The sequence below is a fragment of the Erinaceus europaeus genome, chromosome 19 (assembly GCF_950295315.1).
Source record: "Erinaceus europaeus chromosome 19, mEriEur2.1, whole genome shotgun sequence".
NCBI classification, from domain to species: Eukaryota; Metazoa; Chordata; class Mammalia; order Eulipotyphla; family Erinaceidae; genus Erinaceus; species Erinaceus europaeus.
Window position 1 is genome coordinate 51,906,319 of NC_080180.1, and position 288,358 is coordinate 52,194,676.

General features: G+C 41.4%; 4 protein-coding genes, 4 non-coding genes and 2 pseudogenes across 13 annotated transcripts; 1 reads left to right on the plus strand and 9 right to left on the minus strand.

Moving 5' to 3' along the window:
- Positions 1 to 2,899: 2,899 nt before the first annotated feature.
- On the minus strand, positions 2,900 to 6,058 carry LOC132534753 (small ubiquitin-related modifier 2-like; annotated as a pseudogene).
- Positions 6,059 to 9,284: 3,226 nt separating this feature from the next.
- On the plus strand, positions 9,285 to 227,058 carry SH3D19 (SH3 domain containing 19). Of its 6 annotated transcripts, none has more exons than XM_060178965.1 (22): positions 9,285 to 9,415; positions 105,342 to 105,381; positions 121,087 to 121,131; positions 135,212 to 135,252; positions 142,843 to 142,885; positions 147,106 to 147,244; positions 147,371 to 147,524; positions 148,304 to 149,308; positions 171,912 to 172,019; positions 177,045 to 177,151; positions 188,629 to 188,690; positions 190,394 to 190,658; positions 193,775 to 193,843; positions 203,278 to 203,350; positions 205,681 to 205,811; positions 209,434 to 209,492; positions 211,480 to 211,682; positions 213,422 to 213,471; positions 216,875 to 217,061; positions 219,873 to 219,970; positions 225,223 to 225,295; positions 225,731 to 227,058. In XM_060178965.1, exons 1-22 carry the CDS (start codon positions 9,304 to 9,306, stop codon positions 225,733 to 225,735), a joined length of 3,069 nt encoding a protein of 1,022 aa, XP_060034948.1. In that variant the 5' UTR covers positions 9,285 to 9,303; the 3' UTR covers positions 225,736 to 227,058. The 6 variants fall into 6 exon arrangements, with proteins under 6 accessions (XP_060034948.1, XP_060034947.1, XP_060034949.1 ...); XM_060178968.1 differs by lacking the exon at positions 9,285 to 9,415 and adding exons at positions 103,551 to 103,706; positions 139,786 to 139,826 and having other exon boundaries at positions 225,223 to 227,058; XM_060178964.1 differs by having other exon boundaries at positions 225,223 to 227,058.
- LOC103118195 (serine protease 48) lies at positions 38,517 to 47,202 on the minus strand. Its single transcript, XM_060179197.1, is given in 7 exon segments — positions 38,517 to 38,639; positions 38,642 to 38,896; positions 39,146 to 39,309; positions 41,319 to 41,581; positions 45,508 to 45,670; positions 45,851 to 45,886; positions 47,069 to 47,202. Coding segments are annotated over 7 exon segments (987 nt in total). The 5' UTR covers positions 47,112 to 47,202; the 3' UTR covers positions 38,517 to 38,576.
- LOC132534754 (putative serine protease 45) lies at positions 57,114 to 64,005 on the minus strand. The gene is made up of 7 exons (XM_060179198.1): positions 63,712 to 64,005; positions 63,588 to 63,626; positions 63,271 to 63,430; positions 59,624 to 59,886; positions 58,083 to 58,246; positions 57,655 to 57,904; positions 57,114 to 57,171 (listed from the first exon to the last, which is right to left on the minus strand). Exons 1-6 carry the CDS (start codon positions 63,761 to 63,763, stop codon positions 57,656 to 57,658), a joined length of 927 nt encoding a protein of 308 aa, XP_060035181.1. The 5' UTR covers positions 63,764 to 64,005; the 3' UTR covers positions 57,114 to 57,171; position 57,655.
- Positions 187,165 to 187,272, minus strand: LOC132534838 (U6 spliceosomal RNA). The gene has a single exon (XR_009546525.1). It is a non-coding gene; the product is annotated as a U6 spliceosomal RNA (small nuclear RNA).
- Positions 227,059 to 243,427: 16,369 nt separating the features above from the next.
- Positions 243,428 to 247,536, minus strand: RPS3A (ribosomal protein S3A). Its single transcript, XM_007528079.3, has 6 exons — positions 247,380 to 247,536; positions 246,767 to 246,870; positions 246,227 to 246,414; positions 244,275 to 244,483; positions 243,749 to 243,858; positions 243,428 to 243,596 (listed from the first exon to the last, which is right to left on the minus strand). Exons 1-6 carry the CDS (start codon positions 247,439 to 247,441, stop codon positions 243,475 to 243,477), a joined length of 795 nt encoding a protein of 264 aa, XP_007528141.2. The 5' UTR covers positions 247,442 to 247,536; the 3' UTR covers positions 243,428 to 243,474.
- LOC132534791 (small nucleolar RNA SNORD73) lies at positions 244,124 to 244,191 on the minus strand. Its single transcript, XR_009546492.1, has one exon. It is a non-coding gene; the product is annotated as a small nucleolar RNA SNORD73 (small nucleolar RNA).
- LOC132534790 (small nucleolar RNA SNORD73) lies at positions 245,690 to 245,762 on the minus strand. Its single transcript, XR_009546491.1, has one exon. It is a non-coding gene; the product is annotated as a small nucleolar RNA SNORD73 (small nucleolar RNA).
- A 4,620-nt stretch (positions 247,537 to 252,156) lies between the features above and the next one.
- LOC107522789 (cytochrome c oxidase subunit NDUFA4-like) lies at positions 252,157 to 252,574 on the minus strand (annotated as a pseudogene).
- A 9,191-nt stretch (positions 252,575 to 261,765) lies between these two features.
- On the minus strand, positions 261,766 to 261,872 carry LOC132534834 (U6 spliceosomal RNA). The gene has a single exon (XR_009546521.1). It is a non-coding gene; the product is annotated as a U6 spliceosomal RNA (small nuclear RNA).
- Between the last annotated feature and the right edge of the window lie 26,486 nt (positions 261,873 to 288,358).

Sequence of the window (288,358 nt, forward strand, 5' to 3'; positions counted from 1 at the left end):
CCTGTAGACCTGCTTCACCGCCTGTGAAGCGACACCCCTACAGGTGGGGAGCCGGGAGCTCAAACCCAGATCCTCATACTGGTCCTTGCACATTGATTACATCATGTGCGCTTAACCCGCTGCACTACCACCCAACCCCCTCATTTTTTTTTTAAATGTATTTTATTTATTGAGTGAGAGACCAGAGTAGCAGGCATCTGGGGCCTCAGACATGCAAGTCCTGAGCTTTACCTGTTGAGTCATCTCCCCAGACACTACACATGAAAATAAAATAATCTCATCTGGGACAGGGAGGCATCATAATGGCTATGCAAATGGATTTCATGCCTGTGGCTCTGAGGCCCCAGAGCCAATCCAGGTATCACCAAAAACCAGAGCTGAGTTAACACTCTAGTTTGAAAAAAAAAAAATCACAATCATAGTTCTACTGAACTATTATTTACATGCAATAAAATTAATCCCTTAGTATACTCACAACTATTGTTCTTGGCTTTATATGTCTTAATTACATACAAAATTATCTAATTGGGCAGGGGTAGAGAGCATAATGGTTATGCAAAGAGACTCTCATGCTTGAGGCTCCAAAATCCCAAATTCAATCCCTGCACCACTTTAAACCAGAGCTGAACAGTGCTCTGGTAATAATAATAATAGTTATTATTATTATTTCAAAATATCTAACACCTATTACTGTAATTTACTCTGTTTCTCTAACTTTTCTTTTTCCACTTATTTTCTGTCTTTATGGATGAAGCTATGGTAGAAATTTCATATAGACAGAGTCAGACATCATAGCAGTCTTTTGTCTCTTTTTTAAGTGTAATTTTTTTCTTTTTTATTAATTTATTTGGATAGAGACAGAGAGAAATCTAGAGGGGAGGAGGAATAATAGAGGGAAAAGAAAGACACCTGCAGCTCTGCTTCATTGCTCTTGAAGCTTCCCCACTTCAGGTGAGTATTAGGGGTTTGAACACAGGTCTGTGTGCATTGAAACATCTAAGTGTAATGTTTTCAAGGTCATCCATGCTGTAGCATGTATCAGTACTTCAGCCATTTTTATGCTAATATTGTATAATATTTTACATCTTGTTTATCCACATACCAACTGATAAACATTTCTGTGCACTTTATTTATTTATTTATTTATTTATTTATTTCCTCCAGGGTTATCCCTGGGGCTGGGTGCTTGCACTACAAAGCCACTGCTTCTGGAAGCCATCTTTTTTCCATTGCTGTTGCTATTGTTGGATAGGAGAGAGAGAGAAATTGAGAGAGGAGGGGAGAACAGAGAGGGGAGAGATAGACATCTACAGACCAGCTTCTCCAGCTGCAAAGCGACCCCGCTGCAAGTGGGAAGTTGGGGGCTCTAACCCGGATCCTTGCACCAGTCCTTGCTCTTCACACTATGCACGCTTAACCTGGCGTGCTACTGCATACCCCCTTGTGCACCTGTTTTTAAGAGATATTTTATTTATTTATTTATTGGTTAGAGACAGAAAGAAATTGAGGAAAGGGGGATAAAAAGGGAGAAAGAGGAACACCTGCAGCACTGCTTTGATGCTTATGCAACTTTTTCCCTGTAGGTGTGGACCAGGGGCTTGAATCCAGGTCCTTGTATATTGTACTTATATTTTACTAAAGATTTATTAAGGGAAGATTTATTGAGGGAAGAGAAAGAGAGAGAGAGAGAAGGAGAGAAAGAGGAGAGAGAGAACTAGAGGCTCACACTCTGGTACATGTGACACTGGGAATCCAACTCTAGACCTCCTGCTTGAGGTCAGTTCAGTGCTTTATCCCTTGCTCTACCTCCCAAGTTGCTGATCTATTAATGCTGTGTGTGTGTGTGTGTGTGTGTGTGTGTGTGTGTGTGTGTGATGCTACTGAGAGTGTTCATGTATAGGTTAGATTATGTATAAGTTTATTTTCTTTCTCTTGGGAATACACTTATGAGCAGAATTGTGGTGTCATATGGTAATTCTATGCATAACTTTTTGTTGTTTTGTTTTTTCCTTATTGGGATATTAATGGTTTACAGTCAGTACTAAAATAGAGTAGTTGGTACATGTGTAACATTTCCTAGTTGTCCACGTAACACTCTAACCCCCCCCCCCCCACCTAGGTCCTTCTCCGCCATCATGTTCCAGGACCTAAATAGTCTTTGGTGCAATACACCAACTCTAGTCCAACTTCTGCTTTCTGTTTTCCCTTCTGTTCTTATTTTTCAGCTTCTGTGTATGAGTAGGATCTGAGGTCATCCCATGTTCATCCTTCTCTTTCTGGCTTATCTCACTTAACATGATTCCTTCAATCTCCATCTAAGATGAGGCGAAGAAGGTGAATTCACCATTTTTTATAGCTGAGTAGTATTCCATTGTGTATATATACCACACCTTTAAAATTTTTTTAAATATTTATTTATTTTCCCTTTTTGTTGCCTTTGTTTTCTATTGTTGTAGTTGTTGATGTTGTCGTTGTTAGGACAGAGGGAAATGAAGAGAGGAGGGGAAGACAGAGAGGGAGAGAGAAAGATAGACACCTGCAGACTTGCTTCACCACTTGTGAAGCGACTCCCCTGCAGGTGGGGAGTGGGGAGCTTGAACCACCTGCGCTTAATTCAATGCGCTTCTGCCCAACTCCCTATACCACACCTTTCTCTGCCACTTGTCTGTTGTTGGACACCTGGGTTGCTTCTAGGTTTTTGTTTGTTTGTTTGTTTGTTACTTAAACAACAAGACGCTTGACTTAAAGGGAAAACTATCTAGGATTCATTTCTTTTAGAGTAATCTACCCCTACTTAAAGACAGATTGCCCTGCATGTAACAGCTACGTACAAAATAGTTATAAAATTGTCCTTGGTTTTACAATGATAAATGAAAAACATTAAGATTCTCCAATCACACAAGGTATGCAAGAATTTTTATGTTGTTCTTTTTGTTAAACATTGAGAGCAAAATAACTTACTGGAATATAAAGATAAGAGCTGAATGAGCATGCCACTAATAGAGAAGGGGTATTTTCACATAACCAATATTTTTCCCCATCTCATCTCCATTTGATGTCAATCAAAACATACCATTGGCCATTTAGTTAAAAAAATGCAATATGCTTGTGCACATACACCAGTTACTTTATGTACAATAAAGGAATGGGGAAGGGGAAATGAAAGAATAGAGAAAAACTAGACTGTAGTAGTCAGGATGTGGTGGAGTCAAATTGCCGTTTTCTAATTGAGAATGTCTTCTTGGTCTGGAGGAACAGAGTTCTGGAGTAAAGTAGCAGGTTCCCTTTTTAGTAGACACCTCCTGTCTGCTGCTGGAACACATCAATTGTATCTTCATCCTCCATTTCCAACTGTGCAGGTGTATCTGTTTCATTGATTGCCTGCCCGTCAAATTGGAATCTGATCTGCCTCATTGACAATCCCTGTTGTTCACAATAGGCTTTCATTAGTTTCCTAAGTGGTGTATGCCTCTTAATCTTAAACTGCACCACCAAACCATCCTGACCCGCCACCTTCAGATTAATATGGTCGTTGTTCTCAGTCTTGACTCTTCCTCGGCGATGGCGAACGCTGGGTTCTCCTCACTTGCCGCTTCACAAAAGAGGTACCAGGTCTGCACCAAACCAGCACACCAGCAGCACCAGGAGCACAGAAGGAGGCAGCAGTGGTGGAGGAGTGAGAGGGCCCGCCCACGTTGTGCGCTCCCTTCCTCCACCCTCTGCTTCTAGGTTTTGGCTATTACAAATTGTGCGGCTCCAAACATAGGTGTACACAAATCTTTTTGGATGGGTGTGTTGGGTTCCTTAGGATATATCCCCAGGAGAGGAATGATAGGGTCATAGGATAGTTCCACTTCTAGCCTTGCAGGAGGGTTCCTTTGCCCTCACAACCTCTCCAGTTTTTGTTGTTGCTTTCATTTCTGATATATGACGTTCTCATAGGGGTGAGGTGGGACTTCTTGTTGTCTTTATTTGCATTTCTCTGACAATGAATGACATGGAACATTTTTTCATGTTTGTTGGCCTTTTGGATCTCTTCTTTGGTGAATATTCTATTCATATCCTCTCCCCATTTTTGGATGGGGTCATTTTTTGTTGTTGTTGTCGTTGCTGAGTTCGGTGAGCTCTTTATATATACATTTTTTTTTTGTTTTTGTTGTAGTTGTTGTTATTGATGTTGTCATTGGATGGGACAGATAGAAGTGGAGAGAAGATGGGAAGACAGAGAGGGGGAGAGAAAGATAGACACCTACAGACCTGCTTCACCGCCTGTGAAGCAACACCCCTGTAGGTGGGGAGCCGGGAGCTCGAACCGGTATCTTTAATCTGGTCCTTGCGCTTTGTACCACCTGTGCTTAACCTGCTGTGCTATCACCCGACTCCCTAGCTGTTTATGTATTTTGGTTATTAGCTTCTTATCTAATGTATGGCATATAAAGATCTTCTCTCATTCTGTAACAGGTCTCATTGTTTGAATGGCAGTTTCTTTAGTCTATGTGTAACCTTTTGAGAAACTACCAAATTATTTTCCAGTGTTACTGCACCATTTTACAGTATTATATGTCCATTTTATCCACATCTTTATCAGCTGTTTTCTTTTCTTTTTAATACTTATAAACATGAGAGAACACTCTGGGATATGCAATCCTAGGTATAGAACTTGAGACCTCATACTTGAGAGTCCAACATTTTATCCACTAATCCACCTCCCAAGCTGCTTGTTTTTGTTTTAAAGGTTTATTTACTTGAGTGAGAGCAAGAGAAGGGCCAGGACACCATACAACTCTGGCCTGTGTGGTGCAGAGGATTTAACCTAGGGTCTCATGCCTGCAAGCCTTGTACTCTATTGCTGAGCTACTTCCCTGGCCTTACTTTTTTTTCTTTCCCCTCCCTCCCTGCCCCCTTTCTTTTTTTATTCCTCTCTTCTTTCTTTCTTTCTTTCTTTCTTTCTATTTTTTTAAAAACAAAATCATGGTCTCATGCTTGTGCTCCACCCTTGAGCCATCTCCCTAGCCCAATTCTTTCTCTGAATTTTATTTGGTTCTGGAGCTTCATACTTGTTAACTCCACTGCTTTAGGCAGACACCTTTTTATTTTGATTTCAGATAAAGACACAGAGACATCACAACACCATGTTCCCATGTGGTATCAGGGACTTAAACCCAGGTCCTTGTGCATGGTAGACTGTGCTCTACTAGGTAAGCTATCCCCTGGTCCCTCTATTGAATATTTTTGTAAGAGAGAGGGAGTGAGAGAGACAAAAAAAAAATCACTGATCCACCATCTATGAAGTTTCACATGTGTCTGTACCAGGCTACATGCATGAAGACTAAAACTTTCCACAGAGCTATCCCTCATCCCTGGATAAGCTTTTCTTCTTCTCATTTTCCTTCTTCTCCTTCCCTTCCACCTCCTCCTCCTTCTTAAAGAGAGAAAAAAAAAAATGAGAGAAGGGAGATATAGAGAGGGAGAAAGAGAGACATATGCAGCATTGTTTCATTACTCATGAAATGCCCACTTTGAAAGTGGGGAATGGGGACTTGAACCTGGTCCTTGTGTTCTACCAGGTGTGCCACCACCAGGCCCCTGGATATGCTTCAATTAAAGGGGCCTAGGATGGGACTTACTGGTAGAATACATCCTTTATCAAGGGCCAAGACCGAGTTTTGAGTCTGCAGCTACCACATGGGAGCCTCGGGCATGAAAATCTTTTGTATAACTACTATGCCATCTTGCTGACCTAACATTTTTTTTCACTGGCATTATATAAGATAAATAAAGTGAAACTAAACACTTGGAAAAAAACCTCAAGATTCAAAACCTCCCTGCTCCCAGTTTAATTTCCAGTCTACTTATTTAACTGCTTCTGCAATAATAAAGTTTTAATTTGTGGATATGATCTCAAAGAAGAACAATTAATTATGGTTCTTATCAACTTAAAACCAAAAAGATTTTCTCAGGCAGCAACAACGACTATCAAACAGGCCAGGTAACAGCACTCAGGGACGGCAGGAAATTCTATTTCCAGTCACCTTTTCCTCCTCTTTTTCTCTTACATGCTAAACACTAAGGAGCCCTCACAATCTCTAGAAATAGAGCAAAAGGCAGAAGATAAAAGCTTGTTCATTCCACAAGAGTTTCCTGCTGTTTCTTAATCTTTTCCTGAGGTCCCAGGATCTCACCCTCTGTGTGAAGGTGTGCCTGTGCAAGTACTGAGCCTAAGAGGTCATGTATTGTGAAGATACACACAGTAATTCTTCCACCATCTTCGCAGCTTTGCAATACCTGCCCAGGAGTAGGTCTCCCAGTTAGCCAGTGCTTTACTTTCTGAGTCCTGACACCCCACCAGTCTACCAGTGATCTGATAGACAGTGGGGCTGGCTCTTAAATATGTTTTCTTCCTAACCTTCCAGGGAGCTCAGTTACTTGCTCATCTTAAATTAGCTAGAAGCTGGGTGTGGCGCACCTGGTTGAGTGCACATGTTACAGTGAGCAAGGACCCAGGTTTGAGCCCGCGGTCCCCACCTGCAGGGGGAAAGCTTCATAAGTGGTGAAGAAGGACTGTAGGTGTCTCCCTCTCTCAGTCCTTCCCCTTCCCTCTCTATTTCTGGCTGTCTCTATCCAATAATTAAAGATAACTAAAAAAAAAATACAACTTTAAGGGGGCTGGGCAGTGGCACACTGGCTTAAGCACACATAGTATGAAACACAAGGACCAGCTCAAGGATCCTGGTTTGAAAGCCTGGCTCCCCACCTGCAGGGGGATCACTTCACAAGCAGTGAAACAGGTCTGCAGGTGTCTCTCTTTTTATTCTCCCTATCTTCCCCTCCCCTCTCTATCTCTTTCTGTCCTATCAAAATAAAAATAAAAATAAAAATAAAATGGCCACAGGAGCAGTGGATTCATAGTGAAGGCACTAAGCCCAAGAGATAACCCTGGAGGCATAAAAAAAAGGTAAAACGAAAAATTAAAAAAAAAAAAAACACCTTAAATTAGCTAGAATACGTCAAAGTTTGATGAAAAATGCCATTTAAAATTAGACTATATTTTAGGGCAGTTTTATTAATTTTATTTTTAAAAAGATTCATTCAATTTTGATAGAGACATAAATTGAGGGGGGGGATAGAAAGGGGGAGAGATACAGAGACACCCGCAACACTGCTTCACCACTCATGAAGCTTCCTCCCTGCAGGTGGCGACTAGGAGCTTGAAGCTGGGTCCTCCTGTGTGGTTATGTGTATGTTCTGCTCCAGCCCCAGGGCAGTTTTAGGTTTACAGCAAAACTGAATTCAAGTATACAGTTGCCCCCAAGCCCAAAGAAAAGTGGTCCCTCTGTTACAAGTGAGGCCCCTATACATCAGTCTCCCAAAATCAAGCTCACCTTAGGCTCCCCTCTGGGGCACATGCATAATGACATATATCCACCTTATCGTATCACACAGGGTGGTTTCACTGCCTTAAAACCACTGTGCTCTGGCTATGTTCAGTGTAAAGGGAAGAGAAAGAGGATTTAAAAAGAAAGAAAAGGAATGGTTTGGGACTAGGTGGTGGTGCACCTGGTTAAGTGCACACATTACAGTGCGTAAGGACCCAGGTTCAAGCCCCTGGTCCCCACCTGCAGGGGGAAAGCTTCATGAGTGATGAAGCAGGGCTGCAGGTGTCTCTCTGTCTCTTACCTACTTTATCTCCTCCTGCCCTCTCAAGTTCTCTGTCTCTATTGAATAATAAACAAATAATAAGAAACTATAAAAAAATAAAGGGGCGGTTTGGGTCATTGAATATATATATATATCCCATCTGTCACTAGGCATTTAGGTTGCTTCTATATTTTTATATTGTAAATAGTACAGTCAAGAACATAGGGGTACATATATCCTTTTGAATTTGTGTCTTCATGCCTTTTATTTAAAAAAAATATATACATTTTGAGTGCACAAGGTGCACTCAAAGAACCCAAGTTCAGGCCCCCAGTTCCCACCTGCAGGAGGGAAGCTTCAGGAGCTTAACAAGTGTGTTTCTCCCTTTCTATTTCTTTCTTCTCTATCAAAATCAAAAGAAAGAATAAAAAGAAAGAAAGGCGCAAAGATCCCTGTTCGAGCCCCGGGCTCCCCACCTGTGGGGGTGGGGGTGGTCATTTCATAAGCAGTGAAGCAGGTCTGCAGGTGTCTTTCTCTCCCCCTCTGTCTTGCCCTCCTCTCTTGATTTCTCTCTGATCTACCCAACAACAACAACAGCAATGACAACAACAAGGGCAGCAAAAATGGGAAAAATGTCCTTAGGAGCAGTGGATTCATTGTGCCGGTACCCTTGGAGACAAAAAAGAGAAGGGGGCGGGTGGTGGCACACCCGGTTAAGGGCACATGTACTATGCGCAAGGACCAGGGTTCCCCATCTGCAGCCAGGATACTTCACCAGTGGTGAAGCAGGGCTGAGAGCGTCTTTTTCCCTCTCCCTCTCTTCCTCCCCTCTCAAATTCTCTGTCCTATCGCAAAACATAGATTAAAAAGAAGAAGGAAACAGAAAAGAAAGAAAGAGAAGAGGGTCCGGGTGGTGATGTGCCTGGTTGAGCGGGCGCATGTTTACCATGCAAAGGTTCAAGCTTCCAGTCCCCTCCTGCAGGGAGGAAGCTTCACAAGTGATGAAGCTGTGCTGCGTGTTGGTCTCTCTCTCTCTCTCTTCCCCCATCCAATCAAATTAAATAAAGAAAAAGGAAAGCGCAAAGAAATGAGGGGGAAAGTCTGCACAGTAGAGACAGAACACACTCAGAGCCTGTGTCCTGGTCAGACTCCAGCTGTTTGGTCTCCCCCAGTCCGGGTGGAGCAGGTCCCTTCTCCTCCCCCTTTTGTTCAAGTATCCAGCAAATGGGTTTCCTGTTGACACCGGAATATTGTGAAAGGGCAGGAAGAGGCCAGGCCACCTCCTCTCTCCCCCTTCCTATCCCGTTTATTTATTTTGCGCACGTTTGTTTGGTTCGGGCTGGTGTCTCCTGCGTGCGGGCCGCCCCTGAGGCCCGTAACCCCTCCCCGAGAGGGCGAGGCGAGGTCGGTCTGACCCCTCCCGGCCAGGACTCCCAGGCTGAGGGGCGGGGAGGCGGGGAGACTGGGGCAGAACGCGCGGAGAGCGCGGGCCAGGAGGCGGAGGAGCCGGCTGCAGGTGGAGGCGGCCAGGGCAGCGCTTTCCGCCGCCGCCGCCCGCTGCCTCCGGGGGCGCCTTCCAGGCCGCGAGGGCCCAGCCGATTCTTGAGCGGGGCTCCGGGACCGCAACTTGCCCGTCGCCTGCGGCCGAGCGTCCTTGCCTCGCCCATGGCTGAGGGCCGGCGGCGGGAGGACGAGGAGGAAGAGCTGCGCGAGCGCCGGGAGCTTGGGGGCCCGCGCCGCGTCCGGGGACGAGCGCACTCGGGCCACCCGGCCTCAGGTGAGGGGCGCGCAGGCCCGGGGCACACGGGTGGGAGGCGCTGGGGATGGTGCCGGTTCCCTTGAGCTCAAGGAGGCAGGGAAGGTGGCTTCCCTCTCCCCATCCGCAGAGGTCCAGCCTGGTCTCTACCTGCTGGTGACGCGACACACTTTGCAAATGCAAAGGAGGCAGCTGCTGGCCGGCGGTGACTCCTGGGGATGAGTCAGAGGTCCCGTGAAGGACCCCTCCCGGTGGCTCTGCGGGCGCGGTGGCTCCGGCGGATCACCACGTGCTGGCAGCCTGGGCTGGTTTCGGCGGATCTTGAACTTCGAACTGGGACTGTGCTCCTCCCTCCCTCTAACCCTCCGCCGGCGCTCTCCCGTGATGTATAGTGTTCATTGGTGCCGCCCCACCCCCAGCAAAAGTCCAGAATATAGCTTTCCCATTCCGTGTGGACTGAAGGTCATTTCTGGACCTTACAATTACTTTGAGGACAACCTTGTTGTTCTCCTCTTCCTCCTCCTTTCTCCTTCTCTACCTTCTCCTTCTTTCTTCCTTCCTTTCTTCCTTTCTTCCTTTTTCTTTCTTTCATGGTGTACAAAAGCAGCATGGATCAATAGTTTGGCCCTTAAGTGAAAGAGTGAGTAAGTGGCAGAGACACACCCCTTCCCGCTTCCTGGGACAGCTTTTCAGTTAAACCATAGAATACTTTTTTTTTGCCCTTTGGTTTCTACTAGCTAATCCAGTTGTTTGTAAGCAGGAGGGAAGAACCTATTTAAGAACCTAAGGAGTCAATAGAGAAGAAAGGCCCACAGGAGAACTATTCACTAAGGGCCTTTAGCAGGTGGATTATAGTGACCATTCCAGCAAGCCCTGAAGAAGCTTTTCAGCAGCACTTAACCACTGAGAAAAAGTTGGAAACGAAGAGAAGATAATGGGTCTGTGGGGAACACGTGAAGTGTAGAACAGGGATGAAAAGAAAAAAATAGAGTGGAACTTGAAGAAGTGGTCAATTTGATGTTCTTGGTAGGGTTTTTATTTTATTTTGCCTCCAGGGTTATCGCTGGGGCTCATTTCCCCCCATTGTTGTTGTTGTTATTGCTGCTATTGTTGGACAGGACAGAAAGTAATTGAGAGAGGAGAGGAAAACAGAGATAGACACGCTTGTGAAGCAACTCCATTGCAGGTGGAGAGCTGGGGGCTGGGACCGGGATCCTTGCGCCACTCCCAGCACTTTGCACTATGTGCGCTTCACCCAGTATGCTACCGCCCGACCCCCCCCCCCCATAGGGTCTTTATTATTGTTGTTGTTGTTATTGCTGTCATTGTTGGATAGGACAGAGAGAAATCGAGAGGAGGAGAGAAGCGACCCCACTGCAGGTGGGGGGCCGGGGCTGGAACCGGGATCATTTCTCTGGTCTTTGAGCTTCGAGCCATGTGCACTTAACCCGCTGTGTGGGCCCTTATATAAGCTTCCTACTTTGTGCACTTAACCCGGTGTACTACTGCTTGGCCCACAAGACCTTTAATTTTTGACTTCCACAGCTTCACGTCTCCAAGTTGACTTTTTCAGTTACAATAGTTGCAATATGTGTATATATTCCAAGGTTGGTGGAAGTGGCATTTTATTTTATTTTATTAACCAGTTTCTAATATCCCAAGACAGGCAGGAGCTTTCCTAATTTCTGTGATAAAATTTGCTGAGCCTTGACAATGTGAATTTTCCAGTCCAAGTGATGCCTGCAGTTTCTAACCACTTATTGATAATATGTTGTTTCCACTAGGGGGTCAGGGACAGATTATTCAGTGGGTAGAGGGCTATACTTGTAATTATTGGGCTTTTTTCTTTTGAGATAAACCGTTGAGCAGTTTACATTTCTTGTAAGCAAAAGTGCTTCTCTTTCCTCTCTCTGGTTACAGTGTATTTCAGATACCATCACATTCCTTACCAAGCTTGGGCATTTGTTAGTCATATTTGTGCTGGATGTTACTCTCTCTGAGTGAGAGAGGGTGAACTATCCCAGCAGCTGAATGTTCCTTCTGCTTAACATCTCTCGAATCTTTCACCTTTTCTGTACTCACTGCTTCCTATTCTCAGCAGCACTTTGCTATCTAAAACTGCCCCCCCCCCCCGTTGATCTCCAATAATGTGGCACCAGAAAGTTGAGGTTTATGAACTTGAGGGCATCTGTGAACTTCTTTCTCCATGCTGAATTCAGGTGTAGCCATTGGAAGTTGATTTATTTTTGCATGTACATTCAGAAGAGTGTACAAAACCTACAGATTATAAAGTAAAAACTCTTACAACTTGTGCCAACTCAAGACATAGAATATCATCAGTTCCCTAGAAGCTGCTCCTCTCCCTCCTCCCCTTCCTCTCTCCCAATCATGGCCTCCTTTTCTCTCCATCTTCAAAAAAAGGTTTACTGAGAAAGAAAGAACCAGAGTACCATACAGTACCCAGAATTGAACCCTGGGCGTCATGGTTGGATGGTTAATGCTCTAAACACTAGGCCACTTCATTGGCCACCCTTTTTTTCTTGCTTTGAGTGAATCACTTTTTTAATTTTAATTTTTTTATTCATTTTTTAAAATATTTATTTATTCCCTTTTGTTGCCCTTGTTTTTTTATTGTTGTAGTTATTATTGTTGTTGTCGTTGTTGGATAGGACAGAGAGAAATGGAGAGAGGAGGGGAAGACAGAGAGGAGGAGAGAAAGATAGACACCTGCAGACCTGCTTCACCACCTGTGAAGCGACTCCCCTGCAGTGGGGAGCCGGGGTTCGAACCGGGATCCTTATGCCGGTCCTTGTGCTTTGCACCACCTGCGCTTAACCCGCTGCGCTACAGCCCGACTCCCTTAATTTTAATTTTTTTACTGATTTAATAATGATTGTCAAGACCGTAGGATAAGAGGGGTACGCGTCCACACAATTCCCACGTTCAGAGTTCCATATCCCATCCACTCCATTGGAAGCTTTCCTATTTTTTATCCCTCTGGAAGCATGGACCCAAGATCATTACAGGGTGCAGAGGGTGGAAGGTCTGGCTTCTGTAATTGCTTCTCTGATGGACATGAACATTTATAGGTTGATTCATACTCCCAGCCTGTCTCTATCTTTCCCTAGTGGGGCAGGGCTCTGGAGAGGTGGGTGGGGTTCCAGGACACACTGGAGAAGTCGTCTACCCAGGTAAGGTAGGTTGGCATCATGGTGGTATCAGCAACTTGGTGGCTGAAAAGCATTAAGATATAAAGCAGAACAGTTTGTTTAATAATCAAGAACCTAAAAGTAAGATTTTAGCAGATGCAATTTAAGGTCTCCATTTTAGAAAAATCTAGTAAGTCTATTTTAGGTATATTCCAAGGGGCCTATGACTTAATTTTTTTTTTTTTGCCTCCAGGGTTATTGCTGGGGCTCAGTGCCTGCACCATGAATCCACTGCTCCTGGAAGCCATTTTTCCTTCCTCTTGTTGCCATTGTTGTAGCCTTGTGGTTATTATTGTTGTTGTTAATATCGTTCATTGTTGGATAGGACAGAGAAAAATGGAGAGAGGAGGGGGAGAGAAAGATAGACACCTGCAGACCTCCTTCACCACCCATGAAGCGACGCCCCTGCAGTTGGGGAGCCGGAGGCTCGAACTGTGATCCTTAGATCCGTCCTTGTGCTTTGCCCCATGTGCACTTAACCTGCTGTGCTACCAGCCGACTGCTGACTTTACTAATTTTACCTGAGCCTGACAGCTAACACGTAGGTGGGCTTAAAGGTAGTGTCTAGGAAGGTGGTTTCAGAGTTGGAAATAGGACCAGAAAGCTGAATCAGGGAAGAGAGTAGCTTTCAAATATGGGAGGAATATATAAATACCATTAACTGTAAATCCCATCGCTCTGATCTTGTGATTATTTCTTTGCTTTTCTGTAATGTCTGTCTTTATGCATCTGCATTCCTGTACAGTGCTAGTTCTACTTGATAATTATTCTTAAATGCCATACTTTCCTCATTCAATGTTACATTGTAATTTTTATATATTATGTGATGTTGTAGTTTCTCTGTATAAATATCATTTCTCATTTTGTATTGTTTTGTTGGAATTCTTGATTTACATTGGAATCCCAACTTTTGTTGGTAACATAGATTCCAAGTATCTTCCACTTTTCCAATTTTCCATACTAATTTTTTTCTTTATGGTTTCTTTTGATGTGGAAATATACATTTTAATGTAGATGTATTTGTTTTTTAAATTTTATTTATTTATTTACTTATTAGATAGAGACAGAGAAACTGAGAGGGCAGGGGAGAGAGACAGAGAGACACCTGCAGCCCTCCTTCACCACTCGTGAAGCTTTCTGCCTACAGGTGGGGACCAGGGGCTTGAAACACCGGGTCCTTCTAACTGTAATGTGCGCATTTAACCAGGTACGCCACCGCCTGCTCCCAGTGTAGATGTATTTGTATTAAGACTTTTCTCTTTCTTTTTTTTTTAAAGATTTTATTTATTTATTAATGAGAAAGATAGAAGGAGAGAGAACCAGACATCACTCTGGTACATGAGCTGCCAGGGATTGAACTCAGGACCTCATGCTTGAGAGTCTGATGCTTTATCCACTGGGCCACCTCCCAGACCACTTCTTTTTCTTTCTAGTTAGCTTAAATTGTGTCTTGAGTGAGAATGCTTTCACCACTCCAGAGTTGTGAACATCTCCTGTATCTCCTGTAGTCTCCTAAGAGTTATGTCGCTACCTTTAGGGAGAGGCAACATAGTTTTGTCTAGATGATTCCATGCTCTCTCTGAGAAGCTCTGACTTGAAACATTTTTATATTGTTTCTCCAAAGAACAGAATAAAGAGTTTTTTCAAATTTTTTTTTGTTCTATTCTCTTATTTATTATTTGTATTACATTTGATAGGACAGAGAAAAATTGAGATGAGGAGGAGATAAAGATGGAGAAAGAAAGACACCTGCAGACCTGATTCACTGCTTCACTGCTCCACTGCTCATGAACTGTGTCCGTCCCCCCCCCCCCCCCCCCGCCACAGGTGGGGACTGGGGGTTTGAATCCAGATCCCTGCCTATGGTAACATGTGCAGTCAGCTAGGTTTGCCACTGCCTTGTCCCCAGGATATACAACATTTTAAGTCCTCTCCTAATGATCCTACAAAGTGGTAGGCTAAACTTAAAACATATATACACTATATATATATTTTATATGAGGAAAGGTGGGAGGGGGAGGGAGGGGGTTGACACACACATCATACATGACTCTGTCTTGTGCAATACCAGGAATTGAACTCATGACCTCATACTTGAGTCTTAACACTTTATCCAACTCCCAGGCTGCATGCTAAATTATGGTTTAAAAATTACTGAATACAGAGTGGGGGAGACAGCGTAATGGTTATGCAAATAGACTTTCAAGCTGGAGGTGTAGAGGTCCTAGGTTCAGTGCCCCAGTCACATATGTCAGAGCTGAGCAGTGTTGTGGTAAAAACAAAACAAAACAAAACAAAACAAGACTGAATACATTTTTTTTCTTTTCTTCTTTTTTTTTTTTTTTGACCAGAGGACTGCTCAGCTCTGGCTTATGGTGGTATGGGGGATTGAACCTGGGACTTTGAGCCTCAGACAGGAGAGTCTCTTTGCATAACCATTATGCTATCTACCCCCACCCTCTTTTCTTTTTTCTTTTTTGCCTCCAGGGTTATTGCTAGGGCTCTGTGCCTACAAATCCACTGCTCCTGTGGCCATTTTTCAATCCCCCCCCCCCAATAGGACAGAGAGAAATTGAGAGAGGAGGGGAAAACATAAGGGGAGAGAAAGATAGACACCTGCAGACCTGCTTCATCGCCTGCAGGTGCCCCCCCCCACATGTGGGGAGCTGGGGGCTCAAACCAGGATCCTTGTGCTGGTCCTTGTGCTTCATACTATGTGCACTTAAACCGGTGTTCCACCACCCAGCCCCCCTGAATACATTTGTCTTTCTACTTGTTGTCTTTGTGGTGAACTTTGGGAAGCCTGATATAACTTCTCTGATGTATTATTGTTTATTTTCTGGAGTCAGACCCTCATGCATGCGTGCTTTCACCACTCTGGCTGTATTTTCATTCAGAGAGGGAGTGATAACAGCACTAGCGCGTCCTCTGGTGCCGTAACACCTCTCTTGTGGTACCAGGCTTTGAACCTGAGCCATTGGCACAGCAAGGCACATGACTTACTTGGTGAGCTCTCTTGCCTTGCCCTCTAGTGTATTTGGAATGAAGTGATATTACTAGTATGAGAGCACAGACTAAACTTCATTATGTTCAGTGTGTACCAGGTGTTTCTTACACGTTATTCGCCGTGAGGTAGGCATTATTTTCTCTGCCTCATAATTGAGACTCAAATACTTAAGCAACTAGCCTGAGGCCTAATGGCATAATGGAATTTGAACTTAGGTTTAAAGTAATTTTTTTTTCAAACTCTCCCAGTGACTGCTAATAAAAGCAGTTACTGTTAATACTCCACATCCCATTCCTGCATATTGTTGGTTATAGTGTAGAAATACTTTACATTTATGAAGTGCTTGTCTACTGGGAGGAGGGAGACTTTCCCAATCCCATTTAGTTTGACTCTTACAACCTGAGGGAGGAAAGGATATGTCATATTATTCCTAGGTTTTTCTTTTATTCTCCCCCCCTTCCCATTACTAGAGCCTCATGAGTGTGTGTGATTTCACTACTTCAGGTCAACTTTCTCATTAAGATAGACAAAGAGAAGTTGTTGTTGTGTGCAGGCCGCGGAGAAGAGAGAGAGGGTGTCCGGAGCGAAGAGGAAACACAAATCTTTATTTGCGCTGGCACTTCAGAGTTGGGTGCTAGAGAGGCAGGTTGGGCCATGTGGAGGTAGCGAAAATGGCCGCCTCACGCAGTAACCTTTCCTGCGTCTGAGCACGGGAGTGAAGCGCTGGCAAGAGAGCGAGGTGCGGAAGAAGAAGGCCTTTTATAGGAGTAGCTTTCACGAGAATGGGAAGGGGGAGGAGTAACCATAGCACTCCAGGATAGGATAATAACTCTCATGAGAATGGGAGGGGGGAGGAGTAACCAAAGCACTCCAAATATCGAGGGGTGGGGGGATATAGACAATGCCCTGAGGGCACAACATGGCTGAACAGGCACTCCAAGAATGTCCCAACTCTCACGGGAACTAGCAGTAGCCTGAGGGGACAACATGGCAGATGTGACTGCGTAGGCACAATTTCCCAGCAAGAAGTAATATGAGAGCTTCCCCCAGTGCTGTTACAGTACTTCCCATGTGGTGCTGAGGCTAAAATCTGGGCTGCAAGCATGACAAGGCAGGCACCCTACACTGTGATCTATTTCTCTAACCACCTCTGCTTTTTTTTTTTTTAAATAAAAATGGACTTATTGGGAGTTGGGTAGTAATGCAGTGGGTTAAGCTCATGTGGCACAAAGCACAAGGACTGGTGTAAGGATTCCGGTTTGAGACCCCGGCTCCCCACCTGTAGGTGAAGCAGGTCTGCAGGTGTCTATCTTTCTCTCCCCCTCTCTGTCTTCCTCTCCTTTCTCCATATCTCTGTCCTCTCCAACAACTATATCAATAACAACAACAATAATAACTACAACAATAAAACAACAAGGGCTACAAAAGGGAATAAGTAAATAAATAGAAAAAAATGGACTTATAATGCTATTTTTAAAATTGTAAACCATGGTGGTTTGACTGACATTATCATGAAATGATTACCATAGTAGGTTCATCAGTCCCACAAAAAGAAAAGGAAGGAGAAAAGGAAGGGGGAGGTTCTTCTTGTGATGATTAGAAATCTTGGGATTTGCTCTGTTAGTATCTTCATGTGTCATATAACAAGCCCCATCAGCTAGCATTATCATGCTGGGCATTATACCCTTAGAATTTATTTATCTTCTTTTTTTTTTTTTTTCCTTCAGGGTTATTGCTGGGCTCGGTGCCTGCACCGTGAATCCACCGCTCCTGGAGGCCATTTTTCCCCCTTTTTGTTGCCCTAGTTGTTGCAGCCTCGTTGCGGTTATTATTGCCATTGTTGACGTTGCTTTGTTGTTGGGTAGGACAGAGAGAAATGGAGAGAGGAGGGGAAGACAGAGAGAGGGGGAGAGAAAGATAGACACCTGCAGACCTGCTTCACCGCCCGTGAAGCGACTCCCCTGCAGGTGGGGAGCTGGGGGCTCGAACTGGGATCCTTACACTGGTCCCTGAGCTTTGCGCCACGTGCGCTTAACCCACTGCGCCACCGCCCGACTCCCTCAAAGATACTTTTAAAAAAATAATTATTTATTCTCTTTTGTTGCCCGTGTTGTAGTTATTGATGTCGCCGTTGTTGGATAGGACAGAGAGAAATGGAGAGAGGAGGGGAAGACAGATAGATACCTGCACACCTTCTTCACCACTTGTGAAGCAGCTCCCCTGCAGGTGGGGAGCTGAGGGCTCGAACCGGGATCCTTATGCCGGTCCTTGTGCTTTGTGCCACCTGTGCTTAACCCGCAGAGCTACAACCCAACTCCCAATTTATTTATCTTCTAACTGCATGTTTGTACCTGTTGGCCTCTTCCCAAGTGTGGGACTATGTGAAAGCTTGGTAGAGCTTAGGGGAGCTCTCCCATCCTTGGATGGAGGTCTGGAAAGACACCCACTGTTAGCCTCTCTCCTCATAGAGATGAGCCAAGAGGGAAAGTCTCCCAGACTCAGTTTCTCCTTGTTATTATCTCAAGCTCACAGAAAGCCTACGAGCCTCTCACACTTAGTTCCCCCTGCTAGCAGGCCAAATGGCTGCCTGCTTGAGGGTTCACTCAAAGTTCACACATTCGCTATAACTTCACCTTTTGATCATATAGGAGAACACACTCCATCACACACCCTTGACTGTACCCGGCAGTGAGACCCCCATATTCTGTTTCCTCGTGTCCTTTGATATCTGTGATTTACATCAAGCTTTGTTTTTCTTCTTCTCTCCCTCACTGGTTTAACCCCTATGCTTCTCTCAAATACCTTTGGATAATTAACTTGCCTGCATCATGGAAACTAATTGTCTTGACCTTTATATATCTTATCAATTCTTGTCATACCAACCCCTTACCATGGGGCAAGCTGACCTTTAAGACACCTGTAATTTCTGACATATGTGAAAAATGTTCTTTGTTTAACTCAGTATAAAAGCCTGTACCCATCTTCAAATAAACAGATGTTCATACCAGAATATCTCCCGATGCCTCTTTCTAATTCACACAGTCACTAGAGCTGGTGAGGGAGGGTTGGAGGCTTACCCCCCCCCCCCATTGGAGCCACTCCACGTGAGCCCCAGAACTCAAGCAGTTACTGCCAAAAGCAGGACAAAAGGTAGGTCTGGCCCCTTGTTTATAGCATCAATTCCTGCTGCCCATTAGCCCAAGACTTAATCTTTAGGAGCTGGCAGTGTGCAGTGCGTTGGGGTGGATGCCTGGGAATTGGGGAAGGCATGTTAGAGGTGGTGGACAATTAAAAAAATAAAAAGCTTTGTCCTTTAGAATATTATTATTTATTTATATATTGATTGATATTTGGATGAATATAGAAGATGAGGGAGAATAGGGAGAGAGAGACAGTGAAGTTGAGAAGGGGAGATAAGACAGATAGGGGTCAGGCGGTGGCATACTCGGTTAAGCAAACATAGCTCTAAGCACAAGGACCCACACAAAGACCCAGGTTCAAGCCCCCAGCTCCCCACCTGCAGGGGCGAAGTTTGCTGTTTGCGGGTGTCTTATCTTTCTCCCTCTCTATCTCCCCTCCTCTCTCAATTTCACTGTGTCCTATCCAATAAAATAGAAAATAGAAATAGAAAATATGGCTGCCAGAAGCAGTGGATTCACCCAATGATAAACTTGGTGGCAGAGAGAGAGAGAGACCTGTAGCATTGTTTCATTGCTTGTGAAGCTTCCCTCCTGCAGGTGGGGACTTGGAACTTGAACCTGTGTCCTTGTGCACTGGTACATTCCTTAGGTGCACCATAGCCTGGCCCTATAAAATAGTTTTGAATTTACATAAAGAAAACTGTTACCATATATCTCACACTCTCTTTCCACTGTCATTATTCCCCCGTCTGAAAGTAGAACGTCTCTATTTGATAAGTTAATTTTTGGATCTGGAAATGCTATATTGTTAGGGGAAGAACAGGGCACAGAGGCCCTGAGCCATTTATTTTATTTTTTGCCTCCAGGGTTATTTCTGGGGCTTGGTGCCTGCACCACGAATCCACTGCTTCTAGAGGCTATTTTTCCCCTCTTTGTTGCTTTATCGTTGTTGTGGTTATTATCATTGTTGTTATTGATGTTGTTGTTGTTAGATAGAACAGAGAAATGGAGAGAGATGGGGAACACAGAGAGGGAGAGAGAAAGATAGACACTTGCAGACCTGCTTCATCATCTGTGAAGTGACTCCCCTGGAGGTGGGGAGCCGGGGGCTTGCACTGGGATCCTTATGCCTGTCCTTGCGCTTTGTGTCATGTGTGCTTAACCCGCTGCGCTACCACCTGACCCCCGAAGGGAGTTTTGGGGAAGTGGTGGGAAGAGTTTTTAAGAGCTCACCTAGGAAAAGTTGGCTCTAGGGGCTAGTAAGATAAAGGTTTAAATTAAGCAAAGAGGGAGTCGGGCGGTAGCGCAGCGGGTTAAGCGCAGGTGGCGCAAAGCGCAAGAACCGGCGGAAGAAACGCGGTTGGAGCCCCCGGCTCCCCACCTGCAGGTGAGTCGCTTCACAGGCGGTGAAGCAGGTCTGCAGGTGTCTATCTTTCTCTACCCCTCTCTGTCTTCCCCTCCTCTCGCCATTTCTCTCTGTCCTATCCAACAACAAACGGCATCAATAACAACAATAATAACTACAACAACAACGAAAAACAAGGGCAACAAAAGGGAAAATAAATAAATATTAAAAAAATAATAATAAAATTTAAAAAAGATAAATTAAACAAAGAGAACTCAGCGAGTTGCCACACTCTCCCTGGCCCTTGCATGACTGTGCAAACTAGCTGTACCTTCAGGTCTGTTCCTGCACACTTTTTCCCTTACTTCTTTGGAATAAAGTGGGGACAGGTCCTTGAACATGGTGCTACAGTAATACACCGTCATCTGGCCCAGGTGATGGTGTGCTTTATTTTAATTCTTTCACCTGCATTTTTTTTCCATGCAGTTGTACCAATACTATCATAGAGCTATGACTATTTCCTTTATGTTACAATGAAGAAGCCAAGGCCTGCATAGAGTAAATGCTGAGCAGAGCTCAAGGACACAGAGCTAGGAAGTGACCAGTAGGACTCTGTGGCAGACTCCTAATGCCTACCTGACATTCATTCCTTTCTTTCCATTTGGTAACTAGAACCCTATTATATTGCTGAATGTGTCTTCCTATAAAACAAGTTCTCCCAGCCTCACTGAGAGGCTGGTAAAAGTTTCCGAGTAGGGTTTCGGGAAAATTTCTCTAAAGGGGTCTCAATTCCACAGGATGTCCCTTTATCCTTATCACTGCCTCTACCCCCAACCCCTTCCCTGGAACAAGGATAGAAAGCACCACAGCTGCAATGAAGTTATCTTGAAGATGGGAGATTAGTAACAATTCACTTAGAGCCCCCTTTCATCTTTTGAATGACAACAGTCATTCTCTAACTACAAGTTTATTATATAGAATATGCCTCTAAACTGCCAAGTTCTTGTGTGTGATGTATAGTTCTTGAAGGGGGTTCAGTCATCCTTGGATAAGATTATGTGTACAAAAAGGAAACCTACAGAATCTGAAAAGTTATCTGATCCTGTTTCCCTAGTGCCAACACTGAATACGTCCCAGGGAATAAGTAAATAGAATTTGTGAGGAGAGGTGATTTTTGTCCCTATTCTGATGCCTCTGAGCAGATTAACAATTGCATTGCTGATGAACCCTGTAATACTGTTTTGGTTTCAGAGTCTGTCTGTTTTCAGTTTGGCTGCCTTCACTGTATACTAGAGTGTTTTTTTTCTTAAGCTTTATTAATCAAGAAATTGCTGCTGTGCTGAGAGATAGCTTTCTCTGAGAGCTAAGAACAAGGGGCACAGAAGGAAATGTTTGCTATGTGTAGAATTTATTTTTCTGACAGTCAGTATAATCATTTTCAAATAGTCCTTAGAAACTAGTACAAAGATGTTCACATAGAACTTGAAATGGCCCTGATCCTCATGGGACACTCATGAAAATGAGTCCTTCTCATCTTTGTCACCACACCCTTTGTTTCTTTACTCCCTCACTGAAGACTTCCCTCAACCTGCACACTAGCTCAATAGAGATAACTAGAGATTCCAAGGTAGATTTTCTACTCAGGTGAGGTATAGCTATTGCCAGTGGAGGTTGTGGTTTGTAAATGGCATTCATTTGGAATAAAGAGTGGTTTTGCAAGTTTTAGAAATTGCAGACTTCCATTTGAATTTTTTTTTCCCTCCACCAGGGTTATTGCTGGGCTCGGTGCCTGCACCATGAATCCACCGCTCCTGGAGGCCATTTTCCCCCCTTTTGTTGCCCTTTTCGAAGCTTCGTTGTGGTTATTATTATTGCCCTTGTTGAGGTAATTCGTTGTTGGATAGGACAGAGAGAAATGGAGAGAGGAGGGGAAGACAGAGAAGGGGAGAGAAAGACAGACACCTGCAGACCTGCTTCACCGCCTGTGAAGCGACTCCCCTGCAGGTGGGGAGCCGGGGTCTCAAACCCGGTTCCTTACGCCGGTCCCTGCGCTTTGCGCCACATGCACTTAACCCACTTAACCCACTTAACCCACGCCCGACCCCCTTGCATTTGAATATTATTCTTACTTAGATACTTAATATGCAGTGTCCCCCTATCGCTAACATTTGATCTCTTGTTCCTGTATCTTTCTTTTGTAGACCATTTCTTGAGGTGCTCAACTTTATAGCATGGCGTGGCTTTCCTCACATTTTCATAGCAGTGATTAGTGCTTCTCAAACTCTAAATGCCTACAAATCACCTAGAGGTCTTATAAAAATGTAGATACTGATTTAGTAGGTTTGAGGAGTAGCCTGAGATTCTGCATCTCAAACTAGCTTAGGCAGATATGCTGCTGCTGGTTCCTGGCTCACACTTTGAGCAGCAGTGCTCTCCACTACTGCCACCTCATTACCAGGGTTCTCAGCTCTGGCTTTTCTTCTAGCGTTTGCCGGCTAGGGAGGATCGTCAGTGTCCCCAATGAATGGGTACTCACGAGATGCACCACGGGAAGGTTGATCCAATGCATCCCAAGCTCTGGCTAGTTAGCAGAATAAACTGGGGAGTGTGCTGGTGCGTGATGGTGGAAAAGGACCGAAGTTTGGGAAGGGAGTGTTTTGTAGACACCTATCAAGGGGTGATAAGAAATTGTACCCATTAAACCTTCAATAAAATGACTTTTAAAAGATAGGGGGCGGGGCTGTGGTGTACCTAGTTGAGCACACGTATCACCATGTGCAAGGACCTGGGTTCAAGCTCCCATTCCCCACCTGCAGGGAGGGAAGCTTCATGAACTGTGAAGCAAATACTGCATGTATCTCTCTTCCTCTTATCTCTTTCTCTTTGCCTCCAGAGTTATTGCTGGGGCTCAGTGCCAGCATTACAAATCTCTGCTCCTGGCAGCTATTTTTTCCTTTTTTTTTTTTTTTTTATTGGATAGGATAGAGAAATTGAGAGGGGAAGGGAAATAGAGAGGGAGAAGGAAAAAAAGATAGATGCCTTCAGACCTGCTTTCACCACTAGTGAAGTGTTCCCCCTGCAGATGGGAGCCAGGGGCTTGAACCTGGATCCTTGTGCGGGTCCTTGCACTTACTACTATGTGCATTTAACCTGGTGTTCTACTGCCTGGCCCCTCTCTTCCTTTCTATCTCCCTTTCCACTCAAATTTGCTCTTTCTTTTTTTTCTTAAAAAAATAAATGAAGAAAGAATGGCCGCTGGGAGCAGTAGATTTGTTATGCAGGCCCTGAGCCCCAGTGATAACCCTGATGACTCCATCCCATTCTCAGATTTCCTGGTTACTTCTGGATTAATTGATAGGGGTGAGTTTTCAAATTTTATGTGAGGTTAAGACTCACTTGGCTTAATGTGCTTTTAAAAAATACATGTGTGCTTTCAGTGTGATTTCTTGTAATTTGAACTGTTGTGCTTTTTCGTTATAAGTATTCCATGTGTTGATATTTAACAACAATAATCACAATACATTTTACACATGGATTTGTATTGAATTTTTTTAAGTTAATTTCTTTTTAAAATTATCTCTTATTTGTTTATTGGATAGGAACAGTCAGGGGAGATGGAGAGGGAGAGATACACCTGCAGCACTGCTTCACTACATGCAAAGTTTTACCCCTGCAGGTGGGGACTGGGAGCTTGAACCCCCAGGTCCTTCGCATTGTAACATGTGTGCTCAATCAGCTGAGCTACTGCCCAGCCCTTATTGAATTCTTTTGTTATCACTTAATACACCACATAAAAAGTAGTGTAGTGAGTTTTCATTAAAATTCCTCAAAAGTAGTGTATGTGATGGTTATGTTCTTTGAGATTGTAAAAAAGAAAAAAAAAGACATCTGTTCTAATCTCTGAGTAGATAGAGGGGTCAGTTGGAAGACAAATAGGAGTAGCTCTAGCAAATGGACAGCAAAAATATTGATAAAATAAAAGGACTGCAGAACCAGGGGGCATATTCCTTTATAATGTGGACTGACTATTATTCCTCATGTTAGTGACATGACCATTTCTGGGGTTTAGTATACCTGTTTCAATGTTTCCATGGCTATTGAAATTACTGAATGAATTGTCTCTTTTGTTTTCTTTTTTTTTTTTTTTGTTGACTCCAGGGTTATCTCTGGAGCTCAGTGCCTGCACTAGAATCCACTGCTCCTGGTGGCTATCCTTTTTCCATTGTTGTTACTATTATTGCTACTGTTGTTTGATAGGACAGAGAATTTGAGAGAGGAGAAGACAGAGGGAGGAGAGAAGGACACCTGCAGGCTTGCTTCACTGCTTGTGAAGAGACCTGCCTACAGGTGGGGAGCCAGAGGCTCGAACTGGGATCCTTTAGTGGGTCCTTGCTCTTTGTACTATGTGCGCTTAGCCCGCTGTGCTACCACCCGGCCCCCTCTTTTGTTCCTCTTATTGTCAGCCTCTCCAGGTGCTAACGCCCATGTTCATCGGGGAAGCAATTACAGAAGCCAGACCTTCCACCTTCTGCATCCCCACAATATCCTGGGTATATCCTGGGTCTATACTCCCAAAGGATTAAAGAATAGGAAAGCTATCAAGGCGCAGGGGATTAGATACAGAGTTCTGGTGGTGTGAACTGTGTGGAAGTGTACTCATCTTAAGGTCTTAGCAATATTTCCATTTTATAAATTAAAAAGAAAAAAAAGATAAAAACTCTTAGGGACTGGGCAGTAGCATAGCCCTTAGAGCACACATAATGCGCAAGTGTCTGGGAGGAGGAGAAACTGGATAGTGTGCATTCATTCTGAGAAGGAATGCAGAGGGAGCGGGAGCTACAAGGGAGACACAGGAAGGTTCCGATGGTGGGGAGCCAGCTCAACCTAGCTCCCTCTGCAGCCCTTCTAGCACAGCTCATCTCTTCTCCTGGGCTCTTCTTGCCTCCCTCCCTTGGGGCAGCTCCCAAGGCAGCTCTCCTTCAGACCTGCAGCTCTCCAGGCGGCTTCTCAGGGACTTCTCAGCAGTGCTACCCAGACTCCTGGGGTGGCAGCAGCAGCTGCTTTCTGTGTCAGCACCCTTCTCAAGGTCCCCTACGTTCTCCAAAGGCCTTTAAAGTCCCCAGAATCCCCAAGCGTCTCCCAGTCCCCTTCACCTCCCCAGTTCTCTAGAGTAAATAAAGAGGGAGAGAGAAAGAGACACCTGCAGCATTGCTTCATCGACCGCGAAGCTTACCCTCTGTAGGTGGGGAACAAAGGCTTGAATCCAGGTCCTTGCTGTGGAGAAAATGGATTTGGTCAGGCCCTCCTTCCTCAGACCATTAGGCTGTCTTGCCTGGGAAAGCAGGTTTCTGGGTAGATAGCCAGTAATAAACATGTTCTTTGGCCTTGGGCCTTGCCTGATACTGCGCATGTCCATAGTTAATCTCTTGGGAAGACGCTACTTTTGTCGTCCCCACCACCTTTCTCTCTCTCTCTCTCTCTCTCTCTCTGTAAGCAGGCAGAGAGAATTCTCTAGTACTGGGGTCCCAGGTACTAGAGGAGATGGCTGGGGCTGAGGAACAGTGGGTGTTAATAAAGGTATTTCTATAGGAAGAACTGATTAGACTGCTGACTCATTGGATGTATGACACAAAGCAAGTGACCAGTTAAAAAAATATATTTTTCTTGCCTCCAGGATTATCGCTGGGGTTCGGTGCCTGCACTATGAATCCACTGCTCCTGGAGGCCAATTCCCCCCATTTTTGTTGCCCTTGTTGTTGTTATTATTGTTATTGTTGTGATTGCTGTTGTATTTGGATAGGACAGAGAGGGGTAGAGAAAGCCACCTGCAGACCTGCTTCACTGCTTGTGAAGAGACTCCCCTGTAAGTGGGGGTCGGGGGTCCGGAACCAGATCCTTGCGGCGGTTCTTGCGCTTTGCGCCGCGTGCACTTAACCACTGCACTATCACTTGGCATCCCCTCTCCCCCTTTTAAAGCTAGGGCCCGAGAGAGAATAAAAGAGATAACTAGTAAATCTTCCTTCAGTGTGCTTGAACTTAGGCCACCCACGTGGCAAAGCAGCTCACCATTGTCCAAGTGAGCTGTTTGACCGAGTAACATTTAGCATTAAGCTTTAGTTCAAGAGTGTTAAATATTATTGTATTAGTGTTAAATATAACGAGGAGTATTCAGTATTCAGGTAGCTATTGGAGCAAACTCTCAGTGGCTCCAGATCATCAGAGTTCTGTGAACTTCCAGCCTGCAACTTGGGTACTGATCTGCTCACAGGTTTCCAGTGAATATTTGATGAGGTTTATGAAGCGTTAGGGGATTTAGTTCCAATGTTCTATCATTCTTTTTTGCTTTTCTAAATTGAAAGCTAGCTTTCTTACGCCTGTGGTAAAGTTGTTTTTTTTTTTTTTTTGAAGTACCTACTTTTGAAAAACATGTCTGAATAAACATTTTTTTTAATCAATAGCTTATTTCATGCTTAATATATCAGGAACTGGTAAAGTCCTATTAACAGAATGAATGGGAAAGTTTTGTTTTGTTTTTTTCCAGGTGAGAAAAGTGGTGGCAGAGAAGTTAAATGGAGCAGGCTTTGGAGCTCCTGCAGTCTTTTTCGTCTTTAATTTTAAATTAAAAGTTTCATTATCGTCAAGACCCTGTTTTGTCCCTTGTTATCAAAATTTCCCTACATTTATTTATTTATGCCTCCAGGGTTATTGCTGGGGCTCAGTGCCTGCACTACAAATCCACTGCTCCTGGAGGCCATCCCCCTCCATTGTGTTGCCCTTGTCATTTATTGTTATTGTTGCCATTATGTCGTCATTGTTGATTAGGACAGAGAGCAATCGAGAAAGGGGGGAAGACTTGCAGACCTGCTTCACTGCTTGTGAAGCAACCCAGTGCAGGCGGGGAGCCAGGTGCTTCAACCTGGATCCTTATGCAGGTCCTTGCGCTTTGCGCCAGGTTAGCTTAACCCGCTGTGCTACCCCCATCCTCATTCATTCATTCATTCATTCATTCTCTTTTGTTGCCCTTGTTGTTTTATTGTTGTAGTTATTATTGTTGTTGTTATTGATGTCGTCCTTGCTGGATAGGATAGGACAGAGAGAAATGGAGAGAGGAGGGAAGACAGAGAGGGGGAGAGAAAGATAGACACCTGCAGACCTGCTTCACTGCTTGCGAAGCGACTCACATGCAGGTGGGGAGCGGGGGCTCCAAACTGGCCACCTGCGCTTAACCCACGGCACTACTGCCAGACCCCCATTTATTTTTTAATATTTAATTATGACAGAGACCGAACTTAGGACCTTGTGCTTTAGAGTCAAGCACTTAATCTACTCCACAATCTCCTAGGTCTTTCCCTACATCTTTAACCCCTGACAATCACTGATATGTTTTCAGTCTATAGTTACTTATTCCAGGGTATTAATAAAAAATGAAATTATAAAGTATGTGACCTTTGAATCTGCCTTCCTTCACTGAGCACAGTGCTGTGTTGATTCATGTTGCTACATTTATCAATAGTTCCTATTTTACTGCTGAGAAGTAATGTGTGAATGTACTATATAGCTTGTTTATGCATTTATGTGGTAAATATTTAAATTTCAGTTTTTGGTTATTATTGTTTTTGTCATCTCTGGGTTGTCATTGCTCTGGCTGACTTCTTCAGACAGAGGAAGACAGGTAGAGAGGGGGAAAGAGCACAGCAGTAAAGGGGAAAGAGCATAGCAGTAAAGCAGTGGGGTGGGGCTCACATTATCCAAATGAGCTATTTTTCCAATTACAGTTTTTGTTATTGTGACTACTGTGCTCTGAGTATTTGTATACAGGTTTTGCATAAATGAAAGTATTTCTTTAGTTTTAAATAGCTAGGTATTGGTTTGTTGGGCCATATGGTAAGTATGTGTTTAGTTGTATAAGAAGCTTTCAGATTGTTTGCCAGAGTGGTGCTGTGCATTTTACTTTTTCTAGAGTGGTGTCATGCCATTTTGTGTTTTCATTAGCAATGTATAGGACTTTTAGTTGCTCCACAGACTTACTAGTACTTGGTGTAGCCAGGATCTTACTGTTTTTTTTTGTTGTTGTTGTTCTTTGTTTGTTTTTAGACATTCTAACCGATGAGTAATGATACTTCATTATGTATTTCTTTAGTGGATAATGATATTAAATATCATTTCATGTTGTTAATTGTCATTCACATATATTTTTTGCTGGGGAATGCTTTATCTTTGCATATCTTAATAATTATTATACTTAAAAATGTTTTTTATTTGACACACACACACACACACACACCACCTCTTAACCCTCCCCCCTCCCCCAGCTACTCTGACATATAAGCCATGGACCTAACCCAGGACCTCAATGCATGCAAGGTCTGTCCTTTCCAATGGGGCCATTTCCAGGGCCATAAGATCTTTGCTTATTTTAATTTAGGCTTTTTTTTTTTTTCATATTTTGGAGTTTTAAAATAATTTCTTATATAAAAGGTCTGCATTCAGGGTCTTGTTGGATATGAGACTAACATGTTTTTCCTGGTATGCATTTTTGTTTACTGTACTGTTTTTAGTTCTTAAAACATAATTTATTATTGCTGATTAAAGTCTTTGTCTGATAAAGTCAGTGTCTAGGCTTCCACAGGAGCCATGCGTATTGATTGCTTATTTTCTGGTCATACTTTTTTCACTTCATTATGCCTCCTAATCTTTTTGTTATTATTGAAAACTAGGCAATTGAATATTACAGTGTAGCAACTCTGGAACATTTCTTTTTCTCCAGGATTTGTTAATGCGGTTTATAATATTGTGCTTTTATTTTTAGTGACATTTCTAAGCATTTTTTTTTTCATCTCTGACATCTGGTGGTATTGGTGATTGTGTCCACGACATCTTGCATGTCAGTTCTGTGTGCTATTTTCCCAACCTTGAATTTAATTTTCAGGTGTGTCTTTTTGTGATGTGTGACACTGAAGTCTTGGTTTCATTATTTCAGTGAGCTGTTAGCGATACAGCTTGTAATTGGATTCTTGTGCATGGTAATGTGTGCATTCTACCAGGTGAGTCAGTTCTTGGGCCCCAAAGATATATTCTCTTTTTAAAAAGACTTTTTTTAAAAAATTAGATTGGACAGAGAGATTGAGAGGGGAGGGGTATAGAGAAGGAGAAAAAGATACCTGAAGCAGAAAAAGATATCTCCACTCATGAAGTATCTCCATGTGGTTGGGGAGGGGGTGGTGTCAAACCTGGGTCCTTGTGCATGGTACTATTAGTACTCATCCAGGCATGCCACTGCCTGGCCCCAAGATATAATTTCTTTTTATAATTTCTTTACTAGGGGACTAATGGTTTACAGTCAGTAGTAAAATACAATGGTTTATACATGCATAATGTTTCCCAGTTTTCCACATAACAATTCAGCCTCTACTAGGTCCTCCTCTGCCATCAGGTTCTAGGACTGGAACCCTCCCCACATCCCAGAGTCTCTTACTTTGGTGTAATACAAAGATAGAATTTCTGAACATGCTCTTGTATCTTCTTTTCCTTTATTTCTTCTGGAAATCCCCAAGTCTGTCATGCTTACTTTTATTTTTTTCCACCAGGATTATCATTGGGCTTAGGTGCCTGCGCAGCGACTCCACTATTCCTGATGGCCTTAAAAAAAAAAAAATATATATATATATATATATATATATAGAGAGAGAGAGAGAGAGAGAGAGAGAGAGAGACAGAGAGAGAGAGAGAGACACCTACAGCACTGCTGAGCCACTTGTGATCCTTCCCCCCTGTAGGCAGGAACTGGGCCTTCCTTCCTTCATGGCAACATGTGTGCTCTACCGGGCACATCACCAGCGGGCCCCAAACAACTTTCTAGTTAGCATTCCTTAGCTTTTGTTTATTTTTATTATCATTAAGTAAATAATTTTTAGGTAGAGTCAGAAAGTGTTAGTGAAAGAGACTACAATGCTGAAGGTTCTTTGAATGCAAAGGGACCTAAGCTTCCACCTGGGTTGCACAAGTGGCAAAACAGCACACGACTCAGGTGAGCTGTTTTCCAGGCCCTATTTAATTATTTTCAGCTAGGACACTCACTCCTTAACTCTGGCTTATGGTGGTGCAGAGGATTAAACTTGGGACCTCAGAGTGTCAGGCGTGGAAGTCTTGTATAACCACTGTACTAGCTCCCCAGACCTTACTTTACTTTATGTAAAGACATATTATTTATTTATTTCCTTTCTGTTGCCCTTGTTGTTTCCATTGTTGTGGTAGTTATTGTTGTTGATGTCATTGTTGTTGGATAGGACAGAGAGAAATGGAGAGAGGAAGGGAAGACAGAGGGGGAGAGAAAGATAGACACCTGCAGACCTGCTTCACCGTTTATGAAGTGACTCCCCTGCAGGTGGGGAGCCGTGGGCTTGAACCGGGATTCCTATGCCAGTCCTTGTGCTTTGTGCCATGTGTGCTTAACCCATTGTGCTACTTCCCTGCTCCCCAAATATAATTTTTTAAATTATTTTTATTTTTATTTATTTATTTAGAAAATGGAAACACTGACAAGACCATAGGATAAGAGGGGTACAGTTCCCACCACCAGAGCTCTGTATCCAGTCCCCTCCCCTGATAGCTTTCCTATTCTTTAATCCCCTGGGATTATGAACCCAGGGTCATTATGGGGTGCAGAAGGTGGAATGTCTGGCTTCTGTAATTGCTTCCTCACTGAACATAGGCATTGACAGGTTGATCCATACTCCCAGCCTGTGTCTTTCCTAGTGGGGCAGGGCTCTGAGGAAGCGGAGCTGCAGGACACATTGGTGGGGTCATCTGTCCAGGGAAGTTCGGTTGGCATCATCTGGAACCTGGAGGCTGAAAAAGAATTAACATATAAAGCCAAACAAATAGTTGATTAATCATGAACCTAAAGGCTGGAATATTGCAGATGAAGATTTGGGGTCTCTGTTTTGGAAATAGCTAGTAGGTCTATTTTAGGTATATTCCAAAGGGCTCATGACTTTATTAGTTTTTATCTGAGCCTGACATTTGATATGCAGGTGGACCCAGGTTATTGTCTGGGGAGATGATGTCATGGCTGGAAAAAGGGCTAGAAAGCTGGGTCAGGGAAGAGAGTAGCTCCCAAATATGGGGAAAGTGTATAAATATTGTTGACTGTAAAACACATCGATTTGATCTGGTCTGGGGCTCATATTCAGCTTAGGAGCCTATGTGACCTTGACATCCCTGTAGGTCTGAACTTGCATTCTGTCATGAGTAGGAACATTTTGAGTTGCACCAATTTCAGGACCCGTCTTCTTCAGGTGGTAGATAGAGTATGTTATCCAACCCCCCTTCAGAGGATGGAACATTCTCTATTGTTGATCCACATTGAGGGTAAGGTCCTATGGGGGCCCCCAAAGGGGTCCATTATGTTGTTCCTGATGGAGGTGACCAGTGATAATGGAGAGAGGGATCTTTTCAGGTCTAGTCTCATTGTGTGTTTGTGGGAATCCCAGGACTTCCTGACTAGGGCCCCAGCTGAATATAATTTTTAAATTATCTTTCTTTTCTTTTCTTTCTTTCTTTCTTTCTTTTTTTTTTTTTTTTTACCAGAGCACTGCTCAGCTCTGGCTTATGGTGGTACAGGGGATTGAACCTGGGACTTTGGAGCCTCAGGCACGAGAGTCTCTTTGCATAACTGTTATGCTATCTACCCCCACCTAAAGTATCTTTCTAAAGCATATTTTGTGAACTCACACAGTATTTGGTAGATACTTTTCACTGATAGAGATGAAAATATTTGATGAAGAAATAGAGTGCCCTCTTTTTTTTTTTTTTGCCACCAGGGTTATATCGTTCGGTGCTTGCATGATGAATTCACTGCTCCTGGCCATTTATTTATTTATTTTTGGGACAGGACAGAGAGAAATTGAGAAGGGAGGGAAAGATGGAGAGGGGGAGAGAAAGATAGACACCTGCAGATCTGCTTCACTGCTTATGAAGTGACACACACACACACACCCCCCCCCCCCCCGCAGGAGGGGAGCCAGAATCTCGAATTGGAATCCTTGGGCTGGTCTTTGTGCTTTGTACTATGTGCGCTTAACCAAGTGTGCCACCACCCAGCCACTATATGCATTCTTTATCATAGTTGCTCCCATCCTGCTGCTCAGTAGATTGATTCAACTTAAAAGGGCTTAACTAAGCCAAATGGTTTCCAAAGAAAGGTAGCTTAGTCTTAGTTTCTCTGTGACTTGTTTTTAGAAATTTACAATATGCCTTTAAAAAAAATTATTTATTTATTCCCTTTTGTTGCCCTTGTTTTTTGTTGTTGTAGTTATTATTGATATCATCATTGTTGGATAGGACAGAGAGAAATGGAGAGAGGAGGGGAAGACAGAGGGGGAAGAGAAAGATAGATACCTGCATATCTGCTTCACTGCTTGTGAAGTGACTCTCCTGCAGGTGGGGAGCTGGGGGCTTGAACTGGGATTCCTTCGCCGGTCTTTGAGCTTTGCACCACCTGTGCTTAACCTGCTGTGCCACCGCACAGCCCCAATATGCCTTTTTTAAGTATTTATTGAACCTAAGTGAGTTAGCATTTTCCCTTATGATAGCAACTTAGCAGCTTCTGTACAAAAAACAGTGTGAAACAAATACATTTGAAAGAAAATATCATCTCCTTGGTCTTTCATGTTAGCACTCTGTTTCAGAAAGTTTCATTGAACTCACAGGCGAATAGATTTAAGATTCAAATACTTTCCTTTGAAGATGTTCTAGTGATTTTAATTTTTAAAGCTAAAATGTTTTCATTATTTAAAATTCATTGACAAAATTTATTTGATCAATCAGCCGCTATATTATTCTTTTATCTACTTTAGTCATATGTGATCTTTTTTTTTTTTTTTTTTCTGGACTGGGTGAGGGAACTGTCAATGGTAGGCTTCACTGCTCTGGGCCAGCTTTTTCAGATGGAGGTGCATGGAGAGAACATATCACTGAAATTTTCTCCATGTGCTATGTTAGAACATTGGTCTAGTTAAGAAGAAAAGGAATATATATATATATATATATATATATATATATATATATATATTAAGGTCTAGATGTGTTAGTGATAAGTTATTTTTTATTTTTACATTTTATCAGTGATTTAGTAATGAGTAATAAGATTGTAGGATAAGAGGGATACAGTTCCATACAGTTCCTACCACCAGAGTTCTGTATCCCATCCCCTCCATTGGAAGCTGCCCTATTATTTTTAAAAATATTTTATTTATTTATTTATTTATTTTTATTTTTTATTTTTGAGAGAGAAACACCAGAGCACTGCCCAGCTCTGTCTTATGGCGGTACGGGGGATTAAACCTGGGACTTTGGAGCCTCAGGCATGAGAGTCTCTGCATAACCATTATGCTATATACCCCCTCCCAAAGCTTCCCTATTCTTTAATCCCTCTTGCTGTATGGACCAAAATTCTTCTTTTTTTTTTTTTTTGCCTCTAGAGTTATGGGGCTTGGTGCCGCCGCTATGAATCCACTGCTCCTGAATGCTATTTTTTTCAATTTTTTATTGGATAGAACAGAGAGAAATTGAGAGAGGAATGGAAAATAGAGATGGAGAGAGAAAGATAGACACCTGCAGACCTGCTTCACCACTTGTGAAGTGACCCTGAACCCCCCCCCCCCCGTCCTTACACCCACCCCCAGAATCCTCATTCAGGTCCTTACGCTTCATGCTATGTGCTCTTAACCTGGTGTGCTACTGTCTGGACCCGGGACCTCACACCAGAATTCTTTATGGGGTACAGAAGGTGGAAGGTCTGGCTTCTGTAATTGCTTCTCTGAACATGGAAGTTGGCAGGTGGATCCATACCCCCAGCCTGTTTCTGTCTTTCCCTAGTGGAATAGGGCTCTGGGGAGGTGAGGTTTCAGGACACATTGCACATTGGTGAGGTCGTCTGCCTAGGGAAGTCAGGATGGTGTCATGGTAGTGCCGCAAGTTGGTGTCTGAAGAGTGGTAAGGTATAAAGCAGAACAAATTGTTTAATCATCAGGAACCTAAAGGTAAGAATAGTGCAGACGGAACTAAAGGTCTTTGTGTGGGAAGAAGCTAGAAGTCTATTTTAGGTATATTCCAAGGTGCCCATGATTTTTACTAATTTTTGCCTGAGCCAGATAGATAACATGAAAGTAGGCTAGAACTATTGACTAGGAAGATGGTGTCAGAGTTGAGAATAGGCTTAGCAAGCTGCATTAGGGGAGAGAGTAGCCCCCAAATATGAGGAAAGTATATAGATACTGTTAGCTATAAACCCCATCGATCTGATCTAGGGCCCATATCTATTCATATTTAGCACAGGAGCCTGTGTAAGATCTGCATCCCCTGGGGAGGGTGGTAGCACAGTGAGTTAAGCGCACATGGCGCAAAGCGCAAGGACCGGCATAAGGATCCCAGTTCAAACCCCTGGCTCAAGCCCTTGGCTCCCCATCTGCGGGGGGGGGGGTGACTTCACAGGCGGTGAAGCAGGTCTTCAGGTGTCTGTCATTCTCTCCCCCACTCTGTCTTCCCCTCCTCTCTCGATTTCTCTCTGTCCTATCCAACAACAACAACGATAAATAAAAGGGGAAAAAAATAGCCTCCAGGAGCAGTGGATTCATCGTGCAGCCCCAGCAATAGCCCTAATGACGAAAACAAAACAAAACAAAACAAAAAAAACTGCATCCCTGTCATCCTGAGCTTGCAGTCCATGGTCCCATGGTCACAGCTAGGAACATTCTAGACTGGTCTCATTTTAGGACCAGTCTTCCTCAAGTGGCAGAGAAGGCTGACCTAGCCTCCTTTTGGAGAGTGGGGTAGTCCCTACTGTTGCTGTTCTGCATTGAGGGCAAGGCCCTGTAGAGGCCCACAAGAGAACTTATGATGATATTCCTCATGGGAGTGAGTGATGAATTATTAAATAGATGATAAGGATCTTGGGTCTGTGTTTCTTCACCTTGGTTAACTGGGCCTTTTATTTTTTATTTTTATAAAAAGGAAACACTGACAAAACCATAAGATAAGAGGGGTACAACTCCACACAGTTCCCACCACCAGAACTCTGTATCCCATCCCCTCCCCTGATAGCTTTCCTATTCTTTAACCCTCTGGGAGTATGGACCCAAGGTCATTGTGGGATGCAAAAGGTAGAAGGGCTGGCTTCTGTAGTTGCTTTCCCACTGAACATGGGCGTTGACAGGTCGATCCATACTCCATGCCTGCCTCTCTTTCCCTAGTGGGGCTGGGTTCTGGGGAATCAGAGCTCCAGGACACATTGATGGGGTTGTCTGTTCAGGGAAGTCTGGTTGGCATCATGCTAGCATCTGGAACCCGGTGGCTGAAAAGAGAGTTAACATATAAAACCAAACAAATAGTTGACTAATCATGAACCTAAAGGCTGGAATCGTGCAGATGAAGAGATGGGGGCAGGGTCTCCGTTTTGTAGATAGCTAGTAGGCATATTTTAGTTATATTCTAAAGGGCCTGTGGCTATACTAGTGTTTTTTTTTTTTTCTTTTCTTTCTCCCCCCCCCCCCAGCCTGAAATCTGATATGCAGATGGATCCAACTTGCTGTCTGGGGTGATGATGTCATGGCTGGAAAAAGGACCAGAAAAATGGATCAGGGAAGAGAGTAGCTCCCTAATATGGGAAATGTGTATAAATATTGTTGACTATAAACTTTATCGATTTGATGTGATCTGGGGACATATTCAGCTTAGGAGCCTATGTAACCTCTGCATCCCTGTAGATCTGAGCTCACATTTTGTGGTCAGGAGGAGGAACATTCCAAGCTGCCCCAATTTCAGGACCCATCTTCCTCAGGTGTACCATAGAGTATGTTGTCCAGCCTCCCTTCAGAGGATGGAACATTCTCTACTGTTGTTGATCCAAGTTGAGGGCAAGGTCCTATGGGGGCCCACAAAGGGGTCTATTGTCTTGTTCCTTCTTCTTCTAGCGTTTGCCGTCTTGTTCCTAATAGAGATGACCGGTAACAATGGAGAGAGGGATTTATTTGAGGTCTAGAACTGGGCCTTATTTGTAAGGGTATATGGAAAATGAAGACAAGAAATGGCACACAGCATCATGGAATCAAACCTTCCTCCATGGTGTTCATAGTGTGATAACACAGGTGTTTTGCTCCTTAGTACATTGGTATTTGATTTTCATTCTCTTCTTCCAGTCTGACTCTGCTAACCGTTCATCTACTCTTTCTACTACCCTGGCCTTCTCACAACCACCACATACTCCTGTGAACAGCAGTGTGGGATTTTCCGTTTTCTTTGAACATTCCCCACTCTCAGCCCTGCAATGCTTTCTCATCTCACAGAGTAAAATTAAGTCCTTACTGAGGTCTGCCAGATTGTAGGACAATTCCTCTGCACAGTCCCTGATCTCAGTACCACCCCTTTACTCACCACCCCAGCATTGACTTCTCTGCTCTTCTTGATGTTCTCCTGGCATACCCCCACCTGGAGTGTTTTCCATCAACCCTTCATGGTGGGCTTCTATAAAATGTCACCACCTCCTTAGGGCAAGTTTCCTAATTACCTTATCGAAAGTGGAATCCCCCATCCTGATACTGTATCAGCTTCTTATGTTTTATTTTTTCTTTATCAGACTTTCCCTATACTTAATTTCAATATACATTTATTTTTATATGATTATCATCTCCTCTACTGGAATGTAAACTCTTAAAGAAAGCTTCATATGTTGTATGTACTGTATCCCTCCCCAATGATATACTTACCTGGCGGGGAGACACTACGACCACGAAGGTGGTTTTCCCAGGGTGAGACTTATTCATTGCACTATATCCCTAGTGCCTAGAGTGGACACTTAATGCTACTGAGTGCATGTTGGTATACTGTATGGCTCGACTTTAGATTTCCTAGGAGAAGGGATCTGTTGTTTTATTCAGTATTGAATCCATCTATCAGGTAGGATGCTAGGGGAGGTGTTCTACCACTCACTTCATGGATAGCTTTAAGTTAGTAGTGATCAGGATAGTGAGATCATATTTCTCTTAATGTCCTGATAGAACAAAGTTACTTTAAATAAGAAATGAGATGATTTAAATAGTAAAAGGGTATGAATGGGACTATATTAAATAATTTACGTTAAAGATAATCACTTAGATCAAGTATAAAATTTAGCTCTAAACTCCTGTAACCCTAAACAGAGAAGGAAATAGTATATATCATGTGATAGCTTAACAAAAAGAAGTATGCCAGCCAAGCAAGGAATACAATCTTTACCTTACAGACATTTAAAGTACTCTATTATAGATGTGATTTATTTATTTTTAGATACAGAGAGGCAGAAGAAAAGACATCACAGTATTCAAGCTTCCTTGAGTACAGTGGGGGGTAGGGTTCAGACCTGGGTTGCTCACATGGCAAAGCAGTACACTATGCAAGTGAGGTATTTTGTTGGTCCTAGAAGCGATATTAACCTGAATATGTCTAGACTGTTGAAACTTAAAACCTCAGCTCTTGAGATCATGGCATTACTCTACTTCTAGAGTAAACCCCTTTGGTAGTAGGTCACCTTGGTATTACAAAAAGTAAAAACTTCAGAGAAATGCAGAACAGAACCATGTCTGCCTTTATTAGATCTCTTGCTACATCCAGGGAAATAGTAGGTAATAGAGGAGGTGAGAAATATAGGTCAGGCAAGAAACTCATAATACAAGCTGTGGGCACAGACACAAAAAACATTTAGGGAGTCGGGTGGTAGCGCAGCCAGTTAAGCGCAGATGGCGCAAAGCCAAGGACCAGCCTAAGGATCCCGGTTCGAACCTTTGGCTCCCCACCTGCAGGGGAGTCGCTTCACAGGCGGTGAAGCAGGTCTGCAGGTGTCTATCTTTCTCTCCCCCTCTCTGTCTTCCCCTCCTCTCTCCATTTCTCTCTGTCCTATCCAACAACAATGACATCAATTACTGCAACAATAATAAAAAAAAAAAAGGGCAACAAAAGGGAAAATAAATAAACACACAAAAAGAAAAAAACATGTTTATTTGAGGACTTGTCTTTTTTTTTTTCTTCTTCCAAGGAGCAAGATTTGTATTTTTGTCTCCACAGATAAGCATATTCTAGGAAGAAAAATGTAATGTGGGCAGATGTAAACAAACCCCTTCCTGTTGATCCCAGTGAGCCATAGAAGTGAAGGATAAGGACTTGTCCTTTTGCCTTTGTAGATACTTTTCTCTTGCCTTGCCCTCCTCCAGTAGTTACTTGTGTCCATAAATACTTATAAAAGGTGTTTTTTCCCCCTGCCTTTTAAAAATGCATCAAGGAGGAAGAATGTCACATATAAATGTTAGTCTTAGTTCTCAACTGTTCACATACCAACCACCAAAACATACCTCCAGAATAAAAATTTAAAAAGAAAAACCTTAAAACAAAATCATTTTAAATTATTTTAATGAAATTCACCCAGAAATTCATCATGAGGCTTTTTTTTCCTTCATGTATTATCTTCCTGCCCTTCTACTTGGCCAGCAGCTTTTGCTATACTGCCTATTCTCCTGGTAAGATGTTAGGTCCAGTGGCACAGGAAGGTACTAGGAGAGCCAGTGAAGGCAGTACAATAGGGAGTAGCAAGTTCAGATGGTTGATACCCAAGATCTCAGCTCTTGCGAAGGTGGAGGCAATCCATTTTTGGTAGTAGATCACACTGGTGTAGACTCCAGGAAAAGAAGTACCACAGTCTTTTCCCCAGCTTACCACTCCTATCTGGAACCATTTCCCATCAATGTGGCATGACAGAGGCCCTCCGGAATCACCCTAAAGAAAAGATACAGGTCTTGAGTTTGGTGCTATGTTGTGTGCCTGAAACGAATATATGTCAGTTTTACCTCAGTATAGAGATAAGATCTATGTTACAGTGCACACTTTTTAAAAAAAAATCAGAGCAGTGCTCAGCTCTGGCTTATAGTGGTGTCGGGGTTTGAGCCTGCGACTATTGGTGACTTAGACAAGGAAATCTCACTATCTTCCGCCCCTAAAAAGTGTATTTCAAGAGTAGACCTTCACCTGGCAAGTATCCTTCGTTTTTCCACCAGCGCAAATATTGTCATCCTGGATAACTGGCTCTAAGTTTAACAAGAAGCCAAGTGGATTGTAGCGTTTTTCACATTCCCGTTTGTCAACTATGGGTAATTCTACTTCATGGAGGATGGAAGGATAGTCAACTTCAGCTGTAGAAATAGAAACAAAAGATTAAAACAACCTGACTTGATTCAAGAGCAATGTTCGGTCATAATGTCCAGACATTTCTAAATAGGAACTCCAAAACAGAAAACAGCGGGGTGCAGTCTGGGAGGTGGCTCAGTGAATATATTGTTGGACTCTCAAGCAAGAGCTCCTGAGTTCAATCCCTAGTATTGCATATGCCATAATGATGATGTGATTCTTTCCTCACTTCGCATAAATAAATTAAAAAAAAAGAGAAAACATTTGGGAAGGTAGCATCATAGTTATGCACAAGAACTTTAATCCCCGGCACCACCATAAGCTAAAGCTAAGCAATGCTCTGATTTAAAACAAAAGAAAATCACTTTCCAATCCTATTTGCTAGTAGGACTTTTTTTTTTTGTACTGTGATTCTAAAACAAAGGTGTTAATATTTGTAGTAGGTTTTTACTTTTTTTTTCTTTGCTTCACTTTTTTTTTAATTTTTGGTTATCTCTGGGCTTCACAGAGAGAGAAAAAGAAACTGCTGGACCAAAACTTTATCTACTGTGGTGGGGATGGGGTTTTAACCTGGATCATGTGGCAGTGTTGGTGGCTTTGCTGATTTGCACTATGGGGGATCCTTAATATTATAGATAACGATAAATTTTATTTAACTTTGATTAAGTAAAGATGGAATATTCCTTGAGCCCCCAGCTCCCCACCTGCAGGGGGTTTGCTTCACAGGCAGTGAAGTAGGTCTGTAGGTGTCTGTCTTTCTACTTCTCTGTCTTCCTCTCCTCTCTCGATTTCTCTGTCTTATCCAACAACAGCAATGACAACAATAACAACAACAATGATAAAAACAACAAGGGCAACAAAAGGGAAAAAATAGCCTCCAGAAGTAGTGGATTCGTAGTGCAGGCACTGAGTCCCAGAAATAACCCTGGAGACAAGAAAAAGAAGTAGAAAAAAAGATAAAAAGATGGAATATACCAAAGTATCCCAACATTACCCTTTTTTCCCATTTTCTTGCTTCCAGATAATTTCTTGTCATTATTCTGGGTGTTAATAAAAGATTCTAAAAACAAAACAAATTCTCTCCATTTTAAAAAAAATTTTATTAGGGAGGTTGGGTGGTAGCACACCTGGTTAAGTGCACGTGGCATGAAGCGCAAGGACTGGCGTGAGGATCCAGGTTCGAGCTCTGGTTCCCCACCTGCAGGGGACCTGCTTCACAGGCGGTGAAGCAGGTCTGTAGGTGTCTGTTTTTTTCTGGCCCTCTCTGTCTTCCCCTCCTCTCTCCATTTCTCTCTGTCCTATCCAACAACAACAATAATAACCACAACAAGGCTATAACAACAGGCACCAAGCCCCAGCAATAACCCTGGAGGCAAAAAAAAAAAAAGACATTTTATTTGAAAACTCACATAATATGAAGAGGCTTTTATATGCTTATTGTTGAAAATTCATTTCTCCCTCTTTTTTTTTTTTGCCTCCAGAGTTGTCTCTGGGATTTGGTTCTTGTACTACAAATCCACTGCTCCTGGTGGCCATTTTTTAAATTTTATTGGATAGGACAGAGAGAAATTGAGAGGGGAGGGGAAGATGGAGAGGGGGAGAGAAAGATAGACACCTTCAGACCTGCTTCACTGCTTGTGAAGTGATCCTACTGCAGGTGGGGAGCCAGCGGTTCGAATCAGGTCCTTGTACTTGGTACTATGTGTGTTTAACCCAGTGTGCCACCTCCTGGTCACTGAAAATTATTTTCCATAATAATGATTTACCTACATGCAACTGTTGTGGAGTGAGTACAGGAGGTTGGGAGTGGCATGCACATACTGCCACATGCAAGGGCCCGAGTTCAAGCCCCCAGTACCCACCTGTGAAGCAAAGCTTTGAGAGCGATGAAGCAGGCTACAGGCATGTCAATCTCCCCCTTCCCTCTCAATTTCTATCACTATCCAAATAAATAAATAAATAAAATTTTATAAGGGGGACATATAAACCAAAAGCTTTTTCTGTGCATTCTCACCTAAAGTATTTGTAAGTTTCCCCCATCCAGTTGCCCAGCAAGTATGTGGAATTGTTAAGTTCTTTAAAACACAGGGCAAGCAGATGGGCACAGCTAAAGAAGTGAAAGTGACATTAGAGGACAGTTTCAATAAGGCAATATCTGCCATTGAATCATCGTAACTGGGATGTGTGACCAGTTTCTTCACTTTAAACTCTTGGCCTTCTGAATTGCTTATATTTCTTGATCCCAGCCATACACTGTAGTAGGACGGAGCCCAGGTACTAAAAGGAAAAGAAAAGAGAATAAAAGTGGATCATACTTAGGCTATGGAGATAGTATAAGGACTACACAAAGTCTCTCATTCCCGAAGCTCCAAAGCCCCAGGCTCAATATTTGGCATCACAAAGAAGCCAGAACTTTAGTAAAACAAACAAAACATGTCAACAATTGTACTGTATATTGTTAAGCCTCCAATAAAATGATTAAACAAATAATCAAACAAAAATATTCCTCTAAGTAAAGGAAATAAGGAGTAAAAAGACAAGTACTTGATGGTTTCACGCATGTGCACTGGGTGAAATAGAGAATTGACTCTCCATCTGCAGGGCGGTCGCTTCACAGGTGGTGAAGTAGGTCTGTAGGTGTCTGTCTTTCTCTCCCCCTCTCTGCCTTTCCCTCCTCTCTCCATTTCCCTCTGTTCTACCCAACAATGACAACAACAATAATAACTACAACAATAAAACAACAAGGGCAACAAAAGGCAATAAATAAACTTAAAAAAAAAAGAAATAGAGAATTGAAATACATGAACTTGCAAGAAAAGTCCCAAATTATCACAGAGACTTTTAAAGAACTTTGGTGGAAATTGTTGGAGGGAGGGGACACAGAATTTTGGTGGTGAGTGGAACGTGGAACTATAACTCTGTAATCGAGTTCATGTTCATGTGCTGCAGCTGGTTCAGAGCAAGCTGTCTATGTGTAGTACTAAATGTCCAGGCAAGAAGGGAGGGTGGGTATATAGGTTTAGTTAACCAGGCCACTTCCAGTTTGTAATAGTGTTGATTTGTCTCTTTTTCTTTTCCCTGAACACTATTTTGTTATCTACTGCTTCTATGGTCTCTGCTTACATGCTTAGGGTTAGAGTTTTGTCCTGAATTTTCTTTTTTAAATTCAGTTTTTATTTCAGATACTAGATATTTATTTCTTTTTATTTCTTTTAATATATTTTCCCTTTATATTGTCATCAGGGTTATCATTGCCCTGCATAGCTAATCCACTGCTTGTCTTAGCCAATACACCCTATCTCTTTCATATATATATGGAGAGGAATGGGGGAAGAGTGTGAGAGAGAGAGAGACCTGCAGCCATGTTTCACTATTTGTGAAGTTACCCCCCTCAGGATATCCACAAAGACCCAGGTTCAAGCCCATGCTCCCCATCTGCAGGGGGACCGCTTCATGAGCATTGAAAAAGGCCTACAGATGTCTTTCTCTTCTTCTATCTTCCCCATCCCTCTCAATTTCTGTCTTATGGAATAAAAAGGAAAAAAAAAAAAAAAAGGCTGCCAAAAGCGGTGGATTCATAGTGCTGACATCAAGTCTCAGTGTCTGGAGGCGGAAAAAAAAAAAAAATCCCCCTGCAGGTGGGGACTACAGGCTTGAACCCAAGTCCTCAAGCATGGTGATGTGTGTACTGTATGGAGTGTGCCACTGCCCAGCCCCTAAGCTTGTGTATCTAAATAATCTCATTCAGATATTTTATTTGCATATAGGGATTACATCCCTAGGAAAAATCATCTTTGAATTTTTTTTTAAATTTCCTTTTCTGTGTGTTGTCAGTCTTGCTTCTTCGTGATCTGTGATGCCTTAGTTGCCAGCACAGTGAAACCAAACCAAGAGGACAGGAGCAGTTTATTCTGCCATTTTTCCAGATCTGTGAGTTGCCTCAAATCTGGAGTTGTTCATCTACTTAAGCCTCTAAACTTTGTAGTAATTTGATAGGCAACCGTAGATAACTCACATACAGAAATCAAAATGACAAGATCTTTCAATAACAACACTGAATGCTCAAAGAAAATAGAATAATACACTTAAAATGTTAGGAGAAAATTTGCTTGTGAAATTCACAGCAATTTCCCCAGCTGTGTGCTCCTCAGTGATTTTAGAGTTGCCTATGTAACTGCTTCATCATCAGAGTTAGAGTGAACAATGAAAATGAAGGGACACTCAGAAATAATGTGTGTGACTTGGAAGGGAAGAGAAGGCAGGACCATAGGGAAAAAATGGGCAGATCTATATAAATGTGGATAGATAGTTACAGAAATGATATTCAACTCATATCTATGATCTCAGTAGAACTAACATAGTTTCCAGTGGAAGGAATGGGGACATGAAGCTCAGGAAAGGTGTGGATAATTTTGTAAATCAATGTTGAATCACTAATAAATAAGCAAAGGAAGAAAGGAAGAAAGAAAGAAAGAGAAACTGGACAATGACTTTGGAGCAGTGACTTCTTGAGATTGTTGTTGCTCTTGAGAGCACTGGAAGCTAATGTAAAGACTGAAATTTAAATCAAATTATAACCAAAGTTTTATGTATTTACATAAGCAGTTTAAAATATTAAGTAGGTACTTTGCCCTAATGCCCTTCACTCAATTTACACTGTCTAGAAAGAATCACTTTTAACTGAGCTCTTTTATTTTTTTCTAAATGGAATGTTTGATGAGTTTGTGTGTCATTACTGTCTCAGGGACCATGCTAATCTCTGTATTTCAGTATCTGTTGCCAAAGAACTCTTAGGATATTCCATAGTATTTTCAATAATCCCTATATACTTTCATTGAAATTTTCTTCTGAGACTTTCTAAATACTCTATTCCTATTGTAGAAGGTAAGGATTGATCCATCAGCTATGTCAATCCCCCACCACCTTGTTACCTACTATTTTAACCTATTATTATAACTTTCTAGAAAAATATATAATGTGTATGTTTCTCTTGAATATTACATAAATAGTTTACTATTAATATATTACCAATAATATAATAATGTAAATACTATTCACTACCAAGCCATAGTGGGTACTGTCATTACATTTATTATAAAACTTTTTGCTTCTTCTGGAACTAATACTTTGGCCTTTTGTTGTTGTTCTCTATGTACCCAACACTAATTCATCATTCATTCTTCTAACTCTAACAGTAATGAATGTTGAAATAGTAATCCTGAAACCTTCCTTGCAGCCTGCCAGGCTTTGTGCTGATATTATTGTCTCTTTTTGAAGCCCTCTGCACTCTTGCTCTAGTCTTGATATTTAGTCACAAAATTTATGATTTATTTGGAGATTTTCTTTGTTGTTGTGAGGACCTTTTCTCTATCTCCCCTTTCTTTCTGGTGAAGCACATTCCCCTGTGACTTCCTGAGAAAATGTGCACCAGAGGTAATAGTTCCACTGCTTTGTGTATTTGAAAATGTCTTATTTCTACCCCATACTTGGTTGATAGTCTGTGTATTAGTGCTCTTCTAGGTTGGAAATAATTTTCTCTGAGTGTTTTAAATTTATTACTCGATTTCTTTTGAGCTTTTAGTGTTATTGGAAAAAAAAAAATCCTGTTGTTTTGATGCCTGTATGTAAGTTCTCTATGATTTCCTATTAAAGTGCTACAGAGTTTAGAGGCCTATAATAACAAGCCTGTGTCTCACTGTTTCTGTGGGCCAGGATTCAGCTGTGACTATAATGAGTGGCTCAGACTCCTCAAGGTCTCTTGCTAGGCCTCAGTCAGAATGGGCTGGGATCATCTCAAGGCTCACTGATTCTAAAGTCAGTGTTTGGCAGGCTTTTGAGTCTTTACTAGCTGTTGACTGGAGAAATCAGTTTTACCTAGGCCTCTCCCTAAGGTATGAGACCTTGCTTCTCTCATAGCTGGAACTGGGGGAAGAGACTCAGATTGTGTACATGATACCCCTGCCCCCCAAATCTTAAGATAGTATCCTTTGGCATTCGAGAAGTGATTTGGGAGGAAGAAAGTGTAAAATATATTTCCAGTATAATGCACAGCTCTGTAATTTTTTCCTCTATGCTTTCTCCCTAATCCAAGGTGGCCAAGGGTTTCCTTCTACTCTTTCACCTTAACACTGTAATCTAGACATTTGTCTATTGGTTCATTCATGAGATCATAAAATATATGCTAGCTATTAACTAGAACTCACAATTTCAGACAGTGTGCTGCTGTCAGTACCCACCGCTCACTGACAAGGGTGCCTCCACAGACATGCCTGTTGAGGAAGCGCAAGCTGACCTGCCAGGGCCAGCGGCCCTCATCAGCGTTCTGGCCTCCCACAATCCGGCTCCACTGTATAGGTCGTCCACACACTAGAAGAAGAGGGATGGGGGGGAGGGAGAGGGATGTCTGGGTATCCTCTTTGTCTAGTCTCCAGCTTCTCATCCATCCTTCCCAAACTCTCACCCATCCCTATGACCTGAGTTTTTTCTTCCCCCATCCAGTTCTAGTTCCAAACCTTGCAGTTTGGAGCCCAAGGGAAGAACACTCACCTGATTGCAGATCTTTTCTGCATGAAGAGCAATACCCTAAGACACATAGCATATCATCAATACATGGTAACACATCTACTACCTGGGCCCTGTAAACAGGAAAGGTCGCCGATATATTCAAATTTCTCACATTAGTGTTAAAAGGTCAAGTTATAAATGTCTACCTACTACTAGGAATCATAATAATCTGCCTTCACTGAGAAGGCTCAATCATTCATGTGTTTCAAATCTATACTGACTGATTCCTTCTTAGTGAAAACTTCCTTGACTACATACACTAGTACCTCTCAGGTGGTGGCTTGAAGGATAAAACATTGGGCCTTCAAGCATGAAGGCCTGAGTTCAATTCCTGGTATCACATGTGCCAGAGTGATCCTCTGGTTCTCTCTCACTTTCCACCATAAATATATACATAAGTAAGTAAGTAAGTAAATAAAATTTGGGGGGCCAGGTGGTGGCGCACCTGATTGAGTGCACCCATTACAGTGTGCAAGGGCTCGGGTTAGAGCCCCTGGTCCCCACCTGCAGGGGCAAAGCTTTGGGAGTGGTGAAGCAGTGTGGCAGGTCTCTCTCTCTATCTCTATCTATCTATCTCTCTATCACCCCATTCCCTGTTAATTTCTGCCTATCAAATAAATAAAGATAATTAAAAATTAAAAATAACGAAATATATATATTTAAAAATATACAAGTTTCCTGTCCCTACTTTCTAGGGGTAGGGCCTCATCTTTCCTGCTATACTATATGAAAGGCCTTGGACCAATTTCTAGTATATGTCAATAGTTCTTTTTTTTTTTTTTACTCCAGGATTATATCTGGGGCTCAGTACCAGCACTATGAATCCACTGCTCCTGGCAGCCATTTTTTTCCTTCCCCTCCCCCCTATTTTATTCAATAGGACAGAGAGAAATTGAGAGGGGGAGCGGTTGATAGGGAGTGAGAAAGAGACATCTTCAGCCTTGCTTCACCACTTGTGAAGTGTCCCTGGGGCGGGGGGAGGGGGGAAGGGGCTAGAACCCTGGTCCTTGTATGGGTCCTTGTGCTTAGTACTAGCTGTGCTTAACAAGGTGCGCCACCGCCTGCCCCCGTCTCAGGAATTTTTCAGGGCACAGTAGTCATATCCTTCCCTGGGAGCGATATCATATTATTTTGTGTGATACCTCCTTGAGTAAAAACACCTGTGCTTTTTTCTCTCCCTGCTCTATTTTGGGGGCTCACCCAGCAGTAGGTACAGTAGGAAGATGCCCTTAGCAGGGCCCATGTTTCCTGTCTCAGAATCAACACTTCTTGCTTTCTTCAGGACTGCAGGGAGAGGCCCCGCCCGCTGGGAAGCAGTCAGAGAAGAAAGGCAAGAACAGTTTCTCTCCCTAGATGGACTCCTCTGCTTCACCCCACCTCTTCGTTGCTTTTCACCAGAGGCAGGTAGCTGCAGGGCCAAGAGGAAGAAGCTGGGGCCTGTGGTGCCCCCTGCTGACTTGGAGGAACAGTGTCTAGGGGGTTTTCTTGTGTGGTGGGAGAGGGTGGCTGCTATAACTGCTTGCCCAGGGTGGTTGGGAAGGTATTGGAAGAGATGGGACCGGAAGCTGGGCAGTAGCCACCTGGTTAAGCGGACACCATACATGAGGACTTGGGTTTGAGCCCCGGCTCTGCACCCACAGGGGGTGGGGGAAGCTTCACAAAAGGTGAAGCACTACACATGTCTGTTTCTCTACCTCTCTCTATCTTCCCTCTCCCTTCTCAATTTTTCTGTCCTATCAAATAAAGAAAAAGAGAGAGAAGGAGAAGAAAGGGACTGGGCGGTGGTGGTGCACCCAATTAAGCTCACAAATTGCCATGCACAAGGAGACAGGTTTAAACCCCCTCTTCCCACCTGCAGGGAGGAAACTACACAGGAGTAATGAAACAGGTCTGCAAGTGTCTTTCTCCCCCTCCTCTCTGTAAAATAAAATAAAATAAAATACAATAAAATAAAAGCATGACCATAGGCGGATCAGATTCTCCTAAAGCAAGAAATGTAAAAGAGGAACTTAAATATGAACCTGGATAATTTTTCCGTATTTATTTTGCGTTCAGGGTTATCACTGGGGTTCGGTGCCCGCACTACGAAATCATCACTCTTGGCGGCCATTTTTTTTCCTTTTCTGTCTGTCTGTTTTTTGTTGGGTAGGACTAGGACAGAGAGAAATTGAGAGGATAGGGTAAGATAGAGAGGGAGTGAGAAAGACACCTGTAGACATGTTTCACCGCTTGTGAAGTGTCCCGGCTGCAGGTGGGGAGCCTGGGACTCCAACCTGTTTTTTTTTAATTTTTTTTTTTATCTTTGTTAGTTGTAGATTATACTGCAAGTTAGATTTTTCTGGGAAATAGACTTTTAAAAAATTACATTAACTTACAGATTCATTTTTTAAAATTTTATTTATAAAAAGGAAACAGACAAAAACCATAGAATAAGAGGGGTACAACTCCATACAGTCCCCCCCCACCAGAACTCCATCTTACCCTGTCCCCTGATAGCTTTCCTATTCTTTATCACTCTGGGAGTATGGACCCAGAGTCATTATGGGTGGGAAATAGACTTCTAGCAGATGTTTGGTGGTCTGACAGAATAGTTCACTTAGATAATGTGCACAAACCTAGGTTTGAGTCCAGCCCCCACCACCTTGAAGGAAGCTTTGGTCTCTTTCACTCTTCTCTTTGCCTCTCTATCTCCATCTTAAGAAAATAAAATATTATATGGCAAGATGTTTATTGGGGAGTAGTCTCAGGATCTGTGCCTGGGGTGAAGTGGAGAGGTTTGGACAGGAAGCAGGATTGTAAGGCAGCTGAATGCTTAAATTATTGGGAGGTTTAAAGGGAACATATATTAAATAAATAAATAAAATAAAGGGAACATATAAATAATCTATGTGAATATTTCAGCTAATTTATGGTATTATTCACAAGCAATTTTACTATCTAATCAGTTCATTTCAATATTGCTTTTCATTTTTTAAATATATTTATACATATATGTATAAATATATTTAAATGGAAGATACAGAGGTGGAGGTGGAGGTGGAGGTGGTGGTGGGGTTGGGAAGAGACCAGATACGGCTTGGTGGTGACAGGGATTGAACTTGGGACTTCAGAGACTCAGACATCATCAGTATTGCTTTTTATTGTTTCTTATTTTTATTTATTTCATTATATATATTTTAAAAAATTTTAAAGACTTTATTATATTTGATAGAACAGAGAGAAATTGAGAATGAGGAGGAATGAGAGACAGAGAAAGAGACCTGCAGCACTGCATCACTAGCAGGTGGGGACCAAGGTTGCTTGAACCTGGATCCTTAGGCATGGTAATACATCCACTTAACCAGGTGTGCCATCACCCATCCCCACACCAATATTGCTTTTTTAAAAAGTTAAATACCAGCTTCAGGTTTACCTTCATATCATATTTAAAATAATCATTTGCACATCAGAACTCTGGTTAGTGTTCTCTGTTCATTCATCAGAGCAACAAAATTTAACATAACATTCCTTTCCTTCCAGGGGAGAATCTTTTGGTTGTTCCAAGACTTTTGAACTTTTTCTTGGACAAATCTGAAGTAACTGATTTTCACTCTTTAGATGCTAGTTGGATTGCTCATAGAGGCTTTCTAGTTTATTTAAATGTCTTATACAAAGACTTTTTTGCTTTATAGGTCAGCTGAAATAAACTACTAGAAGTTTATTTCAGATATCAGCTCCTTAATCTGAAAATTGAGTGGTAAAAAAAATTAAATACTTATGTTGTTTCTTCTGTTCAAATTGTAATTCTGAGTAACAAGATGGTTTTAGCTGATGAAAGAATCCAACTAATAAGTATGACTGAACCAGTAGAATTAGAAAACCACCACTCACAGATTCTCATGAAATAGGCTCAAAATATGATTATTAATAATTGAAAACTTTAAATGAAAGATTGATGGGACTCACAGACTGCTAATATTTGAACCCTATTGTTAATCTTATCATCATGAAAAGTAGAATAAAGCAGTAGAATGGGTCTCCTAAGGTGACAGAGTATATCCAGTGAAATTTTTTTGGTGGGGGGGAGGGGAAAAGTAAAACCTGAATCTTTGCTTTGATGATGCAAAATGGTCATGCAAACTGACTTCTATGCCTAGGGCTCTGAGTTTCTTGGTTCAGTCATCAGTATGGAGCTGAGCAGTGTGTGTGGTGGTGGTGGTGGTAGACCCTGAATCTCTAAAACCACTTCCATCTTCTATTTATGGCAGTGCTGAAGATAAAGGGGTGACTTAAAACAAAGGAAGCTGACAGTCAAGTCCAGAATCTATAGCATTTTATGGAGCAACTGACCTGGCTTCATAATTGGATAGTTTATTAGATTTTTTTAAAAGGAGGAAAACACAACGGTTATACAAAAAACAAAGACTTTCATGCCTGATGAACCAAAAGTCCCAAGTTCAATCCCCAGCACCACCATAAAGCAGAGCTGAGCAATGCTTCGATTAAAAAAAGTTATATATATATATATTTTTTTCCTTAAAAATGAAAGCATCATCGGGAGTCGGGTGGTATAGTGCAACGGGTTTAGCTCATGTGGTGCTAAGCACAAAGACCAGCTTAAGGATCCCAGTTCGAGCCCCCGGCTCCCCACCTGCAGTCGCTTCACAGGTGGTGAAGCAGGTTTGCAGGTGTCTGTCTTTCGCTCCCCCTCTGTCTTCCCCTCCTCTCTCCATTTCTCTCTGTCCTATCCAACAATGACGATGACACCAATAACAATAAAAAATAAGGACAATAAAAAGGGAAAATAAATAAAAAATATAATAAAAACAAGATGAAAGCATCATCTACCTCTATATGAGAAGAAACATTAAGAAACCTACGAGTGTATAACCCTCATTTGGACCCTTGAGTCATTAAATCAACTACAAAGACATATTGATAATATCAAGGACATTTGATAATGAACTGGAATTTACATGGTGCAAACGATTCTTAATCTTGATAGGTATGATAATAGTTACGTAAAAGAAAAATCCATGTGGGAGGTTGTTGAATTTCGAACCATATATCCTTGACCCCAGGAAACGTTCATTTTTTGAAGAAAAAGTTTGAACTGATGAGTGCATTCTAAACATAAGCTAGATTTTTTCTTCTTTTTTTTTTTATTGTTGTTTTAGTTATTGTTGTTACTGATGTCATCGCTGTTAGATAGGACAGAGAAGTGGAGAGAGGAGGGGAAGACGGGGGAGAGAAAGATAGACACCTGCAGACCTGTTTTACCACCTACCTGTAAAGTGACTCCCCTGCAGGTAGGGAGGCAGGGGCTCGAATTGGGATCCTTCTGCTGGTCCTTGCACTTCGAGCCACATGCGCTTAACCTGCTGCGCTGCCACCTGACTCCGCTAGATTTTTTTTCATCATACTGGACAATTCTCTTGATTTTCAGCCAAGGAAACAATCCTGGTCTCCCTTTCTTTTTCTTTCCTCTTCTCTTCTTTTTCTTTTTGAGAACATGGTTACAGTGCTTTAAGCAAGTCACCTTTCTTTCTCTTTCAATTATTTCCTTTTTTGCCACCAGAGTTATTGTTGGGGCTCGGTGCTTGCAGGATAAATCCACTGCTCCTGGTGGTCATTCCCACCCTCACCCCCACCCCTTTTTAAAAATTATGACAGAGACAGTGAGAAATAGGGAAGGAGAGACATCTATAGCCTGCATTGCTACTCATGAATCTTCTCTGCTTGTGGGGACTGGGGACTGGAACTTGGTCCTTGCTCATGGTAACTTCTATGTTTTACTGCTTGTGCCACCCTCCGCCCCCCCTCCCCCAGATTATTTCCCATTACACCATGAAGGAAGGCATTGGAATCCATTGATGATCACAAAGATTTCTCTATAGATACAGCATTGAATTATGCACTGCCTATTTGTTAATCTATTACCTCTACTTTTCCTCTACAAAAATTTCCTTATTTTTGTTTCAAGTAACCAAGAAACACATTGTGAGATAAGGAAGTGCCAAGGAGTTGTATGGAACAGAGGGCTTAATAGCTACCCCAGAGACTATCCTGAAGATAGCTCCTGACTTTTGGCCTCCCTCAACATGCCCTGTCTCAAGGACTTAGACTTTCTGTTTACATATCATGATTCTTCTCAATAAAGTAATCTTTAAATGCCTCTTCTGTACATAATAATTGTTGACTTGAGAAGTGGTAATGTGTTGGTAATAAAACTTACTATATAGCTGTGGTCGTGATTGCCCTAATTAAGTATGATAGTAGCTGCTATTTTAACTAGTTTTGAATTAGTACCCCAGTTTTAAAGATTCTAGAAACATATACATATGTGGATATATATATATATATATATATATATATATATATATATAATATATGTACATACATATGTATATTGTGGAGAAATGAAACCAGACCCTAGCACATGCATCATATGACTGCTGAGCAACCTCCCCAGGGTCAATTTTTTCATTCTTTAGTTTAGAGATGAAAAATGAAAAGAGAGGAGAGGCACTAAAGCACTTTATTTCACCATCTATGGAGTTACCCTGGGGCTAACCATGGTGCTGCCATGTGCTGCTACTGTTCAAACCCAGGGCCATGGTAAGGCACATACTAACTAGTGAGCTGTCTCCTAGTCTTTAATTGATCACCTTAATGATGGCTTAGATCAGCATTAATACTGTCTATAGACCGAGATTTCTCAGCAGCGGCACTGTTGACATTTTGGAGAGGAGGGTTGCCCTGTGCATTGTAGGATGTTAAGTGGCATCCTTGGTCTGTACCTGCTAGATGTTAGGGCTACCATCAGTTCTCATTTGTGACAACAGTGTTACAGTGTCCTGGGGAGGGGGGCCAGTATCACGCTTGGCTTTTAACTATCCAAGGATGCCACTTCAGGGTGCAACTATCTCTTGAGCACTCTGAGAATAAAACAGGAACAACAGCTGGTTTGCCAGGTTTGCAGCTCTTTATCTGTATTTCCAAGAAGGGCGAATAGATTATACTGTCCTTTTTCTAATTTAGCCTATCAGATTAATCAGCTGTATTGGAGAATGAATAGATCCCCTTTCAGATCACTCTGCTAAAGAGTAGTTGCTTTCTGTAGTATATGCAATAGACTCTGGCACTTGCTTTTTTCTGTCATCTTGTAGCCTTAGACGGCTATATGCTCTCTGAAGAAATACAATTTGGGGAGTTCGGTGGTAGCGCAGCAGGTTAAGCGCACGTGGTGGACTGGAGTGAGGATCTTGGTTCGAGCCCCCAACTTCCCACCTGCAGGGGAGTCGCTTCACAGGCGGTAAAAGCAGGTCTGCAGGTGTCTGTCTTTCTCTCCCCCTCTCTGTCTTCCCCTCCTCTCTCCATTTCTCTCTGTCCTATCCAACAACGACGACATCAATAACAACAATAATAACTACAACAATAAAAACAAGGTCAATAAAAGGGAATAAATAAATATTTAAAAAAAAAAGAAATACAATTTGGTCTTAGTTTTTTTGTTTTGTTTTTTTGTCTCTAGGGTTATTGCTGGGGCTCAGTGCCTACACTATGAATCCACTACTTCTGGAAGCTACTTTTTCCCTTTTATGATACTTGTTTTATTGTAGTTATTATTGTTGTTATTGCTTGCGTTGTTGCTGGATAGCACAGAGAGAAATCATGAGAGGAGGGGAAAACAGAGGGGGAGAGAAAGATAAGACACCTGCAGATCTGCTTCACCGCTTGTGAAGTGACCCCCTGCAGGTGGGGAGACGGGCTCGAACCAAGATCCTTAACGCTGGTCTGTGCGCTTTGCACCATGTGCTCTTATCCAGCTGCGCTACTGCCCGGCCCCCTGATCTTAGTTTTTGAACTTGGAAAAGTATCAGTCCAGCTTTAGTTCTCCTAGCCAGTAGTATATCCTATCAAGCAGTGTATATATGTGACCCCCATCGTGTCAGGGCTGAGTCCTGGGCAATCTGCTGACCCATCTTCCATGCTCATTCTCTTGCTGCTTGCCTTATTGACTAGTCTGTAGTTGCTCTCACCTTTACTGCTTTTTCCACAGAGACTGTTCCTGCTCTAAGCTCTATCCTGGTTTTTGTGGGTCCTACTGCCTTTTAGCTAGTTGTCCTTTGCAAGAGTTAATCTTGTGTTTTTTAATCACTGCAAGAAAAAAAAAACATTGCCATCTTAATGTTTATTTATAATCATATTAAAGCAATTGTTTTTAATTTTTTTTACTATTTATTTTCCCTTTTGTTGCCTTTGTTGTTTTATTGTTGTTGTAGTTATTGTTGATGTCGTCGTTGTTAGATAGGACAGAGAGAAATGGAGAGAGGAGAGGAAGACAGAGAAGGGGAGAGAAAGACACCTGCAGACCTGCTTCACCGCCTGTGAAGTGGCCCTTCTTCAGGTGGGGAGCCCAGGGCTTGAACTGGGATGCTTAAGCTGGTCTTTGCGCTTCGCACCACGTGCGCTTAACCCGCTACTCTACCGCCCAACCCCCAGCAATTCTTTTTTTTAGAAAAAGATTTATTTATTCATGAGGAACTATAGGAGAGAGAAAAAAGGAAAACAGACATCACTCTGGTACATGTGCTGCCTGGAACTGAACTCAGGACCTCATGCTTGAGAATCCAGTGCCTTATCCACTGCGCCACCTCCCGGACCACCTAAAGCAATTCTTACGGTTTTAATAGCTGATTTTTCATTTCTATAACACTTTGTTATTCAAAAAGTAAAACTTGATATTTTTTTATTGCAAGTCACTATCCTAAATAGTTGTTGTAAGCAGTTGAATAGTATAGCAATTTCCCTTCTTAAGGCTATTAATATCTATTTAGAAGAAGTATAATTGTATGTGTGCAAACTATTTCAAATGGAGAATAGGAGTAGAAGAGGCACAGATACTAAAACTTAATAACAGATGTTATTTTGAGAATATAAGAAAAAGCTTTCAATAAGAGTTTTCTAGTGGTGAGTGGAGGTCATTTGATAGAATGGAAAAGTCAGATCTTTTGAATGAGTCATTTATAAACCCCATTTAATTAAATATCACAGACAAGTTATTTACCCTCTAGAATTCAGCTTTGTATGTATATGATTTTATTTGTTAAGTAAAATAGATAACTTCTTGGGTTAAGGCTAAAATAGGTTTAAAAGAAAAAAGCCACAGCAATGTTCATTTCTGGTTTATGGCTGTCCTGGGGATTGAACATGGGGCCTCAGAGCCTCAGACAAGAAGTTTTTTTTTTTTTTTTCTTTAACTATTATGCTGTCTCCTAGTTCTAAGAAAGATAATATTTAGAGTGATCAGTATGGTTACATAGATGAGGCATAAAGTAAATGAAGTTCCTGCTATACTTAGAAGATAAAAATATCAGTCACTTACGCAGGTTCTTCTCAGGCAAATATCTTAAGTCATCTCAGTCTAAATTCAAGACACAGTTGTTTTAACTTCTGAGATATCAAAACACATAGAATAATCAAATTCAAGAGACTGACACAGACTTTTGTATAAGCCAGAATGTTCATTTGCAATGAGAGCTGTTCATTTCCGTTGTGTAACATTTTCATTTTTCAAGAGCTTGTTTAAACAGTTTGTTTGTTAGCCTCCAGGGATATTGCTGGGGCTTGGTGCCTGCATTACAAATCCACTGCTCCTGGTGGTCATTTTTTCCGTTTTATTGGATAGGACAGAGAGGAATTGAAAAGGGATGGGAAGATAGAGAAAAACAGAGAAAGACATCTGCAGACCTGCTTCACTGCTTGTGAATCGACCCTCCTGTTGATGGGGAGCTAGGGGCTCAAACCAGGATCCTTGAGTTTGATACTCTGTGCACTTAACCTTGGTGCACACCCCCACCCCCAGAGTATTTTTTTCTTGATACTAGTGGGAGGTGATTGGAAGAGGCTCCATTGCATAATGGAAGTGACATACGTTTTACTTACTAGGATGAAATGCTATTTCTTTTAATCACTTGACTGGTGAAATGTTAGTTTATAAGACTTGTTCACAGGTGTGTAGTTTCACATCTGTCCTTGATAGATACCAGCACTCCTCACTCTCCCTTAATCTGTCCTATTCCTCCACGTTAGGACACTGGTCCCTGCTTCTTATTTTCAGTTCCCTCTCAGAGCCCCCTTTAGAGCTCTTGGATATGTTCTAGTGGACAGTTTCTTTTAAAAAATTTTTTTTGCATGCATCTGAATTTTTATCATTTACTTTCTCTCCTCAATTTCCATAGAAGATTAATTCTTAGTTTAAAAAATATATATGGTGTAATATCTCAGTATAGTCCTATCTTATGAAGAACCTCAGTCTTAATTATTTCACTTTAATGTCAACTCTTACATGGAACACTTAGATTTAAATCTTTAGTGCTTGAGTAGACCCTGTGCACAATGTATACATGCCAACTAAATATTAAATTTTATTCTGTATTTTCCCTTAGTTTTTTCTTATTTTATTTTATTTTTTAACTGTGTTATTCCCTTTTGTTGCCCTTGTTGTTTATCATCGTTGTTGTTATTGCTGTCGTTGTTGTATAGGACAGAGAGAAATAGAGAGAGATGGGGAAGAGAAAGATAGACACCTGCAGACCTGCTTCACCGCCTGTAAAGCGACGCCCCTGCAGGTGGGAGCTGGGGGCTCAAACCGGGATCCTTATGCAGGTCCTTGTGCTTCGCACCATGTACGCTTAACCCGCTGCCTTCTCTTTCTTTCTAAGTCACACCTACACTTGTTACTACTTCCAAATGTCCTTCCTTTTTCCCTCTTCTCTCTCCAAGTCCTGATGGAATTGGAGTTCAGAGCCCTGTGGTCATCTTCTCCTAACATTTCTCCCCCTCAAAATTATGGGGTGCAGAAAGTGGGAGTTCTGGCTTCTGTAATTACTTCTCTGCTGGACATGGGCATTTCAGGTCAATCCATGCCCCAGCCTGTTTCTATCTTTCCCTAGTGAGGTAGGGCTCTGGAGAAGTAAGGTCATGAGCGATATGATACTATTATACTGCTCTAGGCTCCCCTTGCTAGGCATGCTTCACTTGGAAATTTGTGAGTCCATGCTTTTCAGAACCCAGTCTAATCCTAGCTTGGATGGCTTTCATCTTTAATTTAGCCAAGGGCAAAGTAACTGACCTGCTTCTTCTATGGAATGTGTGGATTGGTTGGGTCAAGAGACTTCCAGATTCTTTTCAGACCTAAAGCTGTGTTTTTGTATTTCCCCACGCTCTGTCACTAGGTTCACCAAAGAATGAGTATGAAAAGTGATTGTTAAAAACAATCAAACTTTATTCATGCTGGAGATCTTGCTTTCCTTGTTGGCCTGAGGAAAAAGGCAAGAAACAGTATAAGTTTCTGGAAGATATGGCTAAACAAAGTAGCAGAACTGCACTAGTCTCGCTGAATCTGCAAATCAATTTCTACAATTTACCCCGTTCTCATTTTTTTAATTTAATAATGATCGACAAGCCCATAGCCTAAAAGGGGTATAGTTCTGCACAGTTCCCACCACCAGAGTTCCTTACCCCATCCCCTCCATTGGAAACTTTCTTATTCTTTATCTCTCTGGGAGCATGGACCCAAGATCATTATGGGGTGCAGAAGGTGGGAAGTCTGGCTTTTGTTAATTGCTTTTCCACTGGACATGGGTACTGACAGGTTGATCCATCCCCCTAGCCTATTTCTATCCCTAGTGGGGCAGGGCTTTGGGGAGGTGGGGCTCCAGGGCACATTGGTGAGGTCATCTGCCCAAATCACATTGGCCTCCCTCATTCTTAATTGCCACTTCATCCTCACCCATACTTACCTCAGTTATTGCAGCCCCCTAGAATGAAAGGCAGAAGCATAGCAGTGAAGAGCCCAGAGAAGTGCAGATGGTGGGTAGCAGAAAAGTTAGTAAATGAGATGGCTAACTTCTCAATCCAAGATTTGTACAAACTGATGTTTGTATATACTGCAGGCTCACTGCTATGGAGGCAGTTTGATGTCCAGCTCACCACTCCTGCCAGGACCCAGAAATCCTCCACTTTACATATCAGAGGGTCTCCTTTACTGCCCTGAGGGAGAAAAGCGGTACATGGGGCACAGGGGCATGGGATATTCTGATATAGTCATGAACTGAGACCCACTTAGGCACGGCTGGGTCTACTCGGGAGCTCTGTTGAGAGGAGGCTTGAAGGAAGCGTGCTGGGGAATATAGGGGTTCTGAAAGGCACCAACAGGGTAGATTCTTACTATGCAGTGATCTCTCTGTGACGCCAGGGGCTTGGAGCAGATCGTGGGTTCACTGAGGACAGGCTGGACTGGCTGCAGCAAACTCTCCTGATAGTAGTCCCTGCATGTCTGGAGATGACTGAGGGGCACTCTCAGCATCTTCAGGTTATTAGAAATCCTGACAGCTGAACAGAGAAGAAGAGTAAAGGCCCCTTTTAAAACTTAGGAACTAACTTTCAGTCCTGGAAACAGATTTCATGCTTCTGGTTTTCAGGGACACATATGAATTCAACTATCCTGTCACCATGTTTGACAACATTTGGAATTCTGGTTTAAGACATAAAGGCTAAAGGCTAAGTTCCCTGGTTTCGAACAAGGCTGAAGACAGTTGCTTCTGCTCAGGCAGCACAAAAAAAGAAGTGTAACTTGTAATTTTAGAAAGGCCCCAAGCCATAAATAATACAAAAATTAAATTGACTTTGGGTTATTTTTTTAAATCTATTTATTAGATAGAGACAGCCAGAAATTGAGAGAAGGGGGAGATAGAGATGGAGAGAGTCAGAGAGACACCCACATCCTGCTTTACCACTAGTGAAGCTTCCCCATAACCCCCACGCAGGTAGGGACTGGGGCTTGAACCTGGATCCTTGCACACTGTAATGTGTACGCTTAACGAGGTGTGCCACCACCCGGCCCCCTGGAGTATTTTTTTTATTCTTTTTTTAAAATTATTTATTTATTATTTATTCCCTTTTATTGCCCTTGTTGTTTCATTGTTGTAGTTATGATTGATGTCATCGTTGTTGGATAGAACAGAGAAACAGAGAGAGGAGGGGAAGACAGAGAGGGGGAGAGAAAGATAGACTTGTGAAGCGGCACCCCTGCAGGTGGGGAGCCGGGGGCTTGAACCGGGATCCTTATGCTGGTCCTTGCACTTGGCGCCACCTACGCTTAACCCGCTGCACTACTGCCCGACTCCCTTTTTATTCTTATATAGAAATGAGTAGACCTGATACTGAGAGAAACTAAAACCATTGATAAAGAAATGAGGGTCTGTTCTCCTGGTCAGACCCGGGACTTAGGCTGAGCAGTTGTACTTTTCCTGAAAATGTTTTCATACATGCTTCTTCTACTTACCAACACCCCTCCCACTCTTCCCTATTCCAAATATCTTTGAGCACAGCCATCATCTCTAAGTTCATTGTGTTCTCTCTCCCTCTCTCTCCCTCCCTCTCTCTCTCTCATTTCTTTTTCATACTTGGGATTGAACCCAACATGGAGAGCAGGTGACCTGATATCATTTTCACTTTCAAGGTCTTACCTCTATTACTAATCAAGAGCAAAGCCAGGTGTATATGAGCAGAGATTACGTTTATGTAGCATACAAAATGAGAAAGAGACAAAGGGAAGGTACAATGCCAAGAAAATTTGAAGTCTGCAGTACTTCAGATTAATTGCTTGGAGAGCACCATGTATCTGGTGCTGGGATGGGATAGGCAGTAGGGGAGAGAATGTCAGTTGAGGAAAAGGAGCTCAGAAAAATGAAATCTGCTTATTCTTACAGTGATTGTCCCATCCAGTTACCCAGCAGGAGGTTGAGTTCTTCAGCTGGAATGCGGATGAGGGAAGACAGATGGGCAGGACTGCTGGGCTGAAGGAAACTGGGTAGGCCAGTTCTGCCACAGCAATGGTGCTAGATGTGTTTTCCTGGAAGTCAGGGTAGGAGACAACTCTGGACACTGGTATTAGCGTAGCTTTGGTGTCTGGGCGACCAAAGGCCTGCAGTGACCCCATCAGTACATGATATTTTCTGGTGTCCTTAGACCTGAGAAGAAGGAAGAAGAACAGGCACTGTGGAGTTTCTAGTAAGGTTTGCCAAGAAGTGTCATACCAGAGCCAATCACTTTGAAGATTGCTGTTAAGCATATATTCCTTCAGTAAGTTCCATCGTCTGAGAATATAAGTAATACTAAGACGTAGTCTGGCCCTCATGGGCCTTTCTTTATGTTGAGAGCCTGCATACAGCTTGTGTGACAGACAGAACCAAATTTTAAAATGGTGATAAAAGCAAATATATATCAATATAGATAGTTATAGAAGTATTAGTCCACCCATATCTGTGATCTTGGGAGAATGACTGCAGTTTCCAATGGAGGGAATGGGGACACAGAACTCTGGTTATAGGAACAATGTGGAATTCTACTCTTTTATCTTATAATTTGTTCAATCAATATTAAATCACTGATAAAAATGATGATAAAAGTTGAAGAACAAATTAATTTTTTTCATACCAGAGCACTACTCAGCTCTGGCTTATGGTAATATAGGGGCTTGAACCTGGGACTTTGGAGCCTCAGGTATGAGAGTCATTTGCATAATGATTATGTTATCTTCCCCAGTAGAATTCTCAAGGTAGTAAAGGTAGAGGGAAGAATCTTTGGACTGGATGACACAGGATGATCCTATTGAGTAATTATTTTTAAAATTGAGTCCAAAAAGATAAGGGCCATGAGAAAAAATAAAATAGACAGAAGGACTAGAGTATGCAAAGGCCCTGTCAGTGGGAAAGAACTCCTCAGTTTCTAGAAATAAGCCTAGAATAGAGCAGGATGAGTTTAGGAAAACAAGCAGCTACCTGGTGACTCACAGGTTATAGGCTGTAATATTGTGATATAGGAAAATACATACTTGATCATTCAGATGACCATAATGTATTCCTTTCTCTCTCTCTCTCCCTCTCTCTATTTCTCTTTCTCTCTCTCTCTCTCTCACACACACACACACACACACACTTTTTTTTTTTGCCTCCAGGCTTATTGCTGGGGCTCGGTGCCTGCACCACAAATCCACTGCTCCTGGAGGCTATTTTTTCCCCTTTTGTTGCCCTTGTTTTACCGTTGTTGTGGCTATTGTTGTTGTTATTGATGTCGTTGTTGCTGGATAGGACAGAGAAATGGATGGAGAGGAGAGGGGAAGAAAGCTAGACACCTAAGGACCTGTTTCACCACTTGTGAAGCAACCCTCCTGAAGGTGGGGAGCCGGGGGCACAAACTGGGATCCATACCCTGGTTCTTGTGCTATGTGCGCTTAACCTGCTGCTCTACCACTCAACCCCCTACACTCTTGGTTTTTAAATCTCTCAGCCACCCCCTAAGTTTCCTGAGTTTTGAGTGATGAACATGTCACTTGTTAAATTATCAGGTGGCCTTTGGTGAGCACCTGATTGGAGCTGGTCACCTGGGAAACTACAGAGTTGTTGGAAAAACTGTATTTTTCTGTGTCATGTTTTTCTGTACAAAAACTGTGTCATGATTTTTCTGACAACCCAGTAATTTGAAGAGAAGACCATCCAGTCCCACCCCTGGCCTCAAGGGAACAGAGGGGTCGAAGGTTGATGAACCATGAGTTCATCAGTCACACACCACAATGTAATGAAGCCTCCATAGAAACCCAAGAGGAGAGTTCTGCAGAGCTTTTGGGGTGGTGAACATAATGGAGATTTGGGGGAGAATGGTATTCTTGGAAAGGACATGGAAACCCCACCCCATAGCCTTTCCTCATACTTTGGCCTCTGTGTCACTTTCTGTCTGGGAGTTTGTGAGTTACAACATCTGAAATAAATCCATGATCTAATGAGTAAGGAGATTTCTGGTGTGCTGTCCTAGCAGATTAATCAAACCAGAGGAGAGGGTCCTGGGAACTAGTGATTTACAGTCAGTCAGTGAGAAACACAGGTAATAGTAATCTGGGCTTGCAATATGCACTGAAGTCTGAGAAGGTCTTGGGAACCTCCAGCCTGTAGCTGACTGGGCAGAGCACACGCAGAACTGACTTCTGAAGTGGAAAGTAGTCTTGGGGCACTACATCTTTAACGTGTGGAACCTGACTGTCTCTGGGTAGACAGTGTCAAAACTGAATTTAATTCTTGGATTCCCTGCTGGTATTGAAGAACTGCTTGTTAGTATGGGGAGTTCTGCACAGCCCTATCAGAAATTGGGTCCAGGAAGCCCCAAATAGCATTGTCTGTAAGGTGTCTGGGCTTCATTCTGGATTCTACACACACAGTCTCATCTCTGGCACTAGAAAAGAAATCTCTTGGTAGAGTACACATGTTACCATGCACCAGGTACAAGTCTTCAGTCCTTACTTGAAGGGGGGGAAGCTTCATGAATAGTGGAGAAGTGTAGCAGGTATCTCTCTTTCTCTTTCTGTCTCTATTCAAAAAAAAAAAAAAGATTGCCTAGAGCTAGGTGGTGGTACACCTGTTGGAGTGCACAAGTTACTGTGTGTAAGGACCCAGGTTCAAGTCCCAGGTCCCCATCTGCAGTGGGGAATCTTCACAAATGTTGGAGCTGTGATGTAGATGTCTCTGTCTCTCAGCAAGGGTGGTGGGGGAATGGCCTTGAGCAGTGGTTCATTTTGCAGGCACTGATCCCCAGCAATAACTCCAGCACCACCGTAAGCCAGAGCTGAGCAGTGCCCTGGTAAAACTAATAAAAAGAAAGGCAGAGAAAGGGGGGAGATACTGCAGCACCAGAACTTCCCCAGGTGCCATGATACTCTGCTGTGGTACCAGGGCTCACACCTGTACCTTGAGCATGGCAAGGTACACATAGCCTACCCACCCAGTGAGTCAGCCCTTTGACTCCAGATACTCATTTCAATTGAGGTGATTGTAAAATACAAAGAAGCCTGAAGTCTCTAGAATAGTTGCACTGCAATCCAGGGCTGGGAGCATCTGAATTGACTGTTGTTGTTGTTTTTTTTTTGCTTCCAGAATTATTGCTGGGGTTCAGTGCCTGCACTAGGAATCCACTGCTCCCAGACACCATTCCCCTCCCCCCATTTTTATGCCCTTGTTGTCGTTATTGTTGCCATTGCTGCTGCTGTTGTTGAATAGGACAGAGAAATCGAGAGAGACGGGGAGAGAATGATAGACCCCTGTAGACCTGCTTCACTGCTTGTGAAGTGACCATCCTGCACGTGGGGACCCGGGGGCTCGAACCGGGATCCTTACCCGAGGCAGGTCCTGGCGCTTCATGCCATGTACACTTAACCCGCTGTGCTACCGCCCAACCCCCCTGAATTGACTTCTAAGACACAGCATACTGTTTATAGTGCAAAAGAAACTTCTCTGTGACCTTTTCCTAGCATCTCCAGTCCCCTCAGCCCCCACCACGGGCCTCTCTGAAACAGGGCCAGCACTCACCAGAAGCAACTGGCCGCCGTTAGCACCCACTGTTCTGAGATGAGGGTGGCAGCGCAGACGTGAGACAGGCCCTGGCGGATGCTGACCTGCCAGGGCCACTGCCCCGCGGTGGCCTCCCTGCCCGAGGCAATGCTGGTCAAGACTGCCGGCCGCCCACAGACTGCAAGAGAGGAAACAGGCATGCCTTCCTCCCAGAACCCTGACCCCTCGTCCTGCACCCCTCGCCCCCCTGCTCATCTCCCAAACCAGTGTCCTCTCTCTTCCTGGGCACAAATTCCCTTCCCCTGGTCCCGCCATTTAAGGATGGGTCGCCTCACTTGACTCCAGGAGATTCTCTGGCTTCTCCTCATCTGTGCCTAGGGAAAGAAAAGGAGAGAATGGGAGACGCAGCCTCTCCTAGGACTGGCCCTTCCGGTGACTCTCTTCACCCCAGGGCCTCACCCAAGATCCCCAGCACAAGGGACAGCAGGAAGACCCAGCTGGTAGGGCCCATGTCTCTGCCCTTAGAATCAGCACTCTTGCTTCCTGGAGTCACAACCTCAGGAGAGACCAGTGTGGGGGGAGAGGGGCCAGGGCCAGCTTCTGACCCTAGATGAATTTCTCTGCTTCACCCCCTTTGCTTTTCACCAGGAGCAGGTACTGAAGGGGTAGACTTAGGAGGTTCAGCTGTGGAGTCCCGGGAAGGAGCTGGGGCCCAGGGCACCCCCTGCTGTCCTGGAGGATCCGGTGCCTGGGGTTTCTTCCTGTGGGGGGTTAGAGGGGAAAAATGCAAGAATCCAGCTGACCATTGCTTCCTGCTTTCTCCCCAACCCCACCCCTACTCTCGCTCTCTCTCTTCCTTTCTTTACTTTTAAAAATATATATATTTACTTATTATTGGATAGAGACAGAGAGAAACTGAGAGGGAAGGAGTGGAGAGAGATACAGAGAGACACCTGCAGCCCTGCTTCACCACTTGTGAAGCTTTCCCCCTGCAGGTGGGGACCAGGGGCTTGAACCCAGGTCCTTGAGCCCTGTAATATGTGCATTTAACCACCGCCTGGCTCCTCCTTTCTTTCTATCAGAGTACTGCTCAGCTCTTGTTTGTGACGTTACTGAGGATTGAACCTGGGACCTTTGCCTGCCTCAGGCATCAGTAGTTTTCAGTAAGCATTATGCTCTCTCCCCAGCCCTCCCTGCACCCCTCCTCAGATTTTTTTCTTCAGTCTTTACCTGTAGTAGTTTTCTTTACCTACCTGAGTCAGCAAATTCTTAACTGGGTTTTTATTGTACTAAGGGGTAGACTTTACAAGGCATTTTGCTAAATGTGAAGCATGTTCTGTAGAGAGCGTGAATCACTGGGTAGAGTTCTGGTTCCTCATCTATGTCTAGAGAGTGGGAGAATGAGATACCAAGATGGATTCTTTTTGCTGTGGGAGGCCTATACCCCAGGCCTGGTGCACAGCCTTTCCTAGGACTTAACTTCGCTTGGTACTCACTCAGCATTCCCAGCAGAAGGAACCAGAAGTTAAATGATTTAACTAGTCGTTTTATACTTTGTGACAGTGAAGCTTTGAATGGTTTCTACTTCCTACTCCAGTAATCAGATTCAAATGCAGATCTTCTGATCTACTGTAATCTTTCTCTCCATGCTACAGCAGCCTCTCCCATCTGGAAGGTGTCACTTGTTTATTCAGCAGTCATATTTTCCAGTGCCCGTGCGGGGACTGTTGTAGAGGAGTGACAACGTGGAACTAGCCCCTGCCATCATGAAGCTTACATATTGCAGGCTTAGGTCAGATTTTGACAAGTGCTCAGGCGAAAAATAAAGCAGTATAGGGATGCTGACTTAGGGTCTGTACTGTTGAGAGGGTACTGAGGTGACTTCTGAGTAGGTGTCTGAGGAAGGTGAGGTGATGGTTTACTGAAGGAAGGGGGGAAGCACAAGAGGAAAACAGTACAGAGCCACTGAGGAAGAGTATGCTTGGGATTTGGGGGGAGCACTGTTGTGAGAGCAGAGAGAGTAAGGGGTCTCCAGTGTGAGGACTTGAGTTTTTATTCTTAATAGAAAAGGAGATTTTAATCTGGTTTACGGTCTTAAATGGATACTGGCTCCTGGGAAAGGAGTGGTCAGGACTGGAAGCGGGGAGACCTGTCAGAAAACAATTCCAATAATTCGGACAGGAAGTGGTGGTGGCGTTGGATCAGGGTCTGGAGGCACAAGTGGTAAGAAGTGGCAGCTTCTGGGTGCATTAATATTAAAGTAGTGCTGTTTATAGCATATGCATCCATGGAAATCAGCATGTAGAGGAGTCGTGGTGGCATACACATTACAATTTCTTTTTGATCACCCAACATAAAAAAGCTAAGGATAAAACCTAGCAAATGGAAAAGATACTTGCAGATCACATGTCTATCAAAATGTTAAAACCAAAAATACGCAAAGAACTCAGAAAGCCTTGCTTGTATTTTGAAGGTGGAACCAGAGAGATTTGCTGATGGATTGGATATGGCTGTGAGAAGAGAAGTTTCGAAGATTTTTTTACCTGAGCCACCAGAAGTAGAAAATAAACTTTTTTTTTTTTGAGAGGGGCACACTTTAGGAGGAACAAGTTTTAAAGGGTAGATGAGAAGTTCATTTATAGGCATGTTATGTTGCAGGTGTCCATCTGGAAATGTGCAGGTGGCAGTTGGACATCTGAGAGTGGAATCAGAAGATTGCCATAAACTGAAGGGCCGGGCCATAGCACTGGAAGCTCTGAGGTGGGATGAGGTCACTTGGGGAGTGAGCATAACAAATCCCACTGTGAGTTTTAAGGATGGACCACACCGAAGTATCTGAGATAAGCAGGAACCAGTGAGAGATTAAGAGGAATAGCAGTGAGGTAGGCGGGGTGCTAACTGCAGTATTCTGGAAGTGTCTCAAGGAAGAAGGGATCAGCTGCTCAATGCTGCAGGGTCCCAAGAACCTGATTTGGATTCAGCAAATCTAGGCAAAATTTAAGACTAGTTTTACTCTTAAGGGAAGTAAAGAAATAGCTGAGGGAAGAGTATGACTATTGCCGATTGTTTTGTCTTGTTTTGTTTTTGTTTTTGTTTTAAGAGGGGAGAAACTACATCATGCTTGTGTGCTGGTGAGATTGTCCAGCACAGTGTGAGAAATTGGTGATGCAGAGAAAGCAGGAGAATCATTGAACAGATAGGTGGGGGCTGAATCCGACTCACCCTGAGGCTAAGTTTGGAACATAAACTGCTCAGATTGCAGCACAAACAAGTCTCTCAAACAAGAGGAGTACCAGTCGGTTGGTAGAAGATTTGATCAGCCCAAGTTTCCTCAGTGAACTAGGTAAGAAATTACTACTGAGATTAAATGGTAGGACAGCACTGGGGACTTGAGAAGGATAGGAGTGGGGGTGATAAATACAAAGGAAAAACAATAGTGAGTAGACAGCAGCTAAAAGGATCCAGACAAACTTAATAATAAAGTGGAGTTGGCATGATTGTGTGCTCACTAGTAGTGTTCAGTAACATGGGTGGAGACAGAGAGCACAGAGGGCAGGTTATAACCGAGACTACATATATAATCAGGGGGGAATTTTCTGAAGTAAGTTTGAAGGGGGAGGGCCAAGGAAATGCTTATAAGGGTAAATCACTAGCTTAAGTAGGACAGAGGGAGGTAAGGAATGAGGGAAGCATCCAGAGCAAAGCAAGGTAAAACTCAGTAGATTATACAACAGAATGGGGTTGAAAATGGTTGAAATGGTTATTCTTGCTATAAGGATTGTAAGAAAGATAGTAAGTGTGTGGATATCAGGAAATCTTTGCAAGGAAATATTCTCTGGTAAACCTTTATTCTGGATTTCAGGTTATATCTGAGCTATTCTAAGTTTCTGGTGATAAAATTGGAAATAAATTTATCAGTAATCAAGTTTTCATGTCTTTAAATTTTGACCTATTTTGGAAGGAGCCACCTGTAGCTGCACAGATTTAACAAATAGCAGTGCAGATATTTTAGTACTGTACCTCTATTTTTTCATACTTACTCTAGAATTTTTTTTTTTTTTCCTCTGCCACCAAGGTTACCACTGGGACTTGGTACCAGCACTGCAAATCCACCATTCCCAGGGCCATTTCCTTTTTTTCCTTTTCTAATTTCCCCTGTTTATTTTATTTTATTTTATTTTTGCCTCCAGGCTTATCACTGGGGCTCAGTGCCAGCACTATGAATCCACTGCTCCTAGAGGCCATTTTTCTTTCTTTTTTTTTTTTTAATTGGATAGGACAGAGAGAAATTGAGAGGGGAGGGGAAGATAGAGAAGGAGACAGCATGTGCAAAGCTGCTTCACCGCTTGTGAAGTGACCCTCCTGCAGGTGGGGAGCCGGGGTCTCAAACCAGAATCCTTGTGTAGGTATTTGCGCTTAGTACTATGTGCACTTAATCTGGTGTGCCACTGCCTAGTTCCATCTTCTGTTTTTAAATTGGATATAGGACAAAGAGAAATTAAGAGGGGAAGAGGAGATAAAGAGAGACACTTGTAGGCCCACTCCAGTTGGTGGGGGGAGGGCTTGAACCCTTGCATATGGTAACGTGTATGCTGAACTGGGTATGCCACCACCTATCCCTTTACTGTAGAATCTTATTTATGCTATCTCTACAGGAGACACACACACACACACACACACACACACACACACACACACACACAATCATTGCCCAGCTTTACTGATCCAGGCTAACTTTCTGACTTTGTAAGATTGAAAAGTAGATATAGACACAAAGAGCAAGGAAAAGACACCACAATACTTAAGTTTCCTCCGGTGTGATAGGGGCTAGACTTGAACCTGGGTTGCCTGCCTGGCAAAGCAGGTATGTTATCCAGGTGAGCTATTTTGCTTGCATGAGAAGTCATATTTTATTGATGACTTAATGACTTTCTAATGCTTTTTTCCATGTAAGCATTTGCAATTGTTTTAGCTAAGAAAACTAAATGAAGTAAAATTATTTTTCTCTTACTTACCTAAAAAGTATTTTAAGGGGGTCAGGTGGTAGGTAGCACAGTGGGTAAGCACATGGTGCAAAGCACAAGGACTGGCGTAAGGATACCGGTTTGAGCCTCTGGCTCCCCACCTGCAGGGGCATCGCTTCATAAGCGGTGAAGCAGGTCTGCAGGTGTCTATCTTTCTCTCCCCCTTTCTGTCTTCCCCATCTCTCTCCATCCTATCCATAACAACAACAATAATAATAACCACAATGACAATACAACAACAAGGGCAACAAAAAGGAAAAAAAAAAAAGGTCTCCAGGAGCAGTGGATTCATGGTGCAGGCACCGAGCCCCAGCAATAACCCTGGAGGCAAAAAAAGAAAAAAAGAAAAGAGTATTTTAAAGCTGTATGCTTTTCTGGATATAATGAGTATATACCAAGTAGGAAGGGGTGGGTATGCACCATTTCTGACTAAATGTATGAGTTACTTGAATTATATGTATTTTGGTTACCTGTATTGTGAATTCCTACTTGTCAGCACAATAATTACATACCCTGGAGTGCTTTATAGTCAGACGTTAGTGTAAGTACACATCTGCTTAAAACGCAAAACAATCTTGTAGTATACATTTAATGCTGTTGAGACTCACTTTATATCTTGGAGAAGATGATAGAAAAGTAACAGATGGCCAAGAAAGATATTAATTTGACAAGGCAGCAACTTTAATTTAGTTACTTTAGTTCTTGAATTTAAAACTGTAAACCAGCCTAAATTCATAAAAATAAAAATTTTGGGAGTATATGTCCACTGAAGTTTGTTCTGCCACCAGGATTATCACTGGGACTTGGTACCTGCACTATGAATCCACCACTCCTAGTGGCCATTCCTCCACCCGCCTTTTTTTTTCCCCTTTCCTTTAGATAGAGATAAAAAAAAAAAAATGGAATGGGGAGGGGGAGATAGAGATGGAGAAGTAATGTGACACCTGTAGCACTGCTTCACTGCTTATGAAGCTTCCCCTCTGCAGGTGGAGACCAGGGGCTTGAACTCGAGCCCTTGTGCATGGTAATATGTTTGTTCTACTGGGTGAACTATTACCCCACTCTGTGTTGGTTTTTGAAGGTGACCTGCCAGGAAGGGAGGAAAGAGAATAAAAGGGAAGACAAAAAAGACTAACTTAATTCATGCTTATGTTTCTCAAGCCAGTGCTCTACTGCAAGAGTGTGTTTTCCATTGATCTTTAGCATTGGAAACAGCTTTTCCTAATCTTAGGTCTAAATTTGCTACAGACTGGATTATGCATGTTTAAACTTGTGAATGTATTTTCTTGTTAATTTAAGCTTAATCTTATACATAATGTTCTCTATTGTCTGAGGGGGAGAACTTTGAAGCAGGATGATAAATCAAATGATACTAATACTTCCTAATTAGTGATTTCTCTATTCAGTGCGTTGGCTGCTTTTTAAAAAATTCAGCTGGCTGGGAGTTGGGCGGTAGCGCAGTGGATTAAGCGCAGGTGGCGCAAAGCGCAAGGACTGGCATAAGGATCCCAGTTTGAGCCCCCGGCTCCCCACCTGCAGGGGAGTCGCTTCACAGGTGGTGAAGCAGGTCTGCAGGTGTCTGTCTTTCTCTCCCCCTCTGTCTTCCCCTCCTCTCTCCATTTCTCTCTGTCCTATATAACAACAACGAAATCAATAATAACAATGATAACTACAACAACAATAAACAAGGGCAACAAAAGGGAAGATAAATAAATAAATATTTTTTAAAAATCAGCTGGCTTTGACATTCTGTACTAGATTCCTAAACATCATGGGCAAAACAGTTTGTTCAGTTCAAAGATAGCTAGGCTTCCCCAGACAGTCATTAGGAAAACTTAAAAAAAATTTTTTAAAATATTTATTTATTTATTTATTTTTCCCTTTTGTTGCCCTTGTTGTTTTTCATTGTTGTTGTAGTTATTGATGTCGTCGTTGTTAGATAGGACAGAGAGAAATGGAGAGAGGAAGGGAAGACAGGGGAAGAGAAAGACACCTGCAGACCTGCTTCACCACCTGTGAAACGACTCCCCTGCAGTTGGGGAGCCAGGGGCTCGAACCGGCACCTTGATGCACTAAACCAGCTGCGCTACTGTCCAACTCCCAGGAAAACATTTTTAAAGAATTTAAGAAAAGGGACTAGGTGGTGGTGTACCTGGTTGAGCACACATGTGCAGGGACCCAAGTTCAAGCCTCTAGTCCCTATCTGCAGTAGGGAAGGTTTACAAGTGGCCAAGCAGTGTTGAAAGTGTCTCTCTCTTCCTATCAACCCCTTCCCTTTCGATTTCTGGCTGTTTATTTCCAATAAGTAAATAAACATAAAAAATTTAAGAAAAGTCATTTATTTTATATTTTTGCTCCCGACATTATTGCTGGGTTTCAGTACTTGCATGATGTTACTGTTCCTGGCAGCCACTTACTTTTTTTTTTTTTTTTTTGCTTCCAGGGTTATTGCTGGTCAGTGTCTGTCTGTACTACAAATTCACTGCTCCTGGAGGCCATTTTTCCCATTTTGTTGCCCTTTTGTTGTTATTGTTGTTATAGCCATTGTTATTGTTGGATAGGACAGAGAAAAATGGAGAGAAGAGGGGAAGACGGGGGGGGGGAAAGAAAGATAGACACCTGCAGACCTGCTTCACTGCTTGTGAAGCGACCTCCCCCTGCTGGTGGGGAGCTGGGGCCTTGAACCTGAATCCTTATGCAGGTCCTTGTGCTTTGTACCATGTGCGCTTAACCCGCTGCGCTACCGCCCAGCCCCTATTTTTCTTTTTTCCTATAAAAACAGAGAGAAATAAAGAAGGGAGAATAGAAAAGGGAGACACACCTGCCAGCACTGCTCCACCAGTCATGATGGTTTCCCCTCCAAATGGGAACCGATATCTTGAACCCAGGTTTGTGTATAGCAATGTGTATGTTCTACCAAGTGCGCCAAAAAAGTAATTTAGACTATTTTATAGTCAGAAAATATCATTACCATAAAGTAAAAAGGAAAAGGTTGCTAATACATCTAGAGGCCTCAGGGTGGCTTTTGATTGCTTTCTGCCAATGGGATTATTAAGAATATGTGTGTATGGACGTCACAGTACTGAAGAAAAGTAATGAGGACAACCATCCTATTTGCATTTTCCGCTAATACCAGTGATAGTGAACTATAGAAACGCTGCACTAGTGACCCAGAAGGCGGTGCAGTGGCTAGAGTGTTGGACTTCAGAGTGTGAAGTCCTGAGTTCAGTCTTTGGCATCATGTGTACCAGTGATGCTCTGGTTCTTTCTCTCATAAATAAGTGAATAAGTACATCTTTTCTTTCTTTCTTAAGGAAAATTAGGGGGGGCAGGTGGTGCCACAGCCAGTTGTGCGCACATATTACCATGTGCAAGAGCCCAAGTTTCAGCCCCTGCTCTCCACCTGCAGAGGGGACACTTCAGGAACAATGAAGCGAGCACTTCAGGTGTCTCTCTGTCTCTCCTCTTTCAGTGTATCTCTGTCATAGCAAATAAAATAGAAAGGGGAGGGGAGAGGAAAAATGGCTGCTAGGAACTGTGGGTTCAAAGTGCTGGCACCAAGTGTCAGCAGTAATCCTGGTAGCAATTAAAAATATAATAATTACGTGAAAAAGAAATGAAGAAGGAAGGAAGGAAGGAAGGAAGGGTGGGCCAGGTGGTAGCACAGTGGGTTTAAACGCACATGGCATGAAGCGCAAAGATTGGCGCAAAGATCCCAGTTCAAGTCCCTGGCTCCCCACCTGTAGGGGAGTCACTTCATAGGCGGTGAAGCAGGTCTGCAGGTGTCTGTCTTTCTCTCCCTCTCTCTGTCTTCCCCTCCTCTCTCCATTTCTCTCTGTCCTATCTGGCAGCAATAACAACAATAAAAATAACAAGGGCAACAAAAATGGGTGGGGAGGCCTCCAGGAGCAGTGAATTCATAGTGCAGGTACCGAGCTCCAGCAATAACCCTGGAGGCAAAAAGAAAAGAAATGAAAAGAAAGAAGATTATACCAGCAGGTGGGGGTAAGGGAGCAGTGGCTCAGTGGTAGAGTGCAGGACCTGCATGCATGTACTTCTGAGCTTGATCCCTGGCACTGCATTTGCTAGGGTGATGCTCTAGTTCACTCTTTTATTAAATAAACTTCCCCTGCCTCTCTTTTACATTTACAAGGAAATACTATCATGTTTTTGAAAAACAAATCAATGCTATTTGAAACTATTTTAGGACATTAAAAAAAAATTTAAAAAAGGATTTAAATTCCTTTTTGTGAAGGAATTTGCATTTCTTCTAAAAAGAAAACCAGGCATCAGTTGTGCTTGTATATGTTGAAATTCCTTTTTAAAAAATCTAGTGTAGTGTCTGAAAAGTAACACACACAATAGTTTTTAGGTATAGAGAGGAATAGTGTGGGCTCTGATGCTGGGATTATTTGGAATCTCAGGACCATTACTGTTTTGTGACCCTTGAAAATTAACTAAACGGGAGTCGGGCTGTAGCGCAGCGGGTTAAGCGCAGGTGGCGCAAAGCACAAGGACTGGCATAAGGATCCCGGTTCGAACCCCGGCTCCCCACCTGCAGGGGAGTCGCTTCACAGGCGATGAAGCAGGTCTGCAGGTGTCTATCTTTCTCTCCCCCTCTCTGTCTTCCCCTCCTCTCTCCGTTTCTCTCTGTCCTATCCAACAACGACGACAACAACAATAATAACTACAACAATAAAACAACAAGGGCAACAAAAGGGAATAAATAAATAAAATAAAATATTTTTAAAAAAAGAAAAAAAAAGAAAATTAACTAAATATCCTTCTTTCTTCACCAGTGAGGTAGGATCAAATAAAAGAACTTGCTTCATGGGATTCTTGTGAAGTCTGATCAAAGCACTTAAGTGTCTGACAATAACGATTGACTATAAAAACTGCACAGTTTATCAAACATGAATGTGTTAAAACTTACTTTGTGATTTGACTATTGTTAACAATTTGGATTTACTATCTGAAAGATCAGCACAATAATATCCTATTTAAATTTCCCTCACTTTCCTATGCCCCAAAGATAGATTTTTGAGTAGAATTTGAAGAAATCATAAACCGTTCTAAGTTCCAATATAATCTCCAGAAAGATTACACTCATTCCTACCACAACTAGATAGAGTATCCTGTATTTGTATTGATTGCAGCGGTAATGTGTATCCTTTTTGGGGGGGAAAAAAAAACAAGAAGAAGAAGAAGGAAAAGAAAAAGACAGAAAACTTCGGTTATTTGATAAAAGTAAAAAATAAGAGTGTGATTTTGTGTCCTTCAAATGTTCAGACCATAGAACATAAACTTAATTTGAAATGTTATTCCCAAATACAAAGAATAATTATTGTCAATAATTCCCTAGATGGATACCTAGAGTTGTCTTTTTCTTCTCATACTCAAATTTTACATGGTATTAGGGTATTTGCAGCTTTTCATGAACTGTTTAATCGGAATGAAAATTTTTCCTAAAAATATCTATTAAAAGTAGTCTTTCATGGTCTGGGAGTTGCTGTGTGGGATTAAAGACACTCATGCATGGTTTGAATTTGATCTCTAGCATCACATGTGCCAGAGTGATACTCTGGTTCTCTCTCTTTCGGAAAGAAATATTTTAAAATAATATTAAAATGATTACCATCAACAAAAAATCTTATTTTTTCAGACCTGTTTTTTTTTCTCTCTGTTTTGGTTGCCAAGAAGGTTGTAAAGTCATACCTTGCTGATCCTTCTTTTTACTTTTTCTTCTTTTATATTTTTCCTTAATTTTTTTTATTGGGAGGTTAATGGTTTACAGTACAGTTGTTGGCACATGGCTACAGTTTCTTATGTCACCAAAATAGATGTCTGAAAAACACTCTCCCTCCCAAATTATGACCATTATGTACCAGAACCTGAAAAACATATCCTTCTAGCCCATCCCCCAAATTCCCTTTCTGGTTTTCTTTCCCAGAGTTCTTTGCTTTGGTGCAAGACACCACCAGTACAATTTTTACTTTATGTTTCCCCTTTCTGTTCTTGTTTCTGAAGTTCTGCCCATGAGTGAGATTATCCAAAATCCATCCTTCTCTTTCTGGCTTATCTCCAAGATGAGGTGAAGAAGGTAACTTCATTCTTACTATCTGAGTGGTATTCCATTATGTATATATACCACAGCTTAGCCACTTATCTGATCCTCTTTGTTCTCCAGCTAACTTCTTCACACACTTTAAGTCCTTTATGAAGTGAAAATGGGTTGTCCCTATGAAAGATTCATACGTCTGAAGTAGGCCAGTGCAAATCTATCCACTTAACTTTGAACTTAGATGATTTTTCAGCTAGAGCAAACTTAGGAAAATGTATGATTTTTTTTTATAGAGGAATAATGTGTTTGTTTTAGGAATATCTGAAAGAGCTGTGTATACAGTCACTATTAAAAAATTGGGAAAGGGGAGTCGGGCTGTAGCACAGCGGGTTAAGCGCAGGTGGCGTAAAGCACAAGGACCGGCATAAGGATCCCGGTTTGAACCCCGGTTCCCCACCTGCAGGGGAGTCGCTTCACAGGCGGTGAAGCAGGTCTGCAGGTGTCTATCTTTCTCTCCTCCTCTCTGTCTTCCCCTCCTCTCTCCGTTTCTCTCTGTCCTATCCAACAACGACGACAACAACAATAATAACTACAACAATAAAACAACAAGGGCAACAAAAGGGAATAAATAAATAAAATAAATATTTAAAAAAACTGGGAAAGTAGAAGAACCCATCTTAGTCCTGGATTTGTTCTGCAAAGGCAAACTAATAGGGAACTGTGTTTTGTCATGCTACTTATTCAGAACCTTTACAAATCAATATTAATGTATCAGTAAGTTTAAAGACTAAGTTTGAAAGGTCAGTAGTGATAAGATGCCTTGGAAATTTAAATTTTTTTCTTATAGTTGGATTCTGTACAGTAGAGAGTGTTTCTGTTGATGTGTCAGGTTTGCTGTGGCACACTCATCAACACTTGGTTAACATTTCAGCTCCGTATTGGAAACGTGTTTTCTCTACAGATATTTTAAATTGAATGGAACACTTGACACAGGCTACCTTGATTCTGATGTGTGTTAGCACCTTTAACTTTTCTAATATGTACATTTCACCTGACATGTATAACTTGAGTTGTTCAAAAACAACTCCTAAATGTGTGTATAGTCTAAGTCTTTTAAATGCAAAGATTTGAGGAGGAATTATTTCTGTGATCCACAAATATAGAAAGAGCCTATTTAAAATCAAGTATTAGCCTCGTTTCTTGACTTGTTGTGAATTCTGTTTTCTCTGTAGTGACTTGAACACTGAGGTGGTTTTTTTTTCCTGGCCCTTAACAAAATTTTGAACAATTTCTGTAACATCTAAAGGTATAGCTCCCTTTCCAGAGATGTGAAAACATTCTGTGGCATAAAAATAGGAAGTTTGTGCTGTACTGTGGATTCATAGAAATCAAATCATTTTTCTTTTTCTAGTTAATAAAGCCCATGGCCAATAGCTCTTTCCCAAGACTTCAAAAATTACTTAGTCTCCCTACCAATCAATGTCTGCTAATACCTTAAAGAAATCTAAGTAAAAGGAAGAGAGAAGGTGAGAGAGGGAGGAGGAGGAAGGAAGGAAGGAAGGAAGGAAGGAAGGAAGGAAGGAAGGAAGGAAGGAAGGAAATAACCTCGGAAAATAAATTCCATAATGAATCTTGAAAGTCCATTGATTTTTTTTTTTTTCACTCTGTGAAGACGTATTTTCAGATATATTCTTTGTTCAGCTCTTGTTCTAGCAAGAATTTGACAATCTCTGTTTACAGTTGTCTTCTTTATAGCAGCAATTCTCAAACCACATTACTCTTTTACCAAGTTTACAGGGAAGGATGGTCTATTTTTTCTTTACTTAAGGAACAGAATAATAAATGAAGAGTTTATGAATGTTCAGCTCTTACACAACAGTTGCCATACATCAACTTAGTAAAAAGGCTTGAAAATACATGGCATGGATCTAATATCCTGGCTTTGTTTCACTCTTTCAGAGTAACACCAATGATTTCCATTTGTTGATCTCTTGCTCATTTATGCCTTAATTTCTACCATTAGGCAACATGATATGAGTGCTTAGAATAATAAGAGCTTTGTGGTCTGGGACGTGGCGCAGTGGATAAAACATAGAACTCTCAAGCATGAGTTCCTGAGTTCAATCCATGGCAACACATGTAGCAGAGTGATGTCTGGATCTATCTTTCTCCTCCTATGCTTCTCATTAATAAATATATAGAATATTCAAAAAGAATAATAAGAGTTTCATGTTATCCAAGACATCCTTACCAAAGATAGGGCCTGCTCATACTTACCCCATGATTGTTTTGCAGCTGTGAGTCATCACCTTATACAGTTGATGCACCTGAGTGTTCTATATATAGTTTTTATTTTAGCAAGAATTTGAAAATCTCTGTGTTTATGGTTGCTTTCTTTTAGCAGCAAATAAATGTAAGTTCAGCAAGTATATAAGTGGAGAAAGATAGAAAGCAGAGGGGCTTGATTGAGCACACGTTATAATATGCAAGGACCCTGGTTCAAGCCCCCAGTCTCCTCACCTGCAGTGGAAAGCTTCACAAGAGTTGAAGCAGTGCTGCAGGTATCCCTTTCTACCTCTCTGTTTCCTTTCATCTCAGTTTTTCTCTCTCTACTCAATAAATGAATAAATAAATAAAATATTTTAAAAGAAATAAGAAGCAGGACACATTCCCTTTTTAAAAACTTAATATAATGTTTATTGGTGAGTTGATAATGTTTTTTTTTAATTTTTTATTTAAGAAAGGATTAATGAACAGAAACATAAGGTAGGAGGGGTACAACTCCACACAATTCCCACCACCCAATCTCCATATCCCACCTCCTCCCCTGATAGCTTTCCCATTCTCTAGCCCTCTGGGAGCATGGACCCAGGGTTATTGAAGGTTACAGAAGGTAGAAGGTCTGGCTTCTGTAATTGCTTCCCCGCTGAACATGGGCGTTGACTGGTCGGTCCATACTCCCAGTCTGCCTCTCTCTTTCCCTAGTAAGGTGTGTCTCTGGGGAAGCGAGTTGATAATGTTTTACAAGATTGGAAAACACCACACCAACCACCAACGTTCTGTGCCCCTACTCCACAACCACCACAGTAGGAGTTTTCTCTTTTATAAAGTTTACATTTCATTTGCAAATTATTGTACTTTTTATTTGATCGTAACAGTGCTTTCCTAGATATTGAGTGATCTATTGCAATGAGTATGTGGATGCAGATTACTGTGGAAGTATATGAATTCTTTATTGCAGTTTTTTTTTCTCTAGCCCTTACTTGATTAGCATTCAGTTGAGGATAGATAACTATAGTAGAGTTTTTTTTTTTTTCTTTATAATGCTGTTTGTTTCTGGGGAAATAAAAGAGAAGTTTAGGGATATTCTTTTCTCTGTAGATCTTTTCGCTTTTTGTCTAATACAGTAAGTCACGGAATTATCAGTATATCTGTCACCAGCAGTTATTACTGCGAAATTCCTTTTGTTATTTTCTTTTCCTTGATCCATGCAGCTTAGCTATACTATCAGAGCCAAATCAATCCCCAACTTCTTATCTATATCTGGCAGACTTTTAAGACGTTTATTGAAATACTATTTATCTTTTTAATTGTCCATATATCATATATAGAGATTAGATTATATTATAGTCTTACAGCACCATTTAAATACAACCCTCTTTATTACTGAAAGTTTCATATCAGGTATTGTCTTTGAAAATTGTCATTAGTTTCCTGATTGTCATTCAAAGGTATATAATAAGGTAGTCTTATAAACCCTGTCCTTTTTATACTGTCATCTTTCTATTTCATAGCAGATTTTCCTTTATGCAAACAAAAGTGAGTTGTTAATAAAAATGTGATGCTTTTACTTCTCTTCACTATTTATTTAGAAAGAGACATGACAAGTGTCTGCTGTGGTGAAAAGCCATCCTGAGCATGAGGTTAGAGTCAGACAGGCTGAGTTCTACACCCTGATCTGCCCTTTGCTGGTTTTGTGACCCTGGGAACTTGATTTCCCACATGTGAAACTGGGAGTGATTACAGAGTTGAGAGACAGAGTTGATGCACATGGTGCATAGAACGGAAGTCAGTAAATGCACCTCTAAATTGTTACCTTTACTTTTCAATTTGGAGTAGACCTGATTGGCTAGGCCAGTATGTAAAATTCATAATACTTTTTTTAAAATTTTTTTATTGGGTAATTAATGTTTCACATTCGACAGTAAATACAATGGTTTGTACATGCATAACATTTCCCTGTTTTCCATATAACAATACAACCCCCACTAGGTCCTCTATCATCTTTCTTGGACCTGTATTCTCCCCCACACACACACCCCAGAGTCTTTTACTTTGGTGCAATACACCAATTCCAGTTCAAGTTCTGCTTGTGTTTTCTCTTCTGATCTTGTTTTTCAACTTCTGCCTGAGAGTGAGATCATCCCATATTCATCCTTCTGTTTGTGACTTATTTCACTCAACATGAATTTTTCAAGGTCCATCCAAGATCGGCTGAAAACGGTGAAGTCACCATTTTTAATAGCTGAGTAGTATTCCATTGTAAATATATGCTACAACTTGCTCAGCCACTCATCTGTTGTTGTACACCTGGGTTGCTTCCAGGTTTTGGCTATTACAAATTGTGCTGCCAAGAACATATGTGTACACAGATCTTTATGGACGGCTGTGTTGAGCTTCTTAGGATATATCCCTAGGAGAGGAATTGCAAGATCATAGGGTAGGTCCATTTCTAGCCTTCTGAGAGTTCTCCAGACTGTTCTCCACAGAGGTTGGACCAATTGACATTCCACCAGCACTGTAGAAGGGTTCCTTTGACCCCACACCCTTTCCAGCATTTGCTGCTGTTACCTTTTCTGATGTATGACATTCTCACAGGAGTGAAGTGGTATCTCATTGTTGTCTTTATTTGCATTTCTCTGACAATCAAAGACTTGGAGCATTTTTTCATGTGTTTCTCGGCTTTTTGGATCTCTTCTGTGGTGAATATTCTGTCCATGTCCTCCCCCCATTTTTGGATTGGGTTGTTTTCTTGTTGTTGAGTTTGGCAAGCTCTTTATGTATTCTGGTTATTAGTCTCTTGTCTGATGTATGGCATGTAAAGGTCTTCTTCCATTCTGTGAGGGGTCTCTTGGTTTGGGTAGTGGTTTCTTTTGCTGTGAAGAAGCTTTTTAATTTGATGTAGTCCCATAGGTTTATGCTTGTCTTAGTCTTCTTTGTAACTGGATTTGTTTCATTGAAGATGTCTTTAAAATTTATGTGGAAAAGAGTTCTGTGAATATTTTCCTCTAAGTATCTGATAGTTTCTGGTCTAATATCCAAGTCCTTGATCCACTTAGAATTTACTTTTGTATTTGGTGAAATATAGTGGTTCAGTTTCATTTTTCTGCATATTTCAATCCATTTTTTCCAACACCATTTGTTGAAGAGACTCTGCTTTCCCCATTTAATAGTCTGGGCACCTTCGTCAAAGATTAGATGTCCAGAGGTGTGGGGGCTTACTTCTGGGCTCCTCATTCTATTCCACTGGTCAGTGTATCTGTTTATTTATTTATGTTCCAGTACCAAGCAGTTGTGATGACAATGGCCCTATGATACAATTTGAGATCTGGGAGTGTGATGCCTCCAGTTCTCTTCTTTCTTCTCAAGATTGTTTTGGCAATTCTAGGTCTTTTCTGGTTCCAGATAAACATTTGTGTAGCATTTGTTCTATTCTCCTAAAACATGTGGTTGGGATCTTGATGGAGATAGCATTAAATTTATATATGGCTCTGGGTAGTATATTCATTTTGATGATATTACTTCTTCCAACCCATGAACATGGAATATCTTTCCATTTCTTTGTGTCTTTTTCAATTTCCTTGAGTAGTGACTCATAATTTTCAGTATACAACTCTTTCACTTCTTTGGTTAGGTTTATTCCTAGAATTTTATTGTTTTTGTTGCTGTAGTAAAAGGAATTGATTTATGGATTTCAACTTCTTCTAACTTAGTGTTTGCATAGAGGAATGCCACTGACTTTTGAATGTTAATTTTGTAGCCTGACACCTTACTGCTGGGGCTTGGTGCCAGCACTACCTATGAATCCACTTCTCCCAGTGGCCATTTTTCCTTCTAATTTCTTTTTTTATAAGATAGGACAGAGAAATTGAGAGAGGACAGGGAGATGGAGAGAAAGAGTAACACCTGTAGACCTGCTTCACCGCTATGAATCGGACCTCCTGCAGGTGGGGAGCAGGGTCTTGAACCTGGGTCCTTGTGCTTGGTAATATGTGGGCTTAACCCAGTGTGCTACTGCCTGCCCCCTGAAATTCTTATTTGAGAGAACTGGAAATTTGTAAAACAGTTTGGTTTTTTGTTGGTTAAATTTTTGTAGAGTTCTACAATTCTGATACATCAGTCAAGAATGTTAAGGTTGAGGCTGGCAGTGGCACACCTGGTTAAGTGCTCAATTCATAGTGAAGAAGGATCCAGGTTCAAGCCCCTGGTCCCCACCTGCAGGGAGAAAGCCTCACCAGTGGTGAAGTAGAGCTGCAGGTGTATATCTCTCTCTCTCTTTATCACCACCCCTTTAAAAAAAAAAAAAAAAAAAAGACCCACCTGCAAAGAAGTTGCTTCACAGGCGGTGAAGCAGGTCTGCAGGTGTCTATGTTTCTCTCCCCCTCTTTGTCTTCCCCTCCTCTCTCCATTTCTCTCTGTCTTGTCCAACAATGATGACATCAATAATAACTACGACAATAAAAAAGACCTTAAAATTAAAAAAAAAAAAAAAAAGAATGTTGAAGCTTTCCTGCATGTTTGTGTTCAGTATGTGCTAGAAATTGTTTGCTTTTACATTTCATTACAGATCACCATACCCAGACTGTTGTCCTGTAAAAGTATGATGATGCTCTTAGGTTACTGTTTTTTTTTTTATTTATTTCTTATATTTACTTACTCATTGGATAGAGACAGACAGAAATTGAGCTGGAGGGAAGGGGGCAATAGAAAGACAGAGACAGACAACCGCAACACTGCGTCACCACAAAGCTTTCCCCCTGCAGGTGGAGTCTGGGGACTTGAACCTGGGTCCTTGCGCATTGTAACATGTATGCTCAACCAGGTGCTCTACCACCCATCCCTGGTTACTGTATTTTTTAAATCTTTTTTATTATGAGAGAGAGAGCGCCAGAGTATTGTCCAACTCTGACATATGGTGGTGCTGGGCATTGAATCTGGGATATAGACTTGCAAATTGGTGCTGTAATAGATTGAGGTAGCTCCCCTATCCTAGGTCATTTTACTTAAAATTTATTATTATTATCATCTCTTATTTATCTTTTTTGCCTCCAGGGTTATTGCTGGGGCTCGGTGCCTGCACTATGAATCCACACTACTGGAGGCTATTTTTTTCCCTTTTATTGCCCCTTGTTATTTTATCGTTGTGATTATTGATGCCGTTGTTGGATAGGATAGAAAGAAATGGAGAGAGGAGTGGAAGATAGAGAGGGGGAGAGAAAGATAGACACCTGCAGACCTGCTTCACCGCTCGTGAAGCAACCCCCCCCCCTGCAGGTGAGGAGCCGGGGACTCGAACCCGGATCCTTACTCCGGTCTTGCGCTTCACACCATGTGCACTTAACCCTCTCTGCTACCTGGCCCCCGGTGCTTTTTTTTTTCTCTTCTTCATCTTGGTATAGGGGATGGAAGCCAGAGCCTCATACATGCAAAGCATACTTTTATTTTATTTTTTTTACCTATAAAAAAAAAATATCGACAAGACCATAGGATAAGAGGAATAAAATACCACAGAGTTCCCACTACCAGAGTTCTGTATCATATTCCCTCCTTTGAAAGCTTTCCTATTCTTTATCTCTCTGGGAGCACGGATCCAGGATCATTACGGGGTACAGAATGTGGAAGATCTGGCTTCTGTAACTGCTTCTCTGCTGAATGTGGTCATTGGCAGATCAATTCATACTCCCAGCCTGTCTCTCTTTCCCTTCTTCTTCTAGCGTTTGCCCTTCTTCCGTAGCCAGTCAACAGCGTCAGGTTGAGCCTGATGTAAAGTTTCGAGACCTCCTTTGAATCTGGAGAGGTGGCAGTCGTTGACTATGTGGGTCATAGTCTGTCTGTAGCCGCAGGGGCGGTTCGGGTCGTCTCTGGCTCCCCAGCGATGGAACATAGCGGCGCACCGGCCATGGCCTGTTCGATAGCGATTGAGGAGGGCCCAATCATAACGTGCTAGGTCAAAGCCGGGTTGACACTTGCAGGGGTCTGTGATGAGGGTGTTTGTTCTTTACCTCAGCTGACTGCCAACTCTGTTTCCAAGAGTCTGGAACAGAGAAGTTCAGTGTAGGCGTAGGGGACCAGATTGGATGATGAGAGGTCAAGCGTTGGACAGGGTGGGTGAAGATATCCGCGTATATTGGTAGGTCCGGTCGAGCGTAGACGTGGGAAATGAACTTAGATGATGCCGCATCCCGACGAATATCTAGCGGGGCGATGTTGCTAAGAACTGGCAGCCATGGAACCGGGGTGGAACGGATGGTTCCAGAAATGATCCTCATGGAGGAATATAATTTGGAATCGACCAAGTGGACATGGGGGCTACGGAACCATACTGGGGCACAGTATTCTGCAGTGGAATAGCATAATGCCAGAGAGGATGATCGTAGTGTGGAAGCGCTCGCGCCCCATGAGGAGCTGGCCAGTCTTGCAATGATGTTATTCCTCGCGCCCACCTTTGCTGCAGTTTTTATGAGATGTTCGTGAAATGACAGGGTGCGATCGAGAGTAACACCAAGATAGACTGGCTGGGCTTCATGCCGGATTCTCGTATCGTCAAGCTGCACATTAAGCTCACACGAGGCCGAGGCATGGTGTAGATGGAAAACAGATGATACCGTTTTTGCAGTGCTAGGGATTAGTCGCCATTTTTTACAGTAATCAGATATCATAAAGAGATATGTCTTTCGTGAGTGTTTCCTCGAGGATGTCGAACTTGGATGCCTGAGTTGCACAGCAGATGTCATCGGCGTAGATGAACTTCCTTGAAGAAGTTTCTGGAAGGTCATTGATGTAAATATTAAATAGCGTAGGAGCCAGAACAGAGCCCTGGGGGAGGCCACTTGAGACAAGTCTCCATCTGCTAGACTTGTCACCCAGATGCACCTGGAATCTTCTGCTTTGGAGAAGAAACGATATAGTGTTGGCCACCCATGGAGGCAGGCATCTTGAGATCTTGACTAGGAGACCACGGTGCCAGACCGTGTCATAGGCTGCTGTGAGATCAACAAAGACAGCACCCGTCTTTAAATTCTTCTGGAATCCATTTTCAATGTAAGTTGAGAGGGCCAGGGCTTGTTCGCAGGTAGATCTTCCTGGGCGGAAACCAGCTTGGGCGGGTGATAAGAGTTTCTCTGTAAGAGGAGAAATATGTGACAGAAGCAGCCTCTCAAGGAGTTTGTAACACGGAGAGGAGAGAAATTGGTCTATAGCTGGCAGCCAGTGTTGGGTCTTTCTTTGGTTTCAAAACTGCTATTATCTTCGCACGACGCCAAATTTTGGGCATAGATTCAGATTCCAAGATGTGGGACAGGAATGAAGTGAGCCACTTCTTTGCCATGGGGCCCAAGTTAAGAATGAGTTCTGGGGTGATGTTATCATAGCCAGCAGCCGTTCCCGGTTTAACCCTCTTCAAAGCGTCTTCCAGTTCAGACAGTGTAAAGGGAGAGAGTTTTGGAGATGCACAAGATAAACGAAGTGGGATGATCACTCATGGGAAATTTCTCTTTTCCAGACTGGGTCGATCTTAGCATGTCCAACTTGAGTTAGGTGACTGGCCACTGAGTTTGGAGATATGGGAGGATGGGAGATGGGAGAGGGTTGGCTACCGGCACCCAGACTATGAAGAAGCTTCCAGGCCTTCCTACTTGAGTGGGTGAAGTTCAGACTTTCCGTGAGTTGTTGCCAGCGGGCTTGGCGTGCTGCATCCAGGGAGGCAATGAGATGGTCGGCCACATCTGGGTCGCCCGACTCATCATACTGCTTTAGTAGTTGCTCGCATTCAGCATCAAGACAAGGCGTATAGTTAGCACGTCTCCCACAAGGAATAGCTTGGGAAGCTGCTTTGAAGATGGCTTGGCAGAAGCGCCTGTAGGAATCTTCAGAGGGGATAGAGTTAATTGGAATTGCAGGAATAGATTTGTTGGTAAGATCACCGAACAGGCGCCAGTTTGCTTTCCGAAAGTTCCATCTTAGTTTCTCCGAGCACAGAATCAGTGGGAGCTGGAGACCAATGTGGATGATAGCTGGGCGGTGATGACTGTGCGGGAAGATTTTGAGAACTTGTCTCGTAGCGGGAAAGGGTTGGCCATTGACTGTGCTAATCCAGCACAGGTCGGGTGACGAGTCTTTATTCCATCTAGCACTATGAAAAGAGCCTGGCTGTTTGGGATCTTATAATAGGGAGAGGTCATTCGCTGAAGCCCAGTCGGCTAAGATAGAGCCGTCAGCACGAGTGGAGGAATATCCCCAGTCTTGGTGATGACTATTAAAGTCTCCAACGTAAACGGCTGGGTGATTCGGGCTAGGCAGGACCTCACTATCCCATGAGGCACTGGGAGGCTTATACGTTGACGAGCTGAATAGTTCCAATAGTAATGGAGTCGTAGAAGGTCGAAGAGGCTGTATGGTAAACGTCCGCAAGATACGATTTGGCGTAGATGGCTCAGCCGTGTTTAGGATGGAGATTATAGCATATTAAATCGAATCCACTGATGGTGAATCGAGCAGCTTCATCGACTGCAATATGTGTTTCTTGTAGGCAGATAACATCTGCCTGATGCTGTATCGCCAATTGACCAATAAGAACACGTTTGGCAAAGGACAGCCCCTCAACATTAAGTTGGAGGACTCGAAGAGCAGGACCAACAGCTTGAAAGCTGTCAGGATCTGCTTGTTGCTGGCTTTGAAAGTGACTGGGTTCCATGTGGATTCAGTTGGCTAGGAAGGATCGTCAGTTTCCCCAATGAATGGGTACTCACGGGATGCACCACGGGATGCACCACAGGAAGGTCGATCCAATGCATCTCTTTCCTTAGTGGGGCAGGGCTCTGGGGAGGTGGGGTTTCAGGACACAATGGAGAGGTCATCTGCCCAGGGAAGTCAGGTTGGTGTCATGGTAGCACCTGCAACTTGATGGCTGAAAAAGCATTAAGATATAAAGCAGAACAAATTGCTTAATAATCTGGAACCTAAAGACAAGACTGTAGCAGATGAGATTTGGCCTCCATTTTGGAAAAAGCTAGATCTATTTTAGGTATATTCCAAGTGGCCCATGACTTTACTAATTTTTGCCTGAGCCCTACAGCTAATATGCGGGTGGGCCAAAGGTATTTTCTGGGGAGATGGTTTCAGGGTTGGAAATAGGAATAGAACCTGGATTAGTGAAGAGAGTAGCTCCTAAATTTGGGAAAACCATATAAATATCTAAATAGATGTAATTATGTGTATATGTAAAATATAAATAGATGTAATTCCCATCTATTTGATCTGGGGCTTATGTTCAGTGCAAAAGCCTGTGTAACCTCTGAAATCCTTTAGGTCTGAGCTCGCATTCTGTGGTCATAGCTAGAAATATTCAAGGCTGCACTATTTTCAGGACCCATCTTCCTCTAGTGGTAGAGTATGTTGTTGGTCCAACCTCCATTCAGAGAAAGGGGCAGTCTCTACCATTGTTAATACACATTGAGGGCAAGGTCCTGTAGGGGCCCACATATGGGTCCATTATGTTGTTCCTGATGGAGATGACCAGTGACAGTGGTGAGAGGGAGCTGTTAGAGGTCTAGGCCCATCATGTCTGTGTGGGAATTCCAGGATAACAAAGCATACATTCTACCAGTGAATTAGATCCTGACTTTACAGGTGATTTTTTTTTAAAGAGTTTTCTAAATTTGTATATTTCTTTATTGGTCTTTTTGAAGTAACATTGCATTGTCAATCTGTTAATTTTAAACATTGCATTGTCAATCTGTTAATTTTATGATTCCCCCCCATTCTCATGTATCTGTTTCCATATGTTCTTGAACCTATAATTTTATTGTAGTATCATGAGATTATTGGTAACACTAGACAGTGAATAGAACTTCTCTCAGCTCAGAAATTGTGTGTGTTGGGGCAAGGTTAGTTAGGTAAAGGACAAGAATCATTTTCACCTGTTGAAAATCAGATAAAAGCCTTCAGAGCAGACATAGCAGGTGTCTTTCAGATTTTCTCTTACTCAGAGATCCTGTGGTTCTTTAAAACTGAAAAATCAGAACTGAACACTTAATTTAGAGACATTGTACAGTGATGCATCTGAGGAGGCAATTGAGCATTCTCTTGTTTGTGTTACAGCAGCCTTTGGAAAATGTTTTTGTGGATGGAAGTTTGTTAACAAGTGGAGAGGAAGAAGCAGGGTTAGTTTGAATTTGTAAAAAGCTGTATGTTATACAGAGAATACATTCTCTACCCCTTGGTAATCAGAATAAATTTCCATTATTATATACTAAGGGATCAAGACTGCCCCACTGTGGATAAAAATCTCAGCTTGAACATCCAGATCAGAAAAATCCTCATCCAGATAAGAAAGGCTTGCACAACAACTGTTCTGACAGCAGTGTGACGTGCCTAGAATTTGGAATAACATGATCTTTCCCTTGTTTCATACTTTTCTGTAGATGAAGGGCTCTCTTAGTTATAGTGGATTCTGGTATTTGCTCTTTGCCACAAAGTCAGTTATGCAAAATCTAGTTATGCGCTCTGTGAGTTAATCAGAACTAAAGGAAGAGGAATCAATAACAGGCCTTTTGCCTGTTTTAAAGAAGAAAGATAATCTTTATTTATACTCTAATAGCTGAAAAAACAACTGTGAGTAGAGATGTTATTTACCCTTTGACACCTGAGGTAAAACTTCATCTTTGTTTTCTGAATTCTTGTAAAAAGGAATCCGTCAACCCTAAAATATAGGGGGCAGACTTCAGTAATTTCATGAACATATATATTACATATTTGTATTTAATCCACTTAATGTCTTTCTCTACATCACTCATTCACCCTATTCAGGACATTCACCTTCAGGTTCCTAAAAAGCCATATTGTGGGCCAGAAGATAACTCACTCCATAGTGTGAGTGCTTTGTTATGTGCATGGCTTGAGACTGAGCCCTGGCACCAAATGGGAGTACCTTGGCACCAGAGGAAACTCTACTGCTATGATGCTTGTCTCCATATATCTGAAATAAAATGAATGAAAAGATTAGTCTAGGAGTAGAGAAATCATGCATGCACGAAATCTAATATTTTAAATTTGGTAAGGGAGTAGAGATTTATGTTTAACTAAAAGGTGTGTTTTAAAAATATTTATTGCCTTTTTTTTTTTAAATCAGAGCACTGCTCAGCTCTGGCTTATGGTGGTGTGGGGAATTGAACCTAGGACTTGACAGAGTCTCAGGCTTGAGAGTCTGCATAATCATTATGCTATCTACCCCTATCCCCTTTTTGTTGTTGTTGTTGTTGTAGTTGTTTAAAAGATGTTTTTAATCCCTCTTTGCGTGCTGAAAAGGTGAGTTTTGTAGATAAAAGAGGTATAAAAACAATTATTAAGAAAAGAAAAACATATTGTCTGGGAGGTAGCAGAGTGAATAATATGTTGAGCTTTCAAGCATGAGGTTCCAAGTTTGATCCCCAGAAGCACATGTACCAGAGTAATGCTCTGTTTTTCTTTACCTCCTCCTACCCCTTCCATAAATATAAATAAATAAAATATTTAAAGAAAAATAAAACAATTGGTGTACTGCCCCAAAATAAAAGTCTCTGGGATTGTGGGGAAGGTTCAGGTCCTATAATATGACGGCAAAGGACGACCTATTGGGGGTTGAAAACTGAGAAACGTTACACATATATAAACTACTGTATTTTACTGTCAACTATAAACCATTAATCCCCCAATAAAGAAATTTAAAAACAGGGAGTCAGGCAGTAGTGCAGCAGGTTAAGCGCCCGTGGTGTGAAGCTCAAGGATTGGTGTAAGGATCCCCAACTACAGGGGAGTTGCTTCACAAGCAGTGAAGCAGGTCTGCAGGTGTCTATCTTTCTCTCCCCCTCTCTGTCTTCCCTCCTGCCTGCATTTCTCTCTATCTTATCCAACAATGACGACATTAAGAACAACAACAATAATAACTACAACAGTAAAGCAAGGGCAACAAAAGGGAATAAATAAATAAAAATTTTAAAAAAAGAAATTTAAAAACAAAACAAAAATATTAGGGAGCATGAGGAGGTAATAATGGGAACAGCAAGTAAAGTTGATGGCATGCTGTTGCTCAGCCTGCTTCCATTTCTGCTGCCCTCACTGCCTTACTTCCCAGAACTTGAGTGGAACTAATGAAATGTCCCCTGTCCTCAAGTCTGCTGAATTCATCTTGAGGTGCACAGGGGCAGCACTTATGATTGTGCTGATTTTTCAGCTCTGAAACTATTATAATAAGAAAAAAGTTCAAATCTTAAAACTGATTCAATACTTAGTTGAGCTCAATAATCAAAATGATTCAGTTGAATCACTGAAAATAATTATTTATAAAAGAAACAGCTGGTCAGAAAACAACTAATTGTTCTTTCAGCTAAAATATGCTAGCATTCTTTCTACTATATGTGATTTGGTTTGGTGAGAGCTATTTTGAGGCAGAAGAGTAGAACAGATGTGGATCATTTTACGTCAGAGGTAACTCAACTCACTACTGTCTTTACAAAAATAAATAAATAAAAATAGATGGAAATTCTTTTCAGCTATATCAAGTGTATCAATGAACCAACTACAACTTACCTAAAGGATGCATGGCATGAAAAGGAATGGGAGGGCATTGGATATTGCTTCTTTTTCTCTTTCTTCTTCTTCTTCTTCTTCTTCTTCTTCTTCTTCTTCTTCTTCTTCTTCTTCTTCTTCTTCTTCTTCTTCTTCTTCTCCTTCTTCTCCTTCTTCTTTGTCTTCTTCTTCTTCTCTTCCTCCTCCTCCTCCTCCTCCTTCTTGTTCTTTTAAAGTATATATAAACAGAGAGGGGGAGAGGAAGAGGGAGAGGTAGAGAACAACATCACTCTGCTCTGGCACTTGGGATGCCAGGGATCAGACTTAAGACCTCAGATTTGAGAGTCTAATGCCTTATCCACTGGGGCATTCTATTACTATTGGCTTCTATTGCTACTAATTTTAAAAATTCATTGTATTAGGGTTGGAGATAATAGTTAACAAGACAGTTGTGTCACCTGTGTATAGCTTCTTACACCCCCCCGACAGGTGTCTGCACACCATACCAACCACCAACTGATGCTGATGTCTTCCTATGCCGAGGTGCACTGAGTCTCTAATCCCTTTTCAACTTCGACTTCCTTCCCTTTTTTCTTTAACTTAAAATTTTTTAAACTTTATTTTATTTGATAGAACAGAGAAAATTGAGAGGGGGGGTGGTAAGGGAGGGGGTAGGGTGGTGGCACACCCGGTTAAGCACACATAGTACTCCGTAAAAGGATATTTGCAAGGACCTGGGTTCCAGTTCCCACTCCCCATCTGCAGTGGGGAAGCTTCATAATCGGCGAAGCAGGTCTGCAGATGTCTATCTTCCCTGTTTTTTTGTTGAGTTATTTATGAGAAAGATAGGAGGAGAGAGAAAGAACCAGACATCACTCTGGCACATGTGCTGCCGGGGATTGAATTCAGGACCTCATGCTTGAGAGTCCAAAGCTTTATCACTGCACCACCTCCCGGACCACCTATCCCTCTTTGTCTCCCCCGTCCCTCTCAGTTTCTGTCTGTCCTGTCAGATTGGGGGGGGGGGTTGAAAGCTCCAGAAGTGGTATATTTGTATTGCTGGCACTGAGCATCAGCAACTAGAGGTAAAGAGAGAGAGACAGAGACACCTGCAGCACTCGTGAATCTTTCCCCTGCAGGTGGGGACCAGGGGCTTGAACCCAGGTCCTTGTGCATGGTAATAGGTGCACTTAACTACGTCCACCACTACATAGCACCCCTCCTTTAAAAAAATTTTTTTTCAATTTCCACTATGGTTATTATTGGGGTTCGGTGCTTGCATGATGAATCAACCACTGTCAGCAGCTCTCTGTTTCTCTTTTCCTCCCTCCCTCCTTCCTTCCTTCCTTTTTTTTTTTTTTTTTTTTTTGCCTCCAGGGTTATTGCTGGGGCTCTGTGCCTGCACCATGAATCCACTGCTCCTGGAGGCCATCCCCCCATTTTGTTGTCCTTGTTGTTGTCGTTATTGCCATTGATGTCGTTGTTGTTTGATAGGACAGAGAGAAATCGAGAAAGGAGGGGAGACAGAGGGGCAGAGAAAGATACATACCTGCAGATCTGCTTCACCACTTGTGAAGTGACCCCCCCCTGCAGGTGGGGGAGCTGGGAGTCCGAACTGGGATCCTTGCGCCAGTCCTTGCGCTTTGCACCACTTGTGCTTAACCGCTCTTTTTCAATTTTTTTTTGGGGGGGGGATAGAGACAGAGAAACTAAGAGGAAGGGGGAGACTGAGAGAAAGAGAGAGACCTGCAACACTGCTTCACTGCTCGTGAGGCTTCCTTCCTACTGGTAGGTAGCAGGGGGTGGGGGGAGGAGTGGGGTGAACCCTAGTTGTTGCCCATGGTAACGTGTGTGCTCAACTAACTAGGTGAGCCACCACCCTGTCTCACCTCTTCCCTTTAAAGTCCTTGAATCTTCTACAGTGGACCACAGCTAGTCTTGTATTTCCTTTTTTGATAGTTTTGTTTCTTAAGTCCCACCTATTAGTGAGGTCCTCTAACTCCCCATCTGATTTATCTCACTTAACAGGATCCCTTGAGCTTCCATCCTGGCAAAAGAGAAAATTTTATCATTTCTTAACAGCTGAGTAGTATTTTACTGTATACACCACTACATTCTAAACTATTCATTGCTGTGGGACATTTGGGTTATGTCCACCTTTTGGCTATTAGAAATAGTGCTGAACATTGATGTTTATAGATCTCTTTGGATATATGTTTTTGTGTTCTTTGCAAAGATGACTAGAAAAGGAACTGTTGGTCCATTTCTAGTATTCTGGAAAAAAAATCTCCAGATTATTTTACAGAGGGCTGAGTTAATTTACATTTTCATCAGCAGAGTAACAAGGTTGCTTTTTCAACACATTTCTGCCAGCACTTGTTACTAATCTTGTTAATGTATGACATTCTCAGAGGTGTTACCTCATTGTTATCTTGACTTGCATTTCCCTAATCAGTGACTTTGAACATTTTTTTATATGTCTTTTGGCCATCTGAATCCCTTTTTTGGTGAAGAGTCTGTTCATAACCTCTCCCCATCTTGAAATTGGGCTGTTGTTTTGTTTTGTTTTGTTTTTGTTTTTGAGTTTTTAAGATATATATATATATATATATATATATATATATATATATATATATATATATATTACTAGCTCTTTGTCTGGTGAATGGTATATTTTGGTGATATGTAGAAACATTTCAGTTTGATGTAGTCACGTTGGTTTATTTCCTTGCTGTTGGACACCAGTCTCTAAAGATATATCATGGAGTATTCTGATTGCTTGCTTTTTTATATGTTTTAGAAATCCATATTATTAAGATAATTTTTAAAGGCTTTATTATTTTTTTTAATAAAGACAGAAACTGAGAAGGAAGGGGGAGAGAAAGAGAGACAGAGCATTGCTTTACTGCTTGTGAAGCTTTCTCCGCCTGCAGGTGGAGATCTGGGACTTGAACTTGGCTCTTTAGACATGGTGATATGTGAGCTTTACCAAATGCACTACTGTCTAGTTCCTCATGATAACTTTTTTTGAATCTTTTATTTTTATTTTTAAATATTCATTTTGGATAAAGACAACTTTAGAGGTAAGGGAAGGATAGAGAAGGAGAAAACACCCGCAGCACTGCTTCTCTGCTTGTGAAGTTTCCTCCCTGCAAGTGGAGCTGGAGGTCTTGAACCTGGGTCTTTGTGCACTGTAATATGTGTGCCACCACCCAGTCCCCTCATCCCTCATGAGAATTTTTATGAACAGCTGTATACCACCAAGCTGGTTAGTATGGTCCTGAAATGAGAATTTCCAGCTACAATCCATCATCTCCACCCTAAACTAAACTGCTTCTCTGTGTGTGTGTGGGGGGGGGGTCTCCTGCGCCTTCTGGAGGCCCCCTGTGACTTTCTCCCATTACCAGAATTCAGGGTCCCACCCTGATTGCAGTGGTAGCTTCCCTCTGGCCACTGAGGTAGGGTCTATAGGCCTTTTTTTTTTAAACATACAACTTGAGGGCTGCCCCCTTGAGCTGACCTGTGTCTACAGAGGGGTTTTGTGCCTTTTCTTGGTCTCCACTACGGCAGTGCCTGGACTCCTCCTTTGGAGGTTCTTTGGGATTTTTTTTTTTTCTGAATCTTAGCTGTGGCTGTGCCATAGTCAGACTCCACACAGGCAGCCACATAGGAAACACCCACCTAGGCCAGTATCCCTGGTGAACACTGTGTAAGGATGTCGGTTCAAGCCCCTAGTCCTCACCTGCAGGGTTGGAAACTTTACAAGTGGTGAAGCAGTGCTGCAGGTGTCTCTTATTATATTGCTCTCCGTTTCCCTCTTTCCTCTCAATTTCTCTGTGACTCTATTGAATATAATTGGGAACCAAAAAAAAAAAAAAAAAAAAAGGGGATCCAAAAGAATCTAGTAGAAAACTCCTGAAAATTACTGGACAATAATTTACTATAGTAAGGTGACAAGTTACAAATTTTCTCCAGGGTTGTCATTGGGGCTCAGTGCTTCCAGTGGCTATCCCCCCTTTCTTCTTTTTAATTTTTTTTTCTATTTTCTTCCTTGTATTAGATAGGACAGAGAGAAATTGAGATGGACGGAAGAGGTAGAGAGGAAGAGCACAAAAGAGACACCAGCAGCACTGCTTCACTGCTCATGAAAGTTCCCTTCTGCGTGTGGGAGACAGATGCATCACCCAGTCCTCAGACATGGTGATGTTCGTGCTCCACAGGCTACAAAATTAATGTAAAAAAAGTCGGTAGATTCTTTTATGCAAACAGTAATTACAGGAAATTTAGAAATCAATCCTATTTATCATAGCAGCAAAAAGAATTAGATGTCTATGAATATATTTTTCAATCTTTTTTTAGTGATTTAATATTGATTTACAAAGTTATAAGATAACGGGTATAATTCCATCACCAGAGTTCTGTATCCCCTTTCCCTCCACTGGAAAACTGCATTAGTTTTTATAAGACTGAATAAATTTCACAAAGGAAGTGAAAGACTTGTAAATTGAAAGCTACAAATCACTAATAAATGAAATAGTAGAAGACACAGAGAAATGGGAAGATATGCCATGCTGCGGATTGGAAAAACTAACATTATTAAAATGACCATTCTAAATGGAACATTATAGATTCAATACAGCCACTATCAAAGTCCCACTGAGTTTCTTTCTTTTTTTTTTTCTTTTTAATTTCTTTAAAAGAATAGAACAAGGGCAGGAGCAGATAGCATAATGGTTATGCAAAGAGACTCTCATGCCTGAGACTCCAAAGTCCCAGGGTCAATCCCCCCCCCCCCCCCCCCCGCACCACCATAAACCATAGCTGAACAGTGCTCTGGTAAAAAAAGGAAAAAATAATAGAACAAATGCTGGGTCCAGGTGGTGATGCATCTCATTGTGTGCACACATTGCAGTGTGTAAAGACCCAGGTTCAAGCCCCTAGTCCCTACCTGCAGAAGGGAAGCTTCATAAATAGTGAAGCAATGTTGTAGAGCTCTCTCCCTCTCCTTATCCTTCTCCGTCTTGACTTATCTCTGTCTCTATCCAAAATAAATTAAAAATAATTTTTTTTAAGAAATAAAACTTCGGATGGGGGTATAGCATAATGGTTATGCAAAGAGACTTTCATTCCTGAGGCTCTCAAGTCCCAGGTTCAATCCCCCACACCACCATAAGCCAGAGCTGAGCAGTGCTCTGGTAAAAAAAAAAAAAAAAAAAGAAAAAAGAAGAAATAAAACTTCTTTCTTCTAAACAAAATAGAACAAATGCTACAAAGGTTTATCTAAAACCACAAAAGACTCAAAACTGCCACTTCAATTCTGAGAAAAAAGAATAAGAATATCATCATGCACCCTGACTTCAAACTGTATCACTGGGCTATAATAACAAACACTGTGTGGAGACCAGATGATGGCTCACCCTGTAGAGAACACTGTTGCCCCATCTGCAAAAAGGAAATTTCATCTATCTCCCCCCCCCAACTCCCTCACCCTGTCTTCATCAAGGCAGGAGTGCTATCTGATAGGCAGGAAGGAAGAGGGGGGAAATGATGCTAGAAACAGTGGAGTCATGCAGACATTGAACTCCAGCAATTACTCTGGTAACAAAAAAATAAAAATTAAAACCTCATGGTGGGGTCAGGATGTGGCACACCTGGTTAAGTGCTCATATTACAGTGCACAAGGGCCCAGGTTCAACCCCCTGGTCCCCACCTGCAGGGGGAAAACTTCATGAGTGTTGAAGCAGGTCTTCAGGTGTCTCTTTGACTCTGTCCCTCTCTATCTCCCCCTCCCCTTTCAATTTCTCTCTGTCCATATCCAATAAATAAATAATATATTTTTAAAAACCCTCATGGTACTAGCACAGAAATGAACATACAGATCAATGGACTAGAATTGAGAACCCAGAAATAAGCTTTCCCACATACCCACAGTTAATTTGTGACAAAGGAACTCACTATCATACATGGATAGAGGAGTATTTTCAATAAATGGTGCTGAGAAGATTGGGTGGAAGCATGCAGAAGAGTGAAAGAGGACCACCACATACCATTGTCACAGAAGTCAACTCAAAATGGATGAAAGCCTTTGGATATCTATGCTACTACCAACTACTACCAACCAATACTTACAGAGGGCCAACTTGGAAACTGAATTTCTAACATGGAGTCCCACTTTCATCAAACACACTTTAGATAAAGCCTTATAGCAATGCACAATTTAGTGTGCTAAGTGTCAAGTGAGTGGTACGAATGATATGAATATTCATAGAGGATGCCATAGGCAGACCCAAGATGTCCAGGTCCTAGTGCCTGGAGCCTTGGGATATATTCTATAGCATGACGAAGAAAAATAAAACTTGCTAATCAACTTAAGGTGACATAAATAACTTTGGATTATCCAGGTGGGCCTAGTGTAATCACAAGAGTCTTTTGAAGTAGAAGAAGAGAAAAATCAGAGTCAGAAAGGGGCTAACGATGCTACATTGTTAGAAGGAGACACAAAAGTTTGGAAAAAGTCAGGAAGCAGATTTTTCTCCTAGCTCCTCCAATAGAATATCACCTTGCAAACAAATTGATCTTAGCCCAGTGAAACCTATTTTTACTTTAGCCTCTAGACATATAAAATAATATTTTTTTTTGTTCTTTTAGGACAGAATTTTGTGGTAATTTATTACAGCAACAATAATTCAGTAATTCAATGCTGAAAAGAAAGAAGAGTCAGGGATAAAATAGAAAGAATAGAGAGACATGGGGGTGGGGTCCGTGGTACACCAGTTAAGTGCACATAGTAAGAAGCCCAAGGACCTGAGCAAGAATCTAGGTTCAAGTCCCTGATTCCCCACCTGCAGTGTCCACTTCATGAGTGGTGAAGGAAGTCTGCAGGTATCTATCTCTCTCCTCTCTCAATTTCTCTCTGTTTTATCCAATAAAATGGAAAAAGTGGCTACCAGGAGCAATAGACTCAGAGTCCGCACAGAGCCCCAACCATAACCCTGGAGGCAGAGAGAGGGAGAGGGAGAGGGAGAGAGAGAGGCACTAAAGTTTCCTCCAATGCTGTAGTACCTCTAACACCATAAGCCAGATCAGAGTATTGCTCTGACAAAATAAATATAAAATAAAGATAGTAAGAAATAATAGCAGCTGGGAGGGTGGCTCAGTAGGTAGAATCCAGGACTTGATGCCTGAGGTCCCTGGTTTGCTCCCTGGTTTGTTCCCTGATATCATATATGCCTCTTTCATGAATCCTAAGATTACTAATAATCAGAAGTGTACAAGTACAGGTACTGAGATAAACCCTTTTAAACTTTTAATTCATTTATCTCTACAAAAAAACTTTTATAATGATAGTTTTATCGCTTACTGTTTTAATGAGAACACTGAAGTTTAGAGAGGATAAGCAACCATTTAACATGATGGCAGCTGACACTGCTAACTGCACAAGCAAACAGACATGATGTTAAAGATGTCACTGTCATTATCCCCTGTAATCCTTTCAGGATCAATGGAATGTAGAGATTTGTAATTTTTATGGACATGAATTTATCTGGCTAGCACTATGTTGAGCTGGAGGGGAAGAGACAGGAAATAGAAAACCCAGACAAGACACAGCAGTCCACATGGGAGCTTATCAGAGCTAACACGCAGGTAAGGAGATTGTGCATGGGAAGGAGAAGCCAGATTCCAGAGACAGGCTGCTGCTTTGCTAAAGCAACTTCCCTCTTGAAAAAAATTAGCCCTTCCATCTCTAATATCTCTCTTCCTGTATGATTAAGGTGCTGCCTTTCAATGAGTTTGGGCACTTTGTAATTATAATTAATGAAAGGTGTCAGTATTGACAGGGCTGTAGACCAGACTTTCCCACTTACCCTTGGGTAGCTGTCCCATAAACTTCTCTATAATATGCTGTATTTCCTTCCTGCAGTGATAACTCCAGAGATTGTCTTTAATTTCTTGGGGGTGTGTGTTTTCAAAGATTATATATCTATGAGAGAGACAGAGATAGATCCAGATCCAGAGCATCACTATGATACCTGCAATGAAATGCCAGGGATCTGCACCAACATAAAAGACTGCGGGATTGGGGGTATGTGGGGGGGGGGGGACAGGTCCTGGAAAAGGATGACAGAGAACCTAGTGGGGGTTCTGTTGTTATGTGGAAAACTGAGAAATGTTATGCGTGTACAAACTATTATATTTACTGGCGACTGTAAAACATCAATCCCCCAATAAAGGAGAAAATGTGTTTTTTTAATATTTTATTTATTTATTTATGAGAGATATAGGAGGGAGAGAGAGAGAGAGAACCAAACATCACTCTGGTACATGTGCTGCCGGGGATTGAACTCAGGACCTCATGCTTGAGAGATCAACATCTTATCCACTGTGCCACCTCCTGGACTACAAGGGAAAAAAATGTTAAAAGAAAGAAAGACCCCACACACACACCTATGGACATCTAATCTTTAACAAAGGGGCCCAGACTATTAAATGGGGAAAGCAGAGTCTCTTCAACAAATGGTGTTGGAAACAATGGATTGAAACATGTAGAAGAATGTTACTGAACCACTGTATTTCACCAAATACAAAAGTAAATTCTTTTTTTTTTTTTTATTGTTGTAGTTATTATTGTTGTTGTTGGATAGGACAGAGAGAAATCGAGAGAGGGAGGGGAAGACAGAGAGGAGGAGAGAAAGATAGACACCTGCAGACCTGCTTCACTGCCTGTGAAGCGACTCCCCTGCAGGTGGGGAGCCGGGGTTCGAACCGGGATCCTCATGCCGGTCTTTGTGCTTTGCGCCACCTGCGCTTAGCCCGCTGTACTACAGCCCGACTCCCACAAAAGTAAATTCTAAGTGGATCAAGGACTTGGATGTTAGACCAGAAACTTTCAGATACTTAGAAGAAAATATTGGCAGAACTCGTTTCCGCATACATTTTAAAGACATCTTCAATGAAACAAATCCAATTACAAAGAAGACTAAGGCAAGTATAAATCTATGGGACTACATCAAATTAAAAAGCTTCTTCACAGCAAAAGAAACCACTACCCAAACCAAGAGACCCCTCACAGAATGGGAGAAGATCTTTACATGCCATACATCAGACAAGAGTTTAATAACCAACATATATAAAGAGCTCGCCAAACTCAACAACAAGACAACAAATAACCCCATCCAAAAATGGGGGGAGGACATGGACAGAATATTCACCACAGAAGAGATCCAAAAGGCTAAGAAACACATGAAAAAATGCTCCAAGTCTCTGATTGTCAGAGAAATGCAAATAAAGACAACAACAAGGTATCACTTCACTCCTGTGAGAATGTCATACATCAGAAAAGGTAACAGCAGCAAATGCTGGAGAGGGTGTGGGGTCAAAGGAACCCTCCTACACTGCTGGTGGGAATGTCAATTGGTCCAACCTCTGTGGAGAACAGTCTGGAGAACTCTCAGAAGGCTAGAAATGGACCTACCCTATGATCTTGCAATTCCTCTCCTGGGGATATATCCTAAGGAGCCCAACACATCCATCCAAAAAGATCTGTGTACACATATGTTCTTGGCAGCACCATTTGTAATAGCCAAAACCTGGAAGCAACCCAGGTGTCCAACAACAGATGAGTGGCTAAGCAAGTTGTCTTATATATACACAATGGAATACTACTCAGCTGTAAAAAATGGTGACTTCACCGTTTTCAGCCGATCTTGGAAATATCATGTTGAGTGAAATAAGTCAGAAACAGAAGGATGAATATGAGGTGATCTCACTCTCAGGCAGAAGTTGAAAAACAAGATCAGAAAAGAAAACACAAGTAGAACCTGAAATGGAATTGGCATATTGCACCCAAGTAAAAGATTCTGGGGTGGGTGGGTGGGTGGGTGGGGAGAATACAGGTCCATGAAGGACAATAAATGACATAATATTGTTAAATGGGAAACTGGGGAATATTATGCATGTACAAACTATTGTATTTACTGTTGAATGTAAAACATTAATTCCCCAATAAAGAAATAATTAAAAAAAAAAAAAAGAAAAGAAAGAAAACAGAAGTAGAACCTGAAATGGAATTGGCGTATCGCACCAAAGTAAAAGACTCTGGGTGGGAAGAATACAGGTCCAGGAAGGATTCAGAGGACCTAGTGGGAGTTGTATTGTTATATGAGAATCTGGGGAATGTTATGCATGTACAAACTATTGTACTTACTGTTGAATGTAAAACATTAATTCCCCAATTAAAAAAAAGTGAAAAAAAACCTTGATAAAATAAAAATAAATTTGACATTTAAAAAAAAAAAAAAGAAAGAAATGCCAGGGATCAAATGCCAGGGACCTGATGCTTTAGAACCCATTGTGCCACCTCCCAGATCAAAGTTCCTTTTTGTTTTTTTTTGTTTGTTTTGCCTCCTGGGTTATTGCTGGGGCTCAGTGCCTGCATTATGAATCCACTGCTCCAGGAGGCCACTCCCCATTTTGTTGCCCTTGTTATTGCTGTTGTTGTTGGATAGGACAGAAAAAAATCAAGGGAGAAGGGGACTACAGAGAGGGGGAGAGAGAAAGATAGACACCTGCAGACCTGCTTCACTGCTTGTGAAGCGACCCCCTTGCAGGTGGGGAGCCAGGGACTTGAACCAGAATCCTTGCTCCAGTCCTTGTGCTTCATGCCGTGTGCGCTTAACCTGCTGTGCTACTGCAGGCCCCCAAGTTCCTTGTTTGTTTTTTTTTAGATCAAGAGAGAAGTAACTTTATTAACTTTAGCAATAATATGTGTTTATTGAAAGTTTACCATTTAAGAAAACAGTATACTAGTCACTGGCAGTCTCAAAAGTTTGGAAACAAACCAGTTTGGAACAAAGCAGTTTGGAAACAAACCTAAACCAGGGTGGTGAAATGGCACTATAGAGAAGATAGGAGTAGTTATAGAAGGAACACTGGCTTCTTTTCAAGGAGACATCTATTTGTAGTTTTCTCTGCCTAAGTATAGGTAGGGACCATTTAAAGAAAGCTGCCTAATGGAGCCTGGGCAGTAGTGTAACGCGTAAAGTGCAAGGACCGGTGCAGGGAACCCGGTTCGAGCCCCAGGCTCCCCACCTACAAGGGGAGTTGCTCAGAAGCAGTGAAGGAGGTCTGCAAGTGTCTGTCTTTCCTCACCCTCTCTGTCTTCTCCTCCTTTCTAGATTTCTCTCTGTCCTCTCCAACAACAACGATAAACAAAAAGGGAAAAAATGGCCTCCAGGTGCAGTGGATTCACAGTGCAGGCACCAAGCCCCAGCAATAACCTTGGAGGCAAAAAAAAAAAAAAAAAAAAAACTGCCTGAAACTCAAATCTCAGAAAGATAAAAAATTCCATTCACATTTTGTTTGAGTGAATCAGGCTTTCTCTCTTTTTAAAGTCACCAAAGGTAGATTCATGAGCTGTGAATATCTGAGCCCCAGTGGTAACCCTGGTGACAATAATTAAAAAAAAAAGTATATTAAATATTTCATGGTTCCCTTGTGACAGAAACGAGGAGCAGCTAGCTATGGGATGGGGCATGGTTGGTCCAGGCCCATACAGCTGCCAAAAGTATTTATTTATTTACTCCAGAGTAAATAAATAAATAAATAAATATTTTTTGGAATGTGTAGATTCTTTAGTTAATGCTGAATAACACAAAACAGTTATAGGAGGAGAGGTGGCTTTTAAAAATAGCATACACGGGACCAAGTGGTAGCGCAACTGGTAGAGCACACGTTACAGTGTGCAAGGGCCGGGTTCGAGCCCCTGTCCCCACCTGCAGGGGGAAAGCTTTGCGAGTGGTGAAGCAAGGCTGCAGATGTCTCTCTGTCTCTTTCCCCCTCTATCTCCCTTACTCTCTCAATTTCTGACTTTTTCTATCCAACAAATAAATAAATATAATCTTTTAAAAAATAATAAAAATAGCATACACTACATGTAGTCCCAAACTGAATGTTGACAGTAGTGCTTAAAGTATGCTACAGCTTCTCTTCATATATCTCATTCTAATGAGAGATTTCAGTGCTTTAAAGAAGGTATACCATATTTCTTGTAGACGACTTCCTGGTCTGTTATGTGTCTGTCACGTAGACCTAATCTTCCCATTAATATCAAAGAATGATTTAACACCTTTCACTGCCAACCTGTATTAATAATGTAAGCCCCTACTTAATGGAATTTGACTGTTTCTCCAGTTCAGTAATCAAAGCCAGTTCTCTAAAGCCTGCTTATCTTACAGTTGATTCCAATAAGTACAGAGGTAGTCAATTTTTTAAAAAAATTTTTGAATGTTACTTTATTGCATATAGACAAATAGGAATTGAGAGGGAAGGGAGATAGAGTGGAGAGAAAAAGAGACACCTGTAACACTGCTTACCACTCATAAAGCTTTACCTTAGTAGTCAATTTTTTTGTCCGATTATTAGGTTGAGAATGACCCTAACTTTTACCTATCAGTAGAATCTGCCCAGGCTGACCCTGCTGAAAATTGGCCTGTTTCTATACAGTTGTATTACCATCTAAAGACATAAACAGTAGACTCCTATGTACAGATTGTTTAGAACCAGTAGCTGTCATTGTGGCAGAAAAATGTGGGTGATCTGGAGTTAATCATAGAGTCACTGACCTAAAGGCGACTTCCTACCTCTCTCCTGATTCTGAGTCCTTTGGTTGTCGCCTAGATTCCTCCACTGCTTCCTTTGCATCTCCCAAAACATTTCCATACATATAAGCTATCAATTTCCTTTGCACCAATTCTGCCTGTGCTCTGCTTTCAGGGTAGTTTTCCATTTCCTCAATTAGTTTTCTTAACCAGGAGACATGGGTGAGTAGGGATAGGAAATGCAGCTGTCCCCTTGCCCTGTGTGACATACACCTACAAACCCAGCTTCTACATAGCCACCCGGCCACGCAGACCTTCACATTGAGCATGTACTGCTGACCTGTAATGTCCTAAATCCTTAAACTTTGCTTAGTGGACCGACAGAATTTTGGTGTATAATCTATATCAAAATTTTAGTGTATTATGTAACACTTAGCAGATTTTAAAGTAAGTTCTTTCTTATTTTTTTAAATACTTATTCCCTTTTTTTTTTTGTTGCCCTTGTGTTTGTTTTTTTTTTTAATTGTTGTTATTGATGCCGTCGTTGTTGGATAGGATAGAGAGAAATGAAGAGAGGAAGGGAAGACAGAGGGGGAGAGAAAGATAGACACCTGCAGACTGCTTCACCGCCTATGAAGTGACTCCCCTGCAGGTGGGGAACCCGGGGTCTCCAACCAGGATCCTTATGCTGGTCCTTGCGCTTAACCCACTGCGCTACCACCCGACTCCCAGTTCATTCTTATTTTTAACAGCTCCCTTTTTCTTAGAAATGATGATATTTGGGGTTAGTAATTAGTTATATATGATTTCTAAGCTTTTGCAAGTATATTCTTTTCTAATTATGTAAAAATATAAAGACTCTTAAAAACTGGGGGAATTGTGCCAGACAGTATTGGATTTGCAATTAATGAAGTCCAAAGCATTGTATATAGTTAAGATGGCATTTCCATGATTGCTATAGATCTGTTCTCATTTTTCTTAATGGGACTTTATCCAAATGTTTTATTATTGTTGGCAAGATCTGGGTCCTGAATCTGCCATCAGTGCTTTGTTTTACTCAGTCTTGGCTTTTAGATCAAAATAATATTTATTATTTCGCCAGAAATTCAGCATTTGCAGCATTTCAGTAATGCATTTCTTAATAGTTTCACAATATTCTTGGCTATCATGAGGGTAATTTTTTTTTTGCTTAAAATTAAATACATAAAAATATGTGCATACACATATACACTGTATATTTACATATTCAGATTAAAGGATATTGTGTGGCAAAATATAAGATTCATTTGTACTTTTTGAGAACAAGATCAAATCAAGAACATGTGTTTTAATTTGTTTTCTGTCAAGAAGTGAGAAGGGGAACTTTCGTCAGTGATGAAAAAATTGCCCTTACCTTCAAATTATCAAGCATATGGATCTGAGGCATAACATGTTATAAACACTGATTATGTGTTTTACATTGAGAATGCATCACAAGTAACATTAAGTGAATTTGAGAAGAAGTATTTAAAACATCCTCCAACAGATTGGCAAGTTATTTCCTTGGGCTTTAACTGCTAGTTCAAGAGAGAAGTAACATGGAAAGTAATATGGAAAGGCATTTGTGTTTTCTTCGAACAGAAAGTATAAAAATGAGTATAGAATTTCCTGTTTGAACCAAGAATGAAGGAGAACTCCCAGCCATTTACTTCCTGAGTGGCAGCATTCCAGCTGTGCAGACTAGTCATAGTACATCTGCCAATCAGAGCCGGCCCCAGAGGGAAGCCCTCAGATGTTGAATCTTGTTTACATGCATTGTGACTCTGTTTCTCCCTTCCTCCTGTGTGTCATAACACTAGGAAGATTTGTGGGGTATTCACTCTGATATGCCTAAATAAGCTGTAGGAAACTAGGATCCCAGCCACACCTAATGGCCTTACGGGCTGACTTCTAGCTCATCTTTAGTCACAGGTAAGAGTTGTTGCTTTGTTATGTGAGGATTGCTGATTTGCATCCAGTTTCTAGTTATACTTTGAGATACAATACTCTGCATTTGTTAGCAAAACTAGCAGGCTTAAAGCTGAAGGGGAATGATTGGAAAAAAGATTATATGCTATATTGCTATGACTTAAAGTTTCTGGTGCTCAGGAAGTGGGAAAAAATCTTATTTTTATTTAAGGGAAGGATAAAATCAAGTTAAACTAAAGCAAAAGTTTTTAAAGTGATAGTTACACTGAGTCACTAAAGAAAAGTCGAAACCAGAAACAGTTCAATGTTGTGCATTTCGGAAAGCATTAGATCTAAATAAGCACATTTTACTCTGACTTTCTTCTTACTCTTTTCAGGGAGTGGTGTCTTCCTGTGTAATCTATTATCTATTTAATTTTTTATTATGAATCCATTCAGAACAAGTTGGTACATATATTTGACTGTCGTACTTCTTTTCTTCCTTAATTATCTCTAGAAGTTCTTCTGCCAACAGTAAAGGAGAAAAAGAATTTTGGTTTTATCTTTGTTTTACCATTACATTCTTCAAAAGCTCTATTTTGATAACATTGTATATGACTTTAAAAAAAGTGTTACTGCGTAGGATTTTATTATGACTTACACATTGCTTTCTGTAGTTAGTATTTCCATAACAATGAAGCCTTTTATCTGTATTTTAGCACATAGTAACAAAAATCATTAGGGGTGGGGGGGGTCACTGTCAGGGTTTGTGTGTGTGTGTGTGTTTCCTCTATGTGACAGTTTTCAGACTGATTAACAGCATTTTACAGAAGTCCATAAGAGACGTTTTAGAAGACTTCAAGCTCCCACCCTCTTCTCTCTTACCCTGATGCAAGGGCTCTCAACTTCAGTATTGTTGACATTCTAGGCAAGACAATATTTTGTTGTAAGATATATTGTCAGATATTTAGCAGCATCTCTGGTTTCTACACAGTAGATGCCAATAGTTGTCTCCTCCCCAAGTATGATAACCAAAAATGTCTCTCCAGTGTCAAATATCCTTGGGGTTTGGGGGATACATAATTGCTTCTGGCTGACAGCTAATGCTCTTTAGCACATTTGACCTAATTATCTTTGGAACATTAAAATTCAACTTCTGAAATGTTCTGGGTGAGAGAGAGTTAAGGATGAGGCTATGCTGGTCTTAGTGTATTTGCAGATGTTGCTGTAGCTAGCTGACTGTTCATTTCTCCCCACCCCTTCTTGTTAGAAGCTTCTGCCAACCATGATTCATGGAATGATTTTTTTGAGCTGAGTAATTTGTGGTTTTTCAGTTTCCTTAGCTAGATTTGTTTTGGTTTTAGCAAAGTGTTTTAAACAGTAAAGATCTTTGAAAATGGAATAATACATATAATGACATGTTTTTCAAGTAGGTGATTTTCATAAACAATAAAACTTTGTCTGTCCTTTATATCCTTTCTACCCCCTCATCTCAAACTTTGATGGAGAGCCTTATACAGGACTTGTACACAGCAACAGCAGCCTTCAAGCAGTGCTTTCTTAGTAAAAATCCAATGTTAAGACAACTGAAAGTTATGGATTTCTTTTCCAGAGCTTTTAAACAGCATTTTAACATGTAACATTTTTCTGTCTTTGCAGATCGCAACGAACGGAATAAACCAGAGCATCGTTCTTCAAGGTATGAATTTATAGTACTTAATACTTACATATCAACCTCCTTTTAACATACTGTTTGGGAGCCATGATCTTCAAAGAAAAATTCACAAAGGAGTTACTACTGTTCATTGTCTGAACCAAAAATTCTTTGTAAAAATTGACTACCTGAAAGACATATTTTGAGAATTCCTATCAATCATAGATGAATTTTTATCAAATGTTATTTTTACTTCCATTTCCTTCCTTTTTCCCTTTTTCTTTCTTCCTTCCTCCTTTCTGTCTTTCTTGATCTTCGGCAGAGCAAACCCAGGATCTTATCCATGGGCAACACATTCTTTCTCTGCTACTGAGCTATATCCCAAACTCTGCACTCCCTTACTTAATTGTCATTTGTGTGAATAAACATGTGTTGCATTTTTCTTAATTATAAAGCTAGCATTCGTTCATTATAGAAAATTTAAGGGGCCAGGTAGTGCCATATATATCTGGTTGAGTGCATGTATTACAATCTACAAGGACCTGAGTTCTAGCCCCAACCCCCACCCCCCCACCACACTCCCCCACCCCCTCGTCCCTACCTGTAGGGAGGAAACTTTGTGAGTGGTGAAGCAGAGCTGCAGATGTCTCTGTCTCTTTTCCTCTCTATCGCCCTCATCTCTCTTGATTTCTGGCTGTCTCTATCCAATAAAGAAAGATAATAAAAACATTTTTAAAAATTTTAAAGTTTTTCTTAATATAAAGCATTAAGAAGCAAAACAAAACATGTAAGTGTTCGTTGTACAGCTCCTCCAACATTTCTGTATAGATTTGAAATTTCAAAATCAAGTTGCAGCAGTGAGGGGAACCATTCTGTATACCCTGGGGGGGAGGGTCAAAGGGTAGAGCACCAAAGTGAATGTATGATGAGGATGGATTTCCTGGTATAACTAGTCAGAAATAGAATGGGCCACTTAGAGGCAACATTACCAAAGATGAACTGGCAGGGTGGAGGTAGATAGCATAATGGTTATGCAAAAGAGATTCTAGTGCCTGAGGATCCAAAGTCCTAGGTTCAACCCCTGCACTACCACAAGCTAGAGCACAGCAGTGCTCTGGTAAACAAACAAAAAACCCATAGACCGAACGGGACAAACTACTGTTGAAAATATAATAGAGAGGAAGTGGATAACATGAACAGGCCCATCACAGCTAATGAAATTGAAACAGTTATCAAAAATCTTCCCAAAAACAAAAGTCCTGGACCAGATGGTTTTACAAATGAATTCTACAAAACCTTCAAAGAAGAACTAATACCTCTACTTTTAGAAGTCTTCCAGAAGATTGAAGATACTGGAGTACTCCCTGCCAGCTTCTATGAAGCCAACATCACTCTGATACCAAAAGCAGACAGGGACACAACCAAAAAAGAAAACTACAGACCAATATCTCTGATGAACATAGATGCGAAAATATTGAACAAAATTCTAGCCAACCGGATACAGCAGTATATCAAAAAGATTGTTCATCATGACCAAGTGGGGTTTATCCCAGGCATGCAAGGTTGGTTTAATATAGGTAAATCAATCAATGTGATCCACCACATCAACAAAAGCAAGACCAAAAACCACATGGTCATATCAATAGATGCAGAGAAAGCCTTTGACAAAATACAACATCCCTTTATGATCAAAACACTACAAAAAATGGGAATAGATGGAAAATTCCTGAAGATAGTGGAGTCTATATATAGCAAACCTACAGCCAACCTCATATTCAATGGTGAAAAACTGGAAGCATTTCCACTCAAATCAGGTACTAGACAGGGCTGCCCACTATCACCATTACTATTCGACACAGTGTTAGAAGTTCTTGCTATAGCCATCAGGCAGGAGCAAGGAATTAAAGGCATACAGATTGGAAGAGAAGAAATCAAACTCTCCCTATTTGCAGATGACATGATAATATACACAGAAAAACCTAAGGAATCCAGCAAGAAGCTTTTGGAAATCATCAGGCAAGACAGTACGGTGTCAGGCTACAAAATTAACATTGAAAAATCAGTGGCATTCCTCTATGCAAACACTAAGTTAGAAGAAATTGAAATCCAGAAATCAATTCCTTTTACTATAGCAACTAAAACAATAAAATATCTAGGAGTAAACCTAACCAAAGAAGTGAAAGACTTGTATACTGAAAATTATGAGTCATTACTCAAGAAAATTGAAAAAGACACAAAGAAGTGGAAAGATATTCCATGCTCATAGGTTGGAAGAGTTAACATTATCAAAATGAATATACTACCCAAAGCCATCTACAAATTTTATGCTATCCCTATCAAGATCCCAAGCACATTTTTTAGGAGAATAGAACAAATGCTACACAAATGTTTATCTGGAACCAGAAAAACCTAGAATTGCCAAAACAGTCTTGAGAAAAAAGAACAGAACTGGAGGCACACTCCCAGATCTCAAATTATATCATAGGGCCATTGTTATCAAAACTGCTTGGTACTGGAACATGAATAGACACACTGACCAGTAAAATAGAATTGAGAGCCCAGAAGTGAGCCCCCACACCTATGGACATCTAATCTTTGACAAAGGGGCCCAGACTATTAAATGGGCAAAGCAGAGTCTCTTCAACAAATGGTGTTGGAAACAATGGGTTGAAACATGCAGAAGAATGAAACTGAACCACTGTATTTCACCAAATACAAAAGTAAATTCCAAGTGGATCAAGGACTTGGATGATAGACCAGAAACTATCAGATCTTAGAGGAAAATATTGGCAGAACTCTTTTCCGCATACATTTTAAAGACATCTTCAATGAAACTAATCCAGTTACAAAGAAGACTAAGACAAGCATAAACCTATGGGACTACATCAAATTAAAAAAGCTTCTTCACAGCAAAAGAAACCACTACCCAAACCAAGAGACCCCTCACAGAATGGGAGAAGATCTTTACATGCCATACATCAGACAAGAGTTTAATAACCAACATACATAAAGAGCTTGCCAAACTCAACAACAAGACAACAAATAACCCCATCCAAAAATGGGGGGAGGACATGGACAGAATATTCGCCACAGAAGAGATCCAAAAGGCCGAGAAACACATGAAAAAATGCTCCAAGTCTCTGATTGTCAGAGAAATGCAAATAAAGACAACAACAAGATACCCCTTCACTCCTGTGAGAATGTCATACATCAGAAAAGGTAACAGCAGCAAATGCTGGAGAGGGTGTGGAGTCAACGGAACCCTCCTACACTGCTGGTGGGAATGTCAATTGGTCCAACCTCTGTGGAGAACAGTCTGGAGAACTCTCAGAAGGCTAGAAATGGACCTACCCTATGACCCTGCAATTCCTCTCCTGGGGATATATCCTAAGGAGCCCAACATCCATCCAAAAAGATCTGTGTACACATATGGTCTTAGCACCATTTGTAATAGCCAAAACCTGGAAGCAACCCAGGTATCCAACAACAGATGAGTAGCTGAGCAAGTTGTCTTATATATACACAATGGAATACTACTCAGCTATAAAAAAATGGTGACTTCACCGTTTTCAGCCGATCTTGGATGGACCTTGAAAAATTCATGTTAAGTGAAATAAATCAGAAACAGAAGGATGAACATGGGATGTTCTCACTCTCAGGCAGAAGTTGGAAAACAAGATAGAAAAGAAAACAGAAGTAGAACCTGAAATGGAGTTAGCATATTGCACCAAAGTAAAAGACTCTGGGGTGGGGAGAATACAGGTCCAAGAAGGATGACAATGGACCTAGTGGGGGTTGTATTGTTATATGGGAATCTGGGGAATGTTATTCATGTACAAACTATTGTATTTACTGTCGAATGTAAAACATTAATTCCCCAATAAAGAAATAAAATAAAAATTTAAAAAAAAACTATCAAGAGACAAAAGTTCTCACTCAATGTAAAAAAAAAAAGAAAATATAATAGAGGGCAGGGGTAGATAGCATAATGGTTATGTAAACACACTCACATGCCTGAGGCTCTGAAGTCCTAGGTTCAATCACCTACACTGCCATAAACCAGAGCTGAGTAGTGCTCTGGTTAAAAAGAAAAGAAAAGAAAATAGAAAATAAGTTATTCTAGATGTTTCTCCAGCTCCTTGCTCACTCACTAGCCAGTAAGTATTTATAAAGAGGCTCTATTCTGGGCTCAAGATATATTAGGATACAAGAAAAAAATGTGTATAACCTCATAGAGCACTCATTGCTTTGTGCTTGCACTCCCAATCTCTGAGCCTAATTATACTGAAATCAGGATTCACATCTTCACATTTCTACTTCAGGCAATGCTATTCGGTTCTCCTGAGTGATTCAGAAAGGTTAATATCCCTTAATGTCTTAATTTATACTGTTAGGTTCTCAAGAACTATGCTTGGTAACTCTAGTTACCACTTAGTATAACACCTGGTTCACAGTAAGTACTAACTAAAGAAAATTGTTGGATAAATGTTAAGTACAGTCCAAAGAGTGAAGGAAAATGCCAGATTTTTCCCCCCTTGCCAATTTAGAAAAACCTGATTCTCAAAAGCTCACCCACAGCTGTTATAGAGTATGTCTGTTACAACAGTAGTGAGTTGTGCCCTCTCAGATGTTTTTCTGGGAAAAGCCACTGTCTTTTGTCCAGCATGTCTGCTGAGCCTGTTGGTGACCTGCTCTTCCCTAGCCATCCTTAGTTGAAGGCTACCTCACCAGGCAGCAGTGTGTCAAGCAGATTACTGCTGCATCAGTAGAGCAGAAAGGAAAAAATACGAACCAAAAAATTGCTTACTTTTTGGTATATTTATTGGTTCTCCTCAGCAACAAGGATGATGGGCTCAGAGCTCTGCTATGATAAGAGAAATGCACTTGTTTTGTTTGTTTTTTCACGTGGCCAAACACATTCTTATAGCTTTCACAGTGAGAGTGAATAAATCAGGAATGACTGCCTATTATTTTGTGCGGAGAGAAGAAGGAAAGCTTAATTAACTCTTGTCAAGAAAAAAGGCAAATCTTAGTAGGTGCAAACTAACACTAAGTCACCAAGCTAAAAGTATTTTTAAGAGGGGAGCCAGGTGGTGGCATAGCGGGTCAAGCGCACATGGTGCAAAGCACAAGGACTGGCATAAGGATGCCGGTTTGGGCCCCTGGGTTCACTTCACAGGTTCACTTCACAGGCGTTGAAGCAGGTCTGCAGGTATCTATCTTCCTCACCCCCTCTCTGTCTACCCCTCCTCTTTCCATTTCTCTCTGTCCTATCCAACAACAACGACAACAATAATAACAACGATGATAAACAAAGACAACAAAAGGGAAAACTAAATTAAAAAAAATTTTTTTTAAGTATTTTCAAGAGACTTACTGCAGACTTTAAAAAAAAAAAAAATTGGAGGTCCTGGGTGGTGGTGCACCTGGCTGAGTGCACATGTTACAGTGTGCAAGGACCCAGGTTCAAGCCCCCGATCCCCCCCTGCAGAGGGAAAGCTTCACGAGTGGTGAAGCAGGGCTGCAGGTGTCTCTCTGTCTCTCTCCCTCTCTATCACCCCCTTCCCTCTCAATTTCTGGCTGTCTCTATCCAAATAAATAAAGATCACTTTTTTAAAAGTTTGTTTTGATGCTGGAATTTTTTTTTCTAACTGAACAATATGGAAATCAAAGACATCTGAATTATTATTTTTTTTTATTTATAAAATGGAAACACTGACAAAATCATAGAAGAAGAGGGCTACAATTCCACTCACTTCCCACCACCAGAACTTTGTATCCCATCCCCTCTCCTGATAGCTTTCCTATTCTTTATCCCTCTGGGAGTATGGACCCAGGGTCATTATGGGGTGCAGAAGGTGGAAGGTCTGGCTTCCGTAATTGTTTTCCCACTGAACATGGGCGTTGACAGGTGGGCCCATACTCCCAGCCTGTCTCCCTCTTTCCCTAGTGAGTCAGGGCTCTGGGGAAGGAGGGCTCCAGACATACTGGTGTGGTTGTATGCCCAGGGAAGTCCGGTTGGCATCATGGTAGCATCTGGAACCTGGTGGCTGAAAAAGAGTTAAGATATAAAGCGGAACAAATTGTTGACTAATCATGAGCCTAAACGCTGGAATATCGCAGGACCTCAGTCTTGCCTGGGTTAGCAGGGTTGTTTTATTTTTTTTTTTGCCTCCAGGATTATTGCTGGGGCTCAGTGCCAGCACTATGAATCCACTGCTCCAGGAGGACATTTTTCCATTTTATTGCCCTTGTTTTTATTATTATTGTTGGATAGGACAGAGAGAAATCAACAAAGGAGGGGAAAACAGAGGGGGAGAGAAAGACACCTGTAGACCTTCACCGCTTATGAAGTGGCTCCCCCCCCCACTAGGATCCTTACGCCAGTCCTTGCACTTCGTGTCATGTGCACTTAACCCGTTACACTACTGCTTGGCCCCCTAGAAGTATTCCTCAAAGTTATACCCAATATAAATTTTCAAAAAAAGCAAACAATTCAGTAAAAAAAATTACCTTGGAATATATACAATCTAGGAAGTTGGGAGGTAGCGCAAAGCGCTAGGACTGGCGTAAGGATCCCGGTTGGAGCTGTGAGGACTCCCCACCTTAAGGGGAGTAGCTTAACAAGTGGTGAAGCAGGTCTGCTGGTGTCTGTCTTTCTCTCCCCCCTCTCTATCTTCCCCATCTCTCTCCATTTCTCTCTGTCCTATCCAACAACGATGACATCAACAACTACAACAACAAAACAACAGGGCAACAAAAGGGAATAAATATTTTTTTAAAACCCCTAGAAAGATGCATGGAAATGACAATGACTGTCAAAGGTCTGATCAGGGAAGGTCCCACAGGGCATTTCAGTCTACACTGCTTAATTTTGTAACCTAAATAGTGTTCTTTGTAATATTATCTACAGTTCTTTTAAAGTTCTGAAATTGTTCACAATTTGAAATAAAGAAGTTCAAAAAGACCTTGAGTCATAAAACACCAGTGTCTCCTTATAGGAGATGAGCATAAAATTAATGAAATTTTCTTTGTTTTTTAATTTTTTAACAGAAAAATAAAGAGAAACAATAAGCAATGTTGCAGGAGGGGGGATCAGTGGGTGACTGCAAATAGCTCAGCCAGTAGAATGCAGTATTTGCATTCTTAAGACTCCTGGTTTGATCCCTGGCACTTTGTGTATTACAGTGGTGCTCTGGCTTCTTTTCTAAATACAAAATTAAATAGCTCATTTTAAAGGGTAATGAAAAAGAAAAAAGTGATTGAGTACTGTTCCCATTTTACCTCTACTCATAATCTTCCTTCTAGACAGCACTGTTTATTGCTCTGTATGTTTTTTTAAAATCTTTTTGTCACTTAAGAATTATACAAAGTAGGAGTCGGAAGGTAGTGCAGTGGGTTAAGCACAGGTGGTGCAAAGTGCAAAGACCTGCCTAAGGATCCTGGGTTGAGCCCCCACTACCCACCTGCAGGGGAGTCGCTTCACAAGCAGTGAAGCACGTCTGCAGATGTCTTTCTTAACCCCTTCTCTGTCTTCCCCCCTCTCTCCATTTCCCTCTGTCCTATCCAACAATGACAGTATCAATAACAACAACAATAATAATCACAACAATAAAACAATGGCAGCAAAAGGGAATAAGTTAATAAATATTTTTTTAAAGAATTATACAGGTAACTCACTGAGTATGGTGTCTTGACTGTATTCTGTAACCACTGTTATTAAGACTCTGATGAGATGATGTGTGCTCTAGCATATACTTTCTATACATAGGTATGTCTAGTAGATAGCCAAAGAATAGTTAGAATAAATAGGAAGACACACTCACCAATGCCTTTTCTACTAATATTTCAAAAATCTTCATCATATCAGTGTCAGAGAATAAGGAAAAATTCCCTCGTAAGGGTTATTTTCAGGCTGGTCAAACAATCAAATTAATACAAGACAGACTAGTAGGAAAAAAGAACAACTTTAATTGCATACATATTAGAGTGTCCATGTAGACTCTAAATCCAATTGTTGGGGGCTAGGGGTGGAGGTATCTGTGTCCTGAGTTAAGGAATATGTTAAAGTCCTGAGGCATCTAGGAGAGAGAGGTGGGACTTTCATGATGATGAAAGGGTAGCTCATAACAAAGATCAAAGGCTCAGTAATTAAGTGTCTGCCCTGCCATAAAGATAGGTTACTTCTGGACTAACAGATAGCTCAGCTGGTTGGGTGTGCCTTGCCATACACATATTCTGGGTTCAAGTGCTGCACCACAGGGGCTGGGAGGCATGATACCTGAAGAAGTTCTAGTTCTGTGGTGTCCTTCCCTTTCTCTTCCTGTATCTCTATCTTTCTGTCTGAAATATAAAGAGTGGAAGGTGAGGGCAGATTTTTTGTTTGTTTGTAAAAGCCCTACTTCTAGGCAATACCTTCATCCCTAGTTTCATTCTTCTAAGTAGTTAAGGGAGTGGTAAAAGTTCTTCCCGAATGTATAATTTCTCATTTACCACAGCTCAAAAGAATTCACATGCCAAAGTGACATATTTTGGGAAGATATATTTTGAACATCTTGGGAAAATCGATCTTTCATCTGTTTCCACTTTAAACTTATACATGGAGTTAAGTGGTGCCAGCTATAGCATTTGAGTTGTTAACATTGTATAATGGAAGTGATGCTACAGTAAATATTTTTTTATTTTAATTTTTTTAATTAATTTTTCCTTTTGTTGCCCTCGTTTTTTATTGTTGTTATAGTTGATGTCATCATTGTTAGGTAGGACAGAGAGAAATGGAGAGAGGAGGGGGAGAGAAAGACAGACACCTGCAGACCTGCTTCACCCCTGCAAGTGGGGAGTCGGGGGCTCGAACAGGGATCCTTATGCCAGTCCTTGTGCTTAACCCGCTGCGCTACTGCCCGAATCCCTACAGTAAATATCTTTTTATTCCTACTACTATCTATATGTGTGTAAGATAAGCTCTGTTGTTTCTTCCAAGATAGTTTTTTTCTCATATCTAGTGAACTATCCTCACTCATAATTATTTTAAGTTTTAAATTTTTATAATCTTTGTTATAATCTTTACCCCCCCCAAAAAAAAAAAAAAATCTCAGCTTCAGAGTGGTAGTTTGGTGCCATTCCAGGCTCAGTAGGACCATTTTCAACCCTCTTCACCACAATGTATCCTGAAATATCACCTCAGACAGGGAGGGACTCAAACTCAGCATGCGGTATAAATGTGGCACATAGTTCAGTATACTCAGAATTAATAGTTGATGACGTTTAAACTTGGAATAACCATTCTATCATTAAGAATTTAAAAGAGCCTTGGTTCAGTGCATTGGTTTCCTTTGTTGATCAGATATAGTTGCTGAGGATTTTATCTTGAAGCTTTGCCATCATCTCATTATAGTTTAAATAGATTAGCTAAAAGCAAAAGATGTAACTTGTTTTCAGCATTTCTCCTTTTTAAATTTGTTTATTAAAATGTCATGCTCTGCTGGGCTTTGTTTAACTACTATAATTCGGTAGCATTTCCCTGTCCATCTGCTGTCGATTTCTATACCTCTATAAACTATAGCTCCTATGTAATTACTTCCTGGCATTATGTTTCTTATGCTATAAGAGAAACATTATTTTGCTGTAGCATCTGTAATGCTATAAACAAGATGAAAAATTAAAAGTGTAAACAGGTTTTGTGGGGAGGGGAATTCTTTTGCAATGAGAGATATGAAAAAATTATTAGCATCTGATATCATTCTACTGATAATATACATATAAATCATGAATTTTATTGTAGATTTAAGAAATGGGACATTAGCATTTTTCCCTAGTGTGGTGGGAATGAAAATGGAGCATTTATATGGTGTATCGGTAGGGTAATTGAAAAGTTTTATCAGCTGGCCTACCACTGCCATAGTACTTACTGTGGAGGCTTCTCTGAAGTTGTTCAAATTAAACTATCAGCAGACAGTTAACTGTGGGACAGCAGCTGGACCTGTACTTATTACTTTTTCAAAAGATGGGTTCACATGGCCACCCATTTCTCAGCAATCTAGGGAGGACCCGGGACTCCTAATCATCTTGTTTTTTTTCATCATAATGGTTTCTTCTCTTTCCCTTAGGCTATATTTTACTTGTTTTATTTTAATAAGCAGAAAGACCAGAACACTGCTCAGCTCTGGCTTGTAATGGTGCCGGGGATTGAACCTGGGATCTTGGGATGATAGGCATGAAAGTCTTTTGCAGAACCATTACTCTGTTTCCCACCTTGGGTTATATTTTATATTAGGCGTCATCGTTGTCCTTGTCTTCTTCTCCCTCTCCTCCTCTCCTCCTCTTTCCTCTTTTTCTCCTCTTTCTCCTCTTCTTTTTTTATTTTAAACTTTAGAAGCTGTTTTTTGAACAGTTCTAGAATTTACGTATTAAACTTTGGTTGAGGAGGCTAAGTGGTGGCAGACCCAGTGTAGCACACTTGTTACCATGCACAAGGACCCAGGTTCAAGCCCTCAGTTCCCACCTGCAGGGGAGAAACTTCTAAAGCAGCTGTCTCCCTTTCTGTCTCTCCCTCCCATTTCAGTTTCTCTTTGTCTCTATCCAGTAGATAAAATACTTTTATAAAAACTTAAGTTGAGTGGTCTGGGAGGTGGAGCAGTGGATAAGCCATTGGACTCTCAAGCATGAAGTCCTAAATTCAGTCCCTGGCAGCACATGTACCAGAGTGATGTCTGGTTCTTCCTCTCTCTCCTATCATTTCTCATGAATGAATAAATAAAATCTTAAAAAAAAAAAAACTTAAGTTGAGGGCACTATGTATATAATCTCGTGTATCTCAGTTTGTTTACAGATTATAGTTTTACTCCAACTAATAAATATCGTTGTTTTATCAGACTTTAATTTTTATTTAAATGTTCCCCTCACTTTTAGCACATATCACATTTTCAAATGTACTGTTTAGATTATAAGTCACAAACTGTAGTAGTACTTGGAAGAACTGTAAAGTAGAAAGACTTGCGGGCAGAGGTAGATAGCATAATGGTTATGCAAACAAACTCTCAGGTTCAAGCCCTTGTACCACCATAAGCCAGAGCTGAGCAGTGCTTTGGTAAAAAAAGAAAGAAAAAAGAAAGCAAAGACTTGCTAAACAACCATTCAAAGTCTGGTCACTTCCTTAATAGTAAACTGTTGTAGAACCACTATAATGTCTCACTTACATAGTACACTTCTTTGCCATGAAGGTGACCCAAGTTCAAGCCCAGCCACCCACTTCATTGAAGGAAACTTTGATGCTCTGGTGTCTTTTGCTCTCTCTCTCATTAAAAAAAAATTGTTTATCAAAATTTAATCTTGTCCTGATACATGAAACTATTCTCAAACCAGAAGTCTGTTCTGGTCCCAAAAATGCAGTTTCAGTGTTGGAGATTTTGTTTACTTTTCTCTCAGGGTTTTCACTGAGGCTTTGTGCTTGCATGAGCATGAATCCACCACTACTAGTGGACTCTTTTTTTAATAGAAGGGCAGAGACAGAGGAAAGAGGCGGAGAGGAGAGACTCCACAGCACTACTCTGCCGATCTTTTATTTTTTAATATTTACTTATTTCCTTTTTGTTGCCCTTGTAGTTATTATTGTTGTTGTTATTGATGTCGTCGTTGTTGGATAAGACAGAGAGAAATAGATAGAGGAGGGGAAGACAGAGAGGGGTAGAGAAAGATAGACACCTGTAGACCTGCTTCACTGCCTGTGAAGCAATTCCCTGGTGTGGGGAGCTGGGGGCTCGAACTGGGATCCTCACACCAGTCCTTGTGCTTTGCACCACGTGCACTTAGCATGCTGCACTACTGCCCAACTCCCTACTCTGCCAATCTTGAAGCTTCCCCTGTACCGACTTTAATGTATTAAGTTTCTGACTTTTTAAAGTAGAGAGAAGGAGGAGAGAGAGAGAGAGAGAGAGAGAGACACCGAGACCACAGCACTGAAGCTTCAGTGTGATGAGGGCTGGGCTCACTCTGGGTGACATACATGAGAAAGCAGTGCATTGTTGAAGTGAACTATTTTGTCCTGGCTTTTTTTCTTTTTGAAAACATAGTGTAATTTTAATATAAATGCTTATGAATATACTTTTAAGTTATTTTCATTTAGCATTATCTCGTGAATATCTTCATTTCCATAAATGCTACTGTAAGTTATTAATGTTCCCTATCAGGTAATATATTTTTATTATAAATAAATAAAAAGATAAACATTAAAATATTGATGATTCTTCATCTATTTAGCCTCTGCTTAGATTGGTAAAATCCTCCAGAGTGATCTGGAATAGAAGATAAAGTACTTGGATCTGAACAGTCAGGCTATCTCAATTAGAATCCATTTTCTGGGTTCACTCAGGCAAGTTTCTTCATCTTTCTGTACCTCATGTGTGAATGGGGCTAATAGTAGTTGCTGTGTGTTAGGGTAATTATGATGATTGTTACTTGCTATACACTTACGGTTCAACCAGAGCAGAACCAGTAAGAGCTGTATATTAAAAGATTTTATTGTAGGTAATTGATTTACGCATTTGTCAAGGCTAGCTAGGCAAGTTGGAAATTCACCAAGCAATTGACCTGGAAGGTCAGGCTGGAACTGTCTTTCTTTTTTTCTTTTTTTTAATTATAAAAAGGAAACATTGAAAAAACCATAGGATAAAAGGGGCACAAATCCACACAATTTCCCACCACCAGCTCTCCGTATCCCATCCCCTCCCCTGATAGCCATCCTATTCTTTAACTCTCTGGGAGTATGGACCCAAGAGCATTGTGGGATGCAGAAGGTTGAAAGTCTGGCTTTTGCAATTGCTTCCCCGCTAAACATGGACGTTGACAGGTTGATCCATACTACCAGCTTGTCTTTCTCTTTCCTTAGTGGGGAAGGGCTCTGGGGAAGCGGAGCTCCAAGGCACATTGGTGGGGTTGTCTGTCCAGGGAAGTCTGGTCAGCATCCTGCTAGCATCTGGAACCTGGTGGCTGAAAAGAGAGTTAACATACAAAGCCAAACAAATTGTTGAACAATCATGGACCTAAAGGCTGGAATAGTGCAGATGAAGTGTTGGGGGCTCCTCCATTTTGTAGATAGCTAGTAGGCATATTTTAGTTGTATTTCAAAGGGCCTGTAGCTATACTAGTGTTTTTTGGGTGGTTTTTTGTTGTTGTTGTTGCTTGTTTTTTTTGCCTGAGCCTGAAATATGATATGCAGGTGGATCCAAGTTATTGTCTGGGGAGATGATATCATGGCTGGGAAAGGGACCAGAAAGCTGGATCAGGGAAGAGAGTAGCTCCCCAATATGGGAAAGCGGTATAAATATTGTTGACTGTAAACCCCATCAATTTGATATGATCTGGGGCCCATAATTAGCTTAGGAGCCTATGTGACCTCTGCATCCCTCTAGATCTGAGCTAACATTCTGTGGTCATGCTGCCCTAGTATTGACCCATCTTCCTCAGGTGTAGTATAGAGTATGTTGTCCAGCCTCCCTTCAGAGGATGGAACATTCTCTACCATTGTTGATCCAAGTTGAGGGCAAAGTCCTATGGGAGCCCACAAAGGCGTCTATTTTGTTGTTCCAGATAGAATTGACCGGTAACAATGGAGAGAGGGATTTATTCAGGTTCTAGGCCCATCAGGTCTGTTTGGGAATCTCAGGATTCCATGATTAGGGCCCCAGCTGGTGGAATGGCTTGATAGTGACTAAAGAGTCATCGTTAAAGTATGCCAGTCTCTTGCCCTTATTCAGGCTGGAACTTTCATCTGTAAACTGAAGCTGTTGTCCACAAAAAGGGTTCTTCTTCAGGGAGACTTGAATTTTGCTTCGGCCTTCCATCACATAAATCAGATCTGCCCAGATTATCTCGGAAAGTCTTCCATACTTAAAGTCAACTGATCATGAACTTTATTTTATGTTTTTACTAGAGCACTGATGAGCTCTGATTTATTGTGATGCTGGGGATTGATCCTGGGAGCCTCAGGCATGAAAACTGTTTGCATAACCATTATGCTCTCTCCTTAGCCTGATCATGAACTAGTCACAAGTAGACAACACCTTCATAGCAACCTGCAAATTAGCGTTTGGCTGAGTAATTGGGGACTGTAGCCTAACCTAGTTGACACACAAAAGATCACCATAGATTAAACTCATCTGGGAATGAGTTTCACTTTATCTCTGTTTTTCAAGGTTAGAGCTCTTCAAGTGTCTACAACTTGGAATTTCTTTCTGAAAGACCTGTTCACTTTTGTCATATGTAACTGGACAGGTGTACTATACATGATTCTAAAGGATTCTCCATTGGAGCTAGGGTGTCTAGTCATGACAGGAACATAAATGTCCTCATGAATACAGATCTGGGTGATATCTGCTCTGACACAAGTCACATTACCTTTTCATGAGTCAGTGGACAGATAGAGTCTGGGATTGTCAGAAGCTGTTGAGTGGTTCCAAAAGCTTCTAATATAGTAGAAGATAGTAGCCTTGACTGTTAAAAGATAAAAGATTTGGCCCTCTCTTCTTTGTTCAGTTCCTCAAAGAGGGAAACGATGATTCACTCAGATGTAAAATAGCTAGTAGTAAAAGTACAATAGACACTGAGAGAACATTTCTGTTGGTCTTAGATTTCAAAGCTTTTAGCAGTTGGAAACTTCCCCTGTAGATGATCTATTGTCCAGTGTTTGGTTTACTTTTTTAGTTTTGAATAGTAGGGTGGTGGTGCAGCACAACTTATATTAGTCATGGTACAACCAGCCTGTGCTGCTTCCTTCTTCCAGGTAAAGGAAAGACACCAAATTTCCACATACTCTGACTCCATTTTGCCATATCTGCTGCACTTCTAAAGTTACATTGTGGTGTTAAAGTTCTCTCTCTTGGGAGTTTCAAGAAAAAAAACACTTAAAATCCATGGTTTCTGGAGCTTGGAGTTTAGTTTAGATTTGGACTTGATGAAACATACACTGGTGTATGCTGGCCAGGTATGTTGATGAGCCACCATGGAAAGTTCAAGAAGCGGACATGATGTGGTTTTAGAGAGAAAGTGAGGAAGATTGGAAGCTTGTGTAAGAAACCACCTAGCTTCCCAGGGCTGTGTGAGAATCAGCTTGTGGGAATTCTAGAGTTACCATTATCAGTTCATAATAAAAACCTTTCTACTTAAATTGAGTTTAAAGAGATTTCTTTTTCTTTTAACCCCACAAGATAATATTGTCATTAGAAGAAGTAATGATGATGCCAGAAAGTATTATAATTGAGACATGAAAGTGACACACTTAGTAAACTGGCACTGGCTTTAGGACTGTTCCAGACTGTATAACCTTGATTCTAGGATTTATTTCCATATAGGTTAGAGTGACTTGAATATACTGAAAATGCGGAGTCAGTATAGTACTCAAAGGCATTTATGTACAAACCAAATCCCTGCCATATAATATATTGTGTGAAGAGGGAGATGTATTGCTCACCTCAGGATCAGTGACACTAGATCTATGCTTTCGTGAGTAATAGACTTTTTATTGGTTTGTCCTCTCCCACAAACAAAAGAGGGGGGAGCCTCTTTAATGTACGGTCTCCTAAAACAACATGAAACATAGTCAGACCCATGAATTTCCAAACATTTATTTGCATATGTTCCTTGACACGTCGTGTATTAGGAATAAATCTCAGCAGTGAATGTCTTACATCATTTTCTAATTCTTTTCAAGACACCTTTCTTCTTCCTTCACCAATGCCTCTGATTTAAATCTTTCAGCCATGAGATATTCACTGACAGAAGACAGCTTCTCAAGATTCCTTGGTAATTAATTCATAATTCTCACTCATAAGTTTTGTATGGGTCTTTTAACTTTTGGCTGTAGATGAACTTTTTGTATGAGGTAAAGTACTCGGCCACTTCCTCAAGAAGACAGAATTGATATTTGCTACTCCGATAGGTAGGACTTACAAATAGTGGGAATTACTAAACAATGTATCTTCTTTTATGGAAGTAAGGATGTAGGAAAAAACAGAGTCTCTCCATCTGCCTCCCATTCAGCATGACTGTGTAACTGTCCATCTATCCATCTACACTTTCATTTTAGTTCATTTCTATTGTGTTGTATGCTTTACATTGGGTTCTAGTTCTCCCCCGCCAAGAGAATTGGATCAGTCCAGTTAAATTTTGCGGGCCCGCTTGGCCCCGCCCCAAGGAGCCCTGCGAGAGTGCCAGAGTTGGAGAGGGTTCCAGAGTTACAGAGTAAGAGAGAGTTCCACAGTTGAAGAGTTTCAGGGTTCCTGAGTTCCAGAGTAAGAGAGAGTGCTTGTGCCGCCGCAAAGAGACAACAGAGTTCTGTTTGGTGATTAGTTTGTCTTAGTTTATGAATCGTTGTTCCTGAATAAAGAAATACAGCTTCCCTGCCCAGCCGTTGTCTCCACGTCTCTGTTACCCGCCCGTGAAGCTAGCCCGGCCAGCTAGAGCCGCCTAATTTTAACAACAAATGGCGCCCACGTGGACCTGACCTGCGCATCTCTCAGATAAGTAAAGACAATTTGGCTACCTATGCACTATGGCCTTCTCTTCTGCTTGTGAAGAGATCTCCAAAGGCCTCTGCTCTTTCTTCACGAGACTGTTTTGCTGTTTCTGGAACATTTATCTCTGGACCACTCTGGTTTCCACTCGCTCGGGCGAACTCAGAACAGCCAGCAGGAAGAGCCAGCGGGCTAGAGGCGAGGCGCGGAGCTGCTGTTTCCACCTTGTTAAACAGCCAGCCAGCCAGCTGCGCCCAGACAACCCCGCGCACTGCGCCCGCAGCCCCGCAGCCCGCAGGAGGCCGACGCCAGCACACAAGAGCCCCAAGAGCCCGACCCCAGCATGCTGGAGCCCGATGCCAACACGCTGGAGCCCGATGCCAACACGCTGGAGCCCGATGCCAACACGCTGGAGCCCGATGCCAACACGCTGGAGCCCGATTCCACCACGCAAGAGCCCGATGCCAGCACGCAGGCCAGCCCACAGGAGCCGGCTCTCCACCGTGTGGCGCAGGGCACTGGATGCATGATCCCTCCTCGCTGCTCGGCCACTGCGAGCAGGGCAGCAGACATGGCAGGGCCATGGGGCAGGGCCGCGGCGGCCTATCATGGCCACCACCCCTGGGCACCTAGGCCCACGCCTTCTACAAAACTGGCCTGCCTGCCCTCTTGCTATGAATTCTGGAACGATCCCGGGCCTCCCGGACCCCCAGACTCCCTGCCGAAACTGGGCACACGAGATCTCCAGCCGCCTATCCGGTCTGAAGGCAGACAAGCTGGAGTACGCAGAGATTTGTGCAGAGATCGCAACCTGCAATTCCTAGAAGTGAAGCTGTGCGGGAAGCCACCTCCGGATGGTGAACCCCCCCCCCCCAACAACTAAGACAGTACAGATTTAAATTCGTGTTTGAAATGACATGTCTTAGTAACAGAGGTTTCTCTCCTAGTGTATTAATGACCATGTTTATGTGTATGTTTAAAGTTTGGTAAACAGTAACTTTAAGGCTAAATTCTTACTAGACAAAGTTAAATGAAAAAGGTTTTCAATGTAATTCTCATAAAGATAAAATTAACCTACATTTAAAGTCTGAGGTAAAAATTATTTAACAAGCAATATATTTTAACTAAGTTGGTCTAAACAAAAGGTTAAATAGACTTGTTGATATGTAAAACTCTCCATTACCTTCTCTATTAGAAATGGTAGATCGCACAATGGCTATGCTAATTATTCTCATGCCTGAGGTTTCCTTTCCTGACTCCATCTTGAATGGGTGTAACAAAAGGTTAAAAGACGTTGTTGCTATGTAAAAGTCTCAAATTCCTTCTCTATTAGAAATATGCTAATAACAAGTTTTGTTTCATAGTAAGTAAATTGCAGCCAGCTGCCTTTGGGACTCTAGGCCGTTCCCCACCCCCATACAAATGTCCGTCGAGACAGGTATGCCCCCCAGAGGCAAGAAATGGTTTTTTTTTTTTTAAGCTGATAAAGTTTAGCCCACAGAGGCAGATATGGCCCCCTCAGGCCTTCCCTTAGCAACACACTGGTTCTTGTTACTTGCTTGCATGTTTCTCCATGTTTGTGCCAGTTTCTTTTTATAAAAATGCCTGTACGATATAGGTTTCTGTTCACCCCACACCCTTGATACTGTAGCCATTTAATTAAAAGAAAAGGGGGAATTGTTGTATGCTTTACATTGGGTTCTAGTTCTCCCCCGCCAAGAGAATTGGATAAGTCCAGTTAAATTTCGCGGGCCCACTTGGCCCCGCCAGAACCCCGCGAGAGTGCCAGAGTTGGAGAGGGTTCCTGAGTTCCAGAGTAAGAGAGAGTGCTTGCGCCACCGCAAAGAGACAGCAGAGTTCTGTTTGGTGATTAGTTTGTCTTAGTTTATGAATCGTTGTTCCTGAATAAAGAAATACAGCTTCCCTGCCCAGCCGTGTGTCTGGTCGTCTCTGTTACCCGCCCGTGAAGCTAGCCTGGCCGGCTAGAGCTTCCGAAATTTTAACAACACTCTTGCTAGGAATTCTTAAAGAAAGGACCATAGCCAAAGAACAATCAGCATATCTCAGAGACATTCCTGAGGTGACTTAGGCATTGGTGTCATAGGGTGATCTTCTGTGCATTGGAAGTTTCACTTAGGACCAGACTGTTATGCCAAGCCAGCTCTAGCAGTGCTGGCACTAGCAGTTTGAGGAGTGATTCTGGCTCTGGTTGTAGCAAGGAGGTAAATGTCCATTCTTATTTGCACAGTGTTACCACTGAGAATTTTTTTTTTCCTTTTTTGTTATTTTTATTTATTTATTTATTTTTTAATTTATTTATTTTTTTATTTAAGAAAGGATTAATTAACAAAACCATAGGGTAGGAGGGGTACACACAATTCCCACCGCCCAATCTCCATATCCCACCCCCTCCCCGATAGCTTTCCCATTCTCTATCCCTCTGGGAGCATGGACCCAGGGTCATTGAGGGTTGCAGAAGGTAGAAGGTCTGGCTTCTGTAATTGCTTCCTCGCTGAACATGGGCGTTGACTGGTCGGTCCATACTCCCAGTCTGCCTCTCTCTTTCCCTAGTAGGATGGGTCTCTGGGGAAGCTGAGCTCCAGGACACATTGGTGGTGTCTTCAATCCAGGGAAGTCTGGCCGGCATCCTGATGACACCTGGAACCTGGTGACTGAAAAGAGAGTTAACATACAAAGCCAAACAAATTGTTGAGCAATCATGGACCCAAAGCTTGGAAAAGTGGAGAGGAAGTATTAGGGAGGTACTCACTGCAAACTCTAGTATACTTCTGCTTTCTTACTTTGGTGCCATACTCCAAACTCAGTCAATTTCTGCTTTGCGTTTCTACTTCTTCTTTTTTTTTTTTTTACATGCATAACATTCCCCAGATACCACTGAGAATTTATCTCACTATTTTTTTAAGCTTCAAGTTGTGTTATTCTGTCAATTGTGTTTCATTTAAATTGGCATTCATAATTAAATATTTCTATATTTATGATACCAGTTTTACAGATTTTGTATATTCTTAGATAATTCCACATTTACTAATCTGTATTAAAATAGCCTACTTAAAAATAAAACTTTTCTTTTTTTAACTTTTTGATCTTCTCTATTTTAAGCTCTTTGCTCTTGCCCCCCAGCACCTAGGGAAACTTCTGGTTCGTTCATTTAACTTGATCATTAACTTCTTTCACACTGAAATAATAAGGGTTTATGAACTGTATAGGTAATTTTCTTCTTATAAACTGTATTCATGGTATGGTTCTGGTGTTTTCCGTCCCTATTGTAGCATATAACTTTGACCTCAGTCTGTCATATCCAGAAAGTAGTCTAGTGACTTGAATATAATTTTAGTTATGCAGAGGCCATGAATTTGACAAGAACCTATTAATCTTTATTTAATTTTTGCCATATGAAATTAAAAAATTGACCTCTAAATAAATTATAACAATGATGATGTTTATTTTAGAAAACTCAGAAGATAGAGAGATGTAGGTAGACAGCAAATCGATTTCATGCCTTTGAGAGAAAACTGTTATGTTGTAGTTATTATTGTTGTTATTGATGTCGTCATTGTTGGATAGGACAGAGAGAAGTGGAGAGAGGAGGGAAAGACAGGGGGAGAAAAAGATAGATACCTGCAAACCTGCTTCACCACCTGTGAAGCGACTCCCCTGCAGGTGGGGAGCAGGGGGAATTATACTTATAATATAGGCCTAGTGAATTGTCATACCTTCATATCTTTAAACATAGTATAGGTCCTAAAACTTCCTTTACTTTGGGTTTCCTAGTGTAGAAATTTACTATAATAGCTAGATGATTTCATATTGCTAATAATCACTCTAAATGACTTTAAAGCCTGTTAGCCACCAAATATGTTTTTGATATCCAGTGGAAAAGTTTTCCAGTTACTGCAAAAAATAAATATTAGTTGGTGGGAGTGCAGCTTGCATTCTTTCTGTAATGGAAAAATTGTTGAATATGTACAGTTGAATTCTGTGCCTACACCCTACTGTGGTTTCTGGTCCAATTCCCAGAGGAGAACAAATACATGTGTTATTAGAATGAACTCAGATGTTTCAATGTTCCATTTTACATTCTTGGATAAAGCCTTCGACTTTTTGACAGAAACTTTAAAAGAACTGCCTATTTTTAAAGGACTTGCTTAAATTAATTTTAATATATTTTAAAACTTACTTTATTGGCACCAAAGTAAGAAAGCAGAAGTACACTAGAGTTTGCAGTGAGTACCTCCCTAATACTTCCTCTCCACTTTTCCAAGCTTTGGGTCCATGATTGCTCAACAATTTGTTTGGCTTTGTATGTTAACTCTCTTTTCAGTCACCAGGTTCCAGGTGTCATCAGGATGCCGGCCAGACTTCCCTGGATTGAAGACACCACCAATGTGTCCTGGAGCTCAGCTTCCCCAGAGACCCACCCTACTAGGGAGAGAGAGAGACAGGCTGGGAGTATGGACCGACCAGTCAACGCCCATGTTCAGCGGGGAAGCAATTACAGAAGCCAGACCTTCTACCTTCTGCAACCCACAATGACCCTGGGTCCATGCTCCCAGAGGGATAGAGAGTGGGAAAGCTATCGGGGGAGGGGGTGGGATATGGAGATTGGGTGGTGGGAATTGTGTGGAGTTGTACCCCTCCTACCCTATGGTTTTGTTAATTAATCCTTTCTTAAATAAAAAATAATAATAATAATAAAAAAATAAATTTAAAAAAAAAAACTTACTTTATTTATTCATTTATTTTACCACCAGGGTTGTTGCTAGAGCTGGGTGCCTGCCTGAGGACTCCATCACTCCTTGCAGCCATTAATTTTTCTTTTTTTCTCTTGGTAGAGGATAAAATAAAGGAAGGAGAAAGACAGGGAAAGAGAAATAGAAAGAGAAGGGAGAAAGAAAGACATCTACAGCATTAATCCACCACTTATGATGCTTCCCTCTTGCACATGAGGACCAGGGATTTGAACTCGTCTTCACACATGGTAATGTGTGCACTGTACTTAGTGTGCCACCACCTTTACGTAATTAAAAAAAAAAATTAAGGGGTTATGCTGGAGTAATAGCATAGTGGTTATGTAAAAAGACTTCCATGCCTGAGGCACCACAGGTCCCAGGTTCAATACCCAGCACCACCATAAGGTAGAACATAGCAGTGCTCTGGTTAATTTTTTTTTTAACTTAATATGAGAAACACTAGAACAGTGCTCAACTCATATTAATGCAGAGATTGAACCTGGAATTTGTGGAACAAGTCTGGTATACTATCTCCCCACTCCTATATTTGTTTTATGCAGTATTATTCACAGTAACCAAGATTCAGAAATGACTAAGTGTCCATTAGTGGTTGAATGGATTTAAAAAACCCACATGTATATATATGTAAATACATACACACTGGAATACTATTCAGTCATGAAAAGAAAGCCTTGCTAATGGACACTAGTTGACATTTAAAGTATAGTATTTGTTGTCAAATTGGACACCGTGTTAGAATGTCATGTTCCATCTCTGAATAAGGTGAATCTAGCCAGTTTTCCTCTACAAGAACATAGCACTGGTTTTCAGTATGCAGCAGATACTCATCAAGGTGACATTTTTGTATGAAGAACACTTATTTTTAAACATTAGACCCAGACTTCTCCCCCACCACCACTTTTTTTTTTTTTGGCAAGATATGTATTCACAAGATATAACTTGAAATTGTTGGAATTGAAACCAACAGAAGAAAACCAGTAGGAAAATTATTCTTGGAGATTTGCTTATTAAGTAGATTGTGGGTGGAACCACCTGTACTATTCAAATTATATTTCTTTCTGTAAGTAGAATTGAATTCATATTAGCTCAGCAAGTATAGGATAACAATTCTATTAAATTGCACAGTAGCATGAGTAGAAGATAATCTTTCTCCTTGAATTTTGCAACCTAATTAGGGAATCAAGACATGCATGTGTGAAAAAGGAAAACAAAAGAATTGAGAAGGTCAATATGTTCTAATTCTGAATGTACTGTAGTTAATAATATTGGAGTTGAAAGCCTCTTCCAGGATCTTTGGAAACTTCCAAGGAACTCCTTTACTAATGGAGCTAAAGAAATATGAAACGAAATAGAGCTGCAGAGCTAGTGATCACTGTGCTCATTTTGTGAAAAATGTCATGGGAAGGAAAACCTAGGGAACAGAGATCTATACTTTCAATGGGGATAATATAGTGCACACAAAAGCTTGCTGGTCTGTTTTGTCCTCTTGGCTTTGTTATTGCCTCAGCTTTGTAGGAGATTAGGTATGTGAGACGCATGCATTGTGAAAGATAGAATGGTTCTAAGTAGTGAATAATTGCTGCCGAAATGTGAATGGTCAATTATTTTAATGTTTAAGGTAGGATTATGCTAACTGTAGTGCAACTCAGTTGGTGTTGGCAAGACTACCCCAGAAATTTCAGCTTCCTATAATAATTGACTATAGAAAATAAAGTAGGAACTGTAAGTTAACATTTTCTGACACTCTAGGATGTGCCAAGCATTGTACCATGTATGTTTTTCATTCAGTCTTAGTAACAAGCCGAAAGATACACGTCAGTAGACTCATATTACAGATGAGAACACAGTTCCAGCAAGTAAGTGAATTGAGCAAACACACAAATAGCAAAGTAAATTTCTTTACTTTGGCTCCAAATTCTGTATTCACTCCGTTAGTCATGCTGCAATAGTGAGGCACATCATACATGCTGTCTGTTTGTTCGTTCCATCCCTTCATGTTCTTCATACTTCCAAACATGACTGTCAGTAGAGCAAATTCAAAATTTCTAAGAATGCATACTGGGGTTGGGGAGACAGCATAATGGTTATGCAAGACTTTCATGCCTGAGGCTCTGAGGTCCCAGGTTCAATTCCTCAGCACCACCATAAACCAGAGTTGAGCAGTGCTTTGTTCTAGTCCTTTCTCTCTCTCTCTCTCTCTCTCTCTCATTTGTTTTTAAGTTTAACCTTTATTTTTTAACTGTTTATTTTTTATTTTTGCCAGAGCACTGCTTGGTTCTGACTTCTGGTGGTACGGGAGATTGAACCTGGGACTTTAAAGCCTCAGGCACCAGAGTCTCTTTGCCCTAACATTTACCCCTCTGGGAGTATGGACCAAAATTCTTTATGCAGAAGGTGGAGGGTCTGACTTCTGTAATTACTTCTCCACTGGACAAGGGTGTTGGCAGGTTGATCCAGCCTGTTTCTGTCTTTCCCCAGTGGGGTAGGGCTCTGGAGAGTTAAGTTCCAGGACATATTGGTGGGGTCATCTGCTCAGGGAATTCAGGATGAAATCATAGTAGCATACGAAACTTGGTGTCTAAAGTGCATGCAGTAAGATATAAAGCAGGACAAAATAACGTTGTTGGTTTTTGTTTTGGAAAAAAAAAAAAAGTTATTTTCTTTTTTTTTTTTTTCCTTCTTTTTTCTTTGACAGGACAGAGAAAAATTGGGAAGGGAGAAAGAAAGATAGACATTTGCAGACTTCCTTCATTGCTCATGAAGTGGCGCCCTGCCAGTGGGAAGTGAGGGCTCCGGCCAGGGTCCTTGATCATACTATGTGTGCCTTCAACCAGGTGTTCAACCACCTGACCTTTCACATAAAATTTTTTTGTGTGGCTGTTTTTTTTTTTTTTTAAATCTCTTTAGTGGAGAATTAATGGTTTATAATTGACAGTAAAATACAGTAGTTTGGGAATTGGCGTATTGCACCAAAGTAAATAATTGATTCAGAAACTTCCTTTTGCTCCTTTTTTTTAATTTTCCCTTTTTGTTGCCCTTTTTTTTTTTATTGTTGTTGTATTGTTGTTATTGATGTCTTTCTTGTTGGATAGGACAGAGAGAAATGGAGAGAGGATTGGGAGAGAAAGACCCTTGCAGACTTACTTCACTGCCTGTGAAATGACTCTCCTGCAGGGTCAGGGCTCGAACCAGGATCCTTAAGCGGCCCTTGCGCTTCCCGCCACATGCAACCCGCTGCGCTACCTCCTGACTCCCCCTTTTGCTCCTTTTGTATGGCCTTCCCTACTTATCTCACCAAATACTAGTGTTATCATTTCTGTCATCCACATGCTGATGATGTTATCTTCCCAACTGTTTAGTGGTTCTGTTTTTTGTTTTGTTTGTTTGTTTTCATGTAAATCTACTTATAACTCAAAACGTAGAATGCTAGCACTTTAGGTCCTTTAAATGGCAAGTGTCTCAGAAACACTGTAACTGCTATATATAGACTAGTTACAATCAGCAATGCTTGTTCTAGGGAAATATCTCAGAAAAATTCTCATTTGCTTTAGAAATGTTTTTCTGGATGGGGGAGACAGCATAATAGTTCTACAGAGATTTTCATGCCTGAGAATCCAGAGTCCCAGCACCACCATAAACCAGAGCTGAGCACTGCTCTGATCTCTCTTTCTCTCTCTGTCTATCTCACATTAAATAAAGTTAAAAAGGAAAAGAAATACTTTTCTATCACATTAAATCATCTGGCTCTGCCTGGCAGTACACTTCCCTCGGTAGCGTGTTCCCACTTATCCTTTAACCTGCATTGAATTCCAGTCCCCTCTGTCTCTTACCAGACCTTATCTACATTCTGTGCCCTAACCAGCTTCAACTGTCTCCTCTTTCCTCATCATTTGCCTGACATACCTCCTTTAGAGTCTTTCTTCCACACACTTTTCAGTACTCAGTCAACATATCTGTCACATTTTGGAAGCTTCTCCTCACACCCAAGGATTGAGTGACATGTACCTTTTTTTTTTTTTTTGCATCTATAGTACATTGTGCCTACCCACTTCCATAGTATTAACAGAAAGACAGTGTCAATATTTGTCTTTCTTATTGAGCTCAAATTTTGTGCTTATAAGGCATCCCCAATGTCTGGTACATATTACGCTTGAGATCAGTATTAGATGTATGAGAAGAATGAGTGAATCAGAACACCTCTTCTAGCCTGCAAAAATCACTGAACTGCTTAAACCTTTCTACTGGGAACTGGAGTTGAATCACTTCAGATGTTAAGTCTCTGGAGAAGATGTTACAAGTCAATAAATCTTGTATATATTGGCAAGTTTAACAGTATAACCGAGACTGTATCTCTCTATACCACTTAGTTTCTTGTTGAGTTAATGACTTTAATGACTAGAAATTTTATGATTATCCATGACCTATATGAGTATTTTTACCAAGGATGCATTTTTAAAAATGCATACAGTTACCTTTACACAGTGAAGGGAACTCCACAATCAGATATAGTTAATGGCAGTGAGTGCTTACAGGCACCATTTTTGAGTTGAACAAGCCAATCTAGCAATTTCAATTGCTGATTTCTGAAATCCACAGTGGATGAGGAAGTGAATTTAAATCTGAAAACTAAGTGGTTGCTTTGAAAGTTGTAGTTTTTTTTGAGAATCTTTTTTATAATGGTCAATGAAACATGATCCAAAGTAAAAAGAGAGGGAGGTTTTCTTGCAGGAGATTAAGAAAGGCTGTGTAAGAGAGGCAGACTGGGAGTATGGATCGACCAGTCAACGCCCATGTTCAGCAGGGAAGCAATTACAGAAGCCAGATCTTCCACCTTCTGCAACCCACAACGACCCTGGGTCCATGCTCCCAGAGGGATAGAGAATGGGAAAGCTATCAGGGGAGGGGACGGGATATAGAGATTGGGTGGTGGGAATTGTGTGGAGTTTCCTCCCCACCCTATGATTTTGTTAATGTCTCTTTTCTTAAATAAATTTTTTAAAAAATGAAAAGCTCTAGAAGTGGATAAAGGTAAGAATCGCATATCAATTTCAGTGTATTCGATGTTACATAATTGGTACATTTAAAGTGGTTAGGATTATATGTCATATATTTTACCACAATAAAATGTTGACTCAAAGGATTAAAAAAGAAGAAGAAGGAAAGAAAGAAAGAAAGAAAGAAAGTAAATTCTGTAGTGGCTTCTGCCTCTCCACCACCTCTTGAGGGAGTTGACCCAACCCTGATTTTATTTTATTTTATTTTATTTTATTTTATTTTATTTTATTTTATTTTATTTCTTGCCTCCAAGGTTATTGCCGGGGCTCAGTCTCGGCACTATGAATCCACTACTCCTGGTGGCCATTTTTCTATTTTATTGGATAGGACAGAGAGGAGGAGGAACTGATCCTTGCACAGGTCCTTGCACTTCATACTATGTGTGCTTAACCAGGTGTGCCACCGCCTGGCCCAACCCTGATTTTATATATGAGGCAGCAAGGAGCTTTGGGAAGCTGGATAATGTACCCAGTCACAGCATTCTGGAGGTAGAGATGGCAGGAATGAATATGGACAGTTGGGTTCCAGAACTAGCTCTCTGAGTTGGCAGGCTCTGGTGCTCCCTCTGCTGATCAGAAGTTATGCCTACTGTTATGTCCTCTCCCAATCAAAGCATGAACCCGAGCTCATCCTGAGGGAGGACTCCTGTAAGAAATCTTAAGTGAATAGCATGCTCATTTCACTTCCAGCCTTTGTTCTGCCTTAAGACAGAGAAAGAATCATCTTCACCACATTTTCTTGCATCCATAGAATGTTTGAGATAGAAAAGTTTGTATGCACTGTAGCCGGGAGGCTACTTCAACACCTCCCACAGCTGCTTCCCATGGAGTATTTGACCACAGGCCTCATTTTCAAGTTTTTCCTACCATAAAACCTGTTAACCTTTAAAAAATGAACATTAAACTTTACAACTTGAAAAATACTCTGTCTTTACATCGCCTTCTTCTGAAGACACTGGTCATAGTGGATTGGAGACCTGCCGTTTTCCAGGGTGACCTTACCTTAGTTAAGATGTAATAGCTCTATTTCCAGATAAGGTCACATTCAGAAGTACTAGGAATTAGGAGTTAAACATATCTTTATTGAGGAAACAGTTTAAACCACACCACCACCCCTGCCCATTTCATTCCCATCTTCCTTCCTCACAAAGCAACAAAATCTGTTTTAAGATACTAGCATCCCACCAATTCAGTGATAATGAGGAAGGAGATGGTGATGCTGTAGCTATCAGTAACGCCCTTTATGCCCCCTGCCTGGGCACACCCATGGAACTTTGACTTTTTTGGCCATCTTCTAAGTAGTGATTTTGGTTATTTTAACTACTGAATTTGAGTAAACTGGCATAGTATTAATGTGGGACACTTTAGTGCTAAGAAGTTCCTCCTGGGAACAAAAGGTTCCAAGGCAACCTATTTGTGTTTAGTGCTGTGACCTCTTATGCATTCCCTTATACAATTTTTTTATGTTGTTGTTTTACAGAAAGACTCAAGAATATTTTTTACTTTCAATTGCTGAAAACATTTTTTTAAAACACTATAGTCCCTACTCTATGGTATTGGAGACTTCCTTTAGTTCCCTCCACCCCAGTCTGTCAGAAAAATACTTTTTTTAAAAATTTTCCCTTTTGTTGCCCTTGTTTTTTTTTTTTATTGTTGTTGTTGTTATTGATGTCATTGTTAGATAGGACAGAGAGAAATGGAAAGAGGAAGAGAAGACAGAGGAGAGAAAGATAGACTCCCTTGCAGGTGGGGAGCTGGGGGCTCGAACCGGGATCCTGAGGCGGGTCCTTGCACTTCACGCCATGTGCGCTTAACCCACTGAGCTACCGCTGGACTCCCAGAAAAAATACATTCTTAGGATGTCTGTGTCATGAACTACATTGTTGGGGTACCATTGTCTTATAAGCTTAATAAATAGCAAGAAAATGCATATACATTTAAAAAAAAAAAAAAGAACACTTAAAGAAAAATGTGAAGAATTTTATAAATAGGAAATATTTTTCTAGATCTACTATTGTACTTTCAGGCTCTCTTCCTCTCTCTCTCTCTCTTTTTACCCTCAGCTCTGGTTTATGGTGGATGGGGAATTGAATTTGGGACTTTGAAGCCTCAGGCATAACCATTATGCTATCTCCCCTTGCCCTCTATTTTTCCTAAATGTTGCAATTAAGTTGCTTTGAATAAAGATTTAAAAAAAAAAAAAAAGACAGGCAAGTTCTTGAACTATTAGTATAAAGCTTTACAGTTAGAAGCTTTGAACCAATGAGTCAACTGAGCCGCAGAAAGACTTGTCCAGGATCATACAGTCAGAGGAAGCAACTACTGTAAAAGTCAAAGCTAGCCCAGAGGGCGCCTTTATTTTTAGATACTGGTATTTGTAATTCTAATCTTAGGAAGAATTGTTGTTTGCCTTTAGGTCAGATTGACTGTAAAAGTTATCTGTTGTGACCAAATAAAAGAACACGGACATTTCAGTGTCACACACACAAAAGAGTTCAAATTATTTAGATCATAATATGGTTACTGTCTGATATCAACCAGTATCAGGAATTTCACTGGAAGATATGAGAGCAGCTTAATTCAAAATTAACCCTTAAATTTAGTCCTCAGAGTGGAAAGGGTCCCGGCAGGAAGCTAGAAAGGTTGCCAATAGACCACACTTTGGTAGTAGTGATACTGGTATAATAACTGGCAGATGACTTTTAAAGGGTGTAAAAAGTACCCCTGTTGTAACAAATGGTATTACTTTAAAAAAAAAAAAAAAAAAGTATGTACCGATGGGTAGAGGAAGAGATTTTTTAAATAATTATTCTACTTCATTTTATTTATTTTTAAATTTTTATTTATTTTATTTTTTTTTTTGAGAGAGATGCAGAGAAAGAGACACAGAGAGAGAAACACCAGAGCAGTGCTCAGCTCTGGTTTATGGTGGTGCGGGGATTGAACCTGGGATTTAGGAGCCTCAGGCATGAGAGTCTGTTTGCATAACCATTATGCTGTCTCTTCCACCCTCATTTTATTTTATTTTATTTTATTTTATTTTATTTTATTTTATTTTATTTTATTTTTGAGAGTAAAAGAGACCAGAGCACTGCTCAAATCTGATTTAAAGTGGTGCTGGAGATTGAACCTGAGACCTTGTTGCCTTAGGCATGAAAGAAGCAATTTTAAGGCAAATTTTTATTTGCGTTGCAGCTGTACATAACTCTAGTCCTCACTTCCTGTAAAAAGTCTTATAGAATATGTGAGGGAGATAGCACAGTGGTTTTACAGTATTCTTGGTGCGTGAGGCTCCAAAGTCCTTGACTCTTTCTCCAGCACCACCTTAAACCAGAGCTGAGCAGTGCTCTAGTAAAACAGTCTCTCTTTCTCAAGGTAATTAAAAATCATTTAGTTTGTGTTTTGTAAAGAGACTAGACTGGTAATTAGTGTATCAGACTTGCTGCCTGGTGCCCTGTTGAGTTCTAGAAATGACCTGACATTTGAATGACTCTGCTTCAAAAGGACTATGAATATGTAATGTTTTCTTTCTTTCTTTTCCTAGCCAAGGACCCTTGTCATCCATTAGAGCGGTAATCAAGAGATGTAAGTTTGTTTTTTTCTCTGTTTTGTATTTTCATCTGTAATAATTTTTAACGATGATTTAGATTTCTAGCAAGTGAGTGTATTTGATGACTTACAAGGAATCCAATAAGAGTAGTTTCTCCTAGGGAGTAATAAATCATTTCAGGCTAGCAGCTAATTTTTCAGCTTTCTTTTCAAATTTCATTTATTGATAAGCCAGTTTCTCAGAACAATAATTTTCTTTCTGAGCCATGCTGTTGGAAGAAAAGAAAAAAGTCTAGACTATCCAGTCAACTTTCTATGATCTAATAAAAATTTTATATAACTATTTTCTCTGGGTAGACTCATCTGGGGGAGGTAGATGTCTCAAGCACTTCTTTTTTCTTTTTATTATTCATTTGCTTCCATAATACTTTTATTTAGCTGTATACATGCTTATGGAGATTGGCTGGCATGTCCACATATAAGAGAAGTTTCATTATAATTCTCTCCAAAATGGAGCATTCATACTTTCTGACTTTACCTCTTAAAACTCTAACTTGGTGCAGAATTTAACCTTTTTTTCTTCTTCAAAGATTCCTTTTGCAAATAGACTATGAGCCACCTACTATATACATGTAAAAAAAGAAGGAAAAGATTTTTAGATATTCCTTGCTTTATTTGAACTGAAGTCACCACCCTGAGAAGAATATATACTATATTTGGAAACATAATATGTAAATTTAGGATAACTACAGCTTGTGAAGAGCATGCATTTGAACCTTTGGAGGGAAAAATTTGTAAGGTAGTAATACAGAATGATATGCCCCATGTCCCTGGACTACTGCTTCTTTTTCTCCTCCTTTTAAATTTTATTTTCATTTTGTCAAATTACAAAGGTACAAGAGTGCAACAGTATATGTTGAAAAGAATTCAGACATGAAAAATTCACGATAGCTTTACATGCTTTGGAATGTAAATGGAAATACGGGGCTAGGAAGGGACAGGAGAGAATTTCAGTAGGAAATTAAGATCTGGAATTAAGAAATTTTTTGCTAGAGGTACAACTTAGAATGATCAAAGTTACAATCTGGAAGTAGTTAAGCATTTATAATAAAGTGTAGAGGATAGAGAAAGTGGTAGAAGACGGGTGTTAGACAGTATATCTAAGGTCAAACCAAGCCTTTAAGATACCATAAGACAGGAGGTGGCTGGCCCCAAAAGCCCACCCCTGCTGAGGAAGAGTCCCCGCTGCATTCAGTGCTGTTTGCTGACTCCTGCCTCCTTCTCTTAACGGCCAACCTTTCCTCCATCTGGGACTTCAGGACCTGTTGTGGTACCTGACTGCCTGCAGATCTAGGATGGATCTTACCCTCAGGCAAAAAGACAGCTAAAGAGGGTGGGCGTGGACTGAAAAGGGGTGATCAGAGTAATAGAAAAAGTGGAAGCTGGTGAGGACAGGTTTTCGGAAAGAATGAGCAAACCACAAATGGCTTTTTAATGCTGCCATCAGGTCACATGAGAGACAACTGAAAATTGTCCATTGTTGGTAATACTAAAAAGGTTTTGAGAAAGGTGTTAGTAGAACATTGAAGTTGCAAGTCAGTCTTCGGTTTGAACAGTGGATGTGAGGATAGTTGTGATAGGCTACTCTTTTATGAAATCTGGTAGGAAAAAGAACTGGAAGGGTTATAACTTAAGGTAAGGATATCAAGAAGAGGGAAGATTTGAATAAATTCGTAGCCAGTTTGGGATGAGGGATTTGCAGGCATCAAGGAAGGCATCAATGAAGAGGTCAGAGGCATGAAAAAAAGAGAAAACAGGAGAAGCAGGGCCCTAACAGAAAGGGGAAGACATGAAATTAGGAGAGATCTCAGCAGCGTCTTCTTTTAAAACAACTTAGTTGTCTTTTTACTACACACCAGTCACTTTGTATACACTAAGAAAAAATTATGTCTAATCCTGATGTCCAGGCAAAAAAGTCAGATTCTTATATCATGGCTTGTGAAAAATAATTGTATTGTCTGTTTTTTGTTCCCTTCTTTTGCTCATTCTTTTTTTTTTTAAAACCTTTTATTACCTTTATTGGATAGAGACAGCCAGAAATCGAGAGGGGAGGGAATGATAGCATGAGAGACAAAGAGGCAACTGCAACACTGCTTCACCACTCACAAAGTTTTCCCCCATAGGTGGGAACTGTGGGCTCGAACCTGGGGGTCCTTTGCTTTGTAACGTGCACTCAACCAGGTGTGCCTCCACCCGACCCCTTTTGCTCATTTTTTAAGAAGTAAATTGTAAGCAATTTTTGTTTTACTCAAGCCATTGAAATGTTCACTTACCTATCTAATCCCAGCTAGGAGAAAGACTGTCACGTTTTTAAAGCAGTATTCTCTCATCACTTGCCTGACATTGTCAGTTCTTTCATAAGTCTAGTTCAGGATTTAGTCAAGTCTTGAGGCACTTGATTTTGCATTCATTCTTCTGAACCCTAAATATTCTTGATAAAGATTTTTACAGTATTCTAATTGGTATCAGGAAGAAAACTTACCCTGCTTGAGCATCAGTTTGCATGCCTAAGGCACCATAGGCTACAGGTTCAATCCCTGATACCACTTGATGTCAAAACGGAGCAGTGTTCTGGTTCTTTCATTTTGCTTTTGCTCTTTCTTTCCCACTCTCTTACTCTCTTCCAAAATAAATAAATATTTTTAAATAGGATGAATAAAAGCATTCTAATTAACTATACCTGGAATTTTATGCTGTTCCTTTCTTTGACTTTTTAAAAGAAAATTATTCTTTGAAATTCAGACTTAGCTAATCTTCATTGCCTACTTGTAAATCAGGAATAGTTCATATATGTTATAAAATGCTCTATGTGATAGGTATTAAACCCACTTAACAAGTGATAAGGGCACTGAGTCTCAAAGAGATTAAATTACTTTACAAGCTAGAGCTTAGATGTGAACCTGAGATGCCTTCCTCCAAGGTCATGGAACTTTCACTCCAGGAATGTTCTTGTTATCATGTCACATGAACCTAGCTCAGACCCTGCCCCAATCTAATGTATAAAGTTAGTGTTCTTTTTATTATTTTTGTTTTTATTGATAAAGTAGCGATGTCTACAATATGTTAATTCTTCTAAGGGCTTATGTCTATTGACCATCATTTAATGGATAATCTTGAATTTTTTAGTATGACAGCTAACATTTACACCCATAGCTAACTCTGTATAAGTTAAATTGCTTCAAAGAACAAATTGCTCTAGTTTTGTTTCCTCATCACAATGGTCCGTGTGACCTCCCTGTATCTTGGTCTTCTCCTGTAAGGCTGGGGTAGGGTAGTCCCTAGTCTTCTTCCAGATGTATAATCCTATTGGAATTTATGGAGATTCTTTATTAGTGTTATTACTGCAAATCCATATTCCAAACCCTTTATTTTACTTTTGACACCACAATTATCGCTGGGGCTCCGTGCCTGCATGATTCCACTGCTCCTGGCAGACTCTTTGATTTTTGGAAGATCAATTTCATTTTTAAATGAGAGACAACATAGCACTGTTCATGAAATGTCCAAGCCTTGATGTTCCCACATGGTGGCCAGGAACTCAACTCTGGGCCCCTGCACATGGTAAAGTGTGCACTCTACCAGGTGAGCTATCTCCTGACCCTCTCAACCCCTTTAGTGAATAGCAGAATGTTAATTTTTGTGCTTACATTTTAACTATATGAACTAGAAAAGTTTGGAAATAATTATTTTAAACGGTGCACTAGTTTTAACTGAAAAGTACTGCCTTTGTTCTTTGACCTCAATCCAAAATACACTGGAGACTGGCAGTTATGGCAGAGGTTAAATGGGCCATGTTGTTTCATTGAGGGCTAATGGGGGGAGAGTGAGAATGAGATATTTAAGTGAATAGTTGAGAAATAGTGAGATACAACATTGAAATCTGCCATAAGAGTCTAAATAGTTTCTAGTCACTGAACTTAATTCAACACTGACGGAAAATGGCAATTGTTCTGTAAGGATCAAGAGAGGAACAAGATTTCATAGATGTGTGAGTGTAAAAGAAAGAATTCAGAGCACAGTGGAAAGTCAGTGTTCCTGAAGGGCTTGAAGGGTGTAGGGAGTCTCCCTGCATTGCCGGAGCCTGGGTGGGAATGCCACTCTGTTATTAACCACCTCTGGTGTGGAGAGGCAGAGTCAAGTGAATGTAAATTGACAGTTGAATTACTTTTTAAATGTACTTTAAAATTAATCTGTATTGAAGTAACACATTGATTTTGTAAAATGAATTTTAGATTTTTTGTGCTGTTATTAAAGTACTAGTAATTTTTTTCCTTTTTACAGTGCTTATTATATGTGGATGCCCTCATGAGTGCAGACATATCTTTGCAAAACATACTTCTTTACATTCTGAAACCGGCTCATCAACTTTCCTTTCCCAGTGAAGTGTACAGAGTGGGGGAAGTAGAGGCATAACTTGCTCCTGAGTTGCTTTTAGAGCACGGATAGCTAGCTTCTCTCTTTACTTGCCCCTCCTTCCTCTTCTATAACCCCCTTCTTTTTTTCCTTTAGCACTCATGAATAGTGCAGAGCAAAAATGCCCCGTGGAAGAGGTATGTTTGTGACAATAAATAACACGATTTCTTTCAAAAGTACTGTCTACTGATTCGTGTTTTAGTGTGATGGTGGTGTTGTGACTATAGCACACCCAGCAAGCCTCTGACTTAATGAAACCATTCTTACCAGTCAGGCATGCCACTCAGAGCTTTAGCCTCTCTGCTTCCTTTTATTCCAGTAGACAAAATACACTTCAGCTTGGTTTGGCTCTTGGAAAAATGTAAGTCAGCATGGCTGATGATACGAATATAAGACTTCCTCCATCTTGAAATCCCTGGGTTTCAGTTTCATTTGTTACGTTTGCTTTGCCAAGCTAGTATAGTTTTAGCTATTTGAACCCCACCTTGAATTTCCCAACACCTACCTCCAAGCCTCCTTATACAGCTGTTGCAGACTTCTCATTCAAAGGAAACAGTAGATGGAAGAAAGAAAAGACTCATACCTCCAACCTTTTCAAATCATTGAACTGAAAAAGTAGAGCATTATATTGGAGATCTATGAAGACAACTTGTAGAAATAGCTTTTATCTGAAATTCTCCTTTGTGCCTGTGTCTTTGCAATCTAGTATTTTTTGAAGCTTTTTTTTTTATTTTGTTTGTCATCACTAGGACTTCTTCACTACTCCAGCTTGCCTTTTTCAGATAGAAAGAAACAGAGATAGATAGATGATAGATAGATAGATAGATAGATAGACAGACAGACAGACAGAACTCCAGCTTTTTCAGGTAGAAAGAGATACATACATGCATACATACATACATATATACATACAAGGGCCATTCAGTGGTGCACCTGGTTAAGTGCCCACATTATAGTCAGTGCACAAGGACCCAGGTTCAAGCCCCTCGTCCCCACCTGCAGGGGAAAGCTTCACAAGTGGTGAAGCAGGGCTGTAGATGTTTCTCTGCCTCTCTCCCTTTCTTTCTCCCCCTACCCTCTCAGTTCCTCTGTCTCTATCCAGTAATAAATTAATAAATAAAAAGATAGACAGACAGACAATTTTGTTCAGTAGAGGGGCAGCTTGAACTTGAGTCATACACATGACAAACAAACATAGTATCCAAGTGAGCTGAATTATCAGCCTTCAAATTTGCATGTATTTGTTTGTTACGACCAGGGTTATCACTGGGGCTTGATGCTTACACGACAAATCCACTGCTCCCAGTGGCTTCCCCCCCCCCTTTTTTTGGTTTTTTTTATTTGTTTGCTTTTGATAGGGCAGGGAGAAATTGAGAGGAGAAGGGGAAAGAGTGAAGGGGAGAGCAAGAAAGACACCTGTAGCCCTGCTTCACCACTCATGAAACTTCCTTCCCCTCCTGCAGATGGAAACACCTGCTCATGGAAATGTGTACATCACTCCCTGACCCCTGGAGTTTTTTTGAAAGCTGTCTTTAGAGTTCACTTCTTGGGGGGCCAGGTGGTGGCTCACCCGATTGAGCACACACAGTACAGTGTGCAAGGACCTGGGTTCAAGTGGCACCACTCCCCACCAGCAGTGGGAAGCTTCACGGTGAAACAGTGCTACAGGTGTCTCTCCCTCTGTATCTCCCTCTTCCCTCTCAATTGTTTTTATCACAAATTTTTTTTAAAAAGGTGCTCTTGAAAATAGGAGTAGTATTCTCTTACACAATTATGTAATATATGAACCATGTGCCATATATTTTCTAGATCATCTGAGTAAGACTCAGCTTGAAAAGAAAATAAAATGTGGGAAAAATTTAAACCATCTAGCTTTTTTTAAAAAAAAAATTATTTATTTATTTATGAGAGACAAAGGAGGAGAGAAAGAACCAGACATCACTCTGGTACATGTGCTGCCGGGGATCGAACTCAGGACCTCATGGTTGAGAATCCAGTGCTTTATCCACTGTGCCACCTACTGGACCACACCATCTAGGTTTTTTTATATAACATTTTTTTTAATGGAGAAAGCAATTAAGAGGAGAGGGAAATAGAAAAGGAGATACCTGCAACACTGTTCTACCTCTTATGAACCCCCCCCACACACACACACACATTTGCAGGTAGAGATCAGTGGCTTAAACCCACAATAACATGTACACTACTAGGTAACACTGCCACCTGGGCTCCTTTGCTTTTTTGAGCTTGACACCTGAGAGAAAAGTCAGTGCTATAGATACAGTAGTATTTGCTAGAAACAGATTTCAGTGTGCAAAAGTGATTTGAAAACTTCTAAAATAACTATCTTTTAATCTAAGTAATACAGCGACTCAAAGGTTTTATAACTCCAGAAAAGTTAGAAATCAGTAAAAACGCCACCATTTCTTTCTATTTACAAAACTTATAAACCTTACTAAAATATAGTTATATGGATTCAAATAGATACATTTTTTAAATTCTCTGCCTTTTTTTTTCCCTCCAGAGTTATTTCTGGGGCTTGGTGCCCAGATTACAAATCCACTGCTCCTGGAGGCCATTTTTCCCGTTTTTATTGCCCTTGTTGTTGTTGCCATTGCCAATGTTGTTGGATAGGACAGAGAGAAATTGACAGAAGAGGGGAAGACAGAGAAGGAGAGAGAAAGATAGACACCTGCAGACCTGCTTATGAAGTGACCCCCCTGCAGGTGGGGAACGGGGGCTCCACCTGGATCCTCGCACTGGTCCTTGCACTTCCTGCCATGTGGGCCCAACCTGCTGCATTACAGCCCAGCCCCCTCTCTGCCTCTTTTTATGCAATGTCATTGTCATAATGCTATTTCCAGGCAATTTCTATTTAAAAGTTTTATCTCCTCTGTACTTTGAATTATTTTTATAATCATGGATGTGCTTTGGGGAGTTTTCAAAATCTATATTTTCTTGTGCAATTCAAATGTAACCACACTATTTCAAAAGGTCATTTTAATTTATTTTTCTACTTATAGATGTTAAAATCCATACATTCTATATAATGTCAAGTATAAACTGACTTTCCCTCCAATAGTGTCCCCTGTAAGTGTTTAAGGCATTAATGAATGTGTTAACTGTATACTATGTGTGTTTATTCTTTTATAGCTTCTCGGCCTTCTATTCAGAGTGAGCTTCATCGAGACAGAAGGTACTGTTACATTTATAGAACTAATGAAATGAAAATGTAAGAGCCTAGATGGTGATGCACCCAGTTGAACACACTCATCACTATGTGCAAAGACTTGGGTTCAAGCCCCCAGTCTTACCTGCAGGTGTTTGATTCATGAGTGGTGAAATAGCCCTGCAGCTGTCTCTCTTTCTCTCTGCATCTCTAAACTCCCTCCCCCTCTCAATTAATCTCTGTCCTAACAAATAAAATAAGTATTTTAAAAAATAAAAATGGGGGCCAAGCAGTGGCACACTTGGTTATAGTGTGCAAGGACCCAGGTTCAAAGCCTCTGGTCCTCACTTGTTAGGGAGAGAATGTCATGAGTAGTTAAGTAGGGCTGCAACTGTCTCTGTTTCTATAACTCTATCTCCTATTCCCCCCTCAATTTCTCTCTGCAGTTTCTTTATCAAATAACAAATAAATAAGTAAATTTAAAAAACTAAAAAAGAAATCTCTTGTTAAAAATAAATATAAAAATGTAGCATAAGGGGGTCGGGTAGTGCAGCGGGTTAAGCACACGTGGTGCAAAGTGCAAGGACCAGCTTTGTTGTATGCTTTACATTGGGTTGTTCTAGCCCTCCCCCTGCCAAGAAAATTGGTTCAGTCCTGCTAGTTTTCGCAGGCCCGCTTGTCCCCCCCCCCCCCAAGGAACCCCAAGAGAGTTCCAGTGTTCTAGAGTTAGAGAGTGCTTGGCGCCGCCGCGGGGGAAAGAGGCAACAGAGTTTTGTTTGGTGATTAGTTTGGGTTAGTTTATGAATCGTTGTTCCTGAATAAAGAAATACAGCTTCCCTGCCCAGCGGTATGTCTCTGGTCGTCTCTGTTACCTGCCCGTGAAGCTAGCCCGGCCAGCTGGAGCCTCCGAATTTTAACAACACAGCTTAAGGAACCCAGTTCCAGCCCCCGACTCCCCACCTGCAGGGGGGTCACTTCACAGGCAGTGAAGCAGGTCTGCAGGTGTCTATTTCTCTCCCCCTCTCTGTCTTCCTCTCCATTTCTCTCCATCCTATCCAATAACAACAATAATAATAACTACAAGGGCAACAAAAAGGGGAAAATAAATAAATATTTTTAAAAATCTTAAAAGAAATAGCATAAGTTAGCATACTAATGTATTTCTCCTTTGTAAACAATGTACCTAAACAACTTTCCTAAATAAATCTTTAAATTTGAATGATGGAGACTTTTGCTTAAGAGGTGAAGCAATCCAAGCCAAAATACTTTGATAGGTATTATTCCCGAAGTCAATGTTAAGATGTTTATTAGGCAACTGTTACATGTAAAGCATTGTTATATCCACTTCAAAGAAGGCTTTTAGGGAGTGGCGCAGCGGCTTAAGCAGGAAGGATCCCGGTTGAGCCTCCGGCTCCCCACCTACAGGGGAGTCGCTTCATAGGCAGTGAAGCAGATCTGCAGGTTTCTATCTTTCTCTGCCCCTCTCTGTCTTCCCCTCCTCTCTCCATTTCTCTCTGTGCTATCCAACAACGACAGCAACAATAATAACTACAACAAGGGCACCAAAGGGAATAAATAAAGAAGTAAATAAATAGAAGGCTTTTGGAGCCAAAAAGTAGTGAAACCAGGAAAACACACAAATTACCATACTCAAGGACCTGGGTTCGAGCCCTATGTCCCAACCTGTAGTGGAGAAGCTTTATAAATGGTAAAGAAGGTTGCAAGTGTTTCTCTCTCCCTTCTCTGCCTGTGTTTCTCTCTGTGTATATCACATTTAAAAAAAAAAAAAAAAGGTACAGTGAGAATGGTGGATTCCTGTGCAGGCACCATGCCCAAATAATAACCCTGGTCGGGGGTGGGGGGCTTTGTTTTGTACTTTCTAGCTGCTTAGTAAAATGTTGCATAGGTAAATGGATGGAAAGAGGAGAACCAAGCAGTCTGAACAGATGATTGGGTAAATCGGTAGATATTGGAGGGAAGGAAAGTGTGAGGTAGGAGTCACTGGGTAGGTAGGTAGGAGGATCAACAATCAAGGTGATGCAGTGAACAAAGTATTTGACTCCTGAGCATATGGTCCTGAATTCAATTCCTGGCATCACATATTCTAGAGTGAAGATAAGATTTAAGATGGACAGGGGGGTTGCTTCACAGGCAGTGAAGCAGGTCTGCAGGTGTCTGTCTTTCTCTCCTCCTGTCTTCCCCTCCTCTCTCCATTTCTCTCTGTTCTATCCAACAAGGACGACATCAATAACAACAACAATAATAACTACAACAGTAAAACAACAAGGGTAACAAAAGGGAATAAATAAATAAAAATTTAAAAAAGATTTAAGATGGAATGATAGAATAGATGTCAGGGTGGACATCTAAATAGAAGATGGACTTTTATAAAAAGTGGTTCCTGCTTTTGCTTCCTGTAGTATAGTATCAAGTAATAAAGGATAAGAACCAGATATCCTGGTTGGGCTGGATGGTGGCACATCTGGTAAAACACACATGTCACTATGCACAAGGACCTAGGTTCAAATCCCCAGTGCCTACCTGCAAGGGGTGAAATTTCACAAGTGGTAAAACAGGGCTATAGGTGTGTGTCTCTCTCTTCCTCTCAATCTCCTCTATGTCCCTCAGTTTCTGTTTCTATAAAAACATATAAATCAGGTATGTTAATCAAATCTAAATCCTGATATCATGTTCTCACCCTGCCACCTTGGGCATACTCAGATTGTCTGACTTCTTCTGTAAAATGGCACAAATCATACCTACCTTCTTCATATGGTTGTCGTATTATGGATGTATAGTGCTTAACATTTATCAACTAGGAACTTTTATTACTTAGTTAGGTCAAAGCTCTAAGTAGAGGTTCTTAGATAACCTAACTCAAGTTTAATCAGTGAGCATTCCTGTTATTTCATAAACTAGCGTGAGAGTGCGTGAGTGTAGCTTTTTTTTTTTTTCCCACCAGACCACAGTTTAGCTCTGGCTTATGGTGGTGCAGGGGTCGGGTGCAGTTTTGATAGCAGCGGTGCTTTGTTTTTAAGTTTTATTTTCTATAGAGTGCTAGAGAAAGAGCAGGTATCATCATCCTTACTATGTTGATGAAAAAAAAAGTAAGGTTCTGGGGGCCAGACAGTGGCACACCCAGTTAAGTGCACATGGTACTAAGCACAAAGACCTGAGCAAGTATCCAGGTTCAAGCCCTTGGCTCACTACCTACAAGGGGGGGACTCTTCACAAGTGGCAAAACAGGTCCACAGGTATCTTATTTTTCTTTTCTTTTCTTTTCTTTCCTTTTTTTTTTTTTTTTTTTATGAGATGACTGCCTCAACTCTGGCTTATGGTGGTGTGGGGGATTGAGCCTCAGGCATGGGAGTCTGTTTGCGTAACTATTATGCTATCTTCCCTGCCCGTGTCTTATATTTCTTTCCTTCCCGTGTCTTATATTTCTTTCCTTCCTTCCTTCCTTCCTTCCTTCCTTCCTTCCTTCCTTCCTTCCTCCCTCCCTCCCTCCCTTCCTCCCTCCCTCCCTCCCTTTCTCTCTCTCTTTCTTTCTATCTATCTATCTATCTATCTATCTCCTCCCTCAATTTCTCTCTGTCCTACACAATAAACTGGGGGGGAAAATGACACCAGTGGATTCGTATTGTAGGCATAGAGCCCCAGGGATAACCCTGGAGGCCAAAAAAAAGTAAGACTCAGAGAGGTTGATTGATATGCTCAGGGTCACACAGTTGGCTTTTATTTGGAAATAAGGCTGAAGGCAAAACTTGAACATGAAATGTAGAATCAAGTTAAGAAAATAATGAAAGTGGTATCTCATTGTTTTTTGTTTGTTTGTTTGCCTCTAGGATGATGGCTGGGGTTGAGCCTGCACTACAAATTAGTAATTTTTGTTTGAGCTTGATAGTTAACATGGAGGGGTTAGTCATTATTATATATATATATATTTTTTTTTTTTCCCTTTTGTTGCCCTTGTTGAGTCCTTATTCTTATCAACTAAAGTAGAGCTAAGTATGCTTGGGGTATCGTTTAGTATTTGGTGCCAGAATCATAAAAATCAACTCTGTTGCTCCCTTGAAGCCTGCCAGGGTATACTCCTAGAGAAAGCTCAGAACAGAAAGGTCATTTCTCTGACTGTGGCAGTCCTTGGGTAATTTTGGGGGGAGGAGGTGTTTTCAAGAATTATTGAATATTTGCAGACAGACTATATCTTGTTACAGCAAAACCTCACTGAAATTTTTGTCTGCTAGGCGCCCAGAGATCACCATTGTGGCAGCTGAGCCTCTGAGGCCATCCTCGTGGTTTCCAGGAGCCCCACCTCCTGGACTAGGATTTCCCCCGCCTTCTACAGCAGGCTCTTGGAGGTCTAACGAACTGGTTCCTGCTGAGGTGAATAATGTCACGTTACCTCTGTGCATTTTACTTTTTAAATGGAGTTCAAAGATATGAGCAGTGAGACTGTTAACATCTTGGTAATTGCCCATGGAAGTCTAAACTTTGTTCTTTATTTTACAGCTCCCACCATCTTATGAACAAGTCATAAAAGAAATCAACCAAGTTCAAGTTAATACTACAAATAATAATAATGCTGCTGCCACTCCAAGGCACACTATTACATCTGCAACTCAGACTGACTTTTCAGAAGAAGTAGACAGCGATCTGCCTCAAAGTAAAGCAAATAATTGTCATCCCTAACTCTGACCTAATTCTAAGGAAGTAATCAGTAGGTTTCTAGCCTTGAAAATGGTTTGCAATTTATGCATAATTCACTGAACTCTGCTCTCCAGTCGTTGTAATGACTGCGTTTTCTTTATTTGAGTTTGCCATGATTATTATATTCGATCATTCTCAAGCAAAACCCACTCTCTTGGGTTTAACCTAGTTCATATCACAGAAGTATCATCCTTTTAATTCATGGTTGGTGTTACTGCTGATGCCTTTTATCCCCATTAAGAAGGATTATTATATTTAACATCTTAAACTTAATAGGGTGCTGAAGGTATTTGTCTTATCAGACCTTTAAAAAACTTTGTACTAAGAGGCCTGCAAAAGAGCTCTCTTGAATAGTGTGCTACTTTGCCGCATATGCAACTCAGGTGTAAGTCTACCCCCACCACTTTGAAGGAAGCTTCAATGCTGTCATCTCTTTCACTCTTTCTACCTCTCTCCCTCTCTCTTTTCTTACAGATAAATCAATAAGCAAGCATGCATTGTAATAGAATAGTAGAAATGTGTATAAGTTACTTTGGGAGAGTTCAAAATAAATATAATTTGAAGACATTAGTGTGAGAAATTAAGTGTATTTCGACAATAGCTTTGAAATTACTTTTTTTTTTTTACTAATTAAGGAAAACAAAATCTGTTGACATTCTACAGATATTTGTTCAGTCTGTGACTCTCCTCTTTCAAATCATAATGTTGCAATTTGTTTTGTTTGGGTTTTGTCAGCACTGCAGGCATCCCTCCAGCCTCTTCAGCCTTCCCCTGCAATCTCAGCCAGTGACCTTCTAACAAATGTGGCGCCTTTAATAGTCTTTGATATTTCTGATGGACAGAACTGTCCAGAAAACTCCAGTGCCACAAGATGCCCAGTGCCAAAACCAAGATCAAAAAGCAACCTCAGACCAGTAGCCAGAGAAACTCATATGAATGAGCAGAATCACCAGAAAGTCAGTCCCGTGGCCACAAAAGAGGCATCATTCCCAAGTCAACCCCAGTCTCTGTTGGATAGTGCCAACAACTTGGATAGTCAGGCAGTGATGAACATTATGAACACAGAACAGAGCCAGAATAGTATTGTTTCAAGGATCAAAGCATTTGAGGGTCAGACTAATTCAGAAACTTCAGGACCTACCAAGAAACCAGAAATTGTTCCTCGCACAGTGCCCCCAAGGCCTGCTGTTCCCTCAGGGAAACCCTCTGTGGCTCCCAAACCAGCTGCTAACAGAGTCTCTGGAGAATGGGACTCCTGGACTGAAAACAGACTCAAGGCACCCCCCAGGGAAGGGCACAGCGCTCACTCTCCACTACAAGATGCAGGGAGCAGTCCATTAACCAAACCTGAATTGCCAAAGAAACCAAATCCTGGCCTTACACGAAATGTTAATCAAGGAGTTCTGGGAGGAGGACCTGTGACAGAGACCCCTGATACTGGGAAGAAAGTTCCAACTCCTTCTCCTCGGCCTGTGCTGCTGAAGAAGTCTGGCTCCTCAGACAACCCTGCCCATCCTGCAGCTTTGCTGAAACCAGTCACTGTTCCTCCCCGACTCCCAGTGGCATCACAAGCCAAAGCATTCAGGTCACCGACAGAGGGTCCCCCAGCAATCCCCCAAGTTCCAGTTCAAACAAGCAAACCTCCAGGGGACATCGACCTCATCAGTTTTGATGATGATGTTTTACCCATTCCTTCTGGGAATCCCACTGAAGAACCTACAGGTTCAGAGCTGGTTCTGGGTGAGTAAAAATTAGAGGTTGGGGGAGTCTAAACTCATTCCTGCTTTCCTTTCTTTTTTTAAAATTTTTTATTTATAAAAAGGAAACAGTGACAAAACCATAGGAGAAAAGGGGTACAACTTCGCACAATTCCCACCACCAGGCCTCCATATCCCATCCCCTCCCCTGATAGCTTTCTGATTCTTTACCCCTCTGGGAGTATGGACCCAAGGTCATTGTGGGATGCAGAAAGTGGAAGGTCTGGCTTCTGTAATTGCTTCCCTGCTGAACACGGGCGTTGACAGGTCGATCCATACTACCAGCCTGTCTTTCTTTTTCCCTAGTGGGGAAGGGCTCTAGGGAAGCGGAGCTCCAAGGCACATTGGTGGGGTTGTCTGTCCAGGGAAGTCTGGTTGCATCCTGCTAGCATCTGGAACCTGGTGGCTGAAAAGAGAGTTAACATAGAAAGCCAAACAAATTGTTGAACAATCATGGACCTAAAGGCTGGAATAGTGCAGATGAAGTGTTAGAGGGGTCCTCCATTTTGTAGATAGCTAGTAGGCATATTTTAGTTATATTTCAAAGGGCCTGTAGCTATACTAGTGTTTTTTTGGGTGTTTTTTTGTTTGTTTGTTTGTTTGTTTTTGCCTGAGCCTGCAATCTTTTATGCAGGGGGATCCACGTTATTTTCTGGGGTAATGATGTCATGGCTGGGAAAGGGACCAGAAAGCTGGATCAGGGAAAAGAGTAACTCCCCAATATGGGAAAGGGTTATAAATACTGTTGACTGTAAACCCCATCAATTTGATGTGATCTGGGACCCATAATTAGCTTAGGAGCCTTTGTGACCTCTGTATCCCTCTAGATCTGAGCTAACATTCTGTGGTCATGCTGCCCCAGTATCGACCCATCTTCCTCAGGTGTAGCATAGAGTATGTTGTCCAGCCTCCCTTCGGAGGATGGAACATTCTCTACCATTGTTGATCCAAGTTGAGGTCAAGGTCCTATGGGGACCCACAAAGGGTCTATTTTGTCGTTCCTGATAGAAATGACCGGTAACAATGGAGAGAGGGATTTATTCGAGTTCTAGGCCCATCAAATCTGTTTGGGAATCTTCATTCCTGCTTTCTTAATTCTTGCTGTTTTCATTTCTAGTGTATTAGTTATTGAGGGTGTGTGTGTGCGTGTGTGTGTGTGTGTGTGTCTGTGCACATGCATGTATATGTATAGGAACGTGAGAAACAGATTAAGAGAATGTGGAGGTGGTTGGTAGATGGAGACAGACAAGGAAAAATTTAGGGAAAGGGTAGTGGAGGTGGAGAAAGCTGGAAGCACCCACATTGATTATTGTGACATGAGCCAGGAGTAGCCAACTGTGATAGATAAACCAGGTGTGACTCTGGCTCCCATACTGTGGCAGTCCTCGGGATTCAAGCATTCAGAGAATGCAGGGGAGTTTCTTATAGATGGGAAGTCACACAGTGGCTCCAGAAGGCTCCTCAAAATGAGCCAGTCTTGCTGTGAGTGCTGGGACAGGGGACATCCCCAGGGGAGACTTTGGCAAGAAGAACCCTGCAAGGAGTGTGGACCCAGCCATATGGCGCAGATTTTTTTTCCACATAATCTTCATGGAACATCTTCCCTTGGGAATGCAAGTTTTGTAAATAAAATACAACAGTTGTTAAGTTTCATGCCAAGATGAAGACAATTAAATTTCCCAAGAGGCAAAGAGTATGTTTTCTTTCCTCACACTGTTCAGATGGAGGATGTAGTAGTAAAGCTTATCTTTGATTTGTCAAACTAAGCTTTTTTATTTGTCATGATAAGATTGCTTTTATGGTTCTTTGGGCAGAGTTTGTGAACAAAAAAGCTTAGTAGTATTTTCAGAAGGTTAGCTGGCATATTATAAATCTTTAACATACAGCAAAGTGGTCTGAGCTCTATGATTCAAAGTCTGCAAAATCCAGGTGTTTCTTAGGAAATATGGGACATGTATTTTTTAAAAAATATTTTATTTATTGATTCATGAGAAATGATGGGAGAGAGAGAAAGAACCAGACATCACTCTGGTACATGTGCTGCCGGGGATTGAACTTAGGACCTCATGCTTGAGAGTCCAATCATGCTTGAGAGTCCAATGACTTATCCACTGCGTCACCTCCCAGACCACGGAACATGTATTAATATTTACAATTTGCACAGGGTTGCAACTGGCTATACCATCCTATTGTCCATAAAGTTAAAAGGAAAATTTTAGAGTATGTTATGTGTCTCCAATATTCCAAACCCTGTTAGATACCATACATACAGTATTTAATTTAATATTGACAGTAATTCTCTATAAGCTATCATTGGCCTCAGCTTGTAAAATAAGAAAATGAGACTGAGAAAATCAGTGGGTTATTTGGTTTACGTCATAAAACAAAGCATGATTCAAACTCAGTCTTTTTAGTCTAAGTCCAGTTATTTTTTTTTTTACTGTATTTCATTGTTACTGAACACTTTCATGAATTCTTTAACTGAGCAATTCCTGAAAACCTTCCAATTCTTTGTTACATCATTTTCTTAAAATCTTTTTTCAGTGTTACAAGGGTGAGGGTAGGATAGAGTTGGGCAAATCCAACAGTAGCAGTAAGCTGCTAAGAAGTGAGGACATTCCTCGGCTCCCCACCTGCAGGGGAGTCGCTTCACAGGCGGCAAAGCAGGTCTGCAGGTGTCTCCTCCCTCTGTCTTCCCCTCCTCTCTCCATTTCTCTCTGTCCTATCCAACAATTACATCAATAACAACAGCAATAATAACTACAACAACAAGGGCAACAAAACGGGGGGGAAGCAAATTTTAAAAAAGCGGGGACGGTACAAATTGAAGAAATGTCACCTTTTGTAGAACTTGCTAGATTCTAGAATGATGACAGTTCGTTTAATAATTACTGAGAATTTATTCTGTGTCAAGGAGATAATTACAGTCATCTTCAAAAAAGGATAGTGTACAATAATACATTCAACATGAATACAGCCTCATCTTTTTATTTATTTATTATTTATTTTCCCTTTTGTTGCCCTTGTTTTTTTTGTTGTTGTTGTTGCTGTTGTAGTTATTATTGCTGTTGTTCTTGTCATCATTGTTGGATAGGACAGAGAGAAATGGAGAGAGGAGGGGGAGAGAAAGATAGACACTCACAGACCTGCTTCACTGCTTGTGAAGCAACTCCCCTGCAGGTGGGGAGCCAGGGGCTCGAACTCAGATACTTATGCTGGTCATTGTTCTTTGCACCATGTGCGCTTAACCCATTGCGCTACTGCCTGACTCCCCAGCCTCATCTTTATACTTAGCCCTTTCTGTTTCTTGATTTCTACCACTTCATTGAACAACACTTAATTACTGGGGCTGTCTTACGGCAAAATGTGTAATTTGCTTGCTCTACCTCACATTATTATTACTATTATTATTTTTATCATAGTACTGCTTAATTCTGGCTTATAGTGGTGTGAGAGATTGGACCTGGGGTTTTAAAGCCTCGGGAATTTATAAAACTTATGAAAGTATAAAGCCATTATACCATCTCCCTGATAGTACTTTAATTCTTCGACTGAACTGAACTGTATGCTATTATACTGAACACTTTATCTTCTTCCTTTATTCTTCCTCATTTAGTGGCACCATTATACACCCAGCCTTCCATGGAAAAGCTTAGTCTTCATACTATCTCATGCAGTGACTAGTTGTTTGGTTTAGGAGTCAGACAGGCTGGTATCTACCACTTTGGTGGTGTGGAACCTTTGACCAAATAAATGCTTAGCCTTAAGGTTTTGCAGTCTTCTCACCTATAAAATCTGACGATGATAATGATGATGATGATGATGATGATACTCCTCTTGGAGGTATTGCAAAGATTAAATGTGATTATGTGGGGAAATCCTACCATCTTGTGACAAACATGGTAAGTGTTCATTAAATAATAGTCATTGTAATGACTTCTTGTCCTTCATACCTAACTTTTGAAGTTGCTGGCTTCTGAGGACATCCTTTTACTTTCTGAATAATTCTTGAATCTTCCTCTCGTTTCGTTTTTCTTTATAAGTTATTTTTATTATAAAACTATATAAGGTGATATAAATTATTATCTTCATTTGTTTATTGGATAGAGACAGCCAAAAATCGAGAGGAATGGGAGATAGAGAGGGAGAGAGACAAAGAGATACCTGCAGCCCTGCTTCACCATTTCTGAATGTTGGGCATTATGCCAGCCCCCCTGCTCCTGCTCCATGACGGATACTATGGTCTGTTTACATAATCATTGTTTTGCCTGAGACCCGCCCTGCCTGCAGGGTATTGGTTAATCCCACTGGTTAGAACCTTCTTTGAAACCAAAGAAAGACCCAACACTGGCCGCCAGCTATAGACCAATTTCTTTCCTCTCCGTGTGTTACAAACTCCTTGAGAGGCTGCTTCTGTCACGTATTTCTCCTCTTACAGAGAAACTCCTATCACCCGCCCAAGCTGGTTTCCGCCCAGGAAGATCTACCTGCGAACAAGCCCTGGCCCTCTCAACTTACATTGAAAATGGATTCCAGAAGAATTTAAAGATGGGTGCTGTCTTTGTTGATCTCACAGCAGCCTATGACACGGTCTGGCACCGTGGTCTCCTAGTTAAGATCTCAAGATGCCTGCCTCCGTGGGTGGCCAACACTATATCGTTTCTTCTCCAAAACAGAAGATTCCGGGTGCATCTGGGTGACAAGTCTAGCAGATGGAGACTTGTCTCAAGTGGCCTCCCCCAGGGCTCTGTTCTGGCTCCTACGCTATTTAATATTTACATCAGTGACCTTCCAGAAACTTCTTCAAGGAAGTTCATCTACGCCGATGACATCTGCTGTGCAACTCAGCCATCCAAGTTTGACATCCTCGAGGAAACACTCACGAAAGACATGTCTCTGATATCTGATTACTTTAAAAAATGGCGACTAATCCCTAGCACTGCAAAAAACAGTATCATCTGTTTTCCATCTACACCATGCCTCGGCCTCGCGTGAGCTTAATGTGCAGCTTGACGATACGAGAATCCGGCATGAAGCCCAGCCAGTCTATCTTGGTGTTACTCCCGATCGCACCCTGTCATTTCACGAACATCTCATAAAAACTGCAGCAAAGGTGGGCGCGAGGAATAACATCATTGTAAGATTGGCCAGCTCCTCATGGGGTGCGAGCGCTTCCACACTACGATCATCATCTCTGGGATTATGCTATTCCACTGCAGAATACTGTGCCCCAGTATGGTTCCGTAGCCCCCATGTCCATTTGGTCGATTCCAAATTATATTCCTCTATGAGGATAATTTCTGGAACCATCCGTTCCACCCCGGTTCCATGGCTGCCAGTTCTTAGCAACATCGCCCCGCCAGATATTCGTCGGGATGCGGCATCATCTAAGTTCATTTCCCACGTCTACGCTCGACCGGACCTACCAATATACACGGAGATCTTCGCCCACCCTGTCCAACGCTTGACGTCTTGTCACCCAATCTGGTCCCCTACGCCTACACTGAACTTCTCTGTTCCAGACTCTTGGAAACAGAGTTAGCAGTCAGCTGAGGTAAAGAACAAACACCTTATCACAGACCCCTGCAAGTGTCAACCCGGCTTTGACCTAGCACGTTATGATTGGGCCCTCCTCAATCTATCGAACAGGCCTCGAACAGGCCATGGCCGGTGCGTCACTATGTTCCATTGCTGGGGAGCCAGAAACGACCCGAACTGCCCCTGCGGCTACAGACAAACTATGACCCACATAGTCAACGACTGCCACCTCTCCAGATTCAAAGGAGGTCTCGAAACTTTACATCAGGCTCAACCTGACGCTGTTGACTGGCTACGGAAGAAGGGCAAACGCTAGAAGAAGAAGAACCTTCACAACAGCTGCTATGGAAGCTTTCTACATTCATGCTGTTTTCTCCACCCTCTCTCCTAGCCATTTCCTTTTCCCACTTGCCACTTCCTGTTAAAGATAACATATAAAAGCGTTGTCTCTGATCAATAAAGGCATTGCATTGCGTTCCACTCCGCCATGAGTTCCTGGTCTCTCTTCCGCATCGCTGAGTAAGCAGCAGCCCAGTTTGGCTCTGGTCGAATTCTCTCCAACCCAGAGAGCACATGCCTGGGAAGAAACACCCACAAAGCTAACCTGGCAAGCTAGCCTGGCACCTGAAGCTTTCCCCCAGCAGGTGGGGATGAGGGGCTTGAACCTAGGTCCTTGCGCACTGTAATGTGAGCACTTAACCAGGTACGCCACCAGCTGGCCCCTCGTCCTCTCATTTTTATGCCTCCTGCTACTGTCTCACCCCAGTCATTCATGTGTAGATTTCCAAAATACTCTCTTAAATTGAATCCCTTCTCATGCTTCAAACCCATCATATTGAGGATAGATTTTTCTAGCATGTGCATTGAACCTAGTTGCTTTTCTGCGTAGTGCTCTACAAATGCCATTCAGGTCACTCTTAAAGTCTTCAGCATGTAGAGGAATTTCTGTTTATTTACTAATGTATACTTTTGTGAGGTTTTGATAGTATATAAATAGCAATGTCTTTGTATATAAGATATTGTCTCTTTGTGAAGCTTTTCCTCATTGTCCCAATATGAGCTAGAAACTGAGAGAAGAAAATGGGAAAAAGGAAAGAAACTCCCAATTAGGATCTCCTTTCTCTTCTTCCTTCAACAAAAAAGTCTAATAAAGTAGTTTTCATGAAATGAAGTTGCCATATTAATCTCAGGAAATAGAGATCAGAAAATACCAAAGCTAGGAAAACATTGTAAAGATTAGAAAAATTATTAAAGGAAAACTCATAAAGCAGTCAATTTAATATTAGATTCATTTCTTGGGTAGAATGCCTTCCAGGTTAATGTAATGAAGCTGAGTATTAGCAATTTCTCTTTATACCTTTACAAATCATCCCCCCCCCCAAAATAAAAAACCTAAAAGGAGAATGCTTCTGCTGTCAGCCCCATTACACAGACCAGAATAGTAGTTTAGCAGCCAGTGTCTGCTATTAACAGAACTCAAGGGAAAGAAGTAGCTGAAAAGCAAGCCAAGGATAGTGAAACTAATTATGATGACAAGCATATTATTAGAAATAGATAATGGGCAGAAAAGTACATTTTCATTAGAGTTTCACTCAAGCCAGTAATGAAGGTCAGATAGATTCAGGTATAGAAAGGTCCACTTGTTTGGCAGCAGTTAGAGAATAATTGGTGTTGGCGTGAGGTAGTGAAGGAGGGCAAGATAAACACTGCCAGTGAAGGTAGAGGAGAGTGCCAGTCACAGCTCTTGGATTTGAATAAGATCTTTTGACAGTAATTCACATTTTTTTCCTTATAGAAACAAGAGCATACAATCTGTGGTGCAGAGAATTGTAGCACTATTTTTAAAATTTATTTTATTTTATTGCTTGTCACTGTTGCTTCACCACTCTTGTCCAACTTTATCAGAGAGAGAAAGAAAAGACACCATAGCACTGAAACTACCTCTGGTGCACAAGGGGCTGAGTTTAAACCTGGGTGGTGTGCATTACAAAGCGAACACACTAGCCAGGTGAGCACTGTAGTTCTCATTGTGGGGTCACAGAACTGTGAAAGTCTGATTAACCTGTAACTTCACATGTCTCTTGAAAATAGCCCTTTAGAACACCATGGCACTGAGGGAAGGAGCTACATGGATAGCAGAGCTCTGCTGTGGTGATTCTCCCACTCTCTCTCCTTCTCTGTTCTCTCCACACACCTCATCCTCCCAATCTCTTTCTCTTTCTCCTTCCCCCCGTGTGTGTGTGTGTGTGTGTGTGTGTGTGTGTGTGTGTGTGTGTGTGTGTGTACATACATAAAATAAAAAGAATTTCAAAGTTGGCAGCTGGAAATGATATGATGCATGCATGAGTCCCTGGCATGACATTAAAAGAAAAGATAGCCCTTTAGCTCATGTATGCAGTCTGAGGTATACTTGCAGAGCATCGAGGGCTTGTGCTTGGATCCACATTAAGAACTCACTAGACTCAGAAGATAGGTCACTTGGAGGACCAAGTGGTAGTGCACCTGCTTTAGTGTACATGTTAGAATGTACAAGGACCCAGGTACAGGTCCCCAGTTCCCCACCTCCAGGAGGGAAGCTTTGCAAGCAGTGAAGCAATGTTACAGGTATCGCTCTGTGTCTATGAAATAAATAATTAAAAAATTAAGAATGATACATATAAACATACCATATATATTATAGGTCACTTGTATAATGCATTTGCTTTGTCATGGGCACTACCCAAGTACAAACTCAGCCCACCACATTGAGGTTCCAGGACTGGGGGAGATATGGGTTTTATAGAGGAAGCAGGAGGTATCTGCTGTCTTAGGGTTTAAGAAGACAATAGATAATTATTGCTATAATCAGATTATTTGGCAATTGGGTTAACTTTGAAAATCCCATTGTTAGGATTTGCTGTATCATAGACAACATCGCCATAATTTATGTCCTTTGACATTATTTACATAGATCTGTGTCTTAAAAAGTAATGCCACCAGTTGCTTCTGTTCTCCCTGGTCTTTGTAGAAATTTTTATGGTCATTATTGTCTTGAAAAAGTAGGTGGTCAGAAGTAGATAGCATAATGGTTATGCAAATAGACTCTCATGTCTGAGGCTCCGAAAAGTCCCAGGTTCAATCCCCCGCACCACCATAAACCAGAGCTGAGCAGTGTTCTGGTGTAAAAAAAAAAAAAAAAAAGGAATTACAGCTAACAGTTGCATACAATACTATTTTTGTACAACTTCTAATAAATGAGTAGTGATTTTTTAAAAAAGAAAAAGTAGCTAAACAGACAAGAATATTCCTTGTTAGCATTTATTTACCAGAGCACTGCTCAGCTTTGGCTTATGGTGGTACGGGGGTTGAACCTGGAACTTTGTAGCCTCGAGCATGAGGGTCTGTTTGTATAACCATTATGCTACATCCTTAGCCCTTCCCCTTTACTTTTTTTTTTAATATTTATTTTATTTATTTATTCCCTTTTGTTGCCCTTGTTGTTTTATTGTTGTAGTTATTATTGTTGTTGTCGTTGTTGGATAGGACAGAGAGAAATGGAGAGAGGAGGGGAAGACAGAGAGGAGGAGAGAAAGATAGACACCTGCAGACCTGCTTCACCGCCTGTGAAGCGACTCCCCTGCAGGTGGGGAGCCGGGGTTCGAACCGGGATCCTTATGCTGGTCCTTGTGCTTTGCGCCGCCTGCGCTTAACCCGCTGCGCTACAGCCTGACTCCCCCCCTTTACTTTTAAGTGGTTTTGTTTTTCATTTGTTCAGCAGGTGTGTGATTTCAATTTAATTCTGTAACTTTTTTTTTTTTAGTGTGGGACATTACAACTGTGTGATTCTACCACTCCTGGCAAATTCTTCTTTCCCTTTTAGTTTCTCCTAGGGAGAGAGAAAGAGAGACCCTACCAACCCATTCTGCCTTTTATGCAGCTTCCTTGGAGTTATCCCATCTGCTGCCAGAGATTTGAACCCAGATCCCTACATGTGGTGAAGTGTGTGCTCTACCCAGTGAGCTATCTCCAGACCTGTTGGGTAGTTGCCATCTCCCCCTGACTTCTTCTTATCCATATGCCTATATAGGGATTTACTGATCCAAAGGTTTGGTCTATTTACATAAATCACTTTTACATAAAGCACTCCAGGGCATTGGTGGTTCAGTTATAGGATTCTCGCCTGTTCCGCCCCCTCCTTGTCACACTCTGATTTTCACCAGTCACTTTTCTCTCCACCCTCTCTATGTCACATCCTGTTTCCACCCTACTTGGAGAGTATAAAAACAGCTGCTCTTCTGATTAAAGACACTTGGAAATTGCTTTCCGGCTCCGAGAGTTCCAGAGTGTATCTCCTGCGGAAGTTGGTGCAGCACGAGTTCCTGATCCCTCTCCCACACAGCAGCCTAGATCAGCTCCAGTTGAGTTCTCTCCAACCCAGAGAGCAGTAGCTCGGGAAGAAGTACCCTCAGGCTATCCCGGCATCTGGCGCCCGGAACAGGGACCTGTAAGCAGCAGATTTACAAGAAGACATCTTAGATAAGTACACACCTTTTGGGTATCTGCAATATTGTGTTAAGGCACTGTGATTTTTTTTTCTTTCTTATTGTTTTCCGGAGATCTTTCCACCATGGAAAATCTTTTCCAAATCCTGCATTCTTTTTCCAGTATACAATTTTTATATATCTGGGACATTTTTCTCGGGGCTTCACCTTATATCCTGTTGATCATCATAGCAGCTTTTAAGGGATATATAGGTCAACCTCTCAAAAGGCTTAAGGACCTAGAGGCTGAGGTCAAAGAGATAAAGGAAGTAATCATAGAACTTAACCAGCACCTTAAAAACAAGAAGAAGCAAAGGCCTGTCGTGATCTTGACCCACCCTAATTCCTCTGCATCTTGCCCTGAGGCCCCTATTTTGGCATCTTGCCCTGAGGCCCCTATTTTGGCAGACACGTGTCCGAATTCTCCTTTGGACTCCACAGCCACTTCTTCGGCCACCCCCATTTTGACAGAAACGTGTCCGGAACCTCCTGCTGCCTCCACGGCTGCTTCTTCACCCCACCCTGTTTTGATAGACACATGTCTGAATTCTCCTGTAGCCTCCAAAACCACTTCTTCGGCCACTTGTCCAGAAGCTTCCACTTCGATGACTCCTCCTACCGCTACACACTTATCAGAGCAAGTCCACACATTTCCGGTCAATGTTGCCCCCAATAGACAAAAACCTCAGGCCTGGTATCCATATTCCGCCACAGATCTGAAGGAACTACGCCAGGCTATCAAAGATGACGGTGTTCATGCCCCATGGACCAGGTCCATTTTACAAGGCCTGCTTCAGAACCTTAATACCCCTCAAGATTGGAGAGATGTGACTCGTGCTACGCTCCCAGGCCCCCTCTTCCTGCAATGGGAGGCATTCTTTCGTGACGAATGTTTACAACAATCGCGGAAAAATATTCAAAATCAGCCAGAGGGTAATTTTGATGCATTGTTTGGAACAGGCCAATTAGAAACAGGGATTCAACAGGCGGAAGCCAAGTTTCCAGCGGGGTATTTTGATCAAGTACGCCTGTGTGCATTAAAAGCATGGGAGCGATTAACACCACCCATGGGAGCAGCCTCAGCCCCCATTCTCTCCCTGCAACAAGAACCTGATGAATCCCTCGCTAAATTCATTGCCAGGGTCCAGTTGAGTTTGGAAAGGAAGATTTATAATCCTGACGCTTGTTTTCTCCTTCTGCGATCCATAGTCTGGGATGGAATGCTTCCGCATTTTCGACAGGCCTGTATCACTCTTAAAAACGAACACCCAGATACTTGGATTCTAGCTACACAGGATCTCAGATCAAGCTCTTTTCAAGGACCTATGTTACAGGCCTATGCAGCTACCTTACATAAGCAAAAAGGAGCTTGCTTTCAGTGCGGTCGCCAAGGGCATTGGCGTAACCAATGTCCAGAAAATAGACCGCGACCCCGCCTCCAGTCAGGGCGACCCCACCTCCAATCAGGGCAACCCCGCCTCCAGACAGGGAATCAGAGACCACGAATGCCTTGTCCCAGATGCCAGAAAGGATTTCACTGGAGGAGAGATTGTTGGTCAAGGTTCCATAGGAACGGCACGCCTCTGCCAAATGTAAACAGGGATTTAAACTAGGTATGGGGCTTCCCTTAGCCCCGCCCCCAAGAGGGAAGGAAGCAGGTCGCCCGCTTGGTGCTGTGCCCTTCTTCCACAAACAGAAGCCCAGCTTGGGACCCAATCCATCGCTACACCCACCACGCCAAGTAACAATAACAGAGGGTGAGCAGAAGGAGGAACCCGCGGTATGTGGGAACTTCCAGCATAGAAATAACCGGCTGGAGCAAGAGAACAGCTCGAATTCAGAGCCTGAGATTTTATGGACCACCCCTGTTTTAGAAAGGGGTCACCCAACTATGACAGTAAAGATTGGTAATATTCCTTTTAAATGTTTGATTGACACGGGAGCAGATAAGACAATATTAAGACAAGCAGAGGTTCCCCAGAGTTTGGAACTCCTCCCAGGACCACGCTTACATGGTGTTGGAGGATTGACTCAGGCATTCCGCACACGAGATTCCCTTGTGTGGGAAGATCCAGAAGGGACTACCGGACGCTTTCAGCCTTTAATAGCTGATATAAGCACCAATTTATTGGGAAGAGACTTGCTGGAATCTTTAGATGTAGTGATATCCTCAGACACCTCTGCAGGACACCACACTCCTGTGAGACTGCTAGACCCAACCAGCACCCCCAATACTAACTGCCACTGTTCGTAACAGAACTCCCCGCTTAGATTGGCTTTCTAATGAGTCTGTCTGGGTGGAACAGTGGCCTTTGCCTAGGGAGAAGCTAGAAATTTTTAAAAAACTCGTCCAAGAGCAGTTATCTTTGGGACACATTCGTCATTCTCGGAGCCCATGGAATACTCCAGTCTTTGTAATTAAAAAGCGCTCAGGAAAATGGCGCCTCCTCCAAGATCTTCGTGCAGTTAATAAAACCATGCAGGTTTGGGGCTCCCCCCAAAGGGGTTTGCCTCTTGCTTCCGCAATTCCCACAGGAATTCCAATCATAGCTATTGATATACAGGATTGTTTTTTCTCTATTCCCTTACACCCACAAGATTGTAAACGTTTTGCTTTCTCTGTTCCTTCTATTAATAATGCCAGCCCTGCCGATAGATTTGAATGGGTGGTACTGCCCCAGGGCATGGCTAATAGTCCTACTATTTGTCAAGAGGTTGTTAAATCTGCCCTTTTTCCATATATTCATAAGGGCCTTAAGGTTTTTCATTATATGGATGACGTGTTACTATGGGGAGAATTAGATACAGATCTCTCCGCCCTACGTGATTTTCTAATCCCTGCCTTAAAGAGAAGTGGACTTAATGTAGCTCCTGAGAAGATACAGCTAATCCCTCCAATATCTTTCTTAGGCTCAGAGATTTCCCTAACGCAGATTCGTCCTTTAAAACCTTGTGTTACTTTTCCTTCTAATCTCACTCTTGCTTCTTTACAAAGTTTTCTTGGAAATTTGAATTGGCTTAGGCAGTATCTTTATCTGCCTACGAGCTGCCTGCAACCACTGTTCGATCTGTTAAAAGGAAACAAACAGCCCTCCTCAAAGCGTATGTTAACCCCCGAAGCATCCTTGGCTCTGGAAAAAGTTAACCAGGCTCTCCAGGACATGCACCTCGTTTGATTCTCCCCCTCCTCTCCAGTAAATCTTCTAATCTTTAACTCCACCCCCACGGTAGTGGGGGCATTGTGGCAGAAACATGGCGTTCTCGAATGGCTTCATACGCCAGTAGGTGGAGCTCCAAGACTCCTTACCGAGATTGATGCCTTAGCATTTATGGTTCGCCAAGGAAGAAACAAATCGGTTCAGGTCTTAGGAAGGGAACCAGATTCAATCATTCTTCCCTTTTCTCTCACTGATACAGAATGGCTCATACGCCACCATTCTCGTTTTGCCATAAGTTTAATGGGTTTTCCAGGACAATTAGATAATCATTTTCCCTCTAATAATTTGATAGCTTCTTTACCTCTGTTGCCTCTACTAGTACCTAAACTTTTCTCTCGAGATCCCATCCCCTCTGCTCCTACAGTGTTCACTGATGGTGGAAAAAAGGGAGCTGCTGCCCTTATATATTATCCAGACCAGCAATACCCCAAACCTCTCTTTACTGAACTTCCTGATAATTCCCCTCAGTACAAAGAACTTTATGCTGTTTTCCTTGCATTAAAAGCTGTACCAGAATCCTTCAACCTTTTTTCTGACAGTGTGTATACTGTTAACTTACTTCCATGGCTTGCTCGATCTTATGTAAGAACTGATGACAACCCACTTTCTCCTCTTTTAATTCAAATTGCCTCTATGCTCTGTTCTCGAACCCATCCACTGTATGTTCAGCACCTACGTTCCCACAGCCCTCTTCCTGGTCCCCTGTCCGAAGGGAATGCTGCAGCTGACCGCCTTGCCTCCACAGGAATTCTCCTAGCCTCTGTCTCTAATCCTGCTGACTTTCATTTCCTAACCCATGTTAATCTTAAAGGTCTTCGAGCTCGATTTCCTGATATTCCTCTGCCACAGTTAAAACGTATTCTTGCTACATGTTCCTCCTGTGCAGGTCTAATCAAAACACCTGCTATTCAGACTCTAGGGGTTAATCCTCGAGGTTTAAAAGCCAACGCTCTTTGGCAAATTGATGTTACCCACATACCTAACTTTGGCAAACAAAAATATGTGTTCGTCTCAATTGATACCTTCTCTAAGTTTATGTGGGCTACAGCTCAGACTGGAGAAAACTCAAAAAAGCTTATAAGCCATATGCTCTCCTGTTTTGCTGTAATGGGCTTACCTCTTCAACTTAAAACGGATAATGGACCTGCTTTTACCAGCAAACAATTTAAAGATTTTTGTTCCCTCTGGAACATTACTCATACTACAGGCATTCCGTATAATCCACAGGGACAAGGCATTGTTGAGAGGGCCCATCAAACTTTTAAGGCTCAATTAAATAAAGAAAAAGGGGAAATGTACCCCCCTAATATCCAGCTGGCAAAAGCCTTAACTACATTAAATCTCTTTAATATTTACAAAAACTCCGACCAACCTCCTATAATTCTTCATTGGCAAACACCACCCACCCTCCCAGCTATTAAAGTCAAATGGAAAGACCCACTTGATAAAATTTGGAAAGGACCTGACCCCCTGTTGACTATGGGGAGGGGTTTCGCATGTATTTTTCCACAAAATTACTCCAAGCCTGTTTGGGTTCCTGCCCGCCATGTTCGGCAATACCCACATGATGGCGCTGATATCCCTGAAGAACAAGAAACACTGCAAGAAGACTGGCAGCAAGAGAACTGGCTACAGGATGCACCCCAGGATCCATAATACAGCATGGCAGAATAAAAAAAAAAAAAAAAAAAAATCTGATTCACAGAACTCTTCCCCCCCCCGAATGAATGTCTTATGCTATGACTGGCCAGTTGTGTTTTGTGAGTGAGTGAGTGAGTGAGTGAAAAAAAAAAAAAAAAAAAATTGAGTGACCAAAATTTTTGTATGACCCATTGTGCTCAGAGTACTCTGAAAGTTAACTGACTTTATATCAAACGGCTGGACGCAGCCATGGTTTCTGGAGACATCCAGAAACAGTCCAAAAATTGTTCATTCCCCCTTTTGATTTCTTTTTTAAGTCTTGATACCAATATGAAATGTTTAGTCTTAAACTGTGTGAGTAAAGATGGTTCAACTATGACAGTAGTTCTAAATTCACATTTGAAATGATATATCTTATTTACAAGTTTTTCTCCTGTGTGTTATAAACTATATGTTTAATATGCGTGTTTCAAGTTTGGTAAACATTAACTTAACAGTTAAATTGTAACTTCAAAGTTACATTTTTACGAGAAGAGGTAAAATCAATTCATTTAAGTAACTGAGTGTTTAAGGTAAAACTCTAAATATTCAATGTGACAATTCATCATCTAAGTTAAAATACAGATTCTCTATACAGGACATTTTTGGAGGGCCCCCAAAAATGTCCTGTAAGCTATCTTGTGGAAATTAATCCACAACAAATTTGGCATCAATCTGATATTGTAAATGTACCAAAAAAAAAAAATTGTCACTAAAATGTGTTAACTCTAGTAACCTGAGTTTGCTTAAAAACCCAATGTAAAAATAGTCAAGAATCAATATATGTAACTTAAACTCGGTATGAAAACTTTGCTATATAAAGACTGCTACATGAGGTCACGTAAGATGACCTTTACACAAAATTATAAAGATACCTAAACCAGTTATAATCATTGAGTTATCAATTGTAGTAAACTTCTAATTTGTTACAAAGTTTTTTCATAAGTAATTGACTACAGCTATGACAAGCCTTCACATAAAGAAGCATCTGCTCATATAGAATCCCCAGAAATCCATCTTGGACCCCTGACCTCTGACATCACCCACAATTACAGCCATCCCCAGAAACCCATGATGTGACCTGACACGATCTAGAGAACCTGATTCACAGACTCCGAAGGACAAGACTTTCCTACTGCCTTTCTCTCAACCATCGGTGTCTGCTCTTCCTGCTTCTGTTTCGCCCATCATGTTTTGGCGGTTCCAGGTCACTCTCTACAGAGAAGAAAAGTTCCGGTGGCCATCCTCCTCCATCAAGATAGACATGTGGCATTTATTTCCTGGCCGTTGACATTGGACTGATGCTTCTATAGAACTTGCTGGACACTCCTTTTATACTGCTGGACTTCTTGAAGAATGACTGTAGCAGTTCATAGAACTTACCGCCAGCTGACTCGGGATTTTGCAATGCCAGATCACCCCTCTAGCCCCTCGGCTTATCAGGCCCCCACTCCTCCACCCATCAGGCTCACTCTGTCTCTTGCTACTCTTACTTATCCCTCCCTGTCTTGTGCTAGTTATTTTTGAAGACACTTACACACTATCATTCTGCTTTCTTCCCAACAGGTTTCCGTTCACCCCTACACTGCTATTCCCCTGACAGAGATGAAGCCTTTTACAGACATTGACCCAGTTATATATGGCCATTAAGTAAGAGGAAGATGTTGGGGAATTGTGAGGATATGGTTGAGCTTGGAAGGGCTTGAGCCTGAGGGGTGTGTCAATCCTGTTAGTCTCTCTCTCCACGGAGAGGTTGAGCAAGGAGGGACAGTAGAACCCCAAAAAAGGTGTGCCTCTTATCAGTCTCCCTGCCTCACAAAGTGCCCCACACTCCTGATACTATGGCAAAAAGTTAAAAAGAAAGGGGGAGATGTTGGGTAGTTGCCATCTCCCCCTGACTTCTTCTTATCCATATGCCTATATAGGGATTTACTGATCCAAAGGTTTGGTCTATTTACATAAATCACTTTTACATAAAGCACTCCAGGGCATTGGTGGTTCAGTTATAGGATTCTCGCCTGTTCCGCCCCCTCCTTGTCACACTCTGATTTTCACCTGTCACTTTTCTCTCCACCCTCTCTATGTCACATCCTGTTTCCACCCTACTTGGAGAGTATAAAAACAGCTGCTCTTCTGATTAAAGACACTTGGAAATTGCTTTCCGGCTCCGAGAGTTCCAGAGTGTATCTCCTGCGGAAGTTGGTGCAGCACGAGTTCCTGATCCCTCTCCCACACAGCAGCCTAGATCAGCTCCAGTTGAGTTCTCTCCAACCCAGAGAGCAGTAGCTCGGGAAGAAGTACCCTCAGGCTATCCCGGCACAGACCTTTTAACTTTTTCTTATGAATTTATTTATTGTTTTTTAATTCACAAAGTACCATACTTCCTGTAAGAAATCAAGTAAAAGGGGAGTCAGGCAGTAGCACAGTGGGTTAATAAGCACATGTGGTGCGAAGTGCAAGGACGGGTGTAAGGATCCCGGTTTGAGCCCCAGCTCCCCACCTGCAGGGGAGTTGCTTCACAAGCAGTGAAGCAGGTGTCTATCTTTCTCTCCCCCTCTCTGTCTTCCCCTCCTCTCTCCATTTCTCTCTGTCCTATCCAACAACGACATCAATAAAAATAACTACAACAATAAAACAACAAGGGCAACAAAAGGGAATAAATAAATAAATAAATATTAAATAAATAAAATGCCAACATTTTTTAAAAAATCAAGTAAAAGAAGAAAATAACTGGGGCTGGGCGGTAGTGCAGCGGGTTAAGTGCATATGGCACAAAGCGCGAGGACCGGAGTAAGGATCCCAGTTCAAGCCCCTGGCTCCGCACTTGCAGAGGGGTTGCGTCACAAGCAGTGAAGTAGGTGTGTAGGTGTCTTTCTCTCCCCCTATCTTCCCCTCCTCTCTCCATTTCTTTCTTTGCTATCCAGCAACAATACTAATGGCAACAGTAAACACAGCAAAATGGGAAAAATGGCCTCCAGGAGCAGTGGATTCATAGTGCAGGCACCAGCCACAGAAATAACCCTGGAGGCAAAAAAAAAAAAAAGAAGAAGAAGAAGAAGAAAATATTAATCCCTCCCTAGCTAATCCAGATCTCCAAGGTAATATGAACAAAGTTTTATGTAACCTTTTGTGGGTATGTGCTTGCCACCTAAAACTTACAAACATATACATGCACTACCTACCAGTGACTAGAATTCCCAAACAGGAGGCACCACCATACTTTGTTTATTCCCCACTTACATTTCTTTTTAATATTTTATTTTAATGAGACATATACAGAGGGAAAGGGAGAGAAAGTGACTGATCAAGCAAGACCAGAGTACTGCTCAGTTCTGGCTTATGGTGGTGCTGGGGGTTGAATCTCAGAACCTCAGTTCCACTTCATTTCTGCAGGGAGAAAACTGCCCATTTTGTGAAGTTATAATAAGTAAACTTCCCTCTGTGCCACCAGAGACACACACATCATCAAAATGAAAAACAGGCCTCTGGCTCCACCCTCTAGTTGAAGTGATCTGTTTGTCCTCCCCACTAATCTGCACGCCTCGTCTGGATCCCAGCCTGGGACAGCATGCAGACAGAGAGGCAGATGCCGAGCTCACTGACTCAGTGAGCACAGCTGGGACAGGTCGTTAAACAGCCCTACTCCTGCCAAACAGCCCGCAGAGCTGCCACACAGGCTTCCAGCCTTGCTGTGCTGAGGAAAAATCAGTTTCTTTCCAGAGATATGTATAGTAGGATAAATGACACGTGATCTGAATGCCACTTACTAAAGAACTAATGGTATTTGCAAGAAAGACCAGAGAGAAAGTGTGGGTAGCTAAGATACTTTGAATACTTTATATAGAGGTTGTATCTAGCCACATCAATTTAAATCCTTCGGTTTTAAAAACAAATAATTGAACCTGGTCAGAGCTGGTAGAACATATACCTTGCACATGTGAGCCCCTGGGTTCAATCACTGCTCTGGTCTTTTGAAAAAAGCAGAGGAACGGGGGTCAGGCGGTTGCGCATTGGGTTAAGTGCATGTGGGGCAAAGTGCAGGGACCTGCGTAAGGGCTCGGTTGTCTCCCCACCTGCAGGGGAGTCGCTTCACAGGCGGTGAGGCAGGTCTGCAGGTGTCTGTCTTTATCTCCCCCTCTCTGTCTTCCTCTCCTCTCTCCATTTCTCTCTCCTATCCAACAACGAACAACATCAACAATGGCAATAATAATAACCACAACGAGGCTACAACAACAAAGGCAACAAAAGGGGGAAAAATGGCCTCTAGGAGCCGTGGATTCATGGTGCAGGCACCGAGCCCAGCAATAACCCTGGAGGGAAAAAAAAAAAAAAAAAAAGCAGAGGAGCAGGAGTAGATAGAATAATGGTTATGCAAAGAGACTCTCATACCTGAGGCTCTGAAGTCCAGGTTCAATCCCTTGCACCACCATAAACCAGAGCTGTTCAGTGCTCAAGATAAACAAACAAACTGGACCCTTTGATGTGATGGGTGAAATCTGCCTGTTAAGTGCAGGATTGAGGTCAGGCTTTCTGAGATAAGCCCTACAACAAGAAGCACATTTAGCTTCCCCTATGCCCAGCCCTTCAGGAGCACTGATGGTCTCTTTTCTTCCTTTCAGTGCCCTCTTGTTGCCCCCCACTCACCCAGCCCTGGAATGGAAGAGGAATGCGGGTGGGATACTTACTGGCCCAGACTTAATTGACCCTGCTCAAGATTTCCTACCACCTCTGTAGTCACCCCAAAGTTAGGGATTAAAATCCTATACTAACAGATCATAGGTACCTAAGCAGCTATTAAACTAGAAATGCCGCTCAGAAATAGCATAGGCAGTCATTAATCTTGATCCTTTTCTGGAGCCTTTGGTCTTTTCACCTTGGAAAAGTCCTGAGAGTCCTGAGAGAATGGGGTGTGGCCCACAAGACTGGGGAAGGGAGGTGGTCAAGTCCTTGAACAAGCAAGTCTCTGCAGAAGCCGGCTGGCAGGGAGAGAAAGGCCTGGCAGCTCCTCAGTAGTCAGGGGGTTGCAGCAAGAGCCAAGAAGCCAGAGCAGAGACTGAGGGAAGACAGCTGAACAGAAAGGAAAGGTGCACAGAGTGAAACGTGACTTGTACTTCTGAATAAAATGTATCTCAAGGTTATGTTGGGTCTTCAGATTCTTTTATTTTGCCTAGCCTGAACTGATGAACCTCTCAGGGCATTCAGATTTGAGTGTTATTTGCAGTAATGGGCAAGTGCACCTGCCCCTCTTCATCCTTTGGCACTGCTGTTTCTGAAAGTTGGGAGGATGATTATAATAAATAAGATTCAGCTGTTGGAAAGTTTCCTTAAGTGCGCCCTCCTCTGCTCACCTGCCTCCTGCTGTAACCTGCCTCCCTCCTGCACACACTCATCCCCTCTTTCCCTTCTCAGTAGTACTTTTCACCTTCTCATATTCCATGAGTCACTTGTCTGTTATAACTATTGTTTATTGTTTCCATCTCCCTGATGGGGGCCAAGTGCCATGAAAGCATTAGTTCTGTATTTTGTTCACTGACATTCTGAGCACCTAGAATCGTGTCTGATGTGGAACAGATACTCAATTAATATTGAGTGGATGAAGGTGGCAGCAAATTATAAAGGAATGAATATAAATTGTCTTGGTTTTATTTTTCAAAATATCTGCATGAGGCCCAGCAAAACAACTCACACATGGACAGTGCATTGCTTTGCCATGTGTGCAGCCCAGGGTTGAACCCTGTCCCCATCACACTGGAGGAAACTTTGGGGCTATAGCTCCTTTCCCTCTCTTGATCTCTCTGCCTCTCTGTCTCTGTCAGGAAAAAGTCAACTCAGAGCAGTGAAGCCCCAGATATATCAAACAAATTTTGTAAAATACATATAATAAAATATGTAACAGACATACCAAATTTTAGATAATAATCATTAGTGGAGGGATAAAATTACATATTTTCTCATATACTTACATTTTATTATTTTCTGTCTTTTAGATGTTTTTATTTATTATTGGATAAAGAGAGAAATTGAGAGGGGATAGGGAGATAGAGAGGGAAAGAGACAGAGAGAGACACCTGCAGCCCTGCTTCACCACTTGTGAAGCTTTCCTCTAGCAGGTGGGGACCAGGGGCTTGAACCTAGGTCCTTGTACACTGTAATGTGTGCGCTTAACCAGGTGCACCACCACCTGGCCCCTTTTTTAGATTTTTTTTTTTAAAGTTTTGTTTGTTTGCTTTTTGTCTCCAGGATTATCACTGGGGCTCAGTGCCTGTACTATGAGCCTACTGCTCCTGGAAGCCATTTTTTCCATTTTGTTGTTGTTGTTACTGTTGCAAACAGCCTGAACATGAGTGCGTTGTTTTACAGGGAGTGGAGTATATTCTTTTTTTTTCTTTTAATATTTATTTATTCCCTTTTGTTACCCTTTATTGTTGTAGTTATTGTTGTTATTGATGTCACTGTTGTTGGATAGGAGAGAGGAGAGGAAGACAGAGAGGGTGAGAGAAAGTTTAACACCTGCAGACCTGCTTCACCGCTTGTGAAGCGACTCCCCTGCAGGTGGGGAGCCGGGGGCTTGAACCAAGATCCTTACTCGGGTCCTTGCACTTTGCACCACGTGCGCTTAATCGGCTGCGATTCCGCCCACTCCGGAATTGGAGTATATTCTACAGGAAGGTCCATGGAACAGGTGCACAATTACAGCACATGCTCACTCGGCCACTTTTTGAATAAAGGCAGAGCTGGCCTCATGAGATCTTCTGTGCTGTGTAGAGCATCCACTGTGCAGCATTTCATTTCTACTAATCTATTTATTTTTAGACTGTTTCGTCTCTTACATTTTTTAATTTATTTTCCCAAACTACTGAAAAGAGCATTTACTTCAAAGAAAAGAAGAAGAAGAAAAAGAAGAAGCATTGTTTCTTTCAATTTAAAACATGTGGTGGTGATTGTACTTCCATTTAATATTTCTCTAAGCAAATCCTGTGCTTTTTAAAATGAATCTGTTAAGATGGAGAAATGCTGAGTCATGCATCATTCTCCTCAAATTAAATATATGAAGGATGATATCTTGCTTTATTTTCAAGATACAAGGTTTTCATTTTGATGTTACTGAAGTGTAGTTTTACTAAAGTGCCAAAACTGAGGTTTCTGGGCACCTGAATCCTGTGCCAAGCATGATACTAGGCCTGACGAAGGTTCCTTGGGGAACCCTGTGGGTATATTTTCCATATAAGCACAGGGGTGTGGGGAGAAGAGTCCTCCACCTTACTGGGGAATCTGAGAGATTTCACAATAGTGGGAAGATTGGCTCCTTGTTTCAATTGCCCCTCATTTTCAGGCAGACACTTACGCAATGATTGCACTCCCATGAGAGATAACTTGTGCATAATTCACGATTGTCCTGGATCTCTCTCATTAGAAAGGAAGAAAAGCCGTATGAATTATTTACAGAGCACCAAGTTATTTCCTTTCATGAGCTCCGACTTTGTTTTTGTCTCTGCAAACTGAGATTTTGTTTATCTATGAATAGTTTTCCCTTGGGGCATGAAAAATATAACTCTTTAATTATGAATGAAGGTTTTTGTTTGAGTCCATGTTAACTAAAACATGCAAAATAAACTGTGTTTTTCATTAGATCCCTTTCAGCTCCCCACAAAAACAGAACCAACAAAAGAAAGAGCCTTTCAACCAGCGCCCACCAGGAAGCCCACTGTGATTCGAATCCCAGCCAAACCAGGAAAATGTAAGCACTTCTCTGCATTCTTTTTTCTTCTCAGAGAGCCTGGGAAAAATATGTGCTAGTTTAGCAGTGTCTACTTTTTTAAATTTGTGTGTATTTGGATGCTTATTTTATTATTCATTGTTAAGGACATTTAAAAGCAAGTTTTTCCCCCCCACAATTCTTTAGACAACTAGTACAGTAGATTTGGATTTTATTTTCATTTAACACTGTCTTTGGCAAATGGAATAGAAAGAAATGGAAGCACAGAGCAGTTGTATCTGTGTTAGCACCACTGGGAAAGACAGAATAGAAAAATAATCAAAACATATAATAAGAAAGGCATAGCAGGTCATACATGGTACACAGCAAATCACAAATGGCATGCACATAGTGTGTCAGGACTATCTCATTCCAATCAGCAAAGCCTAAGTAGAGTCATGTATACAGTGTCTGAAGAGCAGTAACCAAATGTTATAAACATATTATTCAAGTTAATGTAACACTACATGTTGATATACTTCCTCATTTGGTTTTTTAGGGGTATGATAAGTTTTATATGAACTTGGTGCTGGCAAAATAGCTCACTTGGATAACGCGCTGCTTTGCCACATGCGAACCCAGCCCCCCACTTCATAGAGGATCTTTGGTGCTGTTGAATCAATCTCTCTCTCTGCCTCCATGTCTCTAAAAATGCAATTTATATGAACTTAGCAAGTCCTTCAAAAAGAAATGTGATACTTTTTGTAAAAGAGAAGAGAGCTAGAACTATTTGTTTTAGACCTCAGAGGTTGTTTAAAAATCTGTAGAAATTTACTGTCAAATGTAAAATATTAATCCTCCAATAAAGAACTTTTAAAAAACAAAATAAAATAAAAATCTGTGGAAATGTGTGCATGAGGACTGGAAAGATAGTTCACCAAGTAAAGTGCATACCTTTCCATGCACATATTCCATGTTTGAGTCCTGGCACCACATGGGAGTGCCATGGTACCAAGAGAAATACTGCTGCTGTGATGGCTCTCCCTCTCTTTGTCTCTCCATCTGAATGAAAGTCTACTGTGGAGTAAGGAAATTGAGCATGGATAAGACACATGTGGTGGTTCCAGAGCATTTCATGGCATTGGCTGTCAGAGGGCTCACTCAGCTTTCTCTATGAACCTCTGCTCTTGTTTCACTTCCTTCAGTGCCTTTGCACAGTCCAGATGCACTGTTGCCTTTCTCTAGTAAGAGTTTCTGCTCACTCTGTTCCTCCTCCATAAAGTAAGTATCCCAGTCCTTTCCCTAGAGCATCTCAGGTTTGTTCTGCAGGAAGACACTGGAGTTCCAGAATAATCACTTTAGTTAAGAGCTTTGGTTTTTTGTTTGGTTGGTTGGTTTTTTGTTTGTTTTTTAATTTTTATTTATAAAAAGGAAACTCTGACAAAAACCATAGGATAAAAGGGGTACAACTCCACACAATTCCCACCACCAGAACTCCATATCCCATCCCCTCCCCTGATAGCTTTCCTGTTCTTTATCCCTCTGGGAGTATGGACCCAAGGTCACTATGGGATGCAGAAAGTGGAAGGTCTGGCTTCTGTAATTGCTTCCCTGCTGAACATAGGCATTGACAGGTTGATCCATACTCCCAGCCTGTCTCTCTCTTTCTCTAGTGGGGTGGGGCTCTGGGGAAGTGGAGCTCCAGGACACATTGGTGGTGTCATCTGCCCAGGGAAGTCCAGGTGGCATCATGGTAGCATCTGGAACCTGGTGGCTGAAAAAGAGTTAAGATATAAAGTAGAACAAATTGTTGATTAATCATGAGCCTAAAGGCTGGAATAGCCATGTCATGGCTACAAAAAGGACTAGAAAGCTGGATCAGGGAAGAGAGTAGCTCCCAAATATGAGAAAGGTGTATAAATGTTGTTGACGAAAAGCTTTGGTTTCTTTATAAATGCCGTCCCAAAGGACCACATTTATTTAAGTCTTTTGGTAGTTAGAGTTTTTGTTGTTGTTGTTTTAAGAATTACAGATTTTTTGACATATGGGGGAGAGGGAGAACCAGAGCATCACTCTGGTATATGCTGTGCTGGAAAGCAAACTCGAGATTTCATGCTTGAGAGCCAGTGCCTGCCTACTGCAACACTTCCCAGGCCACAGTTTGGGTTTTTTGTTTTTTTTTCAAGATTTAGTTTATGAGGAAGAACCAGAACTCCAGTCAGGCATATTCAGTGCCAGGGGTCTAAAGCTGGGGCCTTACCCATGCATGTCCTACTCTCTGCCACTGAGCCACTTCACTGACCTGAGTGGCTTTTGTTATTAACCAATAACTCTAACCAACTAGCAGGAAGATTGAAATGATGGACAAGAGAAACTGCTCACTGATGAAGCACAGCCTTACATGTACAAAGTATTGGAATTGATTCCTGGCATCACATAAAAATAGTTGACAAAAATAAATAGGAGGGGCCAGATGGTGGCACACCTGGTTGAGCACACATGTTACGATGTGAAAGGACCGAGGTTTGAGCCCCTGGTCCCCACTTGCAGAGGGAAAGCTTCACAAGTGGTGAAGAGTGCCACAGGTGTCTCTCTGTCTCTGTCCCTCTCTGTCACCCCCTTCCTCTCAAGTTCTGACTGTCTCTATCCAACAAATAAAGATTTAAAAAAAAAATTTAAGTAAATAAATAGGATACGAGCCTGGGCAATAGTGCTTCTAGTCGGCCTTGGTTGCTAGCTCATTTTTTAAAAAAATTAACTGAATAACAATGAAGAATGAAGAGGGGAAAAAGGTCAAAAGTACCAAGTTTTGATGGGCTTTCACTTCTTCATACAGTAATGTTAGATTAAAGAACTGGTGGTATGTTTCTTTTGACAGTGTTGTATAGCCCTTCAAGTCAATAGACATGAGCCAAAGGGAAAAGGCACATCAGACAGTCTGGTGGAACCCAACGTAAATTTCTATGGGTACTTTCCCAGTAGGTCAAACACCATGAGCTAAACTTTCCCAGCAACTACTTTCACAACTTGTGTGAAATGTTTAGGAAATCAGTGCCCAGAGTTCTTACAAGGAGCTGGTCACATTGGTACCTCTGGGAACTTTGGTAGCAAAATTCCAGATTCCTAGAAGGAAAATAGTTACTTAGCATCAATCATATTATTTTGTTTTGTGAGTATGAGGGATGATGAGAACCTTTTCCTGAAGTTTGAGTTTTCAAATATTAGCAAGGACCAACCTGGTAAAATACACCTGCCTGAGGAAAAGCAGCCTCAAAACCACTATCTTTACTTTTCAGGAACACATATAAACTGAATTACTAGACTTGAAATCTTGAAAAGGATATGCTGAGGAAACACTTATTAATTAGCCTGACAAAGCTCCAGGAACTAAGAAAGGTTAATCCTATGCTGCTATGTGTGAAAGAAATTAAGTGCCAGTTTCCAGAGAGTCATTTCATTAAAAATTCTCTGGAATGTTATTGTAGCTATTGAGCAATGCATATATGCTATGGATGGGGGCGCAGGAAAGAAACTTTTGGCATGTGAAGAATTTAGAATAGAAGAGGGAACAAAGGAGTGGCTTTTTGTGCAAAACTTCTTGCTTTTTTTTTTTTAATTTGTCATCTCTTTCCCCTTGGACCTGTTTCTTCTAACTAGGATGTCTGTTTCCCAGATGTCTACATGCCTTTCTCCTTCATTGTCTTTCAGGTCCTTTTGTTCAGTGCCACTTTTCTCACTGAGATCTCTGCCATCATTATCTGCAATTGGAAATCCCCCCTACACACACACACACACACACACACACACACACACACACACACACACACACTTCCCTTTCTGCTGCTCAGACATCACTACTCTGTTTTCATATTAACTCTGGTCAGTGCCCTTCAATAGGCAGCACAGCAAATACTGTTTTCTAAATGGTATATTGTTTCCTTATAAGAATAAGGAAGCAACAACACAGAGTAAGTAAGTCTTCAAGATGGTGACTGAGTTGGAATTGTCTTAATTCTCAGAACTGCTCTCCTCACTAAGAACATCTGCCTATCTCTAAATCATCGCTTTCCTATTAGCTGCCTTGGATGTTTTTCTCCTTCAAAGTGTGTTTCCTGTCTGTGAATAAAACAGGAATCTGACAAATCATACTCTTGTTACAGGTTTTTCACATGAAATGGGAAACGGTGTTTGCTTTTTTTCTTTTTGGAAGAATAATAATCCCCCTCTTTTAAATGCCTAACCTAGTGTGTCTGTACGTTGCAGTCATCCTCTCTCCAAGTGTGTTTGCACAGATTTTAATTAACTGTCACTAGTTAATTATGTGATCTTCATTTCCTTTAAAAAAAAATAAGTTCAGATGTACTATCACTGTGTTAAGAATGCATTTTGGATGTAAAGATGTTGTTAATTAAATTGAGAGCAATTGGCCCATTAATCTGGAGCTAATGAATTAGAAAATGCATTTATTTATTTGTATTAGTGCCAGCACTATGAATCCACTGCTCCTGGTGGCCATTTTTTCACTTTATTACTATTAGATAGGACAGGGAGACATTTGAGAGACGAGAGGAAGAGAGAAAGCTAGACACCTGCCGACTGCTTCGACACTTGTGAAGCATCCCCTCTGCAAGTGGGGAGGCGGGAGCTGGAACCAGATCCTTGTGCAAATCCTTGTGCATAATACTATGTGTACTTAATCTGGTGTGCCACCTCTTGGCCCCTGCCCAGTCTCTGCTAGTTCTTTTTAATTTGTTTAGTTACTCATTCTTTGTGTGGCTCTTTTTGGTAGTTAGTTTCCTGGGGGACAAAGCTGCTATCATTTTATCATTTGGAACTTTAAAAACCAGAAATTATTGGTGAATTACTGCTGTTTTTCATGATCCACGTGGTGGTGCGGTGGATAAGGCATTGACCTCTCAATCATGAGGTCCTAAATTCCATCCCAACAGCTCATGCACCAGAGCACATGTACTGGTTCTTTCTCTCTCTCCTCTTTTCTCATTAATAAATAAATGAAATCTTTAAAAATAAACCAGTTATTTAAGAGAATCACTGCTATTTTTCCAGGTTTACATGAGGAAAGCCCACCTCCCCTCCCTACTGAAAAGCCTATTGGAAACACTTCCAGTGCAGTGGGCGGAAAGCTCAGTAATACTGACAGAGCTAGAAACCTGGTAAGTGCTCATATCTGTGTAAACTATCTTACTACTAGTCAGATAAAAATGTCTGCATTACAAACTGATTTCTTTTTTTTTAAAAGATTTTATTTATTTATTAATGAGAAAGATAGAAGGAGAGAGAAAAAAACAGACATCTCTCTGGTACATGTGCTGCCGGGGACTGAACTCAGGACCTCAGGCTTGAGAGTCCGATGCTTTATCCACTGCACCACCTCCCAGACCACTGCAAACTGATTTCTTAGTCCCTTGTGATGTTCATTATTTTTTTAAATCCCTCTTTGTTGTTTAAATGCAACAACAACAAAAATAGGCCAGTTCATCATACCTCATCAAAAATAATTTGTCCTGTGCTATGTAATGGTATTGTCTTTTTTTTTAATATTTATTTTATTTATTTATTCCCTTTTGTTGCCCTTGTTGTTTTATTGTTGTAGTTATTATTGTTGTTGTCGTTGTTGGATAGGACAGAGAGAAATGGAGAGAGGAGGGGAAGACAGAGAGGAGGAGAGAAAGATAAGACACCTGCAGACCTGCTTCACCGCTTGTGAAGCGACTCCCCTGCAGGTGGGGAGCCGGGGTTCGAACTTTATGCCGGTCCTTGTGCTTTGCGGGATCCTTATACCGGTCCTTGTGCTTTGCGCCGCCTGCGCTTAACCCGCTGCGCTACAGCCCGACTCCCTGGTATTGTCTTTTAAATGACAGTAGCAATGAGGAAGTTATTAACAATCTCTATAAAGCCTTCAGTACTTGAAACATATAGTTAAACTATCAGTTCTTATTTTAAAACTCAATTCATAATATAATTTTAAGGTAATTATCATAAGAGCCTGTTAATTTTAAGAGATTTTTTTTTCCAAATTTAAAAAGTGTTTACTATGTACTTATTAACAAATGGCGATTTAAAAAAGTGATTTCTTAGTCAGGGATAGATAGCATATTGGTTATGCAAAGAGACTCTCAAGCCTGAGGCTCCAAAATCACAGGTTCTATCCCCCACACCACCATAAGCCAGAGCTGATCAGTGCTCTGGTTAAAAAAAAAATTAAAAAGTGATTTCTTTTTTTTTCCATTGTTGCTGCTGCTGTTGTTGTTGGATAGGACAGAGAGAATTTAAGAGGGGAGAGGAAGACAGAGAGAGGGAGAGATAGACATTTGCAGACTTGCTTCACCACTTGTAAAGCAATCCCACTCCCCTCCCCTTAGATGGGGATCTGGGAGCTCACAGGTTTCCTTGTGCTTTGCACTATGTGTGCTTAACTGGATGCACTACTGCATGGCCCCCAAAAAAGTGATTTCTGGGTGGTGGCATACTCAGTTGAGCAGGAACCTGGGTTCAAGCCCCTAACCCCCACCTGAAGCAGTGGAGTTTCACAGGCAGTGAAGCTGTGCTGCCAGTGCCTCTCTCCCTCTCAATTTCTCTATGTCCTATCAAATATAAAAAAAAGTAAAATTAAAGCAAAAAAAAAACATGATAAATTATCTCTAAGGTTTATTTCAGAAAAGAATTCTTAGTCTTTGAACCAAATTTATGTTCAAACCTCAGAATAGTTTTACATTATGCACTAACTATGCTTATTATAAGTGCAAACCCATCTAATCATCTAGTGAAGAGAAATTTCTCTGAAGGAGACATTAAATTGAATTAGCCAATATCAAGTTAATGAGATTTTCCTGTAGGCAGAATTAAAATGTAGTGATCACTTCCATTTTCAAAGTACTTGGTAATAAATTTTGATTAAAACCAGGCTAAAGAAAGTTCCAAAGAAAGTGACAGAGCCTCTACTATACTGTTTTTGAGTAGGAAAATCTCAAATCTTCATGGAGTAAAAGTTACCTAAGAAGGCTTTTGGGGAGTCAGGCGGTAGCACAGTGGGTTAAGCGCAGGTGACGTAAAAGCGCAAGGACCCGTGTAAGGATCCCGGTTCGAGCCCCCCCGGCTCCCCACCTGCAGAGGAGTCACTTCACAGGCAGTAAAGCAGGTCTGCAAGTGTCTGTCTTTCTCTCTCCTTCTCTGTCTTCTCCTGCTCTCCCCATTTCTCTCTCTCCTATCCAACGACTGACGACATCAATAATAACTACAACAACAAAACAACAAGTGAACAGAAGTGAATAAGTAAATAAATAAATATTTTTTAAAAAAGGCTTTTGACTTCTACTCTGAAGGACAGTAAAAGAGAGCAAGACCATGCTAAGTGGGTATACATATCCTTCATTAAGTCAATACTTTCTAAGTCTAAAGTTCTGTTAAAATATTGAGCATTGGGGGTTGGACAGTAGTGCAGTGGGCTAAGCGCACATGGAGCAAAGCACAAGGACCCCTGCAGGGATCTCGTTTCAAGCCCCTGGCTCCCCACCTGAAGGGGGGGGTCACTTCACAGTGATGAAGCAGGTCTGCAGGTGTCTGTCTTTCTCTCTCCATCTCTGTCTTCCCCTCCTCTCTCAATTTCTCTTTGTCCTATCCAACAAGGGCAACAAAAATGGGGGGGAAATGCCTCCAGGAGCAGTGGATTCATAGCGCAGGCACCAAGCCCTAGCGATAACCCTGGAGGCAAAGAGAGCAAAGAACGAAGGGAGGAAGGAAAAGGAAGAAAGAAAAGAAAAGCATTTCTACAGTTGACATTGGGAAGTCCACAAAGCAATTTATACATTTTAGAAAAACAAGAAAAGGGTGTTTGAATAAGCTAAACCATCTGGAGAGTTACTGTATTCATAATTGTGTTTGTACCCCACATGATCAAGATGAGGAAAAGTCTGCCCTGGACTGTTTACACAGGAGATCAAAGCATTCTGTTCTGTATTATAATAAATGCTACCATAGTAGACGTACTGGATCTGAAGAAAGAAAAGATTAGAAACAGATATGTTAATTTAACCAAACCACACAGATTTCCAGAGCCCAAGAGGGAGATCTATATTTGAGAAAGTCCTTTTGTTTGAGAACTACAATTAACTGAATGAATTTCAGAGTAGAGATCATCAAGACTTCAGGTGTGGGTAAGGATCTCTAGAAAGACTATTTGTCTGTATAATAACTCATGAATAGACATGGTCTTTGTCAAACTAAACAGTGTTGCAGGTGTCTCTCTGTCTCTCTCCCTCCCTTTCACCTCCTTCCTTTCAATTTCTCACTGTCTCTATCCAGTAAATAAATAAAGATCATAAAAAAAAAGTAGCTACAATTGTGAACCTTCACTTCCTTCATAGACAATGAGAGACTCCAGGGTAAGGAAGGAATATCATTCATCAGCAGGAGTAGACACTGCTGTGTGTTGTCTTGCCTATTGTGTCCTCCCCACTCTCAAAGAGACTGAGAGGCTGACAGCTGATGCAGCAAAGTCAGGAGACACTGCCAAGTATTTTTAAAAGAGGCCAAAGCTTTAGCATAGAAACTGAATGTAGAAAAAGGCAGAGGCTGATTTCTGAATTCATATGAAGTGATACTAGTTCCTGGAGAAAGGGGAAGAAACATCTGTGGAGGCTGCTTAGTAATTCCAGCAGACTGTGGTCTTGGAAGAAACAGCCGGTTTTCAAAAATACATGGAAAAAACTAGAGAATTATTTTGAAATTACAATTTTTCCAGATGAACAAAAAGTATTTGTGGGATAGTACAAACAAAATAACTGACTTTACCAAGAACTAGAGTGACTTTTCCCTGTACTTCAAAAAGATCCAAGTTTAGAGCTAGAGAAAAACTATAAATAGGAGCTGCCAAGTCTCTCCAACTATGTGGAACATTGAAGAGAAGGAAATCCCTAGCCAGTAATCTTCCAAAGACAGGTGACAAAATCTACACACAAGGCTGGAGTTGAGCAAATACCAAAACAATGGAGTCTGCAGTGAACCAATCCCCTAGTCTCTGTTCTGTGTAACAGATACAGCTGTTCTCAGAATGCTCCTGACAGTATGCTTGAGTATGTTTCTTTTTTCCTTTTTTTTTCCTCTGATTTGAAATTTGCTCATTATGGGAAATTTAGAAATATTTCTTTTTTAAAAAAATATTTATTCCCTTCTGTTGCCCTTGTTTTATTGTTGTAGTTATTATTGTTGTAATTGATTGCATCATTGTTGGATACGATAGAGAGAAATGGAAAGAGGGAGAGAGAAAGACACCTGCAGACCTGCTTCACCACTTGTGAAGCGATCCCCTGCAGGTGGGAAGCTGGGGGCTCGAACCAGGATCCTTAAGCTGGTCTTTGCACTTTGTACCACGTGCACTTATCACGATACCGCCCGACTCCTACATAAGATTTCTTATGAAAATATCACCACCCAAAGAAAAACTATAACTGTATTTGGTAAAGTAGCATTTTGTAGTATGTTTATTACAGTCTATCATCTATAAGTTCTCATGTCTCAACTATGCGTTTTTTTAAATTTATGCTTTTTTGTTGTTCTTATTTTTGTTTATCAGAGCACTACTCAGCTCAGGCTTCTGGTGGTGCTGGAGATTGAACTTGGGAGCTTTGGTGACTTGGGCATGAAAGTCTTTTTGCTCAATCATTGTTACTTCCCCAGCCATAAAGTTTTGCTCTTAATTATTAATTATTTTTGAAGCAAGCACTGACAGTTCCTGCTAGAGTTTTTTGTTTGTTTGTTTGCTTTGATTTGAAAGGTGTCAAAGAAGTAGATAAATGTTTCAAGTATCACAGTGGTATTTTTCAGGAGAAGTAACTGGCAGCAGTGTATTTAAACAACATGGATTATAGTCTAGAATATTGCAGGGTTTATGAGCTGATGACTTGCTTCACTACATTAACTGAATTCATTAGTGAAACCAAGTTTTAAGGGCAAGCTAATTTGTTTTTAAATATGAGATTTTAAAGCATTGAGACATATTTAAATGATCATAGTTATTGGCAATTAATCATTTGGTACTTAAGGAAAAATTGTAAATAATCAGTTTAAATTAAAAACCTTAGAAGTGAGCTTCAACTCATAAAGTAAGAAGGAAGAAAACTGTCTGAATTAACCCTAGAGTTCCCAAAATATATTTAAACTTCCTTTTTGTTGGGGGCCAGCCCCAGCAGGTTACTAGGGTATCCTGAAAGATGAGGGGCGTCGGCAAGAATGAGATGAAAGACGCATCAGCTGCTTCAGGAACAGGAGAGAGACATCTCTGCCGTGCTCAGGCAAAACTTTATTTTATAGTCTCATAAGGCGTAGATCATTAAAACAAAAATCACCAAGGTATAAATTACTAAAACAAAAATCACCAAGGCTTTGGTCACTAATACAAAAATCACCAAGGCTTTTGGTCGCTAATACATAAATCACCAACGCTTTGGTCACCAATACATAAATCACTAAGGTTTGATTATTAATACAAAAATCACCAAGTAAGAACAGCACAGATAGAGAACACCTACTGCTTTGTGGAACATTCACATTCCAGGGGCACTTTTCTCCCTAGAGATCACATCACAGTTTCTATGTCTTTTGTTATTCCTATATCTGTGTGCTAGACAGATGTCCTATTGATTAAGATTAATATTCTTCTTGTATGTTTATGCCATCCTCTTATCCCTATGCATCAGAAGCCATGATTCATAGAAAGTTCAAGTTTGTTGTGTTTCTAGGGGCCTTAAACAAATTGAACAGTCCGTTTTTCATAAAATCTGTTCCATTGATTGATCAAGGAGTTTTTGTTTTGTTTTGTTTTTTTGTCCCTTACTGAGAAGGCACAAAGGTGGTGCTGACCTGGCCAGCCTCTCCATAAAGTTAAGCTCTCTAACTGGAATCCATCTTTCTTGTACACTCACTATGTGACCGAGGTTTTTGTGTATTACTCCTGTATAAGGAAGTGGAAACATAGTGGTGGGTGGTAGATTCAAAGGTTCATTGTATCTAGGCAGGTACCATAACTTTCCATTTATTAATTATGCTATGTAAGGTGGCCCCTCCACTGTGGGAAGCACCAATCTCTCTCTCTATTTTAGGGGAAATACTAAAGGAAGTGGTGTAGATAAAGGGGAAAACAATTTTTCCTATTGGCACCTCCTGAAAAATTCTGGATTACTGATACTGCTCGTTCCATTATGATCAATCTTACAGAGTGCAGTGCAGGTTTTGTCATTACTTTTGTTATTGGTCAGGCTCTGAGCCTGACCATAGGTAAAGATTATTAAGACCACACAGAGCTTAATCCCAAATCCTGTACATGGCAGAAGGTAAGATGGTTTCAGTTTGACCTGGAGAGTCCAGCCGTGCTGAACTTCCTGCGAAGCTGGTACTGTGTCAAGCAGCTTGCATCGCGGCACCTGCACCACCTTTTCAAAAAAAATAAATCAATATTATTTTAAAGGTCTAGCACTTTCCCTCTTTGAGAGGTCTTAAAGAAATATTATTTCCTGATATCTGTGTAGGGAAGGTAAAAAAATAAGACACAGTGAGCATTAAAATGATTTAGCAAAGACATTCCCCTTAAAAAGTGAGATAGCAGAAAATGTTTTTCATATATTATACCTATTTCTCAATTCTTAGACTATAACATGTTCATAAAGACTTTATAGATAGGTGGTCTGGGAGGTGGCACAGTGGATAAAGTGTTGGACTCTTAAGAGTGAAGTTCAGAGTTCAGTCCGTGAGTTCTTTATCACTGCCTATCATTCTTCATGAATAAATAAATAAATAAAATCTAAAAAAAGACTTTACAGATAGAATAGTTTGAATCCTATCTCCTGGAAATCTTCCTACTGATCTCCATATCTTCACTTTCTCATGTCACTGCTGAACTAAAATATTCCAGCTTTCCCTATCTTTTGTGGGGACTTTTGAAAATTATGGCTAAACCCCTATATTGCTACTAAACTTTCTAAGTTGGTGCAAGCTCTTTGTTCCTTTGAACCTTTTCTACTCCTCCTCACATGACTTTTCTTTTTTCTTTTTTCTAAATTTTATTAGTATTATAATATTGAGTCACAAAATTACATGTCAGCAGGGGTATAATTCCGCACTGTTCCCACCATCCAGAGTTCTGAATCCCTAATCCCTCCATTGCAAGCCACCACGGTTCTCCTAGGGTTGCAGACAAGGGTTAACTGTCATCTCTACAACTATCTGTCTACATTTGTACATAAATGTCCCCCTTTCTCTTCTAGTTCCAGTTCTCTCTATCCCTCCAAGCCACAAATAACCCTATTACTACATCCAAATGTCCCTCCCTTTTTCCTTCTCACTCTGGATTTTGATGAAGTTGGAGTTCAGAGCCCTTTTCCTCTTCTTCCTATCATTTCTCTCCCACTGGAAATACAGATCAGAATTCCTTTTGGGGTACAGAAAGTGGGACTTCCAGCTTCTGTAATTGCTTCTCCACTGGACATGGGCATTAGCAGGTCAATACATATCCCCAGCCTGTTTCTGTCTTTCCCTAGTGGGGTAGATCTCTGAAGAGGTGAGGTTTCAGGACACATTGGTGAGAAGTCAGGGTGGAATCATGGTAGCATCTGCAACTTGGTGTCTGGAAGATGGCAGGATATAAAGCAAGACAAAATGGTTAATGAACAGGAACCAAAAAGTAGGAACAGAGCAGATAAGATTAGGGATCATAGGGTGGAAGGAAACTAGGAAGTACACTTTAGGCATGTTTCTAGGGGCCCACGACTATGGTAGTTTTTGCTTGAGTTTGATAGCTAACATGAGTTGTATAGAACTATTGTCTGAAAAATGGTATCAGAGTAGAGAAAAGGTCTAGAAAGTTGTATTAGGGGGACCAGGTGGTGGCGCACCTGGTTGAGGGCACATATTACAATGCACAAGGACCCAGGTTCGAACCCCCAGTCCCACCTGCAGGTGAAAGCTTCACAAGTGGTGAAGCAGGACTGCAGATGTCTATCTTTCTCCCTATCTTCCCCTTCCCTCTCAATTCCTGACTGTCTCTAGCCAATAAATAAAGATAATAGAAAAAAAAATTTGTTTAAAGTTGTATTAGGGCAAAGAGTAACTCCCATTCTTGAGAAAATTCTATGAATAAAGTTAACTATTTACCTCCATCCATCCAACCCAGAGCCCATATATATTTATTTAGCACAAGAGACTGTGTGACCTCTAAGTCCCTGTTTGTCTGAGCTCACAGCTAGTGGTCACAGCTGGGAACATGCAGGCTGCACTCATTTCAGGACCAGTCTGCCTCAAGTGGCAGGCCAAGATGGAGGCTAGGACAGTCCCTACTGTCACTGCATTATGGTGAGGGCAAGGTCCTGGGAAGGCCCACAAGAGGACTTACTCACATGACCTTTTCAGGCCATTTCTTTAGTTTCTTTCATGTTCCCACCTCCTTCTAGTTCACAACCCATTTCTTAATGTACAAATCACCCAGAGACAAGAAATGTGTCTATTCTAAACAAAACAAGCAAATCACCACCTCACTTATGTGTTTAAACATAGTTATATGCATATTTTATGTGTTGCCATGTAATAAATAAAGACCATATATTTTTCAAATCCCCTATAGTGCCTGCTTAAACTGTTACTGTGGAGCCTATACTGATTTAAACATCACCCTTAATCCTTCATGAATCTCCTGGCAAGTGACCAAGCAGTGGAGTTGATAGGGTTGTGATCCACAACTACAGAACCCTGTTCTGCCCTCTGTTTAACTTGTTTAGGTTGTTGAAAATGCAGGTAGGAACCAATAGCTAGCTAACAATATGTAAGACTAAAATAAGCTTTTTTGTAAAACTTAAATCACTAATTTAAAAAAGGAAAAATAAATATAAAAAAGATTTTTAAGATAACTATTATATTAATATGTTAGTGGTGTGGGAGGTGGCACAGTGGTTAAAAGCACTGGACTCTTTTTTTATTAGTGATTTAATGTTGATTCACAAAATTACATGTCAGTAAGGGTATAATTGCACACCATTCCCACTACCAGAGTTTTGAATAGCCACCCCCTCTATTGTAAGCTATAGCAGTTTTCTTAAGGTTGCAGATATGGTTTGATATGGGTAAATAATAATGTATATTATTTCTACAACTGTTTGTCTATATTTGTATATAGTTGCCTTTTTATTTTTTTAAGGTCCCATCTTTTCTTTCTTTCTAAATTACATATAACCCTATTACCACATCCAAATGTCCCTCTTTTTTCCCTCTCCTCTCTCTAGGTCCTGATGGAGTTGGAGTTCAGAGCCCTCTTATCCCCTTCCTCCTATCACTTCTTCCCCACTGGGAGTATGGATCAAAATTCTTTTTGAGGTGCAAAAGTGGGAGTTCCAGGTCATGTAATTGCTTCTCCACTGGACATGGGCATTGGCAGGTCAATCCATACCCCATCTTGTTTCTATCTTTCCCTAGTAGGGTGAGGTCCCAGGACATATTAGTGAGGTCATCTGCCCAGAGAAGTCAGAATGGAATCATGGTAGCGTCTGCAACTTGTTGAAAGCACTGGACTCTGAAACATTAGGTCCCAAGTTCATTCTCTGGCACTGTACATGACAATGAGCCAGAATGACAATGTTCTTGGTCATATTCATTCTCTCTGTCTCTCTTTTTCTCTCTCTCATAAGCAAATAATTTTTTTTTTATTAAAGAAAGGATTAATTAACAAAACCATAGGGTAGGAGGGGTACAACTCCACACAATTCCCACCGCCCAATCTCCATATCCCACCCCCTCCCCCGATAGCTTTCCCATTCTCTATCCCTCTGGGAGCATGGACCCAGGGTCATTGAGGGTTGCAGAAGGTAGAAGGTCTGGCTTCTGTAATTGCTTCCTCGCTGAACATGGGCGTTGACTGGTCGGTCCATACTCCCAGTCTGCCTCTCTCTTTCCCTAGTAGGATGGGTCTCTGGGGAAGCTGAGCTCCAGGACACATTGGTGGGGTCTTCAATCTAGGGAAGTCTGGCCGGCATCCTGATGACACCTGGAACCTGGTGACTGAAAAGAGAGTTAACATACAAAGCCAAACAAATTGTTGAGCAATCATGGACCCAAAGCTTGGAAAAGTGGAGAGGAAGTATTAGGGAGGTACTCACTGAGCAAATAATTTTTTTTAAGATAAGCAATTTTTTTAATGGAATGCTTCACAAATTTGCATGCCATGCTTGCACAGGGGCCATGCTAATCTTTTCTGTATCTTCCAATTTTATAGTATATATGCTGCTGAAGTGAGCACGATAAGCTACTTTCTTTTATAAAAAAATTATTTATTTATAAAATGGAAACATTGATGAGACCATAGGAAAAGAGGGGTACAATTCCCACCACCAGAGCTCCATATCCTGTCCCCTCCCCTGGTAGCTTTCCTATTTTTTATCCCCCTGGGAGTATAGACCCAAGGTCATTACAGGGTGCAGAACTTGGAAGGTCTGGCTTCTATAATTGCTTCCCCACTGAACATGGGTGTTGACAGGTCAATCCATACTCCCAGTCTGTCTCTCTCTTTCCCTAGTGGGGCAGAGCTCTGAGGAAGCGGGGCTCCAGGACACATTGGTGGGGTATCTGTCCAAGGAAATCCAGTTGGAATCATGGTAGCATCTGGAACCTGGTGGCTGAAAAAGAGTTAACATATAAAGCCATACATGTTGTTGATTAATCATGAACCTAAAGATTGGAATATTGCAGATGAAGATTTGGGGTCTCCGTTTTAGAAAAAGCTAGTAGTTCTGTTTTAGGTATATTCCAAAGGACCCATGGCTTTATTAGTTTTTGCCTGAGCCTGACATCTGATATGCAGGTGGACCCAGGTTATTGTCTGGGGGGATGATGTCATGGCTGGAAATGGGCTAGAAAGCTCGATCAGGGAAGAGAGTGACTCCCAAATATGGGAAAATATCATTTTGTAAATATTAATATTGTATAAATATTATTGGCTGTAAACCCCATCAATTTGATCTGGGGCCTACATTCAGCATAGGAGCCTATGTAACCTCTACATCCCTGTAGGTCTGAGCTTGCGTTCTTTGGTCATAAGTAGGAACATTCCGAGTTGCACCAATTTCAGGACCCATCTTCTTCAAGTGGCAGAGTGTGTTATCCAACCCCCCTTGAGAGGATGGAACATTCTCGACCATTGTTGATCCACATTGAGGGCAAGGTCCTATAGGGGCCTGCAGTGGGGTCCATTATGTTGTTCTGATGAAGATGACCAGTGATAATGGAGAGAGGGATCTATTTGAGGTCTAGACTCATCATGTCTGTGTAGGAGTCCCAGGACTCCCCAAGTAGGGCCCCAGCTGATGGGGTGGCCTGATAGTGACTAAAGAGTCATCATTAAAGTATCCCAGTCTCTTGTCCTTATTCAGCTTTTGTAGTACTTACTTTGATAAGGTTAGCTTTGGAGTGACTGAGGGAAGTGTAATAGGTAGGTGAGGAGGGTACCTAGGTCTAAGTAGAAACATTGATAAGCTACTTTCTATAACTTGGTTACGTGTGCATTTAAGATAAAACCAAAAAGTTGTCCAAAAGTCCTCTTGACAAGCTCTGGTTTCAAATTAAATATGTTTTAAAAGTCTTTCTCTGTTATTTACAGGAATCTATTCATACTGGTCAATCGGGAAGTTCCATTCAAGGACCCCCAAGGTTGCCACCAAGGTAAGTAAATATAATGAAACTTTAAAAAGTAAGTTAGAAAAAACTAATGACTCAGACTGGTTTTTCAGCTCTGGTAAATAGTGGTGCAAAGGACTGAACCTGGGGCTTTGGAACCTCAGGCATGATAATCTCTGCATAAACATGATGCTGTATCTTTCAACCACCTTAACTCTTTGTTTAGTGATGCATTTAACAGATTCACTCACTCCACTAGCCTACAGTATGTTTCTGATAGTCTTCTTGGTTTCACAGCAGTACTGTAACTCAGAAACCATAAGGGCCAGCAAAATCACTCACTTGGATGGTACACTGTTTTGCTATGTGCTCGACCCAGGTTGAAGCCTTGCCCTCAATATGCTGGAGGAAGCTTTGATGCTGTGGTTTCTCTCTATCTCTCTCATTTTTTAAAAGATTTTATTATTTTATTAATGAGAAAGGAGGAGGATAGAGGAAAAAAAACAGACATTACTGTGGTACATGTGCTGCCAAGGATTAAACTCGGGACCTCATGCTTGAGACTCCAGTGCTTTATCTATTGCACCACCTCCCGGACCACTCTCTCTCTTTGAAAAACTTAGCTTACGGGCCAGGTTGTGGTGTACCTGGTTAAGTGCACACATTACAGTGTGCAAGGACACAGGTTCAAGCCCCTGGTCCCCACCTGCAAGGGGAAAGCTTCACAAATGTTAAAGCAGAGCTGAAGGTATTCCTGTCTCTTTCCCTCTCTACCTCTTCTTCCCTCCTCAAATTCTCTCTATCTCTATACAATAATAAATAAATACAAATATAAAAAAGAAAAACTTAGCCTTGAACAGTAAATCCCTGGCAGTGACAAAAGAAGAAGAAGAAGAAAAAAAAAAAAGCTCAAAAACCACAAATAAGAATCTGTCTTTCTTTTCCTCAAATGACAAGATTTGCTCTGAACCTAAAACAGTTCAAATTCTGGAGTGTGAATACGCACGTGCGCACGCGCACACGCAAACACACACTAATTATGAGGAAAGCTGTCTGGTTTTTGTATTCTAGAGGAAAAGAGGCTTTCTGAGCTAAGAGATAAACTATCCTTCTAAGTTCAAGGACTATTTGAACAAAACATTATGATGCTACCAGAAGACACTACTACGTTGGAAATTATCTTTATCTTAGAAATTAAGCAAAGCATTCAAAGTAATAGTTGTCTTACCTATTTTTAGAAATAGCAGCTTTCTTTGTTATTCTAAATTAGAGTTTTTTAATAATTCCTATAGTATGACTATTAGAGGAGTTTGATGTTTCTTTTCTAATGATGTATATGATTCCCTTCACATATACCATATACTTTATAATAAGCCTCTTATCTAAGACTTTAGTAGGAAGTGTTTAGTTTCCTGAAACAGTCATGGTGTGTCTAAGAGCAAATGGGGCCATGGAGATCTCATGATGGTAAATGCCTGTTTGTCATGAACTAATGAATCTCTAGTGCAAGATAGGAGGCTGAAACATCATGGCATTTCCTCTAATAATATAATGTCAAAAGCAGCAGCAGACATTTCCTCAGGCAAAGCATATCTTGCGTGTTTCAGTAAATTGTATCATTACATTAGCAGAAAAGTGTGTGTGTGTGTGTGTGTGTGTGTGTGTGTGTGTGTGTAAGTGTAAGAAAGAACAAAGCGAAGCCTAATATCGATCAAACACTGACTCATAGTGCCGACATTGACTTTCAGACCTATAAATGGAAAAGTCATACCAGCTCGACAACCTTCGGCCAAGGGGCCCCCTGAGAGACCACCTCCCCCCAAACTTTCTGCAACCAGAACATCCACAAAAAAGCTGCCTTTTAATCGGTCTTCTTCTGACATGGATCTTCAGAAAAAGCAAAGTAATTTGTCATCTGGACTCTCAAAAGCCAAGAGTCAAGTCTTTAAAGTTCAAGATCCGGTGCTACCCCCTCGGCCCAAACCTGGCCACCCTCTCTACAGAAAATATATGGTAAATTTGACTTTTAAAAATATTTGTGGTCAAGAGATTTGCCCTAAAGTATATTTAAGATCCATTATTCCTACAGAAAGGGAGAAAGAAAAGAAGAAAGAGTGATAGATAGATAGATAGATAGATAGATACATACATACATACATACATACATACATACATACATACATACATACATGGATGACACAGTCACACAGGCTGGGTGGTGGTGGCGGACCTGGCAGGGTGCACAAATGTAAACCTTCCTCATGACTCAAAGAGTACTTTAGACAAGTAGGCCATAATAAAACCCAGATTTCATTATTAGGAGAAATATAGGAAAAGCAAACTGGGCACTCAGAGATAGTAAGTAAACTATATCTGACTTACCTAAGTGGAGATTCTGATAAACATAACCCAGTAGATTAGACTGATGAGAGTAACTGGTAGAGTTTACAGTTTATATCTTGATATAGTTTATCTTTATCTTTTTTTTCTCTACCTTTTCTTTTTCTTTCTTTTTTTTTCTTTTTTTTTAACAGAGCACTGCTCGGCTATGGCTTATGGTGGTACAGGGGGACTGAACTGGTGACTTAGGAACTCAGGCATGAGGATCTCTTTGCATAACCATTACGCTATCTACTCTGCCCTAGTTTATCTTTTTCTGTGTGTGTGTGGTGCATGGGCCTCGTGTGTGTGATTTCACTTCCAGGTCAACTCTGTTGTTGTTTTCTTTTTTTAATATTACTTATTTTCAGATGCGTGTAAATATTATTTATTTAAATTTTTAATTTTTAATATTTATTGTTACCTTTTTTATTGTTGTAGTTATTATTGTTGTTGTTATTGATGTTGTCGTTATTGGATAGGACAGAGAAAAATGGAGAGAAGAGGGAAAGATAGAGAGAGGGAGAGAAAGACAGACACCTGCAGACCTGCTTCACCACCTGTGAAGCGACTCCCCTGCAGGTGGGGGCCCAGGGACTCGAACTGGGATCCTCACGCCGGTCCTTGAGCTTTGCGCCAACTGCGCTTAACCAGCTACACTACTGCCCGACTCCCATTTAAATTTTTAAATAAATTTTATTGTAATTTAGGAGAAGAGGAGAGAAATAGAGAACCAGAGCACTCTGACAAGGGTGGTTCCGTGAATTGAATTCAGGACCTCATGCTTGAGAGTCCAGTGCTTTATCACTGTGCCACCTGCTCTTTCTATTCACTTAAACCAGTGAAACTTTAATAGTTAAAACTCCAGAGTATTCTTTGAGGTAGATTACCTAAATAGATAAATATAGTAGCTAGTGTCTTGAATACTTACTATGAGCCAGACATTGTTTAAAGTCTTTTTTATGGGGGTCCAGGCAGTGGTACACCTGGTTAAGTGCACACATTACAGTGTGTAAGGACCCAGGTTCAAGCCCCAGACCCCCACATGCAGAGGGAAACCTTCAGGAGTGATGAAGTAGGGCTGCAGGTGTCTTTCTGTCTTTCTTCCTCTCTATCTCCCCCCTCCCCTCTCAATTTCTCTCTGTCTCAATCTAATAACATTTTTAAAAGTCTTTTCTTATTATCTTTATTTATTAAATAGATACAGCCAGAAATCGAGGGGGGAGAGGGTGATAGAAAGGGAGAGAGATGGGGGGGTGGGGGGGAGATAGCATAATGGTTACGCAAACAGACTCTCATGCCTGAGGCTCCAAAGCCCCAGGTTCAATCCCCTGCACCACCATAAGCCAGAGCTGAGCAGTGCTCTGGTAAAATAAATAAATAAAGATTTTTAAAAAAGAAAAGATTTTTAAAAAAAGAAAGAAAGAAAAGGAGAAAAACACCTGAAGCACTGCTTTACCACTCGCAAAACTTTTCCCCTGCAGGTGGGGATGAGGGGCTTGAACCTGGACCCTTGCAATTTATAATGTGGACTCAATCAGGTGCAACACAACCCAACCCCAAAAAAGTCTTTATATGTATTAAGTAACTCACCAGTTCTTCACACCAATCCTGTTAGGTAGATGCTATTAATACACTGTGGAAAATAATAGAGAGATTAAGCAACTTGTTCAGGGAAACAAAACCAGTGAATGGTAGTTTCAAAATTTGAATACAGATCTTCGAGCTCTGCTGTCAGGCTGTGCAAATAATATTGTTAGTCTCCACTTGTTTTGACCATTCCATATTAAGAGTTGGGATAGGAGAGTTTGCTTATGTTTCTCAGCATAACTACATAATGTCAGTAAAGTATTTGAAGGACTCACAAAACAAAAATGAAAACGAGAACTCAAAATGACGTTCCTTTGGAGTCATTCCTTAAGTCCTACTTCATTGTTCCCGTGTCTACGTTACTGTTAACTTGTGAACCAGGCCTGGGTGTGCACAGAGCCCTTGAGCTCTCACAAAGATGCTGGGAAGCATCCCCACCCAGCAGCCCAGCCTGAACGCACCACAGCCAAATGATTATAAAGGTTCCCAGCAACCTTCCAATGTCCTTGAAAGTGAGCTTGTGTGATCCCATTTCCTTGAGTCTGCCTTGATATTGTAGCATCCTTTGATGTACACTCATTAACCAAATTTACCATAGGGCCAGGGGAGCCCTGGTGGGATGACAGAAGTATTAACCAGTCTAAGATCAGACATAGCTGAATGGGCTGGGAAGTAACTGAGGTCAGGCAGTGAAATGGATTGAAGTAGATGCTTGGTATCAGTCTCAAGAAGATGAGATTCAAAACAAATGGAAACCCTTGAGTCCAGCACTGCCAAGAAGGTCTAATTCTCTGTCAGCTGTTAAGAATTCTGACTGAAGAGGTACTTTGAGAGTCTGTGAGGTCAGTGCTCCGTATTCTTCAGATACCTGGGGGTTTAGTCACCATCTCCCATAGAGTAGAACTTCCTAATTGTGATTGTTAAAGGGAATTTTAGTTTAAATTCAGCTGTTTGGTTCCATGGGCTCAACCCCACACTACTAGGGACTTTGAGTTTCTATGAGAAATAGCAGACCCACTAGATCCAGAGATGAGGAATCCATCTAATTAATTCAGCTGCTGGAAAATTTGCACTTTAAGTGCACATGCCAAACCTCCACATGATCAGCTGTTTATGAAGAGATTGATGGTGAATGATCTTTTTGTTGGTTTACATTTTAGCTGCCTGTGTCTCATGGAATTACCAATGAAGACGATGTCTCACAAAACCCCGGAGAACCCTCTTCAAAGGTAAAGTAAAACTCTTTACTGACGAGTGTAAGAAATCACCAACTTCTGTTCCTACTTTACACATTATTAAATGCTTTTGGCTCCAAAGATGAAAATGTGAGAAAGTAATAATGTTTTATTAAATAATAATTACCTCAGAGGGTGGTATTGTACCTTACAACGTGGAGATGTACTTATGATGCTGAAGCAGGCAAAATATAATTACTTGAAATGCCAAAAGGGAGAAGATGCTGGCAGAGTTCACCTGTCTTAGATTAAGATTATCACCCCATTTGATGAATGTCTTAGAAGCAGACCAAATATAAGGAATTACTATTGTACAGCTCTCATATTACACACAGCAGCACATCTCATGGAGCTATTAATTATATCTCGTCTGCAGGTTTTTATTAGCACGTTTATTTTAACCAGAGTAAAAATTACAGTAGCATTTTATTCCATTTTATGAATAAATTACATCTAAGAGACTTGCCACTGCCATATTAATCACTTTGAGATAGAGTGACTACCATGGATTTTCCCTTCTTTATAGTGTTCTGACTTACAACAACCAGAGCGTTGAGTCATTAATTTTCAGCTGTGAGAACTGTTTGTTTTTTTTTTTAATAATATAAACATGTTTAATAAAGTGCCAGAGGGAGTCGGGTGGTAGGTGCAGATGGTGCAAAACACAAGGACCGGCATAAGGACCCTGGTTCGATCCCCCGGCTCCCCACCTACAGGGGAGTCGCTTCACAGGCAGTGAAGCAGGTCTGCAGGTGTTTGTCTTTCTCTCCCCCTCTCTGTCTTCCTCTCCTCTCTCCATTTCTCCCTGTCCTGTCCAACACCAGTGACATCAATAACAACAATAATAACTAATAACAAGGGCAACAAAAGGAAATAAGTAAATATTTTTTAAAAATTTAAAAAGTTCCAGAGACTTGGTTTCCTTGCACAATGGATAATGATTTTGAAGGGGACCCTATAAATGCTAAGTCTGATACATGTGCAAAACACCTTTAAGATTTAAACTTAGAAGGATGACAGAGGACCTAGTGGGGGTTGTATTGTTATATGGGAAACTGGGGAATGTTATGCATGTACAAACTACTGTATTTACTGTTGAATGTGAAACATTAATTCCCCAATAAAGAAATTAAAAAAAAAGATTTAAACTTAGTACAAACCTCATTTCTCTGATTATAACTTTTTTTAATGTACTTTAAGAAGTTTTTTTCATTTATTTGTTTTGTTTTTGTCTCCAGGGTTATTACTGGGGCTCAGTGCCTGCATTACAAATCCACTGCTCCTGTGACCATTTTTTTCAATTTTTTTGGATAGAACATAGAGAAACTGAGAAAGGAGGGGAAGACAGAGAGGGAGAGAGAAAGACACCTGCAGACCTGCTTCACTGCTTGTGAAGGGACCCCCAGTACAGGTGGGGAGCCCAGGGCTCGAACCAGGATCCTTGTGCAGGTCCTTATGCTTTGTACTATGTGCGTTTAACATGGTGCGCCACTGCCCAGCCCCCTGATTAAACTTTTTTTTCCAAACATGTGTTTAATCTTTTTTTATGTATTGGATAGAGATAGCCAGAAACCAAGAGGGTAGGGAGAGATAGATAGATAGATAGATAGATACATGTAGACTTGCTTCACCACTCACAAAGGAACCCAGTCCTTGCTCATTGTAGCATATGCACACAACCAGGTACACTACCACCCAGCCTCCCCTTATAACTTTTAGAATAATGAAATGAAATTTCATCTAATCATGTGGAGCCTGGAGGACTAATTATCTTTTGGTTATCAAAAGATAATTTATTTAGCAAGAAAAATAACATTGACATATAAGAGGTAATATTTTCTAAAAAGCTTCTTCTGTTATTTAGTTATATTTTCACCGATAGTTAACTTAGCAAGTGTGAAATATAAAACCCACCAATCATTTAATCCAAATAAAACATTTAAATTACCAAACATCTTATTTTTCATAATCTAGCCCTTTCTTCTTAGAAGACAGTTCATCTTCTGAAACTTGCCAAGAAACTGAAAATTTGTATTTTCGAAAGCTGAGAAGATCACATAAAGCGTACTAGAGTTGAATACTGAAAATTCAACTGTAATTCACACAGGGAAAGTTCTTATAGGACTCATTTTCTCTTTGTTTTGATGTGGCATTATCCATCTGTCACAGCTGTCCTTCCTCTCTCAGAGTGTGCCAGTGGGAACAGTGAGAGTTAACACTGCCAAATGGTTTTCCTTGATGAAAAATGAAAGCTAAGACCGCTAGAAGCTGTTGTTTTCGCTGGGCTATGTTGTTTTTGCCGGGCTGGCTTCACGGGCGGGTAACAGACGACCCGGGACTCATGGCTGGGTTGTACGCAGTATTTTTTTATTCATGCAGGACGCAGCGCAATCTGTACAAAGCTAAGCTAAACTAAACTACAAACCATCATGTCCTTATAAATATACTAGCCCAGTAGGGTGGGAACAGGATGCGACGCAGAGAGGGTGGAGAGAAAAGTGACTGGTGAAAATCAGGGTATGACAAGGAGAGGGGGCGGAGCAAAAACATCATGAACCAGTGAGGATTGAACCAATGCCCTGCAGTGGTTATGTAAATAGAATACAGTGGTTATGTAAATAGAATACAGTGGTTATGTAAATAGAATACAGTGGTTATGTAAATAGAATACAGTGGTTATGTAAATAGAATACAGTGGTTATGTAAATAGAATACAGTGTTAAGCAGGGGGTATTAAACCAATGAAACAGAAGGGGTCTCATGCATACCAACAAGAAGCTATTAGTACTTTCCTATAACAGTTTAAAGTCATCCCCACCCCACATTAAGCAGTATCTCCCTCATCTTATACCATTGACTAGCAGAGAGTCTCACCAACCATTGGTGACACTAAAATGAGACCTCCTTCGTATGTCTTGGGGTTCATAGTGAAATAACACTGCATCCTTTAGAATAACAGAACTGCCTATTTGTTTTGTGGTGCTTGTTCTGTTTTGTTGCCAACATTTGCTACTCTCTGCTTTTTCACAGAGAAAGGAAGAGGAGGCACAGTAGCACTAACGCTCCCTTCAGTGCCATAGGCTCAAGCCTGGGCAAAGCTGGCTCACCTGCCCTGAAATTCACCTATTTAAAAATCTAACTTTAAGGTTGAAAGTCTAATAAATAAATTGTGTTGTATTTTCTGCTCCCTTAGTAAACAAACTATTGAACATTGTTAGCTGAGGTTGAATCTCTCTGGTTGTAGAGCAAATGGGAGGTTGTTCCCTTGTTGGGTATGTAGATTGAGTTCTAGAGAGATGGGTTTCAGCTTCCTTTTGACCACCTTAAGAAGTTATTTTACCTTTCTAAAGTTCTTTTTTTTCAGGTACTTTAAACTTTATTTGGGAAAAATTGAGAATGATCACATGTTAGAATGAGAGGGAGAGAGGAAGAGGAGGCAAACACTTACATGGTGATCCAGGCAGAGAGTGAAAGAGAAAGAGTAAAAAAGACACATGGTGTGTCTGGGCAAAGAGCCCAAGCTCTCCCAAACTCTAGGTTTTATTTTATTTTATTTTATTTTACTTTATATAATTTTTATTTATAAAATGGGAATATTGACAAGTCCATAGGATAAGAGGGTTACAATTCCACACAGTTCCCGCCACTAGACCTCTGTATCCAATCCCTTCCCTATTCTTTAAACCTCTGGGAGCATGGACCCAGGGTAATTATGGGGTGCAGAAGGTGGAAGGTCTGACTTCTGTATTGCTTCCCCACTGAACATGGGTGTTGACAGTTCGGTCCATACTCCCAGCCTGTCTCTCTCTTTAACTAGTGGGGCAGGGATCTGGGGAGGTGGGGCTCCAGGACACGGTGGGGTCATCTGCCCTGGGAAGTCAGGTTGGCATCATGGTAGCTACTGGAATCTGGTGGCTGAAAAAGAATTAAGATATAAAGCAGAACAAATTGTTGACTAATCATGAACTTAAAGGCACGAATATTGCAGATGAAGATTTGGGGTCACATTTTGGAAATCGCTAGTAGGTCTAGTTTAGGTATAATCCAAGGAGCCCGTGATATACTAGTTTTTGCCTGAGCCTGCAGGTGAACCCAGGTTATTGTCTGGGGAGATGATGTCATAGTTGGAAAAAGGGCTAGAAAACTGGATCGGGGAAGAGATTAGCTCCCAAATGTGGTTAAAGTATATAAATATTGTTGACTGTAAACCCCGTTGGTTTGATCTGAGGCCCATGTTCAGCACAGGGACCTATATAACCTCTGAATCCCTGTAGGTCTGAGCTCACATTCTGTGGTCATGACTAGGAACATTCCAGGTTGCACCAATTTCAGGACCCATCTTCCTTGGGTGGTAGGTAGAGTATGTTGTCCAACCTCCCTTCAGAAAATGAAACATCCCCTACCATTGTTGATCCACATTGACGGTAAAGTCCTATAGGGCCCCCCATAAAGGTCCATTACATTGTTCCTGATGGAGATGACCAGTGACAGTGGTGAGAGGGATCTGTTAGAGGTCTAGGCCCCTCATGTCTGTGTAGGATTTTTTTTTTTTTAAAAATGTGTGGAATAGATAGTTCCTCAGAGTAGTTTTTCATATTTTTATTTATTTATTTATTCGTGGATAGAGACAGAGAAATTGAGATGAGGGAGAAAGTTTCACCACTCAAGAAGCTTTCTCCCTGCAGGTGGGGACCAGGGGCTCTGAACCTAGGACCTTGCATGCTGCAATGTGTGCACTGAACCAGGTATGCCACATCCTGGCCCCAACAAGAGTATCGTTTTCAGAATTGACCAGGGACTTGTTTTTACTGTAGACTGTAAAACATTAATCCCCCAATAAAAAATTTTAAAAAGAGAGAGAGAGACTATAATGAGACTGTGAAGATAACATGGTGGTTTAAAAAAAAACCTGTCATGCCTGAGGCGCCAAAGTCCCAGATTCAATCCCCTGCAACACCATAAGCCAGAGCTGAGCAGTGTTTTAGTTTAAAAAAAAAAAAAAAAAAAGGAGAAGAGGAGGCCCAGCAGTAGCATAGTGGGTTAAGCACACATGGCACAAAGCATAGGGGCCAGAGTAAGGATCCTGGTTTGAGCCCCTGGCTCCCCACCTGCAGAGGGGTTGCTTCACAAGTGGTGAAGCAGGTCTGCAGGTGTCTTATCTTTCTCCCTCTCTCTGTCTTCCTGTCCTCTCTTGATTTCTCTGTCCTATGCAACAACAATGACAGCAAAAACAACAACAATAATCACAACCAGACATCACTCTGGTACGTGTGCTTCCGGGATTGAACTCAGGACTTCATGCCTGAGAGACCCACATTTTATCCACTGCACCACCTCCTGGACCACATAATAACTCTTAAAATTCCCTTCAGACTTAAAATATCTCACAGTTCCTTTCCACAATCCTTGAAATTCCCGTAATGTTCATTTATTTAAGAAACAGCACTGAGCAACCTCTAAGCAAATATTGGTGTTACTTGGTGAGCTAGAATAGAAAACTATTGTAAAAGTATTTACTGTCTTGACTTAAATTAGTATTTCAACTTTCCTGACTTGAGAGAATGCAGCATACCTGGAGAGGGTCAGAAAAAGATCTGAGCAGAGGTGCTGCAGAGTAAGAACTGAGAAAGTGAACGCTTGCCACAGTGAATATCATTGACTGCTACATCCCGGCCCGGGAAGAGGAAGAGGAACAGAAGTACGGGAATATTTCTGTAGAGACAGGAGTCAGTGAAAGAGGTGAAGAGAAAAGCAGTGGCACAGAGATGTTGCATTTATTTCACAGGTGTTTAAAAAACAAACCTGTTTCTTCATATCAAGAAACAGGACTAGGAAGACAGTGTAATAGTTGTACAAAAAGACTTTCATGCCTGAGGCTCCAAGGTCTCAGGTTCAATCCCCAGCACCACCATAAACTAGAGTTGAGCAGTGCTCTGAATGAATACATATATATACATGTATGTATACATATATGTGTGTGTATATACACACACACATATATATATATCTCACATGAAGAAACAAAAAGTAGTTTACTCTTTAGCTCTAGCCAGTCTAGACAGCTGAATAGGTAGAGAATGTTGTTGCTAATTTGCTTAGAATTGCTGTTGAACAAACCATTCTGATTAAATAGAAAATTCAGACCAAGCATAGGAGGTAGCGTTTACTTTCAAATTAGAGAATGCATTCACTTAAGTGGTAATAAGTGAAATGGATTTTACTTTTTGTGAATTATACTCTTGTGGAAATCATTAGTTTTTTTTTTTTCATTATGAAAAGACTGAAGTGCAAAATTCGTTTTTTCCCATCTTAATGAAGATAAAACTTTTAGGGAGAAAGACAACATAGAAACTTTCTCCAGTACAGTAGGAACTAGGATCAAACCTAGGTTGTGCATGATTTTTTTAAATATTTATTTATTCCCTTGTGTTTCCCTGGTTGTTTTACTGTTGTGGTTATTATTTTTGTTGTTATTGGTGTCGTCATTGTTAGGACAGAGAGAAATGGAGAGAGGAGGAGAAGACGGGGGAGAGACAGATAGACACCTGCAGACCTGCTTCACCACTTGTGAAGTGATTCCCCTGCAGGTGGGGAGTCGGGGGCTCGAACCAGGATTCTTAGGCTGGTCCTTGCTCTTTGCGCCACCTGCGCTTATCCCGCTGTGCTACCGACCGACTCCCATCTTTCTTTTTTTTTAAGGAACTTTTAATTTTATTTATTAAATTATGATATAGACAGATTGTAAAAGAGAAAGAGAGATACCTATAGCACTCATTCACCACTTGTGCATCTCTTCCCATGCAGGCAAGGACCTGGAATTTGAACCTGGATCCTTATACATGGTAACGTGTGCTCTACCAGGTGTGCCACTGCCTGGCCCCTATTGCAGGTCATTTTAAAGATATTTTTGTCATCTCCATCAGGAACAACATAGTGGACCCCTCTGTGGGCCTGGCCCTCAATATGAATCAACAATGATAGGGAGTGTTCCATTCTCCGAAGGGAGGTTTGATAGCATACTCTGCCTATCACCCAAGGATGATAGGTCCTGAAATTGGCACAGCCTGCAGTGTTCTTAGCCGAGACCACAGAATGTGAACTCAGAATGCAAAAGTACATAGGCTCCTGTGCTGACTATGGGCCCCAGATCAGATTGATGGAGTTAACAGTTAATAATATTTATATACTTTTCCCATATTTGGGAGCTACTCTTACCTGATCTAGCTTTTAGTCCTTTTTCCAACTCTGACATCATCCTCCCAGACATAGCTTAAGTCAGCTACATATTAGATGTCAGGCACAGGCAAAAACTAGTTGGGTCATGGGCCCCTTGGAATATATCTAAAATAGACCTAATAGCTTTTTCCAAAATGGAGACCCCCAAATCTCCATCCACAATATTCTTGCCTTTAGGTTCATGATTAGTCAACAATTTGTATGGTTTTATATGTTAACTCTTTTCAGCCACCAGGTTCCAGATGCTACCATGATGCCAACTGGACTTCCCAAGGCAGATGACCCCACCAATATGTCCTGGAGCCCCGCTTACCCAGATCCCTGCCCCACTAGGGAAAGAGAGAGACAGGCTGGGAGTATGGATTGACCTGCCAATGCCCATGTTCAGCAGGAAAGCAATTACAGAAGCCAGACCTTCCACCTTCTGCACCCCATAATCACCTTGGGTCCATACTCCCAGAGGGATAAAGAATAGGAAAGCTATCAGGGGAGGGAATGGGATATGGAGTTCTGGTGGTGGGAATTGTGTGGAATTGTACCCTTCTTATCCTATGGTCTTGTCAGTGTTTCCATTTTATAAATAAAAACTGAAAAAAAAAAAAAAAAAAAAGCTTAGTCCTGATCACAGGAAGAATACCCCCTAAAGGGTGAAAAATGTAAAACCCACTACTTTAGGATAAAGTGTTATATACAGTACATGAACAGATAATTTATCTTTGGCAATATTTTTACACATGAAAAGTAAGAGATGAAATGCAGGATGGGGAGTGTCAGGGGGCTAACAGTCAGCCAAAGGGTTATGGGAGAATGGTCTTGGAGAGGCGAGGTCCTTAGTACAGGGAGGCAAAGCACATGCAGCCAGAGCAAGGGAGAGATTAACCACAGGAATGCTAGCTCTACTTCTGCTTGCTGGCTTCTCTTTTATGGCTGTTCCACACGACCTTTATACATTACGTCAATGATTAACCTGTAAAAGGTGCTAACAGCACATCAAGCAGCATAGCTAGCAAAATGTGAACTTTAAGCCAAAGCTGTCACAGGCTTCAAGTCATGGTATTTGGCTCCTGTCCAGAGAGGTAGAATAATGGTTATGCAAAAAGACTTCATGTGTGAGACTTTGAGATCTCAGGTTCAGTCCCCCACACAACTGTAAGCATATGTGGTACCAGGGATTGAATTGACCACATCCTGGAGAGCCCAGTGGCTTACCCACTGTGCCATCCCCCAGGTCACAATGAGAGATTGCAGCTTTCTTCATTAAAGAGCCCCCTCCCCCCACTGGAAGAATTAGGAACATCTTCAGTCACTGGTCTACAGCCAGATGTGCTGGGGGTTTCTGGTTCCTTGGTATTTGTGACAAATAGAGGAAGACAACCTAGTCCATCCTTCCTTCCTTCATTCTTTCCTTCCTACCTTCCTTTCACTCTTTCACCAGACCACTGCTCAGCTTTGGCTTCTGATGCTCAGGTTCTCTATTTTTCAGTCTCTAAAAATAAAAAAAAAATAAAAACATTGCTTCTTAATTTATTTTTATTATTTATTATTGGATAGATACAGAGAAAAATTGAGGGAAGATAGAGAGGGGCAGAGACAGACACCAGCAGCCCTGTTTCACAACTTGTGATGCTTTCCCCTGCAAGTGGGGACCAGGAACTTGAACCCAGGTTCTTGTGCAGTGTAGTGTGTGCATTTAACCAGGTGCACCACCACCTGGCCCCAAGTGTTCACATTATTACAGTGTGCAAGGACCCAGGTTCAAGCTCCTGGTCCCCACCTGCAGGGGGAAAGCTTCACAAGTGGTGAAGCAGGGTTGCAGGTGTCTCTCTGTCTCTGTCTCTCTGTCTCTCTCTCCCCTCCTCAATTTCTGGCTTTATCAAATAAATAAATATATTTTTTAAGTACAAAACTGGATAATTTTCTCTTGCTTTATTCCCTTGGTTTAAAAAAAAAGTACTGGGAGATAACTGATCAATATTCTGGTCTTCCTGGGCATGAACACATGGACACATGCCTCTCATCTTGATAATGATTCCTTTGCTTCATCCAACTGTGTGGTCGGTTTGCATCTTGTACTCCTAATGCAGTTTTGTCAAGAAGATTCTAATGAGAAAATAAAAATTGGTCTCAGAATGAATAAAAAATGCAGCATCCATCCTACACACTAATTCACAGCCCTCTTTTTCCTCCCTAAGGATCCAAACCACGCTCAGAAGCCTGTTGACAGCAGTGCTCCTCATGCTGTTGTTCTTCATGATTTTCCAGCAGGTGAGGATATAAATAATGAAGTGAGAGACCCTTACAATAGAGGACCCTAACTCCCTGAGTTGATCTCTGAAGGACATTCTTCATTGTGCAGAGTCCAGAGTTTGTTGCTTTTCCAACTTGTAAGTGAGCAAGAGGAGAGCTTCCCTTATAAATTAAGGACTAGCAAATTGTCTAGCAGCTGCAAACTTTTTAACTCTTTAAAAACAGTGGGTACCAATTAATAATTATCACAAAAGTAATGCTAATTTAATACACCCTTAAGAACCTACACACGGGGGCCGGGTGGTGGCGCACCTGGTTGAGCGCACATTACAGTGCTTAAGGACTCAGGTTCAAGCCCCGGGTCCCCACCTGCAGGGGGAAAGCTTCATGAGTGGTGAGGCAGGGCTGCAGGTGTCTCTCTGTCTCTTTCCCTCTCTATCACCCCCTTCCCTCTCAATTTCTGGCTGTTTCTATCAAATAAATAAAGATAATTAAAAAAAATTTTTAAAAGAACCTACACAGAGGAGTCAGGCTATAGCACAGCGGGTTAAGCACACATGACCCAAAGCACAAGGACTGGCGTAAGGATCCCAGTTCAAGCCCCCCAGCTCCCCACCTGTAGGGTAGTCCCTTCACAGGCAGTAAAGAAGGTCTTCAGGTGTCTGTCTTTCTCTCCCCATCTCTGTCTTCCCCTCCTCTCTCCATTTCTCTCTGTCCTATCCAACAACAACGACATCAGTAACAACAAAAATAAAACAACACAGGCAACAAAGGGAAATAAATAAATAAAAGAACCTACACACATAGTTCAGCTATTATGAAATAACGTATTTTGTAGTCAATTGTTAAATATATTTTATATCCAAGACTTCTAATAAAGTTAATTTCTGGGGGGGTATTTGTTTTTGGTTTGGTTTGGGTTTTTTTGCCTCCAGGATTATGGCTGGGGCTCAGTGACTGCACTACGAATCCACTGCTCCTGGAGGCCATTTTTGTTCCCCTTGTTGTTGTTGTTGTTGTTGTTATTGTTGGATAGGACAGAGAGAAATGGGGAGAGGAGGAAATGGCAGAGAGGGGGAGAGAAAGATAGACACCTGCAGACCTGATTCACCACTTATGAAGTGACTCCCCTGCAGGACTCCTGCAGGTGGGGAGCCAGGGACTCGAACTGGTATTCTTGCGCCCTTCCTTGCACTTGGCACCACCTGCGCTTAACCCATTGCGTGACTGCCCGGCCCCATATTGGTACTACTTTTTTTTATCGATTTGGCAGACTGTTCTTTATTTTAATGTGAGTAAATTTACTTGCTAAAGTGCCGTAGTTAATATTTTGAGATTGAAATTTTTAAGCATGACTGAGAGTCACCAAGCTGTTATCATCTCTGTAAAACCCTTTCATTGTTTAAGATGTATTCAGCAATGAGCTAATGTTAGCACTGAAAGGATCATTGACCAGTGCAATATTTTGCTTTTAACTATGTCCTGTTAGTCACTGTGTAGTAAACACATGAAGTTTGGTCTTTTTTTATATATATATTATATAGTGTGCAAGGACCCAGGTTCAAGGCCCTGGTCCCCACCTGCAGGGGGAAGCTTCATGAGTGGTGAGGCAGGGCTGCACGTGTTTCTCTGTCTCTATCCTTTTCTATCTCCTCCTCCCATCTCAATTTGTCTGTCTCTGTCCAATAATAAATAATTTTAAAATCTTTTTTAAATTTTTAGTATCCTTATTTACTGAATACTAGCAGTCAGAAATCGAGAGGAAAGGTGGAGATGGAGAAGAAGAGAGACAGAAAGACACCTGCAGCCCTGCTTCACCCTCACAAAGCTTTTCTTCTGCAGGTGGGGACTGGGGGCTCAAACCCTGCCCTTGCGCATTGTAATGTGTGCTTAACTACGTGCACCACCACTCAGCCCCTGTAGTTTGATCTTAAAAAGGAAACTCATGATAGCAGCATTCTTAAAAATAATGATAGGGGCCAGGTGGTGGAGCACCTGGTTGAGTGCACATGTTACAGTGCACAAGGACCCAGGTTCGAGCCCCCGTCCCCACCTGCAGGGGGAAAGCTTCACAAGTGGTGAAGCAAGGCTGCAGGTGTCTCTTTGTCTCTCTCCCTCTCTTTCATCCCTTTCCCTCTCCATTTCTGGCTGTCTCTATCTAATAAATAAAGATTTAAAATAATAATAAGTAAGAGTAAGTTAAAAATGTCAATTTGATTAGTATAATCTGTTCTGAGAATCAGGAGAACATACTGCCTCAGTGGACAGAACTAAATGCAACTTTGTGTTCTGCTGTAATCAAATGCACAGGGCAATTCATCAGAGGTAATTATAATTTTATGTTACAGAGCAAGTTGATGATCTGAACCTCACTTCTGGAGAAATTGTTTATCTGTTGGAAAGAATAGATACAGATTGGTATAGAGGGAAATATAGAAACCAGACTGGTGTGTTTCCTGCCAATCATGTCAAAATAATTGTAAGTGGGTCCTGTTTGTTTAAATTGTCATATTTTTAGTGGGTTCTGTGTTACTTGCAGGTTAGCAAAACTAATGAGAATTCTAAATTCTTGGGTTCTGGTTCTCTATCTTCCTTTAATGCATTGTGTTTGAAAATTCAAAAAATAAAGGTGTGATCGACTACATAATGTTCTTTAATATATTAGGAACTACTAATGCTTAAGTGCTATCTGAAATTCTAAGTTAAAAACTTCTGTACACCTACTGCTGAATCTACTATTCATTGGAGGTTTATAAGCACTTAAGGATATATTTTAATTCTTTGAAACATTTAATTAACAAGAGCAGGATGATACCAGATTGTCCTGAAGGAATGTTCTCTTGAGTTAAAGACTACTCCTTTGCAGTGTATTATATTTTGGTTTCTTTTCTCCTTTCCATCCTCATACTTGAAAAGATAGACTTGGGAATACTAAAAATATTTTTTCTTTCTTTTTTTTATTATTTTTTAAAATTTTATTGGTGGTTAATGATTTACAGTATAGTCTTTAAGACATAGGCACAATCTCTCATCTCCCCTTGATTGGTGTCTAAGAGACACAGCAGGATTCCTATGTCCCTTCATCCTGTCTCATTCTCTCCTTACCAAAAGTCCTTTGCTTTGGTGCAATACACCACACTTAGTCTAAGTTTTATCCTTGTGTTTTTCCTTAGTGTTCTTTATTCCCAACCCCCACCCACCCACCCCTATTCTTTATTCTTAAGTGAGATCATTCATTGCTGGTCTTTCTCTCTCTGGATTGCCTCACTAAACGTAATGTCTTCAAGTTCTGACCACACTGTTGCAAAGGAGATGGCCTCATCATTTTTAACAGCTGCATAGTACTTAATTTCCTTAGCCATTCACTTGTCATTAGGCATCTGGGTTGTTTCCATGTTTGGGCTATTACCGACTGTTCTGCTATGAGCATGGTGTGCATAGGTGGGTTTTTTGTTTGTTTGTTTGTTTGTTTCGGGTAGGTGTTTTTGTTTGCCCTGGGTAAAGCCCCAGGAGAGGGATTACTGGATCATAAGGTAGGTCTTTTCTAAAGTTATAATGAATCTCCAGACTATTTTCCAGAAGGGTTCGACCAATTTACATTCCCACTAGCAATGTGGAAGAGTCCTTCCCCCCCCCACAGCCTCTCCAACAGTTGGTGTTTGTCTTTTCTAACGTGTGACATTTTCACAAGTGTAAAATGATATCTCATTATTTTTTGTTTGCATTTCCTTGATCATCAGTGACTTGGAGTATTTTTTTCATAAGTCTGTTGGCCCTTAGGATCTTTTTTTAAAAAAGATTTTATTTATTTATTAACAAGAAAGATAAAAGGAGAAGAGAGAAAGAAACAAACATCACTCTGGTACATGTGCTTCCAGAGATTGAACTCAGGACCTCATGCTTGAGAGGCTAATGCTTTATCCACTGGACCACTGGATCTCTTCTTTGAAGAAGATTCTGCCCATGTCTTCCTCCAGTTTTTCAGTGGGGTTGTTTGTCTTTTTAATGTTGAATTTGGCAAGTTCTTTGTATATTTTGCCTGTCAGTCCCCTGTCCAATGTATAATACATAAATATTTTCCCCCACTCTGTGGGGAATCTCTGTTAGGGTAGTGACTCCATTTGCTGTAGAGAAGCTTTTCCGTTAGGTATAATCCCATTGGTCTATTTTTGCTTTTGTTTTCCTTGCAGTTAAATTTGAATTGGTGAAAATGTTGCAGAAATTTATATGGAAGGGAGTTCTGCCTATGTTTTCCTCTAACTAAAAACACCTTTTATTGGAGCTAGCAGTCCATATATGGTTTTTCACATAGTAATTTCAAAACTGATTGGAAAAAAAAAGATAAAAATATCAAAATCACATGAGCCCTTACAGCCTAACTTGTGAAAGCAGACCCACATGGAAAACCCTTAAGTGCAAAGCCCAAGTGGTTGCATAACATAGTGTTAAAATCAGATTGCCTGGAACATGATGGCAGAGGAGGACCTAGAGGGGGTTAAACTGGTATGTGGAAAACTGAGAAGTGTTACACATGTATGGACTACTTTATTTTACCCTTGACTATAGACCACTAATCCCCCCACTAAAGAAAAAAATTAGGTTGTACATTTATAGCAATGGAAAAAGTATTACTCAGTTCTTGATAAGAGTTTCATATCAATGAAACTTGCTTAAATACTTGAATATGAGTAGCTTAACTGGGGTTGGTATGGGGGACAAATAATTTACCATTATGTGAGATAGGGGTTAAAAAAAAAAAACAGAACCGAGAAATTGAGTCTTGCAGCATTGGTGGTATGATGGTTAGCACAGCTGCCTGCCAAATACAAATGTTTGAGTCCCTTGAGTTATAAAATGTAGATCTTAAAACTTGACCAGTATATATATCTCCTAATTCTTTGGAGAAATCCAACCACATTCTCTAAATTAATATTAAGAATAATGTTAGTTTTAGCACTCTTCCTCATTTTTCTTCTGCCCAGTGTAGCAGTACTTTAAAAAGCACAATTACCACACTGAAATCAGTCACACTGAATCTCTCCACATTATTGGTATAAGTGTTATTTCCAAGCCCACAAGTTTAAAAAATTGGTTTAAAACTTGGAACTTTTAGAATTCATTAGGAAAGGGCACTAATTTATATAATGTCAACCTCAAAGCCTTAAGTAGTTTTCAGACTTAGTGCATTATGGTTGGATATTTTATTATAACCTAGCTCTACTGAGTCCTGTAAATGAAGTGCTATAGAAGGTGCATGTCGCTTAGTAGATGCTCACTGAGTGCTAATTCTTTTCATCCTTCTCACATGAAGGAGTGGGAGGGAAAATGGCCTAGAGTCATGAAAATGGAGAGACTCCAAGTTTTATTAATTTTGTTTGGAGGGTCAGGAAGGTATTGGAGAGTTCTACCAACACTAAGTGGGTATGAATACCTGATACTATCTTAAGTCTTTTTTTTTTTTCTTTTTACCTCCAGCATTATTGCTGGGACTCAGTGCCTGCACTACGAATCCACTGCTCCTGGAGACTATTTTTCCCTTTTGTTGCCCTTGTTGTTTATTATATTTGTTATTATTGCTGTCGTTGTTGGATAGAACAAAGAGAAATCGAGAGAAGACAGAGAGGGAGAGAGAAAGTCAGACACCTGCAGACAAGCGGTGAAGCAACTCCCCTGCAGGTAGGGAGCCGGAGACTCGAACCGGAATCCTTACGCCCGTCCTTGCACTTTGTGCCACCTGCGCTTAACCTGCTGCTCTACCACCCAGGTCCCTCCTTAAGTCCTTATCCAGAGTTTTCAATCAGAAGACATAGGGTAGAGCAAACTCATTTGGGTAGAATGATGGTGATGTACTTACTTTCAGGAAATAAGAGACTGGCTAGTCAAGGAAAACTATGTTAGACTTTTTTTTTTTCCCCAAAACGTGAATTCTGAATTTTTTACTTTTTAGCGTCTCTGGTACCACTTAATTTAGCATACAGTTAGCCAACTAAATTGACTAACTTCAATCATATTTTTCCTAGATTTATTTAGCCTTAAATTTATCTTACTCAAATCTGAAGTATATATACACACAATTGTTGCCCTGGTTTTGTCTTTACTAGATTGATGTTCCAGAAAGAGGAAATGAGAAAAGAGAATCTGTTTCAACTCATTGTGCTAAGTAAGTTTTGTGTTCCTTTGCACAAAATACAAAGGAGGCAAACAAAGAATTACCAAGTTTAAACACTTCAGATTTGTTGTTATTTAGATTCTCATTATGTCTTTGTAAATACTGGAAACGTTACTTGCTTAAAAAGCTGTAGTGGATTAAAATCTAGATGAACATGAGATGTCCTGACAGAGCAATCCCTATATCGGAACAGTACCAGCACGTATGGATAACAACTCTCTAGCCTTATAATTCCCACAGTTGGGCTTGAACTAAGATGGCTTCATCATTTCATATGCTTTATTTTGACCTTTTGGTATTTTCCTACCAGCATGTTTCTAGAAGGTTCAAATATTTTTTGTCACAGAAAATAAGTCTATCTTGGGGAAATATGGAAATGTACCCTTGTGACAAAAATCCTATAAATTAGCATTTCCTCAGTAAACTGATATTGGAATTTTAAAAAAAGAAAGAAATATCAACTCTACAAAAACTACTCAACACCCATGTCTACAACTTTAGGGGATCTGTGGTGGATTGCAGTGAGGAGAGTGAAGAGTCAGAACTCTGGTTGTTGGAATGGTGTGGATTCAAACCCCTGCCAACATGTAATTCTGTAATATAAAAATAAAGAAATAAAATAAATAATTTTTAAAAGTTAAAAAAACTATTCTACCTTTTGTGTTGTTTTTTTTTTTTTAATATTTTATGTATTGATTGATGAGAAACATAGGAGGAGAGAGAAAGAGCCAGACATCACTCTGGTACATGTGCTGCCAGGGATTGAACTCAGGACCTCATTTGAAAGTCTCATGCTTTATCCACTGTGCCACCTCCTGGATCACTTATTTAGTTTTTTAAAGGAACTAGAAGAAAGAGTTGAGTTGGGACAGTCTTCCTTTATCTGTGAAGAACTTTCCATGAACTTATAAACCTTTTATGCATCATTGTAACTCCTTCGTGATTTAAAACATTGCCACAATGCAACTTTATATTCTAGTTAAATGAGCAAATTAATAGAATTCACTACCTGCTGAAGACTGTAAACCTGTCTTTGAATAGGTCAGACATAAGGAGGTGCTGAGGATTTTAGAAAATAAATGCAAAGGTTATCACAAATAAAAAAATTTCAGACACAATAGTGGAATTCTTTCTCAGATTCAAATTCTCTCTTACATATAAGCAGTGTTTACTGTGTCAGCAAGTTGAATTTAAAGTGGGTTTTCACAACCCTTGACCTGACTTACATCAGAATTTGATTGGAACAAGGACCAAACTTTTCTCTTCAGGCAATTGCTGCTTCTTAGCCTACAGCTGTTGAAAATTTCTTACAAAGACCTCAAATCAAAGTTTTGATATTAAATCATGTCTTGTAGAGAGACACAGTTTTATCTCTCCTTTTGCCTTATTTTCATTCATAGTTAAGGTTAAGGCTTGTTCTAATTTGCAGAAACAAAACCAGTTTTAAAGGTCATTTGTCTACTGGAATATATACAAATTGCTTATTCTCTGAGAATCAACATACAGATAGTATCTACTCCACTCAGCTGTAGCTGTTGTATTCTGCCATGAAAATTCAATGTCTTGGCTCTGAGAATCTCATCATTAGCACTCCAAAACTCAGTGCATACATGAGGGTTGTAGGCCAGGCCATGGGTTAATATGGCCCTTGAATACAAAAATTAGAGACTTGGGATGTTCTGTAATGCAGTAAAGGTGATCAAAAAATGTGGCAGTATGACAGCTTGGAATTCTGCTTGTACTCTATGACCTTGATTTTTAGCTTTTCAGAGTGAATTAGCCCATATCTAAAACATAAAGTCTAACAATTAGAAATGTAACTTAACTCTTTTTGTGGGAACTTTTGAATTATATCCATTATGCCTTGTTCTGTAATAAACACAGAATAAACATTTCTTGAAAGGCTGAATGAAGGTTTAAAGCATTTTGAAAGTTAGTATCCTAGTTTAACCCACTGGATGTGATCTTCTTTGTTCAGAGATACAAGATGTATTGCTCGGTTTGAATATATTGGAGACCAGAAGGATGAATTAAGTTTCTCAGAGGGAGAAGTTATTATTCTTAAAGAGTATGTGAATGAAGAATGGGCCAGAGGGGAACTTCGAGGCAGAACTGGAATTTTCCCCCTTAATTTTGTGGAACTTGTTGAAGATCATCCCCCCTCTGGTACAAATGTTTTGAGTGAGTATAGAGAATATGCTTATTATGAGGCTGGTGGTAATACACCTGGTTAAGCGCACATATTACAGTGCACGTGAACCCGGGTTCAAGCAGCGGGTTCCCACCTGCAGGGGGAAGCTTCATGAGTAGTGAAGCAGGGCTGCAAATGTGTCTCTATTTCTTTCCCTCCTTCCTTTCTGTCTCCCCCTTTCATTTTGATTTATTACTGTCTCTATCTAACAAATGAATAAATAAAATACTTAAAAAGATATTATTACATTCTATCCTAGTCAAACAAACCAGGCTTTAAGATATATAGTACTTAAAATGTTTGGTAGCTTGTATTATATTTTCTAAGAGAGAAGGGGGAGAAAAATGACTTTAAAATGGTAATTTGTCACAAGTAGAACCTGAAATGGAATTGGCATATCACACCAAAGTAAAAGACTCTAGGGTGCGTGGGTGGGGAGAATACAGGTCCATGAAGGATGATAGAGGACTTAGTGGGGGTTGTATTGTTACATGGGAAACTGGGGAATGTTATGCATGTACAAACTATTGTATTTACTGTTGAATGTAAAACATTAATTCCTCAATAAAGAAATTTTAAAAAATTGGTAATTTGGGTGGAGGAGTTAGTGTAAAGAGGCTCTTCTGCTTGAGGCTCCAAAGTCCCAGGTTCAATTCCCAGCACCACCATTAGCCAGTACTGAGCAGTGCTCTTGTAAAAGTTTTTTTAAAAAAGAAAAAGAAATTTGTGGGCCAGGGAGATGGCTCAACAGTACAGCCTCAGGCATTATTTATATGAGGCCCTGAATTCAGTCTCTAGCACCACATATAATGAGTGACTGGTGTTTTGCTCTGTCTTTCTGTCTCTCTCTCTCTCTCTCTCTCTCTCTCTCTCTGTGTGTGTGTGTGTGTGTGTGTGTCTAAGACACATAGTAAAAATGAAAACCAAAAATAATTTGTGGGAGCTGGGTCATAGTGGACCTGGTTCAGTGTACATATTAAATTATGCAAGGTTTGAGCCTCTGGTCTCTACCTGAAGAGGGAAAGTTTTGAGAGTGAAGCAGGGCTTCAGGTGTATCTGTCTCCCTCCCTCTCCATCTCCCGTTCCTCTCAGTTTCTCACTGTCTCTATCCATTATACTAAGATAATTTTTTAATTTAAAAAATATATAAATTGTGTAGTATAATGAGATAGTATTGTGGTCATATCTTAAGGAGCTAATTTTGGTGTTTTACATAATTAGTAATTGCTTTATATCAGAAATGGCAGACAGGGCTGGATAGTGGCAGACCCAGTAGAGCACATTACAGTGCACATGGACCCAGGATCAAGCCTTGGGTCCCCCCACCACCTGCAAGGTGGGAAGCTTCATGGCCGAGGGAGCAGTGCTATAGATGTGTCTTTCTCCCCCGCTCCTCTCAGCTTCTCTGTCTCTATCTGAAAATAAATAAACACAATAAAATGTTTTTTAAAATGGCAATCAAAGCTTGTTAACAGAAATGGACTATAAAATATAACAAACACATCTCCTCCCTCATTATACAGTGAGGGAAACACACTAACCCAAAGAGGGTAATGACCAGCCAGTTACACAGCCAGTACATGAAGAGATTGATCAGGAATAGCACACTTTGACTCTTTCCCCCTATGATTTTTTTTTCACAGTATACCATATGGTCTTTGGTCTTTCCAGCTAAAGTTTTAGCTTTTTCTTTGTTCTTTTTCTTTCTTTTTTTTTTCTTCTTATGTAGGTACAAAAGAACTGAATACCAAAAAAGAAGACTCTGGTGCAAATTCTCAGGTAAGCTGCTTTGATAGACAATTTTAGTAAAAGCCAGGTTTTCACCTTGGAAGGAATACTAAGATAATTATCATTGTGAAAATATATACGTCAGGGAGATAGCACTGCTCAGAGGTCCCAGGTTCAATTCCCCCGTACCACCATAAGTTAGAGTTGAGCACTGATACAACTTAGAAGGAGATAAAAAGAGAGAAAATGGGAGTAGGGGCTGTAGCGCAACGGGTTAAGCGTAGGTGGCGCAAAGCGCAAGGACTGGCGTAAAGATCCCGGTTCGAGCCCTGGCTCCCCACCTGCATGGGTGTTGCTTCACTGGCGGTGAAGCAGGTCTGCAGGTGTCTGTCTTTCTCTCTCCTTCTCGGTCTTTCCCTCCTCTCCCCATTTCTCTCTGTCCTATCCAACAACAATGACAACAATAGTAACTACAACAATAAAACAATAAGGACAACAAAAAGGGAATAAATAAATAAATATTTTTTTTAAAAAGAGAGAAAATTTTGGCAACTTATTTTTCCATTCATATAGTGTTTGAAAGAAATATATTTTTAATATTTTTAAATATTTATTTATTTTCCCTTTTGTTGCCCTAGTTCTTCATTGTTGTTGGATAGGACAGAGAGAAATAGAGAGAGGAGGGGAAGACAGAGGGGGAGAGAAAGATAGACACCTGCAGACCTGTTTCACCGCCTGTGAAGCGACCCCCCTGCATGTGGGGAGCCCCACTGTGGGCTCAAACCGGGATCCTTATGCTGGTCCTTGCACTTTGCACCACATGCGCTTAATATTTTTAACATTTTTAGGATATATAAAGCTCATATAAATTGAATTAGAGTGACAGTGCAGACTGATAGGAAACAAGTGGGACTGGGTTAGGGTGGGAGATATTCTAGTAATTATACAAGAAGAACTGGGTGGTGGCTCATCCAGTAAAGCATAAGTTGCCATGTGGGGGTCAGCGGGTTAAGCATGAAGTGCAAGGACTCGCCTAAGGATCCGGGTATCAATAACAGCAACAACAATAATAACCACAACAAGGATAAAACAAGGGCAACAAATGGGGAATAAATGGCCAGTAGGAGCAGTGGATTCATGATGCAGGCACCAAGCCCCACCAATAACCCTGGAGGCAAAAAAAAAAAAGTTGCCATGTGTGGGGACCCAGGTTCAAGCCCTTAGTCCCAACTGTAGGAGGGGAAAGCTTAATGAGCAGTCATGCAGTGTTATAGGTGTCTCTTTTTCTCTGTCTCTCACTCTATCAAAAGAGAGAGAGAGATAGCCACCAGGGACAGTGGAATCGTGTGGTCACTAAACCTCAGCAATAACCTGATTAGGAAAGAAAAAAAAGGCAACAAGGAAAGAACAAGAGGGGCGATGTCTCAGCAGTAGAGTGCAGATCAGGCACCACATGCTTGGTTCTCAGACTCTCCCCCCTCAATAACAAATAAACCTACCGTCCCTCCCTCCAGGGCATCATGCCTGGTGTGATTGCACTGCTCCCAGCACAGTCTTTTTTTTTTTTTCTAGATAGAGTCTGAGATAGAGAGAAAGGAAGACACTACAGTACTGTCCCACTGCTGATGTAGCTTCCCCTTTGCATGGTACACCCCTGTGGCCAAACCTTGGTCCTTATGCATCATAAACTCAAAAAATAAATTAATAAATAAATTAATTAATTAAGTAATTAAAACCTCTATTGGGTGAGTTAGCTCCCAGTCCCTAAACAAGTAAGTTTTTAAAATTAAAACAAGGTAGCAAAATAAGAGGGTAAATATATCCTTTTTATCTTAATAAGAATATTAAAAATTTAACTTTACTAATTAAGTCAAAGAAATGCTTTATAAACCAGCATTAAGTAGTGTTATATGTTGCCAGTATTCTTTTTAATATTTTTCCCTTTTGTTACCCTTGTTTTATTGTTGTAGTTATTATTCTTGTTGTTATTTGTGTCGTTGTTGTTGGCTAGGACAGAGAAAAATGGAGAGAGGAGGGGAAGACAGAGATGGGGAGAGAAAGAGAGACACCTGCAGACCTGCTTCACCACTTGTAAAGTGACTCCCCTGCAGGTGGGGAGCCGGGAGCTTGAACTGGGATCCTTATGCTGGTCCTTGTGCTTCACCACATGCGCTTAACCCACTGTGCTACTGCCCGACTCCCGTTTCCAGTATTCTATCCAGTTTCAAAGATTCAGTAAAGCCCAACAAGAATCAAATCATTGTGAGTGTTTAAATGAGGAAGTAAAAATAAATAAAGTGGTCCGGGAGGTGGCGCATTGGCAGGGCCTTGGACTCTCAAGCATGAAGTCCGGAGTTCGATCCCCGGCAGCACAAGTGCCAGAGTGATGTCTGGTTCTTTCTCTCTCCTCCTATCTTTCTCATAAATAAATAAAATCTTTTTAAAATAAATAAATAAATAAAAATAAAATGAGAAAGTACTGGTTGTTGTAATTCTGTCATTTTAAGAAAAGATTAAGAAAACTAGACAAAGTTTTAGTTATCCAGGCCAGAGGAATTATTATAATGGGAAAAAATTGAAAACAACTTGAATGTGACATTATTGGGAGGATAGTTCTGATGTCATGAAAAATTTGATTTATAAAATGAAAGTCATAAATGGAAAACAAGTTATAGTAAATTGAATACATGGTGTAAACAGACTAGCAGGAAATAAATTCAGTATGTTAACATTCAGTTGCTTCTAGGTGGTAAAATTACAGGTGGGTAGGTTTCCCCACACACACACTTTTCTGTGTATTTCTAGACTTCCTATATGTTTAGGAATACCTGTGTGAAGCGACCCCCCCCCCCAGATAGGGAGCCAGGAGCTTGAACCCGAATCCTTGTGCAGGTTCTTGCGCTTCGTACTGTGTGTGCTTAACCGGGGGTGCCACCACCTGGCCCCCGTTGTCTCTCCTCCTATATCCCCCTTCCGTCTCAATTTCTCTGTCTCTATCCAATAAATAAATACATGAATTTTTTTTTTCCTAAGGCACAGCTAGGTGATGGTGTACCTAGTTGAGTGCACATGTTACAGTATGCAAGGACCCAGGTTCAAACCCCCAACCCCCACTTTCAGTGGGAAAGCTTCACAAGTGGTGAATCTGTGCTGCAGGTGTTTCTGTCACCTCTTCCCGCTTCCCTCTGTCTACTCCCTAAAAAAAAAAAAAAAGGTAGAAAAGCCACATAAACTGTTACATCTGTCACTTTGAATCATATTTTAAGAAAAAGTTATAGGAACCTTTATTCTGAGACTTAACAGCAGCCTCAAATGTAGGATAATTGAAAAAAAGCCTTTTTAGCATTGACATCTTACGACCACTGTGCTCTTTCCCCACTTCTGTAAGCGTCACTAAAAATCCATTTCAAATAAAATCTCTCCCATTTCTTATCAAACTTGTGATTTGCAACAGGACAGCAGTCCACCTGGAGAATGGTGTGAAGCTCTTCACAGTTTTACTGCAGAGACCGGTGATGACTTAGCCTTCAGGAGAGGAGAGCGGATCCTCATCCTTGAGCGCCTGGACTCTGACTGGTACAAGGGCAGGCTTCGAGACAGTGTGGGCATCTTCCCAGCAGTCTTTGTGCGACCTTGCCCAGGTATGTCAACTGTGGGACATCTTCTCTTGTATGGGAAACCTTGGCCATTTGAATCATTATATAACAGGTATTGCTACATAAGTGTATGGGGGGGTGGGTGTTTTTGTCACTCTGGCAGCTTCACTCCAAGTGAATTTTTTTCTTTAAAGATTTTATTTACTTGTTAATGAGAAAGAGAGAAAGAACCAGACATCACTCTGGTACATGTGCTGGTGAGGATTGAACTCGGGACCTCATGCTTGAGAGTCAGTACTTTATCCACTACACAACCTCCCAGACCGCCCAAATCAACTTTTTAAGGTAGGAAGAGAGAGCCAGAGTGAGAAAGGGAAAAATATCATTATATTAATGGTTAAAAAATGAAAAATTCAGGGATCAGGCAGTAGTGTGGCGGATTAAGTGCACATGGTGCAATGCGCAAGGACTGGCATAAGGATCCCGGTTCAAGCCCGTGGCTCCCCACCTGCAGGGGGGTCGCTTCAGGAGGGGTGAAGCACGTCTGCAGGTGTCTATCTTTCTCTCACCTTCTCTCGATTTCTCTCTGTCCTATCCAACAATAATGAGAGCAATAACAATAATAACTACAACAATGATAAAACAACAAGGGCAACAAAAGGGAAAAATACGGCCTCCAGGAGCAGTGGATTTGAAGTGCAGGCACCGAGCCCCAGCAATAAACCCTGGAGGCAAAAAATAATAATAATGAAATGAGATGAACAGAGTTAGATAGCACATGGTTATGCAAAGAGGTCCCAGGTTCAGTCCCCCACACCACCATAAGAGAAAGATGGTCAGTGCTCTGGTAAAAATAAGTAAATAAATAATCCCCATCTGCAGGGGGAAAGCTTTGCGAGCGGTGAAGCAGGGATGCAGGTGTCTCTGTCTCTCTCCCTCTTTATCTCCCCCTTCTCAATTTCTGGCTGTCTCTATCCAATAAATAAATATAATTAAAATAAATAAATAAAATGAAATGATTTTTTTAAATCTGATTAAAATGAGGCCCCTCTCTGTGTGAAGCCTGCCCTTTTTCCTCATGCCTATGTGGTTTTTCTCAGGCTCCCTGGTTTCTTCCCACATCTCAAAGATGGGTAGTTAGGTTCCTCGGTGTATCTCAGTTTTCCCACTGGAGTGAGTGTGGGTGGGTGTGTGATGGCCCTGTGATGAAAGGGAGCCAAGGGCCAGGGGAGAGCAGTTTACATGATAAACTTTCAGTCTGATGCCCAGAGGTCCCAGGTTCAGTCTGCAGCACTACCATAAATCAGAGCTGAGCTTGTTCTGGGAATAGTAATAATCAGGATGTGAAATAAAGTAAAATGTATTCAACAATCATTTGTGTATACTCAGTCACTCGCTTTCCTACCTGCTTATTCCAGTTTGGCGTGGTAGGTGTCCAGAACCCACCCCAGCAGATCAGAGCTCATAGTGGGGGGACAACCCTGGACAGGATGGTCCACTACAGACTTCACAGTTTGTAATTGTGGAAACTGTCTTCATAAATTTCACTGGGGTTATTGGGAGGCTAGAGGGTGCTTGGAAATGGCTTCACTGAACAGTAACTAATTTTGTCTACAAAATACATTGTTTGGGCCTGAGGACAACTCACCTGGATAGTGCATATGCATAAATTTTAATTTTAGTCTTAATTTATTGAAGACGTGCTTTTTAAAAAACAGAATATAACCCACTTGTTTCTTGTCTTCTGGGGGAGGGCAAGGCCAGGCCCCCACTTGGCTTGAAAAGAGAAATTTTCCCCACCTGCAGGGAAAATGCTTTGCAAGTGGTGAAGCAGGGCTGCAGCTGTCTCTCTCCCTCTATCACCGCCTTCCCTCTCAATTTCTGGCTGTCTCTATCCAGTAAATAAACTAGAGGTAATAAAAAAGAAACATTTTCAGGGCTTTCTTTCTGTCACTTGGGGTGTCTTCACCACTCCTATTTCCCTTCTTCTTCTAGCGTTTGCCCTTCTTCCGTAGCCAGTCAACAGCGTCAGGTTGAGCCTGATGTCTGCTTGTTGCTGGCTTTGAAAGTGACTGGGATCCATGTGGATTCAGTCGGCTAGGAAGGATCGTCAGTTTCCCCAATAAATGGGTACTCACGGGATGCACCACGAGAAGGTCGATCCAATGCATCCCCCTATTTCCCTAATAAACCCCTAACTCAAAACAGAAATATATATATATATATATATATATATCACTGATCTTGTTTGCCCAAGTCCACTTTGGACCATCATCAACCCTGATACCCATTTGGGGAAGCTTCTGTGATATGGCATCTTTCCCCTTCCTCTGTCTTTGACTCTCTGCTTAAAAAAGTTGGTCTAGAGCAGTGGGCCCCAGAGATAAGGAAAAAATTGAAAAATATATATATATGGCTGTCAGAAAAATTGTAACACGTTTTGCATAGAAAAATGTGGTCTTGGAGGTGGCACAGTGGAGAAAGCACTGGACTCTCAAGCGTGAGGTCCTGAGTTCAGTCCTTGGCGGCACATGTACCAGATTGGTGTCTGGTTCTTTCTTTCTGCCTCTCTTTCTCTCTCCTCATATCTCTCTCAATAAATAAATAAAATATTTTTAAATGTATTTTTTAAAAAAGGAAGAAAAACATGTCATGACTTTCCCAGCAACTCTGTGTGTCTGTGTGTGTGTGTGTGTGTGTGTGTGTGTGTGTGTGTTCGTTCTCAAGTAAAAGTTAATTGAAAATATTCTGTACTGGGAATGACAAAAGGATATCTTAAAATGTTTGATCTGTGTTTTAACTCAGTGATTTTCTATATAATATTTGAAATTTTGTGTGTTTTTTTTTTCTTCACAGCTGAGGTGAAAAATAGGTCTACTCCAGCACTGAAGGGGAGGAAAGCCAAAGCTTTATATGATTTCCATGGAGAGAATGAAGATGAGCTTTCCTTTAAGGTCATTAAATAGCTATAAATTTATGATTGCATTAAATAGCTATAAATTTTGTGATTGCATTAAATAGCTATACATTTTGAGGTGTTTTCCATTGAAAGGTGGGATATTTGAGTATAGTGTTGACCATTAGCTAAGAATGAACTGATCCCAGGTCCTAATTCTCAGAGAAGTATAGAAAGTGAACATTGAAAATCTAAGTTACCGGGAGTCGGGCGGTAGCGCAGCGGGTTAAGCGCAAGTGGCACAAAGCACAAGGACAGGAGGAAGGATCCCGGTTTGAGCCCCTGGCTCCCCACCTGCAGGGGAGTCGCTTCACAGGTGGTGAAGCAGGTCTGCAGGTGTCTGTCTTTCACTCCCCCTCTCTGTCTTCCCCTCCTCTCTCCATTTCTCTCTGTCCTATCCAACAACAATAACATCAATAATAACTACAACAATAAAACAACAAGGACAACAAAAGGGAATAAATAAATAAATATAAAAATTAAAAAAAAAAAAAAGAAAATCTAAGTTACCAAGTAGGTAATGAAAACCTTGATAACCACACTATCCCCAAAATAATTCCTATTTCTCCTCCTCCTCCTCCTTCTCCTCCTCCTCCTCCTCCTCCTCCTCCTCTTCTTCTTCTTCTTCTTCTTCTTCTTCTTCTTCTCTTCCTCCTCCTCCTTCTCCTCCTCCTCCTCCTCCTCTTCTTCTTCTTCTTCTTCTTCTTCTCTTCCTCCTCCTCCTTCTCCTCCTCCTCCTCCTCCTCCTCTTCTTCTTCTTCTTCTTCTTCTTCTCTTCCTCCTCCTCCTTCTCCTCCTCCTCCTCTTCCTCCTTCTTTTCCTTCGTCCCTTCCTTCTCTTCCTCTTCCAAGCTATATCAGCTTAAGGCTAATAGTTTCCTCATTTGTAATTAAGTTCTCCTTTTTTCCGCTTTTTCACATTAAAATGTCATTTCTAAAATTCCCTTACACAAAATTATAACATGGTGACTGTATCCATTTCTTTATTTTTTTTTTAATTTAAGTTCTTGGCCATTAAAATGTTTTTGTCAGTTGTTACCCTCATCCTTCTCAGTCTAAAGTTAGTGGATCTATATTCATTCCTTTTATATTTCCATATTGTGTTCACTCATTCATTGTGAGTGGACTTTCTAGATTCCAACTTTTTTTTTTCTTTTGCCTTCAGGGTTATTGCTAGAACTTGGTGCATACGCTATGGATTCACTGCTCCTGGCGCCATTTTTTCCTTTTTTTTTTTTTTAATTGGATAGGGCAGAAAGAAATTGAGGTGGAAGAAGAGAGAAAGAGAAACGCCTACAGACCTGCTTCCCTGCTTGTGAAGCATCCCTCCTGCAGGTGGGGAGTGGGGACTCGAACCCAGATCTTGCCCAGCTTCTTGCATTTAGTATTATGTGCACTTAACCGCGTGCACCACCACCCAGCTCCCTGGATTCAAACATTTTGAATATTATTTTGGCCTTCATTTAAATCATGTCAATATAAATTATGTAGCTGATAGTATTCTTCAGGAAACAGGGTATCTTCATCTTACAAATTATTGTAGAGAAGCCAATTCTAGAGTTTTCTTGTTAAGAGATTTTGCACTGTTTTAAGTATATTAGTTACCATTAGTATTTTGCTAAATATTCACAATGCTCCATAGATAAAACTTTTATTCAGGGGAGTTGGGCTATAATGAAGCAAGTTAAGCACAGGTGGCGTGAAGCGCAAGGACTGGCTTAAAGATCCCGGTTCAAGCTCCAGGCTCCCCACCTGCAAGGAAATCACTTCACAGGCAGTAAAGCAGGTCTGCAGGTGTCTTTCTCTCCCCTTCTCTGTCTTCCCTCCTCTCCCCATTTCTCTCTGTCCTATCCAACAACAATGACATCAATAACAATAATAACTATAACAATAAAGCAACAAGGGCAACAAAAGGGAACAAATAAATATAAAAAATACTTTTATTCAGACCCCAGCACCACCATAACCCAGAGCTGAGCAGTGCTCTAGGGGATAAAAAATAAAGTAAAATTTTAGAAAAACTTTATAAAAATGACCTAGCCCTCAGAATACTAATATAATGTGTATAAATGAAAAAGGAAAAGTTTGAAACAACAATTATGTCATAGTTTAGAAACCTGAAGAGACTTTTTAATCAATACCTTGAATAGAATTTTTACCAATTTGGGCAGAATCAAGTAAATTAATGACACTGATAGTCTGCATTTTTCCTTTCCATTTTTCACTTAAAAAATAAGTATTAAGCCATTTTCTAGGGAGCAATGTACTAGAGCTACAAATAAATCCATTTAGCCTGATGAAGACATTCTTAAAAGTATCCAGGGTCATCTAGGACCATTGTAGAATCTTAAACCTAGATTCTAAGAAATGGCTAGGGAACATAAAGAAGAAAATAGTTTCAGGAAATAATTTCAAAATTATGTCTTCATCTGTTGAGGAATTATAATTCACACATGAATAATATGCAGTCCCTTTGACTAATCTGATGAGGATAAATCAGTGTTCTGCATCAGGGCAAGGCTCTTTAAGGCAGGAAGAATACACATTTTATATTAAGGCCATGGAAGACTGAAATAAGCCAAAATGGTAGAGGAGAATACCATTATGTAGAAGAATAATTGTAGAGTACAAAATGTTCAGGATGTTGAAAGGGCAATTATAGTAAAAGCCTTTCTAAGTAAAAAGGTCCATCAGCAAAAGTGATCATCCCTTAGCCTAATGGTTAGGGACAGAGGCCCTGAAACCACTCTTGATTTGAGTCCTATTTCTTCTACTAACTAAACATGGGACACTGCAAGTTACTTGACTTCTCTGTGCTTCAGATACCTTTCCTTTAAAATAAGATATAAGATAAAAATAAGGATTATATATTTAATAAGCATTAGAGATACTTCTTTATTTATATTATTATTAATAGTAGACTTTTACCAAGACATGCTCAGTTCTCACTTATGATGGTGCTAGGAATTAAATCTGAAAATGAAAGTCGTCTGCGTAACCATTATGCTATGTCCCAGCCTAAATATATTTCTCTAGAATAAGAATTATAAAAATAAATCCTCTAGGGTGGCCCTAGAGGAGTGGATGATGTTGGACTCTGATGCAGGGGGATCCTGAGTTCAGTCCTTGGCATTGCATTTGCCAGAGTAATGTTCTGGTTCTCCCCCTCCATCACTAATATGTAAAATAGATAGATAGATAGATAGATAGATAGATAGATAGATAGATAGATAGATAGATAGATAGATTGGTTGATTTCAGAAGCCAGCATGTGGCTCACCCAGTAGAACACACACATTACCATGTGCAGGGACCTGGGTTTAAACACCTGCAGGGGCAAAGATTCATAAGTAGGGGTGGAGGTAGACAGCATAATGGTTATACAAACAGACTTTCATGCATGAGTCTCCAAAGTCCCAGGGTCAGTTCCCTTGCACCACCATAAACCAGAGCTGAGCAGTGCTTTGGTAAAAGTAAAAATAAAAGAAAAAATAAAGATTCATAAACAGTAGAGCAGTGCTGCAGTGTCTCCTCTTTGTATCTCTGTCTTTCACCCTCTACCTGCAGAGAAGAAACCAGTGACCACTGGGAGTGGTAGAGTGGTACAGGCAATCCTCATGGCAAATTTGTGTGTGTGTGTATATATATTTGCAGATAGGTCCATAGATATTTTTCTTACTTTTTTAAGTTATCTTTATTTATTTATTGGATAGAGACAGCCAGAAATCGAGAAGGAACAGAGAGATAGAGAGGGAGAGAGACAGAGAGACACCTGCAGCCCTGCTTCACCACTCACGAAGCTTTCCTCCTGCTGATGCGGACCCAGGGCTCAAACATGTATCCCTGTGTTCTGTAACATACACTCAACCAGGTGTGCCACCCTCCAGCCCCTGGTCCTTAGATATTTTAAGAGAGAAGACTAGGACTGCAGTGTTCAAATGAGTTAGTTCCTGGGAAGGACAGAGAATCGGATAAAGACATCCAATAAGCATGTTGCTTGCTTTCTCATCCCCAAGCCTTTGCTTAAATGTCACATTCAGTGGGGCCTTCCCTGACTGCCTAATGAAATAATAACCTCATACTTTCTGTCTTTACTAGTTTATGTATCTTGTCTTGCCACTCTAAAATGATATCTTCATTCATTGCTCTATCTACAGTGCCAGAAACAGTGTGTGACTCACAGTGGGTGCTCAATAAGTAACTGTTCAGTGATGATGATGATGATGATGATGATGATGGGTGTGTGTGTCATTTGATAGCTGATACTGTTACTTATTCAAGAAGAATGTTAGATTTTTAGGAATGGTGAGGGGCCAGGCAATGGTGCACCTGGTTGAGCACACATGTTACAATACACAAGGACCCGGGTTCGTGCACCTAGCCCCACCTGCAGGGGGAAAGCTTCACGAGTGGTGAAGCAGAGCTGCAGGTGTCTCTCTCCCTCGCTATCTCTTCCTCCTCTCAATTTCTGGCTTTCTGTATCCAGTTAGCAAATAAAAATAATAAAAATATATGAACTTGTTTTTTTTTTAAAAAAAAAAAAAAAAAAGAATGGGGAGTCAGGCGGTAGTGCATCGGGTTAAGTGCAGGATCCCAGTTTGAGCCCCTGGCTCCCCACCTGCAGGGGAATTGCTTCACACGCGGTGAAGCACGTCTGTAGGTGTCTATCTTTCTCTCCCCTCTCTGTCTTCCCCTCCTCTCTCCATTTCTCTGTCCTATCCAGCAACGATGACATCAATAACAACAACAATAATAACTACAACAATAAAACAACAAGGGCAACAAAAAAGGAATACATAAATAATATTTTAAGGGAGTCAGGTGGTATCTGTCTTTCTCTCCCCCTCTCTGCCTTCCCTAACTCTCTCCGTTTCTCTCTGTCCTATCCAACAATGACGACATCAGTAACTACGACAATAAAACAAGGGCAACAAAAGGAAATAAATAAATATTTTTAAAATATATTAAAAAAATAAATATTTTAAAAAGTGTTAAAAAAAGGAATAGTGATCTGGGGAACACAATGTAAGCAATGAAATGAGAGAGACAGCAAGGCTGACAATGACAGAAGAGTGAACCTTGTAGATAAGAGGCATCTAAGCAGATGGCATCATTAGGTGCAGATTTTCTTGGTTTTATATCATTTAATCCTCTCAGAAAAATCAAGATAAATGACTTGCATAAAATGAAGATTCTACCTTCCTTATCCAGGTGGGCTTCTTACCCATCTCTAACTCCTCTCTTCTTCCAGGCTGGAGACCTAATAACAGAGCTGGAATCTGTAGATGATGACTGGATGAACGGAGAGCTAATGGGAAAATCTGGTATATTTCCCAAAACCTACATTCAGTTTGTGTAAGTCAGCAGAAGGTGAAGCTTGAGTGTGTTCCTTCACACAATAATTCACTTGAACTCTTATCACTTTGACTATCAGATTTGTTTTTGCACTATTTTTTTAAACTGAGAAAAAATATCTGTGTTGTACATGGTACACTAGAATTTTCTGCAAGCAGAAAACATCTAGGTTTTGTAGTTAGCTTTCCTTCAAAGTAGAAATGTGCCCATCGAAACCCATGAGCCAGTAGTCTACAGAGGAACACATCAAGTAGGATTAGCAAGGTAGAAACACTTCCCCCAGGGAAAGTGGCTGTTGACATGCAGCATGGGGAGGCTTATGAGCAAAAGTCGCACTTGGACATCTGTTTTCATCAGCTTGAGTAAATTAACCACACTTCTTCATTTTTTTTTTTTTACTTCAGTTTAGAAAGAGGACCTTTTGATATTCTTCACGCTATAACTATCATGACATGGTTGGTAATCTAAATTCCGTTTTTGATATTAAATTAACTCTAGCGACTTGAGCACATTCTTATTACCAGGCAAATCCTTGCTACCAGAAGGGAGACTTTATTGACTAGTTGGAATGTTTATTCAAGGATTTGAAAGGAGTCAGAATTTAGTGTACCTTAGTTATAAGAACCAAAACCATCCTGGTTTGCCTTGCTAATACAACTAATCCTTCCACATGCCTGCTATACTTAAGTCTTTCCTCCATGTATACTTTATGTTAACATGTTTATTATAAAGCACATTTTCTGAGTCTGCAATCATTCTTTTGACAATTCTGGGGACCCAAAGAAAAATTCATTTTCTTTGTATTGCCCTGGTAATAAATGCTCTGTTTATTATAGTGGCACATTTTGACTCAAACCTATCTCCAAATACAGAACAACTTCTAAGCTGGAAAACAATGGCAAACCCCGACAGCTCATTTATTCCTGATGTAATCAGAATGAAAAATAGTTTAGGAAATTGAAAGCTCTTTGTTTGTTTGCCACCCCCCTCACCTCACCTCATTCCTGCTTAATTATTAGAATAAATTAAAAACCACTTTCCTGCTATATCTTTTACATTCCAGGCTTAAAGTCAAAAAGTGGTTCTTGATGTAACTGAATCAGTTATAGTTTATGGGCTACAGCCAATTTAACTGGAGACAATCTTTCAAACAGATCAATAGAATAGAATTTCGTTAGAGATGTAAAACACTTTTCCAACAATGTTCATGACTTTCTTCTACTTTTTTAGAAGAGTTTTATATGCTGGGCTTCATTTTAGCTTTTACTGTTTCCCTCTGTCCAAAAAGTTAGCTCATCAGCAGTCAAACCATTATGTGAATACTACATGGGGTTCTGAAGGGAGGACACACTTACTTTGGCTCATACGGCTGCATTTGATTTTGGCGTGCAGGAGCTGTTTTTCTTTCCTACATAATTTGGGTTAAAATATATATATATATAAAGTTCTTGCTATACATCACAGTTATTTCATAAGAAATCAATGGTTTTAAGGTGTTATCCTAATTAAATCCCTACTTGCAGCAAATTATATGGGTGGGAGTTGGGGGTGAGGGCTGGTGAGGGAGGTTCGCAATAGGACATAAGGTGTATTTCTTTGCCTGTGTAATTGAAGATTGTGAAAACCCAACTTGATAGAAGAAAATTAGATTTTGGCCTCTGTCAGCAGAATGATAAGTGCAATAGTTGTAAATCTACTTGACACTATAATAAACTGAACTGAACTTTTCAAAGTCCTTTTTTCATAGTAGACTGGGTTTTTTGAAAATAGAAGTAGGACCTTTCTTTCTATATTCTGCTCTTTGCAACATAAGTCCTCAATACAGTTTGCTTGATGTTTGTTTTCTTGGATGAATGAACAGATAGACTGGTGGACAGGTGGACTAATAACTTCCACATATAACAATATTACCTCAGATCAACAGAGATCCACTGCCACTGTAATTTTTTGACAAAATCAGTATTGAAACAAAAAACAGTTTTACTTCACTAGGATGTAATTTTTGCTTACCACTTATTTCCCACTCAACTGACAAGAAGCCAAAATGTAGCTGTGTGAGTTCATAGGTGCTATCTTGCTCTGTATATTGATTGAGCATAATTTTACACTCATTAAAGTGTAAAATTTAATAAGGCAAAAATAGGAGCATGGGCCTGGTATATAACATTTACTTTCCAGCCTGAAGCTCGAAAGTCCTAGGTTCAACCCCTGGTACCACCAAAGGTGAACAGTGCTCTGGAAGGGGGAGGAGGTGGAATGTATTCTTTTTCTTATCAGAAATTTTATGTAAAAATGATTTTGTTCTCTTTATTAAAAAGTTCTCTTTTTTAAGTGCAGGTGGCGCAAAGCACAAGGACCGGCATAAGGATCCTGGTTGAACCCCGGCTCCCCACCTGCAGGGGAGTCGCTTCACAGGCGGTGAAGCAGGTCTGCAGGTGTCTATCTTTCTCTCCTCCTCTCTGTCTTCCCCTCCTCTCTCCATTTCTCTCTGTCCTATCCAGCAACGACAACAACAACAATAGTAACTACAACAATAAAACAACAAGGGCAACAAAAGGGAATAAATAAAAAAAAATAAAATAAATATTAAAAAAAAGTTCTCTTTTAGGTTAAAACAGAAGACATTCCTAAGTATAATGTATATCCCTTTTTGGATACTAGAGAACAACAGATTTCTTTCCCTTTAAAAAAAATATTTTATTTAGGGAGGGGGTAGATAGCATAATATGCAAACAGATTCTTGCCCGAGATTCCAAAGTCCCAGGTTCAGCCCCCCTAATCACCGTAAGCCAGAGCTGAGCAGTGCTCTGGTAAAAAAAAATAGCAATAATAATATTTTTGAAAGATCTTATTTATTTCTTTATTAATGAGAAAGATAAGAAGAGAGAGAGAGAAAGAAAGAACCAGACATCACTCTGGTACATATGCTGCCGGGGATCAAACTCAGGACCTCATGCTAGAGAGTCCAGTGTTTTATCCACTGTACCACCTCCAAGACCACAGACAACACATTTCTTTCCCTTTTTTAATATTTTATTTTATTAATGAAAAAGATAAGAGGAGAGAGAGAAGGAACTAGACCACTCTGGTACATGTGCCGCCGGAGATTGAACTCAGGACCTCATGCTTGAGAGTACAGTGTTTTATTCACTGCGCCATCTCCTGGACTACCAGGCAATACATTTCTTTAAAAGATGTCCTGTTCATGTGATTAAAAGAGTAATATAACTTACCTGTCATTGTGCTTCTAAATATCGCAGGGCTTTTGAGAATAAAAACAGCTATAATAGCAATTTTTTTAAAAAAATTTTACTTATAAAATGGAAACACTGACAAGACCATAGGATAAGGAAGGATACAGTTCCCACCACCAGAGCTCTGTATCCCATCCCCTCCCCTGATAGCTTTCCTATTCTTTTTTTTTTAACTTTTTTTAAACTTATTTTTTATTTTATTTATTCCCTTTTGTTGCCCTTGTTGTTTTATTGTTGTTGTTATTGATGTCGTTGTTGTTGGATAGGACAGAGAGAAATGGAGAGAGGAAGGGAAGACAGAGAAGGGGAGAGAAAGATAGATACCTGCAGACCTGCTTCACCGCCTGTGAAGCTGCAGGTGGGGAGCCGGGGTCTAGAACTGAGATCCTTAAGCCGGTCCTTGCACTTCGCACCTCCTGTGCTTAACCCACTGTGCTACAGCCTGACTCCCAGCTTTCCTATTCTTTAACCCTATGGGAGTATGGACCCAGGGTCATTATAGGGTGCAAAAGATGGAAGGTCTGACTTCTATAATTGCTTCCCCACTGAACATGGGCGTTGACAGGTTGATCCATACTCCCAGCCTGTCTCTCTTTTTCCCTAGTGGGGCAGAGCTCTGAGGAAGCAGGGTTCCAGGACATATTGGTGGGGTCATCTGCCCAGGGAAGTCCAGTTGGCATCATGGAACCTGGTGGCTGAAAAAAAGGGTTAACATATAAAGCCAAACAAATTGTTGACTAATCATGAACCTGGAATATTGCAGATGAAGATTTGGGGTTCTCTCTTTTGGAAATAGCTGGTAGGTCTATTTTAGGTATATTCCAAAGGGCCCTTGACTTTATTAGTTTTTACCTGAGCCTGACATCTGATATGCAAGAGGACCTATGTTATTGTCTGGGAAGATGATGTCATGACTGGAAAAAGGGCTAGAAAGCTGGATCAGGGAAGAGAGTAGCTCCCAAATATGGGAAAAGTGTATAAATATTGTTGACTAAACCCCATCGATTTGGTCTGGGGCCCATATGCAGCATAGGAGCCTATGTAACCTCTACATCCCCGTAGGTTTGAGCTTGCCTTCTGTGGTCATAAGTAGGAACATTCCAAGCTGGCTCAATTTCAGGACCCATCTTCCTCAGGTGGTAGATAGAATGTGTTATCTAACTGCCCTTCAGAGGATGGAACATTCTCTATCATTGTTGATCCACATTGAGGGCAAGGTCCTATGGGGGCCCCCAAAGGGGTCTATTATGTTTTTCCTGATGGAGATGACCAGTGACAACAGAGAGAGGGATCTGTTCGAGGTCTAGACCCATCATGTCTCTGTGGGAATCCCAAGACTCCCTGACTAGGGCCCCCGCTGATGGGTGGCCTGATAGTGACTAAAGAGTTATCAATAAAGTATGCCAGTCTCTTGCCCTTATTCAGCTTTTGTAGTCCTTACTTTGATAAGGTTAGCTTTGGAGTGACTGAGGGAAGTGTAATAGGTAGGTGAGGAGGGTACCAAGGTCTAAGTAGAAACTATTTCATTAGGTACTTTATGGTGTCTTTTTAGGTCTTTCTACTTGCTTGCTGCATTTATTGACTCACTGCAAACTATTGTGCACTTTTGCTTTCAGGCAGCAATTTATAATGAAAAAATCATCAAAATATATTGTTAGAACTGGTACTTGAAAAGTATAATTTTTTGGTTTGGCTTAGGGTAGTAGTGAACCTCATTAAGCACATATACTTTAGTGTGCAAGGACCTGGGTTCAAGCTCCCACTCCCCAAATGCGGGGGAAAGCTTCATGAGTTGTGAAGCAGGGCTACAAATGTCTGTCCCCCTTCCCTCTCAATGTCTCTGTCTCTATCCTGTAATAATTTTTTTTAAAATATCTTTTAGTAGTCATCCTTTAGTTTTTGTTAATTTTCTTGAGCTTAGATAAGCATACCTAGAGAAAATAGAGATGGATAATATGGACTAATTATAAGAGGATATATTCATTCTGATATAATCATTAATGGATTATCCCTTTAATTAATGTCAAATGTACATGGACCACATGATTTGTAATTAAATGTCATTTTTGAATGTCACTGAATTAACTCTTAACAGTAAACTTTTTTCAGAATAGGACATCATTTTCTACTTCACTGTAATTATAGAGGGAAAATGCAAAGCCTAACAAAGAACAACAGCACCATCTAGGGGCCTGTTATCTAACTGCATCTTTTTAAAAATTTTTTCATTTACTGAATAGGGAGAAAAATTGAGTGAAGGGGGAGAGAGAAAGGGAAAAAAGTGACACCTGCAGCACTACTTCATCGCTCCTGAAGCTGTCCCCCGTAGGTGAGGACTGGGGACTTGAACTCAGATCCTTGCGCATTGTAATATATGCACTCAACCAGGTACACCACCACCTGGCCCCCTAACTAACTCATGCACTTCATATTGTTAAACTATAGCAGAGAGTCTGTGGACCAGAGCTCAATCTGCAGAAGTTAAGTGATTTATCCAGCTCATACAGGTATGACAGAGCCTAACACAAAACCTAGCCAATCAGTTGTTTTATTTACTTATTTGCCTCCAGGGTTATTGCTGGGGCTCAGTGCATGTACTACAAATCCACTGCTACTGGAAGTCATCTTTTTTCCATTGTTGTTGTTGTTGCTGCTGCTGTTGCTGGATAGGACAGAGAGAACTTGAGAGAGATGGGGAAGACAGAGGGGGAGAGAAAGATAGACACCTGCAGACCTGCTTCACTGCCCATGAAGTGACCCCCTGGCAGAACCAGGGGCTCAAACCAGGATCCTTATGCCAGTGCTTGTGCTTTGCATCATGTGCGCTTAACCCACTGTGCTACTACCCAGCCCCCTCCAATCTGTTATTTTAAATTTGTTGTGTTAAACTGACAGATTTCCCTACATCAGTTACACAAGCAGAATTGATGCTTGTGAATTGTGGCGTCTCATGACCTGAGAATTGGTGCAGTGGGTAGAATGTCAAACATGCATAGTGGGTATGCAAAAAGAAAAAAAAAAAACCTTTTATGCATGTGGTCCAGGAGGTGGCACAATGGATAAAGCATTGGATTCTCAACCATTAGGTCCTCTGAGTTCAATCCTTGGCAGCATGTGTACCAACCAGAGTGATATTTGGTTCTCCCCTCCTATCTTTCTATTAATAAATAAATAAAATATTTAAGAAAAAAACCTTGCATGCTTGATGCTTCAAAATCCCAGGTTCAATCCCCACACCACCATAATCCAGAGCTAAGTCAATCAATCAATCTGCAGTCAATCAATGTATATTATAGCTTCTCAGGTACAATAGTTGTTGGGTAGTATGCCACCTCCCCCTGGCTTCTGCTTAACTATATGCCTATATAGGGATTTACTGATCCAAGGCTTTGGTCTATTTACATAAATCACTTTTACATTTACATAAAGCACTCCCTCCAGGGCATTGGTGGTTCAGTGATAGGATTCTCGCCTGTTCCGCCCCCTCCTTGTCACACTCTGATTTTCACCAGTCACTTTTCTCTCCACCCTCTCTATATCACATCCTGTTTCCACCCTACTTGGAGAGTATAAAAACAGCTGCTCTTCTGATTAAAGACACTTGGAAATTGCTTTCCGGCTCCGAGAGTTCCAAAGTGTATCTCCTTCGGAAGTTAGTGCGGCACGAGTTCCTGATCCCTCTCCCACGCAGCAGCCTAGATCAGCTCCAGTTGAGTTCTCTCCAAGCCAGAGAGCACTAGCTCGGGAAGAAGTACCCTCAGGCTATCCCGGCAAATAGTTATTGTTAAAAAGTGTGTAGAGGGGCCAGGTGGTGGCTCACCTGATAGAGCACACATGTTGCCATGAACAAGGACCCATGTTCAAACCTGAGCCCCAGGTTGAAGCAACAGGAGAGGTAGAGCAGTGCTGCAGGAGTCTCTCCTCTCCCCTCTATCTCTGCCCTTTGCCCTCTATGAAAATAAACATTTCTCATTTTCAGTTAGTAACCACTTCTACCTCTTTCCCCAACTTCCTCCATACACGGGTGCTCACTATTCTAATCTCTTTTTCATTTTACTTTATTTTTATTACCACGAGGATTATTGCTGGGCTTGGTGCTTGCATAATGAATCCACTGCTCCCAGTGGCCCTTTTTTCCCCTCCTTTTTTTTTTTTTTTTTTTTGTTTTTATTTGATAGGATAGAGAGAAATTGAGAAGGGAGGGGGAGGTAAAGAAGGAGAGAAAGGGGACAGGCAGTGAGTGGCACACCTGGTTAAGCATTCACAGTGCACAAGGACCCAGGTTCAAGCCTCTGGTTCCCACCTGAAGGGGGAAAGAAGCCTCATGAGCAAGGCTGCAGGTGTCTCTCAGCCTCTCTCCCTCTGTCTCCCCCCTCTCAATTTCTGTCTCTACCCAACAGAAAATAAATTTAAAAAGAGAGGGAGAAAGATAGACACCTGTAGACCTGCCTTACTGCTCATGCAGGTGGGCAGGTGGGCAGTGGGAACTCAAGCCCAAATCCTTCTGCACAGGCATGCACTTAACCAGATGCACCACCACCTGGACCCCCACTGTTCTAATTTTTATTACGAAGATTTGTTTTATCTGCTTTTGAACTTCATACATGGAGTAACTTTTCTTATAATTTCTGTTATTCAGTATTTTTGAAGTTTATTGTGTCAGTAGTTAACAGTAAATAATACTATTGGATTTCTTTTTTTTTTAATATTTTATTTTCCCTTTTGTTGCCCTTGTTTTTTTATTGTTGTTATAGTTATTGTTGTCGTCATTGTTGGATAGGACAGAGAGAAATGGAGAGTGGAGGGGAAGACAGAGGGGGAGACAAAGATAGATACCTGCAGACCTGCTCCACCACCTGTGAAGGACTCCCCTGTAGGTGGGGAGCTGGGGGCTCGAACCAGGATCCTCATGCCGGTCCTTGCCCTTTGTGCCACGTACACTTAACCCGCTGTGTTGGTCAGCTTCTAAGACCCCTTCTGTTGCATTGCTTAACTCTGTGGTCTATTTACATAATCATTGTTTTTATTGGTTTAATCCCCACTGGTTCGCCTGCTTTTTCCTTCTCCCCACCCCCTATCCTCTGTACATCCTCTTCTAACCTGACACTTCCGCCTCAGGAGATATATATAGGACAGGATTGTGATTAGAGATAGATCGAACTGCATTCCCGCTCAATAAAGATTGAACTGTGTGCCCAACTCAGCCATGAGTCCCTGGTCATCTCTGTCCTGCCTGCGAAGCTAGCCCGGCACAGCTGCACTACCACCCAACTCCCAGTACTCTTGGATTTCATCATATGAAAAGCCAGTATGAACATTCTTTCCCCAGTTTTTTTTAAACAAAGTACTTCTTACTTTTTAAACGTATTTTTATTTTCTGTATTTTGTGGAGAGAGATACAGTGGGAGAAAGAAACCAGAGCACTGCTCAACTTTGGTTTACATTGCTGTAGGGGACTGAACCTGGGACTTCAGAGCCTCTGGTTTGAAAATATTTTTGCATAATAATTCTGCTGTCTCCCTTACCCCTTCTTCCCGTTTTATTACTGAAAATAAAATATTAAAGCAAAAGTTGTGAACATTCATAAACCTGTGTGCATAAGATTTGATTTTCCTTAAGTGGTGAAGCATATATTCTTATAAAATAGTTGCCTCTTTCCCAGGACTGTACACTGTACATTCACTTTTTTTTTTTACAATCTGTTTTTTTTTATTTTATTTATTTATTCCCTTTTGTTGCCCTTGTACATTCACTTTCTACTCCACGAGCAAAGCTTGTAAGTTCCTGTTATGTCACATCTTCAGTAACATTTGGGTTGTCTTTTTTTTTTTTTGTCTCCAGGGTTATCACTGGGTCTCAGTGCCTGCACCAACAGAGGGCTAGAGAAAGACACTTGCAGACCTGCTTCACCCGCCTCCCCGTGAAGCGACCCCCCCCACAGGTGGGGAAGCGGGCTGGAATCAGGATCCTTACCCGGTCCTTGCGCTTGGTGCCATGTGCGCTTAACCTGCTGCACTACTGCCCAGACCCCCCCCCCCTTTTTCTTTCAATCAATTAGCATTGTCAGTTTCTGCAATTTTAGTAAATTATTTTTCCTTTTGGCAGAAAACAGTTCCATTATTACAAAATAGCTTTAGAGAGCTAATGATTTCTTGAGGTAGTAATTTCCTGACCTTAACTTTGTGAATGGTCTTAGCAAATGGAAGCTCTTTGCACTGACTTTGTCTGTCAACATTATATCCAACAGAGAATCACCCATTAAAGTGATGTGATATAATAATCAATAATATTAAGGCATTATTGAAATCTGGAGACACACTGATAGGATTGTGGTTGTTTCCTTTTTTAATATTTATTTATTCCCTTTTGTTGCCCTTGTTTTATTGTTGTAGTTATTGTTGTTGTTGGATAGGACAGAAATGGAGAAAGGAGGGAAAGACAGATGGGAAGAGAAAGATAGACTCCTGCAGACCTGCTTCACTGCTTGTGAAGCGACGCCCCCGTAAGTGGGGAGCTGGGGGCTTGAACTGGGATTCTTATGCGGGCCCTTGAGATTTGTGCCACGTGCGCTTAATCCGCTGCACTACCGCCTGACTCCCAGTTGTTTCCTTTTTAATGATGCATTTTAAGATATATGACAAAATGTTGAGATTTGATACAAAAAAATATACAGTGTCAGGATGTGCAGTGCTTGACATTTTACTCGGTAAGTTAACAGTGAGCCTGCCAGTTTTATAGATGTTAGTAAAAGACATCAAACTACTGGGTGAGAAATAAAGGACTTTACTAAAGCAAAAACAATGTGCAGACATGTCAGTGTACCCCTCCCAGTCCCCACCCTGCAGAGGTGATGCAAAGGACCCGTCCTGCAATCGGTTGCCATTATAGGAAGAGGAACACAAAAGATGTAGCACTTTTTTCTTTTAATAAACTGATTCTTTTAATTTTTTACTATCTTTCTAAATTTATTTTGATAGAGACAGTCAGAAATTGAGAGGAAGGGAGAGATAGACACCCCTGCAACACTGCTTAGCCATTTGTGAAACTTTACCCCTGCAGGTGGAGATTGGGAACATGAACCCGAGTCTTTAAGTATTTTAATGTGTACCACTACCTGGCCTCTACCACTTTTTTTTTTTAATATTTTACTTATTATTTTTGTTGTTGTTGTTTTCTTGTCTTTTTTGTGTGAGTGAGGGAAATAATAGGAAGTAGGTGAGGAAGGTATCTAAGTCTAAATAGACACTATTTCATTATGAACTTTATACTGACTCACTGCATACTATTGTATACTTTTGCTTTCAGGTATATATTTTGCTCTAATTTGTGAATACCTGTGAACATATGCTCTATCTCATGGGACCTGGTCTATATCAAGGTTTTGGGACTTTGTTAGGAAATGAACCACCTGGAATGGAGTTAGAGAACCCTATGAAAGGAGAAGTCTCACCCGAGTAATGAGGCTGCAGGGTTGGACACAGTCTGAAGTGAAGCATACTGAGGTGGTACACGTTGGCATTGATTAGGTTGGGATCGGCGGTATGAATTGAGAGAAGCATGCAGGAAACTGAGCCCCACCCTAGAGGTTCCAGGACTGGGGAAATAGAGGTTCTGTAGAGGTTCCTCTGTCTTGGGGTTTAAGAAGGCAATAGATAGTTATTGCTATAATCACATTATTTGGCAATTGGGTTAACTTTGAAATATCCCTTTGTTAGGATTGGCTGTATCATACACAACATCACCATAATTTATGTCCTTTGATATTATTTGTATATAGCTGTGCCACTGGTTGCTTCTGTTCTCCCTGGTCTAAGCTTTTAAGAAAGTCAACATTATCAAAGACTCAGCCTATGGTCTGTGCATTAAAAAGTTTGAGACATTCAATTTTTCCCCTCTTGTATTAATTAGTGGTTTATATGACTACAAATTAATAGGAGTGTATATGAACACCATTCCCACCACCAAGACTGTGTCCCATTCCATCTCCCTCCCCACAAGCAGAACATCCTATGAAGCAGAACATCCATCCTCACCCTCAACCCAGGGTTTTTACTTTAGTGTCCTATTTATTTATTATCCATCCTCACCCTCAACCCAGGGTTTTTACTTTAGTGCCCTATTTATTTATTATCCATCCTCACCCTCAACCCAGGGTTTTTACTTTGGTGTCCTATTTATTTATTATTATTATTTTATTTTTTTTTTTTTTACCAGAACACTGTTAAACTCTGGCTTACAGTGGTATGAGGGATTAAACCTGGGACTTTGGAGCCTCAGGCATGAGAGTCTCTTTGCATAACCATTATCTTCCCCCACCCTATTTTATTACATTTAATCATGCTTTAATTTTTATTATCTTTATTTCTTATTGGATAGAAATAGCAAGTTACTGAGATGAAAGAGGAAATGGAGGCACCTGCAATGTTGCTTCACCACTTGTGAAGCTTTTCCCGCAAGTGGGGATGTAGGGCTTGAACTGAGTTCCTTTTGCATTGTAATATACACTCAACCAGGTGTGCCACCACCCAGTCCCTATTCATTTTATTTTAATGAGGGAGATACAGAGAGAAAAACATGGAAACACAAGAGCTGCTCAGCTCTGGTTTATGGTGGTGCTGAGGATTGAACCTGGGAGCTTGGAGCTCATGCATGAAAGTCTTTTGTATCACCTTTATGCCTAAGACAAGACATTTTTTGGGTGGGGGGTGTAGAACGAAGCACTTAACTGCATGGATGGGGCTTTATTAATTTAAACAAAAGACAATGGTGTATTGCACCACAGTGAAAGACTGGGGTGGGTGGGGGGAGGGTTCATGTTGGCAGAGAACCTATTAGGGGTTGTATTGTTATGTGGAAAACTGGGAAATGTTATGTATGTACAAACTATTATATTTACTGTCATCTGTAAAACAATCCCCAATAAAAAAAAATTTAAAAAAGATAAGGGAGGGGTTGGGAGTCCCCAGAAGACTTAGTACTCTTATGATAAATAGAAAGAAGCCACCTCTGTTACCAGGGGAGACATTACCTCATTCCTCAAGGTTGCGCACAAGGATACAAACACAACCCTGAAAACTGGCCCAGGTAGAGAACAGTCAGGATACTGTATTCTTGGCATACCCACCAGGAACGTGCAGGGACCTTGAGGCTCTGTGGCAGATTGCCTCTCTCACAATTCACTCCCCAAGTTGGCATGTTCTTGGCCAAACTTGAATTTTTAACAGGTGTCTATTCCTTCATCAGCCACTCTGATTAATCTAAGCAACAGAGATCAGAATCAAATCTATTCAGTTTGTCTTAGATAATATTACAGCATTTAATTAAGGTTATCTATCATCAATATGACTCAAAGCAGCAGCTGTACAGCCAGCCTATAATGCTGACCTCACCCATGCTCTCCAGGGTCTCTGGCTCAAGCCAACTGTGAATAAATTCAAACAGGGAACAGTAGCTCTTATTTTAAGGAGGCATTATGTTTGGTAAGGCCAGGCTATTCATTAGGGCCCATCTGAGTAATGTGCTAATCCCTGGCATTATTCTCAGTAATTAGAGGAGCAATAGATGGACCATAAAGCAACCCCTGTCCCCGCTGGAGACACATCACCCATATTCTTTTCTCCATGCACAGAAATATAGCCTGAAAGGGTAGAGTTCACTTCTATTCAGTACTTGCAGTTAAACCTGATTTGGAGCATCATCAATTTGGTTTCATTAGATCACATGGACCTTGTCACCAAAAAGCTGCAGCTTTAGTGACCATTTTTGATATTTCCCAAGGTCCCTCGGACATGAAAAGCACGGGATGAGCCGGGTTGAACCAGGGCTGTGTGGGTCTGTTTTGTGTTTGCATTCAGGATCAGCTATTGAACAAAGTGCATAGTTCTTGCCCTTCATTGCCACAAAACCACTACCACAAATTTCATCTTTACTCTAGTTACACCTTCTTTTACCTAGACTTTGTCCTTACCACTACTCTGATTAGCCATGAGTAGGTGAACCTTTCCAGATTGCCTTTTCTTCCCTCCTCCTTTCCTGCCTGCCTTCCATCCATCACTTTTTGAGGAAATGTTAACTCTGTCACAGCAATAGTTCCACATCTCTCCCATGATAGGGACTCCCATATTCTGTGACCCAACTACCTTCCTCAGGTCTATAAAACAGATGGGGAGTCAGGCTGTAGTACAGCGGGCTAAGCGCAGGTGGTGCAAAGCAAAGACCGGCATAAGGATCCCGGTTCGAACCCCGGCTCCCCACCTGCAGGGGAGTCGCTTCACAGGCGGTGAAGCAGGTCTGCAGGTGTCTGTCTTTCTCTCCTCCTCTCTGTCTTCCCCTCCCTCTCTCCATTTCTCTCTGTCCTATCCAACAACAACAATAATAAATACAACAATAAAAAAAAACAAGGGCAACAAAAGGGAAAAAATAAATAAAATAAATATAAAAAAAATTTTAAAAAAAACAGATGACAGTGGAAGAATCAAAAACTGTCTTAAAATTTTTACTTCGGGTGGGGCAGATAGCATAATGGCTATGTAAACAGACTCATGCCTGAGGCTCCAAGGTCCCAAATTCAATCCCTTGCACCACCATCAGCGAGAACTGGGCATTGTTCTGGCTTTAGTTGTTTTTTGTTGTTGTTGTTTTAATCCTTTTAAAAAGTATTTTTAATTTATGTATTTATTTTACATATATTTAACATGTATATATATAATTTCCCCCACCAGGGTTATCACTGGGGCTTGGTTGCTGGCACTATGAATCCACCACTCCCAGCAGCCCCTTTCTTTCTAGTTTTTATTAGAAATCTAGAGAAATTGAGAGGGGACAGGAAAGTAGACCTGCAGACCTGCTTCACTACTCATGCAGCAGACTATCTACAGGTGGGGAGCGGAGGCTTGAACCCAGTTCCTTGCTATTAGTAACAGGTGCGTTTACCTGGGTGCACCACCACCCAGCCCCCTATTTTATTTTTTAAATATTTATTGCCTTTCTGTTGCCCTTGTTTTTATTGTTGTTGTAGCTATTGTTGATGTCGTCATTGGACAGGACAGAGAGAAATGGAGAGAGGAGGAGGAAGACATAGAGGAGAGAAAGACAGACACCTGCAGATCTGCTTCACCGCAGTGAAGCAAACCCCCTGCAGGTGGGGAGCTGGGGACTTGAACCAAGATCCTTACGCCTGTCCTTGCGCTTTGCGCCACATGCGTTTAACCCGCTGCACTACCGCCTGACTCCCCTCAGCCCATTTTAAATATTTTATTATTTATTATTGGATAGAAATTTAGAGGGAAAGGGGAGATAGGGAGACACCTGCAGCACTGCTTCACTACTTGTGAAGCTTCTGCCATGCAGATGGGCACCAGGGACTCAAACCATGTACATTATAACATGTATGCTCTATAGGGTGTGACACCACACAGCCCCCAGAAAACTCACATTACTTAACAATGCCAGTTATCTGTGGCTGACACTCAATTATTGACTCACTAATGGGTGGTCTGTGACAAAATGCACTCCCCTTCTCATATTGCAAATGGGCTGGAAAAATAGAATGAAGCACCAGTTTCAAGGGCAACAGTTGTGTTGCCAAATTGATAAGCCTGAAGCAGCAACATCAGTCACCCTGAGAAGTGACTAAAAGTCTGTGTAATCAAACTGTGACTTTACCTCAGGAAAAAATTTGCCACTAAGCCTTTTCTTTTTCCAGAAATTTTAATATAAGGGAATGGATTTTGGTATAGACTTATGAATAATATTATTTGAAGACCTTCAGCTTATGTATTTCTTGGATATGAACCTCTGACTTTTGGCATGGGTCACAAGTCTGGTGCAGAATTCTCCACTGTGCTTGAATGTACAAAGTTTAATATGGAAGTGACTTTTTTTTTTTTTTTCTTTCTTCACCACAGGAATCTACAGGACTGACCTAGTAGCCGCAATACAGTCCCAGAAAGGGTATCAAATTTGCTTAGTTGTTTGTTTATTTAACCAGAACACAGCTCAGGCCTGGCTTAAGGTAGTGCTGGGGGGATTGAACCTGAACCATTTGATGCCTCAGGCATGAAGTCTCTTTGCATCATCATGCTGTCTCCCCAGTCCTGCCTAAGGTTTTCAGCTAAGAGACCAGATAATACCATGAGCAACAGATGAAGCATCAATAAGTACTTAAGATACCAAATCTGGACCGGAGTGGTGCCTTGCTCACTGGGTAAAATAAGTGCCTCCAAGTACACAGCACCACAAAGCAGTGCTGCTGCCCTCAGGTGACAACTGGGTGCTATGGTGCCTCTCCCTTTTTATGAAGTGTTGCCTGGACTGGAGCAGATAACAGTTATGCAGAGACTCTCATGCCTGAGACTCCCAAGTCCCAAGTTCAATCCTCTGTGCCACCATTAAGCCAGAGCTGATCAGTGCCCTGGTTATTAATAAAAAACATTAAAAAATGTTGCCCTAGCCTAGGGATATGAGACCCCAATTTCACAGCAGTTAAGCAGTGCTGTAGGCTTTCTCCCTATCTCCATCTATGTCCTATCATAATAAAGGGGGGGGGGGGCATGTAAACTTAGTTGGAGAGATAAACCTTGGTAGAAAAAGCAAGTCTGCACCTTTCACTCAAAAACCAAGACAACATAATTTGCCTTGGAGCCAGGTGGTGGCACAAGGACTTTTTAAAATAAATGTTTATTATCTTTATTGGATAGACAGCAAGAAATTGAGGAAGGGGAAAACAGAGGAAGAGACACTTGCAGCATTGCTTCACCACTTGCAAAATTTACCCCCTGTAGTAGGGACAAGGGGCTTGAACCTAGATCCTTGTTCATTATAACATGTGCATTCAACCAGACACACCACCTGCCTGCCACCAAGACCTGTTTTCAAGCTCTAGATCCACATGCATGGGGAAGTGCTGCAGGTGTCTACTGTCTCCTCCCTTCCCTGGTTTGTCTCTATTCAGTTAAGTAAAAATGTCAAATTCCTTAAAAAATTTACCTGGGGGGGGGGGGTTAAGATCACATAATAGTTATGCAGAGACTCTCATGCCTGAGGCTCCAAGTACCAGGTTCAATCCCAGCACCACCATAATCCAGAGCTGAGCAATGCTCTGGTTTAAAAAATCTGGAGGGCTGGCGAGAGGATTGTTATGCAAAAAGACCTTCATGCCTGAGGCTATGAAGTTTCAGGTTCAATTCCAAGCACCACCATAAACCAGAACTGAGCAGTGTTCTAGTATTAAAATATTTGGCAGGCCAGGGGTAAATAGCATAATGGTTATGCAAAGGGACTCTCATGCCTGAGGCTTCAAGGTCCCAGGTTCAATCCCCTGCACTACCATAAGCCAGAGCTGAGCTGGTAAAAATAACCATTCTAAGTGGTCTGGGAGGTGGCGCAGCGATAAGGCTTTGGACTCTCAAGCATGAGATCCTGAGTTCAATCCCCGGCAGCACATGTGCCAGTGATGTCTGTTTCTTTCTCATTAATAAAATCTTTTAAAAAAAATTTTTGGCAGTAGCACAGTGGGTTAAGCATACATGGTGCAAAGTGCAAGGACCGCCCAAAGATCCCGGTTCAGGCCCCCGGCTCCCTACCTGCACAGGTGGTGAAGCAGGCCTGCAGGTGACTTTTTCTCTTCTCCATTTCTCTGCCCTAACATCAATAATAACTACAACAATAAAAAAACAAGGGCAACAAAAGGGAAAATATAAAAAAAGATCTGGAGACCATTTACTTCAAATTTTTGCTGTTTTTACCAGAGCATTGCCAGTCCTTATGCATTATAACATGCACTCAACCAGGTGTAAAATTTTATTATATTTATTGTATACAGAAATTGAGAGGGTAAGGAGGTAGAGGGAGACACCTGCAGCCCTGCTTCACCATTTGCTGTTTACCCCTGTAGGTGGGGACCAGGGAAGGGCTTGAACCTAGGTCCTTGCACATTGTAACATGCCCCTCCCTACCATTTTTTTTTTTTAATCATTTTTTACTCCAACACTGCTCAACTTTGGCTTATCATGGTCTGGGGGATTGAACCTGGGACTTTGAAGCCTCAGGCTTTGTATAACCATTATGTTGTCTCTACCCCCACCCTCTGAAGACATGTTCAAAGACTTAAAGCCCTGGGTTCCCAACACAAGGTCTGGGATAAACTGCAAAGTAGCCTGGTATACCTTCCAGAAGAAACCTTATTTTTCTTTTAGTATTTATTCCCTTTTGTTGCCCTTGTTTTTATTGCTGTAGTTGTTAGATAGGAAAGAGAAATGGAGAGAGGAGGGAGAAAGACACCCGCTTCACTGCTTGTGAAGCAACTCCCCTGCAGGTGGGGAGCACTCCAACCAGGCTCCTTGAGCTTTGCACCACCTGCGCTTAACCCACTCCCCTTACTTATTCAAAGACAAGTTAATTACAGTAAGAAATAAGGCACATGGTTCAAAGTGGCAAAGCATAGTGCCCATAAGCCAGAGCAGAGCAGTGCTCTGGTAAAAAAAACCAAACTCCTGAATCAGAAATTTAAGGGCAATGTTAACAAGTCTATCAGGTGACTTAAGAACCACCTGAAGTGCTCAACTATTCTGAGAAAAGCACTTCCTTTTACAAATCCCTTCCATATCACTTTTAAGACTTTGCTACCTGAGGCAATTTTAGATTTATTCATCAAGAATGATAGGCGGAGAGAAAGAAGCAGACATCACTGGTGATGACCTTGAGTCCAATGCTTTAGCCATTCTGGCACCTCTTTGACGACCCAGATCATTTTCTCAACTACTTTAGTAACCATAAGAAAAGCTCACACTAGTTAAGTCAGAACATTTTACTCACCAGCTGAGATTAAAAAACAAAACCCATCATAAATAAAACATCACAAATAAAACTTTTTATTTGTCATTAAAAGTCTGAGTTTAGACAGATTCTTGGACTGGTGGTTCATATCCATCGGCCCGCTCAACTTTAGCACCAGTCTCATCTCCAGTAGTTTTCCCAGAACTACCACCTTCTCCATGAAGCTCCATGAGTTTTCCCACTAAAAAAAAAAAAAAAAAATGGGAGGGGGTTCTGTTAGATAATACCATTAACTTGAAACATAACTCTAAAACTTAAAAAAAAAAAAAAAAAGGCCATCTGTGTGACTTCAAAAAATATTTGTGATCATTTTTTCCCTGATTTCTCACTTACATTCAAACTTGGGCTTCTTCAGCATTTTCACTTTTCTAACAAAGACATCATGAAGTGGGTAAATAGACTGGCAAGCTTTTTCTATGTCTTTCCCAATGCTATCGGGAATCCTGCAAGCCAATAATAAATTAGAATAAACACAGAGAAATAATTATTGTTCCCCCATGCACGACTGAGCAAAGACTCAACAAACATGCACAATTTACATTGTAGGCTTTTTTTTTTTTTTTTTTTACTTAGGAAACACACACACACCATAGCACAGGAGCTCCCCGTATGGTTCCTTCCAGGGATCAAACCCTGATCACAGTCATGGCATGGCAAGGCTCTCAGGCCCATTAAGTTTTTTCTATTACACAATCTTAACTGTATGGGAACATCAGAAAAATGTAGTTATATCACTGGACATCATTTGGGACCGAAACATGTTGTCATCATTTATCCCCATACAGTGTTCTCATGCTTTCCCTTAACTTAGATCACCATGGTTCTTGGAATTTCTTTTACGAGGGAGAGAAATACTTACAACTTATTGACCACCTCTTTTAAGTCATTTGTCTGCACCTCTCGGGTCATGATTTCCATCATCTTTTTCCGAATCTGTCGAACTTGTTGGTGTTGAGCATAAGAGGTTTTTCGAATCTGGTTGTTGCGTTTTTTAGTAAACCCCACACAGAATAGACGAAGCAAATAGCCATCGGTAGTCTTTACATCAACATGAGCTTCAATCATGGTCTTTGGGGGGGGGAGGGGAAGGTACTGTCAGATACACCAGCTTTATAATAACAGTATTTGTAAAATATAAAGTAATCTGGAGGTAGAAGAGAGTTCACCCAGAAGAATATCATTACCAGGAGTCAGGTGGTAGCGCAGCAGGTTAAGCACACGGACCCACAGAAGGATCCCAGTTCGAACCCCGGGCTCCCCACCTGCAGGGAAGTTGCTTCACAGGCTGTGAAGCAGGTCTGCAGATGTCTATCTCTCCCCCTCTGTCTTCCTTTCCTCTGTCCATTTCTCTCTGTCCTATCCAAAGATGATGACATCAATAAAGGACAACGAAAGGGAATAAGTAAAAAATTTTTGAAAAAGAGTATCATTACCATGGACAAAGACCCAGGTTTGATCCCTGGGCCATCCCATGGGAGCACCGTGCAAAGGTGAAGCTTCATAAGCAGTGAAGCAATGTTGTGTCATCTCCCTTCTATCTGGGGGAGTAGGGGACAGAAACAAGGAAAAAACTAATCTACAGAATTACTTTTTTAAAAAAACTGCTCACTTCTGAAGCTGCTTATAGGATTGAACTTGGCCTAGGCATTAAGTCATTTTGCATAATCATTGTCTCCCAGCCCAGAATTTTAACTGTTTTGAAAGTGACTTTGCTGAGTTACCCCATTGTTAGTATGTCATATTTAAACTACCTTTTATCTCCACAAACACTGACATACCCACCCCATCTTTTATAGTAAATAGCCTCTAATAGCCCATCCCTCAGGCAAGAAAAATTGAGATTCTACAACATGGACATTAACTCTTTGTCCATTTATCAAGTGTTCTGCAAATAAGTTGTCCCACTGTCTTAGAAAAAGGACTCACTCGTATGTGTTTTGGCATTCCCTATTCACGAAAAAAAAAAAAAAATTCCCTCAAAAGTGAGGTGCTGGAGAGTAAAGCTAAATGAACATTATTTAAAAGTCTCATATGTCAAGCAAAAGACATGCAAAGGATTGAGAATCAGTTTTGAAGGCTGGGAGGATAGCATAATCACTATGCTATCCCCTCCAGCCTAAGAAATGTTATCATTAATCACATTCCAGCCCAAATATCAAAAGCTGTAACTAGTACCAAAAATTTAATGGCTTTTTGCTTTACAAATTTTATACTTTATAAACAGCAATCAGACCTCAAGATAGTTCCAGAAATAAACTGTTAAGACCTAAAGGGAATGTCAGAAATTAATGTAACGGTATAATCAGTGTCAATCATATGGGACCGAAACATTTTGTCATCATTCATTCCCACTACAAAAACCAACCAACCATAGACTATTGGGGGGAACCCACCTCTGAAACCTCTTAATTCTAACCATCCCCTCTAAGAATTATCAGTATTTGCAAAGTCCTGTTTACATGTACCTATTTCATCCCTATAATTCCAACAAGTTGAGGTTTTTTTAACTTATATTTACAGATAAAGAAGCCAAAACTTAAAAGTTATTTCCCAAAGTTGTAGAACCAAGATTTCAACCAAACAGACGTCACAACTCCTACTCTGCTGTCAAGAGGTGATCAAAACTATTCAGATTCCCAAGATCTGGGGATGCAGGCAAACAGCCTGGGTACCCACCTAGACATTCCTCAACCAGAAACTAGCGCCTGCAGGCAAGCGTCCCCTCCCCACAGCACTCGATGGGCTCCCTCATGGCGCCCATGGTTGGATATCCCAACCACGCACACTGAGGAAAAATGATTTCTCACCCACCTGCCATTTTTTGACCATGGAGCACATTTTATCGCGGGTGAGGTCCATGCCATGGAAGTTAGTCAGGCAGTTTTTGCCTTGAACATCCTCAGTAATGAGCTTGAATTTTCTAAATGCGACTTCATCATTCTGCAGATCAGCAAGGCTCACTTCAAACACACGACCCTTCAGGCCATCAGATGCGATCTCTAGGAAATAAAGACCAAGTGTCTGATTAACGTAAGGAGTCACATAAAGCCAAGTCTAAAAGTTAACCTCCATTCATAGTGATTAAAAAAAAAAAAAAACACATTTGTAACCAAATGCACTTGGGCCCAATAACTCCCTGACAAGTGTCCATTAGAAACCGAGACACACATGCACGTTTTCTTGACAGTAAAGTGACACACCTTGCTTTTTCACAAGTCTTGCAGCAAACATGCACCACAGGCGTTCAGACAGTGCAACCAGCAATACTTCCTTGAAGTCTCCCAGAAAGGGACGAAGTAGCAGACCGAGAAAAATCTCAAGGGCCATAGAGAGCAGAGACAAGGTACTCACTGGTTCCTTGAGTTCTTGTGACTAGTGTCTTCCCAATATTCCTTATGTTGAACATTGCTGGCGCTTTCACATCGTACCAGTCCTTCTTCGAAAATGGATCAACCCTAGAAATTAAAAAGCATCAACTTGGCTCATCCGGGTGCTAAATTCCCCACGTACCACATCTGACATCATGCTGCAGTCACACCCAACGAACCCTCACCCACGTCGGGTCCTTCGATTACCCCAGTATCGCTGGCTAACGAGCATGTCTGCCTGAAACATCATCCCAGCCCAGCCGACCCGGTTAGTGAGGGGCTCTAACTCCCAGGTTCTACCCGCCCAGCACGGAGGGAGCAGGAGCCTGGAGTGCAAAGGGGCTTCTTCCACCTCTGGGCGCTGCAACGACTTTACAGGGATCGTCAGCGCACAACACTGGGCACACACACGCCGCCTGGTAGCTGCAACCCGTGGACAGGCAGCAGGCGCGCGGCGGCATAACTCCGGACCCGCCAGTCACGGCCCTCGCAATCTGCCTGACATCCTAACCATCCGGCTTACTCCACCATCCAAAACCCGCCAGCCGACTCCAGGAGGCCCCCTAAAGCGACAAGCAACCACAGTTAGCACTTACACTTTCTTCTTGGCTCCCTTTTTGCCACCTTTCGTAAGGCGCTTGTTTTTGCCGACCGCCATGGTGCTGCTCAAAGAGCCAAAAGGGCGGAAGTGTAACTCGCGCGAGAACTTAGGCGTATGGAGTGGGGCGGGGCGCACCGACTACGTGACTTGCGGCCAGACCCACTTCCTGTCGCAAGAATATCGCGACAACTGAAGGCCACGCCTTCGACGCTCACGGTGACAGCGACCTCTGGTGGGGGGAGGGCGTGTGGCATGCCGGGATCGCTTCACCACAGAATCGGGCAGCGGAGGTACTGACCTCTGACTTCCGGTGGCTCTTCGGTCGCAGGAAGTTTGTTCCGGGAGTGGAGCCGCCCACTCCGCCGCGCTTGCCATCTTGTCTCCTGAAGTCGCACAGCAGGTGCGGGTTTAGACGCTGCCTCCCGCAGTGTCCTGGCCCCGCTGGGGAGGGTGAGGCGGCCCCGGCGACAGCGCTCGCCAAAAGGCTTTCTGGTAGCTTTTTTAAAAAAAGATTTTATTTATTATTTATTAATGAGAAAGATAGGAGGAATCAGACATCACACATGTGCTGCCGGGGATTGAACTCAAGACTTCATGCTTGAGAGTCCAGTGCTTTATCCACTGTATCACCTCCCGGACCACAAAAATATTTTCTATTTATTTACTTTTTTTTTTTTTTTACCAGAGCACTGCTCAGCTCTGGTTTGTGGTGCAGGGATTGAACCGGGACTTTGGAGCCTGAGGCACGAGAGTCTCTTTGCATAACCATTGTGCTATCTGCCCCCGCCCCCTGGTAGCTTTATTAAGATTTCGTGATTTAATTATTGATCTACAAAACGTCTAAGATAATGTTTAATTCCACAGCTTCCCCACCACCAGAGGTTTTGTTTCTGTAAGAAGAGCAGATTGCTCTGAGGGTTTCCCTAGAGATGTGGGTTTTGTTTGCTTGCTTGTTTGTCTTTTGCATTTTTTCCCCCCAAGAAAAGTGGGGAAATGCACATATTTTCGAGGTGAACCCTCCTCGTCTCCCAGTTTAACCCCAAACAAAGTCCTTGTGCTTTGCAACATGAACTCAGCTAGGTGAGGCACTACCTGGCCCTTTATTTTTCTTACTTCTCCCCACTGTTCTTCCTACTCATCTATTTTCCTTTCTTATACTAAGACTATATATGTACACACACACACACACACACACACACATATTTGATGTTACTAGAGACTGACCAGAATACTGTTTGGTTTATGATGGTGTGGGGGATTGAACCAGGGGCTTTGGAGCCTCAAGCATAAAAGGCTTTTTACATAACCATTATGCTATCTTCCCCACCCCTTCCTCCTCATTTTTCTAGATGGAAGACAGAGTGAAAGAGACAATAGCACTGAAGCTTCTTTCAGTATGGTGGGGGCTAAACTTGAGCTCACAGCAAAGCAGAGAGCTTTTTCACCTGCCCCAACCCCCACATACAGTTACCATTTACTATCAGCTTTTTTTCATTTTTAAATTACATTTTGACCTGAAAAAATAAAGAATATACCTATAAGAAGTCAGCCCTTGGTACCAGTCAGAGGCCCCAGGTGCAACTGTAGACCCCCATATGCCAGAGCTGAGTGGTGCTGTGATGTTTCTCATGATAATAATAATTTTTTTTAAAAAGAAATAGGTCAGCTCTTTTTTTTAAAGTGTTTTTATAAATCTTTATTTACTTATCACTGGATAGAGACAGAAATTGAGGAGGGAGGGAAAAATAGGGGAAGAGACAGAGAGACACCTGCAGCCCTGCTTCAGCACTCCTGAAGTTTCCTCCTACAGGTAGGGACCAGGGGCTTGAACCCAGGTCTTTGTGCACAATAATGTAAGTGATTAACCACGTGTACCACTGCCTGACCCCGGCTCTATTTTTGTTTGCTTGTTTTGATTTATTTTTTTATTTTTATGATTTTTTTTAAAAAATCTTTATTTCTTTATTGGATACAGCCAGAAATCAAGAGGAAAAGGGAGATAGGGAAACACCTGCAGCCCTCCTTCGCCACTTGCAAAGCTTTCCCCCTGCAGGTGGGGACTGGGGGCTTGAAGCTGGGTCACTGCACATTGAAACATGTGCGCTCAACCAGGTGCGCCACCACCCAGGCCCCTAATTTTATGAATTCTGTTCAGTTTTAATGAGAGATACCAGAGCATGGCTCAACTCTGGCTTATGGTAGTACTAGGGATGGAACCTGGGATCTCAGGCATGAAAGTCTTGTTTATTTATCTACTTATTACCAGAGCACTGCTCAGCTCTGGTTTGTGGTGGTTTGAACCTGGGACTTTTGAGCCAGCTCTTAGGTCAGCTCTTTCAGATTAATGAATCAGTATATGAACGTGACAAGCCTTAAAAAAGAAACAGAGAAGAACCTGTGGCCCTGGAAGTAGTGCAGTGGTTAGGACATTGTACTCTCAAGCATGAGGTCCTGAGTTCAAGCCCTGGCAGCACGTGCACCAGAGTGATGTCTGCTTCTTTCTCTTTCTCCTTCTATCTTTCTCATTAATAAATAAATGAAATATATATTTTTAAAAAATAACCTTTTTTTGTCTCAGTATAAACTGGTGAAAACTAATGAAAATCAAAGAGTTCTTCCAAATATAATAGTAAGCCTAGCAAGCTACTTACTTACAGTAACCTTGTCTAAGTTTACTTAAGTAGCAGTTTATTCGTTTAATATTTCCCAGTGGAAATATTAAAGGTGGTAACTTAGCAGGCTAAGTGAATATGATGCGAAGCGCAAGGACTGGCTCAAGGATTCCGGTTCAAGCCCCCAGCTCCCCACCTGTGGGGGGTGACTTCAAGGACAGTGAAGCAGGTCTACAGGCATCTGTCTTCCCACCCCCACTCCACCTCCCCACATCCCTTACCTCCCCACCCTCCCACCTCCCTACCCCCATCTTCGCCTCCTCTCTCTATTTCTCTTTGTCCTATCCAACAACAGCAATGGCAACACTAACAACAAGGATAACAAAATGGAGAAAATGGCCACCAGGAGCAGTGGATTTATAGTGCAGACACCGAGCCCCAGAAATAACCCTGGAGGCAAAGAAGAAAAAGGAAAAAAAAGAAGGAAATAAAAAGAAAATATTAAAAGCCACAGTTACCAACACACTATAAAATAGAACAGAATATGCCTCCTTCCTCCTCTAATTCCTCTTTCTGCCTAATAATGAAAGAAACGCAGGGGAAACATTAATGAAATCAATTGTATTTGGTTTATTCTAGCAACACCAGCACCTAAAGGTGAAGCAATCTTAAGCATTGTTTAAAGATTGTTTGTTTGTTTACTGGACAGGAATTGATAGGGGAGAGGGAGGTAGATACTCCCCCCCCCCCCAAAAAAAAAAAAAAGAAGAAGAAAAAGAGACATTTGCAGCACTGCTTCATTGCTCATGAAGCTTATCCCCTGTGGGTGGGGACTAGGGGCTTGAACCCAGGTTCTTGCATTTAAATGAAAAATCCATAGGCAAAAGAATGCAAAACCTGAAGCTGGTGGGCCCACATTCCAGTATCCCTAGTGGCAGAATCTGATCACAGCTAGCCGCTCTCACTTTTATTGTCAGCGCTTCATGGACTGTACCAATCAGCTTGTGCTTGAAACAGATAAAAGCTGGGTACTGTGGTACAGGTTGTTCAGGTCTGGTAGGAATGGCCTCTAACCCCTTAATGTAAAATGAAATATTAACTCCCTGCCCTCAGTGCGGCCTCATTCTTGTTCTTTGGTTACTTTTGAGCTATAACACTGGAGAGAAATATTACATAATTTTTCATAACAGCATACTGAACCGTGTACTCAACCAGACCCTGAACTTTGTTTGCTAGCAAAACAAAGTATATTTTGTTTTGCAAAAAAAAGTATATTTTCGGGGGTCAGGCGGTGGCGCAGCAGGTTAAGCGCATGTAGTGCGAAGCACAAGGACCAGAGTAAGGATCCGGGTTTGAGCCCCTGGCTCCCCATCTGCAGGGGAGTCGCTTCACAGTCTGCAGGTGTCTATCTTTCTCTCCCCCTCTCTGTCTTCCCCTCCTCTCTCCATTTCTCTCTGTCCTATCCAACAATAACATCAATAACTACAACAATAAACAACGGCAACAAAAAAGGAAAAACAAATAAGTATATTTCCCCAACACATTAAATATAGCAATTACTGGTTTAAATTACATTCAAATATTTATTTATTTTCCCTTTTGATGCCCTTTTTGTTTCATTGTTGTAGTTACTGTTGTTATTGATATCGTAGTTGTTGGATAGGACAGAGAGAAATGGCGAGAGGAGGGGAAGACAGAGGGGGAGAGAAAGATAGACACCTGCAGACCTGCTTCACTGCCTGTGAAGCAACACCCCTGCAGGTAGGGAGCCGGGGGCTCGAACCGGAATACTTGTGTCGGTTCTTGTGCTTTGCCACATGCGCTTAACCCGCTGCCCTACCGCCCGACTCCCTAAATTACACTTAATAAATAATAGTATGGAGTGTGAAGTCAGGTTATTATTAGATCTTAACCACATGAGAGTTTCAAAATTCAAGTACTGATTGAATAAAATGAAATAGAAAAATGTTCAAACATGTCAAATCTAGTAGAAATCAATATTTTTCCACATTACAGATATTAATCAGTGTAAATCCCAATAATACACGAACATGATTTTGTGTATTTAAAGAGGAGAGAATTCCCAGTTAAGTGGAAAATGGCGTGGATGGCTTCTGGAAGCGCTTCATTTTAAACAGCTTTATAGTGAAATAATTCCATTCAGAACTCTGGACCTTCTTTGTTCAGTTTGCTGCAGTCTACATTCACTGAGAAGAACCTTTACTGATCCTTGGAACCCAGTTTGTTCCAGGGTTCTGGGTTGTTCTTTCAGTCCCAACTGACATCTGGATTGAACAATGCCAGGCTCATGACATACAGTGCTGCTCCAGTACCTCCAGCTCCAATAAAGACAAAGGGGGATCAAGCTAGGATGCTTCTTGGCCTGAGAGATGATTTGACGGGGCATTGTTTCGGCAGAGCTCTCGAGCTTGAGAGCAAACCTGCAATGCCTGGGACTGTGTACTCTCTCAAGAGTCAGTATTTCATTAATTTTATTCTCACTTTTTTTTTTTTTTGCAGTAAGAAATTAGCCTTGTGTATTTTATACATCTGCCCTCCACCTGTCTTCATCTACTGCTGCAGAAAACAGATGCCACAGCTCATCCTGCTTCCAACAAAGTCTGCAGATTAAAAAAATAATATTTATTTATTCCCTTTTTGTTGTAGTTAGTATTGTTGTTGATATCGTTGTTGGATAGGACAGAGAGAAATGGAGAGGTGGGGAAGACGGGGAGAGAAAGACACCTGCAGAGAGAAATGGAGAGGAGGGGAAGACAGAGAGGGGGAGAGAAAGACAACTGTGAAGCGACTCCCCTGCAGGTGGGGAGCTGGGGACTAAACCGGGATCTGCTGGTTCTTGCGCTTTCTTTGAACCACATGCCCTTAACCCGCTGCACCACCGCCCAACTTCCAAATCTGCAGATTTTATTCTCATTTGTAATTAATGTATCTAGATCTAGATTGTCATGTTACTTGTGACATAAGTATTTTGTGATTTAAATAACTAGAATAGACCAAGAGATAGTGCATTGATTTGTACATCAAACTTTCATGCCTGAAGCTGTGTTTTGTGTTTTCATATTCTATCATACCTACAAAATATCTATTTCCTTTTTCTGAGATAACAATTTTTATTTTATTTATCTATTTATTTATTTTTTACCAGAGCACTGTTCAGGTCTGTCATGTGGCGGTGTAGGGTACTGAACCTGGGACTTTGGAGCCTCAAGCATGACAGTCTGTTTGCATAAACTATTATGATATCTACACTCTACAGCAATTTTTTTTTTTTTTGCCTCTAGTGTTATTACTGGGGTTTGGTGCCTGCACTACGAATCCACTGTTCCTGGCAGCCATCTTTTTTTTGTCCATTGTTGTTATTGTTGTTGTAAAGACCAGAGAGAAATTGAGAGATGAAGAGAGAAAGATAGACACCTGCAGACCTGTTTCACCTCTTGTGGAGCAACACGCCCCCCCTGCAGGTGGGGAGCTGAGGCCTCAAATTGGGATCCTTGCACTGGTCCTTATGCTTTGTGCTACGTGCACTTAACCCAGTGTGCCACCACCCGACCCCAGTAGCAATTTTTTTTTTTGCCTCTAGGGTTTTTGCTGGGGCTTGGTGCCTGCATTATAAATCCACTGCTCCTGAAGGCCATTTTCTCCATTTTGTTGCCCTTGTTACTATTGCCATTACTATTGTTGTTGTTGTTGGCTAGGACAGAGAGAAATCGAGAGAGGAGGGAAAGACAGAGGGAAAAAGATAGACACCTGCAGACCTGCTTCACTGCCTGTAAAGTGACCCACCCCCTACAGGTAGGGAGCCAGGGGTTCCAACCGGTATCCTTGTGCCAGTCCTTGTGCTTCACGCCATGTGTACTTAACCCACTGTGCTACCTCCCAACCCCCAACAATTTTTAAATAAGCTTTGTGTTGATTAATTTTGACTACTCATAAAGTAATGGAAGTATTTTAAATACTTTATTTTTTTATTTTTTTTTAATATTTATTTATTTATTCCCTTTTGTTGCCCTTGTTTTTTATTGTTGTAATTATTGTTGTTGTCATTGTTGGATAGGACAGAGAGAAATGGAGAGAGGAGGGAAGACAGAGAGGAGGAGAGAAAGATAGACACCTGCAGACCTGCTTCACCGCCTGTGAAGCGACTCCCCTGCAGGTGGGGAGCCGGGGTTCGAACTGGGATCCTTATGCCGGTCCTTGTGCTTTGCGCCACCTGCGCTTAACCTGCTGCGCTACAGCCCGACTCCCTAAATACTTTATTCTTGTTTTTTATAGAGTTTTTGTTGGGACTTCATACCAGCACAACTCCATCATTCCTGGTAGACTCTAGCGAGAGACAGAAAAAAAAGGAGACACCGTATCATTGTTCTACCACTAATGCAGCTACATTCATGCAATTACTCCTATGTGTTGACTGGGAACTTGAACCCAGCTCCTTGTGAGTGGTAAAGTGTGTATTCTACTGGATGACTCATCTCTGCTGTATGTTCTTAATGCTTTTAAGGTAAGTCGAGCTATGGTATAATATTTGCTAAATTAGGCGTACTAAATGCATTTTGGGGGCTGGAGAAATAGCATAATAGTTATGCAAATAGACTTTGTGCCTGTGGTACCAAAGGGCCCAGTTTCAATCCCCAGTACTGCGAAAAGCAGTACTCTGGAAAAAATAACTACAATAATAATAAATGTGTTTTTATTTAATATATATGTATACTATTCAACTTATAATGACATTTTAAATTTTCTATTATCTTTATTTATTTGATAGAGACAGCCAGATATCGAAAGGGGAGATAGAAAGGAAGAGAGACAGAGGGACACCTGCAGACCTGTTTCAACACTCATGAAGCTTCCCCCCTGCAGATGGGGATGAGGGCTTGAAACAGGGTCCTCAACCATCGTGGCCCCCTTACAAGGACTTTATAGGGATATAACACTATAGTAGTAAATCAGTGATGATATATATTGTAAGATAATCACAAGTTTAGTTAACATCTATCACTATACAAAGCTGCAATTCTTTTTTTTTTCTTTTTTTTTTTTTGCCTCCAGGGTTATTGCTGGGGCTCGGTGCAGCCTTGTTGTGGTTATCATTATCGTTGTTGATGTTGTTCGTTGTTGGATAGGACAGAGAAATGGAGAGAGGAAGGGAAGACAGAGGGGGGAGAGAAAGACACCTGCAGACCTGCTTCACCGCCTGTGAAGTGACTCCCCTGTAGGTGGGGCGTCGGCTCAAACTGGGATCTTTAGGTCAGTCCTTGGGCTTTGTGCCACCAGCGCTTAACCAGCTGTGCAACCGCCTGACTCCCTTACACTTTTTGTTGTTGTTGTTGTTGTTATTTTTAAGATATTATTTATTTATTTATTTATTTATGAGAAAGATAGGAAGAGAGAGAAAGAACCAGACATCACTCTGGCACATGTGCTGCCTGGGGATTGAACTCAGGACCTCATGCTTGAAAGTCCAAAGTCTTATCACTGTGCTACCTCCCGGACCACTGTTGTAGTTATTATTGCTGTTGTTATTGATGTCGTAGGTGGACTGGGAGACTGAAGCCCGCCCTTGCGGTTTGAACCACATAACTTAACCCTGTGTGCTACTGCCCGACTCTGGGGCGCTTGGATGAATAAAGATTTGAATGGCCTTACCACCACGGGCTTGGTTCCTGGGTCATCCCTCTCTCACGTTGCTAGGCTGACACTTCACCACTTGTGAAGCGACTCCCCTTCAGGTGGGGAGTCTGGGGCTGGAACTGGGATTCTTACATCATTCCTTGTGTTTTGTGCCACGTATGCGTAACCTGCTGTGCTACTGCCCACCCCCCCCAAATTATTTTTTTAATTATTTTTATTTATTGGATAGAGACAGCCAGAAATAGAGAAGGTAGGGGGAGATAGGGAGAGAGACATACAGCACTGCTTCACCACTCACAAAGCTTTCCCTCTGCAGGTGAGGACCAGGGGCTCCAACCCAGATCCTGTGCATTGTAACACGCGCACTCAACCAAGCCTGGCCTCCAGATCCAATTTCTTAGAAACTTTCAGATATACCAGTGTATGGGAGAGACATAATAGTTTTGCAAAAAGTTCTCAAGTCTTAGGTGGGGGAGATAGCATAATGGTTATACAAAGAGATTCTCCTGCCTAAGGCTCCATAGTCCTAGGTTTCCAGGTTTAGTCCTACCACCACCACCACCACCACCACCACCATAAACCAAACTGAGCAGTGCTATGGTAAAAAAGAAGAAAAAAAAAATCTTCAAGACTCAGCTTCCAAAGTCCCAGGTCAATCCCCCACATTACTATAAACCAAAATTGAGCAGTGCTTTGGTGAAGTAAACAAACAGCAATAATAATAATAATACGTGTTTTTTGTGGAGCTGGGAAGGCAGCATAATGGCTATGCAAAAGACTTTCATACCTGATGCTCCAAGGTCCCAGGCTCAGTCCCTAGCACCACCATAAACCAGAGCTGACCAGTGATCTGATCAAAAATAAATAAATGATTTCTGTTTGGACTGGGGAGATAGTATAATGATTACGGAAAAAGATTTTCATGCCTGAAGCACCAGAGTTCCCATATTCAACCTCCAACACCACCACAAACCATCATAAGTCTAGTAAAAATCAATAAACAAATGGGCTGGGGAGGTAGCATAATGATTATGCAAAAAGACTTTCATGCCTGAGACTATGAAGTCCCAAGAAAGAAAGGAGGAAAGAAAGGAGGAAAGAGAGAAGGAAGGAAAGAAAGAAAGGAAGGAAGGAAGGAAGGAAGGAAGGAAGGAAGGAAGGGAAAGATACCACGTTGTATCATTAACTATAGTGACCATGCTATATTTTATATCCCTAATACTTACTGGAATTTTTCACTTTTCACCACTTTCCTCATTTTGTTCACTCCTTTACTCCATATTGCCTCTGACAAATGTTAATCTCTTCTGAGTTCTGGTTTTCTGCTTTAATTCCATATGTAAGTGAGAGTAGACAATATGTGTCTTTGACCTTTCATTTAACATAATCCCCTCCAGTTCAATCCATGTTGTACCAAATGGCAGGGTTTGCTTTTTTTTTTTCCTTCTTTTTTCAGTAGAGACAGAAATTGAGAGGGAAAGGGGAGATAGAGAGGGAGAGAGGAGGAAAAAAACAAAGACATCTACAGCACTACTTCACCACTCATGAAGCTTCCATGATACAGGTGGGGACTGGGAACTCGAACCTAGATCTTTATGCTTAGTATCAATGTGTGCACTCAACCGGGTATGCCACTCCCAGGATTTTCATATTTATATATATATGACGAGCCAGGTGGTGGCACACCTGGTTAAGCACACACATTACAGTGGGCTAGGACCCAGGTTTTTAAATTTTTTTTTATATTTACTTATTTATTCCCTTTTGTTGCTCTTGTTGTTATATTGTTGTAGTTATTATTGATGTCGTTGTTGTTGGATAGGACAGAGAGAAATTGAGAGAGGAGGGGAAGACAGAGAAGGGGAGAGAAAGATAGACACCTTCATATTGCACCAAAGTAAAAGACTCTGGGGTTTGGGGGCAGGTGGGGGAAGAACACAGGTCCAAAAAGGATAATAAAGGACCTAGTGAGGGTTGTATTGTTATAAGGAAAACTGGCAAATATTATGCATGTAGAAACTATTGTATTTACTGTCGAATGTAAAACATTAATTCCCCAATAAAGAAATTAAAAAAAAAAAAAGACACCTTCAGACGTGCTTCACCGCCTGTGAAGCGACTCCCCTGTAGGTGGAGATCCAGAGGCTCAAACAGGGATCCTGAAGCATGTCCTTGTGCTTTGCGCCACCTGTGCTTAACCTGCTGCCCAAGTCCCAGACCCAGGTTCTTGAAAGCTTCACAAGTGTTGAAGCAGGGTTGCGGGTATCTCTCTCCCTATCTCCCTCCTCCCCTCTCAGTTTCTATCTCTATCCAATAATAAATAAAAAACAATTTTTTAAGATTTTATTTATTTATTTATGAATACAGAAGGAGAGAGAGAGAGAGAGAAAGAAAGAACCAAACATCACTCTGGTATATGTGCTGCCAGAGATTGAACTCAGGACCTCATGCTTGAGAATCCAATGCTTTATCCACGGTACCACCTCCTGGACCACAATAAATAAATTTTTAAGAGAAAATAATATATATTTAACAAATTTTATTGTTTTTTCTTTTTGCTGGTGCTCAGGGATAACTTTTTCACTTTATTTCATTTTGGATAGAGAGAGAAGAAGGGGTCAAGGCTATGGCACACCCGGTTAAGTATATGTATTACCATGCACAAGGACCTTGGTTCAAGCTCCTGGTCCCCACTTGCAGGGGCAAAAAGAAACAAAGAGGCATCATACCATTGCTGCTCTATTGGTGATCACTCTAACTTTCATATATCATCTTGTGAAGTCCCCTCCCACACTGACATGGGCTTAAACATGTAATCTGATTTGTTCAAGGGGCAATATCAACTGTCACTCAAGCAATGACTTAAAAGTACTGGTTGAGGATATAGCATAATGATTAAGCAATAGACTCTCATGTCTGCAGCTGAGGTCTCAAGTTCATATCCTTGCACCACCATCCTTCCATCTATCTATCATTTAAATAAATAAATGAAGTACTGGCATCTGTGGGGTGTCAAAAAGACTATAAGTTATCAATGAAATTAGTGTGAATTCATCATCTTTGGAGTCTGGGTGATGGTGAACCCAACTGAGTACACACATTATCATGAGCAAGGACCCAGGTTCAAGCACCCTGAACCCCACCTGAAGGTGGGAAGCTTCACGAGCAATGAAGCAGATCTTCAGGTGTTTTTCTCCTCTAATTTTTAAAATTTTTTATTCTCTTTATTTATTTATTGGATAGATAAAGCCAGAAACTAAGGGGGAAATAGAGAGGGAGAGAGATAGAGAGATACCGGCAGTCCTGCTTCAACATTCCTGAAGCTTTCCCCCTGCAGGTAGGGACTGGAGACTTGAACCCGGATCCTTGTGCATTGTAACATGTACACTAAACCAGGTATGCCATCACCTAACCCCTCTCTCTCCTGTATCTCCCACTTCTCTTTCAATCTCTCTCTGTCCTATCAAATTAAATAGAATTAAACAAAGAAACAAAAAAGGGGGGAGGAGTCATATGCAGGCACTGAATCCCAGTGGTAACCCTTGTGACAAAATAAAGAAATGAAATGAAATGATAATAAAATTTACCTTAGGGGGCACAGGTTGTGGTGCACCTGGTGTAAGCACACATACTATCATGTGCAAGGACCCGGGGTTCGAACCCCCACTCCCTACTTGCAGGTCTGCAGGTGTCTTTCCTTCTCCCTCTCTATCTCCCCCCTTCCTTCTTCATTTATCTGTCCTAATCAAGAAAAGGATAGAAAATGAGGGGGGGGTCGGGCGGTGGCGCAGTGGGGTAAGCGCATGTGGCGCAAAGCGCGGGGACTGGAGTAAGGATCCCGGTTAGAGCCCCCGGCTCCCCACCTGCAGGGGAGTCGCTTCACAGGCGGTGAAGCAGGTCTGCAGGTGTCTATCTTTCTCTCCCCTTCTCTGTCTTCCCCTCCTCTCTCCATTTCTCTCTGTCCTATCCAACAACGAATTGCGTCAACAAGGGCAATAATAATAATAACCACAACGAAGCTACAACAAGGGCAACAAAAGGGGGGAAAAAATGGCCTCCAGGAGCGGTGGATTCATGGTGCAGGCACCGAGCCCAGCAATAACCCTGGAGGAGGAAAAGAAAAAAAAGGAAGGAAGGAAATAAGGAAGGAAATGGCTGGTAGAAGTGGTGGATTTGTAGTGCTGGCACTGAAACCCAGCAATAATACTGGTAGTAATAAAAAGAGAAAGAAAGAAAGAAAAAGAGAGAGAGAGAGAAAGAAAGAAAGAAAGAAAGAAAGAAAGAAAGAAAGGCAATTCACCATCTTCTTGAACATGTGGCAAGATTTGTCAGGACATTGCTGCCCTGAGCTATGAAGTGGGTGCATTCTGAGATTCCAAACTCTACCTAAAAAAAGAGAGAGAGAGAGACAGAAATATAAATGACTAAAGGCTATGTTGGCCACTAACCATCAAAGATGTAAATGAAGTTAGTCTATGACGTGTGCCTGACAATTCCCACATAAACCTGTTAGTAGGATACATAAGGGAAAAAATTAATGACATTGCTTCTTTGACTCAATATGTAGATAACATCAGAATAGAAGACAAGTTGTCTGACTAACTCTGCTTTGTTGAATTCCTAAAATATTTACTGTTAGCATTCCTCATTTTTGCACAACATGTAAAACTTCAGCACTAGAACCTGGCTTCAGAACATTTATCTCAGAGCAATCTGAGAACCATCACCAGACTTGAATCCTTTCTAGGTTTGAGTCTTCAGTTTGATCCTATAATAGACTAAAGTACAACCTGAATTTGTCATTTCCAGATAACAGGGTCCCTCCCTCCCTCCCTCATTTTTGTTTGTTTTTCCTGTTTTTTGATAACAGGGTCCCTCCCTCCCTTGTTTTTGTTTGTTTTTCCTGTTTTTTGTTTTTCTTTTCTTCCTTCCTTTTTTCTTTTTGTTAGCAACAGAAAAATTGAAAGGAGGGGCCAGGTGGTGGCATACCTGGTTGAGTACACACATTACAATGCACAAGGACCCAGGTTCAAGCCCCCAGTCCCCACCTGCATAGGGAAAGCTTCACAAGTGGTGAAGCAGTGTTGCAGGTATATCTCTGTCTCTCTCTTTCTGTCACTCCCTTCCCTCTCAATTTCTGACTGTCTCTATCCAGCAAATAAAGATTAAAAATTAAAAAAAAAAAAAAAAAGAAAAATTGAAAGGAGATGGTGAGAGAGTGAGAGACCTGTAGCACTGCTTCACCGTTTATGAAACTTCTCTCCTGCATGTGAAGAGGACCAGGGGCTTGAATCCAGGTCCTTGCATACGGAACTATGTGTTTTCTACCATGGGTGCTACCACCTGATCCTTGGGGCCTTCTCTTCCTGTTCTTTAGAGTACTGGGCTGGTGTGTTGGGTAATGAGAGATCCTGTGTAACAGCTGGGAGTCGGGCAACAGCGCAGCAGGTTAAGCGCACGTGGTACAAAGCACAAGGACCATCGTAAGGATCCCAGTTCCAGCCCCACTCCCCACCTGTAAGGGAGTCGCTTCACAGGTGGTGAAGCAGGTTTACACGTATCTGTCTTTCTCTCCCCCCTCTGTCTTCCCCTTCTTTTTGCATTTTTCTCTGTCCTTTCTAACAACGATGACATCAATAACAACAACAATAAAAACTGCAACAACAATTAAAAAAAAAGTGGGAGTTGGGCGGTAGCTCGGCGGGTTAAGCACACATAAGGCAAAGCACAAGGACCCGGATTCCAGCCCTAGATCCCCACCTGCAGGGGAGTCCCTTCAGTGGCGGTGATGCAGGTCTCTCGGTGTCTTTTTTCTCCCCCTCTCTATCTTCCCCCGATCTCTCCATTTCTCTCTGTCCTATCCAACAACTACAACAATAAAAAAAACAACAAGGGCAACAAAAGGGAATAAATAAATAATTTAAAAAACAAGGGCAACAAAAGGGAAAATAAATAAATATAAAAAAAAGAAAAAAGAAAAAAAAAGAAATACTCTCAGCTGAGGTTATTATTATTTTACTAGTGCACTGCTTACCTCTGGTTTATGGTGGTATGGGGGATTGTATGGGAGCCTCAAGCATAAGAATCTGTATAACCATTATGCTGTCTTCCAAATATATGTATATATGTAACTTTATGAATTTGTGGGCCATCCTTGCACAGGGGCCATGCTAATTTTCTCTGTATTGTTCCAGTTTTAGTATTTGTGCTGCCGAGGTGAGCACTTAGCTAAGCTAAGGCTTTTCTAGAACAACCAGTATTTGAAAAAGGCCATCCTAGACTATGTAGCCAACTGTGCTAACTACTTAGACTTATGAGAGATGGCTGTCCTTTCACATCATTAAATATCACATTATAAGAGAATTTGTTTTGCAGAGGAAAAAAGTCCATCCTTTCTACTCTTATATTTACTTTTACCTTCATGGCATGACTTGACAAAAGGGTACACTTCTGATTAGAACTCCTGGAAATTAATGTCATGTCTTAGTCTTTGGGACACTGTCAAACATTTTATCTGTCAGCTCCTGTTCCCCTGCCTATCAATAAGTGACTATTTTTTTTTTTTCCCTCCAGGGTTATTGCTGGGCTCGCTGCCTGCACCATGAATCCACCGCTCCTGGAGGCCATCTTTTCCCCCTTTTTTGTTGCCCTTGTTGTTGTAGCTTCGTTATGGCCAGCACCATTGCCATTGTTGACGCTGTTTGTTGTTGGACAGGACAGAGAGAAATGGAGAGAGGAGGGAAAGACAGAGATGGGGAGAGAAAGACAGACACCTGCAGACCTGCTTCACTGCCGGTGAAGCGACACCCCCGCAGGTGGGGAACCGGGGGCTTGAACCGGGATTCCTGCACGGATCCCTGCGCCTTGTGCCACATACACCTAACCCACTGCACCACCGCCCAACCCCCTTTTTAAAATTTTTTATTATATTTATTTATTGGATAGAGACAGCCAGAAATCAAGAGGTAAGGGGGTGATAAAGATGGAGAAAGACAGAGAGACACCTGCAGCCCCGCTTCACCACTCATAAAGCTTTCCCCCTGCAGGTGGGGACTGGGGGCTCAAACCCTGGTCCTTGCGCATTGTAACACATGCACTTAACCAGGTGCGCCACCACCCGACCCCTAACATGTAACTATTTTTTAAAGCTTTTATTTATGTATTAACACAAGAGGGGGGAGAGAACATAAGCACCAGACTATCACTCTGGCATATATGATATTGATAACCATTTTTTTTCTTTGAGATAGGACAAAGGGAAATTGAGAGATGACAGAGAGATAGAGGGAGAGTAAGATAGATATCTGCAGACCTGCTTCACCACTCATGAAGCTTCTCTCTGCAGGTGGGTAGCTGGGGCTCAAACCCAGATCTGCACTTAACCACTGCCCAGCCCCTATAGGTATACTTAAAAAAATTTTTTTTTATTTACTAATGAGAAAGATAGGAGGAGAGAGAGAAAGAAGCAAACCTCACTCTGGTACATGTGCTGCCAGGGATTGAACTCAGGACCTCATGCTTGAGAGTCAAATGCCTTATCCACTGCACCACCTCCTGACCACTACAGATTTACTTCTTCATGGACACACTCATGATGTAGACATACAGGTATGCTTGACTTTAGACACAAAGTCCTCAGAAGTGGTTCAGTCCTTTATAAACCTGAATCTTTTTCCATTGCCACAAGTCTTCATAAAAACCCTTGTCCTATATCTCTCATGGACATGGCTGTCTTAACATCCTCCTGTCCAAAAACTAGTTAGGAGGGAGGGGTAGATAGCATAATAGTTATGCAAAGAGTGAGGGCTGAGGCTCCAAAGTCCCAGGTTCAATTCCCTGCATCACCATAAGCCAGAGTTGATCAGTGCTTTAGTTAAAACAAACAAACAAACAACAACAACAACACCCCAGGAATCTTGTGTTGGTATGAATTTTGCTGGCCAGAGACTTTTTCTTTAAATATTTATTTATTCCCTTTTGTTGCCCTTGTTGTTTTATTGTTGTAGTTATTATTGATGTTGTTATTGTTGGATAGGACAGAGAGATGGAGAGAGGAGGGGAGGACAGGGAGGGAGAAAGAAAGATAGACACCTGTAGACCTGCTTCACCGCCTGTGAAGCAACTCCCCTACAGGTGGTGAGCCGGGGGCTTGAACCGGGATCCTTAAGCCTGTCCTTGCACTTTGTGCCACATGCGCTTAACCGGCTGTGTTACCGCCTGACTCCTGAGACTTTTTTTTTAATTGCATAGGACAGAAAGAAATTGAGAGAAGAGTGGGAGATAGACAAGAGAAACACCTGCAGACCTGCTTCACCGCTTTTGATGTTACCCTCCCCCAGGTGGAGAGCGGGGGCCTTGAACCAGGATCCTTGTGCTGGTCCTTATGCTTCAGTACTATATGCGCTTAACCTGGTGTGCCACCAGCTGACCCCCTGTCCCTCTGGTCCCCTTGGTACGGATTTTGTGCCTCACTTTCATTAAGCATTCCTGCCCTCTTGGTGAATTCAGTATCTGCTTTTTTCAGTACCATATACTGTTTCTCTCACACCCAGAGGCTCGAACCTGGATCCTTACTCTGATTCTTATGCTTTGCACCACGTGCACTTTACCCGCTGTGCTACCGCCCGACTCCTGTGAATTCTTAAATAGAATCTTTTCAGTGAGACTTATTATAATAAGGTTTCTACTTGTAAATCAGATATTTATTCACTCAAATGTATTTTCTAGATGTTTACTTACTTTTTATCAATCCTTTTTAAAATTTTGTTTATTTTTTAATGACACACACAGAGAGAAATACACACAGAAAGCAACCAGAGCACTGCTCAGCTCTGGTTTATGGTGGTGTGGGGGATTGAACCTGGAACTTTGGAGCCTCAAGCATGAAAGTTTTTGCGGGAGTTGGGCGGTAGCGCAGTGGGTTAAGGGCACATGGTGCAAAACACAAGGACTGGTATAAGGATCCTGGTTCCAGCCCCAGAGTCCCCACTTGCAGGGGAGTCACTTCACAAAGGTTGAAGCAGGTCTGCAGGTGTCTGTCTTTCTCCCTCTCTGTTTTCCCCTCCTCTCTCCATTTCTCTCTGTTCTGTCCAACAACGATGACATCAATAACAACAACAATAAAACAACAAGAGCAACAAAAAGGGAATAAATAAATATTTTTTTAAAAAGAAAGTGTTTTTTTTTGCATCACCATTATGCTATCTCCTCAGACCCATAGTGACTTTTTTCTTAACTTCTCTCCTCTTCCTCCTTCTTCTCTTTTTTTTTTTTGCTTCCAGGTTTATCCATTTCTGGCTGTCTCTATCCAGCAATTAAATAAAGATAATTTTAAGGGAGTTGGGCGGTAGTGCTGCAGGTTAAACGCACGTGGCGCAAAGCCCAAGGACCTGTGTAAGGATCCCAGTTCAAGCCCCCAGCTCCCTACCTGCAGGGGGTTGCTTCACAGGAGGTGAAACAGGTCTGCAGTTGTCTTTCTCTCCCCGTCTGTTTTCCCCTCCTCTCTCCATTTCTCTCTGTCAGATCCAACAACGACAACATCAATAACAACAATAATAACTACAACAATAAAACAACAAGGGCAATAAAAGGCAACAAATAAATAAATATGTTTAAAAAGATAAATTAAAAAAAAGAATTTTTAAAAAGATTACTTTAAAAATGTTTATTTATTCCTTTTTGTTGCCCTTGTTGTAGTTATTATTGTTGCTATTAATGTCATCGTTGTTGGATAGGACAGAGAGAAATGGAGAGAGGAGGGGAAGACAGGGGAAGAGAAAGATAGACACCTGCAGACCTGCTTCACCACTTATGAAGCAACCCCCCTGCAGGTTGGGAGCGGGGGGGGGGGAGAGGGGGGGCTCGAACAGCATCCTTACACTGGTTCTGGGCTTTGTGCCACGTGCATTTAACCTGCTGTGCTACTGCTGGACTCTCTAAAAAGATTACTTTTTAAAAGTCACGTGGTCTGGAAGGTGGCATACTGGATAAAGCATTGGATTCTCAAGAATGAGGTCCTGAGTTCAATTCCCAGTTGCACAGACACCAAAGTGATGTCTAGTTCTCTCTCTCCTCCTATCTTCTTCATGAATAAATAAATAAAATATTAAGAGAGAGAGAGAGACACCTGCAACACTGCTTTACCACTCACAAAGCCTTCTCCCTCCAGGTGAGCGAGCACCAGGGGCTCAAACCCCAGGTCTTTGTGCATTGTAACATGTAACATGTAACATGTGCACTCAACCAGGTGCACCACAACCTGGCCCCAATGCATAGTGACTTTATCCTTTCAGTAAGTGCTTTATTTTGAGATCTCAAAAACCAAGACACTAAGTAATTTGCAACTAAATTATGTGGCTTCATTCCCAGTCTCCCCATCAACTCCTTGCGTAATCTCAGGCAAACCACTTAATCCCCTGAGCTTTAGGTCTCTGTAAAATGGAGATACAAATGCCTTTCTTAGGGGAGCCGGGTGGTAGCACAGCGGGTTAACAGCATGTGGCACAAAGCACCCCTCCTCTCTCCATTTCTCTCTGTCCTATCCAACAATGATGACATCAATGACAACTATAACAAAGGCAACAAAAGAAAATTAAAAAAAAAATAAATAAAAACTTATTTAAAAAATGCCTTTCCTAACTACCTCACAGGATTATTGCTGTTCTCAGTTAAAGTAAAAAAAAAAAAAAAGCTTATTTATGAATAAGAAATACATATAATAATAATAAATATTTACTAATAATAAAGGAGGGAGAGAGAGAATGTGAGCACTACTCTAGTACATGCTGTGCTGAGGTTCAAACTCAGGATATCATGCTTGAAAGTTGAGTACTTTACCCACTGCACCACCTCCCAGGGCTTGCTTGCTTGCTTGATTTATTTATTTATTTCTTTATTATTTACCAGAGCACTGCTAATAGTTTTATGATGCTGGTTGGGATTGAAACTAGGACCTTTGGTGCCTCAGGCATGAAAGTCATTTTTTATAGCCACTATTAATTTTTAATTGCTATAAATTCAAGTCTTGAGCATGCACCAGCATCTAAGTGGTAGTTAAATTGCCACTTTTTCATGTAAAAATGAGCTCAGATTGAATTTATCCTTTTTTCCTTCTAGACATCTGCACAATCTCATGGTTTCTATTCCTGTTTCTACATTTTCCCCTTTCAACAACTGGTAAAATGAGAAGTGGTTTATGTTATTAAATTTTTAGTAGTTATAGTGAAAATGCTGAGAATACAGGTAGAAACTTTCATTGTATTATGGCAATAGGAAAGAAAAGTAACCTTGGAGAACTCCTGACCTACAATAGACTTTCATTATCTTACTTAATCTTTCAGTTGCCACAATAACTTGTTGGGCAGGATTTTTTTTTTTTTTGAAAGGATTTACTTGCTTATTTATTAATGAGAGAAATTATGAGACAAAAAGAACCAGATTAGTACCAGAGGTCAAACTCATGCTTGCAAGTCTAGCACTCTAGTCACTGTACCACCTTTCAGGCTACCTGCCTGGTAAGATTATTAAATAAAGAAATAAGAGTCAGTACTTTTTGACTTGACTCAGATTGTGAGTAGAACTCGGATATGATGACAGAAACAAACCTTTTTCCTTTAGCAACTTCCTACTTAGAGAAAAAATTATTCTGATTCTGCTGTGTCCAAGCAATAAGAATAAGTTGGGGAGTCGGGCTGTAGTACAGCGGGTTAAGCGCAGGTGGCGCAAAGCACAAGGACCAACATAAGGATCCCGGTTCGAACCCCGGCTCCCCACCTGCAGGGGAGTCGCTTCACAGGCGGTGAAGCAGGTCTGCAGGTGTCTGTCTTTCTCTCCTCCTGTCTTCCTCTCCTCTCTCCATTTCTCTCTGTCCTATCCAACAACGACAACAACAGTAATAACTACAACAATAAAACAACAAGGGCAACAAAAGGGAATAAATAAATAAAATAAATATTTAAAAAAAAAAAAAAAAAAAGAATAAGTTGGTGGCCCAGAAAGTGGACTAAGTATTAAGGTACTAAGTATGAGCTACCAAGTTCAGGCCCCAACATTGAGAGTTCCAGAGTGATGTTCTAGTTCTCTCTCCCTCTCATAAATAATTAAAAAAAAAAAAAGAGAAGACTTTGCTGTGCCATCTAGTATGTATAATACTATGTTCACTACTGAGTTGGAAATCTGTTGTTAACTGACTAGGAACAGTTGAGGTAAGTTCCCCTCTTGAAACAGGAACACTCCTTGTAGAAGAACAAGGACTGAGAGAGAACTCAGCAGAAGACCCTAATGCCTGAGGCTCCAAAGTCAATTAGTCCCCCACACCAAGAGCTGATCAGTGCTCTGTGGGAATATATATATATATATATATATATATATATATATATATATATATATATATATATATATATGGGGGGACTGAGCGGATAGACTGCATGCTTGTAAGGCTCTAGGTTTGCTCCCACGGGATCACATAGACAGCAGTAATGCAAGTCCCACAAGTTGTACTTTGGTATCTCTCTCTTTCTGTCTTTCCCTTCCTCCCTCCTATTTATACATTTGTAAAATGACATTAGACATATAAAACCACATGAGACATTTGGAAGACAAAAATGGCAACTGAAAAATCCAATCCAAACATTATATGTGAATGGATCAACCAATCCACTCAAAAGGCATTGCCAACTAAACCAGATTTTGAACAAATTTTGCTTTTGCATGTAGTTATTTTATACTATACTGTAGTCCACTGTGTGCTAGCATTATGTCTAAAAATGTAGATATTTTTTAAATTGCTGAAGGATATTAACTGTCATCTGAGCCTGCAGTCATATATTTTTTTTCCCCAGTGGAAGGTGTTACCTCAGTGTTTTATGTCTGCCAACTAACTGATTAGGTTAGTGGTTGCTGAAGGTTGGGGTGACTGTATCCACTTATTAAAGTGAGAAGGCAATGAAATATGGAGGTCTGTTGTTAAAATTCGGAGGCTCCAGCTGGTCGGGCTAGCTTCACAGGCGGGTAACAGAGACGACCAGAGACATACGGCTGGGCAGGGAAGCTGTATTTCTTTATTTAGGATCAACGATTTATAAACTAAGACAAACTAATCACCAAACAGAACTCTCCTGCCTCCTTCCCCCACAGCGGCGCCAAGCACTCTGGAACTCTGGAACTCTGGAACCCTCTCGGGGTTCCTTGGGGCGGGGCCAAGCGGGCCCGTGAAACTAGCAGGACTGATCCAATTTTCTTGGCAGGGGGAGAGCTAGAACAACCCAATGTAAAGCATACAACAGAGGTCAGTGGGTGGCACACCAAACTGAGCTGCATACGTTACCATGTGGAAGCACCATGTTGTTCTATGTTCTGCCGTGTTCGAGCCCATAGTCCCCACCTATGGGAAGAGACAAGTCTGTAGGTGTATCTTTCTCTCTGCCTCTCTATCTCCCTCTCCCCTTGCAATTTCTCTTTATCCCATCAAGTATAATAGAAAGGAAAGGGGTTAGGTGGGGTAGGTGGTGGCACACTGGGTTGAGTGTACACATTATCATGCACAAGGACCCATGTTCAAGCCCCAGTCCCCATTTGTATGGGGAAAACTTCCTAAAAGGTAAAGCAATGCTGTAAGTGTCTGTCTCCCTCCCTGTCTCCTCCTCTTTGAATTTTTCTCTGTCTCTATTAAATAAATAAATTTATGAAAACTTAAAAAAAAATGGCCACCAGCATTGGTGGATTCACAATACCAGCACCAAACCCCAATGATAACAGTGGTAGCAATAAAAAATAATAAATAAATAAATGAATAAGGTGGTGGCTGGGCAGTGGCCTGCAGGTCAAGCGCACATGGTATGAAGATCAAGGATCGGAGTAAGGATCCCAGTTCGAGCCCCTGGCTCCCCACCTGCAGGGGGGTTACTTCACAAGTGGTGAAGGAGGTCTGCAGGTGTCTATCTTTCTATCCCCCTCTCTGTCTTCCCCTCCTCTCTCCATTTCTCTCTGTCCTATCCAACAACAATTTATCTGTTAATGAGGGGGCAGGAGAAGGAGAGAAAACTAGACATCACTGCTGGGGACCATGGCTTTGAACCCAGGTCATTGCATATTGTAATGCATGCACTCAACCAGGTACCACTGCCTGGCCCTAGAATAGACAGTTCTACAGTACTGAAGACTCTACTTTCAAAATATGAGTCGACCAACAGGATAGAATACCAGTAAGGAAATAGAAAATGTAAAGATTTTAAACCAACTAGAGCTAATGGACATCTATAGAAAAGCTATGTGGTCCGGAAGGTGGCACAGTGATAAAACTTTGGACTCTCAAGCATGAGGTCCCGAGTTCGATCCCCAGCAGCACATGTGCCAGAGTGATGTCTGGTTCTTTCTCTCTTCTCCTATCTTTCTCATAAATAAAAATAAAATCTTAAAAAAAAGAAAAGCTACAGAACACCAAATAATAGCAGAATATAGACTGCAACTAGTAGAGTTGAAGATAGAGTGTATACTAGACCACAAACATATCTCAAAGTATTTCATGAAACAGAGCCGATGCAAAGTATATTCTCAAATGAGAATGTAATAAAATTAGATCCCTAGCAGAATTTATGAAACCTTGCAAATATGTTGAATGTATAACTCTTCTTATTTTTAATCATTTTATTTATTTATTTATTTTTACCAGAGAACTGCTCAGCTCTGGCTTATGGTGGTGCTGGGGACTGAACTTGGGACCTTTGGTGCCTCAGGTGTATAAGAATCTTTGCTTAACCATTGTTAAGCCTTATTTTATTTTACTTTGTTTTTTATTTTTTTCCCTTTTGTTGCCCTTGTTGTTAATCACTATTGTTATCATTGCCATTGTTGTTGGATAGGACAGAGAGAAATTAAGAAAGGAGGAGAAGATAGAGAGGGGGAGAGAAAGGCAGACACCTGCAGACCTGCTTCATCACCTGTGAAGCGACCCCCCTGCAGGTGGGGAGCCGGGGGGTCAAACTGGGATCCTTATGCCGGTCCTTGCTCTTGACACCATGTGTGCTTAACCCTCTGCACTACTACCTGACCCTATTTTATTATATTATATTTTATTTTATTTTATTCCAGAGTTTTTGCTGGGGCTTGGTGCCTGCACTATGAATCCACTGTTTCTGGGGGCCATTTTTTTCCATTTTTATTTGACAGGGAAGAGAGAAATTGAGAGGGAAAGGGGAGATAGAAAGGGGGAGAGAAAGACACCTGCAGACCTACTTCACAGCTTGTGAAGCAACCCCCCTGCAGTTAGGGAGTCAGGAGCTCAAAGCAGGATCCTTGTGTGGCTCCTTGTGCTTTGTACTATGTTTGCTTAATCTGGTGCACCACTGCCACCCTCCCTTATTTTTTCTACAGAGATAGGCATATAAAGAAAGAAAAAGAGAGAGAAAGGCAACACAGCACCAAAGTTTTCTTCAGTGTGTTGAAGGTTGGGCTTGAACTTGTGTTACATACATGGCAAAGGAACAAACTATTCAAGTGAGCATTTCATCACATGTCCTTAAATAGCACTCTTAAGTCCAAAGGGTCAAAGAAAAAACACAGAGAAAGAGAGAGAAAAGAGGAGGGGAGGGGAGGGGAGGGGCGACAAAAGAGAAATCAGGGAGAATAAAATGGGAGTCATCAGTGGGGCTTCACTTCTCCAGGACAACTTTTTCAGAATCCCAAATTCAATCCCATGCACCACCATAAACCAGAGCTAAGCAGTGTTCTGAAGAAAGAAAGAAAGAAAGAAAGAAAGAAAGAAAGAGAGAGAGAAAGAAATTAGATGATTTAATTAGTGAATTCTATGAAGAATACTAATTTCTCTCTTGGAAAAAAAAAGTACCAATTTTGCACAAAGTCTTGCAAAAAATGTTAATAATATTGAGGCAACACTTCCCATCTCATTCTATAGGACTACTTACATAACCCCACTAACAAAGCTAGGCAAAGGAAAAAATAAAATGAGGCAAAGAACAAACATTTAGGAAAAGGACCTGAAAGAGAGTTCACTGGGTAGGGTGGATGCCTTGCCATGAGGGTAGCCCAGGTACAAAGCCTTGTTACCACATGGAAGGTGCTATGGCACTGAAGGAAAGACCAGTACTGTGGTGCTTCCCTTTATGTCTCTTTCTCTCTATCTGAATGGCAAAGCTCCATGAGAATCAGTGAATTAGCTCACCAGGAAATATGCCTGCTTTGCCATGTACATGCCCAGGGTCCAAGTCCCTACACTCTATGGCACCTGAGGAAGCGTCTATGGTATTAGCGCTCTTTCTATCTGAAAAAGGTTGTCTTGGAGTGGTGAAGTTCCCCCGCAATAAAAAAAAAAGGGGGGGGGGCGGAGGTGGCGCACAAGTTAAGCTGCATCTTACCAAGCACAAGGAACTGGGTTGGAGCTCCCACTTGCCACGTACAGGTGCACCGCTTCACAAGTGGTAAAGCAAGTCTACAGGTGTCTTTCTCTCACTCTTTCTATCTCCCCCTTTCTCAATCTCTCTCTGTCCTGTCAAATAAAAAACAAGAACAAAACAAAATGGGAAACCAGGAGCAGTGGATTCATAGTGCTGGCATGGAGTCCCAGCAATAACTCTGGTGATAGGTAAATAAATAAACAAATAAAAGAGAAAAAGCAGCATAAGAATGATGAAATGCTACCAGGTGCTGAAATAGCTCAGTTGGGAGAGCGTTAGACTGAAGAATGGTGAATGCGGAGTTGGGCAGTAGCACCTCAGGTTAAGCGCAAGGACTGGCTAAGGATCCCGATTTGAGCCGCCCCCCCCCCCCCCACCTGCAGGGGAGTCGCTTCACAAGTGGTGAAGCAGGTCTGCAGGTGTCTTTCTCTCCTCCTCTCTGTCTTCCCTTCCTCTCTCCATTTCTCTCTGTCCTATCCAACAACAATGACATCAATAACTACAACAATAAAACAACAAGGGCAACAAAAGGGAATAAATAAATATTTTTTAAAACTAATAGATAAAATAAAAAGAATAGTGAGTGGTCCGGGAGGTGGTGCAGTGGATAAAGCACTGGATTCTCAACCATGAGGTCCCGAGTTCAATCCCTGGCAGCACATGTACCAGAGTGATATCTGGTTCTTTCTCTCGTCCTATTCTTCTCATGAATAAATAAATTCTTTAAAAATAAATAAATAAATAAATAAATAAATAAAAAGAATAGTGAAATGGTGTATGTGTGAGGCCCCAGCTCAGGGGGAAAAAAGAGGCCAAGTTACCATAGGAAACTAAACTCAGTATTTTTAATGAATATGGGTATACAAAGTACTTAACATATTAAAAGTCATATGACTATCTCAATAGCTACAGAATACATTAACAAAATTCAGCATGTTTTCATGATTAAAAACAAAAACAAACACATTAGGAATGTAAAAAAGAGGGGCCATGTGGTGGGATACCTGGTTGAGCACAAATGTTACAATGTGCAAGGACCCAGATTAAAGCCCCCAGTACCCACCTGCAGTGGGAAAGCTTCACAAGTGGTGAAGCAGTCTCTCAATCACTCTCCCTCTCTATCTTTCCCCTCTCTCAATTTCTGGCTGTCTCTCTCCAGTAAAAAAATAAAGATAGAAAGAAAGGAAAGAAGGAAGGAAGGAAGGAAGAGTATTTAGCCTGATAAAAGCATCTATAAAAACCCAGTAGTAAGGCCTGGAAGTGGCACAACAGCTAGAGAATGGGAATTTCAAGAATCAGATTTTTTTTAAAGTTTTTTTTCCTTAAGAATTTATTTATTTATTCATGAGAAAGACAGGAAGAGATACAGAGAGAGAAAGAACCAGATATCACATGTGCTGCTGGGGATTGAATTTGGGACCCCTCAAGGATTGAGAATCCAAAGTTTTGGGTGGGGGAGATAGCATAATGGTTATGCAAAGAGATTTCCATGCCTGGGACTTCAAAATCCTAGGCTGAATCCCACACACCACCATAAGCCAGAGTTGAGCAGTGCTCTGGTTAAAGAGAGAGAGAGAGAGAGGTTGAGAGAGACCAACGCTTTATCCACTGCACCACCTCCTGGACCACTCAAGCACTAGATGTTGTTTGTTTATTTATTTATTTTTGCCACCAGGGTTATTGCTGGGGCTGGGTGCCTGAATAACAAAGCCACCACTCCTGGAGGCCATTTTTTCCCTCCTTCTCACTTCTTTTTATTTTATTTGATGATAGAGAAAAATTAAAAGGATGAGGGAGGTAGAGAGAGAGAAAGATAGACATGGGTGGGGGTAGATAACATCATGAGTATGCAAAGAGACACTCATTCCTAAGGCTCCAAAGTCCCAGTTTCAATCCCCCAAACTACCATAAGCCAGAGCTGAGCAGTGCTCTAGTAAAAATAAATGAATTAATTTAAGAAAAGAAAGAATACTTAAAAAGAGAGAGAGAAAGACACCTCCAAACCTGCATCACTGTTCATGAACTGTCTTCCCTGCAGGTGGGGAGCAGGGGCTCAAACCCTGGTCTTTGCACATGGTAGGTAATGTGTGCGTTCAGCAGGGTGCACCTCTTAGTCCTCACTTAGGTTCTAAATTCATTTTCTGACATTGCATATGCCAGAGTGACGCTCTAGTTCTTTCTCATTAGTAAGTAAACCTTAAAATAATAAAAGCAAGGTGAGGGCTTAAACTGTTATATGGAAAACTGAAAAATGTTAGACATGTACTAACCTTGGAGGCAATAAATAAATAAATAAATAAAAAGTGAGCAAGTTCAGTTTAAAATTTAAATTGAATATCTAAATTTGTAAAACACTTAGAAAAAAAAGGTATGTGCTCTTCACCTCACATTTATCAATTGATTCTTAGACATCACACCTAAAGCATGAGCAAAAATGAAGAACCGCAGATATATTTTTTTTGCCTCCAGGGTTATTGCTGGGGCTCAGTGCCTGCACCATGAATCCACTGCTCCTGGAGGCCATCCCCCACACCCTTTGTTGTCCTTGTTGTTGTAGCCTTGTTTTGTGGTTATTATTGTTGTTGTTGATGTCATTCGTTGCTGGATAGGACAGAGAGAAATGGAGAGAGGAGAGAAAGACAGAGAGGGGGAGAAAAAAACACCTGAAGACTTATTTCACAAGCCTGTGAAGCGACTCCCCTGCAGGAGAAGTTGGGCTCCAACAGGGATCCTTACACCAATCCTTGCTCTTTGGGCCACATTTGCTTAACCTGCTGCGCTACCGCCCAACCCCTGATAATTTTCTTAGACATTAATTTATTAACAAGAGAACCCGAGCACCACTCTGTCATATGCAGTGCTAGGGATCAAACTCAAGACCTTATGCATGCAACTATAGTGCTCTAGGGCAAGGGTAGATAGCATAATGGTTATGCCTGAGGCTCCAAAGTCCCAAGGTCAATTCCCTGAACCACACCACCGTCAATCATAGCTGTTAAGTGCTCTTGGTAAAAACAAAACAATTATAGTATTCTATGAACTGTGTTATTTCCTAGGCTTCAGAATTCATCACATTTGAAATAAGGTTTTTCATCTATTGACACTTAAAAAAAGGTAATTCAAAAGTTAAAATATTTTATTATCTTTTTTTTTTTGCCTCCAGGGTTATCTGTTGGGCTCAATGCTTACACTACAAATACACTGCTCCTCGAGGTAATCTTTTTTCTATTGTTGTTGTTGCTGTTATTGTTATTGTTGTTGCTGGTGTTGTTTTGGATAGGACAGAGAGAAAGTGAGAGGGGAGAGGAAGACAGGAAAGAAACACCTGCAGACCAGCTTCACCACTTACGATGGGACCCCTCCCTGCAGGTGGTATTTTAAATAATATATTTTATAAGGTATTTTTATAAGAATATATAATCTATAAACACAATAATAAAAAACAAATGAAGCAGTTAAAATAAGCAAAAGGGGCAACGGGGTAGTGGTGCATTTGGTTGAGTCCACGTGTTACCATGTGTGAGGACCGAGGTTCAAGGCTCCAGTCCCAGCCTGCAGGGGGATGCTTCATGAGTAGTGAAGCAGGGCTGCATGTGTCTCTCTTTCTCTCCCTCTCTAGCTCCCCTTACCACTCAATTTCTGTTTATTCTATCAAGTAAAAGAATGAAAGAAATAAAGGGGAGAGGGGAAGAGAGAGAAAGAGAAAGCTTTTAAGATAAGGAGATTCATTGTGTAAACACTGAGTCCTAGTGGGGAAAAAATAAAGTAAAGGTCACTTCTACAAAGATGTACAAATCCATTTTTTTAAATACCAGAGCACTGCTCAGCTCTGGGTTATGGTGGTGCAGGGGGATTGAACCTGGGACTTTGGGGCCTCAGGTTTCTCTCTCTCTCTCTCTCTCTCTTATGCCCAGAGGTTCAAGTCCTGATATCATGCAAAGAAGACCAGAATCACATGCAATAGCAAGAGCCTTTATTAGCAAGCTTAAGCTTGGGCCGCCAATACCCTTCCACGCAAGGGGAGAGACTGCGACCCTGATCATTTTTCATCCCACCTTTTTATAGTTAGCACAGGGTGGGTACAGGTGGAAATATTTATGCAGAACAAGGAACAGTTGGTTTCAGGTTAACGGCTGTTCTCAATATTTGGGGCTTTTCTCTAACCTCCACACTCTTTAAGATTTTATTTATTCACGAAGATAGAAGGAGAGAGAGAGAGAAAGAACCAGACATCACTCTGGCACATGTGCTGCTGGAGATTGAACTCAGGACCTCATGCTTGAGAATCCAATGCTTCATCCACTGCGCCACCTCCCGGACAACGGTATGAGAGTCTCTTTCCATAACCATTATGCTATCTACCCCTGTCCCAAATAAATTTTCAATATGTACATGTCAAACTGAATTACATGAATAGTATGAGAAATGCAAGTCAAAATTACAATGACATTACTACTTCATACCTACTAGGATGGCTATAATAAAAGTCAGATGAGGGCCAGCAAGATAGCTTAGTTTGTCACGTGAACAACCTAGGTTTCAGCCTGGCCCCAGTGGACTGGAGGAAGTTTCAATACTATGGTATCTTTTTGTTCTCTCACTTTTTTCTTCCTTCCTTTCTTTCTTTCTTTCTTTCTTTCTTTCTTTCTTTCTTTCTTTCTTTCTTTCACCAGAGCACTGCTTAGGTGTGGGGGACTTTGGAGCCTCATGCATGAGAGTATCTTTGTATAACCTTTATGCTATCTACCCCAGCCCCATCTCTCACTTTTCTTTATATATATATTAAATAGAGACAGAAATTGAGAGGGGAGGGGGTGATAAGGAGGGAGAGACACACAGAGACACCTGTAGCCATGCTTCACTATTTGTGAAGCTTTCCCCCTGCAGGTGGAAACCAGGGGCTTGAACCTGGACCCTTATGCACTATAATGTGAGCACTTAACCAGGTGCACCACCACCTGCCCCCCCATATCTCACTTTTCTATCTGAAAAGTTACCATAAAGCAGTAAAATGTTGGCAACAATAGAAGAAAAACATAAGACTAAGGAAATGGAAATGACAAGCAGTTTAAAAGTTTTGTTTGGGGAGTCAGGTGGTAGCGCAGTGGGTTAAGCGCAGGTGGTGCAAAGCGCAAGGACCAGTGTAAGGATTCCAGTTCGAGTACTTGGGTCCCCACCTGCAGGGGAGTCGCTTCACAGGCGGTAAAGCAGGTCTGCAGGTGTCTGTCTTTCTCTCCCCCTCTCTGTCTTCCCCTCCTCTCTCCATTTCTCTCTATCCTATCCAACAACGATGACATCAAGAACAACAACATTAATAAAACTACAACAATAAAAAAAAAAAAACAAGGGCAACAAAAGGGAATAAATAAATTTTTTTTAAGTTTTGTTTTTCTCTCAGTCAAGGAGTTTACAATGTTTGCTTTCTTAGTCTATATCCAACTGACAACCCAAGATAAGCAGCAGCTGTCATTAATCATTTGCTAAGTAGATGAATTCTGCTGCTTTTTTCCTTACCAGTTCAATAATTTTTATAGCTCTGTGAAGTATTACTTATATTCACTTTTTACTTTTCCTTTCTTTCTTCCTTTCTTTTCTTTTCTTTTATTGTGTCTTCCTCCCTATCTCTCCACCCCTCTTAATTTCTCTATGTTCTATCAAATAAAATGGTAAAAATAGCCTCGTGTGGGAGAAATAGCATAATAGTTTTGCAAAGAGATTCTCATGCCTGAGGCTACAAGATCCCAGGTTCAATCCCCCACACCACGGTAAACCAGAGCTGAGTAGTGCTCTGGTAAAAGAAAAAGAAAAAAAAAAACAAACATCTACATTCGATCCTCCTGTCCCCACCTGCTGGGGAAAGCTTTGTGAGTGGTGAAACAATGTTGCAGGTGTCTCTCTGTCTCTCCTTCTCTGTCACCCTCTTCCCTCTAGATTTCTGGCTGCCTCTATCCAATAAATAAAATAAAGATCATTTTTTAAAAAATTAAAAAGTTGAGGGGCAGGCTGTAGTGCAGCGGGTTAACCATGCATGGTGCAAAGTGCAAGGACCAGCATAAGGATCCCGGTTCAATTTCCTGGCTCCCCACCTGCAGGAGAATTGCTTCACAAGTGGTGAAGCAGGTCTGCAGGTGTCTTTCTCTCCTTTCTGTCTTCCCCTCCTATCTTGATTTCTCTCTGTTCTATCCAACAACAACAACACCAATGACAATAACAATAAATACAACAACAAGGGCAATAAAATGGGGGGGGGGGTATGGCCGCCAGGAGCTGTGGATTCATGGTGCAGGCACCGAGCCCCAGCAATAACCCTGGATGGAAAAAAAAAAAAAAAAAGCCTCCAGAAGCAGTGGATTCCTAGTTCTGACACCAGGTCCCAGTGATAACCCTGGAGGAAAAAAAAAAAAAAAAGGATAAAGCCTTAAAGTCACACTTGTTACACTCCTGAGGTTGTGGTGAAAATCTCCATTAAAGTGTTGGGATTTTATTTCAAGAAAGAAAGGGGAACTGAAACAAAAACCAGAGACTGGTGGTGGGGTGGGGTAGGTGTGGGGAACTACAGGTATCTGACTGACATTCACTCTTGTTTTCTTGAGAATTCACTTCCGAGCTCTTCTGGAAGAAAAAGAAAAGGTGACTTATACTGCTAGGAGACAGATGTAGATACCAAAGCAGAAGTTGAATGAGCTTTAGCTTAACAAAAGATTATCTGAGTTCAGGTTACTCTTTTTCCTTTGTCATTGTGGGGACTGACTTTTCCAGGGAGAAAGAAAGGCAATCCAGCACTGAAGCTTCCTCTGTTGTGGTGGGGGCAGCCACACTATCCATCTGAGATAGTTTGGCATCCCATGTTACTCCTGTTAGGTGGGGTCTCTTCACCTTCAGTAAATAAACAGGAGACAGATAGCAGAGCTCTGTTCACCTCTGGCTGTTGGTCATGTCAAGGAATGAAACTGAGACCTCTTGCATGCAAGTCTGTGCCCTACTGCCCTATCTCTCTTGCCCTCATACTATCTATTGATTGGTTTATTATTATTATTACTAATTTTTCCAGAGCACTACTCAATTCTGATTTATGGTGGTGCTGGGGATTGCACCTGAGAGCTCAGAGCCTTATGCTTAAAAGTCATTTGCATAACTGTTAGGACATCTTCTCAGCCTTCATGTAACTTCTTGTTAATATACTCCTTGCCATCCTTCAGTAGGTCAAATCCTATTCATGTAACTAGGCTAAGGAAACTAAGGGAAGAGCTGTGTGCACTTTCATTAGACATGGTGCTGATGGTGGGGTTGAGAGGGGAGTAGTGTGTCCTGTTGAGATTAGTGGTTGCTATGTTTACTGACTGTCTCTAAGAGAAACTAAAACTCAAGATAGCAGAGTTAGAGGTTAAGTAGCCCAGAGACTTCTCACCATCGCCCATAAAATGTCTTCTCACGTTTGCAAAGAAGGATCAGGAGTATGATTTGTTTTTGTTTTTTTAACAAAAGTTTAAAATATTTATTTATAAATTTATTGAGAGACTAAGAAGGAAGGGGAAATAAGGAGAGAGATAAAAAGACATTTGCGGTGGCCTGGCGGTCGTGCAGCGGGTTAACCACACATAGTACAAAGTGCAAGGACTCAACCAAGGATCCCAGTTCCAGCCTCCGGCTCCCCACCTGCAGGAGGGTCGCTTCACAGGTGGTGAAGCAGGTCTGCAGGTGTCTATCTTTCTCTCCCTTCTCTATCTTCCACTTCCCTTTCAACTTCTCTCTGTCCTATCCAGTATAATAGGAGGAGAAGGAGGAGGAGAAGGAGGAGGAGGAGGAGGAGGAGGAGGAGGAGGAGGAGGAGGAGGAGGAGGAGGAGGAGGAGGAGGAGGAGGAGGAGAAGGAGGAGAAGAGGAAGAGAGAGAGAAAGAGACAGAGACAGAGACTTGCAGCACTGCTTTACTACTTGTGAAGTTTTCCCCTTGCAGCTAGGGACTAGGCACTTGAACCAAGGTCTTTGTGCCTGGCAATATGTGTGCTTATGTTGGGTAGCCACATAAAATGCATTTTTGATTGTATATTATGACCTGTAAAGTTTGAAAGCCAGGGGCTGGGCCGTGGTGCACCACAGTTCCCACCTCAGATGAAAAGCTTTGTGAGCAGTGAAGCAGGAATGCAGATGTCTCTCTTTCTAGCTCTTCCTTCCCTGTTGATTTCTATCTCTAGCCAATAAATAATAATAAATAATTTTAAGAAGTTTGAAAGCCAGTGCTATAAGCATATATCTAGTGAGGTCATTTGGAGTTATCAAGGGGAAATGTGAAGTTCCTATATTTCATTGTATTTTTCTTACACTTTAGAATATGTACACAGATATTTTCCTGCTTAACACATATAGAAAATATGTTTAAAAATAATTTTGGGTGGGGGGTCGGGCGGTGGCGCAGTGGGTTAAGCGCACGTGGCGCAAAGCACAAGGACCAGCGTAAGGATCCCGGTTCGAGCCCCTGGCTCCCCACCTGCAGGGGAGTCGTTTCACAGGCAGTGAAGCAGGTCTGCAGGCGTCTATCTTTCTCTACCCCTCTCTGTCTTCCCTCCTTTCTCCATTTCTCTCTGTCCTGTCCAACAACGAACGACATCAACGGTGGTAATAATAATGACCACAATGAGGCTACAACAAGGGCAACAAAAGGGGGCAAAAATGGCCTCCAGGAGCGGTGGATCCATGGTGCAGGCACTGAGCCCAGCAATAACCCTGGAGGGAAAAAAAATTTTGGGGGGTGATTTCATTTAGTAATTTGTACTATTTAATAGTTCACAGCTGTCAGCACCTTTATTTGGCCAGGAATGAAAACACAAATGTTTTAGGTAGCTGGAAATAGTGATCTTTGGTAGAATCTGAACTTCTCTCTCTCTCTCTCTCCCTCTCTCTGTCTCTTTAAATATTTATTTCCTTTTGTTGCCCTTGTTGTTTCATTGTTGTAGTTATTATTGTTGTCATTGTTGTATAGGACAGAGAGAAATGGAGAGAGGAGAGGAAGACAGGGAGGGGAAGAGAAAGACACCTGCAGACCTGCTTCACTGCCTGTGAAGCGACTCCCCTGGCAGGTGGGGAGCCAGGGGCTCAAACTAGGGGCTCAAACCGGGATCCTTAGTCCAGTCCTTGAGTTTTGCACCACTTGTGCTTAACCTGCTGTGCTACCGCCTGACTCCCACTTCTCTCTCTCTCTCTCTTTCTCTCTCTCTCTAAGAGTGGAAAGATTTTCTCTTCCTCTATCACATCTGTGGCACAATTCATCCAAAACCTGCTCATGGATAGAACACTGTGATTTCACTTTAAAGATTTGTCATGTATAATCTCAGAGCTAGTGATGTGCCACTCTTCATCCTTGAATATTTGGATCTTGCAGTCTTTTACTGGGATGCTGGATAAGCTCAGATGTCACTGTGTAATTTAACTAACTGGCTTTATGGGGTTGAGACAGATCACAATGCCTCCTTTCATATTCCCTTTTCCATCTTCCTCTCTCTCTTTAAAATCTTAATTACTAAAAAAAAAAAAAAACTTAATTACTTATTTATAAGAGAAAGAGAGAAACGTCAGGGGTGTTGCTTCACAAGCAGTGAAGCAGGTCTGCAGGTGTCTATTTTTCTCGCCCCCTCTCTGTCCTCCTCTTCTCTCCATTTCTCTCTGTCCTATCCAACAACAATTGCAGCAATAATAACAGTAACAACAACAACAAGAATAATGGAAAAGACGACCTATAGGAGCAGTGGATTCGTAGTGAAGGCACAGAGCCCCAGCAATAACCCTGGAAGCAGAAAAAAAAAAATCCACTGGACCAGCTCCCAGGCTGCCACCATCTTCTCTCTTATGTTCAATAGTTAAGTCCACATATGAGAATCAAAACACATGAACTTGCAAAAAATACTGTAATTAGTTCAAATAAACAAACTGGACTGAAGGAGATAGCATAATGGTTATGCAGAAAGACTTTCATGCCTGAGGCTCTAGGGTCCTAGGTTCAATGGCTCTACCATAAGCCACAGCTGAGCAGTGCTCTGATAAAAATAAATAAAATAATAGATTAATTAATTTAAAAGATAAGCTGTGTGGATTAGATGTAGTGCAGCGGATGAAACATTGGACTCTTAAACATGAGGTCCTGAGTTCAATACCTGGTATCCTATGTACCAGAATGACACTCTTAAGGGGCCCAGTCAGTAGCGCACCTGGCTAGGTGCTCACATTACAGAATAACGAAAATAATGCTCTTGTTCTCTCTCTCATTACTACTTTTTTTTTTTTTTTGCTGCTGGGGTCACATGATGCAGGGAAGGGTGTACTCATAGTAAAATTATATTTTTTAATTTTAAAATATTTTATTTATCTATTTATTTATTTTGCATAGATACAGAGAAAAATTGAGAGAGAAGGGGGAGATAGAGAAGAGAGAGAGAAGCAGCACTGCTTCACTGTTTGGGAAGCTTCCCACTACTGTGGTGACCAGGAGACTTGAGCTTGGGGCCTTGTGCTCTGTAATGCATACATCCTACCAGATGTGCAATACCCAGCCTCCAATATATATTTTAAAAAAAATACAAAAATTGAGTATCTGCTTAATTAAACATAGACTTAATCAGACAACTTTGATGTTTTCAACTAACTCTGACATGTATTTCCCAGTATTAGTTTTCAGGTTATAAACAATAGATACCTAGTCACTTTTTTTTTTTTAATTTCTTTATTGGGGATTAATGTTTTACATTTGACAGTAAATACAATAGTTTGTACATGCATAACACTTCTCAGTTTTCCACATAACAATACAACCCCCACTAGGTCCTCTGTCATCCTTGTTGGACCTGTACTCTTCCCCCCCACCCACCCCAGAGTCTTTTACTTTGGTGCAATACACCAACTCCAGTTAACTGGTCACTATTTACCATAGCCGTAAAAACAGAATTCTAAAAATTTAAAAAAGGAAACAAGGGAGTCGGGCAGTAGTGCAGCAGGTTAAGCACTCATGGCGATGAAGCACAAGGACCGGCTTAAGGATCCTGGTTCAAACCCCTGGCTCCCCACCTGCAGGGAAGTCCTTCATAGGTGGTGAAGCAGGTCTGCAGGTGTCTTTCTCTCCCCATGTCTGTCTTCCCCTCCTCTCTCCATATCTCTCTGTCCTATCTAACAACGACGATAGGATATCAATAACAACTACAATAACTACAACAACAATAAAAAAACAAAGGCAACAAAAGGGAAAATACATAAATAAATATAAAAAAATTTTAAAAAGGAAACAAAGCCAGATTTATATAAATAAGCAATATATTTTCATTAAAAATAACAATAAAACACAGGCACAGTAACCATTGTCAAAATATGAATAAAACTCTGGAAACAAAGGATTTTACTTTTTAATAAAAAAGAAAGAAAAGGGAAGAGCATATCATTTTAGAGTTGTATTATTTGTAGAAATGGGAAAGGGCAGCCTAGTGAAATCTACCCTGTGAAGTAGAGAACATAGTCTTACCCTATTTGCATCATAATAAAGTTTTAGGAGTTACCAGTGTAGGAGAATGGGTAATCACTGTGGAAATTCTATGTATAATTCTCTCTAACGATAATTAGAAATCAGAAAATAGATAGGCCAAGAGATAATTCCTACAATTAAAGGGCTACACAGACAGTGCCAGCATGCATCAAAAGCATTCAAACACCCACAGTCAGACAAGGACTTTAGCAGCTCAGCTAAAGCAAAAACTGCAAGTTTACTTCACAACTATATGAGAAGTGCTTTGTAAAACAACAATCAGGATTTTTCCCCCCATTTACTAGATCCTCACAGATAAAATAAATTAATCCAAGTTGCATTTTATGCATTTTATGGTCATCTTTTGCTATAAAATTTTATGCATTTTATGGTCATTTTTTGCTATAAAAATACTTCAGTAGGTAATGAAACATTTAGAAATAAATTCACATTTGAAAAGCCGCAGGCTCAGAATCATGACTCCTCATCTCAGTGATGGCAACTGAATTCTTTCACTGTAGAATCATTGTCAATTATTCTGTCTTCATAGTTTACAGTTAAAGCTTATCAGCTCCATCTTCAAAATATGTTTAAAATCTGACCACTTCGTGGTCCGGGAGGTGGCGCTGTGGCTAAGGCACTAGACTTTCAAGTATGAGGTCCTGAGTTCGATCCCTGGCAGCACATGTACCAGAGTGATGGCTGGTTCTTTCTCTCCTTTCTCATGAATAAGTAAATAAATTCTTTAAAAAAAAAAAAAAAGAATCTGACCACTTCTAGTGTATCTGCTACTAAAAGCTCTTGCCTGGATTCTGCTAACTGGCCACTGCACTTTGACTTCTGCCCTATATTCAGCTGATCCTTCCTCTAGTGGCTAGAGCATCTCCTTAAAGACATATGCCGATCAATCACGTCTTTTCCTTGCTTTCCGTCATACTCTTCACAGTGATCTGTGTAGAGTCTAAAACGCTGTCCTTTCTGTCCTTCTAGATACTTTAGCTGGTCTAATAAATTAAATGGGTATAAAGCAGATTAATAAGGATAAAATAATTTGACTTCATATGTATAGGATTCCCATTAAAATATAAAACTCCAAGAGATAATTAAAACGGAGATTTTATACATAGAAACATCAAATTTGTGAAGAATTGACAAGACAAAGGGTTTGAGCTTTGGGCAGTACATTGATGAAGAAGTAACTACATTTGTTTATGACAACCTTCTCTGTCCTAAATCCCTTATTTTTGTTGATAAAGCTACTTACTTTCTACATTCTTGCTACCAGGAGACCGACTCTTTTCTTTTCTTTTCTTTTCTTTTCTTTTCTTTTCTTTTCTTTTCTTTTCTTTTCTGCATCATCAGAGGTTCATTGCCCCAGGATGCCTTTTTTTTTTTTCTCTCTCTCTCCATGGCTATTGCTAGGGCATGGTGACTGCACTAAGAAAACACTGCTCCTGGAGGCCATCTTTCCCATTTTTGTTGCCTTTGTTTATCATTGTTATTATTATTGTTGTAATTTGCTGTCGTTGTTGTTGGGTAGGACAGAGAAAAATCAAGAGAGAAGGGGAAGACAGAGAGGGAGAGAAAGACAGACACCTGCAGACCTGCTTCACCACTCGTGAAGCGACCCCCCTGCAGGTGGGGAGCCAGGGGCTCGAACTGGGATCCTTAGGCCGTACATGTGCTTCACACTATGCTACCGCCCTGACTTTTACATGAAAAAGTTATCTCTTGTTTTTAGGGGACAGAGGAGGGTCAGAATGGCCCTTCTGCATCAGCCATCTCTCAACTACATTTATAATTTACTTTTTTGTTTTTACTAGAGCACTGCTCAGCTCTTCCTTATGGTGATACTTGTAATGTTTTAAACCTAGAACTTCGGCGCCTCAGGCACGAAAGTCTCCCTTCTTCCCACCACTAAGTACCTTTAATATAAAATAATATGTAAGGCATATCATGGAGTGACATACCTCACTCACGTACAAGCCCATCCATAACAAATGATTTTTTTTTTCCCTCCAGGGTTATTGCTGGGCTCAGTGCCTGCACCATGAATCCACCGCTCCTGGAGGCCATTTTTTCCCCCTTTTGTTGCCCTTGTTGTTGTAGCCTCATTGTGGTTATTATTATTACCATTGTAGATGTTGTTCATTGTTGCATAGGACAGAGAGAAATGGAGAGAGGAGGGGAAGACAGAGGGGGGAGAGAAAGATAGACACCTGGAGACCTGCTTCACTGCTTGTGAAGCGACCCCCCTGCAGGTGGGGGGGCTCAAACCGGGATCCTTACGCTGGTCCCTACGCTTTGCGCCACATGCGCTTAACCCACTGCGCCACCGCCCGACCCCCAACAAATGATTTTTTAAATCTCATAGCAATTTTTATTAATTCCACTATTGTCACTGACCTAATTTTTAAATTTCTTCTTTATTTAGAATATTGTATTATTTATTTATTCATGAGAAATGATAGGAGAAAAAGAGCCAGACATCACTTTGGTACATGTGCTGCTAGGGGTTGAGCTCAGAACCTCAGGCCTGAGAGCCAATGCCTTATCTATTGCACCACCTCCAGGACCACTAAAAGTCTTTATTTATTGGATAGAGACAGCCAGAAATCAAGAGGATAGGGGGAAACAAAAAGGAAGAGAGAAAGAGAGACACCTGCAGCACTGCTTCAACACTCGGAAAGCCTTCCCCCTACAGGTGGGGGCTGGGGGCTCAAACCTAGGTCCTTGTGCATTGTAACGTGCGCTCAACCAGGTGTGCCACCACTTTGCCCCAATTTTTTTCCCCCTAAAAAATGCACCAGGCTTAGCTCCTATCTCAGAGAGTTTGTACTAGCTTGCCCCTTCTCCAAGATATCCTCAGGTCTCATTTCTTGTCACTTAAAGGTAACTTTCAGGACATATACTTTCGTTGTCTACTATATTTCCTTACATAGCTCGTCGTACATGCTACAAAATGTGTCTGCATTTTTATCCTCTGTCCCTGCCCTTCTCAACAATGAGAATGAGTTTTTTAAATTTGTTTAAAAAATTATTTATTAGAAAAAAAGGGAAGGAGGGAGGGAGAGGGAGAGGGGGACAAAGGAAGAGAGAGTGTGTGAGTATCACTCTTCATAGGAATTCATGCTAGAAAATTCAACACTTTATCCAATGGTCCACCTCCCAGACCATTGGAATATAAAGTTTTATTTTGTTGTATTTATTTACTGGGTAGAGACAGAGAGAAATCGAGATAACCGTAGTACTATTTTACTACATGTGCAACTTCCAGCCCTGCAGTTTGGGGGGGGGCGTCTAGAGCTTGAACCCAGGTCCTTGCACATTGTAACACTTGCACTGTACCAGGTATGCCACCACCCAGCCCCAATGAGTCTTAAAAGGGGGGGCGTGGGTTGGAAGGTAGCACAGCAGGTTAAGCGTAATGATCTGGGTTCCAGCCCCTGGCTCCCCATCAGCAGGGGCATAGCTTCACGAGCAGTGAAGCAGGTCTGCAGGTGTCTTTCTCTCCCTCCTCTGTCTTCCCCTCCGCTCTTGATTTTTATCTGTCCTATCCAGCAACAACAGCAATAATAATAACAACAAGTGGTCCAGGGATAAAACTTTGGACTTTCATACATGAGGTACTGAGTTCAATCCCTGGCAGCACATGTACCAGAGTGATGTCTGGTTCTTTATCTCTCCTCCTGTCTTTTGTTGTTAATGTTTCGGAGGCTCCAGCAGGCCAGGCTAGTGTCACGGTGGTAGACAGAGACAGACTCGGGGACACATGGCTGGGCTGAGAAGCTGCAGTTTAATCTTTATTCACGAACAGGCAAATCACCACACCATGTGCTTCTCCATCATTTTCCCTCTGATGCTGCTGCTGGGACTCTGGACGTCCTTAGCATACGGGGCGGGGAGAAAGTGGGGCACGAAACTAGCAAAGGCCAAACCATTTCTCTCAGTGGTAGGGGAAGGGGGCCAAACCAACACGAAGAATACCAACAATTCCCCCTTTTCTTTTTAACTAAATGACCACAGTATCAGGGGTGTGGGGTGAACAGAAACCTATATCGTACAGGCATTTTCAAAAAAAAGAAACTGGCACAAACATGGAGAAACATGTAAGCAAGTAACAAGAACCAGTGTGCTGCCAAGGGAAGGCCTGAGGGGGCCATTTTTTGCCTCTGTGGGCAAAACTTTATCAGCTTAAAAAAAAAAACATTTCCTGCCTCTGAGGGGCATTTTCTAGCATGGGGGGAGGGTGAGGCCTAGAGTCCCAAGGCATGGCTGCAGTCAGTCTTTGAGAAACCCAGCAGCATAAAGGGAAGCCACTAGTTTTGTGCAAAGTGTCTGAGGTGTACCAATGAGTCCCATAGAAGTCCAAAGCAGATGTCCACTGAAGAATTGCCAGGGGGTGAATTGTTGTACGTCTGTCTTGATGGGGAATGTCAGCCATCGGAATTCTGCTTTTCTGTAGAGAACTTGACAGCTGCAGTTCACTTACTTATGAAACAAAACTTGTAGCAGGTTAGGAATTTACCACAATTGATAACTCTATCACAATTGGAAGTCTTTTTTAGTATGATTTTAAGGTTGTTTAAAGTTTAAACAATAGAATGTGAAAAGGTAGACATAAGAATCAAGGAAAGAAAACCTCAGTCATGAGAATCATTAGCATAGCCATTGTGTAATCTACAATTTCTAATAGAGAAGGTAATCTAGAGTTTTACATATCAACAAGTCTATTTAACCTTTTGTTACACCCATTCAATATGGAGACACACCCTAGGTGTGCGAAGGTTTTGTTTAGAC

Bases quoted from the DNA above. Each gene is read 5' to 3' on its own strand.
- SH3D19 (XM_060178964.1), top strand. From the start codon at position 9,304: ATGGCTGAGGGCCGGCGGCGGGAGGACGAGGAGGAAGAGCTGCGCGAG. The intron at 172,020-177,044 runs GTAAGCACTTCT...CTATTTTTCCAG, and splicing joins CCCAGCCAAACCAGGAAAAT to GTTTACATGAGGAAAGCCCA. The intron at 211,683-213,421 runs GTGAGTATAGAG...CTTCTTATGTAG, and splicing joins CTCTGGTACAAATGTTTTGA to GTACAAAAGAACTGAATACC.
- LOC132534754 (XM_060179198.1), bottom strand. From the start codon at position 63,763: ATGGGCCCTACCAGCTGGGTCTTCCTGCTGTCCCTTGTGCTGGGGATC. The intron at 63,627-63,711 runs GTGAGGCCCTGG...TTCTTTCCCTAG, and splicing joins CCTTGTGCTGGGGATCTTGG to GCACAGATGAGGAGAAGCCA. The intron at 57,905-58,082 runs GTAAGAATCTAC...TTTCTCCCTCAG, and splicing joins CACAGAGAGATCACTGCATA to GGCAGTAAAGGAGACCCTCT.
- RPS3A (XM_007528079.3), bottom strand. From the start codon at position 247,441: ATGGCGGTCGGCAAAAACAAGCGCCTTACGAAAGGTGGCAAAAAGGGA. The intron at 246,871-247,379 runs GTAAGTGCTAAC...TTTAATTTCTAG, and splicing joins AAGGGAGCCAAGAAGAAAGT to GGTTGATCCATTTTCGAAGA. The intron at 246,415-246,766 runs GTGAGTACCTTG...TTTATTTCCTAG, and splicing joins CACAAGAACTCAAGGAACCA to AGATCGCATCTGATGGCCTG.